The 288,358-nt window shown below is 32.5% G+C and overlaps 2 protein-coding genes across 5 annotated transcripts; both read left to right on the top strand.

The window, feature by feature from the left end:
- Window positions 1-50,397: 50,397 nt before the first annotated feature.
- On the top strand, window positions 50,398-245,727 carry LOC125073240 (mushroom body large-type Kenyon cell-specific protein 1). Of its 4 annotated transcripts, none has more exons than XM_047683998.1 (7): window positions 50,398-51,247; window positions 123,314-123,425; window positions 207,423-207,805; window positions 222,358-222,474; window positions 222,945-223,084; window positions 233,729-233,869; window positions 240,216-245,727. In XM_047683998.1, the coding sequence occupies exons 2-7, from the start codon at window positions 123,332-123,334 to the stop codon at window positions 241,561-241,563; spliced, it is 2,223 nt and encodes a 740-aa protein (XP_047539954.1). In that variant the 5' UTR covers window positions 50,398-51,247; window positions 123,314-123,331; the 3' UTR covers window positions 241,564-245,727. The 4 variants fall into 4 exon arrangements, with proteins under 4 accessions (XP_047539954.1, XP_047539956.1, XP_047539955.1 ...); XM_047684000.1 differs by having other exon boundaries at window positions 50,399-51,247; window positions 222,972-223,084; XM_047683999.1 differs by lacking the exon at window positions 50,398-51,247 and adding an exon at window positions 59,385-59,411.
- A 12,038-nt stretch (window positions 245,728-257,765) lies between these two features.
- Window positions 257,766-283,577, top strand: LOC125073160 (attractin). The gene is made up of 26 exons (XM_047683877.1): window positions 257,766-258,063; window positions 260,202-260,414; window positions 261,055-261,221; window positions 264,394-264,474; window positions 264,953-265,208; window positions 269,132-269,275; window positions 269,645-269,790; window positions 270,435-270,553; window positions 270,955-271,104; window positions 271,519-271,627; window positions 272,646-272,760; window positions 273,000-273,107; window positions 273,321-273,468; window positions 273,594-273,663; window positions 273,777-273,901; window positions 274,049-274,156; window positions 274,373-274,458; window positions 274,783-274,903; window positions 275,048-275,298; window positions 275,487-275,650; window positions 276,080-276,226; window positions 276,732-276,957; window positions 277,389-277,599; window positions 278,795-278,900; window positions 279,173-279,368; window positions 281,273-283,577. The coding sequence occupies exons 1-26, from the start codon at window positions 257,831-257,833 to the stop codon at window positions 281,298-281,300; spliced, it is 3,828 nt and encodes a 1,275-aa protein (XP_047539833.1). The 5' UTR covers window positions 257,766-257,830; the 3' UTR covers window positions 281,301-283,577.
- The last annotated feature ends 4,781 nt before the right edge of the window (window positions 283,578-288,358 follow it).

Here is a 288,358-nt window from a genome sequence, read left to right as displayed (position 1 = left end):
ATGCTTGTTACATAAATAGCCTTTTATTAAAAGCGAGTTACATGGTGAAGCGCAGATACTTATATACTAATAGGATATTTTAAACGCGTCTCCGAATCGCGTTTCATCTTCTGGTATAAGTTTCATTAATATTTGTATAGTAGATTTTTCATTTAGGCAGAACGAAAACACGTCTTCTCATGTATTAGTATACATTATTCATATTATTAAAAAAAAAAACTAAAACATATTTTAAACGATATGTTTGTGGAATTACATCTAATAGTTAAGTTTGTCTCCTAGAAGATAGTTTATAATTTAGTTTATATTATGATTTGAACGCGCTATCTTTCTGCCACTATTTATATGTTTATATAAAGAAACTACTCAATATAAATTAAATGAATTATGGTTTTGTTAATTTCTATCCCATCTTAAGCAAGACAAGAGCTGCAAGTGCAATGCTATGGCGATCTCGTCTTCCTCCCAAAATATTTCAATAGTCCATTCAATAGTCCAATTCCAATGGTCTAAGAATGGACAACATCGATGAGACGACGCGCGGCGCCCAGGCTGTGAGCACCCTGTGCTCTGAATTAAGACGGTCCTGTCAAAACTAAATGATGAATGAATGAAGAATAAAAAATGTCAAAGATATACCTCTGGTTCGGAAAGAAACATTTCAGACATTTCAGAGATGAAACGTCAAAAGAAATTTAGCTGGATTTTAATATTATTTTTTAATAAAATAATTGTTAATGATAAATATTACTTTATTCAATTTCAAGATAGTAGTGCTGCAATGTATAATGCGTTAAAACATATAAAGATAGCATAAGGAATTACTATGTTTTTTAAGTCCGCCTTTTACTAAAAGGTACCCATATGTCGTCTAGGTGAACTTTAAGCCAAGATGGCAATTCAATCTATTATATTTATAAATATTTCAAAAGATACGTATTGTTTGTGTAATTATTTAATTATCTTCGTACAGTGATTACTAAATTATGAGATGAATGTGTCCAGCAGTGTGTTTCTATAACAACTCACTTAGCATCTCACTCGTAAAATATTGACAACCGACTTACCGTGATACATTTGTCTTACAAACTTAATTATTGTTCTAGTCTATGTGCTGTGCGGTGAGTTTCTAGATTATTCTAAAAAGATAACTCTACTGGTCGAGTTCGAGAACAACGTTTCTGTAACTTCAAACTTTTCATATAAAAATACTTCTACCGCAAAAAGATTTAACTTCAGTTAATTTAACGCAATAAATCAATTTAGATTCAACTAAGAAGTTAAAATATCTCTAATGAAATTTGAGAAAGGCCATTTTAAAGTACCTACCGAACCTCTTTGCTAAATCATTTTATTATTAGTACAGATTAAAAAAGTCTTTTGAATGCTAAAAAGCATTCAATGTCCGCTCGATTCTTTGATTTCCGCCCCAATATTTGAAATTGAAACTGCGTTCTATGTTACGTTTTTCGTTTAAGCCTTTTGATGATATTTGAAGGAAACTATTCGAATATTTGGAACTGAAATATTTCGCACATTTATTTACGTAAGTATATTATATCATATTGACTACCTCCTTAGTGTACCTATTAGCTAATTTATAAGGTAGATTTCGAAGTCCACATAGCAGTGAAGTATGACTTTCAGGCTTAGCAAAATAATGTTTTGAAATAAACAAGTCATTTGTGACTCTTGCCCTCTTGAATTAGGTCTCAAGCGACCGAATACCTAAATAAATCGGGAGTTTGGAAGTATGCCGAATAAAAGTCGTTGGTCTTGCGAGAAGAAAGTGATGGAAGATGCACACGGTCTGCGTTTGCGCACGCACCAGCGTTGCAGAACTATCGATAATTGACTTCGAAAACTGTTCAGCATACCGATAGTACTATCGATACTATCGATATTATATCGATAGTATTGACACGTGACAATACTATCGATAGACTATCTTTAAAACCTTAAATATCGATAGTCTGTTAGTAGTCTATCGATATTAAACACTAGCACGCACTTAACGAAGTTTCAGTTTTTCGTACCGAAGTTTTCGGCCAGGAATTTATTTTATTTATAATATAATTTTGATGTAATAACAGTTATTATTAATTTACAGTGTGAATTATGTATTTAAAAACTTGATTTTTTAAAAATTGTTTTCAATATCTTTCTTAGAACGAACGTATTTGATTTGTATCAAGCCGCTAGCATATATTAAATTACAATGATAATTATACGTGGCAAAGAAGAAGGTCCACCCGATGGTAAGTGGGCAACGTCGCCCATGGACTTCTGTAACGTAAGGGGAGTTGCTGATGCGTTGACGGCCTAGGACCTGATGTCAGAAAACTCCCATATTATAGCGCGCAGGGAAATGTATATATATAATACTATGATAGTATGTTCGAATTAAATATTGCAATGGAATGGTAAGCCTACCACTTAAGATGAAACGCAAGCTCTCTTTTTACCGGTGACAATAGAATCTAGCGGTTACGGTGCTGATGTATTCGGTCAATACGGTCATTTGGTAGCATTCATATCACCACCACCACCGATCTCGTGGTAGATTAACTTTAAAAAATATATCAAAATAACGACTGAATAGTCCTTGTAAGAGCATGCTTGAATATAAGTGTGTTTTTTATTTCATGGGATTTTAGATCGTGTAGTTTAAATTTAGAGTCCATTTTCTCTTAAACAAGAGCTTGCTAAAATTATTATTTATTTTATCAATCGTACAATGAAGTTATCTGATTCGCCTAAGAATATATAAAGTAAATAAATATAAAATAAAAATAAAATATAATGTAGGAGGTATGTACACATACCTTTGTCGCATTATTTAAAAAAAAACACTTAAAACACATTTAAATATGGAATCCGTTCTAGCGTCAATATTTAAAAATCTGGAGGCGTTCACACATCCGCTTATTGTAATTTTTTCTATGTATCGGCCAAGTTGAATGACCGAGCGGAGGCAATTCATCAAACTGCAATAATGTGGGCAAACTGCTGGGATGGGCCTAGATGCGAACAGGGGAGCCACGCACCCTTCCAGCCTTCAGCGCTGCATAGATCATTGCAGCTATTTGCTTAAAAACATAACTTTGTGGCATAAATTTTTACTATATTCACATCGTGCAAATGAACTATTTTTTTTTGTAATAAACAAGATTCATAATAGATAGATTGATGTCAGCAATAATTGTATATTAAAAGGTTATATGTGCTTGTGCGTAAAAATTAAAAATAACCAATAAAATATATAAATTTGAATCATATTCGTTCTATTATTGCTTGCATACAAATAAAAATTCCTTTTTAATTTAATATATTTTAAAAGTTAGCTAATAATAAAACTTGAAAATCAGTCGAAACAGCCACAGAGGAGCTTTACGCCCTTTAAAGCAACAGTGATACAAAATAATCTATACTAAGTAATATTAATTTTATTTATTATTTGTTTGTATGTAGAGAGTAATCATCGGTACTAATGATATAATTCTAGATTTTTTTTACTAGTAAGTATTTTTTTTTATTTTTTTTAAAGCTTCATTATTTCTGAGTGCTATATACTATTGGATATCAAATAAATTTATTTTAAACAAACCTTTTTTAAACATCAATTATCTTCTTAACATATATAATAAATGTTTTAAAATATTCTAAGTTTAGGGAGCCACGTACCCTTCCATCTAATGCTGAATAAGAATTAGTTACAAGTATCTGGGGGGGGGGGAGTTGTTTAGTGTAATCTTCACGTACTCAATAAAACTAAGGAATGTATACTATATATAAATAGATTATAAGAATATATTGTAGCATTCTAGTTGCAACAATATACATGTGCCTGTAATTACTAGCATTAAAATTTATTTAAAATATTTACGTTTCGACAAGAACCTTTTTTATACTTACAATGTAATTTTGGAATTTGTTTAATTTTTTCCCTTTTATTTCGTTGTTTACATATTATATTCTAGTTTTTTTAAATTCTATCTGTGTTTACGTAGGTATTATATTACAGCCTTAACCACGACCAGGTTACTATTACCTACTTACAAGCTAACTTTGTAGTTGTTTTGGTTTTGGTTTTCGCTAAAGTCAGATGGGGTTTCGTTTATTTACAAAATTTTAGATATCATCATGACTTCATCATTATCATTTTACACAGAACGACAACTTTAAATACATATATATGTATATAAAATAACTATTATTAACGTTTTAGTGAATTATAAAGACATATATTATTGTTTCATTGATACATGTCCAATTACCTTATTTGTCTGTCTGTAAGTGAATGTTTAAAGCAAACGCCGTCCTCGCACACTTGACTGATGATAATGATGTTGTCCTCACCGATACGGCCACGCAGTCAATTTCAAAGGAGAGCAGGAACCATCGCAGGACATATCATAACGCACGGGTGCACTCTCTGTTTCAAAACTCATAATTTGACGGGACAGCAAATCCCACGCGGAAGAACTCGACTATCACATATATGTTTATATGTAACAGCTTTAATTCTATGGGTAATAAGGAATCTTCTTCGTCTCTTATCCAAATATCATTGGTCAATTTCAAACCTATACAACCTAAGGAAGGAGGATAAATAAAGTCTTATTATATTTGTTATATTGAGTTAATGTATTTATAATTTGGTTAACTCTTATTGGTTAAGACTGTTATCTGCCATTTCAGATATCTGTATAGATACTGTACAAGTCTTAACGTAAGGTACATTAACTCCTCGGGGAGAATTGCACCCTTTTATTTCAACTGCTCCTTTGTCGTATTAAGTTTATAAATTTATTATTCCAGTAAAATTAATAAGTTTATAAGATAATATCGTAGGTATCTTTGTTAATTAATATAGCCTTATCATATTTATTAGTAGCTATTTATTTTAAATTAACTGTGTCGCTTTGATCGAGGTTAATTTATGAATAAATATTTTTTATATGAATATTCAAAAATCCATCTAAGTATATAGTCTGAATTTTAACGAATCGTTCTATCGATTTGACACACATCAGATTTTGAGATATCATTTGATAAAAGAAAAAAAAAGAAATTGATAAATATCAAGCGCTTCACCTTATCTATGAAGCGCTACACGCTTGATTTACAAAACATCCCCTATCTATAACTACGGTGGCGATTGGCGGAACGCAGTGGCTCAGTGAAAACCTACCCTTTTGTGGTACAACAAAACATTTTTGCGTTAATCCATGGGATACTAGGGTTAATGGCCGGTGAATGGGTTAGACGTAGGTGGAAATAACCAGCTAGATGAGAGGAAAAGTAGACGTTCTTTTTTTTTAATTATGAAATGTGTTTTTGATGGTTGTTTAATGATTCGTATATCAGAGTAATGAATTCGCGTAATCCACTTTTTCGGGGGCTAATTAGCCCCGAGCCGGACTCAACTTTTATATTTACAAACAATTTTGTAATATATATTCGTATAATAATAATATATGATCTTACTCCCTCCCTGATAGAGGAAAATGGGGTCCAAATAAGCTTTAATACTCTTAATCATTTCATTACTATTCAATTTGAAGCCTTTCAAAATCTTTATTCAATAATGAAGCATTACGCTAACCTATTGATTGTCAAAAATGTATATCTATCTCGCTCTTTAAGAAATACCTCATAACCCATTAAAAAGTTTAATAACAGAAATTCTTTGCGTTCTATTATTAATATAAATTAAAAATAGAACGCAAAGAATTCCAAGTTTAAAAATAATAGTGAAAGCAATTCGGCACTCGTAACTCGTATCCACATTACCCGTATCTCCCCACCCGTAAATGTACAGTTAGGTTTAAAAATATAAAAATCTGGGGTGTTTGACCGTCAGTCGGGCTGGCAGCGACCACCTGCCGTACAAAAACCTAACCGACCAGCTTCTGAGCTGATTTAATGACAGTTTTCATTTTGTACTGCGATTTTGTTCCAAGACGGTGGCTCTTGTATTAGAATATAATGGAGTCTATATCTCATATTAAAAAAGGGATTTCGAATGTAAAGTAATTCAATTTTCGAAAATCCGGTTGGCTTAAAATCTCTTAGACACATAAATTAATTTCAGTTCTAATATAGTTTCAATATATTATACAAACACAACTGCACGACTCCACCTTAAATCTCTCGAATACCTACTTATATAAAAATATATAATTCCTAAATAAATTAAAAAAAAAACAATGTAAAGACCTAAAAAGCGGAACTAATCGATACATAAAGAACCCATCTAAAATCGATTGACCAATACAGGCGCATGAGCGGACGAAAAAAAAACAAAGCCAGTTTGAATTTAGAATCCCGAAACCCGAACACGTAATACGCACACACATAAAATATCCGACCTACCTCAACCGATCGAAAAAAACGTTACATTAACTCACGTTCTATTTTTAAATGGTATGAAAAATGCAATTCGGTTGCGTATGTATGAGTGTTTGTTACACAGATAAAATAATTCAAATGTCGTGTGTTTTATGGCAATTATCTACGAAATAAAATAAGTTTTATTTGTTACATAAGGGTGTCATTCCTGGAAACATTGTTGCAGTTTATTATTGTAATATTAAATACAAAAAGTACGCATAATGAGCATTATAAAAAACATTAGACTCGCCTTACGTGGAAAACTATGGAGTCACTTATAATTTAATTTATTATAATATAATGGGTAATGTCGCGGGTCACTACTAAGCATGTCATAAAAATTCTAAGTGCGATTTTTGTAACGAGCAACCGATTCGCATTCAACTCGAAAGGCGAAAGATAATTTTTGTTTCACACATACAAAAGTACGCACACGCCGAATTCCAAAATGAAGTGCATGAGATAATCGTCAAGCAAAAAAGTATAAGTTAGAAAGGGATAAGTATAGTTTTCGATGTTCCGTTCGGCCAAAATGCAACCGATAAAGAATGACGTTTCTAAGGACATTGACCTTGGGCGAGCGTAGTTTGGACTTTGTTTTTTTTGTTCAGTTAAATTCATACAGTTTTTTATTTATTTAAGAAAATTATACAAATTTTTACATAAATAGTCGATATCTTAATGTCAAAGTTATTTTAATTTAATGATTCGTAACAAACAATACCAAATTATTTTAGTGTATGTATATATTTTTAAATAAATACTGTCAAAGATTTAATCAACAAAATATTGCTTAAATTAAATTAAACACAATGCGACTGTGTATTTTTAATCTGTCATGCTCGCTCCTGACACATTCCCCCTCCAACTGGCGGCCATTCGTCTTATTTCGCGAATAAACGCAAGTCGTCGACCGACGTCAAGGCCGCGACGAATTCGCTCGACATGACCAACGCCGAAGAGCAAACATGAGTAACTACTACAAAACAAAAAAAAACAAATTAAAAATCAATTTCTAAAATATATCACACACGACAAATTTAATTTACTATGTAAGTATATAACAATATTTATTTTTTTATTATTAGATATTATTTTGGTAAAAAAGTACAAAAACAATTTATGAATAATTACCTAGAAAAAATTATGTCACGTTCAATATCAATTGTCAAAGGTCGATTAAAAACTTTTTAACTTACAAAACAAGTAATAATACTTACTTACATAATCATAAAAAAAAATAAACTTTTTTATAAACGGTTTTAAGGCTTAAGCTAATTAATTGATATAAAGTTTTATTTACTCAGTTCATTGTGTAAACTTACAAACTTACTTAACTTACTTATCGGTAATCCGTTATTCACTTGTATTAATTAGACTAGTATTTGATTAATTCTGACCAATTAACTTAAAGGTGACCACTTAACATTCTGTGGCCATTTTAAACTCAAGTTCGAACTCAAATTCCTTTATTCAACATAGAAGCATTACACTTTCTTATTGATTTGATAGTCCGCGTACCTATATCATAAAAAAACGTCCCAAATGTCGAGTCCGCAGTAACCCTGAAATAAATTACTGTCTTATCTAAGTTTTCAAACTATAGTCTTAAACACTTTTTACATAATATAACGAATACTCAAAATTTTCTACTGTTACAGCTGTCGATTTACATTCCTAGAATAATATCAATTAATTTAAGACCTTACATACGAATGTTGTTAAACAAGTGTTTCGTTAAAAACTTAGACTTATCTATCCCTCTCTTTCACTCATGATCGATTTGAAACTCCTAAAAAGAAGATAGCATCATATCTTCAATCACCCCACCAACTAGAAATGATAATTTTTAAGGAAAATATGCGACTACTTTAGTTATTTCAAAATTAATATTTATTGCATTCGTTTTTTGAATGAAACTATGGATGGTTTGCATTTGTTTATTTTAACTTTTACGTGGTTGTGACTCTTTGCCATTTGATCTGCATGCGCGGGCGCAGTGCAGAGAATTCGTTGCATGCATTTTGTGACGCGTTGATTATCTGAACCGCTCGGTCGCCTCTGATAATGAGAGTACTGCGCTTAAATGTTGCATAAAACATTTAAACTTTCTGCTCTTATTTATAAATAATTAAAATACTAAAGTAATAACCGCCTTTCATTAACCAATCGTAGAGCGATAGTCGAAATATGTCCTAATAAAGACAACAAAGGGCTGTTAGTGTTAATTTACAAGGCGCTGAATCAATTTTGATGCGATTATGTTACGCAATACAAAAATGACTGACGTGTATAGATAATACATAAGGAAGGAACGTACCCTGTGTACATGACTGATTATTCTAATGTCGCGAGTTCTATTCCCACTAGAAACTGAAGTACAAAATTTAGATAGAATATATGTAATATCTATATTCTTCACGATGGTGTTGGATGTGGTGATCACTTCTAATCCATTTGGGTCACGGCATTTATCAAATGAGAATAGCACAGAGGATATTATTGTGCACTAGTTTGTGTGTAAGCACAGGCTCTATCTTTTCCCTCTCTCATGAACCATAAGGACAAGGCGATTCGGAGATATTTCAGGCATCCAACAGATTTACGTGTTTTCTAAGGCATAGGGCACTCCTTTAACGCTTCTAACTAGGGTTTAAGGGCCTCCACTGGAGTGGGTCCGACACAATTGAGATTTAAAAAAAACAACATAATTAATCTACACATATATGACGTGTCAAATAGTATAAAGTAAAATATCAGAATTCTATGTAAATGTAACGTATCTACAAAGTTATTTTTATATATTTGGACAATATTTAGGAGGCCACTTCTTTGTCGCCCCAGTGCCTCTAAATGCGATCCCGGTGGCAACTTAAAAACATCGCGACGAATAAATGTATTCAGATTTATAGGTTTTTGATATATCACTGTAAAAATAAGTATATGTTTTTTTAAGAGTTCCATTGTAATTACAGGCACAAAGGATTAAGCATCCCATGACTGGCAGCGCTTTGGCGAAATAACAAGTGATTTATAGATCTTGTGCGTTCTGTGCCTTCTCAAGACAAAACTTAAACGTGAGAAAGGAATTTATCACAGAATATGCCTTTACGTTCGAGGTATTTTAAATTGTAATTATCGGTTTTAAAACGCTTTCATTCATAATAAACTAGTTGTCGCGGCCTTACTTGCGTTTTTGGGGTGAGTCGTCAAGTATTAGCTTCAAAAAAGTAGTCTATGTTATTTCTTGTTGTTCAAGATTACTTCATATCAAATTTCATCAAATTCAGTTCAGTTTGACCGTGAAAGAGCAACACACAGACCGACAGATCGACATTCGCATGTAATATTGGTATAAATTAATTATATGAATAAACATATTCATGCTGCTGACGATTTTTTTATGATATAGGTGGACTTATATATGGGGACATCTGATGGTATCGAGTGGTCGCCCTCACCTAGAGAAATTATATACCATTCCTTACATTGCCAACGCCGCCAACGTTGAGCTAAGATATTATGTATTTACACTGGTCCACTCACCCTTCAAACCGGAACACAATACTGCTCGACGGTAGAATATAAGAAGAAGGTGGTGTCTACCCAGACGGGCTTGCACAAAACCAAATATAAGTAACATCGTGGAGGTGACCTCCATCTCGAGCCACAATCCTGGGTGTGGAATCTGATCCATTGAAAATTGACATCGAAGTTGAACTTCACCTGAACATGTCAATTCAGCTCTGTGGTATGAGAGGAACTGATTCTTTTTCCGCAAGGTATGATACAAACTTACGAATACTTACTGCAAGTTAAATCAACTCAAAATACTCTTTATTGTACACCAATAAACACATACATTAGTCACGTTCAAGAAAGATACACAAGAGGCGGCCTTATCGCTTAAAAAACGATCTCTTCCAGGCAACCTTAAGGTAGAGGAAGGAAACAGATAGGTATAAAAAGAGATAAAGATAATATATAAATACATTACAGTGAAAAAATAATATATTTAAAATAATTCCCATGCATACACATATGTATGCATATAATTAGATATAATTTATATATAAAATTAAATTAAATTCTCGCGAAATATACAGTATTAAAGTGCAAGATAGTATTGTTTTAAGATGGTTAATTAAAAGCTTTAAAAATAACAATGTTAAATAATATTTTTAAGATGTTGATTCGATATGATATTGATGACATCTGATCGATTTGGGTCATCGCCCTTTTCAACAGAGAATAGCACAGGAGGTATATAGTGCACAAGTGTGCTTAAGTACAGACTCTGTCTTATAAATCGAAAGGATGTCTTAAAAATCAGAATGAAGTCGAAAATTGAAACTGCTAACTAAATTAGGCGAAGAGTAAAATCAACTGAAAAGTTATAGGTCCGAATTGTGATGTATGTCCGTCGATATGTTCCCGAGTAGAATGTAAACGATCGAGCACATTTGCATCGACTTAATGGTAATCGCTTGCCCAGAATCTGTACGCGGCTTGAAAACAAAATGTCCGCGGATACCGTCATTCTATTTTAAGTTTAAAAATAGGTTTGGTTTTTGAGTTTTATGGTGATGTTCTCCTGACCGCGATTGCCAATCTCAAAGAAAACTAAATAGCTGACCAGGGCATATAGTGCACAAGTAGTTTACTTGGTGGTAGAGCATTGTGCAAGCCCGTCTGGTTACACACTCATCAGATATTCTGCTGCCAAGCAGCAATACTTGGTATAGTTGTGCTCCGGTTTGAACGGCGAGTGAGTCAGTGTAACTACAAGCACAAGGGATGTAACATATTAATTCCCAAGGTTAGGTTTATGATGACGTATTGGCGAAGTGAGGGACGGTTAATATTTAAAGAACGAAAATTTCTGTAGGCGCTGGTGACCAGTTAACATCAGGTGGCCAATTTGCCGGTCCGCCTACTTATTACCTACATAAAAAAGTATGTACCCAAATATAAGTATTAAAATAAGTAAAAGTAAGGTAACACTCTTTATATGACCCATTCCTGTGCTCAGGCTCTCCCTGTTGAGAAAAAGTTTTGGTTATTATTATTTTGATTATTAGTTGTCTTTATTTAAAGTAAGCTTTATGCTTTTATGATATATTAACACATATTGTTCCTCATTAACCTGGATTATGGTCACACTGACAGTCGTGGAAATGATGATACGGAGCTGGTGGCTGATAAATACTTCGGGGTCATTCCAATACTAACACAGTTATTTAAATTACACAATGTGTTATCGGAAATAAGCGAGTGATTACTATTAAGGTTTACATCGAGTCTAATTTATAGAAAACATTATTACGAAACAAAATATTGACATACAATCATTATGAGGAATTATTTTAATCTATAAACAATTATATTGGTGCGTGAGTTCGATTAATAGATTTAATCAAAGTTGATCATATATTCCTGACGGATAAAGTTTTTATAGCGCCCACGTTGTTGAAACTCTCCGCTAGATGGCACTACAGACAGCTTCAATACTGTTCAACGGATCACCATGACAATTTCCGTGCATCAGAACCGACGATTAAGGTTCAAGTCTGACATAAAATACCCTGTTTTTATTATTTTTATTTGCAATTGTTTTTTATAGTTTTTAAGATGTAATCAATATTGTAATAATTAATTTAATTTTTATCGTTATGCCAAAGTTAATTTAAAAGGAAGGAATAGTTTTAGGAACACACCTGGTAAACGCATGCAGCTTTTTAACCTAGCCTTACGAATTAAAGTGTAGTGTATTAAAGTATACGTCACTAAAAAATTAAAATAATGACGTTAAAATCAGAGCAATTTCCATAAATTGGAAGAGTATTACTTTAATCTTTTATTAACGTTAAGTAAAGTAAGCGCCTGTTAATGTCCAATTTCGGAAATAAGAAATAAGAATGCCTCCTTAGTTTGAGAGAAATCCTAGGAGTTTATTCCATCACGCCGCTCCAATGCAGGTTAGTGGAATACACATGGGGCATAATTTCAGCCAACACAAACCTACAGCTGTTGAGAAAACGGTAAACCCAACCACATGGAAATGTGCTTGCCCAGGTTTGAACTCATAACTTTTGGCTGTAAGATGTTTGACGACTGGTCTATATGATCGAATATAATGGAAAATTTAGTATTCAAAATAAAAATGCAAAATATTGTAAGCAACAAAATGTTATTACAGGACCTTTTAAGAGAATCACTTCTTAAACGCAATACGTATGATATTTTATGTACGAGTGCATTTTAAATGGCGGTGAATAAGCGAATTTATTGAGGAAATGAGTCGGGCGGCCTTGATGGGACGTACAACCGAAACTGCAATTCGGCGCATGCGCACCGCCGCACACGATACGAATTATCTTAACATATATGTATACATTACATCGGTTTTACACTACTTGTTAACTGTGACTTTGTTTGAAATATTAACCATTCCTTACATCACCAATGCGCCACCAACCTTGGGTAAGAGGTAAGCTCCGAGACAAATAACATACAAACCGTTGGTGCACTAATTAAATCCCTGTTCTAACTAGTCGTTTAACATAAGAATTTAATACAAATGAATTCTATCAATGACAAAACTTGTTTACTTATTTACTTGATAAAAAACATTGATACACCGACTAGGTAACTTATTTCTTACAGTAAAGTAGTATACTTCGTCAACAATTCGCTACAATAGGTAGAATTGTTAGTTTATTAGCACCCTAAGGATGACAGAGCCGAGATGGCCCAGTGGTTAGAACGCGTGCATTTTAACCGATGATTTCGGGTTCAAACCCAGACAGGCACCACTGAATTTAATGTGCTTAATGTGTATTTATAATTCTTCTCGTGGAACACATCACCTGCATGTGTCTAATTTCAACGAAATTCTGCCACATTTGTACCATCAACCCGCGTTGGAGCAGCGTGGTGGAATGTGCTCCAAACTTTCTCCTCAAAGGAAGAGTAGGCCTTTAGCCCAGCATTGGGAAATTTACAGGCTAATAAAATACGTTATGCAATTTTTATGGGCTCAAATTTTAATTATAATACTTTTTAATTTTCTGAAGTCTTTTTTTTATAATATTTATTATTTGTGCTCTGTGCTGAAAACGTCTCGATTGCGCATGAATCGGACGATAGTCTGATACAAGCTTATCTCGCGCAGGGCTAGCCTGAATGGACTCTTATCTCTCTTCTTAAGAAGAGAATGTTTTCTTCAGCATTGAGACATTAACACTCTTAATCCTAGTGATCTTTTAAAGCTTTAAAAGTAAATAAAGTAAAAAATCGTTCATTTAATGTTCAATACGAGCCAAAATTTAACACCCGTTTCGGTAATGTATTGTTCTCTTGCGGTTTGACGGGTGAGTCAGTGTAATTACGGACAAAGGGGTTCCGTGTTAGATTCCTTGATTGGAGATTGACGATGATTGAGATCATTGACCTTTTGAGGAATAGATACCACTTAATATTGTGACAAAGTGTGACGGTGACGGTATCTTGCTATTAGGATACCGTTGGCTGGTTTGCCGATTGCCATATTTTTGTCAGCCTAATATTATAAATGAGATAAGGTATCTGACTTGTCCGAAAAACCGGCCAAGTGCAAGTAGGGCTCGCGCACGAAGGGTTCCGTACCATTATCTATAAAAACGGTAAAAAAATGTCTGTTGTATGGGAGCCCTCTTAAATATTTATTTCGTGTTTTAGTGTTCGTTGTTAAAGCGACAACAGAAACACATCATCTGCGAACATTTCAAGTGTCTAACTATCACGGTTCATGAGATACAGCCTGGTGACAGACGGACGGTCGGACGGACATCAGTCTTAGTAATAGTCAAAGAGACTAAACACTGAAATTATTTGAATCAAATTAAATACATAAATTTCTTACCTGGATAACGTAATAAATAAAAACTTACAAATAAAACAATTTCAGAGAACGTATTTTTTATTAATTTGTAGTAACAGCTAGTAGAAAATATATATAAGTGTTAAAAGAGCAAATAAAAGCATTAAAACAACATATAAAAACCCTTATTATCTTGACAATGTATACAGAGAACTAATCGGTAATTTTGTTTCAATTTAAAATATGTGATAACTGGACACCATTTTGGTTTATAACATCAATTATAAGTCGTAAATTTTTGGAGAATGTACAAAATTATCTTCAATAGCTCAATGGATACAGGATACTTAACGTGAAAACGGAAGGTTCGATTCAAAGCCCTTGAGCCCGAATTTTCACGTGTTGGTTGTAATGTCAGCCCACCTCAACACGTAACATGTTCGAAATAATGCAACAACATAAATTTACTTGTTTAAAAATAAATTCTAAAAATACAATTAAAAATTAACAGAAATTTGATATGAAATCATTTCCATCGATCCGTCATATTTGATCTACATCTTAAGATTCAATACCGTGTGTAATCGAATGCGCCCGCGCAATGATGTTCGCTCAAATCCCGTTTTACGTCGTTCATGTGTGCGTGTGTCGCGTTCGTTGACACCGTTTTTTTTACACAATGCACTTCTGAGATAGGTCATGGACGCAGTTTTTAATGCTTGACGCATTTACACACTTATCTCGAGTTTCAATACGTAAAACCTCTTCGGTTTTAAGAAAATTGTAGGTTTTCGATATTTTTAATCTATAACAGTTTAGTTAGTAAATTATTTATGGACTTATTTAATATTTTGATTTAATTTAAACAAAAATTTAGCCTAATTATTTCTTAATTGGTAAATTTTAGTGACATTTTGATACTAAATTAATTGATTATTAAATACAGATATAAATAAGGCAAGTTGGCAAAAAAAGATTTTAGCATTATTTGTAGAGAGCTTAACAGAATACGTACAAATATTATTTATTTAAAAAACTCCAAACAATAATATTAAAAAATAAAGTTATTTTTACACCCAAATTATACGTATGTATAATTATGAATGTAGGTAGGTAGGTACCTATATATACAGTTTATATTAAAATATTTGTTTTCGTTTAGTAAGCCAAACATATATTACACTATTTTTTATTTATGATACGAAGGATCTCTTTATGATTTTTTCGATATTTTCGAAACACTTCGTAGTTTCTCAAATCTGTGGCGATGATGCTTGTGCATCTCACAAACACAGTTGCGCCTCAACTGATACTTTCTCAAGGTTTCCTACAAAAAGATTTTTTGGCTCGCACTTTTGTTGTGTAAAATGGGTTTGCAGACTGGCAAATGCAAAGCATGTAATCCCATAGACTAGCGCTGTAAGAAATATTAACCGTTTTTTACATCACAAACGCGCCGCCAATCCTGGTAACTAAGATGTTATGGCCCTCGTGCCTGTAGCTCACCCTTTAAGACAACAATTATACTATCGTCGTTCTTTTGTTCTTTAATTCATGATTAAATTTTATTTTTTGTCTGACTGTTTTATAAGGTCCGAAGTTCTTTAAAAATATATATTACGATCGGAATATAATGAACTTGTATTATAAATACCGAAATAATTTGTAAGCAATGGTTATGTATAAATACGTTACAAAAAGTTTGACTTTCAAAATGTAATGTATCGCACTGTTTTTTAGCTGTCATTTAAATAATTTAATGATTGGTTTTCCCGACACGAATAATTGTCTAAGTATTATTCCTCAATTACACCGATTGTTTATTACAAGCTTTTATTTAATTTGCAATGTTTTTAATCTTGCAAGATCCATGCCATCGCAGTAGTTTTTGTAGGTGAGATTTCCACATAACCCGGTACCCCCCTAGAGTCCTTTCTTCAGGTGAAAACCTGAAAAAATATAAGACTAGTTTTGTTTTGTCTTGAGGACCTCGGGCAACAAGGGGAGGTTTCTCATTATTTTCAAAACCAATTCAGCATTTTTTTTTCATTCGGATTTCGAATAATTCGTTGCAAAATAAATTAAATTATTTCAATTCCTTAGAAATATATTGTTGGTACGAATCTATAGAAAATATACAAATACTTTGATTTTTTTATATCTACGTATTATTTACTAAGTAAAATATGCCAACTCGTCGAAATTGGGATGCTTTCGTTTTAGAAATATCTCTAGTGAAGACCCTGGGATTGAAGTCCAAAACTTTCCCTCCTAAATACAACCCTGAGAGGAAACATTAAGCCAGCAATTGTACCTTTAAAGTCTATTACTTAAATTATTTTTACTATTTAAAAATAATTATTGAAATTCGACGTTACGTTACATTGCGGTGTAAAACTTCTAATACGTGCAGGCCGTTAGGTTGGGTTATAAGTTATGGCACCTGTAGCAGGTGGCGCAGATGCGCTAGGCACCGGCTAGGCCAAACATGGAGCTAACACTAGCCCGCCAACATTACGATTGAAGCGGCACTTTTGTAAACATGTATTTTTTTTTATTTATTCATACGTTTATTATTATACTTTGTATTCATATATTTTGCTTGCAATTTTTTTATAACTAAATTAGTTGCTAAAGAGTTAATTGTTTTTTGTTTATTTATTAATTGGATAAGTCTCGGCTGCTGAGATTGACTCAGCGCAAACATAATACTTTTGTTATCATAAGACGATATAAGTCATGGCGATTACTTTAAAAAACTTAATATTTGAGTATCAATAATGTGTTTATTGTTACTGTTTATATTATTTTTATAAATAATATAATAAAATACCATAGAATAATTAATCATTGGCGTCGAGCTTTTTTCGAATTTTTCAATTGTTTTGGCGATATAGCGTAACAAACATACATACATGGTATTTGTACATTGTATGATTTATAAAATTTATACAAAGTTACTAAGTAAATAAGTTGATAGGAAGCCAATACTGGCAAGCAAGAGTTGCTTACAAACAATTTATAAACATAAAAAATCATTAAAGGTTTTCTTGGGTTTGAACCCTTATTCATCCGGTTCACATCTAACCAATGTACTAACGCGGCCATTAGTTATATAATCTGAATATAGATTTATAATAAGTGCCAATTACTCAGTAGGTAGCGACGTAAGCAGTGAGAACGCATAGGCAGTGTTCGACGGCACGGAAGGTTGATTGGGCAATTACACCGCACGGTGATCACAGGACGTGCGCCGGTGCGCGCGTGTTTTTTATCACTTCAAACAGATACTGAGCAGTCTGAAGCGTGCTTTATATAACAAACGTGGATTTATTAGGGCACACATTTATGTTAAATTAAAAAATATATATCATAGATATTATATACGTACTCTGTAAACCGTTTTTAGTTAAATTTCTGGCAATCGTTCGTTGATACAAGCACTAATGCCAGAATTTCAGCGGCTTGTTCGGACGAGGTATCCATATTTATGATTAGGGTACTTTTGTTGAGTTTGAAAGATTAATAATATAATCAATACTGTTGGTAACGATAATATAAATAATAATTAAATATAAATACATAAAGAAAAGAAAAATAATTAATTCCAAACTTTAATATAACACACGAATCTGAGACGATGCATACATTTTATTTTCCCGGCTAAAATTCTATCTATTACTGCAGTTCTATTTTTAAATTTTGTTTTTTTTTTATTATTTATGAACAGCCTCGACATTATCATTTAGTTTATTCTAAAAAGTTTACATATTTATCAAAAAAATAATTCGAAAGTAATCTAACTTCGATGCAGTTTATGAGTCCGTTAGTGAATTCAAAGAGATATTCGTTATGATTCGTTGTTACTTCGTGTTATTAAAATATGTATAAATAATTGATATCGATATTTTGTTATTTAATGTAAATATATAAGATTTTATTCGCTTTATATATCGATCGGTATATGTATTTAAATATTAAAGAAAGGAAGAAAGAAAGATGTCGGTATCATAGATTTTGTAGTAAGGTATTGTGCAAGTCCGTCTGGGTAGGTACCACCCACTCATAAGATATTCTACCACCAAACAACAGAACTCAGTATTATTGTGTTCCGGTTTGAAGGGTGAGTGAGTCAGTGTAACAGGTACAAGGGACGTAACATCTTAGCTCCCAAGATTGGTGTCACGAATGCGATGTAAGGAATGATTGATATTTCCAGCTCCAATATAAACAGGTGGTGACCACTTACCATCACGTGGCCCATTTGCCCGTCTGACAACCTCAGGACTTGTACTGTTATTCGGAGAATTTACCTAATTCTGTTAGACTCGTGTTGACTTCTGGAAGACGTAAAAAATGTAAAGAGAATCTGCAATCAACACAAAGGTTAACTAGGACATGAATAGAATAATACTAATCTATAAGGTATGTATGCTATAAGTGTGTATGTATGTCTGTCACAGTATAAAGAGCTTATTGAAGTATTCTTCCTAAGTCGCTAAAAGCATTTTAATTGCACCCAAGTTGTTTTAATTACCGCCATAAAAGAAAATCTCTACATTATTGTGATTTCAGGATCATTACTCTGAAATAACAGCAGTATTTACCTACTTAATATATATATATATATATATATATATATATATATATATTAATAATATATTTAATCATCATGTTATATCTACTATAACATGATATAACAAATAGGGCTACGGCCTTATAAGAAAAAAAATTATTTTTTTTTCTATGCAGCCATCGTACCATAATCACTGGGATAAAAATCTGTATTATTATGATAATTTTTTTAACTGATTTCAAAAAAGGAACGTTACCCATAACTGTAATGTATGTCTGTCTTTTAGATGTGCTTTGTTTTCTCTGATGGCCAAAACGATTGTAAAGACATAGGTTCAGTCCTGACCACGGAGGCGGAGTAGTATTATTAACGGTGGTCAGCTATTTAAATATTAAATTTGATAGTGGTCTGTCGACGGCGTGTTTTTATGTCCCTCTATAAAGATAGGAATCGTAGTTCTTTCAAAACATAACGAGTGTTCTTCAAACAATAAAACCAAATTATCTTATATCAACGCATATAATAGTACTATGTAGGTATAAACATAATCCATATAGGTACATTTTATGCTCGAAATCTGCATTTGTCGGATGAATTGCCTAGAACAGCTCTCCAACACGAGACTTTCGCCCCACGGTAAGGCATATACTTACTTTACATTACAAACATCATATATATTTGATTCGTTTCCATTTTCCATTTGGTCCAAATTCATCCATGACCGTACGACAGGTTTAGGCGTTGCCAGAAACCAGAACCCAAAAACAAACCGCTCTCACATTCAATAAATAAGAATGTAATTTACTTAGTCATATTAGAAATTTAACGACCTCCGTGGTCGAGTAGTGTGTACACCGGTTTTCATGGGTACGCCACTCCGAGGTCCCAGGTTCGATTCCCGGCCGAGTCGATGTAAAAGAAGTTCATTAGTTTTCTATGTTGTCTTGGGTCTGGGTGTTTGTGGTGCCGTCGTTACTTCTGATTTTCCATAACATGCTTCAGCTACTTACTTTGGGATCAGAGTAATGTATGTGATGTTGTCCAATATTTTTTATTATATATGTATCTTTAAAAGAAATCTACAAAGGTAAATGAAGCTAAGGAAATAAAGGTGATTGTAGTTGGAATAATCCAGGATCTAACTGATTCAGCAGCAGTTAATTAATTGTAAACTAATCTAGACTATAAAGATGGAGTAAGCCCTAAGTGCTTAGGCTATGTCTTGATCTAAGCCTAAATGTCTGATATCTAAATGTCTAAGTGCACTTCTGAGCATTAATTTTGGTTAAGTGAATTTAATTTGAATTGTGCACTAAATTGTTACGTAAATTAGCCGGTCGTTCCTGCTGGAAGGTTTTTGCCCACAATGCTGAGCAGAAATATTGGAAACTAGGTGTTGTTTATTCAGATCAAAGGCAAGTTAAATTTAATATGTGAATTAAACACGCTTACTGAAACTACGGCACATTACAGACTACCTCAAGACTGTTGTTTTCCGACTTCCCTCGGGGTTTGCGGGGAGGGATACGAACAATTGAGATGTGCCATATCCTTCCCCTTAATTTAACATTAAAGAGAAAAAAAAACTTGACTCTAATATTTTTTAGAATAGGATTTGTTGTTTTGATAATTCTTCTGGAGATTTTTGAGCACAGGTTAGTGACAAATACAGGAGCACCCTCTATAGTTGGTTATTCTCGGTAAAATCTACATTCCGAATCGGTGCTAGCTTTACTTTTAATATAATTCTGTAATTCAAAAGTGCTTGTAAGAGCCTATTTGTATAAAATATATTTTGATTTTGATATTAAATCATTATTTTGACTTGACGCAAAATTGTCATGCAATCTGCGAAAAATCGACCTTATTCTGTGCAGGCCTCAAATGTATGCTATACTTAGTCTCATAACAATTTTTTGTTCAAATTGAAAATAGACCTATAATGAATATTTAGCCTGTAAATTTCCCACTGCTGGGCTAAAGGCCTCCTCTCCCTTGAGGAGAAGGTTTGGAGCATATTCCACCACGCTGCTCCAATGCGGGTTGATGGAATACACATGTGGCAGAATTTCGTTGAAATTAGACACATGCAGGTTTCCTCACGATGTTTTCCTTCACCGCCGAGCACGAGATGAATTATAAACACAAATTAAGCACATGAAAATACAGTGGTGCCTGCCTGGGTTTGTACCCGAAATCATCGGTTAAGATGAACGCCTTCTAACCACTGGGTCATCTCGGCTAATGAATATATTGAAAATATATTAATAATGTTTATTTTGTTGTAGGGCTTTGTGCAGACCGCCTGTTTGTTTATATATAGGTAACACCTACAATTATTAAACACAATTATCAATATGTTACACCCGTACGAATAAAAATAAATAATGTAATATTGTACTTAGTTTTTACACGTAAATAAATGCCGAAGTTAGCGTCCTTGAAATTTACAAGTTAAATTACAAATATGGATTAAATTACGTATTACATTTAGACGTATTTAAAGTATCTATATGTTTTTATTAAAATTTTGCATCGTAAAATTTTATATCTGTCAACACACAAATGACTTTTTTTTTTTCAAAATTGTTTTGTTTTTAGGCAGATCAGGTGCTCCATTTGCCTTTTAGAGCTAATTACAAATATATACCATTTCAAATACTATCGTTTTGTTGCGTCTTTGTTCAGATATGATTGCTTTATATTTCCTTAACATTTACCTTAGTTTGAAAGACGATATGGCTGGGAAGAATGTTACTTGTGAGATGACGTCAGACAGAGAAGTACGGAAGAAGACATGCGCCTTCCTCAAACGAAATTGGGATAAGGGCAGGAGGATGATTGCATAATATATCATTTCAGGGCTTATAAGTGAGACGTTCATTAAAATTACAAAAATATTGTGTAATAATAATCACTTGCGGTTCCGGTCGCGTTATAGGGGTTGGTCGTCAGTGGTTCAAGCTTGGTTCATGCTAAATTTAATCAAATTCAGTTTAGTGATTTGGACGCGAAAGAGCAACAGACAGACAGACTGAGTTACTTTCGCATATATAAATAGTTACAAATATTTTATAAACACGAGCCGTAAAGAAAAACTTGCAACACCAGTACTCGGTGCTAGGGCTTTGTGCAAGCACGCTTGGATAGGTACCACGTACTCATCATATATTCTACCGCCAAAAAGCAGTACTTAGTATTATTGTGTACTGGTTTGAAGGGTGAGTGAGCCAGTGTAACTACAGGCACAAGGGACATACTTAGTTCCCTACAAACAAACAATAAACAGGTTTCGTCTTTTAAAAGACAAACCATCCTCCCTCAAGCAACGGCCTGGGGTGTTATGTATTCATCATCGCCCGTAGGCATTGACCCTGTAAGAAATATTAACACATCAATTAATCGCCAATACGTCACCAACTCTCAAAAACAGCGATCTCTTCCAGGCAACCTTAAGGTGGAGGAAAGAAACAGAGATAAAAAGAACTAGGGGTGTACATAGCAGAGATAAACATAGTATATAAATACATTGGCGAAACTGGTGTCCAATATTAAAATTTAATATTTAAGAAAGAAATGTGTTATATAAGATTGTTAAATAAAGGTCATTATTATTATTATAAGTATAATCATTCCATTGGGTAACTATCATCATTTATATATTCAAATTAATTCTAATCGTAAAGTATTAATCAGCATATCCGAAAGGTTACTTGTTTTACACGACTACACAGTTAAACGTTGTGTGTTGTTTTTAATACGTACGTACGTAGTTTCGAATACACATTGATACTTAGTACGTTTGTTATATTCAAAGTATTTATTTAACTTTAATTTAATTAAGCTACCCGCCCGGCTTCGCACGGGTGCAATGCTGATACTAAATATACTACAGAATGTCTTACAACGTTCACAGTTTTTCAATCGTTAGACAATACAAACCGCGATGTCCCTGCGTTTTAAATCTGTAATATCTTCGAAAATATTCATTTAATTTACATGCTGTAAAGAGCCATATTGATCTATATTAATGTTATGTTGCCATTATTTATCGTAAAAAGTAAAGGATAAAAAATTGTTATTGTGGGTTATCCCTAAGAGATAGACATGTTACATTCTTGCGGACGTTTTTGAATAACTTTATTTACGACATCGCTTCAGAAACCTTTAAAATCATCAGTGTTTCTCTACTATATTGCGCATGTACTATACATATAAACCTTCTTCTTGAATCAATCTATCTATTTAAAAAACCGCACCAAAATCCGTCGTGTAATTTTAAAGATCTAAGCATAAACAGGGACATAAGCGGTAAGTGACATTTTTTTTGTACTATATAATGATTAACTATAGATAGCGGATTAAACCGTACAAGTAATAATGTGTTGGTCGAGAGCCGAGATGGCCGAGTGGTTACAACGCACACATCTTCACCGATGATTTCGGGGTCAAACCCAGGCAAGCACCACTGAATTTTCATGTGCTTAATCTGTGTTTATAATTCATCTTGTGCTCCGTGGTGAAGGAAGACATCGTGAGGAAACCTGCATGAGTTTAGTTTTTCCACCAACCCGCATTGGAGCAGCGTGGTAGAATGTGCTCCAAACCTTCTCCTCAAAGGGAGAGGTGGCCTTAGCCCAGCTGTGGGAAGTTTACAGGCTGTAAATGTAAAAAAAAAAACTGTGTTTTATGTACTCGATGTGTGTTTGTAATTCATTCGAAACATCGTGACGAAACTTGCGTTGAAAAGAGCAGCTATACGAGTTTCTTGCCGTTTTTTTCTCGATAGACGATGCATTTCGAAACGGCGGTAGAGTTTAAATATTGACGATTCAAAAATGATTTATTGTAAAGTTTACTTGAATAAAATACACTTGATTTGTGATTCATGTGCGAGATTCTGCAACATGTGTATCCAGAAATGCATTTTGATATAATATGTCGGAGCATTACCTTCAAAATACCAAACTTTGATAGAACTAATTCAAGTTTAAAGTATTAGTAAGTTAGAGATGTTTTTATTTTTATTACATAAAATACATATATATAAATGGAACACGTGACTCTTATATATTCTTAAAACTGGTAAGTATTGTGTTTGTGTGAATATTTATACCTAATATGAAAATTTCTTGAATCGTAAGCATAAGAATACATACCTCTGGATTTGGTCATTGAAATCCAAATTAATGGACCGAAATCCATGGAATTACGACGTTACCAGGTCATGGTGAATTATGTTTCGTATGGCGTCTTAGGTGCGAATGAGCGTTGCTCGTTTATACTGCCATAAATACCAAGTGCACGTTACGGCTTTCAGAATTACAAGATCACTTATGATATCTCGATAGTATGACAGATACTTCTGACAGTCAAAATATTAACTGATTCAAAATATTAATAATGTTATTTTAACAGAATTGAAGCCTCTTTGGACATTTAGTGAGCTTATCGCTAATATAATCATCAAAAACAAATAATAATTATTATATATAATGAGCCGAGATGGCCCAGTGGTTAGAACGCGTCTATCTTAACCGATGACTTCGGGATCAAACCCAGGCAGGCCCCACAGAATTTTCATGTGCTTAATTTGTGTTTATAATTCATCTCGTGCTCGGCGGCGAAGGAAAACATTGTGAGGAAACCTGCATGTGTCTAATTTTAACGAAATTCTGCCACATGTGTATTCCACCAACCAGAATTGGAGCAGCGTGGTGGAATATGCTCCAAACCTTCTCCTCAAAGGGAGAGGAGGCCTTTAGTCCAGCAGTGGGAAAATTTACAAGCTGCTAATGCTAAAAAAAAAATATATAATTTACAAAAAAACGACATCAAGTTGATAAATCTCTGAGATAATTGTGAATAAAATTATAGCTCATGAAATAATCCTTAATAATCAATTAATTAACTCTTCTCGGCTGATAATTTTTGGTAAAATGAGTTGATTCAAATATTTAGGTAACACCGATTCCCGCCTAACTGATCTTGAGAATGATATTGGTGATAGGGTGGGACAACACAACCACACTAAGTATAATAAGTTACAAAAATATGTAATGGATGATTGATACCCACACAGACGAGCTTGATTTAGAGCTCAACTACCATAATTTTAATTTGAACAGTTTATAGTATAATACAAATACATTATTCGGTGATTTACGTCCTTTCGCTTCTATCTTGTCTGGAAACGATAACATAAACAATGAAAATATTTTTTATATGTAACAAACGCACATCGCCGTCAAAAGTAATACTCGTTTATTAGCTACCCCCCATCCCCCCTGTACGGAAACACACGAAGTTGTTCGACGACGTCCGAGTTCCGACATGCCGATAATGTCCAGTGAAATACTAGCGAAACTAAAGTTTTCAAACGATATGCCCACAAGGATATAAAACTTCTAGAAGTGACATTGATTAAAAGGCGGCTTAGTGGTTAGATCACGTGAATATTAACACTAGAGTTGGTTCGAGCCCGGGAAATAATGTAAATAAGTTTTCATGTATAAATCAGTTTTAAATACTTCATGCGTAAGATACAGTAGCAAGTACAGGATGCTTGAATGTTACGGGAAGGTTTTACCAAAGTAAATACTCAAAAAGCATACAACATGTTATTTTGCTTTTGGTAGTGTAATGTTTGCTTAAAATGTTAAGTTGATTATTAATTATCACTCTAAGATTTATTATGGAACTCAGGGGATTTTTGGGTCTAGGTCAGTGCGACAGTATTTAAAAAAACTATGGATTACATATAAATAAGTAGGTATATACAAAATGTTATTTATACAAATCTAAAAGAAATTTTGAATAAATAAGGACGACTTGAACAATGGCAAATAAGCCGTTTCTCCGTTGAAGATATTTATTCAATTTATTTTCATAAGTAGATAATACATCAATGAAACTCTTTGGATGTCAAAACAATACATAATTCAATTAACTTTACCGAGTGTTTCGGTTTTAAATTAACTGTTATAACTAGAGGTATCTAAATGTCAAAAAACATTTTAACTAAATTTAATAAGAATCGGACGAAAATAAAATCGTTAACCCAATAAGACATTAAGTGTTATAAATTTGTAATAATAATAAAATATGTACATATGGGGGGGGGGTATATAAGAATAACATAAAAAATTGAAAGTTATAAACTCTCCGCGTCTGTTTGATCAAAACCGTATAAGGAAGTTCAATTAATTTGGCGAACAGGTTGAATGACCTTCAGCGTACAATATCAACAACAAATTTTATTATTCATCGTCTTAAAGATACAAGCTCAACAAAAACTTACATTTTAAATATAGACCTGTTTCGTTGACAGTATATTTTGTATTCAAAAGTTAAAAACATCGATTTAATAAAGACGTAAGTCGTTAATAGTTTCTTGTACGCATTCACATTGAAGATAACAATATCTATTCTTATTTTATTACGTTTTTATTAAAATCAAGAGTTATTTTTGATATCATATGTTCACCATATCATTTGCAATACTAAAAAGCGATACTTCGTATATGAAGTATTGCCGTGTTCCATTTTAAAGTATGCACGGTTGTGACAACTTACCAACTTACCCATTGGCCTCTTTAGCGGTCTACCTTCTTTCCTTAAACTCCAGGCTGATACTAACAATTGCTCGACAGAACTCAATCAGTTTTTTCGTGACCCGGGCGTTCATTTCACGACCTCTGGATGTTAAACGCTAGATTCTTGGTGGTGGCTTTGTGCAAGCCCGTCTCGGTAGGTAGGTACCACCCACTCACATATTCACCGCCAAGCAACAGTACTCAGTATTGTTGTGTTCCGGTTGTAAGAGTGAGTGAGCTAGTGTAACTACAGGCACAAGGGACAAAACATCTTAGTTCCCAAGGTTGGTAACGCATTGGCGATGTAAGGAATGGTTAATATGGGAGATGGCGACCGCTTATCATCAGGTAGCCTATAGGGTCCGTCTACCTATAATTATCATAAAAAAATAGAAAACGAGCCAATCAAATATACACTGTGTAATTCAGTAATCCCATTGCTCATCCAGCGCTCTAATTCACTGGTTTCCCATCGCTCGGTGTGCTACATTTAAATGAGTATAAGCTTCACGCGCGTCCCATTTCCTCTCACTTATTTGCTTTTTAATATTGCAAATATATGCACGAAGGATATATATCTATATACTTTATTTACATATCCTCTAATACCTACTAAAATTTTACTAATAATCTTCTAATTGCTACCAAAAAATTGACTTACGAAATGCAATTTTAGTGTCGGTTTTAAGAAAGTTATTGGTCAAGGATTGCGTGACTTGTCTTCAGCATTGCTTGATCATTATAATTAACTTCAGCCAATCAAGTGCTCACGTTTATGGCTATTTGCGCACACAGTGTATGCACACACAGAAGCACACACTATTCCCACTCTCCTACAATAGGATGGGGTGACGATCGACTACGACTGTTTTCGGTGTTATTCCTACTCTGTGGACTGGATTGCACATCTGCATAGTCTGTGGCACAATATATCTAGGTGCGGTATAGGTATATTGTGCAATGTGTGAAAATTTGATAGGATTTATATAGTTTAGGATAGGTTGAGCGGGTGAATATTTACACACTGCCAATAAACAACTAATTTTGTGTAGGTACTTTTGTTTCAGTATAAAACAATTTTCTAAAAGTTTTACTTACGCTGGTACTGAATGAACTTTTTCATGTGCTTAATTTTTGGTGGTGAAGGAAAACATCCTGAGGAAACGTGCATGTGTCTAATTTCAACGGAATTCTGCCGCATGTGTATTCCACCAACCCGCATTAGAGCAGCGTTGTGGAATATGCTTAAACCTTCTCCTCAATGGGAGAGGAGGCATTTAACCCAGCAGTGGGAAATTTACAGGCTGCTAATGCATGTATGTATGTACTTATATATATTAGATATTTGTAGTATATGGTTCACAAAAAAATATTATAATTTTGTTATAAGTTAGACGAACATTGGAGTGGAGACTCCCTCAATCATTTCGAATGTTAGTAGTAACTACATTGTTTGTAGACAGAAGATTAATTGGTATCTAAGGTGAGAGGTCCTTGCAAGTGCTTCGTACGTACAGACAGCACGTAATTTATATTACTATTGGATAAGATGAAGCTACCTAAATGTTCGAAAGCTCGCGAAATAAATTAACTTAACGTGCCCGAAGCCGTAGGACGGACGCTAATGCAACGGCTTTCTATATATTTACGAGTCCAAGCGTTCAACTGTTTCGATGTTAATGTATTTCTATTCGCCTTTAGTTTAGTCTAAATAATTTTTTTAGCAATAGGTAGGTATATATAGTGTTAGCCGTTTAGGAGTTCCTTCGCCTGGAGACAATCCTGGATGTAGAATCAAGTCCAATTCAACTCCGTAGGATTAGGGGATATGGTCTTAATTCAACTTGCAAGATTGAATCTAAACAGAGTAACAAAGATTACAAGCTAATAAAAACATATATTTACTGTTCTTGTCCTCTGTCTAACTCGTCTTGTGGTTAGCTAAGACACTTCGTGGTAGTACTTTGTGCAAACCAGTCTAGGTTGGTTCCAGCTAGTCATCATATAGTCTACCACCAAGCAGAAATACTTAGTATGTGCTTAGTTGTGTTACTGTGTGCCAATTTGAAGAGTAAATGAGCCAATGTTACAGGCACTATTGTCATAATATCTTAGTTTCCAAGATTGATGATGCGTTTTAATTAATATGTATATCTCACAGAACCAATGTTAACAGTGGTAACTACTGATTACCATGTGGCGCATTAGCGCGCACGCTTATCTATTACATAAAAAACAGAGCCATGAATCTTGTACTACGCAATGCTTAAATTCCCCTGCCTCAGAATGAATGTAATTTTGTCCAGCGCCTGTACTCCTCGCTTCTGGTGGAATATGAGAAGTACGAATAAAGAGTGCACTTATATTTGCACATAATTGTGGATCTCAAACTAGTCTCTATCACCGAAGCCGGAATTAATACAGAAGCCCTTCTGTATTACCTTTTATTTATTGAATAACACAACCCTTAATTATGAAATAAGGAAACTACTTAAATCTAAATTCGAAAGTAGTTAAACTTTATTACTGAAAAAAGCACCAACTCCATATAAAGTCACTGGTAGCAACTTTTATTGCTGGAACTTTGAAGTGTCACAATTATGAAGGGTCGAATTAGACAATAAATGAATCTAGACAAGTCTAGGTAACCTAGACCTACGTAGGTGGTAGACGCATTCCAACGAAATTGCACTAAATTCGCTAATGGTATGATCGACTCAAATTAGGTGTCTGTCTTACTTAAGCCTAGATAGTACATCTCATTTTATATTATTAGGATAAATCATACATCCACTTGGAGATGACGTAAATACCTACAGGCTATTCCATCATCACGAGGACGAAAGGCAAATAAACAACATTGGTCGAGATTCATCGATGATGCTCATGATGTCGTTCTGAGAATTTTTTGACACAGCGGCCAATATTAAGGAGGACTAGCCAACTACGAGAGACCTATTATAGTGCACAATGCACAAAAACCGGTGCCCTCTCTAATCCCTTACTGTCGTAATCCGATGGGACGGTAAAGCCAAGCACTATCGGAAAGAGTTCAGGCACAGGACGAACTATTAAACAAACACCAGTATTATGGGAATAGGTATAATAATATAACTTTATTGCAGACATTCGTACGCCATATTACATTATGAAACCAGAACTTACGAATTCCGATTCGTGAAAAAATGGCGATTAAATGTTGTCGAAGTTGTTAACGAAAGTTTGAAATTTAATTTGAAATAGATAAATTATTAGATCTATTGTTTAAGAACTGTTTGTAGTGCAAAATATAGCAGATTTGTTAGCAAATCGCAAGGAATACGTAAATCGATGGTTTGTTTACCTTTATTCCTTCTTCGATTCGAATCAGTTACAAATACTAATACCATACTACGTATTATGGCATGCATTGTATTACCTCTCCTTTTATAGGATGATGTTACTATATTTTTAAAATTTAAAATAGATAGACAAACTGTCAAACGGGCTACCTGTAAGTCGTCACCACTACGCATAGACTTTGTCATTTTAAGAAATGTTAAGCATCCCTCATATTTTCAATGTGCCAGCACTCTTGATAATTATGACGACTTGTTCCTCGTGCCTTTAATTACACTGACTCACTCATCCTTCAAACTAAGAAAACAACACTAACTAACTATTGCTATTTAGCTGTGGGATATGTGATGAGTTGGTGGTATATAGATACCTAATATAGATATATATATCCTAGAATGATTGAATAATGCACTGCCATAGACAATTTATTTACTTTAATAAATAATAATAAATAAAAAATATTGGACAACATCACATACATTACTTTGATCCCAATGTAAGTAGCTAAAGCACTTGTGTTATGGAAAATCAGAAGTAACGACGGTACCACATACACCCAGACCCAAGACAACATAGAAACTAATGAACTTTTTCTACATTGACTCGGCCGGGAATCGAGCACGGGATCTCGGAGTGGCGTACCCATGAAAACCAGTGTACACACTACTCGACCACGGAGGTCGTCAAAATTGAATCTTAGGAATTTAATGCCTGAAACTCAATTGCAAATACCAACACCATTTGTAAATAGTAAAGTAACCCATTCGTGAGATTGTATCTGATGCTGCAATTGCTGAGCTAAGAAACCCTCTCCGATGAGAAGCTGATCCCACCACGCTGCTCTAATGCGATTCGGTGGATAAACGTGTGGCAGATTTTCGCTTCTTTACGACGTTTTGGTGATTGTCTGTTTTTTTTTGCGGTAGAATCTAGGTACCTAAGTACATTTCGAACCGGTGCTAACTCTACATCACATTTAATAGGTAAGTACTGTGACTTTGAGTCAAAAGGTCTCATAAGAGCCTACTTTAATAATATTCTTTTAGTTTAAAGTACAATTAATATTGAAACACGTGAAAATTTGTGGAATTACTCGAAACTGCTTAATAAGCTTAAAAGCATTTAGGTAACGCAAGTTGAAGGAGACTAGCGATGGAAAGGTTTTTTATAAAACTATCGACATAGAGCTATTATAGAACAGCGGTCGGAACGCTTACATTTTGTCCAAAAATGTTTAGTGTCGGACACTGAATTTGGTGTGCTTAATTTGTGTTTGAGATGATCTAGGAAACCATTTACATTGTGTCAGATGAAAACCATTTACATTTTTTACATTAACAGCCTATGAATTTCCCACTGCTGGGCTAAGGCCTCCCCCTCCCTTTGAGGAGAAGGTTTGAAGCATATTCAACCACGCTGCTCCAATGCGGGTTGGTTGAATAGACATGTGGCAAAATTTCGTTGAAATTAGAGACATGCAGGGTTCCTCACGATCACCGCCGAGCACGACATGAATTATAAACACAAATTAAGCAAAAATAAAAAATAATAAAATTCAGTAGTGCTTGCCTGGGTTTGAACCCGAAATCATCGGTTAAGATGCACGCGTTTTAACCATTGGGCCATCTCGGCTCTGATGATGAAAACCATATGTAAGTAAAAATAGCTACAAAAAAATAATAAAAAAATAAAGTTTTTTTTTTTAATATTTTGGTAAGGACGGGTGCCTTGACCATTGCGGGTACCGGCTGACTGCCTGATTGTATATGATCACCACCACTCATAAACATTGGCGCTGTAAGAAATATCAACTACTAACATCGCCACTGAGACACTAATCTTAGGAACGTAAGATGTTATTTGATTCCTTGAGCAGTGGCGTAGCTAGGTGGGCAACGGCCTTGGTGCATAGGAAAAGAATCGGGCACTCACCCCCTCTTTCTACCCCCACTTTAACCTATATTGCCCTTCAAAATTATAGATATAAAAATAAAAAAAATCTTGTGATTAGGGTCGAGGTTTTCTAGCCTTAGGAGCTGACGAGCTGACAGACCCGCTCTTCTCAGAGCTTAGGTTAGAGGGCCCCCTTAGCTCCGGGGCCGGGGGGGTGGTGCACTCCACCACCTGGCCCTACGATAGCTACGCCACTGACCTTGAGCCTCTACCTTCAAAACGGAACAAAACACTACCAAGTTTTTCTTTTTGGCTGAAAAAATATTTGATGTTTGGGTGGGACGTGTTGAAATAAATAGTAACGTAAAAAGTAAAATATCTTATGTACCATTACCTAGGTATTATTTTGCTTATGAATTGTACCATATTTTTATAAGCCAGACCGAAGTACAGGATAATAACGCGGGAAGCAAAGTCAAATGTAAGGATTATTACATTAAAGTTTAATTGGTAAGTAACCAATTTAAGAATGAAAAATTGAGATCAGGATAAGGTATATTAAAATTGCTTTTTGTGTATAGTATGAATACCTATATAGGTAATGATTCAGTAAAATTGGTGGTCGTATGTGCTGTTCCGCTGGTGAAACACTCAAAATGAAAATGCTGACCAATATTAGTCATCATTACGGATGTTGACAATTTTTATGGGCAGTTATTCTCATCAAGATAGGTCAAACGCACTGGTTTACGGAGTGCGCTGATCAAAAATAAAAGTTTTTAGTCCGACGTTCGCCAAAAGTTATCAAATACTGAGCCTTACTTGCTCTTATATATCTCACAGTTTTTTATCGATAACGTATGTTATCGATAAAAAACTGTGGATCCTCTCCATAAACTCAAGGTATTTTAACGTGTCATGATTATCTATATATCGTGTCATGACTATCCTCAGAGTAAATACTCTGAACTCGAATAAAATAAAAAATATGCTTATTTGGAGGAGATATGTGGTATAAAAAACTAGCAAAAGGAGCTAGTGTTGGTATAGCCATGGGAAAAGACATGGCCAGCGGTGGATACCACGGATCGACAAAACCTACGCTGCAGTAGAGTACTACAGCCAGGCCGATTGCTAGAATTAAGAAAAGAAGTCGCAATTGGATTTAGAAGGCGAAGAACGAGAGATTATCTTGGGGTCAACTTAAAAGAAGACTAAGTCTAGAAGTCGAACCGATCTTTGATTGGCTAAATGATGATACTTACCTACATAATTATATGTTAATAATATTGATCCACGAATTTCTAGCAACTTTGCAATCGGCTCTTACAAACCAAGCAATTAAAAAGAACTTTATCCCTTCAAAGTAAAAAGTATTCTTGTCAACAAGTTACAAACTTACCCCAATCACCAGTTAAGTGTAATTTTAAAAGTATTTTCAGTAGTAGTGTTGCTTAAAAAGTTAAAAGTACAGTCGACTAATGCGAGTTGTCGCTACAAGACACTGACGGACGGTGATAATTAGTATTAAAAATTGCTAGCCACTGTACACACCGCGGGCCAATAATACGTGTACACATTTATATTAAACAAACATTAAAGCGTACGCCTATTTTTAAATATATACTTACTTATTATGCATTCGACTTTGATTTTTTTCTGATATTTCCTAAAATATTTCAATTCAAACTTGTTATATAATATTCATGCCAAGCTTGGTGTTGAATTAAAATATCGTGAGGAAACCTACATGTGTCTATTTTAAATGAAACTCTGATACAGTTGCATCCACCAATTGGAGCAGTTTGTTTTAATAGGCTGTAATCCCAGCGGTGGAATATTAATAGTTATCATACTTTATATAATGTAATAGCTCATAAAAGTCCCATTACTAAAAATATAATATCTCTTCTATTAAGTAGGTGTCGAGCTCATTTCGGCACGCTTCTCCAGTTCGAATTTATGGATCGTCTGACATTTTTCTATGCCTGAGTAAGAGATGAATACAAAAAAAAAACACTTGAAAACTACTGAAAGATATTGCTTGCCTGGAATATTCACGTAGATACACGTGTAGGTAATGAAATCAAAATATACTTTATTCAAGTAGGCTTTTATAAGCAGTTTTGTATCTTATCACTTTTGTATATACTTTGTTGATATTTTAAATATTCCCCTTTTCCCTTAACATCAGGTTCTGGTTCCGGTTGCGGCTCCAGTGATAGTGGTGGCCAGTAAATGTTGAAGAACTCGTCGCCTGCCGCAAAAGGTAGCAGGAGAATGTGCCAGCGACGATCCCAATCTTCACGGTCCTTGTCTTCCATCTCTTTGACTTGTCTCCCAGCTATTCTTAACTATTATGACTTGTGTAATTTATATAATGGTTTTTCATTTTTTTTTTTATTCAAGTAGGTTCAAGGACTTTTGAATCATCATGTTAAAGTATGAAATAAATGTAAAGAAACAGTCGGTTCGGTACGTAGATTCTACCCAGAAGAACCGGCAAAAAAACTCAGTAACTACTCTTTTCCAACATTTGAAATGAAAAGTTATGTCAATTAAATACCGTTAAATTTATATGATACATCTTGCTTGAAGGTCAAAAACTACTCTATCCTAGGGGGGGCTGTCTTATAAAGGCAGTACAACAAATTGTCCAGCAGTGTATTTCTACGGTATTCTTTCTTACAAAACCTTTAATAAATATAAATTAAATGCCATAACATCCTAAATGTGATTAAGAATTCTATCCCTACACTTTACCTAATTACAAATCTTAAAAATTGCCTTAAAGCCATCCTTCCTAAAAGCTTTGTTCTGTACCAAGATTAACCAGGACACGGATTCTGGTACCATCAACTGCCTCTGCGACGGTTAGATAACGCCAATGTGCGGATGTGACCAAAAAAAATTATTAGGGTTTTGTCGACTATATCTCAATAGTTAGGAAATATATACATTCCAGTGTTCCAAAAACACGTAAAGCCAGGTCTTGCTCCTGAACACTACAGTTGCGTAGGTTTTGCTGTCCCATCGGATCATGAGAAATAAAAACTGAACTCCAGTATGTGAATCGTATCACAGTTATCGGTGAATATACCATAGTTATTATATAAAATTTTATTAATGTTTTATCGTAAATTATAGTTTTATAGGTATGTTGTTGGCCGCGGTGGCTTAAAGAGCTGGTCGTCAGGTGTAGGCATAAAAATGTCTTTGCTTGGAGCTCAAGCTTGCTCAAGCTTGCTCAAGCGTTTCAAATTTCACCAAATTTGGTTCAGTGGTTTGACCGTGAAAGCGTAACACATAAACAGACAGACAGAATTACTTTGTATTTATAATATTAGTATAGATTCGATAGGTAGAAATTGAAATTGGAAAAATTCCAGAACGATCTCTAAATAATATAAATTTGAACGAGAATCTAGTTAACGTCTTAAACTAAGTTAAGTCGTAAAATCAAGAGTATATTCAAGTACCTAACTTTTTATCTTAACTCTCTCTTGCTTTTCTTTTGTAAGTTGAGAAAATTGCTTTTACAGATAAAAAAAAATATTAATATTTAGATTAGGTAGGAAGAAGATAAATTAAAAAAAATATCAAACAATCGACAATTTGACGAATTCATTAGTTAAACCTATGACGTTACAAATTATTACGTTTGCGTAAAAAATATTTTTACATAAGAAATACATAAAGATTAATGATTTTGGCGCACTTAATTCGAATGTGATCGGTTTTACGAATTTTACCGATGCTACAACTAAGTCGTGTCGTACCTACTATACCTACCCAGGGCCCCTAAACTTACGACATGTCTGAACGTAGACTTGAACTAAATTAATTGAATGGGTTTGATTAATTGCAGGACTCGCAAGGCTGCAAACCATACGATCTGTTTAATTAAATAAAGTTATGGATTCTTTCGCATTATCGTCTATTTTTGACTTTGAATTGACATAGCTGGGGGCCCCTTGAACCCACGGGGCCCTGGGCTGAAACCCAAAAAGCCATATGGTATATGGTCACTGTACCTTTGTGGGTTGGAATGAAAATTTCATGTTTTTTTTTTTTTAAATAACTCATTAAAGAACTTTTGAAACGTCATGTTACAGTGTTGAATTCAATTTAAAGTGACCATCGGTTCGAAGTTCGAATTGGCATAACAGTTTTTTGGGCAATAGCTTCATACTGTGACGTTCCTCAAGGCTTCATGGTGCTTACACTATTCCTCACAATATTTATCTACTTAGAAACGAGATTAATTGTAAGCACCAATGAAGCTCGAAAGCACAATTCGCATGAAGATGGTTATCCCCCTACCCCCCACTGCAACACTAAATCAACGTGAATAGATATCTACTTTACTAATTTTATTGATAAAGTCTTTAATATAACATAAGAATACCGAATTATGAAAAAAAACGTCTTCTTATAAAAGTAAGTTTTAGTATATTTTTTTTTATTATACATCATGTATACAAAGATAGCTATATCTATCTATCTCTTTCTAACCACCGAACAAATCATTCCACGCACACTCAACACCTATTTAAATGCTAATAGTCATAAACTTAACACATGCAGATGCGTGTACTATACAAAAAATACATCTGTGTGCGTCTAACTCAATTTCGGCCACTCAGACGCAACCACGAAATTTAGAGCCGTTTCATTGGTGGATTTTTTGTTAGAAAAAATTAGGAGGTCGATTAGATGTCACGATTGAGCGAAACCTGTTTTTTTTTTTACTAAAATAATACTGTACGTTATATTTGAAGCTCATTATGTAATTAACTGTACATATTTATATAAATATATATATATAATGTATTTTTATCATATATTAAAATTTTACAAATAAGTTTTAGTCTAATATTGAAGTGTTTTTGTGTATGTCTAATTTCGACCACTCACGCGCACCGTAATATTTGGAAGTCAGCGATTGGCTAATTTTCGGTTAGAAAAAAAATAGAGGTATCATTATTAATGGCTGAACGAGTGTTCTGTTTTTATAACTTTATATTTATTGGTGGAGATTTTAATATTTTAAGCAATTTATTTGACTTAAATTTTGCATATGTCCATCGTAGTTGACATAAATATATTCAAAAATATATATATATGATTTCAGTATCTAGAAAATTAGGGGTTGGTGGGAATATTATGATGCGATCCAATTAAAAAGTAACTATACCTATATGTTATACTTTGTAAACCTTTATAATTAAAACATTTTTCAAAAAAAAATATTATATTGGTATATTTTTTTTGTACCTGCGTAGGTTATTTATTTACCTAGATAACGTATACCTATACATAATTTTGTATTTCAAACAAAATTAAACAACACACACAATCACAGTTTGCATATATTTAAAATTATTAAATATCTATTAGCATACAATGTCATCAATTAAATAAATAAAAAACATATACCTAACTAAATACCAACCTTGGGAATCTAAGTGGATACGAAATAACTTCATAATAAAATATATTTAAACGAAAGGGACGGAAATAAAAAAAAAATATTACAAGGATGTTAGTCTTACTCCCAAAAGAACCCCAAGCATTTTAAAATTCAAATTCCTTATTTAAAATATCTCAGTGTGCGTCTAACGCCCCCCGCTCACGCGCAACCGAAATTTGAACTGCGTTAGACGATTGGTTGATGCTACATAGGTTTTTTATAATAGCCGCATAACCGGTCGAGTGGGCCTTTTTACTGCATTTTATTCTTTGTTTTTATTTTATTATAGACGAGCATGGCGTCTTCACGTGACGAGCTCTGCGGCGATGGTTATTTAATTCCCATAGGTAGCAATTTTAAACTAAGTACTTATACTATGTTACTTAGTGTTTGGACTGTTTGTTTTTTAATTAACAAACGCTTCTAATGTTATAATAAAATAACAAGTTTCTTAATTGAACACAAAAATATTACCCGTCACGGAGCAAGAGCAGAAATATAGCAATTAAGCGTTTATAAACACCGAAGGGTCCCATTGTTCGTTGCATTAAAAAAACCCAAATTGCACTCACACAACAAACAAGCGAAGCTCATTGAACGCACACAAGCGTATACCCCAATTCGAATTCCGAACGCGCACAGCACAGTTTCCGTAATGGCGGCGCGGTCGTCGACCCCCGTTTTGGAGGGCGCGGTGACGTCACGGCGCTGACCTGCCGCAACGACCTTGAACGCGAATTCGGGAGGGGACCGGTGTACACACACACGCGCACGCATTGTTTATTGTGGTAGGTCGTGTACGTACGCCGAAAATTGTTGCTTCGGGTCACGTGACGCGCGATTGATTTCATTTGCGATTATTATAATTGAATTCGTGTTGTTACCTGATTGTATTTTAAAATACCATTATCATTGGCGACGTTTGCTAACAAAGGATGGATTATGAATTGTATTTTTGAAAATGGAATTATATTTTTAAGACTGTATGAACGTTTTTGAACTTTAAAAAGTATTTTTCCTATTGTAAGTAACCAAAGTCTTTAAGACGTTACTTCCGTGTAGGTGTCTATGAACAGAATTGGTAATTATTATGATTATACCTACTTAGTATTTATTCATGTTTTAATCGCGAATTTGAATAAAGTAAGATATCTGGAAAGCACATTTAGTCTAGTCCTGCGTCTGATACCTATTTGTTCGTGAGATAGGGCACTGTAGACGAATAGAATTGGGTACCTACTATCGTACCTAAAACTACCTATAGTATGTTAAAAATCAGCTGAAAACAACGATTCATTGACACATGTAAATATTATCTTTTAAGCAATGCATAGGTAGACTTAACACTAAACTTAACATATTACATTAACTTCTTAGAAAAATGTCATATTATCTTAATTAATTATAGAATAGTTTTCTACCTAATAGGTAGATACGAACAATATGCCAAAAGTCGCAGATTCATATAAGTATTCTTTATTTTTAATTAAGCATTGATACGTGAATTCGTGAGTAAATATAAAAAAGTAGGTATATAACATGTATGTATGTATTTACTTAATTATGTATACTATGTTTGTTTCATAAGGTAAATGATAATTTATGTGTTACATTTATTGATATAAATAAATATTTCTACGTCATCATTGTAAAGAGGTAAAATTTATTTGTTTTTATGTTTGGTGTAATCACCGCAACTAAAGATCTAATTCTAAAAAAATATTCATGAGTGCTACCTATTTATAAATTATATTGATAACATATTATATTTTTAGTAATAGTATATAGACCGAGCGAAGCTGGGCCGGCCGCTAGTGTTCTATATAAAATTTGAAGTCATATGTTTATTCACAATGAGAACCCAGTTCAGCTGCGAAAATTAAAATGATACTAACACTCTATACTTATGTCGTAGGACATTTTGAAACATATCCCCCTACCCTCAACAAGGGGGACTCACCGAATGTATTTTAGGGAACGTTTAGTAAAGAAGTAGATTGAATATGCCATTCGATAAAATTTTGTCGCCTTACATTTATTGTCATTACTTATCAATTATCAAGTTTTAATACATAGGTATATATACTTACTATATATAGAGTAGGCTTATGTAGTTTAATATCTATTGTATTCATTAAATAAATATTGGACAACATCACATACATTACTCTGATCCTAATGTAAGTCGCTAAAGCACTTGTGTTATGGAAATCAGAAGTAACGACGGTACCACAAACACCCGGACACCCAAGACAATATAGAAAACTAATGAATTTTTTCTACATCGACTCGGCCGGGAATCGAACCCGGGAGGTCGTCATTAAATCGAGTGTTTTTCCTATGAATACTACCAATTTCGAATTTCAAGTTTTGACATTCTCAATTTTAAGAATAGTCTACCAGCCTTTACATATGAACTTAATTATGCAATTTCGACAAGTCCTATGTAGTTGTTTTTTTATGCTAATATCGTCATAATTACAAACGCAGTAAAACTCTCTTTGCGTTATGAAGTGTGTAAACATAACTTCTTTAGCGTTGTATCGTTGTTGAATGAACACGTAGCTAACATCTTGATATTTAAATAATTATAGATAAAAAAACTTTTATTATTTTAAATTTAGAACGATGACATTTTTGAAACTAAAACAATATACAATATAATATGATATACGTATTTTATTTTTTATTTGTGATGACCTTAACGTGACGTTTTTATAATCTGTTGATATTTGTTTTACATTTTATATTTATTTGATTCGTTTAAATATATAATCTTAAAACTCTGAAAATAAATTGATTTTTAGTGACGTCATCGAGGTGCCTAACTATAAACATATTGTAGACATTCGTTTACTAACCTAGGACTATTTAAGGATGCAGCTTATTGTGACGTAAGGAAAAGAAATGTTACATATACCTACTTATGTTATAGTGAATAGTACCCAAAATTGCGTGACAGAGACAGCTCTAATCAAGATAAGATAAGACAGAAAGAGATAGAGTCACACAAACAAATGATGAACAGACATGATTCAGACGGGTGCAATGACCCCACATTTTGATGAGACATCGCGTATTACATATCCATGTAGGGAGGACATTTTATAATATTTTAAACTTTAAACTATTGTGATAAGGGCTAAAATTGATTGATGTATCATCAAAAGAATCTTTGATTTGCTATTTGAAAAAAGAATTTTAATTCTAGCTTGAAAAGGCTCTGTTATAATGACCTTTGGAATATTTCAATATGTAAATCCTTCGTGGAAATTAATTTTGTCAGTATCGAGTGTGACATACTAGCGGTTGACTGTGGCTTTGATTACAGATTCCAAAATCGAAATGTATTTAATTAAAGTACGCTGTTCAAGCACGAGATGAGTTATCACTTCCGAATGTATTTTCTACTAAGGATAATCAACAAGAAGATCAGTAGGTAGTTACCCCTATATATAAATAAAGGTATATACGTACCCACTGCATGAAAATTAAAGATTACTGACCCCACACATTTCTATCGATATAATCTTACAAGTTGAATAATATTACGATTTTTACTTTCGTCTGCTAAAATTTTCTTAAGCAAGAATAAAAAAAAAGGAAAACCTAATACATTGAATTAACAGGTTATATACTTACGTGCATTTTTTTTAATACTAAGCTTTTAATGTTTCTTATGTTTGTTTATACATAAAGGCAATTGATTTATGTCTCGTCTTCGTATGACCCATATAGGCAACCGCAGATTGAAAACATTAATGTTGACGTACCGCTGTAATGGTGGTACCATTTGTTACGAGGTATTTCGTTAGTTCCTGCCGAGTTAGTTTTTTTTTATATAGAAATAGGCAGACTAGCAAATGAGTCGTTTAAGGGTCACTAACGCCCAGACAGTAGCGCTGTAAGCGTAATAAATTTGTCACAAAGCCCTACCACCTTTAATAAACAATATAACTTATTACGTATTAATATATGTATATATAGCCTAAATGTGACCTAAGTATATAAAAATACACAGTTGCAATAAACTTTAACTATGCAAATTAAAAAATCTATAGTGACTTAGATATATTTAAAACATCTTATGGTATAAAAAAGGTTACCTAATATGAATAGAGTAACTGTCCCTCGCGGCTTTGTCCGCCTGTAGGAGGGAAGCAATTAGGTAGCATATCTCTTGAGGCAGGATATGAGCTATCTCTCTATTACAAATTTCATCCAAATCGCCATTTCAGGGCTGGATTTAGAGGAGGGCAACTGCCCTTCCTCCATAAGATAGAGACCCTTATTTAACAATTATAATATGATATATTTGTAGCAATATTTAGCGTCAAATTATAATTATATTACTTAATACTGTTTTAAGAGTTAGTTGTCCAAAGAATAAATAAATCATTGCTTACAGACAGAAATAAAAATGTTCAAATTAATTTGTTAAATTATAATTAGGTCCTCCACTTCTCTATTGTTCCTGGGCCCTCAAATCCGCTGTTTTTGCGTTATTGAGTAACAAATATCCATACATTTACAATACGCGTAGGATTCGAGATTTTAACGAGTACCCGTGGTACCACCGCCGCTATCAAACGGCACTGACCACTCCAATGGCACACGAAATGCGGCTCTCGTGTTATCTAATTAATTAGTAAATTCTATTAATAATAACGATTTGATAATATTCACGGATATAGGAAAAATATAATGAGTTCGTTGAGCGGAGGGGTCAATGACTGATACGGGGTTCAAGGTTGACGTTTGTTTATTGAAAAAAACTTTTGTGGGGCTTTTTTTAATTTGATGAATATTTTTAATCAATTACGGTCCTTGAAAGATGTGTTTTTGTCACGTGTGTATTTGTGACGAATATGAGTTTCACACACAGAGACATACATAAAACATTTGTTTTCTCCCCAATAAGAGGTACATTGTCACAGACGTGGTGTCCGTGTCTCTGGTGATCATAATCTTAATTTTAGGATTAAGTTATCATTGGACGACGACTACGCAACCGTTGAACCAGAGTATTGTGTTACCACTGGTCTGCCTGGAAATCTTTCTAGATCTGAATATTATTTAAAGAATAAAATAGACAAGCGTACAAGAATAAATTTGCACACAGCAGAAACAAATTAATACACAAAAATAAACAAATGTAACACGATGATAAAAAAACACGTCTTACAGGAAAAATGCACCAAAATTAAATTTTCATCGTCTACAGCGTCATCTCCGTTATGGATCGCCATTTTTAGGTTGTAATGTAATGTAAATGTACCAATATCTTTGGTCGCCATATATGTACTTAACATACATATGTACATATAATTTAATTGAATAATATAAAATAAAGTGTTACGGAAGAGGGTTGCTTCATCCCACAAGAACCTTATGGGTACCAATACAAAAATCAAAATCAACATAATCTCAATTCAAGTAGACTCATAAAAGCACATTTGAATCATGACACAGATAAGAACCGGAAAGAAACTTAGTAGTTACTCATTTCCACAATTTTAATTACATTTCTTTTATTTTGTAATATTTAGCAACTCAACGAATATATTTAATTCTTATTCATTTACTAATTTTGGCCAAACGGAAAATAACATGTTTGTGATATTCATAACAAAACTTGTTTTTTTTTTGATAAACAGGCCAATTATTCTTAAGTGGTAACTAAGGCCCTTAGACATTGGTGCTGTAAGAAATATTAACCATTTCTCACAACACCAATGAACCACTAACCTTGAGAACCTTGTTATGTCACGGGTCACTTGACATATATACTTAAGATATTCAGAAATAAGATAATCTAACCACTTAAGTCTAGACCCAGGAGGCAGTTGATTGTTTACTAAGCTGTGTGTTTATCGAGATCGCTTTTACTTTGATTACGATTGTGATTGTCTGTCTGTTTGACAATCAAGATGACAGATCCCAGAAGTTATCGATGCGGGCTTTAAGAGCCAGCAGAACTTAACATACAAGATCTGTAATTTCTTTATTATTATAAACTGAGTCATCGGCACACTGATTCATTTGTCTTTTATGATTTCACTAATCGTTTGATTATCAAATGACGAGTGAGGTCACTCAAAAATATCGTGGTACGATACTGAATGACGCGATGACGCGCATCATTTTTGTACCAACTTTAGTTCGTATAAAATTTGAAGTCAATTGACAGTTTGTAAATGTCGCACGCTTGGACTGAACCATACTCTCCTTTAAAAACACCTCGATGTCTGGATTATCTGGCTGATTGACATGAAAATGGATGCCTTGAAAACCGATCGATTCCATAGCTTGAGCTGTTTTTTCTGCCTTGGACAACCACTCTATGGAACCAACTTTCGCCTTTTTCCGAACCAATATATCTTGAAAATCTACAAGGAAAGAGCCGACTAATTCTTTAAAGACTTGCAATCAACCTTCCAGTGATCATGACGTTCATGGGTGGTGGTAGTCACTTTCCATCAGGTAACACACTTACCTATTTGCTATTACATAAAAAGGTGTAAAGCTTAGTCCACCTCCCTGTTGTTTACTTACGTATTACACTCGTAAATAACCTAGCATAATTCTAAGAGAAGAATTTTCTATTTTTGGGTTACGCAATATTCGGAAATAAAATTCAAAGAGCGCCCGTATAAGTTCAGGTTTCATATCAAGTGTGTGCGTCAGCGATCCCGTGTACCAAGGCCACAATTCGACTAACAAAATTGTCACTTTGTCGCAATCGCACCGAGACGTAAACTTTGCCCTTTGGCTGTTTTCCTATTCCAGTAATGCAACGAACCAATTGCAGTTCTGTCGAAGCTGAATCGGAATATAAACGAAATCGTAACGTAACTAATATAAATAAGTAGACTTACATAAATACGATTAAGCTAACGATAATTTTTGTGAGGGATTGGAAGAAAGAATCGCAAAATTATCATTAGATACCTTTGTCTATATACATAAAAGCGAAATTCAAGTCACTGATTAATCACGATATCTCGGAAACTATACCTAACGCCTACAAACTTAAAATTTGGATGTTAGGTTCCTTATAGGGTAAAGACGTCCGCTAAGAACGGATTTTGCGAAACTTGAGCCCTAAGGGTTACCCCTAGTAAGTTTATAAGTTAGTACAATTATCCTTCCGGTTTGAAATCATGATGCACAGGGTACTCGTGAGTATTTTGATCTGGTCTCTTTATGGTGGAGGGATAAACCGCTTAAAAATACCTATGTATTTTCTGAATATTAAAATACTAATAAATAAGAGTTTTTGCAATGTTTGAAGTTACTAAGTCAATATACGTAAAATTTATACCAGAAGATACAGCGCGTTTCGGAGAAGGTTTTAGTTTATGAGTAGTTGTGTTTTACACTTAAACCCTTTTTAAATTTACACCAATAAGGTGACAGGCGTGAATTAAATAATAGCGTAAGTATGTCAGTAGATTTAAACATATGCAATTCGACATTTGCAATAGTGCAATGCACGCGATCGGATAAAGTAAATTGTTTACCGATAATACTTATCAGTCTGGGCGAAAAATTTTGAAATAAACAGCCGTGGGTTCGTCGCCCCGTTCGGGTGTATATTTACAAAGCATTACGTTAAAATATTTTTATTATATCAATTATTATATTGTGTACGTTCGCTTTGAGTTTTTTTATATCTATTTGCTTGTATTTTTTTATATTATGATGTAGGTAGACGACAAATGATGTTAATAATGTGGTTCAGTATATGGACCATGAGATATTAGGTACATAAAATTTTAGTCCATTCTCTTTTAAATAGCACCTTCATTTTATCCCTTTTACATAGCTTTATTGGATAATACCTATATAAGGTTTATAAAGAGAGATTTTTAATGGTCTTCAAAAAAAGAACGATATTACTAATTTTATTTTTTATGATTACCTACACATAAATTTCAAAAAATTCAAAGTTTTGGCCTTTTTTTTTAGAAAACATACCATGTTTTGAAAATACGGGCGATTTTTGTAATGGACTAGAATGATATTTATAATTAATATTCACAGATTTTAAGTTACTCTTTTTTCTTAAATTTGCATAACCAATGAAACGGCTAAAAAAATATATCTAAACGGTCGCCATCGATTGAGACAAATTGTAATATTACAATAACCTTGATTTAGTTCAAAACCGATATTTGAATTGAACAACAGGAACTAATTAACTTATCGTACAAAACTCCCGATTCACAGTAACAATAATAACCGTCGGTTATGCTAGACGATGTAAAAAATTGATCCATTATCATATTTACAATTCAATTTGGTAAATTTTGTTTAGAGTATTAGTTATATTTGAAGTATATTTTCCTCCTTCAAAAAGTATTTTATTACACAGATCACAATTTATTTTGGAAGTGTAATGTTTGTGAAGTTTTAGTTAGTCGTATAAAAAAATTATAATACACACACACTAACACGCTTACACATACAGTTACAAATACCGTATAGTGCGTAAACCTACATATTATTAGGAGAATTAGTCAAAGTATCCGAACGTCATTACGTCAAGATTTCAGATTGAAATTTAGTCAGTTTTGGCGGGAGTAAACATGTCACTGTCATAATGTTTTGTAGTAATATTCGCAAAACAATCGATAAAAGCGTTTTATTATTAATTAATATATTCCTGTAATAAATTTATATTATCCTATCCATAAGTTTTGTAATTAATTAATACTTATTTAAACATTTATGATCGGTAAAGAATATTGTACCTACCAATTGAGGGTTGAGGGACTGGTGACCCTTTTCAAGCACCAATATCTGTATGATAATGTAACTGATTAGACTTACATTTGAATTGTATGGAGAAATCAATTCATTCATTCGTTCATTCATAACTTACATATAAGCAATTATGTACAAATAGGTATATTTTATACCTATCGGTTTTATTAAGTGTGCTTTACAGTGAAACATTCGAAGTCTTCTTTATTAAGATAAATATGTATACAGACTCCTGAAAGAGGCTGTACATTTTGATAAGCGTACAAAAATCCCCCTTCATTCACTCTACACCCCATTTTTTAAGCATTTGTCGAGTGGATCATGCATATTTAAAATATACAAATGGTATATTTTAGTACCACCTGATTGTAAGTGGTCGTCACCACCGCCCATATACATTGGCGCTGTAAGAAATATTAACCATTCCTTACATCGCCAATGCGCCATCAAACTAAGATGTCTTGTCTCTTGTGCCTGAAGTTACATTGAGTCACTCTCTCTTCAAAACAGAATACAATGAAAATGTTGGTGTTTTGTGGAAGATTATCTGATGACTGTGGTACCTACATAAGCCCTACCTACAAGAAGATATTGGTATAGTTACATTATATTTCAAATATAATATCGTAATACCTTTGAACGTGATATGTGTATGATGTTTAAAGATTGAACTTGAAAAATTAAATTCCGATAAAGTCGCTGCTCTGTGGATTGTCAAAACTTTGTTTTGTACCGTTTTATCGAGTTTGTGGTTACAATTTCGTCACCGCCTTGTACCCAATTATTTCTTTGACTATTGAGGAAATGTATACAAATAATAAAACTAGAACCGACTCGTTTTTCGGACACGATTCCGATAGTTCGGTCGGGCTGAGTTACACTCTCGCGCCTTGCGAGCCACGTCGATTGCATTCCCATCGGAATACGATAGTGACAATCGAGAGTGCACCTTTGCAAATACAAAAGAAGCTATTGGTTAGTCTCTGTGATATGACGCCTCCATTTCAGGTAAGATAGTGTTAGTCCTCCATTGTATAACGAGAAGCTTTATTGCATATATAGCAATGGTAAAGCCATTCATTCTAAGGAAATCCGTTTCTGATTTTGCATAGTAAATATTATTTAAAATTCGAATAAAAAAAATAAGATTTTTTTTTTATAAAAATTCATTCATTCATATGACATACCTTAAGATATATATTTTTTTTTTTTATTGAAGGCTGTTGACAGTTTGTCTTATACTACGAGACGTTTATATGTATAACAAAATAGTATCTTTTTATATGACTATCGCATTCAAGGGCAGGAAGAAAGCTAGATTTGTTGTTTAAAAAACCATTGACCATTTTGTCCTAATTACCTAATGCCCGAAGACAATAATTTAACAATTAATTGCCGTAAAATCTCACTTTTCACCTTGTTTTTTCAAATACCTTAGTCTGTCTGGATCGATATCCGAAGATTAATGACTTTCGATTACTAACGTAAAAATTCTATGAAACTAATTTACTTTCTAACTAAACTAAATGTAATGTTTCATATTTTTTATCTGTACTTTCTTTAACCGAACTAAAAAATTTTACTTAGACTAAGAACTAACATTGTTCAGAAAACAAAATAATACACGAGCAAAACGCAGACCATTCCTCTGCGAAAGCATTTAAGAAAATAAAACGATACTAGGTACTTTCACTCAACAATTTAATCCTTGAATCACCTTTTAAAAGAAAAAACATATTTATTCAATATAATTAAAAATATATATTTTTCACAATTATTAATAAATGATGTATTCAATTACAAAAAACGAATTGTAATAAATACACACACAGACAAAACATTGAGTTCACAGTGAATTCGTCTCAAATAATACTAACTTTCATAACACCTGCGTCAATAGGGCATTATAACGTGCACGAGCGAGAAAGGTGAGGTGATAAAGGAAAGTTAGAAAGAGACGATAGCATCGTACCATGACCTTAGCCAAAATGTGCAGAATCGGCAGGTCAGTGACACGATACAGCTGATAAGATAAAGAAATTCGGGTGAACGGGACTGTTGTAATATTGTTTTTATAAACAAGTCGTTTTAATCTTGTTATAAAAATTGTTCTTTCATTCGAAGTAAGAACAATTAATGTTTCATTAAAATAATATATAGTTCAGTACTTCTTTTATTATTATTTTTTTTTAAATGTAATTTACATTGCCCATTTAGAAATATCAACAAAAGAGAAAAGCTATTGTACGTAATAAAGTCTGAAATCCCATTTTAAAATAACTATCGAGAAGCGTTTAAAAAAAGAACATGAACCAGACAGGATTTAAAAAGTAAAATTCGAACGCGAATCCAAAATGACAGCGAAAGTAAAAGCCGACGCACACACACACAGACCTAACCTTACCCAACTTTAGTGTACGTTGGCCGAATACTCGAGGCCAATGACACATGCACTGCACCGAGGCCGAATGCAATGCATTTGGCAGGACTCGTTTAAAAAAAGAATACTTTCGCTGGAGCGTGGACGAAATTCGCTGGATTTTAAAATTTTATACTCGATTTGAATTTGGAACGATGTTGTATTCTTTATGAATGAACGATTGTGTTTTATACTTTTGTTTTTTGTTGTGCAATACGTCATATGAATAATACAAAACTGTCGTTAGACATCATTTGATTTATACTTTTTTTGCATTCGATTTTTAAACACTGCTCTATTATCTTTTTTCTTTTTAATTGTTATTCTCATCAAGGCAATGGCTCTTTGAATTTTTAGTATCAAATTGTAAGACATATTTTGCATATTTTTTTAAGCTATATTTAATTTAAAGTAAATGTACGTATTACATTGTTTACAATTAAAATAAACACGTGAATTGGTATGCTGTAACGAAATTTTACTTGCGTATATTTGTTTTGTAAAAAGTAAATTGAAAATAGTTTTTATATATTAATGATGAATAACTTTTTTTTTTAATATAAAAGTGAAAAAATTGGAAATTAGATGTGGTAATTAGTTTACAAGAGATTGCTATAGGTACTTAATACGTTATACGAGTGGGTATATAGCTTGGAAGCAATAAGCGAGTTATAAATATAGGTTTATACGTTTTTTGTTTGATGGAAATCACTCTAGAATATGAAATTAGTTGAATTTTTTAACTTATACTACAATTTTATAATTTACTTTTTATTTCTTATGAATCTGTATAAGCATTATATTTAGTTTTTGCTTAATTTTATATGTCATTGTTGAAATAAATTGGCGGTTCATTTAATAAAAATCTTTGCCAAATCCCAATTTGGTTTGATTATGTTTTTTTTTTTATAATAATGGTTATCGAAGCGTGATTTACTTAATATTTATATTTTAAAAGTTTCGTCATCAAAATTGTTTGACGTTATACCGTTCGCCATTTTGCTGTTTTATGGTGTCTATTGTCTGAAATTATCTACATCTCATTCAATCTGTGGTAATATTTAAATGATTACAAAAGTTATAAAGATTTACCTACTTTTTATTTTTTATTTATGCAATAAAATTACCTTACATAGGTGCAAGGGATATCGGTTGAAATACTTGGCTGTATGTTGGTGTACAGGTCCTTGAAATTTTGTTTTTTTTTTTCAATCTTATCTTCTTGTAGGTATTAAAAATATATAAAATATTATCTTTAGTTTATTACAAGTAATAACAAATATCCTAACGTCTGCATCTTGATATCTGAATATATTATATTATTTTTACTTTTATATTTTATAATATGTATAAATATTATAAATTAGGTATATTAAAGGTGTGTTCTTTATTTATTTTGGTTCTACATTTTTTTTTTAATTTAACTAAGTAATCGCTAACAAACACATGTGTCTCGGAAGTCATAAGTAAAACTAAACAAAATTTTTTTGAGATTTCACCGAACAAACCTACAAAGGAAAATGTTTAATAGCTGTTATTGTTGTGTATACGTTTAATTAAATAAATTCTATTGTCTTTGTATCTTTAATAACGATTTGTTATTTCAGCAAAATGTACCTAGGTAGGTATGACCTAGATTAAAATGTTATTAGTTGGGAATGCTATTTTTATTATAACACAATACTTACGTTAGTTTACTTGACTTTATTTTCTATTAAATTGTAGTAAAAATAATGTTATTCTATTTATAAAACTTTTTTTTTATTTAATATAATATTTAAATATAGGCCAGTCTATAGATTATCTGTATTTTGCATATTAGTTGTAAATTAAAAAAAAATTTTTGTTTGTTACGTTCGTTTTAATTTTTTCTCTTAACTTTTTATATCTTCCTAGTTTCGAAACTATATCAAGAGACAAAAGTACATACAGATAAGCGGTATGATATTACATAGTTCGCGTTACAAACGTACCATCGGACAGTTTATTGACGCCGCATCCGTCTGAACTTGGGTTTAAGCCTTTGTGAATGTCATCTAGCTTCAGTACTACTGCGGTTGTGTGCGGCGTACGTGTGTCATGCACCGCGCGCTACCAAAACACGCACGTCATAAACAACCCAATTTAAGAAAAAAAAAAAAACAATAAATGTCACTTTTCAAAATAAATTCCCGCGCGAACTAGCATGTTGAAAAGAGACGGCCGTATCTCCACGCGACCGCTATTTCGGTGACGTCGCCGGTGCATAGTGAAATAAAATAATGAAAAGTATTCAGTAATTTCGTTGTGTTTACGCGCGTTGCTAGTTTGTTTGGCTCGGTATCGCTTTTTTCTCGGCGCTGCACCCGTGGCGCCCTCTGCCGTCCCGTACACCTAGCACACATGGTTGTAATTCATGGAGCTGTCAAAACAATAACCTCGATCGGCCCGTGGGAGGGAAACGCGATGTGCCGAAGTTTTCGGCGCGATGAAACCGTCGTGGGACCGCGAGCTGGAAAATTGAAGTAGCGGTGTAATTTTTTTCGAAACTTAACCTACGACAAACTTCAGTTGCGCGCGAGCTGTCCCCGCACGCGCCTCGCGCTGCATCCGCAACGAAAAACTACGAAAAACCGCCGAATGGACCCCGAAGCGGATCCGAATCCCGCCGAAATCGCTTTCCGAACTTTGTGTCGACCTGAACTTTTAAATTTCGAACGCGAAAAAACCGCGTTCGAATCTCGCGAGTGAAACTTTTTTGCTCAACTCTGTGATGTAGACCAACACAACACACATAGTGCCTTACGTACAAACTAATAGATTAAATTGTGATGTCATAGTGCAAAATTAATTAGAAACTAGTTTAAAGTGTAAGTGAACTATATTTTTGGAGCAACATTGCTGATTATTTTAAAGTGCTTATGGACTACTGCATAGACTGTATAAGGTAAGTAATACGTTTCCACTACGAGTCGTTTTAATTACAGTTATAGGTAATTTATGTTGTAGGAACGCCAATCTTAATCTATGAACTTGATTGCATTGACGCGAAGTTGCTTACAAGTCAAGTGCATTCCTAGTTGCGCTCGCAAATTCACTCATGTGCTCCGCTAACTTCTGATTGTTAACGTGCAAACGATTTTCGACTTTATAGCGCGTTATAATATTATTTTTTTCGATGCGATTGTGTTATGAAATAACAGGTTTTTCATGGAAATAGTTTTGTATTTTCTCGTGTGTAATTAGGTCGGTTTTTCCTTGTATCGCACGGTCGTGAAGTCGGTCTTATGACCATGGCTACTTGCTATCGTATGAACGTACATGTCCTAAGGTTACTATTATGATTTAATTGAATTACATATTTATTTCCTTCAACTCTTCGACGAGTTACTTCAACTGATTCGTGATATGTTATTTAAAAAATAAAAATACGTATACCATACGTAAAGTATCAAGACGTGTCATGTTATAAGTTTTTTTTTGTGTATAATTAAATAAGAACTTTCTAGAAACGATTAAATGAAGATAAAATATCTGAGCATGTTTTTACAGTTTAGTAAGGTTGCGCTAGAATTAATAATAACTTTAATTATAGGTTAAATCTTTTATTAAGATGTTTATTTGAAAATGACTCGTTTAGGTATATATATTCGTATCCTGATTTATAAGTACATATATCAAATAGATTATCAAAAGTTATTTTTTATTATATTATGTATTGAATATATAAATGGTACAATCGTTGTCCAAGAGATATAACTATAGATATATATAATATACATGATATCAATTATTGCTTAAGAATTAGGTAAATTATTATGTTTTTGGAGAATAATATTACTGGATGTTACTTAGCTATTTTCCAATGACCAAATTTTTTTAAGATGAATCTAACATAGTAAATAGATCGCTATAAAACTGTTGATAGTATTTAAGATTAGCACGAGAATATATAAGACACCTACATCTTACATTCGTACCTAACTAGCTGAACCTTTGACTTAACCTGCACGAATTTAAGAATACTTTACATATGGCACACAAATCGTCACCCTCCATATTAACCAATAAAAGGATAAATTAAAAAGTAGCCTATGTCCTCGAGTTACAAACTTTCTCTATAACTAAAATAAATTTAATCTTAATCGGTTCAGCGTGGACGTAAAAAGGTAATAGAGTTACTTTCGCATTTATAGTACCAGTATATATATAAATTAATACAAATATATTTAACTAGTTATTTCATTCAGTTTCAGCGAGTCTTAGCTTGATTTATTTAGTATGTAACCTTTATCAATAAATATCTAAACTCATTGTTCAAATGAAGTCAGTAGCGTATTCAAACCAACAAACTTTTTAAGTTTATTTTAGCATATATAAATTGTTCACTTGGTGGTAGAGCTTTGTGCAAGCTCGTCTGGGTAGGTACCACCTATTCATCAGATATTCAACCGCCAAACAACAGTATTCAGTATTGTCGTGTTCCGGTTTAAAGGGTGAGTTAGCCAGTGTAACTACAGGCACAATAACATATTAGTTCCCAAGGTTGGTGGCGCATTGGCAATGTATGCATGATGATGCATTGGAGTGGTTAATATTTCTCTTCTTAAAAGCTGGCTCGTAAGAAGTATTGCAACAAGTGCTTCTTCATCGTTCTACGTTTGACAGTGAGTTGAACGAAAAGCTGCTGGTAAGACTCGAAACTCATCGCAGAATTTTGTATGCAATATTGACAGTAATAATTATACTTACAATTTAATTGATATACGTATCACCGAAAGTTGAAAACCGTTCAACATTTAACAAAAACATACGAATTGAGTTCTTACAAAATATTGGCGTAATGTTCTGTGCATTTGAAAGTCAGATGAGCGATAGTCGAAATGTTCACAAATATGTATTTAGCATTTAAGTCGATTTAATTGAACTAGCGGTCACCCAGTGGTCGAAAATCGACCATGATTTGAGTCTAGTATATGATATATTGTATGTGGTTCTATTTCCATTAAATTTTTAGTAACGTTCTAAATTCGGAAACAGTTTGGAAATTATCTTTAGTCAATTTAAAAGCTTTACGCTCACTAGTGATTGTCAAGATATATGATCCAGCACGTGACTGTAGATTTTCGTTCTTTAGTTATTTGAAAAATATTTAGTAGAGGTAACATGATTGTTTGAACCTGGACATAATAAGAATAAGAATATTAAAAGAGTTCACGTATTCAATAAAAGGCTCAATGAAAAAAAATAATGATTTTAAAGCCGTGTAAAATAAAAAAAAACAGTGAGAAAGAGAAGGAATGATCATCTTTAGGGGGCGCAACGCTTTTTCCTTCGTTATGATTTCTGACAGTAGGTACACTCTACTGTAAGCCGCGTTAAAGAACTTCGTTGCAAGAAAATCCAATGAAATGTCAAACAATGCGTTATTGTTCTTTATGTTTAGGGGCAGAACCGAAGTTCTTTTTGCTATCCGAGGCAGGGGAGTGTAAGCAATTGAGCTGTTACTGAGAATGTCTCAAAACAAGCACTCAATTGCTTTTAAAGTCTTCTTCACCCAGGGTTAGAACAAATGATTTCGGGGTCTGTTTTATAAGATATCCACTATATATATGTCGTATGTCCTAGGTTATTTCTGTAACGTGTAGTGAACAGTTTGATATCTTACGCTAATATATTTTTCAAATCGATCGTGTACTTTTTGAGATTAGCCCCTTCAAAGATATAAATTCTCAAGTCTTATTGCAAACATACTAACGTGTTATTAATTCTAAAAACAAATAATATTATGACTACATTATAAAAAACCTTTTTTTAGCTTTTTTTTCAAATTTAAATAGAGAAACAGTTCCAAAGTTTTCGAGCATTTTATTGTTTTTTTTTGTATATTTAATTAGATGGCTTTATGATGTATAACAGGCAGGCAAATTGAACCAAATAGGTACATTTGTATATTATAGCGTAATAGGTATTTTTAACTATACCTACTCTAGGTATTTTCCTTCTTATATACTAATGCGTAGAAGCTAATTAAATAATAGCTTAGTCTCCGACGCGAAGTTACATATTATTAAAAATACTAGTGGCATTTAAAAAAAATGTAATATGTCGTCAGACAACTGGGCCACCTGATGGTAAGTGGTCACCACAGTGTATTTTTACTTCTAGACATTGGCGCTGTAAGAAATATTAACAGTTCTTTCTAATGCGCCACTCTATACCTAATAGAATACAGCCCCATCTTCCGAACTCAGAGCTGGTACTCAGACAGAAGAACCCAAAACTTTTACTAGATCCGGGATTTTCACTCAGAAATCATTCTAATCTCGCCGCTCGAGCAACTGTCCCTTATTTTCCCCACGGCTGGGCAAAAAGAACATCAGCAATAATATTAGTAATTTCCGAAATACTTCCGAGAATTCCCAAGTTTCCTTAACGTTTTCCTTTATATGAACTAAGAATTGTAATCGCGAAATTAACTTTTAAAAAACTGCGTTGCATCCTGGCTTCGTTTCATCAGTGGCCTTGTTTCATTGCTCGGTGTGTCAGTGGCCTTAAGTAAGGTTAAACACTCGGTAGGCACCAGTTTACCTCAGCGCTTCGGGAGCTTCATATTTCTCTGAAGAAATTAAAAAAAAAACAGTTCTAATAGTAGTACAACAACTTAATAAGGTAGGTATATATTAAGACTTTTTGTGCGTATACAAGTAAAGTCTTAAAAGCTTCTCCTCATCTTGAAAGAAAGTTTGCAGTATACCTTTACGCTGCATTAATGCTGATGAATAAGAACAAATGGCAGATTTTCATCCGACACGTGCTCTCATGACGATGATTTGTGTCATTTCCAAGCATGAATTATAAACACAAATTAAGAACATCAAAATGTTTGTGCTTGGCCGGGATCAAACCGGTTTAATTCAATTCTTCTGGACTATATTTTTATTATGTTATAGGTAGTTGAGCGGCCTACAAGATGATAAGTGATGAGTATAGTATGGACATTGGCAGTGTAACAAATACTAACCATTTCTTAAATCGGCAATGCACCATCAACCTTGACAGCTACGATATTACGTGCCTTGTGCCTATAGTTACACTGGCTCACTCGCCCTGCAAACCGGAGCACAATATAACTTACTATTATATGCTGTTTATTTGGTAAAATGTCTGATGAGTATCTGTGTGAAATTAGAAACTATGAATATTATTTAATAATATATCTGAAGTAAGCATTCAAACCATAATACGATACGATAGTCCAGATATATTATGTTTTTATTTTACTATATGTATGAATGACCGAATAATCATGAAGGTTTTTCCTACAAACATTATAAATATATATTATTATATTTAGGAAGTTTAAAACCATATTTACGTGTTCTGGCTGGATGCTATTATACCAGTGTTCTTGCTCGGCTGCGTCGGTGAGAACCTTCGCTTTCCGGATTGAAAAAAATATAGGTACTCGTTCAAAGAATATTTTTTATTAATTTATCATAATTCCTAACTTAAAAGTTACTACGTTCGATTTTGTTACTGTATTGTAAAAAAAAAGTTATTAAGTAAGTAAGTTATATTATTATTAAGTAGATAGTATTCGTTTTTGTTTTTTTTTTTCGTAAAATAAATCTAAAGTACTGATTTTTATGCCGGTTCGTCTCTTTTTAATTAAAATTTTTAATCGTGGTAACTTTACGCCAACGAAACGCCAAATTAATAAATATTAATTAATTTTTAATATTGATATGTAGCTAAGATTCTTAATGAATTATACTTGTATTTAGGTTTTAGGATCAAAGCACGATGTTTGTTAAGAAATAATCAATTTTTTGAGGAAAGTTTCGTATTGAAATTAGTTTTTCATCGGCGATCGTAATTATACAATATTATGTCATAATACATTAAAGTCCATTAAGTGGTAAATTTTAATCGATTCTATGTTATTTTTAAATTGGATTATTAAAAATTTAAACATTGATAAATAAGGCATATTACTAGTCTTAATACAAGATTCATCTTAAAAAAGCGTGTATTTGTTCATTTTCAGTCAGTTTATAGTTACATTTAATTATATTTTACTAAGGTACTCTGTAATTAAAATTGTGGAAAGAGTAACTACTGAGATTCGTGCCGGTTCTTCTGGTGGAATTGCTTTAATGTTCAATATTTAATTGTATCTGTAATATATAAGTATGAATGGAACAAAAACTTATTTCGCTATAGGTAACTGTTATCTCGGCATGTGTGTAATAAAGCTCGGTGTAAATAACCGAGGCGTTTGATCGGCAATGGTCATTCATGGTTAACGACGTCACAGCCATCATTAAAGTTAGACTATTAAACTAAACAAAGGGTTCAACAGCGCTCGTATCGATTTCCGCGTTCGAATTACGCGCGATGAAATATTAAAAAACTAGTTTGGACATTTTTAAACAACGGTCGATATTTTAGCAGCGATTGTCGAACAAAGGAAGTGTACGAACATACATCCACTGAACTGATATATGTCGGGGGTCCTGTTGAGGACATAGGTAGGTATATGAGTTAGGTACCTATAGCTACAATTCCAATCGAAGAAGGAGTTAACATAAACAGAACTGAACTTTACGAATTCCATGCGATTTTCTAATAACTTTGCTGTACAAACAGCTCTTGGTTAATATATATTTATAATACAACAGTATTCCACTGAACTACTTATATCCACTTCCGAAGATTCGATAACACCTTCGTTGACGTACAGGGCGCGATTTTTTCGCAAATCCATAATGAATATCATAGATTATTCAAGCTCTCGACCAATGATATCGCGTGAATTCGATTCAAATTTTGTTTATTTTGCTTTTGTATTCTTGTGGTTGGAATGTGAACGTGATATTTGGGAAAAAATAATTTTGTCTTAAGTAGTCGCGAGGATCAGTTGGCATTTCATTAATGCAGTTTAGTAAAAATTCTTATAAAGGCTGAAATAAAAAAAAAATAGTAATAAAATTAAATAAAATAGTTATTTGTGTGTGTTTTTTGAAATTCCTAATAGGTGCGGTAGATTGTCAATGACGGAGTGGCAAATGAGTCACATTATGGTAAGTGGTCACCACCGCCCATATACATCGGTACTGTAAAATGTATTTACTACCCCTTATATCCCTAATGTACCACCAACTTTGACAACTAAGATGTTATTCCCCTGAAGCCAGTAGTTACACAGGCACTCTCCTTCGCTTGTTAAAGCCTTTTAAAAATTGGACCATTTTGCACTACGTCATAGTTACTACTACTCCACATATAGTTTTTCATACAAGTAAAAACAAAAATTTAAATAAGTAACTTTGTCGTGTAACAGTTCGAAAAAGCTACTGTCCATCAACATCATATCACTATGAATATGACGGCTAAAGTTATATGTCTATGTTATCAGACGCATAATTATAATTTATAACAGCTGTACTACCCGCTATTATTATATATTCGGCATTAAATAGACATTAAATTAAGAAAAAAAAAAGAGGGATGTAACAATGGAATTTAAATAATTAATATCCTATATCCATGACGTAACGACCCACGGACGATTCCGCGTTGATTTGTCATAGTGTCAAATCGACTAGTTTCTTTGTGATTGACGTACAATGAAAATATATATATATATATATATATATAATTAGGTATAGATATATATAGTATGAAAGGGATTAGGCGTCAACTCGTAAGACATGATGATCTTCGAATGAAAGTCTAGTTGTTCACGTTAGTAATATATTTTCGATATTTACCTCAACTATGACACTTTTCGGTTGTCACTTGTTCTTATACGTCATACTGATACAGCGGCTACCTCGCTCAAGCTTACAGCTTGACGTTGCCTGCGTCTTCTATAAAAATACATAAATCCTAATTATACTTTCTGATGCTTCGACATATATAAATTTATATTTATATAATCCTGCAGTCGTCGTGAATATAATTACATTTGTGTAACAAAAAACAAAACTAACAATTTTTATAACTAATTCAATAAATTCCGCTTGTTTGTACGGTCTACAAAATAATAGTTGTTTTTTTTTAAATATATTTTATAAATGTAATACAAAGTCCTTTGAAGTGAATTATACACTATTTTAAAGTAACTATGAGTGTAGATAAAATGCGCTTCGCTTTTAAGCCAATTACAGACGTTATTTGTGTTAAGTATGCATTGGAATAGTCGCAGTATCAACTGTCAAAGTGGTCAATGCCCCGTAAAGTACAGTCAGACTCGAAAACATTTATACATTTTAAATCGGCATTGTGTATGTTGATACCTTAACACGTTTGTAATTGTATATCTGTTCTCGGTGTCGACTGTACTTTTTTCGATTGTAACCTCTTTTTCCATAATATAGATTATGAAACTGTGTTATCTGTATCTTATATCTTTTGTTTAGATATTATTACATATAACCTCAGTGTTTTGTATGTTAAAATTGTGTAGTGAAGTTAGTTACAAAGTTATATAATGAGTAATGACGTTAGTTACCTAAATTATTTGTGATTTAAAGTCATTTCTTATCTATATTTATCAATATGTATTTACTCAGCTATGTCCATTAACTGTAAACGCTTTTTATTTTAGGGATCCGTAATTGTTATAATAAAGAACCCACTCTTATACAGTGATACCACTAGACACAATGGGACTGTAAAAAATATTAATTCAACAAAACATCAATGTGAAGTCATCCATAGTTTTTAAGACGTTTTCGATTTTTCTGACTCACTCACCTTGTAAGTCTCCTTTATTTTGTAATCCTGATGGTAAGTGACCCACTGCTCATAGACATTGGCGCCGTTAGATATAATTTCTAACACCGCTAATGACCCACCAACCCTGGGAACTAAGATTGTCCTTAGTGGTTCATGTGGTTCCTTCCCAGACAGGCTTACACAAAGTCCTATCACCACTTAGATAATAATAAGTTATCAAAAGAATGACAAAATAAATAAATACTACAATAAGACACTGGATAAAAAATATTTAAGTTATATTTATCGCATAACAAAGCTGTTCCGTTTCTTTACATGACAGGTATCAGTGCGTGTGTGCGTAACCACACACCTATACATAGAAAGTAAGTATATATATACCTATATCTAATAATATATATATCACATTTTGGTCAGTAGGTACAAGAAGTTATCAAAATAAAAAAAATGTTATTTTTTTTTAATTCCGTACTGAACCCATTGGATGTATTAAAATTCTCACCGACCGATTTTTCAGTATTTTAAGCTGAAATTTATTCACGGAAAAACAATTCGGGCATGCACGTCGGGTATTATCGTTAGCGATTCGGCTATATTCGTGTCAGTGCCTTTTTTTGTACTTTTTTTTAGTAGTTCTATTGGTCTTTGTCACGGAAACCTGGGTTACTTTGTAATGGTATAGTGTATTCAGGTTGATTACTCACTGTTAACACACATCACCGAATAAATACAAAACTAAAGGTGACGGTTCAGTAGCTAGAGTGAGAGGATTTTTTGGTAAAATCGTTGGTTCAAATCTGACATTTACAGTCGAGCTTAGAAAGATATCGTGAGGAAACCTGCATGTGTTTATCCATTTAATAACATTATGCTAAATTATTTGATTATTTTAATTTCCTCGTAATTATTTTGTTTAATTTCATGTTAATTGAGTTTTTGTCGTTAGAATCAATTTAGAAGTTTATTTCGTAATTATTTTTAAAGATAAACTATTTATTCTGACTTAATCTAAAAAAAAAAAATATTACTTCGATAAATACGTAACCCAATAATTCGGTTTGACCGATGACGTACTTAGCTTAAAATTCCTTTGATAAATAAAGTATATTTTTTAAAGGCTAACTATTATATAACAAAGTATTAAAAGTTTTACTTACCAAGTTACACTTGAATCTATTAAGTTAAGAACAATGATTACATATTATGGTAACTCACAGAATAACCAATATATATATTTTTTTATATAATTTATAAAATATAGATTATAAAACAATACGTCTTAAACACGATAATAACAAAATGGCGATAAAAAAACTTATATAAGTTCCGTAATTTGAGCGGGAGAAGTCATCACCCGATGTCCAAGATGGCGTCGCATTTTTTTGTCTATGCGCTAACGGCCAGCGAATGTTTTAGAACGAGTTTCTTTGCGTTTCATACACTTAACCTTGTCATTAGGCTCGACTAGTCATTTTTGAATTTCGAATCGAGCCGCCATAACTTTCTCACGTCTACAATGAAATATGTGCTTTATATCACGTGTGTATGATAGAAATTAGCTTGCAATGATGTGGATTTATTACATTTGCTGATAGGAATATGAGAATTTTCGTCACAGCACACATTCTCCTTCCATAGATAGCTAAGAGCGATGACATGACGCGAAAGTACAGACTATTATTTTACTCGTTTGTCGGTTAATTTTAAAATAATTGTTGTTATCATAATGTGAGAATGGATAGATGTGAATTGTTTGTTATATAACGATGAGGGTTATTCTTAATGGATTTTGATAATCGCTTTCGGTGTAATATCTTACCTTAAATTATTAAAATTGAAGCGAGCATTCAGTATTATGAGTCGGTGTTACGTTTTTTTTTTTTAAATTAAATAGAAGCTTAGGAAGATTTTTTTCGAAAAAAAAAAAAAAAATAAGCGAGCCATATAAATACAGTGCATGTAGTTTAATTATTTAATCATCAATATTGTCTTATAGACTTTTTCATCAGTAATTAATTGGACAGCTTATGAACTTAAATAGAATATTATTATTTTCTTCGACTTTAAATTAGTTCCTTTAAAATACTTAGTAATTATTAATTATACATATTATTGTATTGTCAGTACTCAACAATTTTAATACTGTCCGTCTGTTGCTCTTTCACGGCAAAATCACTGAAACGAATTTGATGTTTTTTTTTTATCTAATACCTGACGACCGACCCCTAAAACAGGAGCCAAGCCTCGAGTAACACCTAGTACTATATATTAAACTATACATATAATTTTATCGTGCCTATACCCGCATATTTCAAATGATCCTCTAGCTAAAGGTTGACTGGATATCGTTGCTTTAGCGACACATCCGCCTGTTGCATCTAATGCAACTTTTGTACATTGCGGACGAGCACCTGATGGTAAGTGGTCACCATTGCTCACAGACAATGGCGCTGTAATAAATATTAATCATTCCTCACATCGCCAATGCGTTACCAACCTTGGGAACTAAGATGTTATGTCTCTTGTGCCTGTAGTTTCACTTACTCACCTTTCAAACCGGAACACAACAGTACTGAGTACTGCTGTTTGGCTTTAGGATATCTGTTGAATGGCTGGTACCTACCCAGACGGTACGCCAAGAGCAAACATAAATTCAAAAAAAAAATATGTTGATGAGTTTCGCCAGTTCTTCTCGAATCCGGGTATCATCTTGTCAAAACTGGTTAACACGTACCTAATTGCCTGTTAATGTCCCAATTGTGGGCTTCTTCCATGCTCTTCCAATGGCTTAGATACACATGTAGAAGATTTTCATCCGACATCTTTAATTTCCGAAACGATGTCAGCTTTTAATTTGACTATCGATATATGAGTATTGAATAAAGTATCTTGAGTTTATGTTTATGACAAATCAGTAACGTTATGCCCAAGACGGCCTTGATATTTTACTCACAAAAGGACAAGAGTAGTGTCACTTCGAAAAGTTTTCATGGAATAAAACTGCATTTCCATTTACGAACTAAACAAGTTTACCTTCAACATAAAATGTCTAATTCAAATTGTTTCGAAGCTATTCATAAACATCTGTGTTATAATGTTTTTGTAATATATATATATAGGTATTATTTAACTTATATGGGTAAATAATAAATTCCAATGACTAATAAACTTTGTGCGATAAATAAAAACTATTTTAACTAACCTCTTTCGAACGCATGTGATACGTCAATTCAATAGGTAGTTCATCTCTTTTACTCTTTGTGAAATAATGAATAAATGTACCCAGGTATGTAACCAATATTTAATAAAATTCTTTATTAATTAGGTTTGTTATTATTAATATAATACAGACTGAACTGGCTATTTGTTATTTTTTTTTTGGTTGGCATTATATTGGTTACCATTAACAAACGAGACTTTTTTGAGAATATTACGTAGTACAGAATTTTATGTACAATGGTACATAAAAAGTCGCAGGTTCGATCCCGACGCCTTGGGCTATTGATGTCAGCTCAGATGTAAGCTTAATTCAAGATAATTCCTAAAAATAGGACATTTCTACTATTTGTTTTTAGAAAAAAACGTTTCAATAAAAACTCTATTTAACATAAAAGTCGACTCCCAAACGACTCGCCAAGCTAAGGGTTTAGCCGGAATTCGGACAATTTATACAATTACCAATTAACCTACATTCTAGGGGCTGTTTCCAAGTTGAACTAAATTACTTTTTAACGTATAAAATTAGACAAAGAAACTTACTACACTGGCGCCACAAAACATATAAAATGACACTGATCTATACAATAAATGTCCATTCCAATGTGACCCTTCAAATGCTGAAATTAACGTTTATTATGTCATAAATATTACAAACGATTCAATGAGAGAGAGGCCAATCTATATTTGTCGTAACGACGCAACACGAAAATAGCCGAGCGTAACCAACATGGCGTCTTACGCGTCACGGTTTTGAGGTTAAGGTTTGAAATTTCCAGCCGTTGTCACCGCTAATATAACGTAACACACTTATTCAATCGTATTGTAATGGAATAGGATTGATATTAGCTTGACACGGTCGTTTTATTAATGTTGTCGTCACGTAAATGGCGCGTAGACGTTTGTCATTTTCTTACGCGAGTAAAGGGTCTTGATCTTTACATTGAATTCGCGCTCCCGATGTTTTGCAATATTATTTAACTATGCGTGTTCCCACGGCTGCGTTCGGTTCTTATTACTGTTTTATATGATTGCGGTATTAAGGGAATGTCTTTGCTCTGTTTTTATAGCTTTTGTTTATACTAAGAAGACGCTGTGTAAATTTACATTATAAATATTTGGAAATTAAAATTACGAAATTAATTTATTGTTTAACACTTTTACTTAAATCGTCAAATGTTTATCCATAGACCAAATTTAAAACGATCACGTAGAGAGACCTCGCGAATGGAAACGTATTATAAAACAATGCACTCTTATCACTAGCGATTATGGCGGCAATACGAAACTGTGGCGCTAAAATGTTGCATAATTATTAATTTTTTTCTGCACTTATAAATAAAATAATATTAAAGGTTCGGGACGTTTTGATCGTAAACATCAAATTAGTTTTTCGCAGTGTTTTTTGCTTAAACAGCTAACAGGATGGTGATTGATTACCCTTGCCAATGAAGATTGACACCGTAAGAGATAATACGCCTGTTTTGCATAACCGATGCGATGACAACTATAAGATCTTTGCTGGTATATGACCTATGATGGGAACATAGAATGCATTGTAATCATAGTAAGCACCTATATAATATCTAGTGAACAGCTAAATACGTAACCAGGAGATTTCTTATAAAGCCGAGCTTGAAGAAAGGATAATTATTAATTCTCTTCTATGTTATTATAAATTGCCTATATAATCTTAGCTCAGTGCTTAATACAGCTAAAAATACTCTTACATTGCGATGATTTTTTCTTAACCACAGAGCGTAAGTTATTTGCATACTGCTAGGTTAACGTTAGTAGTTAGTCTATGCAAATAATTTAAATGTCTTATAACGCGCCCTGAGGACATGCAGGTTATATATTACGTTGATCTGTAGAATTATTACAATTAATTGCCTTTCACAAGTTACCACTACAAATAAATAAACGGCAAACAGACCGATTTTTTTTTTTTATATAAATAATGATCTATGTATTGTATGGATTATTTGTGTACACTATAATTACTACCGGCGAATAGCCTTCCCGTGTTTTTGTACAGAAAGTTTGAAGCTTAGTCCACAACACTGCTCTATAACAGGTTAGTGGATACACTTGTGAAGATTTTCATCCGACACATGCAGGTTTCGCCATGATGTTAATTTTGCCGAGCACGAGATTAATTATAAAACGCTATATACTATCGTGTATAAAGATTTACATGTTATTTTACTATATTTTTTACTCCACCTAACATTGATTTACGAATGCATAAAAATACATTAGTACGTGAGTCGTGCAATGTGTTGTCATGCAATGATTTCATTTTTGAGCAGCTATCAATCACATATGCTACATGACCTGCGATTATGTAGATTATTTATTATCGTTTCATAATCCTTGATAAACTAGCGACCCTTTACATACCTATTAATATTGATATACGTAATAAATCAGTTTAAATAAACTAATTTTATGCTAATTTGCGGAAATCCATGACATACAAATTGTAAGAATGTGTGCGATTACTAAATGGTAATTATAATTTAATCTACTGATGAAGGTATATTACTATGTCAAATCGATTATAAATATTCGCTGACATATTATAAATATATCACGTTCCTAATGTATGCTGCTATTCTATATTTAAATGTTGATTTGCAGCTCGACTTTGTGGAATAAGAAATGTATTTATTTATTTTTTTGGAAAAAAAAATTCAACCCCATGTTTAACGCTCATTGGATCCAATCTAAATCATCCAGAGACTCGTTTAAACACGCACAAATAAAATCATCAAAGTGGCTCCAGCCAATGAGAAGTTTAGTGACCAACTCACGTAGAGAAAGAAAAAAATATATGTACAGATGTATATTTAATTTTCTTAGTATGTATGTAATTGAAGCTATAATATGGAAATGGTAATATGAACAGATTGGCATCAAAGTGTTATGTTTTGAACTGATTGTGAGTGATCTTGAAACGAATAAATGACGAACATATAAGCGAATTCATAAGATACAGCTAGTCTCATAAACGTTCCAAACTTAAATTGCTTAGTCGATTCTGCGAACTAAACGCTTACACGTTGCGTTATACAACTATTTATTGCAGATTTAAACACACGTGGTCAAAACATAATATAATTATACTGATTGTAAGTATCAAATACTTTAATTAGCACTTTAATTATATTTTAATAAATGAGGAGACGTTGCTTTTATTTCCTAACTGATAAATTTACTTACCGTTTCTATATCAACTTGAACCAGAAGATAAAACGCCTTTCGGAGAAGATTTTCGATTTCGATTGCGAATCCCCTTTTTACCCACTTTAAATGTAGTAACAAACGTAAATATCATGATCTGGTGGTTCATATAAGGTTCTAATTTTATCAATCAACTTCTCTAAATAATACCTTATTGATTATTAAAATTTAAAAAGGTTATTTTTTTTATATAACCACGATATATAAACCTATTCATGTATATAAAACACTTTAAATGCCACACTAACATGTGTTTACTGAAAAAATAATTAAATATGTAAATCGCGTAGTGTAAGCAAACGAAGCCCCGCCGATCAGAACCCGCAGCCAAACATGTACGTCTTCAGATTATTACGTTACTAGAGTGTTGACATATTTGTTATGTTTCTATACCTACGTGCTAACAGGTTCCGTATCGATTGTGTTGCTGCTAGTCGCATTTTGTACCTATTTTCTAATTAGGGATACATTTATATCTCAATTAGGAAATTGTTAATGTCTTATTCATATATTTAAATGGTGGTAGGGATTTGTCCATGCAAGTATTCGGTAGGTACAAACCACTCACCACATATCCTGCTGCCAAACAGAAATACTTAGTATTGTTGAGTTTCGGTTAAAATGGTGAGTGAGCCAGTGTAACTACAGGCACAAGGGACATAATAAAATAGTTCCCAAGATTCGTAGTGTTTTGAAACGACACGTATCATTAAGTGACCCATTTAAAATATAATCTACTTGTTATGTACAAAAAAATATATAGTTTAAATATTATATACTACTAATTATATAATAGTTATATACCAATTATATTCCCAAACAAATGTCGTTAAAAATTATTTGGTCAAAATTAAACATCATTTTAGCGGCGCAACATTTGTGTTCTCAATTTAAAATCCGTTCGGGGAACACGAAAAGATAACAAAAATTTCCGCGCCAATTCCGGGGAAGGACACTCGAGCTATTGTTTGAATTGAGAATGCTTTCGGCGAAGTGACATTTCATTTTACTTATTGCGTTCCAAATTTAAACTATTTTTAAACCTATAAAACCAATTACGTTTATTATTTTCAACGAGCGTTCGGACTTGAATTTTTGACAGATTCGTTACAAAAGTTATTCAAATTTATTTATGTCAGAGAGCGGAAAATTTGTTCGTATTAAAATAAGTAAAATTTTAATATCTCGATAATTCGTTTTACGGCAGCCATAGTTTTATTGTTGTTGATTATTGCGTATTATAATGAAACTCAGATTTTAAATTATAAAAATATCAGATATTTAAAATTATTTAAATCATTTAACAAACGGTATTTAAGAAACTATGCACTCTTTGAATAGATTTGATACCGCCAAGCCATAATATCTACTTCGTATTTTTGTGTGAGTGAGCCAGTATAACTACAGGCATCAAATAACATCATAGTTCCCAAAGCCTAACCAACCCAAGCTAGTATGCCTGAGTACTTTAAAAAAACAACTTAAAAGAGTTGCATGGTGGAATAATTTCAGCTTCAGAAACAAGATAATATATATTTTATTTCTTATTTATGAACTGACTAAGTTTTTTTAAAAATTTTATGCAGACTTAAGCACAAAACACAAATCCTTCAAATTCACACTCATACAATAGACGGTGTAACAAGAAATCTATACTAATATCATAAAGGGGTAAAACTTGTTTGTATGTAGGGGGTAATCTCTGGAACTTACGATATTATTTACATTACATTATTACTGAGTACTATAGGGTATATATCATATTTTCTTTGCACACATGCAAAGCCGGGGCGGTAGTGTATGTATGTAGTGGTTATTGAATTTCTGTAGGTAATAATTACATAGTGCAAAGTGTATGAGTTTGGTTTTAATAGTTAGTAGATAGTTTTTGGTACATGTCGATAAGTGGAAAATTTCGTAACGTACTTAGAAAGAACGTGCGCGGTTGAAAAGTTAAGAGTTTAATATCATTTATTTGCAATAAATGGAAACTTCTGGAAAACTCAACGATAACGTCGCATTGTTTTGGAGAATTCTGTAACAAGTGATAAAGCTGACTTTACCTTAAACCATTAGGTGTTTGTATTTTTTTAAAGTGTCATTAAATGTATAAAATATCACGTGACTACAAAGCGCGCTTATGGTTCTGACGTCACAATGCTAACGAAACACAAAAACAAAATTTAACATTGTGACGTAACACGCATTCGGCACCCGTCGGCGGCGTGTCGTCCTACTGAATTTTTAATTATTGTAAGAAATATTGTTTTATTTAAAAAATTATACTAACTTAAGTTACTCTATCTCTACTTTAAGTTTACCTTTTGGTCTGCAGGGTGACTGACCAAGTAATTACAGGCACAAGGGACGTAACGTCTTAAATTCCATTGTTGGACACGCATTGATGGTGTGAGGAGAATTTAATATTTCTTACTAAACTCAGTAGTTACTCTTTATCAACATTTCACAAAAATACAAACTCATGTTTTTGAGTGAGCCAGTGTAATCACAGGCACAAGGGACATAACATCTTAGTTCCCAAGGTTGGTGGCGCATAGGTGATGTATGGAATGGTTAATATTTCTTACAGCACCTTTGCCTATGGGCGGTGGTGACCATTTACCATCAGGTGGCCCATATGCTCGTCCGCCAACAGATGCCATAAAAAAAAAATGTTAATTAAATACAATTATACATGTATGTAGTATATCCTGCCCAAAAAATCAACAAGTATTAGCTCCACGCTTTTTTATCATCTATATAATCTTGTATTCAATAATTTGCCTTCTTTACCATTTTTTTTTTTTACAAATGATTTGAATTTATAAAATGGCAAAGTTAAAAATGTCTGTATTAAATACTATACTAATATTATAATATGCGAATGTAAGTCTGTCTGTTACGCTAAACCTCTGAACTGTATTTGATGAAGTTTAGTGTAAAGCTTGGTTGGACAAAGGTTACATTTTTATGAATAAAATCTACGAACGAACAAGCCTTCCCCCTAACACGCAGGTGAAAACTACTATGCTATGCTACAGACTACTACCGGCAGAGATGACTTGTCATTAGACGGTTCAATTGTCATTTTAATTTAAAAAACAAAACTAAGCTGATCTTGACAAACAGATACCGCAAGGTCTCTGCTTGTTTCAATGTATATTTTATTATAATATCTAAAATTAAATATATATTTGTATCTTGTTAATAAGAAATCGTATTAATAATCTGTTTATATATATTTTTTTAAATCATAAAGCAAGGGATGAAACCGTAAATGTCAATATTCATACATTGTTCCGTCGTCAGCTTCGGACACAAGGAAATTAAGTCCGGTTAGGCTGTTGTTTGAAATACATTTTATTTTCTATTAAGATATATATTAAATATGTTTGATACGGATTGTATATATGATTTATAGACGTCTTCGATATGAAACATATATTTTTTATTATTTGGACCCCAACGTTGCCCGATGATATATTCTATGACATTTTAAATGAATGAATTTATAACAACCTAAAAATGTCCCACTGCTGGGTTAAGACCTCTTTTCGTTTTAAGAGGGCATGGAGCTAAACCCGCCATGGTACTTCAATTCTCTTTGGACATACATGTGGCAGAATCTCTCGCAATGTTTTCCTTTACTACTGAATGATAAACACAAATTAAGCACATGACAATTCAGGTTTGAACCCGCAATCGTTGGTTATGATGCATGCGTTTCAACCACAGAGCGATCTGGGTTTAGTTATTAATAAAATAAATTGTTGATTAAGTAAAATACTCACCAAGGCAAAAAAGCCTTTAAAGTATGTATTAAAAATAATATAATTGCGTATACTAGCGTATATATAATAAGTATTGTATTGCCACAGCACCAAAAGTGTGTGCAAAATTTCAGCTCAACCGGCTAGATAAAACTGGTTTAATCCAGTTTCCATATTGACTCGCATAATAACAGGCCGAATTTATTGAAAAGGACTGTTAACTTGACTTTAAAAAATGCCTCTGTAGAAGCCGACTTCAAAAATAACAGACATAGGTGGGTATTTTAGGTAAATATTTAAATTAAAAAAGGGTAATTTTGTAGCAGGAACTTCATCATGTAGTAGGTATTAAAGGCACCTACGCGCGCATAAAAAAATATACATTTTTTTTTTCATAACGCACCAAAAGATTTCTAACTTAAAGAAATATACATATTATTGGTTTTACAAAATTTACTTCAGTTACCAAAAAAGCCGTATTTAGTAAACCTCATTCAACCTCACATATGTAGATAAAAAAAATGTATTCGTTTTTTTATTTATATTGGAATGCAGTTTTATTGTAAGACTTCATTCCAGACGTGTTACTTTGTGTGTTGCTACATTAATTAAAGTTATTAAATATACCTATAAATGGATATCTATTACAAAAAATGTCCTATTACTAGTATGTGTGTGTATGTGTACCTAAGTGTAATGAACTGTTATATTTAAATTATATATATGTTATGTCTGAGATATCCATTTATTCATTTTGTTATGCTTATAGTTACTTCTTATAAATTCACTTTTAGAACTTTCAACGTTCCGGTTTTAAGGATCGGAATCCCTGAAGCAAAAACGAAAAAAAAAAAAATTGAAATAGAAATGTTTGAAAATGTCAACGGTGTTCAAATTTTGTGATAAGCGGTGGCTTTCTTATCTAGAGACCCTTTTCCCGTCCCCTAAATCGGTTATATGTTACGCTTTCGAAAGCAATATTAAAATCTAAAAATATATTTTCTCGATATTGTAACGCATCGAGGCTTCAAACCTACGACCCTCAACTAGTTTTATTTTTATGTTACTGTAAGAATTTCAGACGCTTGCGTATCAACGATTTGAAAAGTACGAATAGACGCGAGCTCGGAGCCTCAAAATACAATCGACAAAGATCGGAAACTATGTACGGTTAGAATAAAAATTTACACGAAAACGAATTATCTTAAAATTACTCCTTAATTTATAAGTTACAACATTACAATGGTATACATAACAATAACAGTTTTTGATTTGTAATTAATTTGTTATTAATAATTAAGTAACTTAAATTAATTGTTACTAATATTATATAGGTGATATTTTTTTTATGGTATAGGTTGGCGGACGAGCATATGGGCCACCTGATGGTAAGTGGTCGCCACATCCCATGGATAAAAGCATTGTCAGAAATTTTAACCATTCCTTACATCGCTAGTACGCCACCAACCTTGAGAACTAAGATGTTCGGAAGCGGAACACAACAATACTGTTGTTTGGCGGACTTGCACAAAGTATTACCACCAAAGTTTAAATGTGTCTGAATTTTAGTTTGATTAAAAAAAATGCCATTTAAGTCAAATTAGTCGTCAAATAAGACACAAATGGGATGTTTAATTAGGTATCTATACTAATATTGTAAATTCGAAAGTAACTCTGTCTGCTGCTCTTCTGTCAAGCCGCTGAATCGAGTTTGATGAAGTTTTGTATGAAGTAAGATTTAACACCAAGGATAAGACATAGGCTACTTTTTTATGCTAAGCATCTGACGTTGGTACCCACGTTGTTGGTAACAACGTGAGCAAAGTCGCGTACTGCAATTAGTAATTTATAATATAATCCGATTTAGCTTTCTGTCTGTCTTTCTTTTTGATACGGTTTTCACTAAATAGTTGGTATGATCTCTAGTTTAATTTAAGTCTAGCTTAAGAAAAAGAGCCGAGATGGCCCAGTGGTTAGAACGCGTGCATCTTAACCGATGATTTCGGGTTCAAGCCCAGGCAAGCACCACTGAATTTTCATTTGCTTAATTTGTGTTTATAATTGATCTCGTAAACCTGCATGTGTATAATTTAAACGAAATTCTGCCACATGTGTATTCCACCAAACCGCAGTGGAGCAGCGTGGTGGAATATGTCCCAAACCTTCTCCTTAACGGGAGAGGAGGCCTTAGCCCAGCAGTGGGACATTTACAGGCTGTTATTGTATGTAATGTATGTTAAGAATTACCGATAGTACTTTTATTTATCGAACGAAACCAAAATTGCACAGACGGCGTCTAAAAAAAGTTTTCAATTGCATTTTTTACCGTCAAGGTTGATCGTAACGTTGTATGGTTAGAAGGATTGACAGCGCATAGTGTCAATTTGATAATCTGCTTAACTGAAATAAATTAAAAAAAAAATACATGAGTAGGTACCTATGTTCTGCTGTCTGTACTAGTCGGATATGCAGCCGGCGTCAGCGAAATCTGACGAGATTACCCGGAATCGAACCGAAACTAAACGGTTAACGGCATTGGCGACGGCACGCTAAATGCAGTTTCACTTTATAGCTTTTCAGTTTATTATACTTTTTAGTACATGGCGAATGGCGATACGAATGAGAATTGTAACGCGGTCGTTAATTGGACAATTAATATTAGTGTTTTTTTTTAACATGTCGCTGATGTCTTGTTTTATTTTGTTGTTAAGAATGTAATGTTTACACAATATTTAATTTTTTTTTTTAATGTATAATTGAATTTCTTGTCCTTTTCTTTAATGCTTTCAAGCATCCGCTCCAACGCTAAGCGCATCAGGACATTAAAAATCATTGATATATTTATTAAATTTTTTAAATGTATAATCCATAGAACTAACAGTAGTTACGTAAGTACCTACCTGATTAAAAATAATTTAATCATAATTAAATTTATCAAAACTTACACAATTGTTGACAAACAGCAGTATAAATACTCCTTTGTGCCATCAAAACAATATTGGCTGAATAATTATTACCAAAGCTCACAACAAAACAAAAACTACACACAATATAGACTATTTAAATAAAACCACACTTAAATCAAGACATAAAATAAAAGCGAGCTATATTATGTAATTTCGGCGTCGTAAAAACTCGACTCTCACGAATTGTACGTTTCGTCGAAAAGTGAAACGATTCAGTTGAAAATTCGCAGGATAATTACGGATAGTGCAATTTTCCACGTGGACTGCAGATTTAAACGCGTAGTTTCCGAAAAAGACTAAATTGCAGGATAGCCGTGCAGCTGGATCCAGAGCCGTAATGTTCTAGCCAATGACATTAAGACTTACATGCTAATCTGTTACGTAACTGTATTAATAAAAAAGTATATTGTGACGTTTGTTTATATAATCTGTATTGAGTAAAGCAGTCTGTTCATACGTCTACGGATTATGAGCTCCTAGTTCGAATCCCATGTTGATTTGGTAAGAGATAATAAAAAACTTCTTCATTGAATACTAGCGACCCGCTCCGGCTTTGCCTGCAATTTATTAATAAAGGAAATTATATGATATTAATATATTTTATAGCTCATAGCACTCAGGAATATTGTAACTTTCTATCTGTGATAACACTTTGAAAATTGGATCATTAGTTCCCGAGATTACCCGCTACATACAAACAAACAAATTTATATCTTTATAATATTAGTATAAATACACTACACTCATTGTTTATATAAAATAAGGTCGCCCACCGGTTCAGAAACATCTCAGAAAAGAACCGTCGACAGCAACTCAACAAAGTAAACAGCAGTAGCAGACAGCCATAGTCAGAGCATAGGCAGAGATCGAACATTAATTTATTTATTTATAAGCCATTACATAATATAAAAATATAAAGACAATCATAAAAGGTGACATTTATATTCAGTGATTTCCAAACACGATACAGGACATACATACAAATATTATCTACATAGTATAAAACGAAGTCGCTTCTCGCCGTCAGACTTAGATCTTTAAAACTACGCAACGGATTTTGATGGAGCTATCATCAATAAACAGAGTGCTTCAAGAGGAAGGTTTCTGTGTACAATACATGCATATTATAATAGACAAGACCGTGAATTTCGACCCATAACAAACAAGAATTTTTCTTTTGATGTTTTTCCTTTTATATAAAATTTATTTACAGTCCCTTATGGTACCCATGTGAGTCGAGAGCCTAGTAAGTTATAATAGCATATAGTTAGACTATGTATTTTATTTAACAGAAATAGTTATTACTGGGTTCTGGTTCTTCGTGGTTGGATCTATAAACCGGTGGCATCTTAACACTCAATTTATTTCAATAACATGACGAATTGAATACATTGACCTGTTTTTTTTTCTTACTTTTACTATTTAATATATCTTTAATCACAATTCCATCATACTTGTTTTAGAAATACTTTCATGAACACAGAAAAGAGGTATTCGTATATCGACTATTTAATGCTACATTATCTGTTATATATCTATGTATGTCATAGAGCTTTTGATAAAATACTGTATAAGTTCTTTAGTATATAAAATACTCCATAAACATATATTTTAGTATATCTCCGTCTCATATAATAAAACGACTCACGATAATGCATAGGCCGCAAATTTTACATTTTATAATATTATTTTTTGAACTGTAGTCTCTTTAAAACGTTCGCCACAAAAGCTCTTTTGTTGACGAAACAGACAGACATTTCGCACGAGTAATATAGTGACGTCAGATAGGAAACAAAAGAGTATTTCGTGGAAAAATCGAACACGTCCCGTTGTCGTGTCGTCGCCGTCACGACACCGGACACTGTCTGTCGATCGCTCGTAATAACTAGTTAGCCGAAATGGATAGGAACAGTTACATGTATGGAGTCATCATTAAATATTTTATTTTTTTATTATTTTATTTAACTAAACAAATTTATAGTTTTAACACCTACTTTATAAAGAAATATAAGTATATATATCAAACGGTACAATGAAAACAACCGAACAAATTAGTAAGAGATTTGCCTTCAAAATTTAATTGATTTTGTTATATCAACCGTACCGATCAATCTCTTTCGTGTCTTCTCCATACGTGACATTAGCGAAATAATCTGTGCACTTTCGGCACAACTGAAAGCCATTAAACTAAGAATTTTATTGTATTAACAGTTTTTCCTTGGATATTATAAAATTTACAAATAATGACACAACCAATAATGTCGATAGAAGATAAATATAAGTGAAAATTACATACTTTTCAATATATATTTTTTCAATTAATTTGAGTTTTATTTTTTAATTATAAAATTGTAAGGCAAAATATAAAACTCGAATTATTTATAAGAGAGTAAAACAATATGAACGTCATAGAACAAAATTAAGATAAACGAAAGTCATCACAAATAGACTACTCTACAGCCGTCTATGTCCTCAACTCTTTTTACTAAATCGTATTGGGACTGAAAGTGAGTGAATTTCGTGGAAAACAAAACGAGACGCAGGTAATAGGTAAAACGTTTAAAAAAACATTCGGCTGCAGCGAAAATAGACGAGAAAATTAAAAATACCCGACGTACACGCGGAAGTTACACTTTTGGAGCACTTTCGAGCATTTATTAGAAAGATATAGAAACGGGTTCATTTATAAAATCTTTGCTTACGTACTGACTAATATTATAAATGTTTGCTTGTATGATAATTACACAACTGATCCACAATTAATTTTGCTCACGTGTTGTCAGGGGTACAAACTCAATTAAATTATTTATACTGCTATCAAATGGTCGAAATTTGACCATAACAGCATTTAAATTTGTATGTTTCGAATGATTTTTTTCATTCTTAATTTCAATGGTACCCCGACACATAGATAAGAAAAATGTACCGAATTGTTTTCTGTTTATCAAAGCTTATACGTGCAAGGAAAAGGAGAATTTGATAGACAAGGAGGACTGACGATGCTGTGGGATCGCTGTGAAGCCGCTGGTTGTGGGTAGTGCAAGGCCGTGGAGTATTGTCCAGTACAGGACGTTTTCCAGCTGACATTATTAACATTATACTATCAAAAACGTAGAAATAGTATTTATTATTAACACACTTTATACACATTTAGAGTCGAGGTGACCCAGTGGTAGGAGTTTGGTGGCAAGCACCACTGAATTTTCATGTGCTTAATTTGTGTTTTCATCTCGAGCTCGGTGGTGAAGGAAAACGTCGTGAGGAAACCGGCATTTGTCTAATTTCAACGAAATTGCCAAATACCGTAAGATTTCTTGTATTGACAATTAAATATCGCCTAATTAAATCAATAATTCATTAAATATTAATTACAAGCAAAAGTGATATAGTATCTTAGCTTCCAAGGTGGGTGGCGTATTGGCTATGTAATGGTAACATTTCTTACAACGCCACTTACCATCAGGCCTATTTGCCCATCGACCTACCTACACTATAAAACAAACTGGCTCAAAATTTTATAGCAGATTGTTATCGTATATAATACAGAAAATTTAATTAAAAATTAATTGTATTGACGCACTACGAGTAAAGTAAGTGGATTCACATCAATGTAATGCAACTTACCCGTCGATTTTATGATTAGAAATCATTATAAATGAAAAGTTTAAGTTCACCATCCCAAAGTTATAAGATCATTTACAGGAGGTGTTATTACCGACTGACGGTGATACGATATTTTGGTTTCCAAGGAAAATGAGTCCGTGTAATTACTTTTGCTTTGACAGCGTAAGGAATAGTTAATAGGTATTTCTTACACTTATACGTGTCTATGGAGGTGGTGACCACGTATCTATGGGTCACTCGTTGGTTCGTCGTTCGTCCTCACTCGTAAAGCTGAAATGTAGAACAAAGGTTTATTTTTTAACGTAAACATCTTCCAAGAAAGGATTTTTGGAAAGAACTTTAAAGGACGGAAAGGGGTGGAGGTAAATTTGTATGAATTCTACTCGTACAAAAGTCGAGACACTATTAAAAAAAACTACGTTTAGCATTTATTATTAAATATAATTGCATTTTTGTATGTTATACAAAAAGTTATATATGTGAACTTCAGGTGAGGTTGGGAGATAAGCCTTGTAGTTTTTCTTTAATTTAAGATGCAAAATGATCGCCACTTGCTTTGAGCTGGACATCACCATACAGATTGCGTCTCTCAGACAAAGTAATTTTCTTGGGACGCTGTATCCACGCATACATATATATATACAGGGTGTTCACAGTCAAATTGCCTCGTAGACTTTGCAAGATATCGAATTTCGGATAAAGCATCCTTTAATCTTTTTAATGAGAAATTTTAAGATTAAATTTGAGTCTTTTATGTTAAATCTGAAATTTAGTAATAGGTATTATTAACCTTTAAATATTATAGTGCTTAGCTAATTAGAGTTAATGTATAAATAGATATGATAGAATTGTGTATATGAAAATTCAGTTGTACGGTACGGTGCTCACTAATGTCTATATACATTGGCCTTTAAAAAAATATAAAGAATTATTTACATCACCGATGCACTGCTAACCTTGGAAACTAAGATATTATGTCCCTTGTGCCTGTAGTTACACTGGCTCACTAACCCTTCAAATCGCTACATAACAATATGTATTAAGTAATATTGTTCTACGATAGAATACGTGTTGAGTTGGTACCTACCCAGATGAGTTTCCACAAAATTCTCCCACTGAGTGAGGTTTTCGTGATAGCGTAACTGACAGACAAACTGGATTAAGATAGATCGATAGATATAGATATAAAATTTATCAAAATGAAAACATGACATGATCGTTTCAAAGAGACAAACCGGTCAAGTAATGTAGTCGTTTAACGCGATTTGAACCAAGAACGTAATTATAACCCAACCGGCCCAGAGTTTTGTTTAAATCACGGCTAAGATTTAACCTTGCAAAGCAACCGCTCACCGAAAACCTAGGTTAGACGTTGGCCGTAGTCTAGATAAACTTAGGGCTGCTAAGTCTATATAAAAGGATTAATTTGAAGACCACTTCTGTTATGATATATTTAGATAATGTGATGCATTTAAACGCACTGATAAGTTTTTGTTATACTTCGACATTCTGTACAAGAAGGATTCCCAAACTCTATGTGAGCGATTTTTAAAAAATTTTCTGCCTCGCACAACCACTATGTGGAACCAGCTTTCGCCGGCGGTTTTTCCGAACCGATACGACTTGGGAACCTTCAAGAATAGAGCGTACTCATTGCTTAAAGGCCGGCAACGCAACTGCAAGCTCGCCGGTGTTGTAGAGCCATCAGGTGAGCTTTCTGCTCGTTTGCAAGATAAATAAAAAAAAAATTAGAACAGCGTGGTGGAATATTCTCCTAATCTTCAGCAGTGGGATATTCACGGGCTGTTAATTTGTTTTTTAACTAAACCATTTTCTATTTCTAATTTGGCTCTAAAATCAAGAACGTGACCACAATAATGATTATTTCGAGTCGTTTAAATGGAATGCCTCCATTATATTTTGAGAAAATAATATCATATTGGATCCAGAATTATAGAAGAATATTTATCATCTTCGACGTATTATTTACTTTAAAATATATAGTTGAAGTATACCTATACCTACCATACCTATGTGCCTACCTCTTAAGTACACTTATAGGGATACAGATCCTGAAGGGTTCCACTACTGGCTGACATAAGAAAAAAATAAATATTTTAAAGTATAAATTAAAATTGTCTTAGTTTATAATAGCAGTTAGGTCTTTGGTTCACCCTCAATTATCTCAAAGGTGGTACTACTGTAATAAGGTGCTCACTTCTTTCCTCCTGAAGCCGTTGATCTTGCACCTGAAGTTTCCGATCGTGACGGAATGATCAAAACCGTCCTTTAAAACTTGGAGAGCAAGGGAACATACAGTGCAACTTTGTTACGCACTTGTGAACTGTAACATTTTATCTTATCAACATACTAGCGACTATATTCAACATAGCTGAGTAGTGTTTGATATTGGATATATACCAAAAATTCATGCCCATCTAGGCAATTAACCCTGGTGTCAGAACATTATCGTAACAAAATTTTAATGTTGTATTTTTTTTTTAATCACGTCGTTATATGTAAAACCCCATTAGGTAATTTCTAGGTAGGTTTAAAAAATGATTTCTGAATTTCTATAATACTAGTTTTTTTAACTCTGAAGAGCTGGATATAATCCACATTCTGAACCGATGGTAGTACATTCAATACTGGTACAAGAATGGGTTTCTTAAAATGATAACACAATAGTTTGTTAGCACCTACTTGGATAAAGTATTTTGATATTATATTAGTACCTAAATATTATAAGATATACAAATACTCAAATAGTATATTACTTGACTTTACGTTTTAATATGTATTATTATTGTATTAGGTAGTTGCGCTTTGCAGTTTCTCCCGCTTTAAATTTAGATTAGAAGTTGGACGTGTGTATACTCCCGTGCCTCGGTGCGCGCGTAATGCCGTTGCTTCTATGCCTGAACTCTTTCAGCCTCTGATTTCCGTCCATTGGATTATAAGAGTTAAATAGAGAACGCGTCTGTGATAGTGCACATACTTGTGCACTAGAATATGTCCTGCGGAGTGGACTGGTCACCCTTGTTAGGCCGCCATAATTACTCTTACCGCCTAATGCATAAATACCTTGTAGCGCTATAATTAAAAAAAAAAGCGCCCGCTCGCCTGTCACAGAGTTTTGTATTTTTGGCTCGAAATTTTGACACAAAAAGTCATCGAAAATCTGTCATTCATTTAAAGTAATTAGCGGTATTGTTTTTTGTTATTATAGTCATTCGTCTAATCATTATGATCTATAAGTATATATATTTATTTATATATGTGTATGAATATTTTCACGTGTTCCAGCCCTAGCGATAGGTACCAAAACATTGTATAACCCAGATCCCAGTAACCTTGTACCCAATCGCTTGTATCTGTAATTCTGTACCGCGGACCACATGTACATATACATTCACAGCAATGTAGCCGTTATTTCTATTGATATAAGGACTTAAATTGGAATTTTATATATGGATGTAAAGGCTCGGATTTATTGGATGATTTAGAAATAATCTTTAAATTGTTTTGCGGCTAATAGATACCTTTTCTAAAACTAAAAAATGTTAGCTTAAATGGTTTAGTTTAAATTACTTTTAAGAACAAAAATATAACCAATTTCATTTTTATGTAAACAAAGAACATTTTTGAATGTCGAATTTCAGTGCAACATTTTTATGTAACATTTAGGTGAAACGGTTCTGACGTATATTTTTTTGAAATGTTTAATCAAAACTGCACATTTTACAATTGTTTTTTTTATACTTTAATGTACCAACCGAACCTTCAAAGATATCAAGTAGTATGATGATGATGATGTCTCCTTGGTGGATTTCGGTCGTGGAAGCTCACCTTCACAGACTAGCAATCAAGTGCTCTATTCTAGCTCTATTTCCTCATTCCCAGAATAATGGGAAAATCCGGACTGGAAATAATTCAGGCGCAGGACCATTGGCTTTACGTCCTTTGCAAGGCACGAAGGCAAACGCAGCCACCTTCTAAGATTTGAATCCACTTGACAAACGAGGCAGTCAAACCTATCTACTATATAGTTTGAACACTTAGGTAGCTATTCGTAATATACCAACCACGCCCTTGTACTCTATCTGATATCAATGAATTCATTCCATGATGTTCCAAATCCGACCTCCGTTGTCGAGTAGTGTGTACACCGGTTTTCATGGGTACGCCAGTCCGAGGTCTCGGGTTCGATTCCCGGCCGAGTCGATGTAAAAAAAGTTAATTCGTTTTCTATGTTGTCTTGGGTCTGGGTGTTTGTGGTACCGTCTTTTTTACATAACACAAGTGCTTTAGCTACTTATATTGGGATCAGAGTAATGTATGTGATGTTGTCCAATATTTATTTATTTTATTTATTTATTAATGTTTTTAGTGACGTCACAGCAGGTGATATGAACTTACATGTCCGTTTTTTTGTTACTGTATTTCTAAAGAATTGTTGACATCGATTTTTTTTTGGAAATTTAGGAAGTAAATCACCTGTATTTAAGCGTCGTGGTAGAACACTCCTCCAAGCCCACTCCTCAAAAGACTCCTTAACAGGCTGTAACTATTATTTAACTTCTTAACTTATTTGTCAGTTAACCTATCCCCATTTAGTTTTATGTTTTTGTTGTTAAGAATAAGTTTAGTATTTAACGACGCGGTTTGGTAAAATTCAAACGACTTTATATCGAGATCTGTATAGGTACATAAAATGGTGATCTTTTATTTATTCCATTTAAATAAATAAATACGGTCTATAAAATAACATATATCCGTCAAATTTCGTTATCAATTTTATATAAAATAAAGAATAAATAAAACATTTCGATAAATTTTAGGTCGATATGTGCAGATAAAATAAAATTTTCAGACTCATAATATACTATTATAAACACATAAATCTTTATTTTGTAATTTAAAATCTATGTCTATAAAAAGTACTTTTAGTTTTTTTAACGTGCATCACGCAAAGACCTCTGTATATATTTAAATTAAATTTGTACCATTACATTCAACGTGTTTCAGAGAACGTTTTTAATCAAAACAGCCCATATAAAATAATAATATTTCAAAAGACGACTTTATGTTACTTAATAATAAAATATTTAAAATACTTACATCATAATTTACTTTTCAAGGAAATATTTAAAACAGGAACTATCAATCGTAATAAAAATATATCATAACAATTAATTTTAATAAATATTAAATATAAATTCTAATCAATTGAAGTTCTAATCTCCTTGTACAGTGAGTTTCGATATTATCCATAAATAAATAATAGCATTTTGACCATTAAGTATATGCTTTTATAAATTTTAAATGAAAATAAAATAATAATTGGAACGAAATTACCTTTATTATTTAAAATTAATATTTATTATTTATACATCTAAGGGTACAAAAGATAGTTTTGATTTTTGAGTGTCTTATGCATGTATATTATCTTTATATCAAAATCTAAATCTAAATCAAAATATACTTTATTCAAGTAGGCTTTTACAAGCACTTTTGAATCGTCATTTAACAGACTATTTTACGTAAAGCTACCACTGGCATGGAATGTAGATTCTACCGAGAAAAACCGGCAAGAAAATCAATAGTTACTCTTTTTCAACATCTAAAAATACAGTCATCACCTTGCTAATGTACATTAATATGTATTTATTAAAATAAAGGATGTATTGTACACTAAAACAGGGCAAGATAATAATGATAATAACAGTTGATATATCGTTCTTTTTTTTTAATTAATATAGATACTAATTAATAAATACTTTTTTTATAGATTAAATAAAATAAATGAAATATTTGATAGCAGGGTCAACAAACAAATAGTATGCCTATTTCAAACAGCTTACATATTTTAGCGGCCGAGTGTACAATCAACTTTGCTAGACAAACAAAAAATAACAGCAAGCGTCAAATAACGCTCGCTGGCAGAGCCGTGTGAAACCGCACTTAAATTTTTCGCATGATATTTGAGTGGGAATAGAACGCTCGCCGTTTAGTTTTTAAACGCAAAAATATTTTAAAATATAGTTTTAGATACTGTTTAACTGAGCTGTCTTTGTCTCGCACTAAAACTAATTTCACATTCGTATTGCTGCTTGAGAACTTTGTCACAGTAAGTCATTGTATTGTGATTTATCGATGTACTGATGAGTGTAAGAGTTTTGCGTCTCGTTCTTACAGCCTAGATTATAATTCTACAGGTCGCAAGGTCCAAATAATAATCAATAAAATAATTAATTGTCAACGTATTTGCAGTAATTCGAATTTTGGTAGTTGGTAATGCTTACACACTTACACATGCTACAATTCCTCAAGAATTACATGAATCCGTCTTGAAGTCTCTTGCTTTTGCCGTCCTATCGGTTCCTCAGAGTAGGGTTATAGAGTATATTTTGCTATGTTCACCATTGCTATTTCGGAATAAAGACAGACAGAACCGAACAGAAACGGCTAGAATACTATAAATAAATATATTGAAAATGTTTTTTAATATCACAGAAAAAATCGCGCAAGGCGAAAGCCAGTAATTATCGTTATGTCAATCTCGTCTGTCGACACGGACGCCCAAACTCGTTCACTTCATTGAAATTAAATTTTGGCGGGAAATTTAATTTTATATATATATTAATAATGTATTTAATATCAAACTTTTGCTTGTTAAAATAATACATTTTTATTTATTTATTTCATAAATTTGCGTCTTTGTTATTTGCTTTAGTTTGAATGTGAAAGAAATAATAAATATCTGTTGGGTTCATTTGAAGGGGGGTGAATAAGAGTTTAGTTTACGTCATATTTTCATCCGGCTTCTTCACGATGTCTACCTTCAATTTTAATCTCGAAATCAATATTATAAACTGAAATTAAGCACTTAGATTGAACTCGCAACCTTCCTACTAACATAAAATGTATTTTTTACAGGAAAAAACTGTGTTCAAAGATTTCGATTTCATTCTGATCTTAATTGAGTTCTGGAGTTAGTTGAATGATGACGAATGAACGACTTAACAACAACACAAATATAGATTAGAATCAATAATAATACTAGTTTTGACTACTAATATAACCTCTCACCAATTGACATTTACAATTTAAATTTGTCAAAACATTGTCAAATAAAATGAGGTGTTCGACACAAAAAAATAAAACAAAAATCAAAATGACGTGTTAAATTGGCGGTAAAAATTGATTCTCATTATATTACAAAGCGCCAAAACGAGTATAGCTTTTATAAAAATGATCGATGAACGATGGCAGAAATCTTTATGCCAGCACCAAGAACTATCGAACAAAAACAATGACTAATACTATTATTATATCAGCGTTTTTCGGAGGCTATGTCAGTAGGTTACATAGTATTATGCTGATTATAATTTTTTTAATAGATATGAATCGCTTATGCTACATTTATGTACACTTAAAATTGTATTACGATATATTTTTCTATAAATTTATGCAATTGCCCACAGACATAATGCCTACAAGAATTTTGTTGACTCGATAACTTTTAAAATAGAATATGCCTACTAAATAAAAAAAAGTGTTTTTCCATAATTATTAAGCGGCTAGTGAACGTGTTTTTCGTAAAAACAAGTATGGTCGATTATAAGCCGTAAATACTGATATCGATTAGATGAAAGCAATTAGAATCGAAGTGCACATGAATGCAAAATACTACAGATTATTGCTCATATTGATTTTTAACATAAAATTAGCATTTTTTGTTAGATTTAAACTTGTGCTACAAATGTGAATCTCACGTCACTACGCTATACGCTGTATAATGTAAACCTAGACATTATTTTGTATTCGTAAATTATAATATAAAAAATAGTTAATTCGTTTTTTAGCTGATAGCAAATGTGACATTTCAAATATATTTAATAATGTTTCAAATGTTGTTTTGATGGAAGTTCTGAGAATTTGCTCGCTTGTTTATTTAATTGCTCTAACACAGTAATTATTTAAGCAGATATTATTACAGTTTGAATATTTATTCGTTTCAAATTACAATATGTTGTTATGTCATTATAATAAAAAATAATTATTTAAATTTGGAACTTCACTCGTCACTTAAAAAATAAAATATTGAATTATATAACATTTAAACGTATTTTAAAATTTCAAATAAATAAATTGGGTATTTTATTTTAAAATTTTAACGTTCCGCGTCCATTGAAAAATTTTATTAGAGCGTTAAGCATTTAAAAAAGGAAATTAGTAATTTTATCATGTTTCAAATTTAGAATTACGGTATGCGATGAAAACTATTTGACAGATGGGACCATGTAACATCTTATGTCAAATAAAAAAAGTAAAAAAATAATATACATTGCTTAGCTGACTGCCACCTGCCAATACCGAAACAACGCGAATAGGACGTCACTGCGGATTAAATATGTTTTAAAAAGATTGATATTGATCTGAAGGTTCAGAAACACGCGGACGCTACAAGCCTACCAGACACAAGGCAGTATTACGGATGGGACTCACCAACGATATTTTTAACTATTGGCACCTATGCAAGTTTTACTTTCAATGAATATTTACAAACGAGTTTATAGCTTAAAATGTATTCTTACGTCATTCACAATATTATTAATAAATTTGTAGTAAAACATTGTTTCTTTTATTTTGTAATATAGAACAGTTATGTATCGAATACTATATCAATAAGTTATTGTATTTTTCTGTTACCAATGATAAATCTTAAAGAATGTAAAGGATTATTAAAAAAATAAAAACAAAAATTATTGAGGTTTTTTTAAATGATAATTAAATAGAAAGGTCGTAAATCTCCTAGATTCCAAGAGTAGACTTAATGAGTTCGGAAATTCGTCCATTACCCTAAATGATATTTTGAGAAAAATCCCTTCCCGAACAGTGAATAAAAGGGAGTGAAATGTTTTGTCTCAAATATTCATAAACAAAAGGTGAATTTTAAAGACAAAAATAATTTTCACTTCACGTGTTTTATTTTCTGAATAAATTTATATGAAATACTATTCGCCGTATTACTCATGCCTTAGGTCAAGTGTTATAAGAAACACATTTCAAAAATAAACTGTTTCTATACGCATTATAATTCTTCATTCCACGTATTTTATATAAACACATTTCACGAGGGTGACCAATGACATATTATATTAAATAATAAATTACCATAACTTTATAAAAATAACTTGTAGTTTAACCTATTGTAATAATAATTAATATTAAAGATAAACATGCGAAATTGTAATTTCGAAAATAATGTTTCATAAATTAAAATTTTATTAAAATTTAGTATTTCAAATTCTATATTAAAAAAAAAACAAGTGAATTATATTTTTCAAGCGTTCTCTGATATTCTTTTTTATTTTGTTATTTTTTCCTTCCTTTTTTAATTTATATGTAACTTTTATAGTACTTAGTTTAATTTAAATTTTATAATAAATGAAGCCGTTGTAATTCTAATTAAGGCAACATTTATGTTATTACTTTTTCGAATGTGTTGCTTTTTCTTTATTATATGACATTATACAAATAAATAAGTATTTATGGACATTGTTAATAAATTTTTTTGTTTGGCAAACTATCAATTGAGGTATCTGAATAAATAGTCTCAACTCCCCAAACCAGAATTGCTAAGAGTGAAGAGCCTTAGCTTTGCAATATGACAGAATTCGTATACGTGTAAAACATGTATGATGTTGCAAGATATAATAAAAAAATAGACATTGGTACTGCTTAAAAAATAACTATTCCGTCAAAGCCCTACTAGTAACTGGCTAAGATGTATGTCCTTCATATTTCCATTCAAATTTAACCACTGTTATACAAGGCATTGATGCTTAGCGATTTGATAACTGACGAGAAGGTAACCCGTCTAATAACTGGTACCATCGTTAGTTTAATCCTGAAATTATAACGCATGGCAACCCTACATGGTAAATGCAGTGACCTCGGTCAAATGCAGTTTTGTCTAGACGAATAATAAAATCGCATTATGGACGAACGTATTTATTCCAGCAAAAAACATATTTGCGTAAACTTATGTCCTAACCTAGCCTAATACATATATTATAACATGGCCTTCGAAATTTGATTTTGTTTGTAAATAACAATTTAAAGGCCCGACTGCTGAAAGTTTGGTCTAATATTCTTAGATTCCATTCTTTCATTTTCCTTCATTTTAGCTTAATCCACCAAGCAACTTGTATACTTATCTTAAATACTTGACATAGGTACTACAACTATTCAAATAATACTTAAATTACACACACACATAAACTTAACATAAATATTATTCAGGCAGATGATTTGCACTGGTCCCTGGTAGACGTCAATCCGCCGTTCATCTTCCCACGTGGTCAACTGTCCAGATCATCTCCACTTAAATCACATGATACGCTTTACGTCTTCATCGTATTACATGGCCTTCGTTTAATACGCAAACATCAGGGAAAACAAGGAAAGCATTATATAATGTCTCTGCTCTTAAGGAACCTTAAGAACCTTTCAAATAGCTCTTTTTTATATATTATTATTTCTCCAACGACTTGCTGTCCGTGCTGTTAACATAATTACAATTTTAAGTATAATTAGCTATTTAAGAATTCCAACTTGTATAAACAATAACTTGACTGAAAATATATCCGTATGAAACAAATTTAAATTGGGAGTATAAGTTAGACATTCTACTATTTTTCAAGTTAGCGGTCCATTAGGGGAGAAAACAAGCTGGAGGAGATTGTGAAAGCTTAAGCTATTAATGGGGGGTAAATAAACACAAAAGCGTTCAAATACAAAAACATCTTCTAACTATATATGCATGTTGAAGATTTCTTGAAACATTAAAAGTTATTAGGGGTACTTAGAATAATGATATATTTTCTCTAATTATATTTTATGACAGACGAACGAATGACTGTCAATCACCAACCACCTAAGATGTAAGACTCCTTTTGATGTGACTTGTGACTTTGTCTCTCACCTTCAAACGCAACAATTTAAAGTATAACTGAGTCGGTATCACCAACACTGATTGTAATATATATTTACTGATAGTAGCTACACCCAAAAATATAGCAATGGTTTACACGTACTCATACATACAAAGACGATTTACACAAGAAACATAACATACATCCTAAAGCTTGCAATGCTTTATCAAGATACGTAAAGTCATAAATATTCCACTCGATGGTAAGTGGTAACCACCGATCATAAACATTGGCGCTATAAAAATATTACCCCTTCCGTACGGCCTCAATGCGTCACCATTGGTAACTAAGACGTTATGAAATGTGTTTGTAATTGCACTCACAGAACACAACGATACTAAGTACCGCAATTTGGTTGGGCACCCAGACGGGCTCGCACAAAACCCTACCAAGTTGAAACAACCGTGACGTACGAACAATAAAAGTAAATATAAAAAACACATGACATCAGAGCGGATGTAGAACTTAAACCTGTTATCATAATACTAGACTTTTGACTGTACAATGCCTAGGCGATTCACACGAGGCTAGATTTTAAAACACGCTTTGTCATCTGACCTTCTGTATAATACTGAATAGGTCATGTTTTGAATACTGCATTCCTAGGCATTGTGGTGAAAAGTATACAATTGATACGAGATGTGATACTTGTTGAATATATAATTAAACTACTCACTTAATTCATATTGTTATTACGAAGTTTTTTTTTGCGTATTTACATCTTTTCAATAAGTTAATGTTAAATGTGTAATTATTTCAATGATCTATATATAAATGACTCCCTGCGTGAACGTCTGGGCGTATTGTTTTGTCGAGTTATTTGCAGGAGAAAGTTCTTACGAAAGAAATAATTGATATTGCGTGGAACATTAGAAATTTAAAGAAAACTTAATAACTTAACCAAGATCAAAACCAAAATCGGAACGACAACAAAAATATTATTAAACGCGCCAAAATAAAAAATAAAAACAATTAATGTTGTGTATCATGAAGCATTTGAAAAATAAATAATGTTTTTGGAATAATTATTTTATAAATCGTCTGTTGGTCAGCCAATAAATAATAATAATCAAGTATAAATAATATAAAAAAATTAAAGTGTTCTCAATTAAAAATTATCATCATAACATTGTAAAATCAAATAAAAAAAAAATCAATTTCCAATAAATAAAATATTATTGGGTGAAAATAATTTGTACTTAATTTAAAACTATTTTTTTGAACAATAACTTTTTTAAACATAATTATTATTGTGTTGGATTAGAATGACTTATACTGATAATCCTAGTCAAACCTATTTTTGAAATTGAATTTGTACCTATATTATTTAAATATTAAAAAATATTTTTTATTCAGAAGATAATATTAATGGCTCTCATATATATTTCGTTAATTAAATTAATTAAATAGACACGTCTAGTTTTTTTTTTTATTTGCAAGTTTTTATTGTATTTACCAAAATACTCAAAATTTTGAAATATACATGATAAAGTTATAAAAGCGAGGTGTTACAAATCCTCGCATCGAGTAAGGGCCAAAAGGAAGCCATTTTGTACAAACAAAATCCAATATAGAGCTCGCGTGAGCTTGTTTCTGAACGAGATGTTGAGGGCGGTAGTTATAGACTCGAAGTCGAATTTTATTATATTTTTTTATTATTAACTTTAAATTGGCAGGTTGACTAAACGGCCACCTCATGACTAGTGGTCACCACCATTCATAGACGCTAAACTAAGATGAAAAACTGCCCAAACGTGCTCGCTATACCATATATAGCTTCTTGGGTCTAATACTCTCAAGAATTATGAATATTTTATAAAAAATGAAAATCGAATTTCCCATGAAAGTCTGCTTCATGTTAACGTATCCAACGCATTAAAGCGTAGGCTTTTAGAAAAAGTGTCGATATAATTGTATATGTATATCGATAGTTTTGGCCGATATATTTTGATCGATACAAAATATCTAATATCGAAAATTGTGTACGAAAGCTTTTTGTATATTTTTTTATGTAAGTGATTATAAAGTCGTTAGAACCCAAACCTCTTTAATAAAACCGAATAATACCGGAAGTATTAAAAAAAAAACTTACTTAAAAAAAAAACCGAAACTGACCTCTTTTTAGCTTTAGAATAATGTTAAATATTTAAAATAACTTTATTGTTAGCATATATAATATAATAAATAGTTAATAGTCACTATTATGAGTAATTTAGAATATTATTCTAACATATTAGTTTTGTTTACAATGAACAATTAATATATAATTGTTTTAAAGCACAGATAAAAAAAGAAATATTATTAGTTCGTTATTATTGCATTAAAACAATTATTTTATTTAGACGATTTCATAATCTTTGTAGTCAAAAAGCCAAAGTACACAAAGAACAAGAAAAAAAGTAGGATTAAGCCAAGTGAAATATCAATGAGGCGTTTCTGTAATGCCTAAAATAAACTACAAAATCGAAATACATGAAACTTATTCTAGAAAAACTAGCGCGCTTCGGAGAAGGTTTATTATATAAGTAGAGCTTCGTAGTTTCACAAGCTTTAAATTGAGACTATTGAGGTACATACGTCGAATGTATTTACGTATTATAAATATTTGCGTTCAACTAATTATGTTAAAGCAATATTATATTATATTTTTATATTGTTTATTAAGATTTCGAATCTATGAATCATTATAAAGCTATATTGTGATGTTTTATAGCGACCATGATTATTATCATGAATTATTAATAATGAAAATTCAAATTCTTTATTCAAATTAATAGTTAAATACTATTATAAGCTTTCTTTATAAGTTATTTTTATTTTTTAATATTCGCCGTTCCAAATTTAAGATAATCTGTGCCAACATTTCTCAAGTGAAAAATATATATACATAATTTTAAAATAGTGTCCTCAATTCGAATAACAAATTTAAAAATCGAATGCAAATAAATCAATTGAATATTTTCCGTACTTTTTAAAAATTGTTAAGAATTAAACATGAATAATTGTTAATCAAAGATTAATAATTCTAATTTAATGAAAAATATAATTTGAAATATGATTTTTTTAATAAATTATTATAATAAAAACTAGATGCTACCATAGCTAGAGTCCAGATCTGTACTTGTTGATTCAGATCGGTAGCACATGTCATGTAACCTATATTCGGAGCGTACATACATCCACGCATATTTATACATACTAATGGCACAGTGGTTAAAGTGCTAATTTTATAAAACAATTGGCATTTTAATCCTTACGAGAGAAGTTACACATACGCATTAATTAGGGACCTACTTATTTAGCTTGTAGATCTAGGCGTTTTAGGTTCAAATCCCGGGTTAAGTAACGGTTATTTTCTGTCAAGAAAAAGAGTACCTTTTGACAAACTTCTCTTTTATTATTACTTAGTTACAGCTATCAGACATACCTATATCGTCCTTTCGGCTGCACGGTAGTATCATAGAAAGTATAATTTATATCCCACTGCTAGGCAAAAATATTAAGTTTTGCACTAAGTAAAGCAAGGAATTAAACCTATGTCCGATTATGATCAATAAATTGTATCGTAGTACAAAAATAATAATTGCATTACTAATTTTAAAGTTAAGCCTTATGATAGTAATGTATGACGTCATTAGATTAATCTCATTTAGGGTACCGCGGGGATAGCTAAAAGCGCCGTGATTAACGTTCTACGTGACCAGCTTAGAAAGACAGAAATTACCAAGTTTCTAGATTGTTCGACGAATATTGTATTTAAATGGACTTTGGAAATAGAATGAAAACATTCAGAGCGATGAACTAGTTTGAATGAAAGATTGTTTTCGAATTAAATCTTATATATAATTATAGTCAGCGCTTCGTATTCTCTTTCTCCGTTTATGATATTTAATTAATAAATTAATTTAATTAATATAAATTATTTTAAATATCAAACAGTTTTTGAAATAAACATTTGTATAATAATATTTTAATTTTAATTTTCTTATTCGATTGTAATGTTTTTAATAGATGTTTATTTTATTTTGTTAAATTTATTATTTCTAAAGTTAATGCTCTTTCCCCTAATTGAATCAGTCTTAAGATTGTAATATTTTATAATCGGAGATCCCACTAAAATAAACAAATTTATATCTACATTTATTAGAATCGCTCAACTTCGTACCTATCGTATAAATATATATGTTATCACGTTACGATGTTAATATAGATGTATAAGGAATATTTATATGTGTATTAATAATAATAAAAAGTATTTGCATGAGATATTTAAATACAGATTGTAATTGTGTCAATGGTGGGCGAAATCCTCCGGCGCTATTAAGGAGAAGTCGGACGATACGAATAAACTCAATCCCAATTACGAGACTAGTTTGGGTACGACGAATGATGCGATTTTCATGTTATGCGAATTAGTTAATTATTTAACTTTATCCAATAAATACGAAATTTTACGTTATATGTATTAAAACATCAGTGAACTCCATTTTGGAACATGTACAATTTTTCTTAAAATTATTGCGTTTTAATACGAGAATTTAAACAGAAATAAAAAAAGTAAAAACATATTTCCAGATTTGTATGTATTATATAATCTTTAATGAATATGCATCATTTATCGACTTAACGGCTTCTAAAATATGATACAGTTACAAAATTAAATTCTAAAGCATCAGTAACAAACAACAGTATTAATTTTGATACTCGCTGCTCTAATGTTCATTATTATTATATTATTTTAATTAATAAATAAACTTTGAATATATTAATAAATATTTATTAATTTAATAAATTCTATTTTTATTATTCCTATTTTTTAAATATTTTTATCATTCCACACCAAATTCGAATACGTTCTATTTTTAAATATTATTTAAATAATAAACACATAATTAAATAAAAACGCTAACGGTACGTCTAAATAATATATTGATATATATTTGTTTTTAAATATTTATACATTAATAAAATTAAAACAAAATCTTGTAAATATCTCACTGTTGGGCTTTCCTTTCTTTTCAGAAGGTTTGGAGCTTATTCCGACACGCTGCTCAAAGGCGTATTGGCGGCATACTATCATCTGAATCCGTTGAAAATATCGTTGAATTATATCCCTGTAAAATAAAAATAATCCCTGGGTTTGAACCCGCAATCATTAATTATATTCGCGTTTACCATTGGACCATAGAGGATTAAATAAAAATCATATCGATAATAATGTTTCCGTGACCATAAATACATAGTGGTCAATAATTCGCCATTGTAACGACCAGTATTTAAATGGTCAAAACAATGGACCACGAGCAGACGTTAATGGTAAATATTAATTATTTTCCATCGGTTTAAAAACGCAAACTGTGACAGCGGGGCGACGTCCACTTAAGCTGGGATCCATTCCACCCTTATTGATTTTGCTCACCCCTTACCCCCTTTTTAAAACGACCAGACAAAGGTTTGGCGAATTTTTCATGCTTTACTTGATGTTGTCTAGACTAAATTACTTATTGGCACATTTGGTACATTAATCGATCGAGAACGTTTCTTAATATTTACTAGTAAGACTAACATATATTGAATATTCGTATGTATACGCTTTTTAATATTTATATAACTTTTATGTAGTTTAACGAATAATACTTTAACGCATTAATAAAAATGTTTCAGTATCTATTTTTAAATGATTAGAAATATTTTTCTCATTTCGATAAATATTTTTTTTTTAAATAAATTTTAAAACTGTGATCACATTTTTTTTTATTCATAATACTTGTAACATTTAAATAGATTAATATAATTTTTTTAAAATATTATTTTATTTAAATGAATTTTTATAATTTATATTTAAATATTATGCATTGAATAAAATAAAATTAAATCAAACAGATGATATCATAATCGTCGTCTTAACGATTGTCCTGTGTTGTACGATACGTTATTTTATATCCGAATTGCTAGACTCCGTCTTTCAGCTCCGTGAGCACCAGTTCTTGGGTCACCAGGAGTGTAGACCAGAGTGTAGTATTTTACGACTTGTTTAATGTCTGATGGTCCAAGCCTCTCAAACTATATAATTACATGACAATACGTAACTAACAAACAGATTCACTTTCGCATCTATATTTACAATAGTTCCTAAAAAGTCCAGATGGCTCAGTTGTTAGAACTCCTGTAATTTAAGCGAAGGTTCTTGAAACCGAAGAACTACAATTTCGTGAATCTAAGCCCAAAGATTTGACTGTTTAAAATTTTCAGTCACGTACAAATTACACACTTACCAAATATTCGAGCGTCAGGTTCCGGTACTAAAGGGGAGTGAGCCAGTGTAATTACACTAGTGATGTAGCTGGGGTCTTATTTTTCATCTTCCAAACATTTTATCGATGCTTTTTCGCATAATTTTCAGCCATTTTAAACGAATGCTGATAGTTGTCTCAATAATTTATCGTATTATGTGATAATCGCGGGTTCATATCCATGCAAGGACTATTGATATTCCTTGTTCTTAAATTGTAACTATTTTTCATCTGCTGCTTGGTCTGCTATCTGTACATTCAACAACCTGCAGTGAAGCAGCATGGTGGAATAAGCCCTAATGCTTATCTCGAAGAGTAGACGAGACGTTGACCAACATTAAAATGGAATCTTAATATTATTTAGTTAAGTTATGCCCAGTAAATATCCCACAACTGGGACTTTTGTCTTAACTATTCAAAATATAGCATGACTTACATACATATGTTTTGATCGCTCAGGGTTTAATTAACAGGGTTGTAAGAACTACTTCAAAATTTAATTTAATTTAATAATATAATGATAGTCTATGTCAAATTTGATGAGATTATTTCCAGTGTTATTTTGATTTTTATTATTATTTATAGAATTCTATCAAATGGGTTACCTGTTGTTAAGTCGCCTTCCCCCGGATTATTCCACTCTAGCTCTGGGCTGAACAGGGTTGCGTTGTAACGTTTTTTGTGCGTTCCAAATTTAAATCTATATATTAAAACGTGAAGTGAAAACCTTTTACCTACCCCTTTCTTACGCGGTCAGAGAAGGAGTGCAGAAGCTATGATTTTTAAATAATATGCATTTGAAATACAGTGAAAAAAAACATTAACTTTCATTCACACAACAACGCATGATGCGTTTAACACACACACACACATATGAAACATTCATAGTTTACGTGCACACTGTCAATGAGATTAGACGTCATATCAAAGTTAAAAATAAATGACGATATTTTGACATTTGTGTTTTTTATTGTAGTAATACTGACAAGATCTCGTCCAGCTAAGTCGTTGTTCTGATCATTCTAATCAATTTATCAGTCGAATCTCGACCAATTAGCGACTTTTAGTATGTTTTCATTTAAATGCATTCGATGTGGCATAGCTAGTATGACCTTAAACTACTTCATTGGTCTAGCTTACGCTGCAAAGTGCGAAGTTCTAGGTTCAAACAAAAAAAAGTTAAAACAAAAAGCATTACTGGATTCCCATCTGTTTCAATTATATTTATAAATCATCTCTTACACTCCGGAGAAGAAAATAATAGTTATTGTTATATGATACGGATATATATCTGGTAAATGAACCTGGTAGAAAATTAATGGTAAAAGATATTAATCATTCCTCATATCACTTTGCGCCACCAACCTTGGGAACTAAGATGTTATGTTCCTCGTGTCTGCTACACTGGCCCACTCAGACTCAAATTAAAACACAACAATACTAAGTTTGGCGGTAGAATATATTATGAATGCGTGGTACGTACCCAAATGGGCTTGCACACTCTACCTCTACGTATGTTACCCACCCATATAAAAGTAGAGGGAGTACCCCAGCAGTGGTACATATACAGGATGTTATTTATTTAATATACACATTTTTATATACACTAACAATATATTAAATAAGTAAGCCTAACAATGTCCATTCTATAGGATATAATGGAATCGTGATCAAATATCGTAATTGCGTTCAGTCTTAACGTACGAAAGTAGGATGTTTGTCCAACGAAAACTTTCCGAGCGTCTCAGTCGGATCGAACAAAATCAATACGATAGAAGTGTTTCAGCGTCACGTCTGTCTGCCGCCGTAGCTACGGAACCGGGCGCAACAGTTACGTACACCCGCAGGGGACTCCGGTACAATCGCGGACATTTTATAAAGTACTTTTACATTGTTGTTTGTAACTACAGATTAAACATTCATTAAATCATAATAGTATTAAATTTAAGATTAGTATATAATAACTAATTAATATATAATCAAAATTTGAGATCGGCTAGATATGGTTACTAAACTTGCAACTGAAGTATATTTTTCGACCTGTTTCTAGTTTATTTGAAATGATAAATACAAATTAAAAGTTACGCAGTTAAGCTTAGCAGTTCATGAAAAATATTCTTACAAGAAAAACATATAACGGATATTAACTTTTAGCTTTTACTAGCAAACCTTTTTACCGTCTAATTTTCCATGAACATGTTTTCAGAATCATTTTCACAAGGACCAATTTTAGGTCCTTTTTTATATTTCATATACATAAATGACACTTTCCACGTTAGAAGTATTTAACACATTGCATCATTTGCTGTGTTATGAATATATTCATGTAACTGTATATATAATTCTGATTATAAGTAAAGATGTTAAAAAACATAAGATGGGCATACAGTTACCGTATCTGGACTGAATCTCCATAGGTCAGGCTTGTCCTCAACGCATGGACGCATTGAAATTTAATTAGACCTAGTTTCGCGGCATTTGCATCGAGCCAATGGCGCATGCTTCAAGGTTGGCGTGTTTGTTTCTGACGGGCCTTAATAACAAACTAGATCACTGTACAAAATACTTGTATTTCATATATTGTATTCTCATTATTAACTAATTGTAATTTTTCATTTTTAACCTTTCACCAAACCATGAATAATTATTTTTGATCAACTTAAAATATAACATTTCAAATTTCATATAATTGGTGATTTCAAATCACTACTAATAAATAAATATTTCAAAAACTCAAAATACTTATTTTTAATTCCTGAATATTTAAATTTACTTTTTTTGTAATAAATAAAATAGATTCGAATCAGTTTGAAATTCAATTGATTAAAATTCATATTTCATTGAATTATAAAAGATACAGACAGTTTCTCAAAGTGTTAATTATTGTTTCGCAAAAGGAAAAAGCAAGTTCATTACAATAATCTATCCTTACAACGTTTGAACGTTTGGAATAATGCAAAAATTGTCCTTATTATCGTCCTTTGAATTTAAATTGAGAAGTTTGAGAAGCGATTTTATTAGAGCAAGGACTTATGGGTGAAGGCCTTCATATCATTTATAGTAATGGTATATCGTTAAAAGATACGTTCTAGTCCATTTTTATAAATTATATGTGTTCTATTTTTAAAATTGTCACAATTTAGCACTGAATTCGAAAAAATATTCCATCAAAATAAGCTACTAGGTATTATCTAACATTCTTACAGTGCAAATTATTTTCTTAATTAATAATTAATGTGGATATAAATTTAGTTTTCTAGATTTATTTAATATATTTTTATATCATAATATTGTTAATATAACTCTTGTTTTTCTTCAACTCATGTTTTTGCTAAATGATATGACTGTAAATTCCAATATCCAAATAGTTCCAAATTGCAAGTCGCATTAATAAATGTTGACTTGGTGGTAGGGCTCTGTGTAAGCCCATCACTTCAGATATTCTACTGACAAAGTAATAATGTTATTGTAATGTAATGCAGTAATGTTATTCCAGTTCGTAGGGTAAGTGAGCCAATGTTACTACAGGCACAACAAACATCAAGTTCCCAAGGGTGATGACATGTTGATAATATGAGGAATGATTATCATTTCTGACAGAACCGATGTCTGTGGTACCATTTCTCTTTAACTTATTAAGCAGTTAAATATTAATAGTGTGACCGTGCTTCGTAATGAAAGAACTGTCGGATTACCATCCCATTATGAGTGAGAAGTTGAGTGAGAAAAGATTACACCTGTTGTGTGCCCTTCCGTAACTAATCCTTTAGATTGACCGAAAAGACCGAAATTTAGTCACGCACACTATTGTTTATCCTCCAAGCTGTCTGAACGAATTTGATGATGAATGAACAACATTTACGATTGAACCAGAACACATAGAAAATATATTAAACATAGATCAAGTTAATCAAGTGATAAATGTCATAGACGAATATATAAATGATAAGTGAAATGAGCTTTCACTGAATGCAACAGCGCGTGATCGTGAGACTTACAAAGAAAATGTGTGATTGGTTTTGTCTTAAAGATGTTCTTTGTAGGTTTAAGACCTACAAAGAACATCTTTGTGCATTTGATGAAATTGACTACATCGTTTGATTAACCAGCTATAAGGCTGCTGTTATCGGGGCATAAACCTTCGATAAAAATTAATTGAGTTTTTACTTCGACAACTTTTCAATAGCAGCCTAGACTCTAGAATTTGGCAGTGGTAGTTACTTATGAAAGAAATGTCATTGATCCTGCATCTGAATGCTTCATGTCGGGTGACAGTCACATTGGATTATGAGAGAGAGGGAATGATAATGCATCTGTGTTTGTTGCACACACTTGTTCTCTATCATGTCTTATGCTGTTGGCTCGTCTCCCTTCAGAACTGTCGTGTTGACTGAAGGATTAGTCACGAGGATATCTACAATAACGTTGTCTGTTATTATTGTAAAGTTATCATTAAATTCAACATCAATTATTCACCAGATCTACAATAAATGTTTTATAAAGAAAAGGTGTTGCGAAAGAGTACAAGGATTTCAATGTATTTAATTGTAAAGATTTGCAAATATTATAAGTGTGTTCGTTTGTTCGTCTTTTATGCAATAATGCAATGAATGGTTGAGCTAGCATCTTTGTGGGTACCACCCATTCTTGTGTTACTCTACCAGCATGCTGTAAGACTAACCGTCCGTGTTCGTTTAACATAATTGATAGATATTACATGTATTTCTGATTTGATTAGCTCTGATTCTATAAGTTGAAGTCTAATCACGGCAATAATTGGTATGCCTGCCTTCTGGTTTGAATAGTAAGCCAGTGTAAGTGCAGGCGCGAAGGACAATACACCTTAGATCCATTGATATTTGAAACCAATGATGATTCAAAATTTGCTAAAGTCGGCCGTTTTATAGTTAATCCTAACAAATTTATCATTAGTAACAACAGTAGACTTGACCGTCTGTTTTACGGAAATAAAAGTGACATTAGAAATGGACCAATCAGTAACCGAAAACTCCGTTTATAATAATATACATAATGATGTACAAAATGAAACCACTACTAGTAATTTCATTACTAGTGTTCGTTGAATTTAAAATTTGGCACAGAGATAGACTATAGTCTGGAATAGTGCTATGTAAGTACATGGTACTCTTTATCCCCCACACCTGCGAGTTAGAGACGGGTAAGGCCGCGGCCGGAAACTAATAAAATGCAATTAAATAAATACACCTGTAAAAAAATCAACGAATAACTCCAAGCTTTGATATTTGTTATATAATCTTACACAGAATAATGTACGTTATTATTAATATATATTTTACCTCGAGTCCTAAATCTATTTATTGGTAAAATTAAAATGATCATCTCTATTGTTTACCATTGTCACGACGATTTTATTCCTTATATAAAAATTTAGGTCACACATCGACGTTATAATAAAGTTCATTAAAAATAAACAAGTAAAGAATACCGATACATGTATAAGAATAATTGAATCATTAATAATTCACAAACAGCTGTCTTGCAATGAAACGACTCCGTCAATCGGTCAATTTTAACGATAAATTCAATTGTGAAGCCTCGCTATTTGCGTTACTTGTATTAAAAAATATCTAACAATAAAATAATTGTTTAATATTTAACGAGGAAATTGTATCGGATACCGGTTTCTCTCAATGTTATCGTGATAAGATTTAATAAAAGTTATATAAAATAAACGCAATATATACCTTTGTATTGTGATATTATAGAGAAATATTTATTGTGTATTATATTCGATGTTGAAGAAACTTTGAAATGCAGCAGTAATTTTTTTGCCCTTTTATAAATACTTATGGTTAATTATATCGTTTTTTCTGTTAATGTTATCATTATAAATAGTCGTCTAGTTGATATGGTCAGTGTGATTGATTTTGTTGTTGTTTCGAAAAAAATTGATACAATTGACTCATTTTGCTAAATTTACCTTAATCCCAATTAAATGTAAAGATTAAGAATACAAGAATACGAAAAAAAACGTCAGCTTAGAAAAAAGATGAGAGGTCAGTGCATCGGGTCACAATTATCGAACATTATGTGTATATTGAAGATCAGATGAACTTAAAAACAGAAGGCAGACATCGAAAACATTTTAAGTAACAATGATTGATGGAATTGAGAAGAGTTTAAGATAATATAAGAACCAATGAGATGGCATGAATGGAAAATGGTTTCTTGTACAAAAAAGGGACGATCATGTGCATCTGATTAAATTTTCTTAAGGGAGACCAGCCACATACCCAAGAAACACTCACTATTAAGTTCACTCTCTATTCTGAATCGGACGGAAAATCTAACAAGAAGTAGTTCAAGAACAGGACCGACAGCTATACGTGATTGCCGAGTTATAGGCGTGGAGGGAGATTCTGAGTTGCGAATGAGAATTTCTCGTCAGAAAAAAATTAGGGCTTTTTATTGATCTGATTTTGGATTTAAATCCAGGACATCTGGACCTTCTAAGCTAGCCTCTAGATAGCCTTTCAGCGGTATAACACCTAAACTGACATATGCACGTCCTGTTATAATAAAAAATACACTTAAATTTCTTGATTTTACTGATAATAATTTTAAAAGAGACGACACTGACAGTTTGTCTCGAGCTAATAATTAAATATTCAAATCTTATTCAAAGGGTTGTTTTCGTACGGAGCAGGTGCGACAGGTGTTTTGTCTTAGTCCGTTGTTTAGATACGAAGGAAATAGCTATGTTGACGTAAACTTGCCGTAGATGGTATTTTTTATGATGTTACCAAACAGGGTCATAATTAAAGACTTAACGCCTCAGCCTATTTTAAATTAACTTTTGCGCTATTCATAAAATTGTCATAAGTGTCATGATATTAAAAAATACTACCTTATTTTCTTAATGACTGTAATACACAGTTATAGATCCCATTTTCATTCCCATAAAGGTGAAATTTTTAAAATTATCTCTTCTAGGTGAACGTCTACATCGTAAACCCTGTTCCAAATTAGATTTCTCGAATCATCGGAGAAGTCGTTTTGTCTGTTCCTTGGAAGTCAGTCACTGTAAATGGTACAGGTCCTGCCAAGTTGATCTAGTTAGTTGGTAATTTATGAACCCGTCAACCTGCGTCAGCCTCCGTTGAGTATATGTAGTTACCGGTTGAAAGCCGTCCTCAGTATCATCATCGCCCCAACAGTTACATTCTTCATCTTCCTTCGACTTCTGACGTCTTATAAATTATTTAGATTAGGTGATACACTGCTTACGTTATGCTTTTTAGAATTTTGTTCTAAAATTAAATTAAATTAGTGTTTTTTTAATTGGCAACTGATTTAACACCGATTGGGAGCCATTGAGTCGAAATAGGAACATGAATTAACTGATATTTCACTTTTAATTACCAAATTACGTATTCCTTGTTAAGCTTTCATTTTTATCGTTCATTTTCGAATTAACTTTTTTTTTTAATTAATGAACTCTTTCTATTAAACCGTTTCATTACGTACCGTCAAAGGTAGCCGCGCGTTTTTTCTTTTGTCCATGGGAATAAACATGTGTTCGGTAAATTATTTCGAAGTATCGACCGTTTATCAATTATGGGGCAGTTTTGTTTGTAAATAACTGAATATTTTCGTTATAATTGAAAGGTTACAAGATACTCAATTAATTAAATTAATTACAGATTCCTTGTAACATTACGTTAGTTTTATTACAAAGGATAGCTTTATCTGTGAATTTTGTTTTGGACGTGATTATTTAAATAATGCTGTCTTCTTTTTTCGAATGTCAAATCAATCGTGACAGAAAGAGAGAAATGAGTTGATATTTTAGATATATTCACTTACGTAATCGCGCATCTCTTCGTTTAATTTCCGTGCAGTAGTATAAGTATGCTTACAGAGTGTCTTTGTGTGCGTGAGATGATGACGTATGTATAAAATACACAAAAAAACCGCTCTTAGTGTTTGAAGTGACTTTAAATTTGGGCTTGCTTTCGAAACGGTGATAGAGTAGTGATGCTTTACTTGAGCAAATTACATTTTTGATTTGATTTGATTTGAGCGTGGGTAGAATTTATTAATTTACTAGAATATTTTGCTGATTTTATAGATTACTCGACTAACGATAGCTTATATAAATTCACTGAGAAGATTACGAATAAAGATTGCTTATGGGATGCAGTAATAGATTTGAGCACAAAAAACGCGTTTTCATACAAATATTTTTCATCTTAATTTAAATAATCAGAATGTCAAATATGTCAAACATATTCCTCGTATTAGATATCATCAAGCTAAATATATTATTAATTAAAATTTAAAATCTCAATTCCAATGAGCCCTGCGCCTGTACACGAGGTGCACCACCTGTGGCTTCGTAAATTTAGCATATTGCTCTCCTCTTCTGTCGCAAAGCAAATTGCTATACCCGTTTCAGTCTCGCATGTTTTCACAAATAAGTTGCATCCGAAAACAACATAGAAAACCTTCCCGGTTTCACAGTGGAATATGTATTTTATTATACAATGTTTAAAGTCGAATATCCATTGGCTGCGTGTAAGTTGAAAACTCTTTGTTAGCCTTTACTGAAAGTTTCAGGGTAGGAAATACACAGCCACATTGCATTCTCTGATTGTAATATAATGCGATTTAAAATAAATAGTGATGTCAAAGAGACGAGACGAAATTGTCGATAAATAGAGTCAACAATACACCTAACTTATATCCCTAGTCTATATTGTGAAGTTCGAGAAACTTCTACGGATTATTAATTTATTTAAGGTCTGAATTTGTTTCTTCTTGTTACACTAAGACGTTAATTACCAAACTTGATGATTAAATCAACAAGATGACTCGCTCATTCTTTAAACTCTACTTCCACTATGTTAGAGCCTGTTAATACACTGGCTCACTCACTCTTTATTAACTAGATCTAGGTCTAGGTATATTATATTGTAAAAAAGTAGACAAGTATCAACACTCTTGATACAATATTAACAATTACTAACTTTGTAATGGCGCAATGTAATATACTTACGGGTATATTTATATGAAGACCATTTCCGATCGATTACACTTAGGAAGATGTAAGTATCTGCGTCATAATGTTCTCCTGACAGACTTTACGGGACGACTTAGAGTGTAACACAAATTTACAAAATTTAGAAACAGAACTCACATAAAAACATTTTCCAAGGATAAATGTCGCCTCACATGTTTAGTTTAAACTTTAGACACAGGCTTAGCATCAAGTTGATTTATTATAATGTTATGAAATACCTAAAATTTGATACAATACATATATATATATATATATTATCAATATTATTAGTTACCTGATATAAGTTATCAAATCGAAACCTTTTTGCAAGCAGCTAGTTTATACAGCTGCAGATACCGAACGTATGGGTTCAAACTCCAGTCAGACCGATGAATTAAGGTTTTCTGAAGAAATAATCAGTAACCGAAGTTTGAACGTTGACTGTTTGCGCACGTGCCTCGTAAAGCACAAAAAGTCATTATCAATTATCTTATTTATAAAAAATAATTTAGTTAAATAAAAAAAAACTCGAAGTTGAAATATTCATTAAATACAGCAAGTAATAAAAAACTTAAATTGTATTAAAAATACCAACATTTTCTTTTCTAAAGTCGATAATTTCTAAATTTATCTAAACCGTTGTAGTCGATAAAACTAATATCAGAAGTCGATAAACCGAGCATCACTAGCCGGTTAGCGGTGTAACACACCCGGTTACAAACTGGTTACGAATTTATGCTCCGTTGTCTCCATTGTTTCGCTTAATCGCCAAAATTCTTGCGAAATTCTCTTATTAAGCGCGAAAATTCACACTTAAGTTTAACACTGAGAGTTTAAAGTAATGCAAGCTACTTTTTACCTCGGTGGGGTTATTTACTTCGTTTCGTCTGTTTGTTTATCGTTGGGAAAATAATGCCCTACCATTTTGTATGAGTGAGGCATTTTTTGGCTTACGAGCAAGGTTTCGTGGTCTCACAAGTGGCGTCGGGAAAATGTTACCCTTCAGCAGATCTGAGCCTATTTGAACGTTTTGACAGTTGATTTGTGCATTGTTGTATGTTTTTGTTGTAGGAACTCCTTTCTCCCATATGTTATAATTGGCCCGTAAAGTCGCCTGGGAGAGGTGCTTCGGCGATAAGGCCGCCTGTTGCGTCTACTGCAACATTGTAACTTTGGTCGTTATACTTCTGATGGTAATTTATTTTAATTGACTTATTTAAAAAAGGCACGTAAAAAGACGGTCTAAATAAACATATAATCTATATTTATATTATACAACACTTACTGTCTGTTTGTCTGTCGGTCGGTTGCTCTTTCAGAGGCAAACCATTGAAAAATTTCTCCAAGGTAGAACGTAGGCTTTCTCACTTAACACAATTTTTTTAAATTGAAATAAAACTCAACTAAAAATGTAATTACCTTTATTTTAAAACCTATAAATGGTGTATGTTTTGTAAATTGTCATAAATAAAAAAAAACAACACCTGTGGGCGACAACTAATATCCATATATCGTTTTTTTTTTTAAACGATTATAACACAGTTCCTCGATTTATTGTTTATTAGTTATAGCTATAAACAAACATACATTACACTATTTCGATACCTTAGCCACTGCTCACAGATAGCACAATATCAAATATTGACTAAGCCTAACAGTCATGGCGTCTTCAACAATCAGAACCAGATATCATGCACCTCGAGCCTGTAATGACACCAATGACACCGACTAACCCTTCAAACCAAAAAAATTACCTCTTTATTGGTGGAAGATCAGTGAAAGGTACCAACGCAGACAATCACGATATGCCCTAACACCAGTTATGTCTGCACTGTTCCAGCACACCCAGAGTGGACTGTCAATGTGTTGAGAAGGAAGTTTGATGCTGCAAACATACTCTTCATATTACAACTATTATTTTAAGTCATAAAAAAAAACATAAACAAACAATTTCGTTATATAATATTTATTGAAGATTCAGCCGTCGGCACATTTTCTAAGATCAAAGGTTATACTTTCTCTTTGAAAGTTAGTTATTTGTTTTGTCAGACCTCCATAAGACCATCATGTACTAAATTACAGTGAAATTCATAAACAACGCGCTCCGAATGGCAATACGTCACTGCTACCACACTCTCGATAGGTCTCACCTACATCATATTCAAATTCGTCATGTTGGCACTACTGTAATAAAATAATGCATTGTCTACGCGACAAGTATTTTTATTACTAAATTTGCATGAGTCGGTAGTATATACCTAATTGTAAGTTAACGATTCAGTGCATCTCCAAATTAAAAAACAAATTTAGCAATTTCTTTCGTGTAGCTAATACTAAGTTACCTAATAGAATAATGAGGTCCCTATAGTCTCTACGCCATGTTTAGTAAAATCAATACAATAATGACTAATTAACAAATACTAATAGATATCCCAGAAATGAAGCTGTTCGTTGATAGTCGATCAGGACATCTTTGTTTTGAATCTAATATATTTCTACCAAATTGGTTGAAAATTACTAAAGTATTTTCTAAACACAACAGATCCGACTCCAGGTCTATGTTGATGGTAAGAAGCTAAGCTTGATTACGTATTATATTAAATAGATAGAACAAATGTTTCACTTGGAAACGTATACGCTTATCAATAAAAAACCCGTTTTAATAGAAATTAAATAAGTACAATTGTTAAACAATGGCCTTAGGTACGTAGGTATTAAAACTTTATAATTTAATTGTGTCTGTTGTAATTCTAAATCAAACTAAACACAATATTAACCTTAACTTTGCGATGCGACGCCTTATCAGAGGCCCGCACGCAAAGATAAATACGGGCGTATCAAAACAAAATGGCTGCCAAACTGCTATCTATCATAGTAACAAGTGACCTAGAACAATTTACTAGGAAGCGTCGTTTTGACATTGGGCGCGACCTTGCAGCTCGGCGCGTGATTGGACGAAAATTCAAAATGGCGGGTGCGCCTACGCAACCGGCGTCATTGTTTCTGCTAATTAGATGACCGGTTTGGTGTGTTTTTCAAACGTTTGTCAATAGATCGTTTTAAAAGATATTTGCATTTTAGTCTCGCTGTGATAAATGCATTGTTAATATATTCATTAATACTTACATCGCCATTATTGAAAACGTACCAAGTACCTACAACTTTGAATATAATTAATATACATGTTGCGTTGTGTCTTGTTAGTTGTTTTATGTACTTTAACTAGCTATAATAAATATATGTTATTCTAATCACCGTATATATAAGTTAAACGTTATAAAAAGTATTTCGAACATTTGTTTCAAAGAATAATTTAGATATTCTGTAAGAATATAACTCAAATCGTGAATTGTCAGAAAGTGGTATGTGACATTGACTTAGTATAATGATTACGGCATTTAAAGGATTCACGCAACAAAATAGCCACCGTAAGACTACGTTCAACATTCCACTATGAGATACGAAGTGACTTATTACAAAATATAATAATAATGAACGCAAAGAAACGAAAATGAAAACTTAATAACTTCAAGCACATAAACAATAAGACAAAACAATATATGTCTAACTTAAATGCTTTCTCAGATACCTATATTATATACGCTCTGTCATAAACACTTCAATTTTAAATAAGTAGTTTGTCCTAACAATGGCTCCTTATTATCGTCTTGTTAAAAATAATTTTAATTGTTCTTTTTAAAATATTTCACGAAGATAATTTGAGCATTCACACAATCCTTGATCTGTGACTTCGTACTTCGCCCTCGACTTCGAGTTTATCGTTGTTGAAAACATCATTACAATGTAGGTATATATATTGCTTAAAGTATAAGCTTTCTTCCATAAAATCAGTTTAAGAATTTTCCTGAAAATTCCAGAGTGAGTATAAAGCATCATAAGAAAAATAAAATTGGATTCTTCATAAAAAATACATTATTACGTTGTTACACTCCACTCATGTTACAGATTTGTATAAATACGAGCACACATATATACGTGACATTTGCATGTGTGTCGTGACCTTGATGACGTCACAACTGTCACAATTAATTACATAACACAATCAGTAGAAGTATTATCTAAGATGAGTAGTGACGTAGGAAGTCAGCTTAGTGTGTCAGTGGAACTTCGTTTACTATATCTGTAAAAGGTAGATTATATATTGATAGTTATGTGTGAGGTGCTAATTAAATTAATAAACAATCGCTGCACAAAAACATATAGAATTCGTTTATTTTGTACAGAAAAAAACAAATTCTGGTAAGACATTTAACATCTGTGCCTAAGTCTTAATCTACATATAGTTAATCCCTTTTTAACGAAGATTTGGAACTCACCTAATCTAGCACGCTCCATGGTAAAAAACTTGTCTAAAAATTCTTCTAGGGATATCCAAGTTTTACATTTTTAAAAGAGTTCATGGATTTTTTAAAACTAAAACTACTGGCTTTTTTAAGCTACATATTATAACCATTTTCGCCAACTAAGTGTAAAACTTTGGCTTAAAGTGAGCACGATCTAAGAGGGTCAGAATTGAACCTACAACTTTCATGTTGCAAGGTAGTAAGACTTTTGACTCTTGACTCGGGGTAAAGTTTTGCAAGCCTTCTGAGTCACCGTTCACACCACTAGTATTTATGATGTGATGGAATCAAAGTATATGATGTATTCCAAGGTATATGGTGCATTGTTAATAATGGCAAAATGAATTTCCAAAGTCTACGGGGGATCTTACTACCAGGTGACCCATTATGGAAGTCGAATCGCTTTATAAATATTTATCATATCCAAATTTTATGTGTTAAGAATTGTTATTTTTTGTAACCTTGTATTGCGCATACAACTAGAAAAAAATGGTATGAATATTATTACATACAAATCATTACTTATTCTACTGGGGAACAGTTTTGTGATGATCTACAGGTACTAAGAGTCATGACATCCTATGTCAGATGATAGATTTCCAAGGTGGTGGATGCATGTAACTAAGGATTAATATTTATTACACTACCAATATCATTAACCAGTGGTGACCACTTACAATCAAGTCCATATGCCAGTCAGCCTATCTATTTGAAATTAAAAAAAAATCTCGTATCCACTGGGCCATAAGGTTTCTATTATGTCGACTTACAAAGTAGTCTAGAACATTCTAATGTAAATTCTAAAGGGCATTCTTATTATGGCTGACTGCTATTATCAACTTTTTCACATTCCCTATTTGGAGTGTAACAACTTAATTAATGTTAATATTTATTTTTTCTTGCCTTGTTTCCGGGTTGAATTCTTATCGTGTGAATCTGTTACCCTTTTAATAAAATAATTCTAAACTGGACTAGTAATTGTTTATACTGAGGGTCCATATTTATTTAAGTATTTCGTTGCAAAACTAGATAATGGTACAGGATCAATCAAACGATTACTCAACGGTAGATCTCAAGAAAGCAAAACATAATCCCCTTTTAGTAAAGCTCACATTACGTTTGTGTTTCACTCACTCACGCACTTCAGTGTGCGTGAGTGAGTGAAACTCAAATCGCTATACAGCCTTTAACCATTATTTTAACATAAGAGTAAAATTTGGGTGGTAGGTAAATTACTTGGTGGTAGGGCTTTCTGCAAGCCCGTCTGGAAAGGTACCACCCACTCATCAGATATTCTACAACAACAGTATTCAGAATTGTTGTGTTCTGGCTTGCAGGGTGAGTGAGCCAGTGTAACTACAGGCACAAAGGACATAACATTTTTGTTCCCAAAACTCAAAGTTGGTGACGCATTGGTAATGTAAGGAATGGTTAATATTTCTTACAGCACCATTGTCTATGGGCGGTGGTGACCACATACCATCAGGTGACCCATATGCTCATCCTAACCTACGCCATAACAAAAAAATATATTGTGAGGCTAATTTAAAATAGTTTTCAGTTTCTTTTCTAATCAATTTTTAACTTTACTTAAATATTTCTGTTAATTATAATATCCGTGGAAGGTACTCCTCTATCTTTGCCGTCGTCAAATTTGATATATTAAATCAGCTTGTCTTAATCCTTGAGTCAAATTCATTATATGGTTACATAAAAAGAGAACGTTGATAATGTTAAATTCGACTATAATATGACTGAAATAAAAGAAAAGTAAGGGCATATGCAAATGTACCCACTGCTGGGCCAACGCACTCGATGAATTAGAATAAATAAAATAGACATTTCTGACAGCAAGCCTCAAGTAAAAGAACATTCACAAGAAAATTTTGTTAAAATATCTCTATCAGCTTTTTCTAGGCAGTAAACGATGACACGACTTTTTTATCAGTATATATCTTTAATTATTATTTGTTTGTTTTGATAGACCAACTTAGAACGCGTCGAAAAATAGAGGCCAACAGTTGGCCATTAAGTCCACGCACGCTAGTGAAGTAGTATGAAGTTTGACGAATGTCAAGCGTAGCGGTCACGCACACCAAGATAGTAAAGCTCGATCGTTTTAGTTATTTTGTGGTGCGATAATCTATCCAAATAAATGAATAATGTAATTTATATATAATAGAATAATAAAGAATCTTTATACAAAATCAAAAAGAGAGTACTACAAAAAATAAAATAATATCTAATATCTATAAAAACAATTCTCGCACATCTATTATTTTAAACAAAACACGAACAAAGTCGAAGACATTTAATAAATGAATAAAATAGTACCATTTAAATGCCATGGAGTGGAATATCTTATAATTCACCTCAGGAACTTTTTAATAGCGCTGCCAAAGGATCGGGCAAAAACGTAAAAAACTACAACCAAGGCTTCAGGTACGCCACTTTGCTCTGAAAGCTTACCTAAAGTTGAGATAATACTTGATAACCGTGGAAACCTTACGTCCACTTCAGACGAAAATATCAAATAATTTATCAATAGTACTCATTAATAAATGATACAAATAATATATAAAAGAAAACCTTTATAGGGATAGCGGTTTCCATACTTTTGCTTCTTATTGAATTCCTTTTAATCAGAACATCTTTGAATACATTCACGAATCTAAATCCGTTCATTCTGCAACTGACAACACAAAACGAGTTAATATTACAAGTTGATATCGCGGCTACAATTAAGATTCAAATAACAATTTGACAATAAGTATGTAATAATTATATTTCAATTAAGATTTAAATTAATTCAGGTCCACAAACGCTAATAATTTTTTCTCGGAATTTCTCTTGAAGACAGTTTATCTTCTATTTTTCTTTTTCTTAAATTCCACTGAAAGATGCTTGATGTCTTTTTAAACGTGGAGTACAATTTTTTTAATCAAAAAATGCATTTCATTTTTTTTTAAATGTATGTCGAGCAATTTTCGAATATTAGAACATCGGTCCCGAAAAGCTGAGAGCGAGGAGTAACGTATGCTTAGCGAGAAGCCAAACTTCCATCGATGTGCTCCCAAAACCCCTTGACCTAATTTCATAAGCCTCCACGGCTACTGACTAAATAAGAACTCGAGCGAACTTAAAATACTTAGAGAGCACACCAAAAAAATCCGCAACTACAACAATGCTTTGTTAAGTTTGTCGCTATATTTTTTGGGTGAGATTTGGTTAAAATTAAAAACGACTTTAATTGAATTCGGCTTTAGATGACGGAGAGTCATTATAAATCGTATTGTTTGATTTTCTTTTCTCTTCATCCCTCCATCAATTCAACAAATGGACCGAAATAAAGAAATTTTTGGCAATCATTCAAAGTCGAAACAAAAAGGCGACGACTTTCGAAAACAATCTAGCATGCTACACTAGGGAGATATCCAGATCCCAAAGTTGGAACCTAATTAATTATTTAGACGCATCGCATAAAAACTGAAGCACGAAATATTGATAAAGGGTGGCGTGATAAGGGGGTAACTGTACTATTGATCGGCGCCAACTCCCCAAGTGTATAGGTATAAAAAGCGTAACAAATTTTCGTCTTAAGAAAAGGAAAAGAAAAAATGTATACAGCCACCCTTTCGCTAGGGAGTGGGTCGTCCCCCCCAAATGGGGGTTAGGGGGGTGCATTTTTCTCGCGGTCCCGCTCTCTCTCGGACGTAAGATGTTACAAAGGATTCTTTGTTGGTGGACCAGTTAATTAGATTTTGGATATGCAGTTTTTCGGCGTCTCTTTTGTGAGCAGCGACGGACGTTATGGCGTTCTTTGTCTGGGCTTCGGTTAAGATAATTAGATGAAGATGAAGATTGGATCAATTTTATCTATAACGAGACATTAGGCGAAGTAGGACGCCCGACGTTTTGTCTGATCAAATTATACTAAAACGAATTTAAGAATATTATTATTTTTAAATTACTAAATGTCCAAGTTTCAAATGCATAAATACATCGCTCCTCAAAATACGTCTGTGTTTTTTAATTTCGTAAGAAAACGTATCTTTTTAATAAAATTTAAGAGACCATGTCGAAATTACAAACTTTATTTTCAAATATTAATCTAAAGTCCAAAACAACAACAAAAACAAATTTCGAAGGAGAGTAATAATACAAAGTAATCGTATATTTTAGTCTTGAGTTTTGTCGATAGTACAAAATACAGCGACTGAGCCACTGGGTCAACTTGGTCACGATCGTAATAATGCGGACGTAAGACGAACGAAACTCGACTCTGTATCATTAAAATAAAGTCCAAATTCCAATGGACCAATACTATTATAGAATATCAAGTAAAATTATGATAGCCATACGACAGGCGTGATACTTTTGAATAGAGGAGAGCAAGGGAAGTACAAAACGGTGTTATTGAAACACGAGTCCAGATATGGCTATCGAAATTGACATTTTGACGCTTTTGATTTTTTTTAAGAACGTCTCTAAATACTTCATGATTTGAAAATGGAATGTTATGACCTTCTAGGATATTTATATAAAATTTGGATTGTAAAGGAATTTTCTGTAACGAGATGTCCTCTGACGTATCCACCTACGTCCAACATTCATCGTATAAACCAGTATCATTCAGTTTTCGATCTATAATAATACTATAAACGTGAAAGTAATTCTGTCTGTCTGAATGATGAAATTGAATTTGATTACATTAGATATTAAGCAAGCCTGAAGTCAAAGAAAGGTCAAAGGTTACTTATTAAGCCTAACAGTTAACGACCAACCCCTAAAACCTGAGCAAAGTTTCGTCTTGTAAGGGATGTTTTTTTTTAAATAAGATATTGGCAATGTTTAAAATTGGTAGACATTTATGGTGACTGCTTGGGTACTTCAGTTAGAAGCTAGCACCAGAAATATAACAGACTCTATAAAGCACGCCCTTGTCTTATAGAGATATTATTAATTTATCAATCTTACTATTCTTTCGAGTCCTTGGCATAATTTATATTAAATTTATACACCAATTAACGTTTAGCAGTATTTCAGTTTGGCATACAAAACGTTTTCACTTATTTTAATAGGTATAGATATCAATATCAAAAATACTCAGTCATTTTACATGATTAAATTAAATATAAAGCTACCGATCCGGTAATGTAGATTCTACAAAGAACCGTTAAGAAACTCCTCTACAATCAGTGACATAGTTTATTAAAAATAATAAATCAATTATTACTTAAACCGCATGAAAATCGACGAATACTACAAATTTTATATTAAATATCGGCAAAGTTGAAAATTGATGTCATATGTATCTTGTTCTGAGCTTACGATATATAAGTAATTTAAAAAGATAGAATTTGTGACGTAACATTTAAAATCCTAAGCTCTTAAGTCATTTTGGACCTATTGTAATTATCAGTTGAGAATTACAATTTTATACAAATATACGCTTACATTTTTTTTATGATATCATCTGATGGTAAGTGGTCACCACCGCCCATAGACAATGGCGTTGTAAGAAATATTAACCATTCCTTATATCACCAATGCGCCACCAACCTTGGGAACCAAGATGTTACGTCCCTTGTGCCTGCAGTAACACTGGCTCAGTCACGCTTCAAACCGGAACACAACAATACTGAGTACTGCTGTTTAGCGGTAGAATATCTGATGAGTGGGGGATACCTACCCAGACGGGCATGCACAAAGCTCTACCACTATAATTAGGTAACGTATAAACTCAGTCTCTAAGTGGTTAAGAATCAAGAAATATATAGAAAATTTCAAACATACGAACATACATAATTAATATATAATCTATCTGAACTTAAGTGATACCTGCAATCCCCTCGATATCTGGTTATCTGCTTAGTGTTCTCAAGTCACTAATTAGGTTTTAATACAAGACATAGTAATTATTGCTTTTTTAATCTGTGAGACTCTCATTAGTGCGAATGGGTGGACTTTATTGTGAGTTTATTTTTATTGATAATTTTGAAATATTAAATCAAAATTACTCATTACATATAAAATATAATATATATCAGATTTATACAGCCTTTAGACTCATTCAGTAATTCCTTTGTTACGATATTGAAGAAAAAAAAATCGATTCGAAATTCGAATGTCACTTCTAAATAATTATATAATCTATGGAATACAAATCGCACACGTACAATATGTATATATTATATATTACCATCTTATTAATATATTATAATCATATATTCCACACATCGAAAACAAAAAAAGGACGTATATTTAATTACCGACGTAATTAATAAAACATCCCTCCCACAGCTCACAGCGATAGAACGCTATCTTTCGAACACACACAAACTAATAATTAATCATCCAACGTCTTTCCCCCCTCTCCCCACTCCCCACCCAAGTTTAATTCCTGCTTCACCCCTACTTTTTTCCGTAGCATGTTTTCATTTTGTACGTCTGGGAGTATAAGAAGTATTTTCTGAACGTGCAAATTGAATTTTGTGGTCACTCGGAATATTTTAGACGGTATAGAATATATCGGGTGGTTTTCCTTCGCTGTTTGTTTTAATTTCCCCGTTTTTTTTCATGTCTGATTTACGGTGCTTCCTTTATTACTTAGAATTTCTTTTTAGAGGTGAAACTATTTTCTATTGGCTGATTTTATAATAAAGCAAACGTGAATCGGAAAACTCCATTCGACAATCGAAATCGGTCAAATGACTCATTAGATTTATAAACGGGAGTAGAGATACCTAAACGTCCATATTGGGGATTCCCAAACAATAAAATTAATTAGAAATTATTTAGTTCTAGTTTCACATTGAGCTCTTTAATAATACTGAGTCATATATTTTAAGAATCAATTGAGTAATTCTATTTTTAAAACACTTATAAAGCCTCAATTACATTACCATTATAACGATATATGTATGTATATGATATATGCGTCGTCTGTCCCCGTAACTCGGTAACCGTATAACCCATCCCGACTCGGTATATCGGATTAGCTTCACAAGGTAACTTCGAGTTTACGTGTTTTTGAAAATTCATCGTGAAACAGATTTTACGAAAATCGAACGTTCAATTATTTTATTTTAAATATTAATATTTTTGTTTTATAATTTGAAAGTACGTTTTTCAAATTATTTATTTTAGAATTATCATTGTAAACTATTTTTAATAAAAAATAATTTTGAGTTGTTTTTATAGTGTTACAAGGTTTTGATGTGACTAATTTGAAATGTTTAATAAATAAATTTCGTTCGTTCGTTTTGTCAAATTGTGTCGTTGCAAAACTTATGTGATTTAATTACAGTGTTGGGTGACTGTCGCGCTGTCTGTAATAGCTTTACAGAATTCCTAACTGCTCAAAGTCTCCGATTACAATTACTTTGACGAGAGAAAACACTTTTGCAAATTTAACAAAAACGTCGCTGTCGGGACGCCCGACACACGTGGAACATCGAACTAGACGGTCATCTAAAAAAAATATAATTAGATATTTAAATAAAAACAATTTAAAAAAAAATATAGAGTAAAGTAATTTTGTAAATTACTATGATATGATTATTTAGACCTATATTTCTCATTCATAGTAATCTATAACTAGGAATTATTATCAGTACGAGCAGCGTTATAAAGGGATGACGGCTCAGTATAAGAGAGTAACATGACATTTGGAGACAAGAAATAGTCTATTGTTTGATTAAATTTATTAAATTATATTTGGGGATCGGCTTCTTATTAATAGAAGAGATATCATGTTTGTATTTCTTAGATACTGAAATGTTATTCTTGAATTATTTTATACAAAGATTTTTCAAACATTATTTATTATCATTTCACATTTCATATCAGACATTTTTTAATAAAAACAATCAGAACACAAATTCGGTTTTCTAATAAAATTCGTTTTTAAATATATTTTTCTCAAATATGATATAAAGCGAAATAATGTTAGTGTGAGATTCTAGTCGAAAATATAAGTGACATATTAAATAAGATATTTGATTATGATACGAATAGTAGTAAAATTGAACGCATTCCTAAAATATTAAAGTTCATGTTTAATTTATAGTTATAATTTTAATTTTACTTGCGCCAGACGAGTTACGATAAAGCTGTTTCACACTAGCCGATAGTGTTCGTATAATTGATTACCTGCCTGTTCATGTTTATAAATAATTAAACGAGTAAAATAAATTGTGTGAGAAAAGTGATGATGAATGCCATAGAAGTAGGAGAAATGAGCTTTCGTCATATTATGTGGCGAAAATATATCTTACTTAACTAACAAAAAATTAAATATCAAATAAAACAAAATAATAAATATCTAATTTGTACTAAGTGAAAAATATCACTATATAAGCATGTATCTTTTATAGAAAAAAAAATACTTATGATTAGTAACGAAAAAAATTGCGAGTAAAATCAGTTTTTGCTGACCATACTTAACATGTGCCAGTTGTCCAGTCGGTCACTTTCATCTCCACTCGTGTCTTGTTGGCAGACGTTCCTTTTTCAAACCTCAAAGTATCAAAAACATCGCAGCTCCTTCACAAGACCGCACTACACTTTCACGTGAAAAATTAAATAATAAAAGTAACAAACGACCCGTGTGCACATCCCCTAACTTACCCCGTTTTGTCTTTTTCACGGCTTCAATTTAAAATTTTATTTCCTCGCTTGACCCGAAGGGGGTTCGAGGGGGAGACACTCATTATGACCAATTTTCCCCCCACTATTTTTCCTAGCATTGTTTTAACTGTGATGGCTCATTTCTGTCTTTCATTCGGGTTTTTGTTAAGATTCAACGGCGACTTGTGTTTGTTTATTTTTGTTTCTTTTAATTTTTCCTCCTTGACAATTAAGTTGAAGGTTTAAATGGCTGATCTATTCAACCGTTTTTAGTTCGTATGTGGAACGGTACGTAGCGTGCATCCCAGCAACGAAATTCCCATTCGTTATTTTTATTTTTTTAAATATAGAACGTTAGAGTTAAATTTAGAATTATATAGTTGGTATGTGAAACTTAGCATTCTATCAACGGAATTCTTATTTTTAAATATCGAACACTTTATTAGAATTGAAATTTGTTTCAAATATATGTTGAAATATTATTTTTCGATTTCAATCCTATCCAATTGAACTTCGACTGACCCTAGAGTATTTTGATCGTTATAAGATTGGTTTGGCAGACATTGAAAAAATAAAAAATAAAAGCATTTTCTTTATAATGCAGAAGCATTATTTTGGATATCTTGTAGTAAATTATCATACGAATTAACTTTGATTTTTTTATTATCAAATTTAATACTTCATGAACCTAATAATAATCATCAAATTCCTCTTTAAGTTTTCATTCTCATCACGTGATGAGATTATTATAATATGAAACAATACAACTGAATGAAACTTGGCTAGATTTGAACCTACGATTTACGTGTTCGATTCATTGGACAATCTAAGCTCAATGTGTATGATAAACATAGAAAAAAAAACGTATATAGGTACCTAAATGTATGTGTAATGTCTCCGCCTTCTAAAAGTACTATCAAAGTACGTAACAAAATCTTTTAATTTTCCATAGCTAAAGGAAATAGGACCATCCAAAGATAATAATATATTCCCACACATCTTACGAACCCCACACCCCATATCACATAACTTAATCATATTATAATTATCCCTACCCCAAATAAGGGGGTCAAGTAACAGGGCAATTTAAAGTGCCCGCTGTATTGATTCCTGCATTCTTTCACACAGGCGCGGAGGAAGCCACCCCCCTTTCCCCCCACAAGTTGGGATAAACGGGGGATAAGATTTTTTTCGGCTCCCCGGCACTTCGGATTGGAAAATTATAAGTTATTGAACGTATAAGAAGTTATAATTGGTTTTAATTATACTTTATAATATTGCTTTACATTATCGTACCTTGGATTAGTAAAATTTTAAATTAGAACAAGTTTATAAAAGTAACAGAAAACCCATTGCATAAATAACTTCGGTTCACAACTATAATACATGTATTCAAGAATTGTATACTAAAAAAAAAAACATTCCAGCGTTTAAAATATCAACTCGTTGGAAAATATATTCGCACTAAAATCCAGCTATTTTCCAGCACAACTTAAAAGTCGAAAATACAACATGGTGCGTTTTTTATTCGTGGCACGGCTTTCATAATAAACTTGTTGGCGGCGTGAGCCAAAACTAGCAGACGAAAACAATGGCAGCAACAGGTATTCAACCTACTGGCACAGCCAGTAAATACGCCGCTACGAACTAATGGAAACTATTCTCAAACGCAATAACTGTTGGAGCTGCCGTATATATTTTGTGAAACTTTCTAAAAAATTAAACGTTACTTTTAAAATCATTAATTTAATTCGAATTAAAATTAATATTTAGAAATCAATTGTTATATTTTATTCGAGTTCGTTATTTGTTATTAAAAATGAAATACATTGTTTGAAACACAAATGCACTTTTTATCTATTTTAAATCTCGAACGCTGTTCGCGTAACGGCAAAAAAAGTAAATCCGTTACGTTGGAAGAATATTTGTGGGTCACATTCAAATGTTCAAACGATTCGGAAGAAATTCCAAATTTATATTCAAACTGGTGATGCAGCGTATTTTTTTTTTCTAAAATATGTTTGATTTAAATTTTAAAAATGCTCGCGCGTTCTATATTTGAATTTCATAACAGCCTTGCCGTTTCCCGTGTATTATGATTTATGGGATAATAAGAATTTATTATAAATATATCTGAAATAATGTAATGTAATTCTGACTTTCGTAAATACATTATCTATTTTTATTGTTATATAAAACAAGTACGAACCAGTGTAAGCCAGTATAAGTCAGTATGAAGAAAATACCGTTATAATTTTACAGTATAAAAGAACATAAGGTTTTATAAATTGTTTAAATTCCACTAAGATAATCTCAAAGTTTGCTACTGCAGTTGGATAGGAAAACGAACTCGGGGCTTTATTATTTACCTCTAGGGGATTAAAGAAACACTATCGCAAATTTAAAATGCATCGTGTGCCTCTAAACCTATATACACAATAAATATCTGAATTACTGAACCGATATTGATGCGAATAACGCGAGTATTTATATCACGTGTTTCGTTTAAGAGACATATTTTGTATTATATTTGCAATCGTATGGTGTCACTACTTGGTAGGGCTTTGTGTAAGCCCGCCTGGGTAAGTACCTCTCATCACATATTATAACAACAAATAGTAATACTTTGTATTGTTGTGTTCCGGTTTGAGGGTTGAGTCACCCAGTATAACTACAGGCACAAGGGACATAAAATCTTAGATCCCAAGGCTTTTTGTGCATTGGAGTAATTCTTACAGCGCGGTGACTATGAGACTACTTACAATTAGGTGTGCTATTCGCTCGTCCGACTACCTATATTATATACCTTAATTCATATGGTTGGTGGTGCATGACGCCTCATGTTTTAAGGAATTGTTCATATTTCTAATAATGCCAATGTCACGAGTAGATCCTCAGATAACGCCTTTGCCCTTGACTTTATTAATTAAAAAAAAAACACAAATAAAAGTAACAAGTACAAAATAATTATTCCAATTTCAAATAAAAATAAAAATCACGAAATGAATAAAATTAAGAACAGATTAAATTTAGAACTAACATAGCTGACGGAAAACCCAGTAACTACCAACACCGATGTACCAAAATCACTTGTTAGATCAAAGCGTGGCGTCGAGAAAGTTCCATCCATTGAAATTTGAACAATGGCAAGTTTTCAGGAAGCGGCCGGGTTACCGTTTCGTTTTACATTAAAAACTTTGACGAAAATTGTTTCACGCGATGTTTATTCAATTAAAGTTTAGTTGATATCGGTCGAGGTTTGAGGTTTGATGGCTTGGCTTGTAATTAGATCGATTAAAGTAATTATTTTATACATAAAAAAAAACAATAATGTTTCACTTTAACCAGGTGTACTGAATTACACACAGTCTACGTAAATTAAATATGACAAAGTACGCGTTGATTCAAATTTGATATTGTTATCTAATATACTTATTTTTTTATTATCTGTATTTGTATTTGATAGCGAATATTTAATTAAACTAAATCAGTCCCTAATGAAATGAAATTTATTAATTACAATAATGACATCGAGAACCTAACAAATGCATATTCTTAACCTCGGACAGACCGCAGAATCACAAATAACGAATGGGTAAATAAATTAATTTAATAAATAATAAAAACGCGACGGTGGCGACCGACGAAAAGCGTTGGAAACTAATTAAAAACATCAATTCCGAGCCACGGTACGGGGGTATATTTCAAACACACGCACACACGCACACACCACCCCCGTGCACACACGGACGTGACGCACACAACAGTTAAAAATAAGACCCGGGCCATACCCGCGTGAGAGAATGCTAAGGTTGTGTAACGTGGAGAAACTTATATGTGACAATATATTTACTTGACAAATATTAATCATAACACAATAAATATTTCTTATATATATTTTTTTTATTAATAAATTATTTATATACAAAAAACATTATCACGTTCTTCTGAAGCTTTGTAAAGGAACCACACAAACTTCCTTTCTAGTAAGGATATTAAAAATGTATGATTAATGACACATATCATCAATAGCTAATCAAATGATATTTCACCATATATTTTACCATAAGATTCTCCTATCGCGTGAAATGCCTATTAACGATTAACGGGACGCAATCTCTGATTCAATAAAACTATCTACTACTCGCTAGATTCATTAGTTTCTACACAGATTTACACAATCCAAAATGTAAGCCTCAGTATTCACAGATTCAAAGTCCCAGCGTTTAGTTTAGACCAAAGCATTGTATCCACTCAACATTTAAATGAACATAAAAAAATCAATCAAACACCGACACATCCCGCCATATCAATTTATACTACATACCCAGTTCTACCCCATCCCCGTTACGATTCTAGAAGTTATCCGGGGGGACGGGGATAGCCGGGTGTCTTAAGGAGGAGAGAGACGGCGAAACCGAGTTATCGTAAATTGATCTGGGGGGGAAGGGGGGAACCCAAATTTGACAGCGATTGAAATTGGCGGGAAGATTATTGGCTTTTTTATGCGAAATTAGCATGCATTTGTTCGTATCGGAATCTGCATGTTATGAATAAATTACATGCGTTTTACCCCCTCGGCGTGTAGACATTACCCCCCATTGTGTATTGTGTCATCGGTTTTTTAAGTTTTTTTTTATTCACTTATTTAATTAAGTCAATTATGTACTTAGGGTATGTCACTAATTATGAGTACAATTTCGTTATTTAACCCATAATTTTATAACGTTTTTTTTTTTACATACATTTTAGTGTTTTATTTTTTTATATTCGTTAAGTCCCAGACGCGAGGTAATTAAAACTTGCCAAATTCTCAAAAAAAACTCTTTTGTTTTAAATATATTTTAACAAATGTCAGTTGATATGTCATAAGAAATGAGTAATTCTTATGTATAACATAATTGAAGTAAAATAACTACTGGAACTCATTAATTTTTATTTTTAACGTGTCTCGTAGTAATATATTGACTTTACATCGAAACAGAAGTTACAATGGTACAGTGACACAATCTCTCTTTACTGACTAGGTTAGGACCTTGGAAGGGTAGGGTCCTGAGCTGTATTCAAATATGACACTTATCGAACAACGAATAAGACTTAACTTTCGGTGCACGTGAATTTCCTTAGTAGTACTTTATTAATTCTAAGAGCTTAAATGGAAAGGTATTTGAATAACTTATCTCAACAATATATGGATTTAAATATTTTATTTGTATTAATTGTTAGTTTGTTGAAATAAAGACCAGCGTATGTTGATCTCTTTGATGAAAATTTACAGCGCGTACAATTCAGAACACACGTTCGTCGTAAAATTGTCAAGCAAATTCGAATTTGGAATTTAATTATCGCGCCAATGATAATAATATATTATTATCTACACCGAGATCGACATAGTTCTTAATTTAAAAACGAGAAAGAATTATTTGACAAAATTCTTTTGTATATAAAACTCCTTATTCTCAAAGCGAAAATTTTTCTTCACACAGTGTTCTTAAAAAAGTAATTAACATTTTAAAAAAGTGAACATGGCAAAGACTGTCTTTGTGCCGTCTTGGGACATAAAGCCACACACACAATCTTAATAACAAAATCGGAACGCTGCGAGCAATTTTAATGCTTATCGTTCACGAAAACATCGCTTTGCATAGCTTAGCATCTTACATTTCATACATTAAAATAAAAAAAAATAAAGATAATTTAAACATTTTGCACGGATTATAAATTGCATTAAATAGTCATCTTGATAGCATTTAAAAAATGCCTTACCAATACCTATTACCAACACTTACCCATTACAACATAGAATTGGTGTGTTTTCAGTATTAACAGTAATATACAGATTATAAATGTTACAAATACCAGTTGTCAGCCAGTTTTTTTTTTTAATTGAAGAAGATTGAAGAATTTTGTCGTCATAGATCTACCTATATACAGCAATGCCAAAAAAACGCAAGTAATCTATAGAGCTGCATAGCATTATCATCTAATGGGCGGTTGACCTGAAATAAGAATATCATAACTGGCCAGGGGGTGGACTTGGTACCTCCACCTCCTTGGGTTTTTAAAAAAGATTTTCGGTGAAGCGTCATATTCTTTTCGGCCAGTTTCAAGTTTTATTTGTCGCTTGGCTGTTATTATAATGTCTGGATTGTCTTTGTTTCGTTATTTAAATTGTTTATTTTTCGGGGCTAACAATTTGAGATTTTTAAAAACGTAGTCTGTTAAATTAAACTTCTTTGTTCAAATTAAGCAACTAAGTATAATTTATTGTGAAAACAGACTTAAAAGATATATTTAAAAGAACCCCCGAAAGGATTTTATCGTGAAGGAGCTTATTAATCTGTCCGTTTATTCAAGTTCATAGCGAAATGTTGTAGAGAGTTAGAGTTAATGGCAGAACATGTATTATGTAACGCTTTCGTCGAACGAAACAATAACACAAGAATATTAGTATCGATCTCACCCTTGATATCCCGCTTACCCACTCGAGCGTAATGGCGTCTTGAATAAAATAAGAAAATTATCACTGCCCGCTGGCGTGGGTGGATTTCGGAAGAACTCACCCCCCTCGGGTTTTAAAAAGAAAATTTCGGTGGAGCGTGATATTTTTAAAATAAGAACCTCTTCGTGGCATATTCCGTGGAGAGATTTTAAAATAAGAATAGTTTCGCGATACCCCCTACCACCCCGTTCGTCTGGAGTTCGAAATAACGACGCGTTCAGTCTCACCAATAACTGGCAATGTTTAATCAATTAAAAATATTTTAATTTGAACTGAAAGTAAAAATTAAATACACTCCATCACACACTTTACTAAATAAAAGCTTAATAAAAACATAACACTATAGAAACGCAAATTCGAAATATAAAACTATATAGAGAACGTTCCATTTTTAAAACTATTCATTGAAGAATACAAATTCGTCTAAACCGGTTTTAACGAGAAAAATCCCGCCTAAAATTCAGACTTACGAGCAGACAGCGGGGTTATTTCCACGATTAATTTTACTCGTTCAAGTAAATTTGAAGTTTAAACGCGTCTATAAGAATTCGGGGGCTAAAATCGGGTGGTTAGGGTATATTCGGGTGCTAGGGAGCTCCTTGATGAGAAGGTTTTTCGAAGAATCCATCCAGGGGTCATTCACCGGCGCACTCGATACGATGTTATAGTAATTGGATCTGCTAACGGATTGTGAAGCTTAGTATTAGTAACGGGGTACTATTTCGAATTCGTATTTATTTAGTTTTTATTTTTTGTTATGTAAATTATTTATAGTTCTAAATTAAGAACACTAGAATGCGCTTTTCATTAAATTGTTTTTCGTGAATGTTTTTTTTTTTTTAAATATTATAATAGTCAATGAAATCTGTGTTTACGAACAAGCCACTTTTTAAAAATGGAATTTCAAATTACATTTTCGGATTTTGCATTTACAAATCATTACTTATATAAATTTTAATTTGTTAATAAATGTTTGTGGAAATAAATATTTTATTATTTCATTATTAATCATTTAAAAGTACCTATATTAATAATATATCAATAACGTAATATTAAACATTTAATAGTAAATATATAATCATACTTTTTATCTGATATGAACCTGTAACAATAACTAAAGTACAGACTATAACATTTGCAGTCAGTTCTTGCTGGCTTTTTCACAGTCCCTTTTCACAAATACAAAGATTAACCGTACATACCCGGTGGTAGGGTTTTGTATATCCGTCTGAGTACCTTACCAATAACTCTATTGCCAAAATGTTGCACTCTGTATGGAAGAGTTTCTGTTTGACGAGTTTTGCAGGCACAAGAGTAAAATCTTAGACATGGGGTCTAAGCTAGGTAGTGGATTTCTACAGTGGTCTATGGGTGGAAGGTGGAGGTGATCATCAATAGTTAAATAATAAACTAAGACAACCACAATTTATCCAAAAATATTTAATTAACAAGTTGAAAGTTTATAAAGGCTTATAATATAATATGTATAGGAAAGGTGGCGCGCAATTAGTACAGGATAATTGTTTACAAAAATATAATAATTAAATAGGCATTACATTAGCAACACGTGTAAGCATTAGCTAATTACTAATAAAAGTAATGTTTTCAGGGTTGTCGCACGTGTGCAATGGCGGAGTGCTCATTCGCGCGCTGTCAGCAGGAACGCAGAGCCATACGGAAGGAGTTGCAGCGTTGGACGAAAAATATGGTCTATATATTAGGTTAGTTTTTATTGGATAATAATGTTATTAGTAGCGATTAGCTGAACGTTCATTGGTTAATCATTGCGCTACTAGTGACGTCACATTACAGATTCGGTGTACAGATATATTTTGAATTTGGAATATGTTCGAATGTGGAATTCCGACATCATTTACATTTCGTTTTAATTATAAATGATATTTTTATAATATCAGAATGTGATAATTCAGATTCTGCTTTTATTATAGATTTATAGTAGGTACTCGCAATACATAAATCTAGATAGTTAAACGAAAACTATTTTATATTTTATTAATAAATTGCCTATCGATCATAACAAATACAGAAAGTTATTAATAATCATTCTTCTAACATTATTAAGATTATATTATCGCTCGACGGTTTTTTTTCAACTAACATTCTCATGCTTTCACAGTATAAACACACTCACTGTAAAAATAAAATTCATGCATTAATTCCTTGTGCCATGAAATTTAAACGCTGAATTTTTAAAAAACAAAAAATATTTTCGTCATATTTTTTGATTATATATTACAATTAAAAAACTTATTATTTATTCAATACACGAATAAGCAATACAAATTTAAAATAAAACCACGCGGAACAAGCATAAATTCGCTTTGAAATATTAGCTCTACAAAACGTAACGCGTGAATGAGTACAACAAAAATTCACGACTAACTTTTCCCTTATTTTAAAGCCGCTAAAAGCGCTTTGTGACCAAATACAGTTGAATTATATGAGAAGAAAATATTACTCGCGTGGAAGATGTCGTTTCGTAATACAATATTTGAGTGTAAATAATTGTTCTTAACTCGTTAAAACTCAATAACTCATCTGCTTTTCTGAGCTTAATTTATTTTTAATTATGATCATTGTCATTGCGAACCCAATGTACTTTATTCGAGTAGGCTTTAAAGGGTCTGACGTCACCAGCACGTGTTGATTCTTTCGGAAGAATTGCAAAATTTAATATTTGAGTTGCGTGGTTTTTGAATCTTAACTTTAAAAGTCACACTTAATGGTCTTTCTAGCGATAGAACTTATGTTACAAGGTTTAGATGGAGGAATTTATTTTTAAAGGGAGAGGCCTTAGCCATGCAGTGGGCCGTTTTTTTTTACTTTAATGTGATTGGACAAAATCGGTTAGGAGAAATATTCTATCAACAGAATTAAATATTTATTGTGCCTTACGAATCTTTTACTACGAATATGAACATACTATAGAAAAACATATTTAAAAATAAGCAAAACGCAAAACTTCGCTTTTACGCTGTTGACCGTTGAGGAGTTCTTTTGTCTGGAATTCGAAGTGCTAGGTTACACTTACCATAAAAAAATCATGGAACTGTACCAACGTGTAAAATTTCAACTTCCTGGGATAACATGAAGAGGTTTTAAATCAACTTCTCTGCTAACAATGGTAGTAAAGAGTAACTCCTGAGTTTCTTGCCGGTTTTTCCAGATATAATAACGATTCAATAGTGGTTTTATGAATAAAGAAGACTTTGTTTCTTTTTAATGATTAAGAAAGGCGAACGAGCAAAAGAGTCACTTGATAAGTGTTCACCACCGCCCAAAGACAATGGCGCTGTAAGAAATATTAACCATCTTACATCTCCAATGCGTCATCAACCTTTGGAACTAAGATGTTAAATTCCTTGTGATTGTAATCACACTGGCTCACTCGCCCTTCAAACCGGAACACAACAATTCTGAGTCTGCTGTTTGGCGGTAGAATATCTGACAATCCCGTCTGGGTCCCTACCTAGCGTACCCAAATCCCTACCGCCAATGATTCTTGATGAACTAAAATTGCAAGTACCCAATTAAAAAATAAAAGTAACGATTTAAAAATACAATAAACACACGAAATGAATGTTTATACCGTATTGTGTAACACGTAGTCGTTAAACTTTACAGTTTTAGTGCTCAAATAGAACAAAAATACGTAAGGAGTAAGTTTCGAATTTCCTAGACATTTAGCGGGACTCGAAATTTTCAAATTAAACCTGTCGGGCGGACGCTAGCTGGTTAATATCATACTCCATACTCTACTCGTTTCCTGTACTTGCGTGAAATTTTGTTTGCTGTGTGCAAGGGAGTTTTAGATTCCGTGGTCACGGTGCCGGCGGAAGCGGGAGCGGTTTGCACGTGTCAAACAATCTTTCACGATTGTAGCAATAGCGGTAAAGTGTGCATTGTGTTCCTGTATCTGCATATATATAATATATTAATGTGTATCGTGTACGTTTCTTACATATATTCCTTGGTCCGTAAAAGTTGGTAGTCATATATAATAAAAATATTTTATTGCAAATTAAATTATGTACTTTTAACATATTATATATAAATACATATTCGTATAGGTATAAGTATTCAAATACATAGATTATCATTTTTAGAAGAAGAAAGTAACTATCTGTCTGTTTGTTGCTCTTTCACGGCCAAACCAAAGAACTGTATTTGATTAAATTTGGTATGAAGCAAGAACTCTAAGACCCTGCTTACATAGGGTACCTTTTTTCACGAGGCTGCTGCCGATAACTAGTATGTAAAGAAATGTTTTTAGTAACGATATACAAAACGCTTGTGTTCTTAAACCGCTGCCGCTCGTCCTCGGTCGCGGCCATAGAAGTCATATTATGAAGGAAAGGGTTATTACGCAAAGTTGCTACTAAACATTTTGGAGAGTTCAAACTTCACGTGAGATTGATTTTGTTTTGTACACCGAGTCGCACACACACATACACACATACAACATCACCACTAACCGTCTAGCTTAAATAGAAGCCTATTTATTTTGTACTGATAGTTGGAAGGATAAGTAGGAAGGCCACTTGCCTGTACATTTGCCTTTCAATGAATTATTTTTTCTGATTGATAATATGCTAAGCGGGTTCGAATCCAATACTTACAGGTAGTTTAGTAACCCAGCTGAACCATTTAGAATTCGTGGATCAATACAATTATTTGTAGATTCCCCAACTTTAAGGAAACTACTCAGGTAACATTCATCTCATTACAGAAGACCATCAGCTGACTCTTAGAAACGTATCTATAAGTATTGTTGTGTTCCGGTTTGATGTCTGGCTGTAAACAGAGGCATAAGAGACAACAACTCAGTTCACATGGTTGGTGACGCATTGTAAGGAATGGTTCTTTTACGGAGCCAGTTTCTATGGGCAGTGGTGATCATACATCATGATACGTTAGAGCATATAATATAATATATGTTCTAACTTAATCAATATAATAGTTGAATTAATTGTTTGTCAAATAAATTTATTTATAGAACAAGAAGTATTCACTGTTGAACAAGTGATTTATAATATTTGCGAAAAATCTTTCGTATAGTGAGAATTTGTCAATTTTTTTGTCAAGAGTTTCTTGCCGGTTCGATAGAATCTACAATCCGAACCGGTGGTAGCTTTACTTTAAATAGTTTGTTGAATGACGATTCAAAAGTGCTTGTAAAAGCTTACTAGAATAAAGTCTATTTTGATTTGATAGTTTTTAATCAAGTGTCCTGATGTATCATGATGGCAATAATTACGAGTTTATGAAATCAATATTAAACATTTTTAAGTATCTTATGTATTGAATCATCAGATTGCAAAACGTTAAGCTGTTTTGGAATGGCTGTTGGAAAATTAAGGACTTTTTTTAAATGCTAAAAATTTCTCACGAGGTAGTACCCGCGTCAGACCGGGTTCGCTGACCACTGTTACGTTTCGGTATTCGATGCTGTCGAGATCATTTTATAATACGAGTACCTATTTATAATAATAGGTCTTTTGAAATAAACTTTGCACTTACAAAAAATCTTACTTATAAAAATTAATAAATTTTTTTTGGCATTGGTTGGCGGACGAGCATTTGGGCCACCTGATGGTAAGTGGTCACCACCGCCCATAGACAAAGGCGCTGTAAGAATTATTAACCATTCCTTACATCACCTATGCGCCACCAACCTTGGGAACTAAGATGTTATGTCCCTTATGCCTGTGATTACACTGGCTCACTCACCCTTCTAACCGGAACACAACAATACAGTGTACTGTTATTTGGCGGTAGAATATCTGGTGAGTGGGTGGTACCTACCCAGATGGGCTTGCACAAAGCCCTACCACCAATTGATATTTGAACTCATGAAAGGTTTCATCCCGTTTGTTTCACCCTTGTGGGTGGTATTTTTTTTTTCAAATTGAAACGGGACCAAACAGAAAGTATACTGCCGCAAACAAATCAATAATTTTCCAAATCGATTTATAAATGACGGAGTTCTGACGTAACACACATAAAAAATACAACCGTACATTTTTATTTCTAACAATTTTTAATCTGTGATAACATCATTGATCTTTAATATTAATTAGTCGATAAGACATTGCGTAACATTTAATGACTTCATTGTGCAATACTTATGTTTAAAAAATCAAAGCAATATCTAAATAAGACCTATATGGCCAGGAGCAAAACAATTTCAAGGGCATCAGCGGTAAGATTTCCATATAGGCTGTACTGTCCAGAATATTAACTGGAGTTTGCGGGTTCAACCTCGAGCTAACGTTAATTTGAGTTTAAAATTCAAATCGTTCTCGATAAAGGAAAACATCGCGAGGAAAACTATCTACATGTGATTTCTGACAGCCTATTAAGAAATTACAAGATTATCAAATTTTTTATTTGTGTTTTGTTTATTTTGCAAAAAAATAACGACCTCAGCCGAGTATACGGTAATTTCTCACGTCAGTAGTGCCTTCATTACAAAGTTCGCTGGCCAGCGCGCCAGACGGTCGCTGTAACGAGGAGATTATTTTACGCCCACGCCCTGAACAGCGAACAGAAAAATAAGATATTCGTCCAAATAATCGGTTTCATTACTCGAGATTAGTAAGCAGTAACAACTGAACATCCCTCTTGACAAAGATACCCTCTTCTTAAGAATGCTTTTAGAGTTCGATGGAAGAATTAAATCTCACATGCAAGGAAATTCAGTATTAACACAAAACAAGCCACCAAAAATTCAGTTGTTTTCCCGGATTTGAACCCACAGCTTCAATTTGAATTCGACTGATTCAACCGCTGGGCCATCGCGGTTCAATTACTTAAAATGATGTTAAAATTAGTAAATTACTAAACAGATTTTAATGTCGTTTATTCATTTTAATAAACAAAAAAAAAATCAGCTATTTAATTTTAATATTAATCACATTAAAACGTAATCTTGGATACTTTTTGATTGCTTCGTTAATAAAACTACAAGTATTGATATGTTCCTTAAAACCTTTTAAAGGATTTTGAAATCTTATGCATATAAGATGAAATTCTTAACATATAAAAAATACATTGATACAGAGACATATTACTCGATACAAGATTCTATAGATGATAAAAAAGCGTGGAGTTAATAGTTGTTGACTTCCAGGCAGGATATATAACATACATATGTAATTGTATTTAACTAACATGACTGTATTTTTAGATGTTGAAAAAGAGTAACTACTGAGTTTCTTGCCGGTTCTTCTCGTTAGAATCTCCATTCCGAACAGGTGGTAGCTTCACTTAATATAGTTTGTTAAATGACGATTCAAAAGTCCTTGTAAAAGTCTACTTGAATAAAGTATATTTTGATTTGATTTAGCTTAATATAATGTGTATATTAGCCGGCTATGTACATACATACGTACATATAAGTACATATACGGCAGGGTAGCCCACTGTAATCTAATACGGATGCGCGAAAGAGCGACGGTTAATTCGTTTAAGGCCATTTTGAAGTTCGGCAGTACTTCTACCTTTATATGGGCAATGAAATATCGTCAAATAACGCTATGGCTTAAATCTCTTTAAGTTTTATCAAAATTAAAGTGATTACATTATTATTAATTTAAATACCTATATAGTGCTGGGTTAATCATTTGGGGGGCATTTACGACCTCCGTGGTCGAGTAGTGTGTACACCGGTTTTCATGAGTACGCCACTCCGAGGTCCCGGGTTCAAATCCCGGCCGAGTCAATATAGAAAAAGTTCATTAGTTTTCTATGTTGTCTTGGGTCTAGGTGTTTGTGGTTCCGTCGTTATTTCTGATTTTCCATAACACAAGTGCTTTAGCTACTTACATTGGGATCAGAGTAATGTATGTGATGTTGTCCAATATTTATTATATTATTATTATTTGGGGCTAGTGTTGGGCTGAAAATTTAGGGGCGCCAAAAACAGGGGACAAAAAGATTTCTTTTTCGCGTCGATAAATAATATCCAATCTTAAATAACAGACACAAAGAAATTAAATTAACACAAAGAGTTTATATATATTTTATAAGAGACAAAGGGAAAGAGAAAGGAAGGGAGGTTACCTGGAGGGGACAAAAGGCTTTTTGCTTACGTGATGATATTCTTATAATAATTTTGTTCCAAAAATATATATTTAATACATTTATTACTATGAATGAGTGATTATATTCATTTAAATATTATATATGGGAACATTATACACTTTATGTTAAATCTTGATAACTGGACGACATTTTTTACTGTGTGTGTGTGTGTGTGCTAAGGTTGAATCCGGCATTGGGCGCTTAAAATATATTACATAAAATACAATTTATAAATGTGTTTGTTGACAAAACAGTTCAGTACCTTTATCTCTTCGGCTTGTCAGGCGATTTAAATTATAACGAATGAATAAATATCTATACTAATATTATACTTGTCTGTCTGTTGGTCTTTCACTGCCAAACTGCTGAATCTAATTTGATGAAATTTCGTACAAAGCAAGCTTGAACTCCAAGAAAGGTACATTTTATACTTAACTTTTGTATGTTCGGCAACTAGTGTTCTATAAATAGTTTAATCTCAAATAGCTTCCAGACTCCATCTGTCAGTATCTCCGCTAACTTCTTCTAAGCTGCTCCACAGATTTTGATACGGTTTTCACCAAATAGTTGAGTGTCTGCTTTAAATTAAATATGGATTTATCAATTGGATTGGAATGGATTTAGCAAAAATTTATCGAAATTTGTCTAAAATCGTTACATACAAGTACAGACGATTTATATAAAAATAATCTTTTAAGATATTCCCAGTAGCCTGAGGGTAAGTTACTACTTTCCAGTGTTTCGCAGAGCACATCAAACCTGCGACTGATATCTGCCGTACTATTACCCTTTCAAAACCTAAGGGACGTGCGCTTAGGACTCTGTAAGTACACTAGTATACAATGTACTTACAGACACGTTGGCAAGTGGCTAACATCGCGTTACCGAAATCGCTCAGATTCAGAAGGACATAATCATACCATTACATAATATAAAACAAAGTCGCTTACCGCTGTCTGTCCCTGTGTATGCTTAGATCTCTAAAATTACACAATTTCGATGCGTTTTTTTTAATAGATATATTAATTCAAGAGGAAGGTTTATATGTATAATACATGCACAATATAGTAGAGAAACAATGATAATTTTAGAGGTTTCTGAAGTGATGTCGTTAATAAACACATATTTTTGCGCTTACATTGCAAATGCTGGCTGAACCCTACGAGATAGATCGAAATAATGTACTACAGTATTGTACACCTTAAAAAGGTCTTCATAAAAGTCCGCGATAGTATATGTCTATCTCTTAGGGATAACCCTCAATAAGCATTTTTTATCATTTACCTTTTACAAGAAATAATGGCTAATTGTCGAAGTGCTTTTAAGCAATACAGCATTAATGCTTATCCAATTAAGTACCTTAAACACATTGTGCATTTAATATAGATCAATATGGCTCTTTACAGCATGTAATTTAAATGAATATTTTCGAAGATATTACAGATTTAAAACGCAGGGACATCGTGGTTTGTATTGTCTAGTGACTGAAAAACTGCGAACGTTGTTAGACATTCTGTAGTATATTTAGTATCAGCATTGCACCCGTGTGAAGCCGGGGCGGGTCGATAGTGTTATTATATATATCAGTGGTCCTGTCTGTTAGTTATTATGTCCATATTTCGTAAGGCCTTGGTACCAACCACTATTTGCTCGTGCGAAAAAAAATGAAAAAATACGTGTTGATTTAAACACATGGTGGATGACGTCATCTGACACATGCGTAACGAGATTGATTATAAAATATGAAATCATGTGACAATTTATTGGTTTGATCAGATTTAATCCCGCGATCCTTTGGTAATGGCTTTGAGTCCACTGGGTCATGTCGGATGTATTTACGTGAGTTTACTATTAAAATTTAAAACATAAATTATAAAAATAAATCCAGGGATTAACCTGCACTCCCACTGCGATAAGTCTTTTTTTTTAACCACTTAACTCAAAGGTATCAAAAACTTCGTAAGAAAACTTGCTTGCTTTGAATAAAAATTATAGAAGCGTGGCATAAGCTCCGAACCATCTACTCAAGCCTAAGCCCAGCAGTGGGAATTCTCTTGTTTTTTCTTCTAATATATAACTTTCTCGATAACTATTTTTTATTACATCCAATACAATATTATCGTAATTAAAATAAAAACTTATAAATATTTATTAAATTTATAATATTCAGAGTTCAAAACTAATAAGATTCGTCGAGGTACCGTCTGAGTGGTATACTTATGGTGTGGGACGCACCACCCCAGGGTGGTAAGACGGTATCTAAGCGTATGGGTATTCAGAGATAAAGGATTCCACCTAATTCTACATGCGGCTATAGAGTTAGGAGCGAATGCAGGGGACGTGCCGCAATGGCCGCGCTTTATATACGCGACGTTGATATTTATTTATTTTAAAAATGTTTTTTTACATATTTAAAATGCATTTAATTCTAATGTAACTCTATTAAAACCATTATGGATTAGTATTTTTGACAAAATTTAATGACGATATAAAATATTTCATTCTATTGCGTAAATATTTAAACAAAAAAAAAAGGTGATATAAGTATCAAAAACAGACAAATCTATACTTTTTTTTTAATGAAAGATTTACATACCACAATATCTAAACGATTTTTTTAAGGTTAATAACATTATCATGACATTTAAATATTTTTGAATAAGTATCACGAGCAGCATTGTTTTCGTCTAAAACGAGACGAAAATTCTGTAACGAGATCTATCGAGTACAAGAAAATATAAAGTTGGATGTTTAGCTGCCACTGTGGCGCGGTGCATCGGTCGTCCGCAGTGCGCATGCGTCCTGTAGTTCCTCCGTTAAACAACCTGTTGCAACCAGCCCGGCGTGCACTAATGCAACTTCTACGCTCCGCAATCACAATCTAAATTCTAAAATATTTCGACCACATTAATAATCAAATAAGCGCGTTACGATAAAAACAATCCCGCAATAACGATACGATCCCGGGATCCCGGTTGTAAATGTCCGATATCTATTAACGTAACATTTCTTGTAAGTGCGGTCTAAGTGTCTCTGCGAGTTTTAAGACGGTGGTGAAGTGCTGTGAGAGTTGATTGGTGAGATAGGTGTCGAGATCGATATTATATTTTGTAAATACTATTGTTTTGTTCGTATTAAAAAAAAAAAAGTTTTATTAAAAGTGAACTATTGTAATATTTATCGCAGTTCCTGTTAAAAGTTCCGTATAGGAAGTCGGCTTAATTAGGCTTCGCGTAGTGAAACGTGCTTCAAAATAGCGTTAAGTAGGTAAAAATAGTTAAGGAATAGTTTTTAATTGTATTATATCGTAACGAAATATATTCCGGGATTTAAATTTCGGTCCCGGGATCGCTAGTCGGTAGCGAGTGCGGATAATTGGAGCAAGTCGGGGTGAATATCCGAAGTTTAGCAGCGTCGTGGAAGCGAGAGTTGGTGCTAGCAACAAGTGGTCGCCTGATGCATTTCCCGGTAACTGTGCCACTGTTATACGACTTTGCATGCCCGCTTTACGGGATTACGTAGCTACGTGTCCCGTATCCCGGGATCGCGAATACCGAATTTTTATTTTCGCTTTATGCCGTTGTTGATTTTGCAAACACTGTTTTCTAGTTAACGTTAACTGGTTTCGTATTTATTTGAAATTCGAAAATTTTGTTTTTTTTTTTTAATAATATTTTTAGTTTTTGTGTATGTGTGTGGGTGGGGTCGATACTTCTTTTGTTTTAGACGTGACGCGCCATCTTAGGTCGGCGACAAAAAAAGTGTCATGGCGACTTCTCTATAAAAGAAATTTGCTCTAGTTTTTGCTTGCCCATTTAAGTTCTTAACGCTGCTTTGAGCCTTGATTATGTGAGCACAAGTTATGTGCACAATTTGACGATAAATCTTTAGAAATTTTAAATATAGAAAGCATTACTTATTTTTTTTAAATTCCAAATTTGAACTTAACGTTTTTTCTGCTTACGAGAAAAGATTCATATTTTTGGGAAACCTTTAATTGATACGACAGTCAGATTGCTATCTAGTTTTGTAAGTATTTATTATTAATTAAATAATTATAATAAAATAATAAGTAATTTTAACTAAGTAATATGTTTTTTCATAAATTGATTTATCACAGCTTCAATAACAATAAAGGCAAAAATAACACGGAAACATATCGATAAGTGTTGCACAATAGCACAGTGTATAGTTTTAAACTCACTTAAGCTGAAAAAGGCTGAAAAATATTCCCACGGCCGATACTCCGTGAATTACAGTAAACCGTTAAAAAACGCACGAGGTAGTAGCGATTTTAAAATAATACAACACCGGTCAATATAACTGAACATTTGATTATTTTATTTAAATTAAAATTTAAAAAAAAATGTGTTTGAATTTGGAACAGATGAGGTTATTAAAAATTCAAAAATATTTTTGAATTTGGAACAGATATGATATGATGAACAGATATGACGACATTAAAAATTCAAAAATTTATACGAATTCGGAACAGACGATCCAGTTACGACACGTGTATCTTGAACAAAGATCTTTAAGTAGAAAGTTTGTCTAAGAGAAATAATATGAATATTCTACTTTTATTTAAAAAAAAACAATAATTCGAACGGGTGGATTGCGTGGTTTTGAAAATGAGTTCTATGTAGACAAAACTCATAATATCCTTTGTCTTTAGTTTAAGCTGTGCGTTTACCGGACTATGCTCACTTTACAATTGGGGTTTGTGCAAGTCCATCTAGATAGGTACCACCCAGTCATCATATTTTCTATAGCCACTGCAATGCTTGGTATTATTGTGTTTCGATTTGAAGGACAAGTGAGTTAGTGTAGTAAGGGCATATCCTCTAAGTTACCAATGGTGGCCAATGTAAAGAATGATTAATATTCCTCACATCGCCAATATTTATGTGGTGTTCATCATTTAACATCAGTCTTAACTCCAATTAAAAAACAATAGGCGAAATGTTTATGGACTAAAACCGCAGAAGCTATGCCATAGAAAAGAAAGAAAAAAAAACACGTACGTCAGTTTTGAAGTTTCAACATTTCACGATCGGCTCGAGGATTGACTGTTAGTTTTTTTCCTTAGCTTTACTGTTCTTTATTATTGTATTTAGAATTGTATTAATAAAATGGGATTACATGCTGTATTTAGTTTAAGTATAAACTAGACTAACTATTCCTTTACCAATATTTAGTGTAGTCATAGTTGTTATATACTTAGTAGTATGTTTTATACTATTAAAAATAATATAGTCATAATTAAAAGCAAAATATAAATGATTCAATCGTATAAATATATTTTTCGGAAAGATAGCAGTATCACTGTAACATCCAAACAAAACAAACAAACAGTTCAATTTCAATGAATAATAAAATATTCTCTATTCAAGAATCAAATGTAAAGCTACCACCGGTTCATAAAGTAGTTTCTACCGAGAGGAACCGACAAGAAACTCAGTAGTTTATCTTTTCCACCATTTCAATTATAGTAGGTAAAAATGTTAGCCCTGATCGAAAATTTAATTTGAAAACCTGCATTTTTTTATTATTTTAAAATATAATTTATTGGAAATATACATTTTAAATGGTTCCAAGTTTGTTTTTTATATATATCGATACGAATAAAAGTGGCAACGTGCTGTAATGCCGAACTAAAATACTACTAAACCGATATACATAAAACTTTTACTAGAAGATGCAGCGCGCTACGGAGAAGGTTTTATTAAAAATAAACATAAGTAGCGGTACTGAATATTGGGTTATATATTTTGACCACTTCAAATTTGACTATGACACGACCCCCGAATGTGCTGCCGTGACGTCATGACACAGCGTTATTTTATTTGACATAGCTCTTGATCGGTTCTTGTTATCACGATAATTTATACAATAATTAATATTTACTCATATTATTAATTTAAAGTTAACTGTGTCTATCTGTCTGTTTCGATTTTACCACTGAACTGAATTGGATGAAATTTGGTTTGAAACTAACTTGAACCCCAAGAACTAAGACTATTTTTTTATTTATAACGCAGGCAAGAGCGCCTGCGAAGAATAGTATCATTTAATATACAATCTTCCATAAAATATAATATAATAAAATTTATCGCTAGGCCTTTTTTCTGCAAGTGAGTGTACTCCGTGTAAACAGCGTAAAGCCCACACGGTTTCAGTCTCAAAATTGCCGAATCGTTGTTTTTTTTTATTTGCTTCATTTTGATTGGATAATACACGTGCTTTATTGAACGCATTGATTGTGCTTTTATTAAACTAACTTAAATATACAGGGTGTGTTTGAGCTGACGGCTGTTTCTTCTCGTATGTTTGTTTTTTAAAGTCATTTCTATTACGATTCATCTCTTAAAGTATTTTCTTTGAAGTTATAATAAACCTTTATCTGATATTATTAGTAAAATAGCACTTTAGTTATTATCGGTTCAAATAATTTGATTTTATTCCAGCATTGTACCCAAGATGCTTACACAGAAGTACTGCTCGAAGCCAAGATTGTCTTTGATCTCTTCAACAGGTGTATGGAGTCTTCTCCCCAAAACCAAAATTGCTTCACACTAAATTTCATCAAAATCGATTTTGTCGTTTAAGAGCAACGGACAGACAGTTACTTTCAAATGTACAATATTAGTATAGAAATAATTCTAAGATTACAAACAGAATGAATAATTAATATTTATATAATAAAAGATAAGGTTTAAGAATGATTTTTGTAGGGAGTTCGTAAAGTTTAAAACTGGTCACCGACTCGAGGAAACCATTCAAGTCGGCCGGCTTCTTATGTACCGAATTGTAAGGAATAACTTACCCAACTTAAATAAGTCAATAAACTCTGATACCCTTTATAACTTAGCCTTGACTGATTTATAATAATACCGTCGATCGCGACTTAACTCGCATCTATTAGGATTCGGTTAGGATGTAACGAATAAACAAACTCTTTGTTTGTTTATATTAGTACAGATATTTTTGTGTGCCTGTCATTTCGAAACGGGAATCGAAGGCCCGTCAGCGCCAGACGTACCCGTTTAAACCGCTGGACCGTTCTATTCGTGATGGCACCCTAAATATGACGATTTTTTTTTATTAAAAGGTCCAATTTGACATTTAGTGACACGCTTGTCACTAAATGGGCCGTGTTGGGCAGAAATGTAACGTAAACTCAATGAAGTTATTCAATTGTAAAATCGTTCAGTATCGTTTGTTTTAAAGGATATTATAAAATGAATTAGATGATCAACGTCTTGGTTATGAAACGATCATTCACACATACACACACATATACCTAACATGTATCACACATAGAAATATGAAAAACTTAACTGTTAATACAATCCGCTGAGTTTTTTTCGCTGGATTTTCTCATGGTTGGTGTTTATTTCGCAACCAGTGGTAGATTTTTTTATTGACAATCAATAAGTAAGTGTTAATGGTAAGATTATATGGTGATTAAAGATTTTTTACATTAACTAACTCTCATAAATCAACCTGCGATGTTTAGGGTCACACTCCTGGGCGAAGGCCTCCTCTCCTGTTAAAGGAGCTCCAAAGCCTAACAATGCGATCTAGATTATTGGGTTATATATGTACTAAACATTCTTGCGACTCATGTAGGTTTTCTTATGATGCTTTCCTTCATCGAGCAAGAGATTATAAGATATTTTATAGTATAGGCAGATGGGCAAATGGGCCACCTAATGGCAAGTGGTTACCATCGCCCATAGATAATGGCGCTGTAAGAAAAATAAACATTCCTCACATCACCAATGCACCATCAACCTTGGGAACTAAGATGTTATGTCCCCTGTGACTGTAGTTACACTGGCTCACCCTTCAAACCGGAACACAACAATACTGAGTAGGTACTACTGTTTGGCGATAGAATATGTGATGATTGGGAGATACTTACCCAAACGGGCTTGCACGAAGCCCTACCACCAAGTTATTGTAGTGTATTTAATATAGTAATTCTTAACATAATAGATTATATATGGATCATATGGATATAAATCTCCCATGAATTAATATTTGGTGGTATATCTCTCAGCCGAAGGACGTCCACTGCTGGACATAGGCCTCCCCCAAAGATCGAGGAATATCTATAGCGAGGGTGAAAGTTCTCCTATACGGTTTGGTTTATGCAGGTTTCCTCAAGATTTGTACATTCACTGAATACTAGAAGAATTATAAAGACAAATTAGGCACATGACAAATTCAGTGGAGTTTAGCCGATTTTGACCCGCGTTCGGTTAAGCTTCACCACTGCGCTATCGCGGCTCTCTTCAACCCAGTATACTATCATTACTGATTTCTACTTGATTCATGAAAATTACATTACATTAGATAATATAATACATTAATTATATTATACGTGTTAAAACATATAACATATATATATATTGTTTCAACAAATAAATCCTGCTGAAATAATAGTCAGTAGTAAAGTTCATTCAACCCACTGCTCTACTTTGGTACAGTGGAGACAAGTATGTCAATATCTCGTACATACAGGATTCTTCATAATCTCCATGATCACGATGCAAAAATCATTAGTAAAATAATAAAAAAATCCAAATTTGAACCAACGATCCACAAATTCCACTGAGCCATCATGGCACAGTCGTTGCTCTTCTAGGAAGATTTAATACGAAACGACATCCTAAGCTATTGTATCTTTGACTATGGCAGACTCTACTCTCACTATTATATACAGCATGTTTTAAAAAGTTAATATTCAATTAATTAAAAAAAAAGTGTTTTAATGTAGCCACCCCCGTCAATATATGATATAAAAGTTTACTTGTGTTTGTAATGTGGAAAACTACTGAGCTTCTTATCGGATAGTTTCGGTAGAATCTACATTTCGAACCGGTGGTAGCTCTACATCTCTACATAGTATAAAACAAAGTCGCTTCCCGTATAGAAACGGGAAGCGACTTTGATTTCGCTTCGATCTTTTAAACTACGTAACGGATTTTGATGCGGTTTTCATCAATAATAAGAGAGGGATTCAAGAGGAAGGTTTATGTGCATAATACACCCATACATATTATAGTAGGGGAAAGACAGGATATTTTTTTATGATATAGATCAAGCTCTCTCTCAATCTCAGCAAATGGTAAGTCACCACCATACACAATGGCGCTGTAAGAAATACTAACCATTCCTTACATCGCCAATGACTAACCAACTGAGATGTTATGTCCTTGTGTCTTACACTGGCTCACTCTCCCGTCAGACCGGAATATACTAATACTAAGTATAACGGCTTGCACAAAACCCTACCAACAAGTATCATAATTATCAGGAAATTTACGTACTATAGAAAATTGCTAAACCGATTTTGATAAAACTATTTTTTAACAGGCATCGTAAAAGAAATGCCATACATTTTATAAAATACATAGTATAATATATCTACTTAACTATCTAAAAACACACATGATCAAAAAATAGTTTGAACTAGTTAATATACTATGTTAAATAAATATTGAGTCTAAGTGTGAAATATGTCACTTTCCTCCACTGTATGTGAAGATAATATGACTACTGTAAAAGTTTCACTAAAACCGTTATAGCTAATTTTATTTGTCTGAACCCTTTCGAATTGTTAAAGTAAAAAAAAACTGAGGCCTGTAGCTATCGGACTCATCCCACTGCAAGGCTCCGTTTAAGGAGAAGGTTTGTAGGTCACCACACCAATGGTTTTCTTCAAATATGATTCAGTGGTGCTTACCCGAGTTCAAACCCACAATCAACGGTTAAGATTGAGGTGTTATCTGGGATATCTTGATTCAAAATTCATTAACAGAAAACATACAAATCGTGTCTAAATAAACTGTTAAATATTCGGAAATATCAAAACAAGGTATTTCTTACAACGTCTAGTAAACTATTTCTATTGTCTCCTAATATATAATACTTTTTTTTAATATCTAGAAAATTCTATCCAAAAGATTTCTCATTGATTTGAATTATTCAAGAATAGATTACACTTCCGAAGTATTTAAAAGTTATTAATGAAAAGAACTTAAAAAATCTTTGTAATATTATAAGTACCAATAAAAGTCGCGTGACAAAATTACCTTATTTTTTGAAGAAATTGACCGATTTTTAATAGTTTGCAAATTTTAAGGCACTTCTCGAATGCTATAAATTTCATATCATATGTATAATAAAAACTAAAATATACAACAATGTTTGATTGTCAAGTTCGAATAAATGAATAAATATTTCAAATTCCTTAAGAATATTTCAAATATTCGAAAAAGTTTCATTAAATCGATGTATCTGATGAAATAAATAGAACAATAATAAATAAATTATTCGGATCACATCCTGCTGCAATCATTATTATTAAGTGCCATTAACAAACTAACGATTATCTTTAATAACCTTCAACGCGTCACGAAATAAAATGGCTTCCCACCGCGATTGGAAAATGAATATAGTCATGCTAGACTCGAAATTTTTTAAAAGTATCTACACACTATTCAAGTCTCTATGCTATTAGAAATAGAAGCGGTATCGCCGTGAACGTATCGATACATAATTTTTGATGGTGCTATTTGCATCATAGTTACAGCGCCATCTATACGGATTCCGACAAAATTTTTCACCGAACCATTTCTTACAAGAACTGAGCACACATACATAAATTCGTATGCACTAACCCACACACCCGCGACAATGACTACACAATCGAACGCACCCACACTCCGAGAAAAAAACGATAAAAAAGTGCACACAAACATCTATTCGAATTTACTTTGCACACTAGCGAGCAAAGGATGGCGTTCTATTTTGAAGTTTCGAATTTTTTCGAAATTTCGCTTCGCGGATTCGCTACGAGTTTAAATAAAATGTACACGGCCGAATTCAAAAGTCTTCGGTGTTTGTACGAAAGATAAGATAAGTAAGTATAACTCAAATGCCCAAGGTTCGAATACAAGCGCGGCACTCACACTCGTGCAGACTTCATGAACGACGGTGCATTCTGCGCATGTGTGCCGTGTAGAGCGACGGAGCAACTTTGAAATGGGTAACGTACTTTTATTTATGTATTTGATATCACATTAACATTAAGTATTTAAATGTTCATTAAAAACTTTTTGGAACAATTAAAAACTATTCTCAGAAAATTGAATATTTTTTTAAATTCATCTTAAGAAACTTTGTAAGTTGTTTAAGTCATGTTTTCGATGTCTAAAATTAGAATCAAAATTTTGACTTTTTATTTTACTGTTATGCGTTTTACCTTCATCCAAGCTCATTTTATTATTTTTGATTATTAATAAAATAATAAAAACGTATATTGAAGTAAAAAGCTCGAAGAAAAAATGTATATTTTTAATGCGATTGTGGGTGCAGCAAGTATCAAGAGCGCATCGCCGGGCATTCTCGGTCGCAGTAAATACAAGGTAATGGCTAAGTACGCACGCGGTCTAGTACAGTGTGCGCCGTCGGTGCAGTGCCGCCTATGCACAATCAGTAGAGAGTCGCATTTCCGTTCCCATTCAGGACCACGACACGCGACAACCGCTAAAAACCTCCAAAAAAACAGGAACCCAAATTAAGAGAAAAAACTAAAAAAAATAATATTTTAAACAGACTATATTTTATAAAATAATTAAAAAAAATATATTCATATCATTCGCGTAGTGCATTCTCGTGATACAAAATAAATATTTTTGGGATTTAGTGAATTTTTTCGTCGTAACGATAATCGAAAAAAAAAAATTACGCTGCGATGCACACATATCAAATGGAAACTTAGGACCCGAACTATATTTTTTATTAGGCTAAAGAATATTTTTGTGTAAGTGACGAGCGTGATGTGCTTGTATATTTTGAGTGACAGTGTCGCGAAGTACGGCTGAGCGAGTGTTGATGACCAGGTGACGCCGATACGTGCTTGGAACTTTTTCGTTGTTTTTCAATTTTTTTTTCAAAAATTACCACCGAAGTGTCAAACTGGACCGAGGAGGAACAGGCCACCTCTGGCGCATGTGAGTACAGTTGAATTTAAACCTCCGCGGACAAAGAAAACTTTGCATTTCAGCGTTTAGATAGCGCCCTTAATCTTTACTTCTCCTTGACTCGGTGTCACGGTGTGCGTAATGTAATCGAGCGCGTACGTGTGCGTGGGGTTCACGCACATTTTTTTGTGTTTTTCTTTCGACCCCCTCCATCGCGCCCCACCTATACTCGTTAACGTTTATCTGTCCCACTCTTTTTTCTATGACAACGCGTCACCCCCGTGTGCGTGTGTACGCGTGTGTGCGTTAATAAATTGCAACCTATATTTTGATCGAAGGCCAATGACGGCATAGAAAATGCCATTCTAGATTTCTATTCCATATTTAAATATTCAAATTTTTCTTATTATATTAACGGCGGCAACTTTGACACGATCGTAAGTCGGTGCTTACTGAAGAAACGTAACTTCGTAATAGCTTTAATTTTATAACATTAAACTTCTTAAAAACATTACAAATGTACACGAAATCAATTTCAATGATTTTTCTATGAATAATTAATCGTAAATGTGTAGTTAGAGTAAGTTTTAGAGTAACTTTCTTAATAACGCTACGAAGCTACGCGGGGTCGTAGGCTAAAACTCAGCCGTCGGAACTTTTTGGCGCCCCAAAAATTATAAAGCGTTTTCCTTCTTTTATTACAAACTTCTACAAAAACTTATTATATCAATATACACAAAATTATAAATCCACTTTACATACATATATTTAAATTAAAACGTCTAACAATATACATTTTTTCAAAATTTCCAATATACTTAATGTAATGCAAAACATATAATACATATATGTGTATATAGAATTTGATAAAATTATTCGACATGTCGTCCTTGAGTTGTATTTTTAAAATTCAAACCAGGTCACGAGCGTTGAGGATATTTGATAAATGCACTTGCAGTTTTGACCTCAAAATTATTGTTTTAACAAAACGTTCAACGCCATTTGCTTCGTATATATTTGATAACAGAAACGCTAACATAACCTTAATATTAACGCTCTATTGTATTCAATACCAGCAAAGTATTTAAAAATTTTAAAAAGATGACGTTTCTAACATCAAACTTTTAATTAAATTAATATAATTAAATGATTACAAGTTGAATAGGTACAAATATTTAAAATAAAATAAATCGTATGAATATATAGTAATAATTGAAGGCATTCGAAATTCAAAGTTCAAGTTCGCGCCCTCGAATGCGCGCGCGAGTCCTTGCGCACGCGCTCGGCCAAGGCGAACGCTGACACAACTGTCAATGTTACAACTAGTCACTCGATCGGGCGGCCATCTTGCGTTTAGAAATACGTACAGATAATGTATTTACTTATATGTCTCAATATCCTTCGCCTTTGCGTTAACTATTTATTTAAACAAAGACTTTAATATGATACCATGTTCTTATTGTTTTTCAATGAATACTTAAAATGTTTTATATTTAATTTAAAACAATAGCTAAACAAGATTTTTATTATATAAAACTTTTATAATTATAATTGCAAGTAAAAGTATATTGCGCCAGCGCATTTTCGAAAGCAACGCGTACTTTTATTTATGACGTATCCAATAAACTCTTAGAAAATGTAGTAAAATGAATATTTTATTACTATATCATTATGGTTATATAAAAATAATAAAAACTTTAAGTTAGTATTTTTTTCAAATTAGTGATATGTTTTTATTTGACTCCAACAATAAAACGCGAGTGAAAACAATTACTGAAATGATATAAAGATATTTATCTCATAAATATTTTTTTTGAAAATACAATTAAATTATTTCGGCAGCGTGATCTTATTTTAATATTCATATAAATAACATTTGACCCTGCGAATTGTTTCACCGTACCTACGTTTAAATTTTTATGCGATAAATAATCTTGATAATCGACAATAAACATCAAATGTCAAGACGAACTTGAATAAATGTCAAGAGTTTTTTTGTAAAAATATTTGACGAAATATTCAAAAAACACCTCAATGATTTTCGTTTCAAAATATACTTTAGATATATACAATAAAAATGCAATTATTAAAAAAAAAAAATCGATGTATTTTGAGCTACAATAAACACCAAGATTAAAAACAATCTCGAACGTTGACAAATGACAAAACACATTGGCGTTAAGGTCATTGTCCTTTTATTACATATTTTATTGTATTGACAACATTAATATTCTGAAATTATATTTTTTCCTGATATTTGAAAAAACAAATATGTATACAATGATAATTATTATTTTGTATTTGTAGTAATCTAGCTTCTCACAGATCGAATAAGCGAATCGTAACTATCGAGAAATAAAAAATAAAAATAAAAACTTTCACGCTTATTAAACAAATATTGATTTCCTAATAACCTCGAAATTAACTTAAAACTAAATCATAAATAGAACGTCTAACAAAAAATTTTTTAATACATAATTACTTTATAAATATATTATTAGTTTCGTTGACATTCGTTGAATGTCAACTGTCAAATTAAACTGCAAAGAATTAGAAACATCTAATTCAATTCAATACGTTGTATGATTACTATTGCTGTGCCAAGAGCAGAGGAATACACCAATTACAGACCGACGATGTAACGGGCACCAATATATTCTAAAATCAAAATTATTAAATTAAATTTAAGTAATAAGCATATTTATTTCCGTATTAAATATTATAAATGAAAATTGTGTTCTAAATTTAAAAGTTTAATTTTGAAATATAGATTTATAAGCAATCTCATAGACCACAGATTAAGTGAAGTTGTGAGAGGTCGAGTCAAACCGGAATTGGGAACGCAGGCGGTCAATGTTACTACGTTCCTATTTCGGTTTAAGACACACAGCCGCTCAAGATAATAATATATTGCTACAGATAAATAATACATTCTTTTTTCAAAATTATGTAACGGCAAAAGCGTTAAACATTAAGTACAGACTAATTTATGAAATTGATGGAATATTTTTGTTTTTTAATAATTAATCAAATTATAAAATGTAAATAAATAATTATAGATTTAAATGCTTTAATGGAATATGAAAATTAGGAGATACTTTATTGTTTGTTAAAAACGATTGAACCAAATAGACTTATGAAGGTAATAGATAAAAGGTTAAAGTCTTAGTTAAGTTTTACGGATTGAAAGTGCGTTCCTATCGTTATGTCCCACTGCTGGGCATGTGTAAATCGAGATGAAACAGATCAGTTGTATTATAGAAAGGTCAACAGAAACCTGAATCAGGAACGGTCAATGTTACGCCATTACAGTTCTATTCCGGTCTGAGTCTAGGTCTGGCGCAATCAAATGCTACGTGGGCGGTTTCTGTACACCTGTTTTGTCAGAGACATTTGTAACTATGTTTGCGCGTACCGTATCTTAGTATTTACTTATTGAATATTTGAATAGATCTTATTATTTGAAGCATTAAATTTTATATGTTAAACGATTTATCATATGCGGAAATTAACGACAAGGTTTTAAGTCAATTCTCTCAAATTTCAAGCGCTTAAAAAATGCAAAGTGTGGCTACTTATATACTAAAGTTATGTACAAAAAACTTTTCCGAAACGCGCTGCAACTTCTGGTATAATAGTTATGTATATTGGTTTTGTAGTTTTTAATATGAAACGTCTCCTCGTTCAGTATAGATAACGTACAGAATTGAATAAGTAATGTAGTAGAACTATGAGACAGTTCAAAATTAATTTCTTAGGTATCATAATGGCATTTATTAATGTTCAGGGAAGAAAGTTAACTCGGTCGAATTACATCATGATGACATATTTAAAAACCTACGTCCAAAATGTGTATGAATCATTTAATTCGATTTCGAAGTAAAATTATAATTCGACCAAGATAAACACATTTTAAACACCACATTTAAGTACTTTTATTAAAAAACTAATTCAATATTATTAAAACAAAATAACGATGATTTATGAAATTTGAATTTCGAATTTATATCAAAAGATTAAATTGAATTCATGTTCCGAATATTGTTGTTTTTTTTTTTTTTTTTTAATGGAATCGGTTACGATTTTATTGACTGAAATAAAATTAAATTTCATTATATATTTCAATAATGATAATGCTTAATTAATTATATTTATGAAATATGTACATATATTTTTTTATTAATTATCTGTATTATACAAGTATACAGAAATATCACCCCGAAAGGGCAATGATCAGTTTAAAAATAAATAAGTATTTTTGGAAATTCTCTTTAATTTACATTTTTATAACTTGTAACATAATTACAACTTAAAGCTTAGTCACTTATCCTTGTAAGCAATAATTACAATTCATTTTTTTTAAATGATTTATGAGTTTTGGAACGAAATCAAAATTAAATTCGCTTTCGTTGAAAAAGGACAGAGAATGAGTGAAGAGTTGAGTCATAACTCAATTTATGCGAAAACATCTGCTAACCAACATCCCGTTAGGCTGCTTACATAGGAACGTCCGTCGTCGTCGATTTTTTCGATTAATATCTTTTTCCTTGTTTTTTTTATTCTTACGTTAATTTATTGCTATGAAAAGACAACATCTTGTTAGGCCATTCACACACGGACGATTCTTATCTTAGTTGATTTGTTATTTTGCACGAAATAAAAGAAAACAATTTTGCAACGTTTAAAATCTTTAAGGACGCTGTTTTTTTCGTGCTGACTGTAATCTGTTGGCCAGAGTTGCCTCGATATCATCATCGGGAACATTATATACATTTTATGACAATGAGAAGTAATATAACTTGATTTAAAATGAAATTGCATATGATTTTACTTTATTTAAAAGTTTAAAGACGAAGATATGGTTTGTTATGTAGTAAATGTTACTATCTGTCCGATAGTGCTGTTATTATAATAGAAATGACCAAAACAACGCGCCATATCTTGGTATTAAATGTAAAGTATATTATAAACGGTTACACTAGAAAAAATACTTATAATGTGGTTTATAATTCACAAACAATTAAAATGACATCGAAAAATATAGGTATTGTTAAAAACAAATAACACAAAATTAAATTATGTAGGTACATATTATCATTCAACAAAAAATTTACATACGTTATAAATATAACGTCAAAAATATACAATTATATAATATTACATGCGCAAAAAATATGACAATAGGTATAACTTGTTTTTAAAAATCGTAAACAATAAAATATGTCGCACACGAAAAGTTCTCTGTATGCACAGCCTTGCCAGCAACAATAAGTACGCAATGACCGCGGCCTCCAGACGAAAGCAATGAGTAAAAAAGAAAAAAAATACACACTTTCGCTCGGCCCGAAATTGAATGACCTCATTTCGTTCGTTATTTTTTTTTGTGTTTCCAACGTGTTTTATTGTCTGTGGTAATATCGGTTATTATTCCATATTTCCTGAGTAATGTCAGGGGTAACGATTTATTGATCCTTGGGTTATTAAATATTTATAGTCTTAAATGTATATTTAATAACTTAATTTAAACAATGGAATTCGTTTAATGATTTCTTCAATAAATATATGTTTTTCATATTAATCTTGAATGAAAACTCAATCGTTATAGAAATAACACTAGTAGACACAAAAAAAGGTATTTGTTCTATATTAGCAGTTATAAAAATATCGTTTTTGAAGAAATATTTGCATACGTTTAATAAAAAAAAAATTATTAAATTACGTTTCATGATAATTTCCTTTTGACATATTAAATTTGAAATAAATTGGTTTCGTGTCAATATTGCATTAAAATAACATCGTAAAATAACTTTTATTTAAAACTTAAAAAATAATTATTATTGCCTAACAATTTCGTAAAGGAAAAATGATTATAATCGACTCTACCTCATGTCGTCTGACGTTAAAAATTTATCTGATAGTAAAATTATTAAACATTTTCTGTATGCAAAATGATTTATCAACTTGGTTGATATGATAATTTGAGAAATTCTTATGATTATTTCCTTATAAACTTCGTAAGTTTTTCGAAATTTTATTTATCAAATATATTTTTATTTAAAAAATAATCGTTATATTATCAATTCTCAATAATATTTCTGAATATTATAATCTTGGACAATATGAAAATATGCATAATTGGAAAATTTATGAATTGATTTTAATTAATTTTATCAATAAAGTAATATTTTATTTATGAAAAAAATAAATATTTAAAATTCGAATTATTTTTTCGAAACAACATTTATTATATTCGATTTTTTAAATTCGTTTCATAAAATTCAAATTGTGCTCTATTATGAATTTCAATAAATGTATGCTAAGAGTGTCCAATAGTTGCAATATTTATGAATATTTGACTTTATCATATCAAATGTTATAAATATTTCACAGAATGTATTTCGAAGATGAACATTAAAGCTTAACTTTATTACTTTAATAATTTAATAAACTAGTAACTTGTAGAATGGTTGCTATTTTAAATTTAAATAATATAACAATTATAATCACATTCTTGAAGATTGAATAAGAACCAATGATCGATTGATAGCAATTAACGTTTAAAAGAATTCAAAACACACGTTAAAGATTTGTTATCGTTCGTCATTTGTTTGCTAAAAAATTATTCGCTTCCGTGTTTGTTTGTTTATATAAATATAATTCAGAAACGCGAATTCCACGCTGATGAAATTTATAACAGATACCTACTTAATAATATTTTCAATTTGTTTATTTTTATTTGTTTTATTTTGTTAAAAACTTTTTTCGTAACTGTTATTTGTTAATGTAGCAACAGTTGTCTTGATAAATAGAAATGTATGTACGTATGTTATGTAAAAGACGATTCAAATATGCTTGTAAATGTCTCTCTGTATTTTTATTTAATACATATACCTACCTAGTACATATTATACTTGGAAAATATAGTAATTGATAATTAAAAAGTACTATTTGTCATTATTAGATATATGTAAGAAGCGTTACTATAGACACGGATGTGCAACGGGTTTAATTCTATCATATTCTACTTAAGCCTATCGAAATTAAATTAAACAAAATTTACTATTTTTCCATAATTTAAAACGGAATCTTTGATATACTTATTATTATTTTATTAATACGCGACATAACTAAAACTTTCCTAGCAACCAATAATTTCGAGTAGCACAGATTAAAATCAAAATGGCGGCCGTGGGCAAAAGATCAGGTTATCCATCGTTGGCAGGCTGCAAAATAAATTCCTGCTAGTAAAAACTGATGCAACTCATCCGCCGAGATGTTAAAACGAGAAATAAGACGTGACAAAAACCCGCCATGCTATTCCCGCTCGTTCTAAGATGCAATTTGTGAGCACCATCTTGTTTTGTCTATGGCGCGCTTTTTAGGATCGCCTAATGGAGACTTGATGAATATTCAAATATTTCTATTAATAATAATACCGTGAAACCGTTCTTTGTGAAATCTAAAATTATATTTAAAGATTATTTACTTAAATAACAATTCCGTTTAATATAATATCCGAAGCATGTAACGTGCCACGTTATATACCCAAACGGACCCGCCTCGTCCGGCAAAAATGCAAAAAAGATGACTAATCGTGAGAAAATCTACCGAGAACGAGTTCGGTTCGCCGAATTTAAAAAGAACATTCTAACTGGACGAGTTTTTTATATAGATTCTAACTCGCCCAAAGCTACCGAGAAGTATCCAGTTACGAACCAGTCCGTACGTCAGATACAAAAGTTATGCCTTATATAATTTAGCCTCGCTCACCACGACCGCAGCGGCGGGCAGCGCTGTCTGAAGCTATGTCATTCACGCCGTTAGATATTTAAAGCGCTGACGAGAGCTACAAAAGCGATACGAGAAAGCGTTCATAGCTCCGGACCTACGCACAATGGATATGTACCTTTATATTTATATGAACGCACTTATTACGTGTATATACGTGTGCATTTAGTTTGTATGCGGGTAAAAAACGAAATAAGTCGTCGGTGAATGACCGCGGCCGCGGTTGAGGCAGGGCAGGTTTCAGGACGTCAGCGCGGGCAGTTTGACAGCTTTGGCGTTCTCTTTTTGAATTGTCATTTTTTTATTGTTAGATCTTGTATCATGGCATCGGATGATGTTATACGGCCATGTTCTAAGGCAACGTGTTAAGCTGTCTTTAAATTTATTTTAAAAAATCCAGATTTTAAAAATTTATATAGTTTATAAAAGTTTATCTGAATTAATTAAAAGTTGTAAAATTCACGATCTTAAGAGACATAAGCGAGAAAATCGCAGACACGGTAGTTAAATTATTTATTACCGAGCTAAAAATGTAACATTTAAAACAGAGATAACATTATCGAAAATGTCAATGTATAAAAATAAAGCAATCGCTTTAGTTCCACGATTCAGATGTGTTTTTTTTATCCATTATAGAGTTTAATATATTTTTAATTTACCAATAAATCAATAAATATTCATATCTATAATGTTGTTTATAATTATCATTGTATTGCTCATTCGGGGATAATATTGTTGTTTTTATCAGTTCAGCACACTTTTTATGAGTCAATACAAGAGAATTGAACTTTTGATAGTCAATATTACATTGAATGGAATTTTCGCCCCTATATTAATTACATCAAGGAATATATTTCTGTAAATATTTTATATGAAATAAAATCTTCCGACTAGTAGATCATTGACACTTAACACAGAATTATTGCGAACGTTGAACTAGGAGACTTTGTAATTAATATTACAATAAAAATGATACGTAAACGTCTTAGTATACACAATTAAAAATTAAGGTAATCATTTAATATCATTACTTATTAATATCATTAATTATTATCAAAATTATTAATTACGCAAATATAAATTAGTTTGATTATTCGTTTTGTGTCATGTTCCGTTAACTCTTCATTGAAATTAAAAATATAGAAAATTATACATTTAAAAAAAGAATGCAATAATTGCAACATATAATACATACATCAATACAGCAGCAAACAGATTTATTAAAAAAAAAACACGTTTTATTAACCCGTTGAGTTGAGAAATTATTACTTGTTTTATACAAAATAATTATGAAAATTTAATAATGTATTCGTTAAATATACTTAATATTATTAATAAGACGAAGGCAGGCAAATAGGCCATCTGATTGTCACCTTTGCCCACAGACATTAGCATTGTAAGAAACAATTTCCATTCCTTATATTGTCAATGCGCTGCCGACCATGGGAACTAAGATGTTATGTTCCGTTGAATTATAATTATACACTACTAACAATACTATTTTACATTTATTTCTTGAAAAGTTGTTGAAAAAAATTATTAAGACCTCCTTATTAATAATTTTAATGTAAAATTATTTTATATTTTGAATTAATTGATTGACATTTATTTTATAAAAGTATTTTAAATTGAAACACAAATTATATTTGAATAAAGAACAATTGTATCGAACTCGGTTTGAAATTTTCGTTTATACATCATTCGAAATTTGAAAAAAGAACTTATTAAAATTCAATGAAGTCAGTTAAAAATATTGAATACTTATGTAAAAGTTCATAGCTAAGGAAAGTTTTATTAATGAGTATCGAACGGGAAGCCAATATAATTGGAAACTCAAGTTTTCTCAGTTTTCGACGCAGGTTTCGAATCTTTGCAAACGTAACGTCTGGCGGCTGAGCGCGGATATAAGCATTAATAATGCGATTATTATTAATTTAAATTTCGAACACGGGATATTTTTAATTCTAATAAATTATTGAATTGTTTTTTGAAAACAACAAAGTTTCAGTGAATCTCGTATTAAGAATGAATTTTAAAATTTAAAAAGAATACTTATTCAATAATATGTTTTGAAATGTTTTAATGTTTGTCATTTGCGTTTTTTTTTAAATTATTTACATTCTAATAATAATTTATTTTAACATAATTACAAATTAAATCGATATTATTTTAATGATTGATGATATATCCGTATGTGAACGTACAGACATAGACGTTTAATTGTCTAGTCTTGGTTTAAAGTTCATTATTGACTTGGAAATATAATCCCTCACCGTAGTCTGAACTAGGCGTTGACCGCTCATACAAGACACGCTTTCTAAGCCTAGCGTTAATTTTATTATTTGACAAATTAATATTTTATTATTAAATCAACGTTGTTATGTAGTGAATCTAAATTACTCAGTTTGAATGTATATTTGCCATAATTTATGTCGAAAAGTTATATCGTAAAATGATAGGTCTGAACGGAAGTTATAACTGTAACGATATCAAAAAGAGGTTTGATTATATATCGTGGTAGATTGCGTCTCTAAGAAATAGAGCAATCAGAATCGAATCCACTACCATTCGCAATACAAACATACGTACTTAGATTACGCTAATATACTTATATAAAGTCGAAAGTTAAGTGTAATATCGCGTGCTTCAGTTAGCTTATGATAAAACGGTCGGTTTTTAAGAGACAAAGCCGGGTTCGGCGTGAGGCGATCGATAGGGTGGAGTGGACGAATCGACGACCCACAGAACTGAAGACGGAACTCAGATGCACGAAACTATTGATGTGTTTATCTTCGGAATTATATTTTATATATTGATAAGTTTTAAACGACCAAATGACTTTGTTGAGTAAATATCCATTGCATGCATGCATTTACAATGCATTTACAAATGACAACCGTAATTAACCGAAATCTTTGAGGATTTTCTTTGCTTTATGTAAACTAAGTTACCGCGTATTATCTGTTCTTTCGTATTTTATTTTACTCTAAATTCGATTAATTTGATTATATATTATATATCTATAATAAATATATGTTATATGTGAAATATTTATGATATTGAGTTTGATTGTGGTTGATGAAAAATACTTGGTAACTACCGAGTTTCTTGTCGGTTCTTCGTGCTTGATTATAGATTACGAACAGTTTTACATACAGCAGCATATTATAGAACAGTTTTAGCTTTTATTTAACTTAACAATTGAAATACTTTTACAAATTACTCATTCCTTAAAATTTATTTAGTTACTAAGAATTTGTCCTTAAAGTATTACAAGTTATTTTGTATTAACACATAACGGATCTAATGTCTGATCTAAAATAATATGCTCTACGTGAAGTTAAAAACCAGTTCGTAATAAATGCAAGAAAGTCTTACTTTACTAGATAAAGTATTCCTTTTATATTAGGAATAAAAAACAAGCATTTAAAATAATACTTAATGTTACTAAAATATAATGTACTTTATTTTATTATAAACTTCTTATAATATAATACCGCGTCCACATATAATAAATTTTGTTAGAACATCACCGAGCCGAGACGGTCAAAGGTCCCGGGGGAGTCTAGGGATAAGGCGCTGATGTTAACTTTAAAACTATTAAATGGAGCCAGTTTTGACAGTATTCCACTTTCAAACTTTTTATAATTATAATATAAATATAGTACAATAATAAAAACATTATAAGTAATATTATTAATAATTATTTGTTAACATTTATCGAACATAAATATTAAAAAAAGAATTGTTATTTTGTACAATATAAATAATTCTAATTTTGAAAACTTAGTATAATTAAACAAAAAGAAAGTGCATTTGTTATGAAAAAAATATAAGTCAAATTTTAAATTCGTTCTTTCTTGATACGAAATCAGTAATCAGGTAATCATTTATTTTATAAAAATAATTCAACTGATCTGAATAATATTTTTTGAACATGCTTTATTTTGCTCCACCTGTCAGTACGTGTGGGTCAAATATTGCAACTGTATTTTAAACCAGTTCCACACAACTGGTTGAGCTGAATTTTTGTACACACCTTTGTTGTTGGTGACAATACAAAATAAATATTTTATTTGTTTGATATAATGATTTATGACATTTACAATAATACTCATTTTTATAATATAAGTACCTATATAGTAGGTACATAGATGCGTAATTGAAGTTTGAAGATTATTTTAGTTATTTTAAAATTTACATTTATTGAAATCACAAACATTTAGGTTTTTAAGTCGTATCTACATATTTCAAATATTTTAATAATTATTTTTTTCATAATGAATCCTAAATAAAGTTCAATGTCATCTAAAATAATGTTATTTTCAATTATTTTTGTTAAAAAAATAAATATTTAAGGTAACGTTTTAAATAATTTTATTCGAAATATGAAAAAAAGCAATCTCTTTTTATTTAACAATGATAATTTCGTGTTCCTATTTTAGAATAATAATTTTAATTCTTATGACCTTGAAATAAAGTACAAAATTGAATGCTACATCGAGATGCAAAATTATTCCAACTTTAATACATCTTAAGAATTCACTCTCAATGCCACAGTTGGCGTGTTGCCAGCTACATTTGTAACTATTAACACGTCTGTCCGTTTGTTTTGAATCTATTGTTACATTATATTGACGATTGATTTCAAGGAAAGTTCTACGTTGAAATTTAAATGATAAGTATATTTCAAATATAGAACGCGTTCCTTTTTTTTGTTTGAATAATTATGTTGAGAACGAAAAACGATTTTAATGTTTATGAAATTATCATTAATTGTGGATATAATAAATAACTAACTAAGCAAACCTACATGGACATTTTGATTGCCGGCTTTGTGTTCTTTGCTCTTGTTATAAGTATCTCTGCTCTGCTCATTGAATAGTAATAAGTATTAGATAGCTCAACTTAAGCTAAACGTATAAGGGATCTAGGAATAATAAAAATAGATAAACGTGATTAGTATTTATATGTCAAGTCAAAGCAACTTATTGTTCATCTATAGTCAACTATTGAATTGAATTTATTTTTTAGGGTAAAGGTGCGAATATCGGACCCGGATATTTGAATTCATTTTAAAAATCATTCGTTAAATCGTAATAACTTTTACGACCAACTTTAAAGTTCTGTTTATCAGTGTTTTTTACAAGGAATTTTGTTGTAGGTACCTGTAAGTACAATTCTATGTGGGAAGTTTAATAAGTAAATTTTAGTAGAAACAAGTGTAGGTATTGATGACGTTAATTTTATCAAACAATGTGTTGTGATAATGTTTTTTTTTATAAGACAACAATGGAACTATCAATGGTCTATGTGAGATCCTTTTGATTGGATCGGTACAGTTAGAGCGATTCGTTATTTACAAGAGCGTTGACTTGAGCTAATATTAGGAAACATAACTATAAAATATAAAAACAAACAATGTATTTAATGTAGGAAACGTTAAAAGCTAAATAACAACATTATAGGTATACATAGGTATGACATATATAACTACATGAAATGCCTAAATAAATAATGATCTTATGGAAAGGTATAAGAATAAAATTTATAAAAACTATAATCATTGAGTATGAGCGTAAGTACCATGAATTTATTAGCAGATAATATTGGTAATAGCGGTCAAAAAACAGTGTCTAAAAGTATTAATAAACTTAATAAATTCGTAAGTTTAGAGGTAAATTCTTAAAAAATGAATCTGTTACAATAGCTATAATTTAAGTGAAACACTTTTTTATAAAATCTTTACCTAATTAATGATTAAAGAATTAAGTCGAATATAGCCAACATTACCCTAATTTTTGTGTAAAACAAACATCGTATTGCACACACATGCTTGCATGTTTATGCATGTGGTGTATTTCCTTGATAAATAAATTAATATGTAAATGTCATTTTTAAATTACGTTCCATGTCAGCTGTATTCTGAAACTTTAATTCGAAATAAATTACATTATTTATTTTATAAGTTACAATTGTGAATTTACAGTTTTTGAAATTATTTTTTCATAATATTAATTTAATAAATGAGACTTTTCTGATTATGTAATGGTTAATATGTTTTATTTATTTTGTATTAATTTATTATAATTAATGGTCCAATTATTGTAAATTAAAATAATACCTACCATAAAAAACGTAACGTAACGTTAGATAATAGTTAATTTTGTATTGAGCAATTTATTTATTGTATTTTGTAGAGAGTCGCTTTAGTCTAGTAGATCTAGATTTTCCAATATTCATTAAAATAGATGAATCGCTTACATTACAAAAATACCCGAATTATAAAAAGCATTGTTCGATAACAAAAGAGAAAATCCAATACGAATAATAGTCCCTAATTGTTTTCTGCATTTCAATGATGAGAAAAAAAAATAATATTTTTTTCCTTATATTATGATAATAGCTCAGTATTTTTAATCCTTTTGTTTTCGGCGTACATTACGAAAAACACGGAAAGCCCAACGACAAATACGGGAAGAACAACAAAAACAGAAACTCGTCACAAAGCGAACAAACGAAAAGCGTAAACATCGAGCTTGCCCGAAAAACCTCTAACGTGTCCAAATCATCGAATGAAAAAAAAATAAAAGGTCATTGTCTACATGAAGTCAGTCGAATTGACAGGCCCCGCCCGCGCACGCCATTGGAGGGCCGCTTCGAAATTTGTACAAAAAACCCCAACCTAGTTCCGCCTTCTAAAATGTTTTTAACGAACCAAAATGGCCGACCGCTCTATTTGTTTATAGAACGCTAGACCCGCGCGCTCATTGTTTCGATGTTCGCATTTAAATTAAATGGCACGTTCGAAATTCGAATTTTAATTTATCGACTCCATTGTTGACTTTTTTTTTAATATTGGAACGTTACCGCTAGATAGTGCATGTATGTGTGTGAATATTAGATAACACACAAATAGCTTCAGGGTTGAACCAATCATGTTCAGTTATTTGTGCCCACGTCGAGTTGTAACGTGGAAGTGAAAATTTATCAGTAGATAAAACTGGCAATATGACGCCATGTTTAACATCTATCCACCTAAATTATAAGTGGCCAGTTCCTCGTATGAAAATAAAATCGTATATTTCTAATTGTTTTTTTTCTTATCACTTACATTACAGACGCATGAATCATTTTCCTGTCAAACATTTAAAATTATATTATTTTTTATATACCCATTATTTTATATCGAGAATATAATTCATTGCATACAAAAATGTCGATAACACAAATGGAAATAATAAATAGGCAATTAAAATTACAAATTGGAAATATTTTAAAACGATTACAAAGTTTTAATGTTTTAAAAATGGAACTACTTTTTTAAAACTAACAACATTATGTTCGCGCCAATTTCTTGGCGTAAGGTGCAACGCACACTGCGCTCAGCTTTTAGTTTGATTGGATTGTGTCGCAGGCGCGGTCGGATGTCGGAATGTTGCTAATTTTATCTTTAAACTATTTTATTATGAGTTTCAATTCCATTAGATAAGAATCTATTAATTAGATTTAATACAGGTTTGCAATATTAATTAAATTTTATGATAAGACCTGCTATTGTTTACATCAAATTATCTTTTGTCTTGAACATGTGATGATTTCATTTGTTCCATTTTTGTAGAATTTAATACCAATTAGGCTTTTTTATATCTACCTACTCAGGTTTTAAAGATAAACCTAATTGTAATGATAAAACAATAACACATAGTTGTTTCAAAACACATTAAAATAGTTGACAAGTAAGTAGGTTGGTGCCTGATTCCTAAACTAAATTCCGGTTGCACGTTTTTTTAATTAATAAGTAAATAAATATTTATATTTTCAATTGTGAAAACAATGGTATTTTATTAATGATTAAATTATACGAACATCAAAGTTGCAAGGTTTTCCTGTTTTCAATTTAACTTGTAGAAGTTTGATGTAAATTTAAATTATATAGTTTCGTTATATATAAATATCACAAGAACGTAAACATCATACAAATACCATTATCACTGACGTAGACGCAGCATTTGTGGTAGGTACAGCATAAAGTGTTTTCGTGTTATTCGGTGTTGAACTTCGCGAGTTTAAAAAAATAACTCTACTCTACAAAAATATAGGTATATATCTATAGGAAGCAACAATTTAATGTGAAAATCGTTCTAATCGTTTCGTTAACCGACGTTAATATTCGCACAAACACTTACATGAAAAGACTTATTGCATTTAAAAGAAAAGAAATGATTATAACGCAAAAGCATCAACTTTCGTCAAATTTCTTTACGAACAGTTTTTTACAAATTTGTTTGCAATGCCAATAGTGAATAATTTAATTAAGAACCTTTTCTATTACATCATTAAAAGCATCATATTAATAATACACTCATATAAAAGTTATAAAATCATTCGTTAAGATCTCAAAATATCAAATGCAGCAAATCAATCATTCATTTTTTCATACATTCATTCCTTACTTCTATAAAATCTAATAGGTTTAAAATGTTCCCTGTCATATCGTTATCGGTAGCAATAAACGCAATATCAGATGCGCAATAGACCGCGCCCATGTGTTTGAACCACCTTTATTTGCGAGCGATGTTTGCGCTGTGTGCGCTCGCCTTTATCGTAATTGATGCGTTCCAAAATAAAACGTTTTGGAATTTTAAAATTTAATATTAATTTTAAAAGTTTCCATTTTTAAACGAAATTCTTTCAAATTTATATCGTAGTTCAGTTGTCGGGATTCTGTTTATGATGAAGTTTGATTATTATTTAATAATACCTATACCTAATTTTAATTCAAGTAAATAAGTAGTAAATAACTTAAATTTCGAATAGAATATTTCCAAACTCACCTATTATAGTAATTAAAGTATAAACTACCGAAAATTTCGGTTTAAAATTTAAAGTAAGTATAATAAATTCGTTGTCACAGTTTATTTGCCGACGGAAAAATTTTAGAACTTGGATTTAAACTTTTATTCAGTAATAAATTTTATAAATCCACGGAAATAATATATAATTATAGAAAGTTACTATTCCTGTTATAAAATGCAATATTGGACGATAAAAAAATAAAGTATAATCTATCAAGGAGACACGGGCGACGGCGAAATTACGAAGCATGTCTAAGGGGCATCATTAAATCGAATTACTGAACAATTTTATAAATAGAACAGCAAAAACTGCAATCACGATGCGAACAAAATTACAGGAATTTTGTCCACAAAGTAATCACAAAATTAAGAGCAAAATGCGTAACCCGCGCACGCACACATCGATACGAAACGCATGCTTTTTTGCGTGCAAGTTAACGCACTCGAAGGCATCCGTTACTCACACAACCTCGCCCGTACGAAAAATGCGAACTGTATCTGTGTGCAAGTACGCACTTACACATAAGCGTAAGCTCGAAGGACACGCGGCGAGGTCGTTAACCCCGAGTTTTTTGCGAGCGAACGCAGCCGCACCGCGTACTGCTCTCGCCGTACATTGGCCGTTGCGTTTATTTTTTATTTTTTTCGCCATCTCCGAAAGATCGTTCACTCGATCGCATCAGTTGATATTCGAGCTACGCTCTGTGGGAATAGGGATATGATGTCAGTGTTATTTTTTTGCAAACCGGTTCCACTTGCCTTTATACCGTTTATTTAGATTACAGATAATTTCTGTTAGCAGCTTTGCTCGTTGAATTTAATTTTTTTTACAGCGCTGCAGCTTCTATATAAAGCTTAATACTGTAGAAACCTTAAGCCCATATTAAATGACTCACTATTCAATTATCATAACAGACGACAATTTCAAGCGGGTTATTTCGTATAACATTAATCTCGAACCAATGCCATCTAACGCTTTAGGTTCAACCTTGTTCCGTTTAAACCAGTTAAAACTGGTAACGGCTACTTTTTATATAGTACCGCTACTTGTATAAATGTAAAGAGAGCAACATCTGAATACGAACCAAGAATGGAATCGTCCGACAAAGCGTAGTTTGAGTAATAATACTTGTAAACATCTCAGTCGCTGCAAATTTTACGATCGGAAGCGCTTAATAGTTATGCTCGTAACCAGAAGTTTCTTTTTAATTGCAATGTTTTCTACTGAGATACTTTTCGATATCGAAAGTCGTACGATTAGTTAGTTTAACAGTTTTATCGTTATAAGTTTAACATGAAAACAAATTGCTTCAATGTGAATAGGATTTCTCTAATATAGTTGACTTGGCCTATTTAAGTTGTACGACCAAGTAAACTTTGTGATTGCTAAATTGAGATCGTAACAGTTGGAAGTCTGTGGTCTCGACTACATTGCAATTAGAAATAGGCAAGAGTTCGTATGTGCATATCGAAGTTTAGAAAGTTTAATAACATTGGCTTTTCATACAAGACCAAATAAAAGTCTCAGTCAAATCTCACTCTTTGTAAAATGTTATTGACATTACGAAGCCATAATGAGTCACTGCGGCACGAATGTCAAGATTAGCATTGTGTTGTGCTCGACTTTATATAATAGCTCGTTTTAGTACATTCACAAAAAAAATATTCGTATAAAAGCATTTATACAAAAGTTTAATTAATACGCGTACGCGAAAACTCGATATTATTCATTACAAAAAAAAAAATAACAAAAGAAAAGTATAAACACGAGCCAATTCTCTGCTCCCCCAGTATATTGTTCCGGACCTAGCCCAACATTCGGCGAGCCACCCCAATTCCGTCCTGAACCTACCCCAAGCTGACGCACGTTGCGTCTGTGTAAACCTTGAGGTTTATGTGTGCGTACGGATTGAGACGTTCGATTCGTTGGTTCTTTTACTCGCTTACTTTTTTAATTCTAATTTTAAATTTAAAGGCGGGACTACATCTTTTTGTTTGATTGTTCTAATTTCAAATCCAAAGACCCTAAAAGAGGCGGGACTGGGCATTGTTTAGTTGTTCTAATTTTGAATTTTTAAAGACCCTACATAAAGGCGGCACCGTACATTTTGAAGCGTTCTAATTTCAAATATTTAAGGAGTCTTTGAAAGGCGGAGTTTACTTATGGGAAGAATAATTTATTGTTATATGGATTAAATCTTTTGAGAAATAAGATAAGGGTTACGTTAGTTACCTACTAATTGTATTTTTTTGTTAGTGATCTTGTTTGTTATTTGGATTGGATGTATGGACTCGAACTTGGGCGACTTAATTAGTGAGAATTAATTAAGTGGGATTACTTACTTAAGATTTTGTACTACCTGTTATATTATTTTTAGCAAATAAAGTCCGCCATTTACAAAGTCTGCGAGTATTCAAAAAATTATAAAGTATATTTATCCTGATTTTTTTAGTGTAGAAAAAAAAAACAAAACTGATATTATATAGATTTGAACAGATTTATTTAAAAAAAAATCGCATAGTAAATAAATATATATTAAAATGTACAGTATCTAAGTATATTAAAAGACCTCATAAACCATGCTTTGTGTTTGTGACTCGACCCATATAAAGGGGCATGTGTGCGTGCCCCACATAAATACAAATACAAATTAGTGTTCAATCCGTGTGCGTACGTGGCGAGTGTGTGCGTGGCTTCTTCGCGCGGAATTCCAAGTTTGAAATTGGAATGAATGACGGCTGGGTCACTGACCTAAGTCAATCCTTTAGAATAAACATTTTTTAGTCTGTACATTCGGTTTGACAAGGTATTCATATTTCGTACCTTTATTCGATATTTAGAATGTCTTCAGTTTTTTATTTTATTTCATATACGGTATAATTTGTATTAAGAACTTTTGAAATTTAAAGATTTATTTTTTAAGAATTAATCAACATACATACAACAATTTTTTTTAATAGGTATTTACGTTATATCTCTGCTAACTAGCAGAGATTAGTATTCTTTATATTGCCAATACACTGCCAACTGTGAGGCAAATTCATGTTTAAATAATAGTTACATTACATTAAAGTAAGTTGCTGTGAGCACTTTTAAAGCACATAATTACAAGTAATGACAGTGAATACTACTTACTTGCTACTAACGTAACTTGCATTCCTAAAAAAAGTATCACACGAGCAGATAATCAATCAACTGTGAGTAAAGCTTTAAATATTGCTTATTTTTTTTGTTTAAAGTGAGTAAAAACGTCTGAAGTTTAACCAATAAATTCCATAAAATAAAGATTAACAATAAAACTATGAATAATATTAAATTATAAATTTAATCATATGTTCATTTTGATTCGGCTGAACTTATTCGGGTCTAAGTCTACCACTATTGTGTAGCAGCAAATTGTCTTTGAACGGTTTGATCAATATAACTGACTCTATCTTAAAATCTATTGGCAAAGTGACGTCAGACTATCAAACGCATTTACTGTTTCCTTGGTGCCCGTGACATAAGAAATATGTAGTTTCTACTTTTATATTTATTACTGTAATTGTAAGTAGCCAGTATTTATCTAAGAAGAATGGGCAATATATTTATTTAATTAACATTAAAATTGTATACTCTTTATCGTCAAATAAATATAATGAAAAACTTTATAATAAATCTATCATACAAATTTATTTAATATTTTAATAGATGTGACTACTAAAATATTGCGCTTAAATATTAATTATAAATTTTTTTAATTCAATTCTATTTAAAAGACAAATTACTTTTTCAGTAATTTGTCTTTTAAATGACTAATATATCAATTATAAAAGTATATTTTAAATAAATTTATTTTGTTAAAAGACGATTTACTGATAATCAAAGGATACATTTCACAGTCGTTTCGTTTTCTAAGAAATTTGATTTGACATTTTCGAAATTTTATTTTATTTTTTGTTCGGTTCTTGTAGTTATTTTTTCATTCACTTAGCTCCGAGAATTTACTAAACGCTTTAATGGAAATGAAGACATTGAAAAAGATTTTGTCGTATAAATAAGCGATACTTTAATATTAAATCGGAGCACGTAAATTTTAACAGTAGATTATGGATTCAAATTCGGGTAAAGGTTTAAGGAATTTTCATGTGTTTGTGTATTTAATGCTCCGCTGTAAATAACATCGTGAGTAAACCGAAAAATCCTCTTCTGTTAGAAGAGGATTTTTAGGGGAGTGAAATATGACAATCTTTCTTCTCAAGAAGAGCAACATGATTTTGCGTAGTTTTTAGTAAATCTGCTTAGACAATGTCTGTTAAGGTCATGTTTTAATCAATTATGATTTATGAATACATCTCAGGATTGAATGAAAATGCAAGGAAACTAAAAAATATTCGGTGGTTTAATTGTTTTTTCTTAATTTTTAAAGACATTTATTTGTTGTTACTTGTTATCAAATATTTATAAAATTAAATACACCAAATACTATTAACATCTAAGTACATTACCAGTTTTGCTGCCTCAGGCATTGTCACTTAAATGTCAAATTTAATAATAATAAATTAATTGTTCATGGGAACAATTAAATTATAATTTTTATCAAACAAAAATTCTTTATTCGGAAATTGTTTAGAATTTTTTTAATATTAGGTAGGTATGTTTACATTTTATATATTTTAAATATAAATCTTTCATATAGGTACCTAACATTTAAAATTAAGAATTTTTGAAGAGGGTCCATAATTTCTTTTTTTTTAAATGATCTGATATTCTTATAGTTTATTTAAATTGATTGTAAGAATAATTATCTATTTGAAGCGCTGATCTAAACAAATGCCTTTACGATATCTTATCGTTCAACTTAACTTCGAATAAGTTAGAAAAGTTTGAATAAGTTAGAACTTACTTACTGGTAGTAAATGCTTAAAAAATAGAACAAAAATTCATCTCATATCTCGCCCCTTTTCATTATAAATACCACATTATACCAATTTAAATCGAAATGTCTCCGAAAACCCAACTTCCGGTTATTTCAGAAAAAAAAATCAAAAGCCTTACTTTCCGTAGGCGTTTCCCCATCCGTGTGCGACTGAGACGGAAGATGTGCGTAACTTAGTGCGGGAGGGGGACGGAATGAGGGCGATGACCTCTAAAACAAATCGTTGGTAGAGAGGGTTCGGTTTTAATATGGACAGCAAAAAAATGTTTTTTTTTTTCTTTTTTTTTTTTAAATTTTTTTTATATATTTTTTTTGGGTAATTGACCATAAAATTGACCTCTATTTTGTATAATTTTTCTATTCTATTTATGTAATATAAAATGATTTAAGTATCACGTATCAGAATTAATTGTTTTTAAACAATGAGACATGAACCAAGTTTTATTGGAGTATTATTAATGAACTTGTGACACTTGGACATACGCATGTTCGAATTTGTTTTTTCAACTTAGGTAAGTTTAAAAAAACAGAATCGAAGCTCCCGTACTCCCCGCCCCGTAATTACTACATCTTAAAAAGAAGCTTTTTCGTAAAAAAACAAATAATGTATGTATAATGTTCCATACAACATATATTATTTAAACATAAAAAATGGAGTACATAAGTATAATCCGTAAAATTTTCTCGGTCTCGGTACTAAGTTCTTATTACATTTTTAAAATTATATCCGAATAATTTTTTTTGTATCAAAAATGTTCAACTTAGAAATTATAATTAATAATTTCACGACGAAAACCAAACATAAAAAATAAAATGTAACATTTTTCTGTCACCATTACCTTATCTAGGCACCCTATTCCCTAGACTCGTTACAAACCTAGACAGGGACCTAGGCGAAAAATTGCAAGGGTGTCCTATCATTGATAACGTATTTAACACAATGGTGTGCGTGAACCCACACATTGTTGATGTTTGTGTTGCGTTCATTATTAGTCTTTTTATATTTTTAATCTGTGAAATTGTAGAGAGGTTTTATATGATATTGGTCTTTTATTTAACTGTGATACTAGTTATTCGCTTCGACTTTCGCTGGAAAATATTTTTTTTTATTAAATATCTTTTTCGTTTGGATATATATTCCTTAATTCATACCTGTATTATATTAGGAAGAATATAAACATACATTTCAATTTTAAATTTATTTATTAACTATAAAAGTCAAAATATATTTTGTGCCCTTAATAGAACGGAAAATTCTGTATCTGTGTGTATATGTCTTATTGAGTACGTAAATATAATAGACATAACATATATCTAGACTTGGAATCGCGGGAAATCAAAGCCTTCGTCGAATCCCATGAGCCTACACGTCCAAAGTACAAACAAAGTCGGTCGTAGTTCGTAATTAAAAATAAATTCGTCTATGACAATTCCGATCGCCCCACCCTCGTCCATTGTCTATGAAACGGTATCAGCCTATTAGTGTCCCTCCGGAACATTCCCACTAATGAGGAAGAGGGTTGAACAAAGGTATATCTTTGATAATAAAATAATATCACTCAGAAATACTTGCCATGTTTTTTTAAAACAATTTCTGTTTAGAATAAACGTATTCTAGTAAGAATTACGGAGGATACCGTGACAAAGAGAGTAAGATACAATTCTGTACAGGCTAAAGGTATGTTGAAGGTTTGTGTGTACAGGCTAAAGAGGTTTTACTGTTTCGTCCCGTTGACGCACAGGAACTGTGTAAAGGGCTACTATTGGTATTAGAAGTTAGCATCTAGAAAATTCATTGTAGTAGATAATGTATAGTTTCTATATCATTAACGTAAAACCTTAAATACTTAAACGGGTATTCTAGACATTGCTTCTATGTATTTATATATAACAAAATAGTGACCCAGCACATATCACGGAAGTGAAATCGTTTTTCACTTAATAACTTTGCATTAAAAATCATCCGGGTTCAAAAACCGGGTGACTGTTTTGTAAATGCTTGATGTGTTTTTAAATCATCGTTCTTGGTTGTGGAGGGAAACGTCACGAGGATATTTGTCAGATAAAATCTGCCATATGTTCACTGATCTGCAAGGAGTGTGTGGTAGAGCTAGGTCAAGTCGGTTTCGGTACAAACTGCAATACAAAGTATTGTTGTAATCTGGTTCGAAGGGTGAGTCAGTCAGTGTAACAACAGACACACGTTGGTAGTGCATTGGCGATTTGAGAAATGTGTCCATATCGGAGAACGATGGTGACCTTCAAGTAACCTATTTGAAAAAAAATATAGTTCCAAGCTTTCCAAACAGACAGACATCAGCCCATCACTGAGACACATATAAGTTAATTTACAAAAATATTTCAGTTTCCATTAATGAATATATTTCCAATACACCACACTCGGTCCATTTGTCCCCGATATCTGTTAAACCTTGAGATCGGGCGATGTTTACGAAACGCGCGTGATCTATCTCGCTCCGCTCGGATTATTTCGTGTAACAGATTTTTCGTTGTCCGAACATTCGAAATGGGTCATATATATAATTAATTTATTTATTTACAACAAAAACAATTAATTAATTATTATTTCGCAACATAATTCTTAAATACCACATAATTACCTCACGCAGTGTGATAAGTGTAATTTAGTTTTAGTTTTATTAATTAGTTTTAATTAATCTTATCGAATTTATTATGTACTTATGTTTTGTTGTATCGAATTTCAACTGTACCCACTAAGCTCGTATTTTGTATTAAAAATAAATTTAAGTTATACAGACTAAGTTAACATCAGAAGTCTAATTACTAGTATATTAATTTGAACCTTTAGAGTACTTTGATGTACTTTTGTTAAGTAACAATACTGACTTGATGTTCAGGCATAGAGCTTGTTTTTGTTTTTCATCAAACATTGTTTTACGAATTCGGTTCTTATCTTTTGGTATCATTGGAACATTTACCTAAAAATTGTATTTCTATTATTCTTCAAAAATATATCAAAATTTTGCTTCTACTTAAATCAAAACTATCATAAAGGTATATACTTTTAAAGGAAATAAGTAAACATAGTTACATGACTAAGTTATAAATTAATTCAATACATTTCGTTCGTAGAATAGTTAATTGTATGTTTTACCTATATGGTTGTCTTCGAATGGTATTTTTGAACTTATATTTATTGATTCATAATATTAATTATCAATTATTATCAACTTGATCTAAACTAGAATTAAATAAAATTGCATTTATTTAATAATGATAAATAATTAATAGTTCAAAGAAAAATAATAAGGTAAAATTATAGTTATTATTTTATTAAAAGTTAATAAAATAATATATATCTAAGAACAAATTGATTTTATTTTATTTTGTAAATAATAAGATATTTCAAAAACCGTTATTGAAATTTGAAATTCGAATTACTAAATATTTAATATATAATAAAATTATTGGAGTCATTGGATAGGCAGAATAATATTCGACTACGTTAATTTTATATGCGTAAAGTAAGAACGTATTCTATTTTCAAATCTTTCATACATTAACACTTTAAAAATCGAAGCTTTTGGTAACATTTTTAAAAATGATATTACAACTGAAACTCACATTCAAGGTTAGTTTGATTATAGAAACAATGGGTGACCAATATTATTAACTTGTATTGTCATTATGAAGGTTAAAAGCGTCTGCTACGAATTTTGCATTTAAATGGTTTGATTATTCCTTGATTACGGCAACACTAAATTGGATTTGCATTTATTCCTTCTATAAAGGTTGTTGTACACGGACAGTGATTTATCTTTTGTTATTCTCATTTAAAGAGACTTTGAAACAAAAGAATATTACGCAATTAGTTTATGATACAACTCGGTAATCACCAATAAATAAAATAAAATATTAAAATTCATAAAAAATAAATTTTAATTAAGTCATATTATGAAAAATGGTTTAAATTTTTTAAAATAGTGTAAATAAATCAAATGTAGTCGACGGACTGTATGTGGAATTTACTCTTGGCCCAACATTGTGTGACCGATAACAGCGCGAAATATGCATTGAGAAATCCGCTGTTTCAAATGTTGAAAACTAAAAATTCGATCATTATTTAGTTCTAAATTTAAAACATCCGTACTAGTTACACGTGTATTTGATATTATAGTCTTGTTTGTGTGCGTTTGTATGTGTGATAATTTAAATAGAGTTCGAATATGAATTCTAAATTTCAAATTTAGAAACTTTGTTGAAAATACGTTTCCAAAATTCCAACAAAATTATTGTCAATTATGACCTCATGTTTAAAAGATAGATACCGAACGCTCATTGGTCGTCTATTGCATCATTAGATCCTATTGACCAATTACAACTGAGATTATAGAAATTTTAAATAAATTAAGAAATTAAGTATTCTGAGAAAATGCTCGTGTTATATTTTTTTAATTTAAAATAGTGCATTAAGCTTTATGTTTAATTAGTAATAGTTTAAGCCAAATATAAGAATTAAAAAAAAAAATAGTCACAGTTGAGAACATAAAAGTTAATTGTTGAATAATGAAGATTTTCAAATCAAAGAAGCTCCAATCGATTGTGCTGAAACGAGAAAGAAGTCACTCTGCAAAACAAAAGGCTAAAGTCCAAAGAAAAAGTCCCAATTACGTTCCCAAGTCACCCTCCCCGGATCGCTGCTTATCTCCCTCCAGGTCCAGTGTCACTTGCAGCGGAGATTACAAAACTGAGAACGTTCTACAAAAATATATCTACATAAAAAATTTAATTGTTCTCGTCCATTGTTAATAACTTTTACTGTCCACTTAGATTGTTTATTTCTTTCCTGCGAGTTAATTGATGAATAAAGTTTTTTTACGACTTTAATTTTCGAATGTTAATTTAAAAAAAGAATCAAGTCTATCGACACGTAACGCGCGACCGAACGTAAGATTATATTAGATGAAGAATTCAATGTCATTCGTCACAGATCTATGAAGGAAATGTATTAATTATATCACAAAAATACGTCATCGTACCCTAAGTACGCTATGTACGTTTGCCTCGGGTTATGTATCCTAAAGAACAACCCTTGAATAAAACGTAATACATTAAAAACAGACATTTTATTTTTTCATTTTTAATAAGATAGAAGAGTATATTTATAATAAAAAAATCTATAATAAAGATACTTTGCTTATATAATTATAATTAATAAATACTTAATAAATAATGATCAATGAACAAACGATCCATAAAAATATATTTGCGAAAATAATTCGCTAACACACGCACCGCACCTCACCCCCAAAGAGTTTTATTACTCCGGCCGAAGGAAGTAATTTCGTAGGTCCGACTTTTAGTTTTTAAGAAACTTCATTTACCCCCCACAGACATTTTTCTAGACTTTTTCCCAATCTAGGTGTTACTTCGCTAACTTCGCGTTTTAACTGAGTTTCAGAATTGGATTCGAAAATTGTATAAAACAAATTTAGTTCAAACAACTTATTTTCTCAAGTTTAAATGAATGCAATTTAAACTTTATGAATTTGGACAATATTTGTTTTTAATAACAAAAATATTAAATAAATAATAAATAATTTGAATATTATCTCTAACAATGTTAATATTACCAATATTATTCGAATTAAATTTGAATTTGAAAATGCGTTATTTTTATAAATTAATAAATAATTAAAAAAACCAACGCAATGCGTTCATATTTCACATTTCATTTTCTAATAAAACCATCATTATTTTTGAACAATAATAATATAACAATACGTATTGACTGACTGAACGAAATCCTAATAATACATATGTCTCGTTTAATAAGAGCAATAAGTATTAAAAATTCAATTCGATCGACTAATATAAAAACTAATTTCCTTTTCTGATATTATATATAATTAATATATACTTATTATATTATGTTATAAAGCTAATTATACAGTCTGTCTTATGACGTTCATTATGGTACGTGTCTTGTTCTTTGGACCCAAATATTAATATCTTGTACCTACTCTAAAAGTCTTCTTTATTGACGAGGGAATTGGTCTGATTTTATTTATTACGTATTTAATTGTGATTAACTTGCAATTAATATAATTTTATCCTTACTATACTAGATACATTTATTGTAATTTAGGTGTTATATAACTACATATGTACCTATATATATATACAAAAATCATAGATCGATTTTAATACAACTTTAAACATTATATTTGAAATGGCTTTTATACAAACAAAACTAGTTAACGTATTGTAAAGAGTATTTGTACATTAAAAAAAAACGTATAAAGCCGTTTTCAAATCGTAAATTATAATGCACAAGTTCCGGTCGGCAGTTTTAAATATAAACATGTGACATTTAAATATTGTATTTAAAATGACATATAATATATTCGTATCAATAAACTTGTCATATTATAGGAATTGAACTTTTCTCGCTCGCCCTTGACGGGTTCACGGGCCGGTCACGTGGTCACGCTACACTGATTGCTATACCAACATATTTATAATATCATTTAGTTAATTAAAATTTATAATCAGTTTATTCAGGACAGAGATATATTTAACATATGTACCTACATATTAAAATTTATTAACATAATTCATTAATTATTATGTTGATAATTTTTATATTATAGGTATCTAAGTTTCAAAAATGACTAGAAAATTCGATTCACTAAAATAAATGTAAGTTAATTGTCTATGTAAATGTCTAACTTCGGCTATAAAACCTAACAAAATTCAAAAAGTTAGAATTCTGAAATTATAAATTAGATATTTAATAAACAGGTTCAGGTTTTGAGGGAAAGTTCCCTTAGCAAATCCTAAACAAGACTTTAAAAATGTGCTTAGTACCTACATAATTTCATCAAGATTAAAACACTACACTCAAGTGCCATATAGACTTTTTACACATAAACATAAATAGGTATATAAAATAAATAAACATAATATAATAATTAAATTTTTAAAAAGCTTGTAAAACTAAATTTTTTTAAAGCTGGGGGGGGGCATAGTCCGCCACTGAAACCTATACAAGTTTTTAAATATATGAATTATATAGGTATATTGAAATAGTTCAAGATATTTAAACAGTCATTTTGAAACAATTTAAAGCTAATAAGTCAATATACATTTGTATAGATGAAGCCCCACGAGAAACCCTTTGTGGAGCAAAGACCTACTAAGGGAAACGAGCCGTGTAATCCAGCCGCAATACTTTAAATTCTAATATTTATCTGGAAATATTTGTTTTATAATTTTTTTAGTTCATTGCTCAGTTGAGTTTGCTCTGCGCTGCTCTGCTCAATGTTATCGCTATGAGTTATGATCTAAACAAATAAAGTACTATCAAAATCAATTATTAACACTGTTTTATATAGTTTCAAACAGTATTATTAATAAAATATTTTTTTATAATATATATATCAACTTTTAGTTAATGTGAAATTTTAATTAAAAAATAAATATAGCAGAAATCAAAGAATCAAAATTATTAATATCAGAAAAATTAATAATAGAAACTTATAAAATTCATTGTTAATAAATAAATTGAAACATTTTTGACGAAATATAAATTTAGTGGCATTTCAATCTTAACGAATACTGAAATTAATTAATTTTTAAATAAGTATTATTAAAATAAAAATAATAATTATATTATTTAATACAATTGGAAGCGTTTAATATTTCAAGCTTCGCTTTGAATGCGTCATTGCTTTATCGTCTCAACTTGAACGCGTTTCATTCTCATTTCGTATGTATTGAAACCAATCCTCCTTTTTTGTCTGTCCGTCCATACGTTTGTTTTGTGAATGAGATGAAATTATGCAATCCCCTGGATTTTGTCTTTGAATCATTCATACGACATTTTTGTAAACGGTACGTGTATATATTTAAATATTATTATGTAATTTCAAATTATTAATATATACATTTGAATTGTTTATTTTTTTTATGTACATTATGGGAAACTGCTACATTGACATAGTGATACAAATCTTATTTATAAATGAGCAAAGTCAAAACACTTTAATACCTTTTGCTTCTGTTCGTCAAGCGATTCTCTTTTTTCTATGTTCGGTAGCTCTTATTAAATATAGATAAAAAAGAACATAATAGTTCTATATGTGACAATTATAGTGTACTCTATAGGTAATCGCGTTCATCACGACCGAGGAATGTTCGGGAACAACTTTACCAATCTCAGAGGCCTGGGAGTTTAACCCTGGACCAAGACACTTGATAACCAGTCTATGATAGAGGGTCTTCTAGGCAACTGTCTATATACAAACGGCCGTCTTCAACATAACTTTACATAGATTTGAATTTTTTAAAGTTGAAGTTAAGAAGAAGTCAATTCACAATTATTCAATTTTGCTATTAGATTAGGGCACAGTTTAAATAATATTCATAGAACGTGTTCCATTTTCAAATTACAAATATAATAAATGTAAATCACACAAATATTAACATAATTGAAATTTTATAAAACATTTCGTTAAAAAAATTAGACATTCCATTTTCAAAAATAGCTGAAATTCATTTTTGATGAAATAAGAACAAAGGCGATTATATAATTTAAACTAAGTATATATTTGATGCGTAATTAATATAATAATATGAAGAATACTTACTCCTAATAATTTTAATTTTAGAAACAACTGACGTATTTACCGACACAATCGGTTTTAAATACACAAACACGCCATAAAACTGTATCTTTTAAGTAATATTGCAATTTTATCACATCAGTTTAGAGCACAGATTAGTATTAGGTATGGAGATAGTACTAACGAGTTGTTATCAGTTTGATAAGCGAGTCAAGTGCAGTTTGTGTGCAGTTTTGTCTAAGCCGAAATTACAACACGCTCACAATGAGTAGGGCGACCATGAAACGGGTAGCCTTGAAAGATACACCCAGGTCCTAGGTATACCCTATATCAATAATAGGACTAAACATATTGCTAATAGCTCAGCTATATTCTCCACTAATAACAGTTCTTGTTTCATATATATTTATTTATAAAACAAATTTCAACTTAAATACTTATATCCACTTGAGTTTAACTTCCAAAGTTCTTATAAAACCAACGCTAAAATCTGGCGAATCCATAACGAATATAATAGATTCATTATTCACGATGATCGACCAATGATATCGCGTCAATTAAATTTAAAAGATTTTTCTTTGTCCTTACTCTTCCTGTGGTGGAAATGAATTATATCAATACACCCACTCGTTTGGGATTTTTTTCGTTTTCATTCCTACAAAGAGACGAGAGCCCACTTGTTATAACACGTGAATTAGACAAGCTCCATTGAATTTTCTTGTGTTTAATTTGTGTTTATAATTCATCTCGTTATCGATGAAGGAAATCATGGTGAGGTATCCTGCACGTCTCGATAAACTTAAGGTTTTTAATCTGGGACAAATGTTTTTTTTTTATAATAATTATCCGCTATTATTTACAAATAATAAATTCCCATTAATATGTAACACAAGATAATATATATGATAAAAAAGCGAGGAACTAATATTTATTGACTTTATATAAATTTAATTACATTTGATTAAGATATATTTGTATTAAAACTGTTTGAAAAGAGTAACAATTGGGTTTCCTACCGGTTCTGATGATGATGATTCTAATAAAATAAAGCATTTAATAATAGCTAATTTCTCTCGTTTAAATTTGAAATGACCGAAATTACTTTCTCAATGAGCGTTAACGTCGCAAAAGGAGTAACCGTGTTAATTACACGTCAATCAGTGTCAGTCAGTGGAATTTCTCTCATATAGAATACAACAAATGTATTGTTATATTGACTTTTTTAAATACCCTGAGATCCAATTTTGGTAGATCACACAATTATCAGAGGAAGTTCTATAATAACGACTTTCGAAACTTTGAACCCAGAACCTCCGAACACGCAGTCTGTTAATCGAACCACAGTACGTAAATACTATATTATATTTTATATACAACGTGTCCTTCCGCTTCTAGCGAGAGTCACAGTCACCCTACAGATAAGATAACAGCAATGCACTCTTAACTGATAACACAGCGGGTCGGAGCGCAAGGTTCCACAATTTGATCGTCCTTATCACACTATATGTTAATTATATCCGCTATATCATAAACATATTATATATAACATATCTATGCACGTCATACGATGCGATGTATTTTTACTTGGTTTTCTTGCTTAGGCTGTCAAACGCGACGAAAAAAAAAATAGTAACCAATCGTTGGTTAATGTTACACGCACACTAGTAAAGCAGTGACGTTGTACGAGTGTCGAGCGTAGCCGTCACGCACACCAAGATAATAAAGTTGGCTCGTTTGTTTTAGTTGTTTTGCAGTGCGATACTGTATCTAGATATATATTATTTTAACTAAAGTAACAGCCTGTAAAACTATCCGTTTAGTATGGTAACACTGTTACAGCGTCATGTAACAGTGTTACCATATATAAACTGTCACAAAACAAACTAATATTAACTAATATCGTCATTCATAAGTGCTTTTATGAGCTCAAATGAATAAAGATTTTTTTTATTTTTTTTTGTAGTGAGCATATGCCTCCCTTCCCTTTGAGAAGTATATCAACCACGCTGCTCCAAGATAAACATATCAAAGAATACAAATGTCTAATTTGCAGGTTTCCTCACACAGAGGACAAGAACTTTTGAACTCACATCCTTTTTTAATTAAGAACTGATCTCGACTCACCAATTTCGTCTTATATAAATTTGGCATCAAAATCGAACCGTAATTTCAACACCCGAATGATTTTAATTACAAAAATAATAATTATTATTAAATTTAATAGTTAATGGATTGACAAAGTATATACACGCCTTGTAATTTATAACTATATTAAAATTGACCACATTAATTGTGGTTTAGTTTATACGGAACCTACTTAGATCCGACAGCGGGTGTGTTATTACAAACACGTTAATTAACTATTGAGAATGTATCGTGTGTGTGTGTGTGTATATATTGTGAATTGATAGAAAATTAGACCTTCTGGATTGTAATTTCATCTCGAACAATGTCAAGGTCTGTTTGCAGCTACAGCCTAGATCTTGCATCTAGACGGTCTAGACCTGAGTGTGCTTAGACACGAACCTACTATGTGTCGTTTTAAATATGTTATTAAATATTAGACTGGCAACATTGCTTTGAAAATATTGAGATATTTTTTTTTAATTTAAATCTATTATCGCTTCGAAATTTAGATTATGCCAGCCGTACCCACACAAATCACCAGTTCTCAATTAAATTAATATTATTGCAGAAATCTTAATTGAATTCGAACGGAAAATTTAATTACCGCCCGAAATATGACCGCGTGGAATTGTGGCGAGTATGCTAAGCCTTCCTTCGAAGCCTTGAATTCAATTGATCTGATTTATATATATATATCTACTACAAACTACCACTACGATTGGAGTTTATGTATTATGTGTCAGATAGCCCATTTATTGAGAAAGTATTATAAGTTGCCGGATATAGAAGTTGCATTGAGAAAAAATCGTCCCCTACCCGAAATTTACAAACATACTCATTTGTTCTGTTTCTTGTCCTATTAATAACTTATTGAATAGTAATTAAAAACTTCAAAAATATCGCATACTAAATTAATATGTCTAGTCATCATTTAAGCCCTTGAGGCCCCTCATCTAAAGGGGCCCCGGGGCACTATAGAAAAATCGACTTGTCTATATACCTATATAAACGTACTGAATATTTTATTTGCCAATCGGATCATCGATTTATAGAGAATTGATGCTTATATCTTGCTTCTGATTGGTCGAAATCAATTGATGTTTGACGTGATGTCATCGAACGCTGAAAATGAACGTTTTTAATTCTTTATTTAAATTTCGCGCTTAAAATCTCGAAAGCCTTTATGGCTAACATGCCGAGCCAAGTAATCTACCGTTAATTAATTAATAATTTTCTTATTGACTTAGTAAGAAGTGGTTATCGTTATAGTAGCAAAGGGGGCTGACGTCAAAAGAGAATTAACGCGGCTGCCATAATTAAATAATTCGAAAAAACAATTAATAAGCACATAAATATGATTGTTTTATACTATAAAATCTTTTTTAAAAATTACTGACAACGAGTCTAGATAACATATTTGTAATAAAGGATTATTTTACAGCTTGAATATCCGCCAGTAAAAAATCGGACTATTTTTAATTATTTTTTTTTACTCAATCTAAGCTTTGTTGTTATTATTTAGGACACTAAGCAAGTGTCTAACCGCTAAGTCCAAGACCTTTACACAAGCGCACCCGTTCTCGGGCCTTCAAGCACTAGTAATGACCTAGGACCTCGACACTGGCCGGCACTGTCGCAATCGACTACATCACTAGTATTACTTTACTTCGATGAAACTAAATAACTCAATAATAATATTATTGAACTTGTTATATTGACGTCTATTAATAATTCTCAATTTGTGATTATTAATTAAGTTCGACTGAAATGTGAAAGTCTGTTATTGTAATACTGCTGGAGTAAGGGTCTCACATTTTGAGGTTTTCGGAGCATGTACCACAACGTCTAATACTGATCAATGTTAGACAATAAAAGTATATATTTCGATATTTATTTTTACATAAAAATTTTATTAATAAATAAATATTTTATTAATAATCTATTAATTCGAATGAAATACAAACTGCCTAAACAAATTATAATGTACGCGTAATGCTGCTTATTTACACTTAAGATTCAAGTGAAATAAAAAATCAAAACGAATAGAAAAATTACCAAAACAATAAAATAGGTAAACATTAAATAATAAAATAAATGAAAATTATTTTATCGTAAATATAATTCTGACTAACATACTTAATTAAAATAACAAAATGGCTGACAAGAGATAATTTTGAATGATAAAACAATATTAATCCGATACGAAGTCGCAGTGTCGCTATCACTCACTTCTAATTGGGTGTTTAGCTTCAAGGCCACTGATAAATATGCCATCTTGTCATTATATTGTAAATTATCAACTTTGGTACCTATATTTGTTATTCATTGCAAATTTTCTAATCCAAGGCGTTAATTAAAAAAAAAAACAAGCAACGACAAATAAGAAATATGATAAAAGGTTTTTGTTATATGTAAAAAAGTTAAAATAGACACAATATATTTTAATAATAAATTTAATTATATCAAAATATTCAGTTTAAAAATTAAATAGCAGACAGTAAACAGTAAAAAAATAACTCTAACATGTCAAAATAAATTAATTTTCGTAATCTTTGCTATTATAATTTTAGTTTCAATGGTCTGTGGCATCGGACTCTGTCAAGCGTGATCGAGTACCTCGTCCGGTAATGTTATTCATAACTCGTTGATTCTAAGAATATCAATTTACTCAATATAAACATAATATACTAACACACGTACTATGGAGATCTTATAAAATTATAACTGAATTTAAACAAAAAAGAGTTTTGAGAAAAAATAAACTTATTGAATCATTAGACGTGACAATATTTGGATTTATTTATCTATAAGAGTTGAATATAAAAATGCTCAGCTTTGATAGTCAGTGTGTTGTAATTTTTAAGTAAATAACTTTTTAGTTCTCACAATACCCCCGTAACATTGTAATATCCCTGTAATTGATTAATTAACGTAGAAGACCCTTTTAACCGAACCAATAAACTAAAAAGCAATCATTTAGCACGTCTATAAACTTAAACACGCTTGCCTGGCCCGGGATTTGAACCAATGAGCCGTTACAAGTGCTTAATACGGCATACTAATTACTCTGCTTAGGGCCTGTTGAATCTATTCAACGGTAGATGGCGTTGAATAGTGCTTGTTCCGCTTTTAATCTCTAGATGGCGCTGTAATTTGATGGTTAATGTTTTGGAATTTCGATGATTGGTTTTGTATTTATTTTTTAAACATGACTGAATTTATATCTAGGTTAGATTAGCTATAAGCTTTTTTAACGGAAGTTTTACCTTTTTGAAATTTTAATTAAATTAATTAAAAATTGACCGCTTCAATTTTCAACTTGCATGAAGTCGCTACTACTGACGCTGCAAAAGCAACGAGTATTTTTTTTTATAAATCCAAGCATTTATTACTAGGAACGTAAAAAAGCCACATTCTCACAATTCGAAAACGTACCATTAGTGTTTAATTGACTTTCAAAGGTCAAACGATTAAGTACAATCCAAAGACAGCGAGTTAGAAGCAATTAATATAATAAAACATTCATTTAGGCCAAACCGACTGTTTGACGACGAAGCACGAAAATATACTTGTTTCGCGTGACACGTGCAAAGTTTAATGTCTGTCTCTCTCGCACGATCGAAATACCGTAAGCGAGAGGTACGGTGGGCGGGCGCGGTGGTTATTTTTTCACGGTTAGATAACGGCCCAAACGGTTCGCATCTAACTTCCCGCATAACGACGATGTTGACTTTTGGCGACACTATAAAGAACCTCGTGTTTTTTTATGCAAAATATGGCGCGAATTTTTATTCGATCCGCATTGTGTTTGAACACGAATATCGATAAACGCTTATACTGATAACTTTTGCGATAAGATAAAATACGTGGACTAAATATATTAGAAGCCCTTCCATATATAGGTATATAGTTATGTATTAATTTATATATAAATACTCACTACATAAGAATTTTGTACAGTTTTTTTTTGTGGTAAATGTACTCACTGGCTAACCACAAAACTACTTATTTATAATTTCGTCGGTTAGTTTAGATAATGCAATTGTAGCTATACCTAATTTAAACGACACTTAGTCATTTCACAATAAATTAATTAAATTATACACTTAACTATAATTTCTGTCATAAAATCCAAATTACCTATAGATACTGATTCCTAGTATTTATGTAGATACGTAGTACTTTCTTATACAATTATAAATCTGTTATGATAAAAAGCTTCACATGGGTAAAATGAGGTACATATAATACCTACATACAACTTTAAGATTAACGAACAAACGTTAAAAAAAATGAATCTTTTTTTTTTTGCTAGAAAAGTTGAATTTCTCGGCATTTCTTAAAATGCATGTATTAAACATTTAAATCTTCATCTTGAATCACTTTTACTGATGAAAACTGCATTAAAATCCGTTGCATAGTTTAAAAGATCAACATACGCGTACAGAGGGCGCGAAGCGACTTTATTTTTTACTATGTAGAGAGTCGTAATATGTAGATGTAAGTATCCTCGTATTGACACGAAGTTCAGTTCAGAAATAAAATTTGAATTTAAAATTCGAACACATATTTTTAAAAATAGAAGTACAAAATAATTTCTGTCACTAAAGTTACAGTCATAGATTAAATAATTTGACAATATCGTTCATTATTTAAAAATATAAATGAGCGCGGTTATAACTCAAGCATTGAATTTTGAACGTATTCGATTACTAACATATTAAACTCCCTTACTAAGTTAAGAGAATGCCCATACTACTTTGTGAGCATATTAAAAGACCTAAGTACTGTCTTTTTTTTAAATCTGACGATGAAGGCGAAGACCCTATTTCAACTGAATAGTTGAAAAATAATAAAAAAAAGTAACGAATTAAGCCGTCGCCCGCTTATCACCACATCAGATGCTATCTACAACACCTTGGCCACTTAATTAGTCTACCGTATTGTTGCCCTTTATTAACTTGGCTTATTATAAGAACGTTTAAAATAGGTAAGTACCTACTTATTATTATTATTTTATTTTTAATATTTCCTATTTATAAGAGAGGTGTCATATAATGAATGTATTTTTTATTTCAAATAAGACTTCTTTATTGTGAAGTTTTTTTTTATGGCTGTTTGTGCTAATACCGTATTCTCTGTATATGTCAAAGTCGCCACCATATTGCTTTTTATGTCAACATGTTTAGATACATATCCGTCACAAATTAATTATAATTCTAAGCAGGTTTAAGCGTTATTTACACGATAAATTTTATAGTTTAAGGAAATTCTAACAAATCTAGTATTCAACGCGGACCCAAGGCTAGTTCTAGGCGAGGTCTGGTCGTTTCCGCATTATTAAGGAAGAATAAATTTGTTCTTATTTCAAAAATAAACAGTAAGATCGTTAATTGGTTTTGAAGTTTTTCTAGAAAAGTCTCGATCAAAACAAGAAACATTTAAAGATTTAATGCTGATAAACTATTAATAATTATTTAAATAATTAGGTACTACTTAATACAAATATTTCGATGCCATTTCTATTTTCTCTGCTCTATAACCACTATATAAGATTAGGTGGATATAGTTTTATAACATACAATAATCTTGTGAATGTATGTAAACTTCATTTATTTACAAAGTGATATAAAACGCTAAATAACATATATGTATATACAAATGTATATCGCAGTCTGCACGAGGCGAAATCAATGTATCTGTCTAAGAAATTTGAACTTAGAATTATAACTTCAAATATAAAAGATAAAACAATTAAATAAAAAAAGTCGAAAAAACCCCGTTTATACAATTTCATTTTAACCTACCAGCGATTTAAATAATCTGAATAGACAATTTAATTAAAGTAATAAAAAATAATCCAATAAATATTTACAATACTTAAAAAAATCATTATCAATAAATATATCTGTCATAATACAAATAAAACAGTGTAAACGCGCGCAATATTTAAATTTCGAATCTTGGAAAATTTGTAACTGATACTTGTTTGATAAATAATAAACACATACATACTTATTGATTATTTAAAAATTAAATCGTTTTTTTTTTAAATATTTTATCTTGGTAATGGAATCACTTCCATTCAGCCAAAATAGTACAGTTTATTAATGCATGTGTCTACAGCCTTATACTGTAATTATCTTTAATAATAAATAATTATTGAAATGATCTTATCAAGGCCCGGGGGGAACTAATAGAAGAATCGTGGAATTTGAACCGTATTTAGACTTTGTATCTTTAACATAACACACGTAAACCATAATTTAAACCCTGTAATATTGTAAAGAAATTTGTTTATAATAAATCTAGACTGATTTTAAGCTGTTGTATTGTGATCGGAGTTAACAATGAATATAAAATTTCGATAGTTTATCTTTTGAGATTTTTTATTTTTATTTTAATAGTAGGCTATGGGCAAATGGACCTCCTGATGGTAAGTCGTCACCACCGTCCATAGAGATTGGCGCTGTATGAAATAATAAATATCCCTTACATCACACCAATACGCCACCAATCTTGGGAACTAAATTGCAATGTCCCCTGTGCCTTAAACCATCCAACACCCGACCAAAATATCTGATAATCGTTCAAACGAAGTTACTCGTAGTTTATAAATTATAGTGTTAATATTAAATACAGAATTTGTTATTAATAATTTTTAGACATTTTAATGTTTGTATGTACCTATGTTTCTTAATCTTTCATGCAAAATTTTTATTTTTTATTATGGCATTAGTTGGCGGACGAGTATATGGGCCACCTGATAAGTGGTCACCGCTGCCCATAGACAAACGCGCTGTAAGTAATATTAACCATTCCTTAGATCACCTATGCGCCACCAACCTTGGGAACTAAGATGTTATGTCCCTTGTGCCTGTGATTACACTGGCTCACTCACCCTTCTAAACGGAACACAACAATACAGAGTACTGTTATTTGGCGGTAGAATATCTGTTGTACCAACAATTTAACTGAATCTGTTTTATCGATGGTCGTTAACTAGTTTATTTTAAACTAACGGGCATTGTTAGTATCTGGTAATATACCTACCTACATATATAGGTACATCTTCAGTAGCGCAAAAACAAATATCTTTCGTATATAACCGACCTTTGTTTCATCCCGTCTTTAGGGTTCAACGAAATATGTTGATATCATAAATAAATTATTTTTAAATTCAGGGAAATATTACGCGATCATAATTGCATTTTCGTAATTGTTTTTTAAATAATTACTCCTTAGACGTAACAATATAAATAGCACGTTGTTAATTCGTCTGTTCGTTTCGTGTTGATAACAGTCATTTATTACGGAATAATGCGGAATAATTGTTCACGAGTATTATTTAATTGTCATAATGTATATGTATGTTATTCATACAAAATTATGTTTTAATATTTGATTTATTAATCCGCCTATTATTAATCTTGTTTATCGGACGTTAACATTGTTCGTTGTCTCTTTCCGTCACCGTTGATTTCTAATTTGAAAGAAGAAGACAAAACTAAACACTTTTGTGTTATAGGAGTTCAAGATTACTTTATACCGAATTTCATCAAATTCGGTTCAGACAAACAGAGTTACTTGCATTTAATATTAATATAGATAATACCGGCAGGTAGAATTCTGAACAAATCGACTAGGTAAGAACCTCGCATACAGTAATAACTAGTAGAATTAAGTTACGGTTTGGGCGAGTTAGCCAGTGCAACGAACACAGGGGATGTATGATCTTAGTCCTCAAGGTAAAGGATCGTTATATTTCTTACAGTGCTATGTGTGTGTGCAATAACTACTATCAGGTGGCCCATTTGTCAGGCAGCCTACCCCTATTTTAATTAAAATAAAATGAAAAAATAAAAATAGTGTTAGTATTGTTACTAAATAGTTTAATTTCGTAATTAAATTTCAACCTTATCGTTTAACTCGTGTAATTATCTTTGTAGTATTAGAAAAACTCATTACGAAGGCGTAGTTCATGGGATTATTCATACGTACATACATACAGATTGTAATTATAAGCACCTGTTTCCGCCGCCGGCGATCGGGTACGACGCGACGTATATTTTATTATTTTTATACGTTTTATTTTGGTTAATATTATGTTTTATAGGATTTTATAATGTCTATTATTATTATTTTTTATTAATTAAACTCAAAGGTCGTTAAACTACACAATTGAAATATTAAAATATCATTTATTTAAGTATCGGGAATGATATATTAATGGTTATAGTGTGAGGTAATATCTTAGTAAACTTGCACACATTAGTTCGGAATATACCTACGTCAAGAAAAGCCGACCAAAATCAAAAGTCACTCTTTTATATTATATTTAAATGATTGTACCTAACTTGTACAAAAGTTAACGTTTTTAATTAACTTATTGGTTAATAGTTGGACGTCCTGATTTTATTCGGGTAAAATTCATTCAAAGTAATCATCCTTTAAAGTTGAACTTACCCAAAATCCTGTTGGCTGACGTTGTAAAATAAAACTATGCATTAAATTTCAGTTATTAGACTTAGTAGTTCTGATAGTCAGTCAATTTTATATCTATAGAAGATTCTGAGGTGAGTAAATTTCAGCTTAACCAGTTTGATTGGCTTAAATTCAGTAGTAACACACACATCAACAGGTGAAGTGGAATAAAAGCTTTTTATGAGATCTTTATAATATAATTAATTTATAATAAAAGAAAATATTATGTTTTTATAGTATGTTATCAAAATTAAAAAAAAAATTACATGTTCCTGTAGGTATATACAAAGCGTGTATGTAAGTAATGTTATATCAGGAAGCTGGAAAACAAATTCTGTATGTTACATTTCATTCTATTGATCTAAGACCGGCAGAGATAATGCCTCCGGATGGTCTACTTTATTGCCTCAGCTCTTTAATAATCATCTACTTTTAACAATATAATAACTATATCAATTGCAAAGTACTTAATAATTCGTATACTATGTTTAACTAACATTGCCACTGCCCGCTAAAAGGCCCGTCTCAAACCATGTCTAATAAAATCGATAATTGATAAGTTTGAAACCAATGGTAACCCAAAAAGTCTCTTAAAAAACTTTTTCGGTGTGATGGGAGATCGTCCGAACACTCCTGGCGCGCGATGGTTGTGCTTAAGCTGATCACTAGTCTAACATATAAAAGCAACTAATAAAACATAGTTGTCTTCAAAGTTTTTGGTCATACTTTTATATTTTTAACATTCATCAAATTTTAACGTCAAAATGAACACCAAAGAGTATTTATTGTGTTATTTTTTTAAAATCTAATTACGCTTGATTTATTTTAACATTGTAAATGTAATACGAACCGACGAAGAACCTTGTCTCAATATTAGTAACACCGAATGACAATAATATCACCCTAAGTATGTAATTACAGATTAATTACATAAATCCTTCATTATTTATTAGATTAAAACAAATATTATACTTCTGCTTTACTTAAATGAAATTTAAAAAAAAAAATCTTTCGTAAATGTCTTTAAGCATATTTAATTTAACCACACAATCTACCACTAAGGAATACTTTTATGATTTTATATGAACGGTCAGTGAGTCAGTGTTATTACACGTAACTCACAACTTTGATCTATATCTAAGAATAAAATGGATGTGGTCGGTTTTGATCATCACCGGTGTTAAATGTGCAAATAAATATCAAAATCTAGCTATCTACCCTATTCTCATATGTAATAAAACATATATACGTTTATATAACTTAACGTCTTTGTATAGGAATTATTTTTATCAATAAAGAAATAAATAAAAAGCGCGGCAAAATTTGACGTTCGTGCCTTGAACACAAAATAAAAAAAAAAAAGAAAAACTTCACAATTGGCAAAAGTAATCAAGATCCCAAACATCATCGATCATAATCCTAAACACAACAAACACAAGTTTGAAGGACACAAGTGTCGGACGTTGAATGATTTAGATCTAACGAGCTGATCGTGTGATCAATCACGATAATTGGAGAAAAATGCCATTGATTTATCGTCGAACTCCTGACGGAAATAATCGCACCTCGTTATTTCGTTTTGACTTTTTAATTACAGGTTTTAGTCGCTTTTATATCAATTGCTAAATTCAAAAAATAAGACGTGTGAAGGATTGAAGACAATTATTTAAAATTACACACCGCAACGATCCTTTCGTTGGTTCCTCTGATCTTAGGAGTTTGTTTCCAAATCGTTAGTGATTTTTAACAACCAATAAGTAAGTAAAGATTTTGATTTTAACTTTAAATAACAAATATATCTAGATGAGCTTACTAAGAGTTTTGTGCTGTAGTTTGAATCGTCAGTGAGCCAGTGTAATAACATACAGATACACATCTTGGATGATAAGGTTGACGGCACGTGATTCAAGATGGATATTCTAGTGATTCTTGCGTTGTCTGCTTTCGTAAAATAAATTAAACTTTTTTCAGTTCTGTAGTAGGTGCCTACAGGTCACGTCAGAACGCACGTGGGCATAAAATTTAAGTATAAAGTATCTTGTCTTGTACTCGATTTAATTTACGATATAAAAAGGCTTATTATTGATTTAAGTCTATTAAAAAACTTATTTTCTATTTCAATTTAACTTCAAACCTTATGAGACGATAAATTAAATAATTAGGATTGAACCCGGTATAAAACTAATTAGCACGACTTATGTACCGTTGATCTGTGGAGGTTGTACGTATTGTTCAGTGCGGTATAATAGAGGTCCTGTGCCTGGTGTCTCCGGTCGTGTCGGCCGTCCCATCGGACTATGAGAGTAAGGAAATAGAGAGTGCACCTTGCGCTTGCGCACACACGCTTGCCCTGCAATACTCCTACGCAATTGGCTAGCCTGTGAGATTGTTTGTACGGAGAATATTATAATTACATTTACTTCGACATCCTATAAAGCCTTTTTATGACTACAAATTATTATATTTGCGTTCATTTTTAATTTCACTTTTATAGAATATATCGTGTGACTTTTGACTTTAGTCCTAAAAATATTTTTGACAACTCTATTAATTCTCTTTTTAAGCTAATTAATTGTTAATATTTAATTAAAATTTACCTAACACGATAACCGACATTAATCTATGGGTACAACATTTCATCGGGAGACTAGTGAAATTTTACAGGCTAGACAGGCAGACGAATTATTAATATACATACATGGAGACTACTGCAAAATTAATACCTAATACGTAAGTTTTATGAATCAATGTCGCATGTATTTTAATACATGTATGTTTGTACGAACGTGTAACGTGTGTCGAGTAAACGTTTTAAAGGTGTTGTTTTTTTAAATTTAACGATGTGTCCACACGTTGGCACCAACTGTTTGTCATACGTGTTTGTTCTGTTAATAGTTGAGTAAAACGTGTGACTTTGTCGCTAATGTACTAATTTATTCACTTTCAAACGTTTAAGGTTTCATTAAAAAAAAAACATTAAGGCGTTATTTTTTTTTAAGAAATCCAGTCAAAGGTGTTAATTATTATTATAAATAAACATAGAAATAACTTTCGAAGTATTTAATAGATACAAGGTAAGTGAGAAGTAAGGCTACTACCTAGCTAGTTTAAAATTAAAAATGTAATAACCTAACCAAAGCACTCTTAAGGTACTAAGTTCAGAAGTACTATGGAACTAAGCGAATGAGTCTAAGTCTAAACTTTCCTAACTACTACTGTTGAAGTGTCATTAATAAAAGTCGATTCAAAAAGTAAACCATAGACTTTGTGGTATATTATGTGCTGAACTTTCATATAGACCATATTCTATACACATAATATACTTATGCCTTTACAAAATGCTTTAAGAACTTCATCATTATCATTGTCAATATATTATTTATTCAAGTAGATTCATAAAAACACTTTTGAATCGTCATATTGCAGTTTTTAATGTAAATCTACCACCGGTTCGGAGAGTAGATTCTACCGAGAAGAACGTGTAAGAAACGCAGTACTCTTTTCTACCATTTTTATTAAAGAAATATTACAATGTGTGAAAAAACAATAATTAAAATATTAAAAACTACTTGTCCGCGTCTTCGGTCTCGTTTTGAGGTTTTGTAGTCATGTATCAGTCATAAAAAGTACTTCCTTGGAGTTCAAGATTGCTTAATTCCAAAATTTTATCATGATACGAAATTCTATCAAATTCGGTTCAGAGCAACAGACAAACAGACAGACTTACTTTGCATTTATAATATTAGTATAGACGTGGAATGAACAACATATTTGTCATAGTATCAAAACTCACATAAGTATTAAATTGTTTAAGTATCATTAGTATTTATATGAATATGCACACAATCATTATAATATGTACAAGTTAAAACATCAGTTTTATGTAATGACCGAGAATCAAACCTGCAATCGTTATAAAAAACATCATTAATAACAGTCAATTTAAACGCCATTTATAACCTTACTAAAACGCTAATTATATAAAAACTTTTTTGTTAAAATAATTTGATCATTAATAGCAGTACACAAAGCCTATAACTCACATAGTATTGCCAGTTAATCGCAACAGTCGACTAGTAAGCCAGTGTTACCAGTTACAAAGCAACTTGAAAGCGAATAACAGGTTCGTATCAAATAAATAGTGAATCGGCGCGCCGATCTGCGCGCAAGGTCGTCGGTCGGTGCTCCATGATGTTTGAACACAACGGACGAATCTTAAATGGCGGTATAATGAAATACAACGACTAATTAATATATCGCTGTGTATCGTTCGTGGAATTAAAATAAACAAGATTTTTAAAATGTTCAACACATTGTAATCGCGACATATTTTTACATAACATACATATTCAAAGCTAAACATTCTGGAGTGAACGCATACATTTGACGATATTTTTGTATTTATAATGAATTCCTAATTAGTTAGTAATGTAACACTTTTAGGAAGTTGTTAAAACATAAATAAATACACATTATTATTTAAATAATAATAATAATAAAACAGAATCCATGGTAAGCCTATATGCGCCCGCGCATATTCTAACCTAGAAACAGGCTGGATTTCGTGACATTCGAGGCTTATGCGTGTGTGCCTATCCATTCACGACTGTGTTTGTTGTACCAACACACATTAACACAACTATGACGTATTCCATCGAAAACGCTGTTGCACTTTCAACCTTAACAATTAGTGTTAGAGATGAATTTTAAAGAGACGCTATTAAATCGTAATTTGTATCTAACTTGACATGGCATTGGTCGGTTTTCGTATGATAAAATGGGCGTAACTATAATAGTTTGAACGTTTCAAATGATTTGTTATTTTAGAGTATCGAGTACGAAGCAATTTATAAAATGTACTTAAAAACAAGGCTTTTGAATTAGTGATTTAGATCAAGGTTAGCAACTACGAGACCTAAACAAGTCCTTTTAGGATTAGAGCGCGGAACAAGGTCACGTCAATTTATACACGTAACATTCGAAATTCAAAACATAGACATTCGTTGTAGTAAAAAAATAAAAATATATGTACCTACTGGCCAATATAATTAATTATGATTGTCTAAATATAAACAATGGGTATATATTTGTAAATGTTTTGGGTAGGTATTAATCTAACTTGAAAGAGGCATTATTTTAAAACAACGCCGGGTCGATTTCGGACCAATAGCGTAATTAGGTGAGGATGATTTATCATTGGGCGTGTACGTAAAACCGCAAATATGATTCGAAAGATGCGTCATACAATTTATTCGCAATTATTTTGCTAAGTATATATAAAAATATGCATTTAAATACTTCCAAGCAATTTACAATCTTGTAACAGACGATGTACATGTTTAAATATAATTAAATAAAGGCATATATGATAAGACGTAGTTCTAAGCCTTTTAGGAGAATAAACATAAATTCAACACTTCTCAGAATTTAGTCACCTAACAGGTTTCAGCGTAAGCCGACAACTAGGTAAATAGGCGAGGCTACTCAGCTAAATTCCCGTCGAGGTCGTGATAAACTGACGCACAAAATCGTTATTGTTGATATATGTTCGCTAATAAGTAACTTGTTTTCATCTATACAAATACCAGCTGAAAACGATTTATGCAACTTAATAGGGTACATCAGTTTTATCTCAGGATAAGGCTGGGAAAACTGTATTTCAAAATGAAGTAACTAAACATTAACGGCTTTTCTTATATTTGAATTATTTTCTATATTAACTTAATGACGCAGTCATTTTAAATATTCAAAGGAATTTAAATCATTATAAATTATGTATTTAAATGATGAAATAGTTGGATGACAAATGAATAAACTAATTTCCGTCTTCGTTTACAACGTATGATTTGTCATTCGTAAAATTTTCCTTAGCTTACCTACCTAAAAACTGTTCGAGAATTATATGGAAGTATGATAAATTGATGATTATTTAAAATAATAGACAAATTAATAAATAATATTTCGCTATTGTATACGAATGTACAGTGATAATTCGTTCAATGTCGCAGCGAGGCATGCAATTTAATAAAACACCTAAATATAGATGTAAAAACTAGATAGCTACATGTTTTCGTGCAATTGTGTGCCAGGGTCGCGCCACACATGTGTGCGAAATGCGATACCTACAGTATGTATAGTTATGTAACCTTGGGCAGCTGATGTTTGATAATAATAACATTAGAAGCCACTTTACATATGTAATACACTAATATTTTATTCAATAACTCGTGGACATTTTCCCTGTTTGTCGAGATTGACGACATTTTAAAATACAATATACGAATGAAAAGTTTCTTAATCTATAAAACTTTAAACTTAAAGCTTTAATCTAAAAACGTTTTGGTTTTTTCTTTTTTAATTTATAAACTTAGACAAGGAAGAAAATAATATTTGAATTTTCATAAAACGCGTAAAGATTAAGATAAGAAATTGTATAGACTGAGTATTAGCATTCGCTGACGCCTTCCTTATTCACAATAACTGTGCTCAGTAATTTCTCTATTTAGGTAGAAAGTTGACCTCGGCGACCTGTAATCGCTGACTATCTACCACATTATCGTATACGAATAATTTAGCTGTAAACTTTGTCTTTTAAGAAAACATGACAAAATTGACAGATTAAGAGAACATAATCGAAAGAGCCACTCGACTTGTGAGTCGTTTTTGTATAAATTAGAAAGCGTCATATATTGAGACTATTAACTAGTAACTTTTTGTTTCGTATCGAGTTCATTTCTTAATTTATATAATCTATAAATTTGGAAAAAATAATTGCATCAAATAGATACTTGATTTAAATCTTGATATACTTAGGTATACTTACAGAGTATGAATGGAAGGTTTTTGAACGTCCGTTTAAAGGGAATAAATATTTTATAAGATATTAGGCCTTTCACTAATTTATTATACAAGTAAGTAAGTATAATTGAGTTAGACCTTCAAGCATACACAAATTTATGATAAACATTGACTATTAAAAGTCATATATAAATCAAATTCTTCAAATAAAACTGAACAGTGATATAGTTCACACGGACTTTATCTTTATTTCATTATAATAATGCCATGCTATTAAATTTCTATAAAATAATTTCATTACTTACTTAACAAGATAATGAAAAAAAAAAAAAAAATCTCGCGGATACAAGATGTAAATTATTCTATTGTTAACATATTTAAAAAATTCAATAGATACAAGGTGATGTAATCACTGAGTCATCATCATTTGGCGTGATGTGCTATCATAGGTCACGATGTTTACACTTGGCATAAAACATCTAGGAATTTTAAGTGCTATAATGTGTTTTTAGTTTAGGCACACGTGTCGAGATTTTAGCTTAAAAGCTTTTACTGAAACACGGCATAAATCTAGTGTGACCAACAGAAACATTATTTTTATGTAAGCATTTTGAAATATATTTTTATTAAAATGTTTTAAATAAGTATTCTTAAACTCTCTCTTAATAATAAAATATATGGACACCCTACTATATTATACCGACTCTATTATAGTTGTACCTACAATTCGTATTCAAAATAACGATTGTTCGAAAACAATTAAAGTACATCCATGTTATTGCTTCGTTCTTATTAAAAAATATATATAATACGCTAATGAGCTGATAAAATTTTCCTGAGTTTACAAAGCGACTAACAAAAGTTTATTTGTGTGTTTCGTAACAATGCCACTTTATAATAGCTCGTCATACTGTCGTAGGAAAATGAATACACGCACACACAAACAAAACGAAACACACATGTTATTTTTGCTAGACAAAGACGAATATTGACAAATGTCATTTACGAAAAAAGGACAGACGAAAGTCATCGTACAATTTTATACTCGCATTATTACAAAATTGTATGAAATGAAGATTCGTAACGCGTTATTTTGCCGCCATTTTTGCACTAGGAATTCGCGCGCTCGCAGCTGTCATTAGGCAGTGTTGCTATTTTAAAATTACGAGTTATCTATGGTCGAACTATTAAATTACTGGTTCTTGTTATTACGGGCTTGTTTCGTATGATTGTATCGTTTAAAAAGTAATTTGGGTTGTGTGAATCGTACGAAATGAGACTTTACTGCAATTGATTATATTTGATATTGGTTTTATTAATAATGTGTAACGGAAAAAGTTAACCGACGTCATCAATGTAAAATTACTTTGCTTTTATGATATCGTTTTAAAAAAATATGAGCGTAAAAATAATTTAACTTTTAATAATGATACCAGAATATTAAGAAATACTAAAATCCCATATTATACTTAAACAACATACAAAATTATAATAAAAAGAACATAAAAAAGATACGTAATTACGATAATCTTAAATTACTTGTATCGTAATAATATTTTTTAAGAGACTGAAACAAATTATAATTACATTTTTAAATTCAGACTTCAAATGTGGTCATATTCGAATTTAACGAATACATTATCTGTGCACAATGGGGTATTCAAATCAGTTATAAAATTTATTCAAAGGAATTCGAACTAACCGTCGCCGAGCGGATCTGATTTTTAAGTATTTCCCGATAAATAGAAGAAAGTAAATAACAATTTCAATCAAGATAGTTTTGAAGTTGACAGCGTCCAGGTGGTCGCCATATTGAAATAGTTCGGCCGATACTCGAACGATTAGACTCTATAAAATGAATGAGTTCCGATCAAGGGGCAGATGTTATACATTATATGAAACTTTTTATAACGCTAACAATTTTAATTACAATACTTGGTATATTAGTCGATGTTTTAATAGCTTCAGTAATTCTGGAGCGATTAATGGTAACATTGGAAACGAATTAGCTTGATCTGCGGTCATGATACCGTTTACATAACATATAAAAATATAAACGTGATACGTGTACAGATGGAAAAATAATGCATTATTGAAATGTAGTTCTTTTTTCGAATGTGTTAATTCTTGTAATATCGTAATAAAATTGATGTTATGTTAAATCAAGTGTAATTAATGTTTAAGGTGAGTGTACCCATTAATACAGATTGCGTAACGAACACCTGGCTACTAGTCATCCATTCATGATATTGTTTATAATTTTTCTAGTGTTTTAGGTTATTCAAATAGGCTGTTATGAAATTCCGGTCTAGACTTTAAACAAAAATTTGTTTTGGAATCCGTCGAGTAAAACAATATAGAATATTACAATAATGGCTTTATATAATGGATGATAGTTTTATTAAAATTATAAATATTTATACTAATAGTGTTATTATAACTTAAGCGATGTTTTTAATGTTTTATTTATGATAAGAACATAATATATAAATAAATAATTTAAAAAATGAATTATATAAATTTTTAAATATACTTAACACAGTTAACTGAGCAGAACCGTGGAAATGGCGTTATAGTGAATACTGAGCCAAATATGGCGGTCACGGCTCAATGGAGAATCGCCGTGGAAACGCCACAAGAAATACTTAGAATGATACGTACATACAGACGATTCTATCATATCGATTTAATTATTTTTTTTGCAAATTATATCCTTAACATAGTTACAAACTTATAATTTATCACTCTTGATAATTTTCTTTGTTTGAATAAAGTCTTCATTTGGAAAGCCGTTATGATGTTATGTTCTTTATATTTATTAGGAATCATTTATATGGAACTTTGCCACTAGAATAATTGTATTAAAAAAAAAAGTAAATCCAGCTTTCTATATCTATATTTAATTATATTAACTAATCATATCACGTGACTAGTGAATACTAGTTGCTTCCCGCTGTTTTATCTGCATAAAGAGTTCCTGCTTCTTTAACTTTTCTCAATAAATATATCCAGAGTCGACTTGGGCCGCAAGGGCTCGGTTGGATCTGTAATAATTATGAACGGGGATATTTTGAAGCGCTTTGAGGACATTGAGGGTAATTTCAATGATGCCCATTTTCCGTTCCATTTCTGTTTATGAATCATTTTCCATGTAAACCAGAGGGTATGGTCGTATGGTAGGTTTCTTCTATGCTGGCCTGGATAAGTACCACCCACTTATCATACATTACGGTTTTAAGGGTGAGTGAGCCAGTATAACTAGAGGAACATAATAATGTTGGTACTGAGGTTACGAGTCGATTGGCGCATCTTTGATGTGAGGAATGATTAATATTGCCAACAGTACAAACGACTATGGGCAATGGACTTGAAATCAGGTTGCTCTTTTACCAGTCCGCCTATGTACCTATATGACCTAACAATATATTTTTAATGTTTTTTTTTTTAGCATTATCAGTCTGTAAATTTTCCCACTGCTGGGTTAAAGGCCTCCTCTCCCTTTGAGGAGAAGGTTTGGAGCATATTCCACCACGCTGCTCCAATACGGGTTGGCGGAATACACATGTAGCAGAATTTCATTGAAATTAGACACATGCAGGTTTCCTGAACTCGGTTAACTTATAGAATATATGTATATAGTATGTGTGGGTACGTTTCTTGCAACTCAAATTTTAACAGTTCCTTCAGTGATCAAACTTTGCACAGATATTTGTTGCTGTTAACAATAAAGTAGGTAAGTATTCTATACAAATACCTACTAAATATAACCATTAGTGTATAAATTAAATACATTTGTTTTTCAAAAATGGAATTTTAATTTCAAACATTTTTAAAAGTTTTGCTGTGTTCCTATTTTGAAAGCGCATACCTATATTGTTCTAAAAAAAATACTCCTTATTAACTTCAAAATGACAACTGTCAGCTGCTTATAATATCTTGATCTAAGTACATCGAACTTTATATTATTTAATGTATTTGTAATTTAACTTAAGCGTAACCTTAAAGTGCATTTTATAATTTTAATTAATGAAACATTACCTGACCAGCTTAAAATCCATAAAAAGAACAAGAGTATCCGTCATAAATAATATCCAATTAATTAATCGCACTAAATAAAAACTTATTAAATATTTATTTAATTCAGCCGTAACAACAAATGATCCATTACGGACCATAAATGACGCTTCAAAATCGATGTTTATAGCTTTCAACTGTCAATTTAAATCGATTAATTCGATTCATCGCGGCCATAAAACGATCTCACCCGAATACGATAAAAACATAACACGATCGATAAATGCAACAAAGTTACGCAGACTATCCTCGTCCAATGACCGATTGCCAATAAAAAACGAATAATCATAATTTAAAAATCGAACCTGGCCCAGCTGACCTTAAAAGGAAGCCATTCGATGGGAGATGTATTAAAAATTGAAATAACAAGTTGCGTGCATCGACCGTTTAGATAGAGAAAAATTATAGAAGACCGAACCGGCCGGTCGCAAACGAGATCGTAACGCGATAAATTTAAAGAACTATTTCGAATAAACATTAGCACAGCAGATGTTGTTCGAAACGAAGATTAGGGGAACTAAGGCATAAAAAGCGGTCAGCCAATCGCGTCCCACCCCGATCACCCGTCCCTTTCTCGTAACCACCGCACCGCTCTTTCTAATGCTCATATTTTTTGCCATCTTATTCTAATTCCTCATTCAAATGGCTCGCATCGGATTCCAGAGGCGCGTAACCTTTCTACTATAGAACTCTTAATTACATTTTTACTTACCACGTTTAAGGTAAGGTATTCCATAATGGTGCTCTTTGAAAACGGTAACGTTGGTAATGATTTCGGCTAAAGCGATTATATTATTCGTTCGAAACGATTGATGTTGGTAATTTTTTCCGCGGTCACGGCTACGCGTGGTTGCATGCATTACGCCGCGATGGGAATATAGATACCGGTAATATTTATGTCTATAAGTAAATTGTTTTTATATTTTTGCTGTTGTCGCTTTTTTTGCAGTCAACCGTACTAGTTTATGCAAAACATGTTACTTAAATTAACTTGATATTTTTGTACCTTTGAAGGCATACGATTTCCATAAAATTATAATTTTGCAAAATGACTTTACTTCCTTTAGATCGCAACAGAACATACTGTCCTGACTATATAATACTTAATGGATTCGTTAATAATATAATTAATTGCTACGTGTTTAAAATTAAAAACCTAACTAAATAAGAATTATTAATAATGTCCATATAAGAATTATGTCCATTAAATCACTGTCGTTTTCATAAAATGCTTATATATAAAATTAATCATACAAAAGTGAAACCGGTTGTCAATCTCTGTATTATGTCGTATTTATATTTGGAATTAAAGACGCTATCAGCTGAGCCGGGCCTCGGGCGGAGGTCGTAGGATGTACGCATCCGCTCAGATTTGTGTTGCGTCACTTGTCTCCGCGATTGTACCGGTGTGAAAATCGTAGATGTACAATCGTGACCATCATTATTTTTTTGGAATTCCTGTTCTTTTCCGTTGCTTAATATTTTTTTTTTCTTTTATTTTGTTAGGTGCTTTGAAGTGTCAAAATATTTTATTTATATTTCATATAGCGAAGCGAATTTATTTATATAAAATAAAAAGCCTATAATTAATTATGTCAATATTTACACGTGTAACTAAGTGACAAAATTATTTCAAACGAATAATACGAATCAATGATCCTGACAAAGTTGTAAGTAAAAACTTATGTGCACAACATTACCCGCACGTCTCAACGCTCACCTCTCAAGACAGATTTGTCTCACCTCTCGCGAGTGTACTTCCAAGTTCCACACATTTGTTTACACGACTGTCTCTGAAAACATTCTTGTCAAAGTGGCGTCCAATTAGAATACGTAAGACTCGATTGTTTAAATTACAGTTTGAATTTAAAAAATATTTTAAATTATTATATTGTGAAATTTTGTTTCAAATATTATTGTAAATAATTTATTAATGTCAAAATTGCGAATTATTTTATTAACGATTGATTTGCTTCGAATTTTAAATGTAGAATGTAGAATTTAAACGAAATTTTGGAATTAGTTCTTGTTACGTTTGAATTAATATTTTACAAGTCAGTTGATATTGTCGTCTTGACCAATTTCGGTCACGGCTAATCTCAGTCCGACTATGCACGGAGAATATTTTGTTCCCATACTCTTAATGTCCGATGGAGACAAATCAGTTTAACGAGTAAGAAATCAGGTGCAGGCCAGCATTTTTAAGAGAAAAACCCAACTTCTTTTGATCCGACCCTTGAGTTCAATCAAACGCTTTATAATTCGTAGCGTTACGAAATAGACAAACGAGATAACATTAATAAAAAAATAATAATATTTGCTTTGTAATTAAAAAATACAAGTCTTATTCCAAATTCGTTAAATTCTAACAATCCCTGTTTCCTTGCACAACGCTTCTGTCATGTGAATTCGACTGCATTCCTCTAAATGTGTAAGAATAACCGCCACTTAAAACCGCTTCGATATTCAAGTTCAAGCAATATGGCCGTCGTTATATTCATCCCATTTAAATGACATTGGATTTACGGTCATAGTAATAAACAAACAGTGAATTACGTAATTTCGTCTCACGCAACTCCCCGGACAATTTCCCAGGCACGCGAGGAATGATGTCTGACTATAAGTTTAGAAAAACAATTCAGAGAAGGGTATTATTTAATAATGATAATTATGAGCGAATATGTGGGCAATTCTATGCGCATATTCGAGATGCACCAAACAAGGGCATAGTGCGTTTCCGCGTTGAATCACTCGGTCGCGGGACGAGATGCGAGCGGCGAGCGGGTCGCAGAACAATGCCTTTATTGCAACATATTTAAAAATCGAAGCTATTCGATTCTACGTCAACGTCACATATCACCTTTTGGCATTCCATGATCGAGTTCTTCTAGAAGTTTCTAGATTGTTCTATTAGCTCGTAACTGTCCAATCAAACCTTTTCAATGTTACTAAATTTAACGAAGAAAATAAAAATATTTTGTCATTTAAATACACTGAAGTACACATTTTTCTCATTCTCTTAATAATATTAAGTCTAAATATGTTGATTATATTTTGTAGATTTTGTAGATTTGTCGTGATTATTTAATTCATCGCAAAAAAAGAAAACACAAAGAAGTTTGAATTTAAATATAAAAAGCTTTACTTGCAAAAATTTGCTAACTACCGCTTTTAAATTTTTGACGTTACGGAATTTTATTTTGGAAAGGACCTGGACGAAGTACTGACGATATTGCTTATGTCGAGTCAGCTTACTTTAAGGAGTATTCATTACTTTTTTCTTTATTGTAGAGCATAATCGTTTGTGCCTAAGTCGCCCATTTTATTACACAATAAAGAGTTATTTTCTTAAATGTATTTGTTAGTCAATTTGTACAATAATTTCTCATCATTGCCAAATAATTACGAATTTAAGAGAAGTTAAAATAATATCTAAATGTTTGTTAATATCCTGTACTCAATATAGTTTGTTAAATGGCGATTCAAAAGTGCTTGTAATACTTGAATAAAGTATATATTTTCATTTTGATGCATACGTGACTCGTTTCGAAAACATTACAAAATATAATAAACATTTTCAATCAAATCGCATTTAGTGCAATTAGATGTTTTATTTGATGATGGTAAGTGGTCACCACCGCCCTAAAACATTGACGCTGTAAGAAATTTTAACCAGTCTAAGTTGGAACTAAGATTTTATGTCCCTTGTGCCTGTAGTTACACTGACTAACTCGTCCTTCAAACCGGAACACAACTATTAAGTATGGCTGTTTGGCGGGAGAATATCTGAAGTGGTACTTACCCAGACGGGCTTGCGTAAAACTTTTCCACCAGTTAAATAATTAATCATTACAAAAAGTCCAAATTTATTTAATGAAAGGAAAATTACACACAGATTTACAATTGAATTTAATAATTGTTAGTATATCATTTTGTAATCTCATAGCTTCGAACATAACGCGAGTTTTCATTCTTTCTCCAATAAAGCGATAGAAAGCTGTACGTTTATTGTTTAAATATATTTATTAGTGACATCTAGTAAATATATGTAGAAAGGTTTAATTAGGCAAAGCGTCCATTGTTAAGTATTAATATCGAAACGAACTAACAAAAAATATGTTGAATTAATTTTAGTCTAGTATCGTTGAAGTTTGAGAGTTTTGTTTTTTTCCGGACGTAAATTGAAACAGCGACATCGTATCCAAAGGACTATGTATTTTCGAAATGGAATTAAAAAAAAAAAACTAATAGTACTCGGTTTACAGTTTTATCAATTAGTTTAATTATATTATTCGAATAATAAATAATATTCATCAAGTTAAAATGAATAGGATAGAATATATTTAACGGAGAAATTAATTAAAATGTATCAATTACCAAATACGGTTCGTGAGTTTGTTCGATTTGGGCGAGTGAGCCAGTGTAACTACAGACATGAATGATCTTAGTTTACCCTAAAATAATTAATATATAATAGAACTTCGTTAAGACCCTTTAAATTAATTTCCACTTGTATATCTATAATAGATTTAAACAATCACACGTGTAATAATAATAATCTTAATCTCGCTGCAGCTTGAGACATACTCCACACATACATACACACACAAACGCACTGAGTCAGCGTGACCTTGGAATAGACGAGTCTATTTCGCAGTTTTAGCCAATCAGCAGTCAGCGCACGCGCAAGCTTTGTTTGTTATACAGCTGTTATTTCGTTAACATTGACTTAGGAAAACTTATTTATTTGCTTCAATATACGCTTAAATTATTCCTTAAACGAGGCATTCATGACCTGGTAGAAGAGATTGGTGTTAATATTCGTTAAAGTTCATGAGGATACATAAATATATGTTTAAGTACATGTAAATTGATTTTGATTGAAAAAGTAGCTAATGAATTCTTACTGGTTCTTTTCCGTAGAATCAACATCCCGAACCGGATTTCAAAAGTAATAGCCTGCTTAAATGAAATATATTTTGTTTTTTTTTTTTACTTTTATTTTTAATAATAATAAGGTTTGGTAGGATTTAGGAATTGATCTATTGTGAAGGGCAGTAAGCCTTTGCAACAATTTTAGCCTCAGAATAACTTGCAATTTTTGTCAGTAGCAGTCAATCTTTAAAACGGCTGGAAAATCATGTTTAGAAAAATATATATTTTTTTTTTATGACGTTGATCATTCATGGTTTCATTAGGTTGTCCATTGTCATGGAAGGCTTGATAACATATTTTATAACTTGGTAACTTTGTTTATCGGCTTATATCGGATATTGTATTTTGAAACTATTTTCAAAGCAATTTTGTCCAAATTGTAACTCTATCAAGGTTTCATGTGTGTAAACAGCCTTATAGGTTGTACAAATAGTAATTACGTTATAATATCTCCTAAACTTCTAATATGATATCTATATTAATATCTAAACAGAGGTTTTTTTTTTGTTTATGCCCAACTGAGAAACCTTTCAGCCATTACATTTTAGGAGCAGCGTGGTATAAACTCCAAAACATTATCCTCTGGAGGTTTTAGCCGACAGTAAACCATGATACCTACTTAAAAAAACGGTTTACAAAAATATATACTTATAACATAAAAGCGTATCCCGCGTAATAAACAACCGCTCTAAATCAAATATAGCTACCACATTGTGGTCGTTAAATACTAATTGGTGGTACATTAAAATTTACCACTTAAAGCGTGGTAGAACTTGATCGTTGCGCCGTATCATAAACTATTACATTGTACTGCGAGCAGTCGCTTTTTGTTGCAATTTAATTAGTTGTAAACTTGTATTACAATTGACAAATGGCTGTGAATTTTAGTTTAGCAATATGTCCGTGACATTACTTCGAAGCTTATATTCAAATACTAGCGACCCGCCCCGGCTTCGCACGGGTGCAATGCTGATAATAAATATACTACGGAATATAACAGTACAAACCGCTATGTCCCCGAATTTTAAATCTGTAATATCTTCGAAAATATTAATGTAAATTACACGACATCCCTTTAGAAACCTCTAAAATTATCAGTGGTTCTCTACTATATTGTGCATGTATTATACATATAAACCTTCCTCTTGAAAAAATCTATCTATTAAAAAAATCTCATCAAAATCCGTTGAGTAATTTTAAAGATCTAAGCTCACATAGAGACGGACAGCGGTAAGCGACTTTGTTTTATACTAAGTATTTAATGACTTTACCATGAAATTCACGCTTAAACGTCAAAAATATAAAAGTGGGAGAAAATGCGATGTGCAGTTATTTGTATAATAATATCCATCTACAAAAACCTTCTCCGAAGCGCGCTGCGTCTGCTGGTACAAGTTATATGAATATTGGTTAATTTTTTTTTTCATTTAGGGAAATAGAACGTCTCATTTATGATTATTATTTCAAAATAGATTTACGAATTCATTAATGTGATCTCTCTTTCTGAAGTCAGTGACTTGACATTCGAAAGAAGATAGTATTAAATTAGTAAATAATAAGTAAGGAACTTAATTAAAAAAAAAATATATTGACAAATTATTGAATTTGGTACGATACGGTCGTAATAACAAAGACATCCGGTCTGAATTACTACCGGTCAACCTTAAGGCTGATTTTAAATAATAATATTAAATTAAAAATATATAAGGAGACTGTATAGTTTCTCGTCGGATCTTGTCGGGACTTGTGTATATTAGTAAATATAAATATATATATAAATATATATCTTGTCAATATAAATTACATTGATATAGCAAAGCAGCGAATGTTCCTTGGTTTTCTAAGTAGTTATACCAAATATAACATTAAAAGTTATATAAATTAGGGTGAAAAGTTTCAAGCCATCTATATATGTTTATATATTCTATTGCAACTATAAGAGGAGAAAATATGAACAACATTAGACGCCAATTAGACGCGATATCATTGGTCGAGAGCTTGGCTAATCTATGATATTCACTATGGATTTGCGAATAGAATTTGAAGGTCGACGAAACTGTTATCGGAATTTTGGAAGTAAAATTAAAGTGTAGTTTAGGATATGTTTTGTATTTTAAATAAAGATATATTAATCATGAGTTCTTAGTAGTGCACAATATAGCTGAGTTATTAGCAAATCGCATGAAATACGTAAATTTAAGGTTTGTTTATCTTTATTCCTACTTCGATGGGAACGGTTATACAATACCGTTTTCATTGTCTATCAATCGATTGTCTTTCTTTTTGAAATCTATCAACGAACTTGAGTGTTATAATTCAAAACTGGAAATAAACGTAAATTAATTACGAGACATGCAGATTAAAATATATGTTTTATTGAAATATTCAATAGTGATCATGGAAATTCGACCACTGGGCGAAGACTAGTTTTAAATCAATGATCATTAAATCTAGTCACTTTAAATCAATGTAATATCAAAATCAGCTTACTCTAGGCTATACGTTCATGTTGTATGGATAATTATTTTTTTATTACGCCAAGCTTGGCAGGCCGTTGACTCTTAATTGTTGGAGGTCCCGCTTCAGTTGGCCAAGCTCGATGATTACTGTCTTGGCACAAAATTCTATGAAAATGGAAATTATAGGGAATATGCTTTCTAGTCATGTACCTGTGACCGTTATTTGATTTTTGCTCTTAGTTAGGAAGTAATAGGATTAGTTTTTGTTTGATAAGGTTTTTAAGAGATTTTTTTTTAAATTACGTGTAGTTAGAACCGTGGGGGACACACTGTCATAATGTTAAATGTTTATTATGTATCATTTAGTTTTTTTTTCTTTATAGATAAATTGTCTTGTTTTATTGATTAGCTTTGAATGCTGCAGATGTTTCTCCGGTCTTGGGTTGCCGGTTAGTCCAAATACGCTTTATTCGAATAGGCTCTTACAAGTAGGTACTTTAGATTAATTACATATTGTTATTTTCTCTTGTTCGTCTGTCCTAAGCCGTATGCCGTGACTGAATTCATTCAGAACGGCTTCATCATCATAAGTTGTTTGAGGAATAACGTATATCCCTTGATTCTACACAGTACCCTTAACAATATAAAATTATTTACTAACATATTTTTAACATTTATTGAAATTAATTGTTAAACTTTAAAAATGCCTTGAATATAAATATTTTTAAATTATGACTAAAATATTATACACTTAATATCGTTTAAAACTACCCAGCGATCGTTTTATTAAACATAGTAAAATCCCTTGCGAATAATTATATTTCAACACGTAATAAACGCAAAAGACATATACTTACGTATATATATAATAGCGACGTAACTGCCATTAAACAATTTAATAATAAAAATACGTTACATTATATAATAATATATGAAATGAATGCTTTAATAAAAAAATAACATTTAACATATAACGATAAAGATTGATATCTTTAAAATAATTAATTGTGAGACTAATTCGTCAGTGTCGCGTTGTAACGCCCCGTTGATTCTATCGACCGTTTTAGTACACACGATCACGAGACGACGTCGACACGATTCTGGCATCTATATATAATATAAGCCAGAAAATTTTAAGAATTACGTTTTTTCTTATGTTCCCATAACAATGATATTATCTTTTATTTTAAACACCATATGGATTGACTAAGATAATTATGTATATAGACAAAATTAAGTCAAGTTTTGGGTTAGTCTGGGTATTAAAATGTACCAACCCATCATCAGATATTCTACAAATAAACGGTATTACCTACTCGGTATTGTTGTGTTCCGGCGTACAGCCAGGGTGAGCAGTGTAACTACAGGAACAAAGGACATAAAATGTTAGTTTTCAAATTTGGTGGCACATTAATATAACTTACAGCACCAATGACCTCTCACCACCAAGTACCTTTTACCTATATCATAAATAAAAAATATATATGTCAATTTAATTTAAAAAAAGTACCTACTTAGAACCATAGATAAAATTTTAGTTTCATTTCTAGAAGACCAAGGCCTCAAAGGGTCCTTCAGGAATACATAGCATGTGGAGGTGTATGCTATAAAATGATTTATCGTATAATTTAGTACAGAGTTGGTAATAAAAACGCCACCCAACAAATGATACGTTACTTTAATCGTAGTAACGGTACGAATTGATAATTTTAAACTAATTATAATACAATTATGTACGATTTATGTTATTCGTGATATTTTAATGTCAAACTTAACAAGTATATTAAAGCTAATATTAAAGTCGTTTATAGCGATCGTTAGAGAGAAGTTTAAATATAACTAAATAGAGCTTATAGCAGGACGCGACTCTATGTAGGCAGACTGGCAAATACCACCTGATATCGCCAATGCACCACCAACTTTGTGATTGATCTTATAATCCTCGTGCCTGTAGTTACATCCGCTTTTTCACTTGTCAAACCGAAACACAATAATACTAAGTATTGCAATTTGGCGGTAAACCAAAGAAACCAGTAACGTGTGCAATCATCCCAAATCACAATTATTAGATTCTTTACATATTTTTAATTTAACCAATAAATAACATATTGTTATATACGCGGTTCTAGCAATCTCTGCTCAAAAATGTAGGTAATATATAGTTTAAAAACGATTTGCTTAGAATCTATATACAATCGAAAGAATGATATAAAATTATAAGACTACTAGTCACTTAGTTTTAAAAAGTTACCCAAACTATTAAATAAAAATTCGGCTGTATACACGTTAGCGTTTACGTGGATAATGTCGAATTAAAATAAAAAAAATATTTTGATATTTAATGTTCCAATTTTAAATTAATATTTTATACATTCCAAAAATAGTTTAGTGAATAAAACCATTGTTATCTCAATAATAAAATAAAATGGCGAAAATCTCATATTTACTTACAATTAAAACAAAGAAATAATAAACAGCCCAAATAATTTCCAAGCAATAATCCAAATAAATAAAGTCAATAATTTTACAAAAAATAAATAAATTATCAATTAAGTAAGTAAGTAATTATTAAATACAAATCTTCAATTGAACTATTAGTATTAAATTTTATTACATTGTAGATATGTGTATATGAGTTTGTTTATACGAATAAATCTTGAAAACATATGCGCATCAAATCGAATGTCCGCGGTCTTAAATTCTAAGTTTGAAACGAGATAATTTCCTTTTGTCTTCGATGAATAAAAACTCTTATAACCAGCCATAAATATAGTTTGTTTAAAACGATTACACAATCGCGATCAATCACTATTACGATAAGAAATCTAAGATCACGCCGATGTGTGTAAAAGTCATTATATTATATATTATCATTAAATACCAAGCTCAGCTAGTCTTATTGTAAAATAATAAAGGTCAAATACTCGTTTAAATTACGATAATCATTTATAATTTAATATAAATCAATTACATTTATCTTATTAAGCAATTAAATCTACGTTTGAAAAAAAATATTTCATCGAAATTCGTTCAGTAATATTCTCATCGGGTCTGAGGTATTTCTTTACGAATCGGTAGATTTTTTCTGTCATTCAATAAGTAAGTGTAATGCTCCTATGGTGATATAAGATTTAGGAGGTTTAAAGCCTAACCCACTAATCGAATCTAAATTATTGGATACATGTAGCAACTTTTTATCGTCGTTACGATGTTTTCCTTCACGAGAGAATTATATTATAAACACTTTTTTTTATTATTAATTATGCAGATCGGCAAATGGGCCACCTAAGCAATCTACTACACGTAAGTGCGACACTTACACTTTGACACTGTAAGAAATATTAACAGTTCCTTACATCGCCAATGCGCCACCGACCATGGGTGCTAAGATCTTATATTCCTTGATCCTGTAGTTATATTTTGAACATATTTTTCAAACCGGAACACGATAAAACTTTGTAGTGTTTGTGAATTGTGACTGTTCGGGTTTGAAGTCGCAGGCTCCTGTTAAGATACACGTGTTCTAGTTAGTTCGATCTCGTATAATAAATGCTTAAAAGAAAATTTAAAAAGACATCGCAACGATCGCCCTCGTTGGTAATTAACAAATTTGTATTGACTTTTTATTGTTATATTGTAAACTCTAAGAGTAATTTAAGTTTCTTAGTTAGTTTTGGTGGTTCTGACAGATTATTAGTTTAGGATTATTAATTAATATATTTAGATATAGTTAAGGTTACTTTTGAACTGATATACGGATTTCACGCACTCCACTTAGCCGATAGATATACTATAGATTTAAACGATAGTCGTAAATTGGCTAAAAAAAACAAAATAATATTCTTTTATTAATTCGATTGATTATTTTCGGAATTTATAAAATACTATTACTGTATTTTGTTATACGTTAAATTATAAATTAGTTTTAATTATGTAAGCATCAATTATTTTATTGTTTGATATTATTATTAAATAATAAATATAGATAGTCAATTATTATTTTTAAGTTATTTAAACTATTTAAGAACCGTGTACTTATACGAGCGTATTTCCTCTACATTTATAAATTGTATAATAATTATACTATAATCCTGGCTCAAGACCAGAATAACAGCAATAAAATCAAGTATTGATACTTAAGTCAAACGAAAAATCAATAAAAAAAAAACTTTTGCAATACGCCTACGTTTTTTTGTGGGTACTTCCACTCGAAAAATATTTTTAATGCATGAACAACTACGAAATTGCTTTTAAAAAAAATGATCCAAATTTCTTTGACGTTTGCACGTCAAAGGATATATATATTTTTTCAAATAGAGATAAAAAGTGCGTTCAAATTTACAGTTTTAAATGTATTCATTTGAATAGGTAGTTGATTATTTTACGTTTGCCGTTTTTGCGCGATATTTTATGTTAATACCAATGATTTAATGCCGATACGAACATCAGCGGTCATTGGTTTTCCATGTGTTTTCTAAATGGTATTGACTTAGGCTGATAATTCAGTGGCTATATAGCGCTTTAAAGCAAAAATCTAAACCTACTTTATTCAAGTGGACTTTTTCAAGCACCTTCGTAATTTTACAGGATTATATTAAACTTAAAAGTAGATCTTGCAGAGAAGTAAACCGTTAAGAAAGATCGTAGTTACGTACTATTATCCGCTTAAATATCATAGGTAGGTCTGAACAATCATCTATCTTACAAATTCGACGAATTTTCATGGTCTATATATAATTTATATAATCTTATGTTGAATAATATATCATTATTTATTTATAATTAATTAATTACAGATTAAAATCTATTAAAATAAAATACGCAGAAATAGATTAGATAAAGTTTGTTTGGTTGTCTGATGAAATAAAGAGCGTGATGACGTTTACCGTCACGGCATACGTGTCGATATTAAAATCGCTTTACTAGCGCTTTGCTTTGCGTAGCGATGGACTGTCAGCTTTACAATTCGAACATGGAGATATATTCTGTGGTCGTTTTTTACTCTTGAATCATTGAATGTTTGTATTTATTTGTGTTCGTCTTAATCACCGGTCTTCACGCTCAGTACCCCGGTGCTACTGTTGCAAAACATATGCCGTTTTTGCCATATAATGTTTTGATTTTTTTGTCATATATAATATACATTTTAGTATGTTAATTAGACGTTGATTTTAATAGATTACGTTTTTATTATATTGAATTATTAATTTATATCAACTAATACATTTTAACATTAATAATCTAATTATAAAGAAAAATCATGTTTAATTTATATATATGATTAAGTATATAATTTAGTAAGTAACGGTTTCCTGCAACTATGCTCGCGTAATAAATACTTTGTACTGGAACTAGTTCAACTTCGCCTGCGTGTGAGTGGGGGGCAGGTGTACCCTATGTGCTTCTGTACCCCTGGTAATGTGTATGCAAAATAATACAGTTATTATGATCGGTTGACTAGTTAAGAGGTGAAAAATAACAAACAAACATACTTACTTTTGAATTTACAATACATATTAGTACCTATATCCTACAATTTAAAAAACATGAGGAGATTGCTTCATCTTTATAAATACCAATGAAGTATATACCTAAAAAACATCCATAGTTATGATATAAATATTAACTTTAATTTTGTTATAATCGAATAAACACTGTAATATAAATAGTATCGAGTAAACGAAACACCAACGATGAACTCTGACGCCATTCATCATTCGCTTGACAATCGATATCGGCAGAAAAGTAAATTTTAGCGGTAATTCCAGCCTTGGCCGTCGCAACACTATCGTTCACACACACGTATACCACGCTGACTTATTCTGTTTAACACACAGATATTAATATATTAAATTCAAAACTATTAAATATTATAAATTATACGTTATTTTATCTAAGCTTAAATACATTACTTTTTTTATTATTTTAATCATTTTCAAATAATACCAGAACTCCTTTGTGTTATTAGATCACTAATTTTACATTAAAAAACAAAAAACAAAAGACAGAACGTGTATTTTTTTTTTATTTAATATTTAAATTTTTTTTCATTCAAATGTAGAATAAGTTTGAACACTCACATGCTCAAACAACATTCAACGTATTTACATTTATCGTGAACATTAAATATCGACAATTAATATTCGATAATTATATTATATGACGGACGAAAACAATAATTTATGACGATTGAGGTCGACGACATTTTCGTCGGAGACAGTTTTCGCTGTCATTTGAGTTAATAATAAATATTTCAATTTATCGCTTTGTTATTTAAATTTAGAAGACAGTTTTTCATGATTGGAATATTAATTCTATTTTTAAATATTTCAACATGAACCTCCTTGAAATCAATTTAATAATGAAAATGCATTTATTTTTAAATAATTAATTTAATTTATATAAATTAATGACACTTAGGTACTAAATTAATTCTAAATATATATTGGTTGTTATATGAATCTTTTTGTTTCGAAAATGATATGTTTCAAATCCAAATCGAAAACCAAATGATGGTGTTAAAAGCTGTATGTAGGCAATAAAAATGACAAATTCCTCGTTCCAGGTCTAGAACGGGTGGCAGAGGAGTTGATGGGTCGCAGAAAATGGAAACTATATCAAGACGGATTAATACCAAAGCGCATAGAGGGCGAACAGTCGAGCGACGAAGACTCCATCGCTGCCTCCGACCCCCCTCCCGCGCTGAAGATCAAGACGATCGAGCAGATCAACGCCCCGGAGAGACCGGAGAAGTTGGACAAACAGGAGGGAGAGGAGAAACCCCGGCGGCCGGAGACGATACTGGAGAGTTTGATAAAGAGGCCCGCCACGCAACCAAAAGTGGAGGTCCAAGAGGAACCAGCAGACTGGAAGCCGGCGGAGAGGTGCTACTTCTGCGTGGACGGGGAGAGGGGTGAGGCGGAAGGGAGGGCAGCGGGCGGCGCGACGGTAAGTAACGCCCTTATATTTGGCAATATGCCATAGATATTATCAGTTTATTTAGGTCGGCGTTGAGGGCTCCGTGACAGATTGATGATTCGACCTGCTTTTATTGAAGTTACAGTTTTCCGACTAGCATTTGAATATCTAGGAAGTGTGTAACACGTATTACTTGTTGAGCTTGAGGACACTAGGATGATGACGGCGGCAATCCTTTTTGGCTTTATTTAAACGTGCCAATGCCTTTAATGTTCATTATAAAAAAAAAAAAAAATCGGACAACGAATTTAAGAACATAGAATAGCGTTTAAAATTAAAAATTCTAACCAAAATACATTACAAATTGCATCTAAAAAAGGGTTATATTTGAACGGCTGGGTATTTCAAAGTACTTTAAAAATATTTGTGATACCACAAGGGTTGTCTTTCTCTGTAGGTTTTTTTCGTTATTTTCTTTAATTACAAAAAATACGCAACGCTAAAGACCAACTAATTGTAGCAAAACATTAACATATACAAATAAAATAGACTTTTTTCTATAATTAATACATTCATCCGAGTCAGCTGCTGACTGTACTCTTCGAGAACCGGATTTCAAGTGATTACTTGCCAGATGTTTTGCTCAACACACACCACTCGTAAATTGTATATATATATTTATATATAACGCGTAAAACAACAATTTCGTTTATTTCTATAAAACTATATCACATGTAAGTCTAATATAAAGGTTTCGTTAATATATTAACATAATAAAAAAAATATTAAATTAAGGTTGAATTTATTTCTAAATTAATAAATATGTATATTGTGATTTAATATACAGGTGGTTTATTTATATTATTTATATATATTGTGGTATATATATATATATAATAATAATAAACAAAGACTATTAGTGACTCTTTATTTGAGCTTCGTTTATTTCCAAACATTTCTATTCGGATACTCTATATATTATTTTATTAAATCAATTTACATAATAAATAAATAATATTAAAAAATACAATAATTGTTATTAGATTTAATTATTCTAAATCAATCAAAAACAAATAATACTTGACTTCCGTATGAGAATGTAGATTCCTAATCTACCGAGAAGATCCGGCAAGAAACTCATTAGTTATTCTTTATCACTCATCTAATTACAAACACCAACTACATATAAATAAAAATATTTACTTGCAAGTATTTATATTTCAAGAAGTAATAATTTAAGCTTCTAGATTATATTTGTAATATATCTTGTATAGATAAATTTTTTGTATCTATTTTTGATATTACAATATAGCCCCTACTTATAAAAGTAGCACAGCATAGCTTAAATAATAATCTATCTCTCTCTGACATCAAAGTTTTGACATTAGAGAGAAAAAGAGAAATCACACAACATTCGTAAGGAAAGAAATTTATTGTTTGGTAAATTTAATTTTTATATTAAAATATAATCGTTTTTTTTATTTAAATTAAATTATATACGAACCTTAATTTGAGGCCTCTGGAGATCTATGATTTAAAAGTAATTGTTAGTTAGTAAAAAAACATTAAGACAGATAATTTGGACATTATTACGAATGAGCCTTATTAATCAGTCGTGGTACCATTCACTACTTATGTGAGAGTGTTTATTTCGTTTAATAAGAAATGGCAACATTGAACTTAAAAATATTAAATATTAATTAGTATTTTTAATTCCGCAATGCATACTTGGACTGGATAAATGGATTTCAAAATATTATCAAAAAATATATAAACAAAGCCTCTTAATCTGTATCAGAGTCTATAGCGATACTATATATGCAAAAGTAAATCTGTCTGTTGGTCTATCACGGCCAACCACTGAACCGAATAAGAAAAAAATTGGTATTAAGTAAGAACTCCAATAAGGACATAGGCTACGTTTTTATACCCAATACCTGAAAATCAATCTCTAAAACGAGTGTTACAACCAGTGTTTAATATGGATTTAACCATTACTAGATCTCGAGAAGTTTTTGTATAATTTTGGTTTTAAAAAGGAGTAACGTCTTTGTTGCCAGATCTTCTCGGCAGAATACAATCCGATCATTGTTAACGCTTAATATCAAAAGTATCTGTAAAAGCTCACGTCATATCTCATTCGTGAAATGATGTAAGTCGACTTAAGTGATACGCTGTTTGGATTCTTATATGACAAATTAAATGTACTAATTATTGTCAATATTGCGTATCACTTTCTGAAAATACACCGTCCTGCCGTGAGTGATGAGTTTTGTCTAAAAATATAAACATAAAAGGCATTATTGAATCTAATATTGTTTTAAACATACGATCTTATTGTTTGAGTTTTTAATTACACAAGGCTTTTTTTAGAACATAGTATAACAAACGTAGTCGTAGTAACAAACGTAGTATTTATATAGACGTTCAAGTTCAAAATATTTAAAAAAAGATCTATATACGTAAGATTTAACGGTTTCATTCAAAGTTTGTGAGATATAACACACATTAATCTAACAAACATACTAATTAAATATAATTCTAACTTAACTGAATCACTTTATACAGATAATATATAATTATTATATACATAGGATTGAATTAACGATATATTTGTTAAGAAATAATATATAAGTAATTGCTAAGTTGATTATAAAACATGTATCTTAACGAGCAAGCAACGCAGTGCGTATGTTATTTGATTTTACTATTCATTTCGTTCGGTAAGGGAGAAGAGAACTTCGCGAAGCATTAACATGATGTATATGTACTTATGAAGAGGTAATATTTGTTTGTTTGTATGTCGGAATCTCCGAAACATTTTTTTTTTTGCTAGAATGCTCAATTTTTTTTTTGTGTAAAATATAAAATCATTTTATTTATTTATTAATTAATTACACCCGTGCGAAGCTTGGTTGCTAGTTGGGTATCAAGGTTCTATCCCCAATTCACAATCGAGTACTTAATATAACCGGCTTCTCTTTATCAGTGGGAAAGTTTCATACAGTACTGATAACAATGCCTAAAGCTAGCGGTGCGCTAAAAAAAATATCGTAAAAATAAATAAATGATCAAGTAAAATAAAAGAATGACGTCATTTATTCAAATATCAAAATTGTCATATTTCAAAAAAATGTTTAATGAATTGACTTTTTAGTATAAGTGGACTTGTCGAACTATTTCAGCTTATATCACTTTTTATACCTCCATGAAGTTTATCTGAAAGAAGCTGCTGATGTCTATATATATATTCTGATTCCGAAATAAATCTGAATATACAATAATTAAGAAACAGCTGAAACATTTAGGAGACGAATTACTTTAATAAAAAAACATCTAAATCCAATCAAATTGAATTCCAACTATTTATAGGGTCATAAAACGATTCAAGTATTCTAGATATAAAGGTAATTATTTGTTAATAATTGTCTATTAGATCAACATTAAATATTTCCCAGTACGCAGGTGCGGATCACGTCATCTCAAATGATGAGTCAAAAATATCCTTGCTCTTTGAAATAATTGTGACTTATTCTATATGCTAGTATCAAAGATCAACTATGTTTCAGTTTATTTAATAAATAAAGCAAACAACATACAAGCAAGCCAGTTATACTTAGTATTGTTCTGTCCCGGTTCGGAGGATCAGTGAGCCAGTGTAACTAAAGGCATAAGGAACTATCCCAATTCTCAAGGTTGGTGGTGCATTGGCGATGTAAGGAATGGTTAATATATCTTACAGCGCCATTGTCTATGGGCGGTGGTGACCACTTAACATCAGGTGGGCCATTTGCCTTCCGCCTACCGGTTACATAATATAAAAAGCTTCCAAATATTTTTATTGGTAGAAAGCTACATCCTGCTTTATGGTATAAATTATATTTATAATATAACATTTTTTTTTAAATAAATTGCTTCCGTTCGAAATTAATTAAGTATATTTTTGATTAAAACAATACGTGTAGTGCATTCAAGTAGGCTTTTATAAATAGTTAAGTTACGTTAAGTTAAATGTAACATAACTACTAATGTAATTTGTCCGAAATTTGGATTATTGGTTTAATACGAATTTTACATATTTTCATATTAAGAAAATTAGTCTGAATACTTTATATTAAGTAACGATGCTCGTGCGGACTTAGTCTTATGTCAAGTCTTAGCTATTCAGGGCCTCCTTGACTCTACCTGTGTTATATTTATAAAATTTTATAGCACACAAACCTTCACCCCGATTCTACCCGTGGGTTGAAATAAACTCACCTATGTCCTTCGCCGTAACTCAAACTATTAACATATCAAATTTCATCTAAATAAGCGGTTTAAGCAAAGAGGTAACAGACAGAGTTACTATCTCACTTATATTATTAGTAGGGATGTATTAGAATCAAAAAAAGGACAATGCTTAACATTGAAATAAAACTAGTTTTTAACGGATTTAATCGCGTATATTAATTATTTTATTTTAACATCCCGACGTTTCGAGCACTTTGCAGTGTTCGTGGTCACGGGTCTGCCCGTTAAAAACTAGTTTTATTTCAATGTGTAATAATCGCGAAAATCTAAGACAACATAATGCTTAACATATACATATAGTTAAATATAGTTCGACCTAAGATCTCCTATTTATATGTATCCTATTAAAAGTAATTTCATGATCTTAACTATTTTATAATATTTATAAATCTCTCATGTGTAAATAATTTATCGAGGTATTGTCGATATGTATCGGCAAGACTATGTTTCTTATCGTCATGGAGTTGACTCGTTGAAATCACATCGTAGATTAACAAGATATCTTTGTCATTTTTTCCTTTTTTTTTTATATTGAATTTTGGGGGTTTTTTCGAAAGATATAGTATAGATGACTTTTAGAATTCTAGGTCTTCTAAAGTTTTATATGGAACTAGTCGTCGTTCGCGGCTTTGCTCGCGTTTTAAGGATAAGTCTTTCTTTAGAGTTCAAGCTTGCCTCATACTAAATTTCGACAAATTCGGTCCATTGGTTTGGCTGTTAAAGAGCGACTTACTTTGGCATTTATAATATCAGTATATATTAGTATAGATAATTTAAATTTTTTATTACGTAGAAACATAATAAAATAAAACGGCAACAGACTTATTAAATTCGAAACAAATAATAAATAACTTTTTGATTTATTAATTATATCTTAAACGAAACTGTATACAACGATCTTGTGATAATACTGTGATTTATTTATACATACTATTTTGTATGTATAAATAAATATTTTAATATATTTTCTCTTCGTCTAAGTATATGTAATAATAATAGTGGAAATGAGGTATTATTTGGAAAATGTATCTTATGCTTATACATGTAGGTAAGCAATAATTTTCAATGTTCGAAACATAAAAACCAAAAAAAATATGTCATATGATTTTTTACAATCATTATTTTGAAGCAAGTGAAACCCGTATAAAACAACACTGTGACATCACGGGCGACAATCTATTCCCAGTGGCTAAGTTACTAATAGTCAGTATTTTAATAAATTAAGACAAACATTTTAAAACTATTAAGTAGGTACTTAATAATGTTAAAATCATATTTATTTAATCTTAGAAAATTACGGTTAATAAAACCCTGTTAAAACATATTCGAAGTGTCTTTTACGAAGACGTAAGTTAAGGGTCAGACTTGTTAAATGAGATGATTTATATATTTTTACTTTTAGACATTAAAAAAAGTTTGATTGATATTAATATGTACGAGAACTTAAATAATAAAACTCTGAACGGCCATTATGTAAATTATATATTTTATTATTATATATATAGTTATTATTTGTTATGAATCGTAAGAAAGTAAAGAAAACGTAATGCTTAAAGATCACTACACATGGACGTTACAATTAAAAGAGGTTTAACTTATACAGCTAAAACGCCGCTCACCGGTACTTAGGATATGTCCCTTGTATCTGTAATTACACTGGCTCACCCTTCAAACCGAAACACGACATTAAAGGCGGCAAAACGACTGTACATTTGATGGTATATCCTCCATGTACCTTCACGATTATGTGCGTAAATAAAAAAAAAACGTTTTGAGTTTTTTATTATTTAATCTGGCAACATTTACATAGACTTCTGAAGAAAAACCCTTTTCGTGCATTTGGTATTTAATTGACGATACAGAAATGACGCTATAATTTATAAATTAGTTTAAAAATGTGAATGAAAAACCGAATCAGCAGTTCTCATTGTCAATGTTTCTCACGATGCATTCACATACGAATTATTTTCTTTAAAAATGGCGGTTATAATTCATTGTACCGCTACATAGAATTGTTTACAAGACGAGAATTTTTACTTAATGGCAACACTTAAGTTTTTACTTAAGTGAATTGAGATTTAAGTTATATAAAGTTGTAAATATAAATTATTTATAACTTTACATATGAATTAATTTGTAAGTTTATCAATTAATAAGTTTAATTAATTATATCGTGCAATGTTTGGGAATAATTTATCTAACGATGTTAAATTCTCTGATTTTGCACAGGTTTGTTATCACTAATATAATTCTCAGAATATTATTATTAATGTAGATTTTGGATACATTCGTCATTGATTGAATTGAAAATAGTTTAAATATAAAGGCAATCCCAGACATGAGTTAAGTTTTTAACGAACTTTTAACTTTTTACTCATCAATGCGATGATGTGAACGCTTACGCCAACACTACTGAACAAATTCAAATTAAATTTTGTACATTGAGAGAATATAGGTAGATGTTTCTGGACTTAGGACGCCATTATATTTATGTAATTTTATAAAAAAAAAAAACAATAAAAGAATTTGTATTTAATATTTAAAAAATGTTTCAATTCAAATATTAAAATTATTTAACATGTAAATAAAATGCAAGTAATAAATACAGTTATATCTTGACTCATCGAAATGAGCCTTACATGCTAATATTTATTGTGTAAAAATTTTGATCACGCAAACTTTTTTTCGCACAAAAATCATTTAAATATGCGCGTTACTTACATAGAAATCATATTTTTTTTATGAAATTTAAATACGTTAAAGTAACGTATTTTTTGTATTAATTTAATAATTACAATAATATGGCTATTAATATAAAAATTGTTATTCATAGTCAATGAGGTTTTTCTGTGCGTTTTATTTTTCAGCCTTTATTTATTGCATGGTCTGTTTCAATACTTGTTATTTTATTAACTCAATTAAGACCACAATGTTTTCTATAATTCCTAAATGAAACTGCTTTAAATGTATATCAAATATATATTAATTAATAATAATATAGTTTTCAGTATCATATTCAATACTTACTCATTGTTCAATATTTTATTAATTTATTAATAAAATAGTCATAAAATATTTGAATTATTTAATATAAAATATTTTCGGTTAAATTAAAATCGTTCGTCTTAAATACAAACAGCGGTAATTAAATCAATTATTTTTAATGCTTTCGGAATTTTTTAATCGACCTAATGGGTTCTTGTAATGCATTTAACCCATTATCGGGCAAGCGGTTAAGTCTCATCGCAACAATTGGGTACTGCAACAAAGGGCATTCATGATAAAATATAACCGTTCTCCACTAATTAATAAGACCGTTGCATCCGTATCAACGTTTCTAATCATTGTCTGCCCATAATTGCAGTATATTGTAAACCCTTTAGCTTACAATAGCAATTATGTACCTTGTCTAAACCAAGCTTTAGAGCGACCATCCGTCTTGACCCCCGGGACACCATACGAACCGTCTAAACGTACGGCTCTCTCCTCACCCCGGGGACTAGGAAGGGTCTTAGTTGGCTGGCGGTACGGCTAACCATAGTTTCAATTTACGAAACAATGCCTTATCCATTTGCTACGATTCCACGTCAAAGTAGAAAACTAGTATTTTGATTAATACGCGAGAAAGAGATGGGGTGCGTGCGTTTTTATGTAACGTTCGAATATCGACTTTGTTGTTCTCGTTTTAGAGTTCATTTTCGCTCGTCGAAAGGTTTTGTTACTGAAATAGTGAGCGTGTAGGCGTAGAGCATGAAAAGTAGGCAGTGTTTGAACAGAGAGTGGCGCGGAGTGGCGATTGTATAATTGTGCTTTTTAAAGTCAAGTGTTGTTTTGTATAATAGTTAATTTGAGAGAATGAGTTACAAGAAGCACTAGAGGGAAATGAGTTATGATGCTATTTAGTAATTATAAACAATAAAATTGTGTGAATAATTTTTACTAACGGTCTAAGCTAATTCCACTGTGACACACGAGATATCTTTTGTAACAGAAGGTCCAAAGTAAAAGCTTACTGATTTAACCTGCTTACCAAGTACTACTCCCCGTTACACATTATAAAATAACTTAATATGAATCAGAACTAAGCAGCGTTCGATTTAAACTTACAGTACGCTAAGGTAGGGGTATAATTACGAGTTGAAACTTCTCCAAGCGTAAAATGAATTCATGCTATTTGTACGTTGTAGTGTTTTAAATTTTTCATATTATTACACAAAATGCAATGTTACCTTAATGATTGACTGCGCCCAACTGTAATTATATGTTATTTCTTTCAACTAAAAATTGATATACATTGCCATCTATGGAATTTAAAAGTGTCTAAAAAACTCTTGAAAATTCCGTATAGTGCATAAAGCTAATTGGCCCCAGAATTTATTGCCATGGATACTGCGAAATTGTTGCAATTAAGTGTAGTTATTGTTTGAATATTTCACTTTTTCTAGCGAAATAAACCATCGTAGAATTAATTTTTAAGTCGTTATTAAATACTTCGCATTAATGCGTCTTATGGAACAGCATAACTTATTTTAAAACGCATTATTTATCCACTTAACTATTACATTTAGTTTTGTTATCTGAAAAAAAAGAAGGAAAAAATTTTAAGCGACTCCATTCCCCGCCGAAGCCGATCGGTTAAACAGCATAGGCCGGACAGAAAAGCCTATAGGGGCGGTCCGCAGAGGGTGGAAACCTCGGAAAATTCACGTGCTAGACCCACCCCTTAGCGAAACACGTGCGGCCAAATAGCCTCAGTGTACGAACGCCTTTACTAATCATTGCCGCTCGTAAAAAAAAAAAGAAAAATGAGCGAGCGCTTTTGACATTTCGATTCCATTTTCGAAAATAGCGCGCATTGGTTTCGGTTGGCGGGAATTTTTTATTTTTTAATCGCGTTTAAAAAGTGGCGGAAATGTTGTAAATGAGAACCGGCTTTTACGGTTTGAGTGTTCTTTGTTTTTTTTTTTAAAGTGTGAAATGGAAGGGAACAGAACATGAGGCGATTTCATGGTTAGTTGAATTTATTGTGCTCGGAATTCGATCATTGGATTTACTTGTTTTTTAAATTTATGACATGACTTATATTCACATTTATCTGCCACAGATAACACAACATTTTTTTTAATAAACTATTAATACACTTTGATAAATAGTGAGTCAGATGAATTAAAAAGGAAGTTCAACTCAAAGGCCTCTTATTTCGAGTGTCCTTTGCTGCTTAATGGACTAGAAATGTGTGTTTCACGTCTTATTTCATTACAAGTACGAATTCATTTAATTTTACATACGATCATTTTTTAATTTATATTTTACATGACTTGTTTATTTACTTTTAATATTTATTGATTATTTATTTATATAAATACATCACCATGACTCCAATTAACAAATATAAAAATATTTATACCTATAAATATAAAATAAATAATAAATATTTTATTCCGTTTATTTATGTAATATATGTTTAATTTTGATATTTAGGTAGACTTAAAGACCACAGATAATAAAAATAACAAAGTTACAAAAAGTTTTTAATGTCTATTGAAAGCTGTCAAAATATTATTTCTGACTATATAAACACAAATAAATAAATGAATTAATGTTAGAAATATAACAAAATAATTTAAAGCAATAACTCAATAAACAATTTGGAAAAAATATTTATTCATATTTATTATCATTTGAAATTATAGCTTATTTACAAAAAAATATGAGATTTATTAAAAAAGTACTTCAATGATAATATCATAAACAAATGATGATAACATACCTACTTCATAAACACTAAATAAAAATATTATAAACAAAAAAGAAACAATAGGTAAAAATAGTATAAAAGTTATATAAATTTACAGATTAAAAAAAAAACAAAATATTATTAAAACTAAACAAACACAACTTGCTTTAGCAAACTTATGTCTAAATGCTTTATTGTACAATACAAAAAAAATGAACAAAAGACTTAACGTTACAGCCTCTACATTCCACGAGGACATTTTTACTGTAATTATTTGGTACTTGTATAATTTCAACCGATGTAAAGTTATTTACAAAAATCTATTTAGGATGAAATAAATTACACCTTGTGCTATAATTTCGTTTTTTAGTTTTTTTTTTCTATCATATAATATTTTTAATGATGAATGATTTGACAAAGAATTTTTCAGTGATATGAAAATAATTAAAATCAAGACTTATATGAATATCTTAATCGAATTAGTATTTATTTTTCAAAATTGAATTGCTACCATTAAACCGTCATCTACTCATTTGTTTTTTTAAAATATATGTCATTGGCAGTTTCCCAATCGAGCTTCATATCTGAGATAACCTTCTTATTTTAAAATAAAAAGGATCCAATAAATATTATGAAGTAACCAAATACAATATGTTATAAAAAACAATAATTTTGATGACTCTTGCCTTCCAAAAATAAAGAAAAATAACGCTTAAAAATATAACAATTTTACTGGTCCTTTTTTTAAAAATAAAACGAATACTTTTTACAATACTATGTATCAAAATGAATCAATATCTTGACGTCATCAATGCGAATGTTTATTTGTCTTGGATTCGCTTTAATTGTTTGGAATAGAGAAATTTTACTTGAACGCTTGAAATACGGATTTTAAATTTTGAGATATAAAATACCTACCGTTTTATGTTAGCCGAAAGCAACAACAAAAAAAAACATTACTGAGATAAAAAATATTCTATGATATCGGTCTATATCTAATCTATGTTGAAACTCGAAAAAAAAAACAAATCCAAACACAATATCGAAATAATTTAATTAAATATAATTTCTCAAACATAATAAAGATACTAAAATATATTCAATGTACAGTATGTTTATATATGATATATGATAAACATCACATAACAAATATGGCGTCCAAACGGACCAGTTCGGTTCACCTTGACTATTCGCTAATCACGTCCACCTTGAATGTTAACTAGATTGTTTAGCCACGTGAGACCTAGGTATTAGGTATTAGGCTAGCCTAGCCACCGAACTTGAATACTTCCTTGAGGAAAATTGTCGATGTGTGTTCACTATGAATTCATTTTCGTTAGATGAATCTAGTTGGGAAAGATATTAACAAAACGGATTCAAATCCGGATTAGTTCATGTAAAATATATTAAAATAACAAAGTAGAGGGATATACATTTTGGACAGATTTAAAAGTCATTTTGTAATATTTAAGGAGCTGCACATTTTCACCTAGAAGTAAGCCTTACTAGTTATAGATACTAATATCTTATTTACATATTTTTTAAAGTTATATATGTATGTTGAAGGTCTCTTTACTAATATTATAAATGTGACAGTAACTCTACCTGTCTGTCTGTTGCTCTTTCATGGCCAAACCACTGCGCCGAATTTGATGAAACATCGTATGCGGCAAGCTTGAACTCCAAGAAAAGACATAGGTTACATTTTTAATGCCTAACATCGACCAATCCCTATACAAGCAAAGCTGCAGACGACGTCAAGTACAATTTAAATCGATTATTTAATTAGAATAGTACTACACTATAATATAAATTTATAAACAGTATATCAATATATAATCTAAAAAAAGATCACATGTACCTCTTATATACACATAGTAATATATATTTATTTGTATATAACGAAACAACAATATAAGAAAACATTACATGCCCAAGGGACGTAACGTAGTTCCTGTAGCTGACATTGACGTTGCAAGGAATAGGTAATTAATTGATAATTCTTATAGTTTCCATGTTTATATCGAATTAGACTGATTCCTGAAAAACCATTGAGGTATAACAGTGGAATAAATGATCGGGGTATCATAAGAGATGATGGATCTTTAGCTAGCAGCAAACAGCAGACACATTGACGCCTTGATAACAATGATATCGATAATATTTACGTTATTTATAATGCTACACTATATAAATTATTTTATTATATAAATACTTATATATTTAAAATCAAAATATATTTCTAATGAGTCTTTCAAAGTACGAAACTAAGTATAATTGTTTCAAAAGATTTTATACTTTTTAAATGATCAACGTATACACACATATATATATACAATACAATTAATAACATATCATCATCATATCATGTTATTTAAATCTAATTAATGAGTTTCTTGGCTGAGTTTTCTTTAAAATCTACATTCCAAACAAATGCCATTTAATATACTCTAAAATTAATAAAAACTACTTGAATAAGTATGTTTATATTACAATGTATATAAAACTATGTACCTTTTTGTACATGGTCAATATTTCTAAATATTTATATAATATCCTGAAGTGATGTCAAAATGTAAATGACTATTTTTATTAGTACATAAAAACGTCAATATAAATATATATTATCGCTGTTTATCGTTATATACGTATGCTATATTTAAAGTCAACAGCAATCTATATTCATGAAACATTTAATTTTGACATTTTTCTTGACATTAAGTCAATTTAATAATCGCATCGATAAACAGTTCACTGGCTGGTTAATGCACGCCAAACGACCGACTACAACGCACAGACCGCTTCAACGACCTGCACTTTGATAAATAAATAATAACTAACGGCCATCTAATTGGACGTTGTATGTAACAATCAATGCTTCCATATATTTTTTTTTTCTAACTCCATTGTTGCCGATGACAGACGTGAGCCAGGCCGGCAGAACACAGCTGCTCCCTTGCTCCCATTATTTGAACTTGAAAAAAAAACTACACATAATTTACCGCTCGCCAAATGGTGGGGTCTACACATTCTAATTCTAAACTTGCGGCCTCGACCAATGGCGGCCGAGGACGAGCAAACATGGCGGTCGTGGGAACCGGTTAATGGGCCGTTTGAATTTAGAATAGCATTTTTTATTAACGAGTTCGTTACGTTACGAGAACAATGGTTTTTTTACCTAATTTATTACATGAAGAATTAGATGGGTTATTGCATGTGCCATATAATATATATTATTACTACTTCATGTTCCTGAATAACAAAGACCTCTTTTGTACAGTCCTTTTTTTAATTTGTCTGAACTCTACATAAGAATAAAAGCAAAGCTCATAGGTATTCTACTTAGTTAAATTTATTCCCTGTATTTCCTATTACAATGGTAAATAATATTAAACTATATAGATAAAACATGTAAATCAATATTAGAAAATGATTGTTTTTTTTTTATGTACCTACCTATTATGATAATATTGGAATTGTTTGGTTAGTATAAGATATAGAATTGATTTCGTGGTACTTAATTTTCTGAGATAAACAACAACCATAATTCAATTTAAAGTCAACAAAATTCAAATTTCGAATTTAGAACTTCAGAACGTTTTTAAAATATATTTTTTTCTTAAATTTAGACTGTGCACTTAAACGTAAAGGACTCAAAATAAAACTCTTAAATATTGTATTTACATATAAAAATAAACGCGACTATGATTTTAAATTAAGAACGTCATGATAAAGTTCTATAACTCTATAGACCAAGTGAGTTTTTATTTATACTTATTTGCAAAGTTTAAGTAACCCGGTAATATCTTCTATGCTACAAGGAAATCATAACTAAAATGTTATATATTAAAGTAAATTATGTGCAAAAAAACAAGGTTACACGTTAAATGTACATTTATCCTTATTTATTAAACGATTAAGGCTAAAATAGCGGAAAGTTGACGCCTTAATTGCTCACAGGAAAATCGGATTGGATCAAAGTCGTTCTTTTGACAGCCATTAATATAATATATTTACCTACTGAGCTATGTATTACCTATTCACTTGATATATAATACCGTGTTATATCTGACATAAGTTGCAATGTTTTTTTTTTTATTAATCGGCAAAAATCTCCCAAATACAGCCAGCAACATTTGAACAAGGATTTAACATAATGTTAAAAGCAAAGAACGTACTTAAATAATACCTAAACGTACTTGAAAATAAGCATGATTGTAATAAATATATAAAATATAGTCATAATTAACAAAATATTTGCAGAACAGATTATTTGTATCAATGTCTGTTAACCTTATACATACATATACATGTATTTCTTCAAAGTATTTATTTAAAATAAACTTAATTAAACCAGTAGCAATGTTAATATATATCGTAATAAAATCTATTTTCCCATTCGATTGACTATATATTTCCTAAGTTATAAAATATATTCGATTTTAAGAATAACAAAATTAAAACACGAAACAAAAAATGTTGGTAACATCATTTTGTAAATATATCTAATTAGAATTACCAATTTTCTTAAATCATTTTCTTATTGTTCCAGAGTCCCGCGTCAGAATCAGACAGCAGTTCTGTGTCGGGGGCGAAGAGTCCAGCTGGACCACCGCTGCTCCATCACCTTCTGCAACTACAGAACCAGAATCCCCAAGCGATCGCACAGGTTTGCAGATTACTTATGTACAATATGAATTGCTTACACGGAGTTATTTATTAATATTTATTTCTTTCAAAATATAAAACTGGGAATCAAAATAATGGATCGTCGTCATTTCAATTTTAAAATAAAAGCTAATATAAATGATCCAACAATATGACAATGTTATGGAAAAACTGGTTCTAAATTAAATAATTTTCTTGCAAATAATAAGGAAATGATCATAAACGTTAAATAAACGAATTAAACTTCATCAAAATCGATGTATCTTTCCCATGGTTGATCATCAACGTCTACATAGTTACCATTATCCTTTATCTCTTTCTATCCTAAGCTATTCCCTTCTCCCTATCCCTTACAGTCCAACCATTTTCCGTTATCCCCAATTGTGCCTACCATTCTAAATCTTAAACATAAAAATATCGGTCGAGTACAATTGCTAATCAACTAGCTATATAAGTTGGTTGGTAAAACAGCAGGCGTACACGGAGATGTGTGTGCAGTTCCAGCAGATGATAGCGGCTCTGACGGCGCTGGGGACGGGGCTGATACCGCCGGCGCTGTCGCAGGCCTGGATGATGCAGCGGTTGGCGACGGCGAGACCGCAGACTGAGAGGTGAGTCAGACCACAGCAAAACGAATACCTATTCCAAATTTAAACATTTCAGAGAAATAGTAAATAACGTATGCTTAAACGGATTAACTGATATACTTAATTCAAATCTAGAAATAAAAGTGATTATTGGAAATATATTAGAAATTTAGAGGCCTTTTGTAAATACTCTGATAATCATTATACATATTGTAATATAACTCACAGATAATCTCATGTTAGTTTAGTAAACGATCTAGTAAACTACGGCGAACAGGTAAATACCAAAAGTGTGACGGTACAAACTTATAAGGCAGGCGGATATAAAAATTTATCGCTCGTGTGAAAAAAAAAGTACAATAATTCGAAATAAATGCATTTAAATTTGCCACAGAATAACAATTATAAATATCTATATTGAGACTCATTTTAAAGTTTTTGCGTTTCCAAACGTAAAATTCACAATAGTCATTATTTCAGAGAATATTCGAATGTTCTAAATGAAGCAACGGCATCTGAACACAGAACGAAAGGTGCGGAGGTACAGTTGCCCTGTAATAAACAAGTCGAAATTGTAAAATCAATTCAAATAAATTAAACGATAGCTCAGTTAATTTGCAATGCAACAAAATTCACAAGGTTCAGATGTAATTTATTGATGAATGAAACGAATTAGATCGAAAACAACTATTCAAAAGACCATTCTAATGGCATTGAATGCTCAAATATCATACGACGAGTACGATCAAAGTCTACATCGATCTACAGCCGATGACTTATATAAGAGACATTTTAAACTGATATTGTTTACGTCTCTGATAAGGTTAAGGTTTTATTCGAAGAACATTATTTCAGTAATAAATAAAAATGTCTGTGAAACATTTATATATCTAAAGTGTAATGGATTCTTAGATTCATTAATGAGATTAAATAAGTCTTTGAGTGTTTAATTTGCATCGTCAATCGTTTTCAATAAAAAAACAAATTCTCCATCGACAAACGACACTAAACTCTTTGCGAATAAATATTAGTTTTCTGTCTATATATTTTATTACAAGAAGACATGTTCAATAACCATTTCAACTATACCTTGTAATTTCTTTTTTTTGTTCTTCACAAAAACAAATTTAAAGTTGGGTCTCTAGTAAGCATAATACGTCTTTGTGTCTAATAACACACTATGTGTTATATAAAATCAATAAAAGAGTAAAGAAATTTTGATTAATATAAATAAAGATAGATATATTATAAAGTGTTATGTAAGGAAATAAATGAGAACATCTAACTGGATCATGACTTAAAACGACTGCCATAAGTCGACCTGTTGCTGCGAAGGAATTAGTAAATCATATGAAAATCGTCACAGTAAATTTAATGCCTTTGATATCAGTGTCATTACGATTAATGTTACTGCATTTTTAAACGATAAAAAACTCTATCGTCAAGCCACGAAGGTTTATTATCGACCTCACCGGCATGTAGGTAAGCGTGTGTCCCTATAAATAAAGATGAATCCTTGAGACGTGCAATGAATCGTTACTCAATACGGAACTAGCTCAGATACGCGGTTTTACTCGGTAAACCGGTTTCAACTGGTTCCAGATCAAATCACTGTCTCATTTTAAATGAGTAATTATTATTGTTCATTGAATCGTATTCTTATATTGATCAAGTGATGAGATTTCAAATTGTAAATAAAAAACTCTTAGAATCGATCAAATTGAAACAAATATCTTTATTCGATATAAAAGCATTACACTTACTTATTCAATGTCAAATTAAAAACGACCACCGGTTCCGAAAAGAAATTACCCTGACTTGAGAAAAACCGGTGAAAGAAACTCAACGGTTTTTTGTCAGTTTGTGGTTATTTAAAAAGATTCAATATCAAAAAAGAAACAACCAGGAGGCGATCGTTTCATCCCCAAGGCGTATCAACCGTGAACCCTAATATATATTATTTGAGTTATTATATATGACAGGAGTGAGATAAACTGAATACGTTAGTAAATATAAGGATGTAAAATTTAAAATCGGTCGTATTATAAGTTACACAAATAGACAAACGTAGATTTTCACGAGCACTCATAACCTTCGCTCAGTGCGAGTATCGGAGATGCTTGTTAGTAATACTCGTAACGTATCGAACTGTATAACTCACACAAACATAACTATGAGTTGCATTTTTGGATCGAATAAAATGTGTGAGAAGGGGTTATAGAATAGCGGTTTGGTATTATATTGTGACGGGTATTTTTGAGGCTTGATACTATATGATGCTATAAAGATATATAAGTAATATAGTATGTAACTCAATGACAGGACATAAACAATTTCAAGTGTCTATTATTGAATTATTAGAGTTTAGTTGTTTTCACACCGAAATTATTACCTAACGTAAACGGAAAAATTGTAACGAATTATTTTCGTGAGGAAATTTGCGTTACAATTTTTTTTTAAATGCTTTTTTATTAATAAATAATATTTAATGCGTCTTATATATATTTATTATTTACTATTTATATAACGAAGTCTTAAAATTTACTTTTAAAGTTGAATATAGACTTGAAAACGAAAACAGAAAAAAATTACGATAACATTGTTGTCGATATACTTACCTACATAATTGATTATGTCTTATTAATATACAATGTAATTTTATCAGTTAATATTATTTATATTTCTGTTAAACATAAATTAAAGTTTTATATAATGTGTCAAAAACGCTGTCACGTAACACGTAACACGTTCACGCACGCACACAATACAAATATATTAATATTTTTAAAGTATAGGTACTTATTTATTTAAATTTCGAACGAAAAAACATGGCGGCGTAGTGTGAACAATTTACTACATTGCAAATTGTGGAATTCGATATATCTTTAATGAATTCTAATTAATTTTGAAATGAGAACACTAAAAAACAAGCCACCAGTAAGTAACAAAACACTATCAAAAGATTTTAATAAAGCATTCGATACAAAAGAACACCATGTTGATTTTTATATTCGCGTCGTATTGACGTGATTTAATTTAGTATTTATTAAAGGATAATAAGAGATTTAACGACCACAGATCCATAGCGCATCGAAAAATTTAAAGCGGGGTGCTACAAGGTTGAATATTTAGTTCAATTTGAATTTTAAATGCGTTCAGTTTAGTATCGGCTATTGTTTGGATTGCAACTAGGCCAGTAATTAGAATGACAGTGAATTTACCTCAGGTCCAAGTTTTTAGGTCATGTTATTATACTTTTGGTATCTATTATCGTTTAAGTGCTGATTTATAATGTTATGTAGGAATAAATTCGAATTTAGAATATATTACGCTTAATTCTTTTAAATTTAATCTCGACAAAGGCAGTAAGCGTTCGGCTTCGTTTTTTTTAAATATTGTAATAAATGGACATTAATAATGAACTTGAAAATATTCAAATCAAAATAATAGCGGTTTTAGTAATAGTTTTAAGTCTATATTTTAAACGATAAATCTAATGTACTTGACTCAGTAACAACCAGTTCGATTGGAATAATTATTTTTCTGTTAGATAGTCCGTTCATTGAGAAAGGTTATATACCATTTAACTTTAAATTAGCTACATTTCAGCAGCAGAACGTAAGCATAAATGTCAACCATATGGCTAACCGTACGACACAAGCATTAAAATCTCAATTCAGAGATTGTAACAAAATCGATATATCGTATCAGGTCGCGTGTAAATAATTCGTAGATACTATATTTAGAATCTGAGGAAATATTATATGAAGTTAATATTTAAATGTATATTTAAAATGTATTTATATTTATCGCTACGTAACTTTAGAATGACTGTATATGATAAATATTACGTATCCATTTTCAGAAATTCAAACAATGAACAAAGGTCGTAAGTAAATATAGCAGTATAAAAAAAATCTTAAAACTATAATCGTTAAGCATATTTTCCTATGATACGAATTCGAAAATATTACGAAAATCTTTATAAAAAAAACTTGAAAATGAACATTTATACTCAAAGGCGAGACGAAATACCGAAACGTTCGACAGATTGTTAAACTTCAGCATCGAAACCCGTATACATGTGCATCCAATCGTCTTTATCTCAACGGATGCTGCGCCGACAATCTTTCGTTCCTTTCACGCGGAGATGACTTTGGAGTTTAACGGATTTTAATCACGATTCTTCCAGAACTTTCCTGAGTATTTTGTTTTATTTAAAGAAATAAAATAATCATATATAACTAGATTATAGATGATATATACATATTATTATAAATATATATAGATATATATGTTTGCTATATATATTTTTCTACAGATAAAAAAGTAATTTTGAAACTGACAGCACACAACCTAAGTTTGTCTGACCAACTTAAGGATGATATTTTAGAAAGGATTTCCTTATATAACGTAGTCGAGCACTATTTTTATTTAATTATCACGTGAGGTTATACAGGGGAAACGCTAGTAGGTACATTATAACTGAGCACGTCAATCACTCGGTACATTTCCTAACATGAAAATGTAGAACGTTCGAATGAACACAATACCTGAAGTTGTATCAAATAATTTCAATACTCAAGACGACAATACCGTCAGAGGCCTTTTGTGGTACCACGTCAGAGCCTCCGCGGAACCGCTTGTGGCACATCCGTTCAGGGACGATACTGAAACTGTATTCTGGTTAAACGGCTTTCAATATATTTGCAAGATTTTGAAATCTTTCATATTATATATACTTACTTATATATACACGGATTGAAGAGAATGTCACATTGTTTTTTTTTTATTGAAAGCATTAGCATTAGCAGCCTGTTAATTTTCCCACTGCTGGGCTAAAGGCCTCCTCTCCCTTTGAGGACAAGGTTTGGAGCATATTCCACAACGCTGCTCCAATGCGGTTGGCGGAATACACATGTGGCAGAATTTCGTTGAAATTAGACACATGCAGGTTTCCTCACGATGTTTTCCTTCACCGCCGAGCACGAGATGAATTATAAACACAAATTAAGCACATGAAAATTCAGTGGTGCCTGCCTGGGTTTGAACCCGAAATCATCGGTTAAGATGTACGCGTTCTAACCACTGAGCCATTTCGACTTTTTATTGAAATAAGTTGATGCATTTTATTTACGATTGTATGCGGGCGCGTAATAGCTGATAATACAAACACTTATATTTCGTTCGTTCGGTGTTTTGAATTTGGAATTATAGTTTTTTTTTATAATATCTAGTTCGGTCTTCGTGCTTACGTCTAATGGAAGATCATATTAACTTTCAGTAATTCAACATCCCTATGTAACTATTATTCTCTGGCGTATACGCCCCTGCATAACTTAACGTTTATTTTTTGCGAGTGGCAACTATCAACCAATAATAGTACTATGGAATAATTATGAAATGTCAAAAACGTCAATTAAAAGGTTTTCAGCAATAAATTTATATATTTACCAACATTACAACACCTCTATTTTAAGTTCAATGGTTTAATATGACGATAAAAAACTTTTTGAGAGTAGTTCAATTATGATTTTAAGTGATCGGAAACATTATTTAATTTAGTGACTCTAATGACAGTTTATTTTCTGAATATTCTCAGTGTTTCAATAAATACTTTAATGTGCTGGTTAGTTTAAGTCGTAATTTTAAGTAATTACTAAGATTATTATATATATACGCAAGATGAAATAACCTTGTCCGTTGAATTTCAAACTCAATTTCCTGATCTATAACGGCTTCGTGTTACGAATCCGATTTCCTTATTGATAGAACAATGAATCTTCCTTTTTTACGTTACAGTGAATCGAATCAAAAAAACTGTTATTATATTTAAATTGTCCACATTGTTGTAACATTCAATTATGCATTTTTTTACCTTTGAAACGTATAAATGAATATATATACTAATTATTATTCCACGTGATATGTTTGTAGGATTAAATGGCTAAGTGGATTAACGGATTAAAAGTGTGTGCTCAAGTTTAGGATTGAATCGAAGGTAATTTTTGATTACTTTTTCAGTTCTTTATGTTTGAGATATATTATTTAACGCTTGTTTAGTGAATAATTAAGAACTATTATATACAAATAATTTAGTTTCGTTTAAAATTATTAGGATCTTGTTAAGGAAAATTGTATCGTATGTCGTAGATATATAGAGAGTAGAAGTATCATAGTAGAGACTTCGGTTTCGTGATATATAAAATATTATACTTGTTCACGCAATATTTTTTTTTATATATATGATTTATTTAACGACTTGTTTATGAAACATCAACACTTATTTAATACTAGCTGAACCTGCGGCTGTACACGCGCGAAATATATAAAACACAAACTCTCAATCGGTTTACCCCTTAGGGGTGGAGTTTCGTAAATTCGTAGTGGATGTCTATAAGGAGCCTGCCAAATTTCAAGTTTGTAAGTGTTATAGTTTCTGAGATTTCGTGATTAAGCAGTGAGTGGTATTTTGCTTTTATATATTATATAGATTATTATATAATAAACGAATGTGACGTATATGAAAGCTTCCAATTTATTCTGGAAAGAAACAATCATGGTGAAATTAAGTATGTTGTCCAAACGAAATAATCTTTAAAATATTTAAAAAAAAAGAGCAAAGCTTTGGCTTCAAGTTGGACGTCTCCATAATATGAGGTTCTTATTTTTATCAACTGTTTTAAATACTATTTAAAAGGTTTATGCGTATGCCTTCGGGCTTAGGGCCAGCCCTAAATTTTGATCAGTCACATACATTTTACATAAGTATATATATATAGCTTTGACGCGCTTTTCTATCTTATTAATAATAAATAATAATCATATTTTATAATATAATCTATATATATATATATATATAATCTATGTTAATTTAAATGAAAATAATTGTCGTATCCTTGATTCGTGTTTTTTTTTAAATGCACTAATTGTTTGACCGATTTTTAATTTAATATGATAATACTTTGAAAACTTCGAAATATTTACATAAATTGAAATTATTATTTATATTCAATATAACACAAAAGCAATAGCGATTCTTGCTTGGAATCCATAATGACGCGCTATATAAATTCATAAACACCAATTAAAATAATTAGAAGTTTGCTAGAAATCGTTACAAATAAATTAAGCTACATTCGTTTAAAGTTCTATATAAATAATTTAAAGAATATATTTCATAACATTACATGTTATATTTTTTGCGTTACATCATTTGAGAATAACATAAAATATACAGCCCTCAATTCTTCAACTGCAAGGCTATAGTCTCCTGGCTTTCTCTACCACGTTGATGCGCGCACTACACATAAGATTACTTCAAGAATTTTTCGTTCAATCATCGTTCAGTCATGAAAAGCTAGTCTCTATTTATGTTAGTAAAAAAAAAAACTATATTTATGGTAGATCAATGAGATTTGATGTCAGTTAATATAAGTCTACAGTCCGCCGTTAGTTGACGTTTATAGTTATTGCAACGCTCCTAAGGGTCGTAACGTGAAGTTACGTCTACCTACCTACCTACCTACCTAACTAGAACCAACAGGCCATCAAAAGTTGTTACATCGCAGTTGCGTGATTTGAAATCTGTTATCTAAATAATTATTATAAACTTATTTATTTAACTTTTATTCAGTAGTGGAGCTTAATGTGCAAGCATGGGTAGGTAATTCATGTTCTACCTTTAAACTGCAACAATTGACATTGTGGTTGGTTATCTTAAGAGCTGAGAGAGCCAGTGTAACTAAAGGTACAAGGGAAATAAAGCCTTCGTTCCTACGTTGCTACATGAAGGATTAATATTTCTAACAGTTTTAATGTCTATACGCGGCGGTGACCACTTACCATCAGGTGGCCCATTTGCAAGTCAGCCTAAACAATTTAAATAAAAAATACATGTTTACCTACATTTATTTACTAGCCGATCCGCGTGTTAAACGTTACCGCCCCGCCCCCGATATTTATAGCGTAATGTCATATAGCTTATAAATTTAGTCAATAAATGGGCTATATAAAACATTTTTCTAAACTTTAAAGCGGAATATTGCTGTCATTATCGCTTTCAAACTAACTTATAGTATTAGTATAAAGGATAAAATAGTGTTGACTTTAAAAAATACTTGATAGGTGAGATCGTTCATAAACTATGAGGCTATAAAAAAAAATAACGATTAATTTGAAGTCTCGAACCATTGGAAAACCCATTAGCAATGGTTTATAGACAAAACAATCCCAAAAATGGTCTTGCCGTCGGTTGCATCACGTCGTTACTCATGTTCGCGGCTTCTTGTAATTGTTGTTTTTTTCCATTTATAATTTAACTTGTTATTTTTTTATTTCCTTATAAATATTTCAATAACGAACGAACAAGTCGTATCGTGATATATTTCAATTGTGACTATTTGAGAACGCTGTAAATCTATCAAACAAATTATCTTGGGATATTTATTGTATTATAAATAGTACAATTACTGATGTTATTGTGATAAAACTTTCGCATTTCATAGTTTATTTACAAGATCAGCGTTGTAGCGTTTGTATGTCTTGGATGCCGTTTTTTTCTCGCTTGATAATACGCGTTACGCGTTTCCCCCACTTGTATTGGGGGTTATATGGGTCTCGTCGGAGCACGGGATGAGGGTGCCCTAGAACACCCACTAAAAGCAGTAGGGGTACCTACTGTTCCGTCTTTTTGGCAGGCGTCAAGGGATCGCCTTCACATGCTATCGTGACGAAGTGTCTTGTGCCTACATCAATATCATCACAAACTTTAGGGCTGGCAGAAATATCCGATAGGTTTTTCTTAGTATCAGAATGTTATTATATACTAGTTTCCGTCCGCGGCATTCCCGCGTGTCAGATTTTGGGTACATATTTCCTGGCTAAAAAATAGCCGATGTGTTATTCCAGGCTATATCTTATCTCTGTTTCAAATTTCGTTCAGATCCGTTCAGCCGTTCTGGCGTGATTGAGCAACATCCATACAATTTTCGAATTAATAAATACTACTCAACTACTAGATAAGAAATGTTGTAACCCATCAATCAAAATATACTTTATTCAAGTAGTCTTGATCGTTATTTTATAAGAATGAATATATTATATGATTTAGATTATATCGAGAACCGACAAGAACATCATTAGTTACTGTTCTGATAATTAAGTTAAATTTAAGTGTAAGATAACTACTGGATTAACTTTCAAGGTATGTCTACAAATTTGTTGATTAAAAACGATTATTAAACTTCATAAATATAATTTTGGAACCTAATATTAAGGGTATTGTATTCGGAATATATCCATGGTCAGCAAAACAATAACAAAAGTAAATAATTTTTTTTAATATTTTATATCTTGAAAATTCATTGAAAATTTCTTGAATATGTACTTTCATATAATTTAAAACCTATCACAGTTATATTTTTTTATTATCGATTAACATAATCTTATTTATATATGAACTAATTATTTATCTAGACTAAATATATCATACCAAGTAAGGTGGAAAAACGAACATAAAATTTAAAAATCCCTCCCATACGAACATACGGGTGAAAACTCATCCAATATTAACGAACAATTTTTGTGTCCGTCAGTATAGCAACTATAATTATACAGAGAGCATGATACAAACGAATCCTAATGAAACAACTAGTGCATTATGAAAAAAGACAGCGTATTTTCCAATTTTCATTTAACCTCATGGGCTTGCGGTTCATTGGTTCTAAGTCAGAAAGCATTAAAATTTTCCAAGGCACTTAGGTTTTTACGAGGGTGGGGTAACAAAGGGCGGCAAAGGCGATTCCCTATATACATTATGTTCCGTCGTGTAATCACTGCGTTCCTCAGATCGTATCATTATCATTACAAATACAAACACCGCCCTTTGTGTATACGTGTTGCATTGTTTGTGTGTGTTATTGAAGAACTTTAAATTTTCAAGTCGAAAATGGTGGTGACTTTGAACGTCTAATTCACATTTCGCGCGTCGCAATTTTCTTGGTTGTTTTTGTGTTCAGATTCGTTCATTCGGCGTTTTTATTGAGGGATCAGAACACAGTTTTTCTGTAAGAGTGCTCAATGAGCTACTTAGAGTGTTATACGCGTAATTAAAAAAAAAACATTTCAAATAACAATGTTGTAAACTATCTGAATATAAATACCAAGATATTATATTCAAGTAGGCTCTTAGAAGCATCATTGAATCTTCATTTTAGAGGAATGGTTTGAATTTAATGTTACCGTCGGTTATATAGATTCCACCGAGAATCATCTGGGAAATTAGTAAATACTCTTTTCTAAAAATTAAATTCTAATAAAATAAACATACATAATATATCCTGCATATTTACATGCCGAACGACGAATGCTATCTTCACGATTTTTATCCATACTTCTCTACTAATATAATAAATTGGAAAGTAAGTATGTGTGTCTGCTGCTCTTCCACGGATAACCCACCGAATGAAACCACTTGACACAAACAGAGCAACACAGACAGACAGACAGAGTAACTTTCACATTTTTAATATTAGTATAGATAATACTATTTAATGTATATTCCTTATATATTGATAACAATGGCTTCTTAAATAAATCTTGCGAATAAAAGCTTAAATTATGAATATTAAAAATATATCCAGTTTTAATGAAACTGTATAATTGCAGCAGGCTATCAGAAAGCGACAAGGTAGCAGCCCCCAGCTCGTCCCCCACCGTCGCGGAACAGCCCCTGGATCTGAGCGCCAAGTCTACGTCCAGCACCAGCGGCACGCCGCCTCCCGACGCCAAGAATCTGGATAACGCCAGGTAAGCTAGCACATTTTATACTTAAACATAAAGCTAAAAAGAAAAGAACCGGCAAGAAACTCGGTTTTTTTTTCATCATCTTATAGAGCTTATGTCAATCGAGGACAACGAAATATATATCCTGCTTGGAAATCAGCGAATATTATATGTATATCATCTAATCCATGGATGTTTTTTGATATGAGACTTAAATTTATTTATAGGCCAAGTATTCTGATAATTAATATCAAATCACATTTCAATGAACAACAATGATTGACGCAAGAAAAATCCTTAAATAAATACAATTTCCACTTGATATATCAACCTACTACTAGAGCTATGCTTGCCTCTTTTATCAAAGGTATTCCAAAGCAGCCCCTTCGAAACGTTTAAAGATATTTCCTTTGTTTTAAAATAAATACTATTCATTGTAAAAAAAAAATACTAATGTTCTTGAAAATAGCCCGTAAAAGAGCTTGAAAAAGCCTAATTAAAATAATGGATCGCACACTCCCCAGGGGGTAGTATTTTCACCTGACGAAATAGACTATTTACAAAGTGTAGTCGATGGCCGATTCAGATACGAGTTAGCATGAAATTAAGGTCAGACACTTTTTGTAATCCATTTACCGTGTTTTAAATGTTCTGCAACGCTTATCCTTGAGTAATGTTTGAATGACATCGACGTACGCTTTCGTATGTTAAAATATCGTTAAGTAAATGATAAATTATTATTTTTTATCTGTACTAATATTATAAATGCAAGTAACTCTGTCTGTTACGCTTTTACGATTAAACCGTATAGCGCGAGCGAATCCTCGGGCGACAACTAGTTTGTAATAAATCTACAAAGCTATTTATTTTACGTATAACTAACTAATTTATTTCTGGACAGTTTGACTAAATTTAATACTCTCATAGGATATCGCTTTAAATATCTTTTGTATAATTATTTTTGCACGACTTCCGTACTAATACTTATGACACGTAAGGTGTTCTGTGCGACCAGATAATCGGATAAATGATATAAAAACTCCTACAAGCAAGAAATTTTTATACAATATATATTATTTATAATATACAAGAATGAGTTTGAACTCATGCTTATCACCTTTATGTATAATAAAGTTATATCAGTTTTTTGAATAAATAACGTAACGTGATACTACTTAATTATTGATCTTATTAACTTACCCTGTATGTAAAAGTATGAGACAGAGTAAATAAATGTAGAAAGCCGATTGGATCGATATATATATCAACATAAAACATACATAATATGTAAGTACTTTAAACATTTCAATTGATCTTACATCAAAAGTCAAATATTTGAAACTACTCAGGCCGTTGAATTTGACTTTGGTTCGTTTCAGTTAAGTCGTATTACAAACACAAAAGTATGTTTATTTTTTTATTTTTTTAATATCAAACGGTGAGCTATAGTCTGTATCTTAAAGTATACACCCATAACACGCCATCATAATTATCATTCCATAAATAATTTCATTTTGATAATCTCTTATCATTCAAAGTATTTAATATTAAATTTCAACGGCCTTAAAATTTTCTTTAAAGTGTCATTATTCAAACAATGTTGTGTTTTCTTCTATCGAATATCAAATCAATGATGTTGGAGAGAGACAAATGATTCCTAAACTTATTATAAGGATATTCTTACTGATATTATAAATGTGAGTGGGTTTCGTTACCTGGGACCTTCTGACATAAGATATAAACACGCAGACGAAGCCGCGGGAATCTAGCTTCTTCATGTGATTCAGATCTCAATTCACTACTTTCATATCAGAAATGTAAATCGGAGGCAATTTGAATCGACATTTAACGACATTTATGATTAAAGTGGAAAACTTTAAGGAAAAGTCGATTCGTTATGGGGTATACTGCCCATAACATTCACAGCGTTCACTTCCTATTGAAATATGACTCTGGATTACACAAACAATGGCATATGTGAACGCACCCATTAACTTTTGTAACAAAACAACCGGTCAATGAACTTCGCGCTGTGGTTATTTGATTTTATAAGTAATATATTGTACTGTATTTAATAGACGTTTGCCTCAATAACTAAAAATATAATAATTAAAATTATTCGTAGAAAGGTTAAAAAAAAAAATGTTTTTTTATACAAATATGAAGGTTATTCGCTTTGCGTTGTTTTATCGTTCTTTAAGACAAATTCGATATAATTTGTAGTTCAAATTAAATAAGCTACAAGAGAGTAAACTTAATACTTCGATTAAACAAATCCTGAAAAATGAAAGCTTCCACCGATGCCACTTTGCCTCAATATTGGGGTACAGTAAATGTCTTATTCCTGGTCAAAGGCAAACTAGACACTACTCAAGAGAAGAGAGCAGTGTAGTGGAGCTCAAAACATTGCTCAACCTGAAGCATTGTTGGAGTGAAACCTCAATTCTTTATATCGCTGTGTGTTCGGTTTAAAGACTACCCAATTAAAGATAAAATGTGGTGCTATAAAGCCCAATGAATGATTCCTTTGTCTAGTTAAAATTAAAAAAAAATCCTTATTAATATTGGTAAAATCAATTTGGTAAATCTAATTATAGCAAATATCTCCATATGTTTGTAACCCACAAGGATGTCTTAAAATTTAAAGGGCAGCGTTCTTAATATATTTCTAACGCTTAACAAAACAACTAATCTCGTTCTTAAATACACCACAGAAATATATCATTGCATTTACAATAACTAATATTACAAATTAAAAAAAAAAACAATTAAAAAAATATCTACATTTGTATGAATGTGTTGGTGTCAAAGAACTGGTATCACATGTCAACGACCTCCCTCGTCGTGATATTAAGATTACGAAAGAAAGTTGTTTACTTACGAACAAACAATTTTATTATTAGTGAGTCATCCGCATATGAAATTCAAGTATACTCGTTTGATATAAATAACGCAACGCGAACGCTCGACTTTAAAGTATATATTAATACTAAATTCTTGTACACGACCTATTTTTACTTTACGTTGAACGTATAGAAATCCTCCATTTTGATAATCGAATATTTTTTTATGTTTTCAAAAAAAGAATATTAATGATACTTGTTAAATTGTTAGTGGCCATGTCTATCGTACAGTAAATTCTTCTCTAGCCATAGATAGAGTCAAATATTAATGATAATTTGTTAGTGACCATGTCTATCGTACAGTAAATTCTCCTCTAGCCATAGATAGAGTCACTGTAAGTATAAGCTCATCTCTAAGCCATATATAAAACCGCTAATAAAAAAAAAACAATATATGTTATTCAAGCCGTCTCTTAAAGGCAAACAAGCTTTTTACCAAGAATCGATATCAAAATTAGAAAAATCTAGGACCGAACATACTAAGTCCATTTATATTTGCCCACACACCTCTCTAACCAGAACAAAGCGATAGAAAAACGCAGTGGTTGATATCCACATATCCAGAAGACTCGCACAGCCTTATCACCAGTTAAACATGATCTAGGTCTAAATTGAAAACTTGAATCAATCTAATATAGAATCAAGTAGACAATTTATAAGCGCGATTTAAAAGACAGATAGCGCCATCTATTAGACAACACGATAAATTACACGATTGAGAAGCCACGCGTCCAATTCATTTGACCTATATTCAAGCGTAATTTCTACAATGGCGACTGCCCTTTACATCACTATATAAACCCTTCAAATAGGGAGATGAGATTTAATCGAGAGTACGTTTTATTTATTTGAATACGCTGATTTTACCCCCACGACGAGGGTCCAGAGAGATATCAAGATATATCCAATACTTCTACCGTTAATTATATGAGGTTATGAACTGATCTGGAGTGTATGTTATATTTGCGTGTTATTTTATATTGGAAACATACTGGAGTTAATCTTACTTAGCATTAACAAGACGTTTGTAAACGTTTCATTTAAATGTTATGTTTAGCGAGAACTATGTAACATAATATGTCTATCATCAGTTGAAAGAGTACAAAAGTAACTTTAAAAAGACATATATAACATAACTAACTTTAAAAAAAATTTATAGGCGAAAATATATATTAATAAAATTAGTAAATATCATTCAAATATTTAAAACACAAATTTAATGTTACTGAAATTAAAATTTATACATTTTTTATTTATTTATTTTTATTCTTTTTTGGGTCAATGTGGATACTGCCACAGATTCTACCACTAAAACAAACTCTATTTATAATTTATATTTATTGCTCATTGTAAAGTGAACTGTAAGGTTCTTTAAGAGTAATAAAGTTCTTTAACCTGAAGAGCTATCACTGATTTAAATTAAGTACATCACAGATATTGCGAAGTAGTTAAAACAGGTAAACCTTAATCGAAGGTTACTGGTTCCTGTGGAAGCAGAACTAAGTTGTGTTCAATCAACCCGCATTGAAATAGTCTGGAATGAGCTGCAAATAATCCCTTCAAATGGGTTTGAGGTTTTTGATTTGAGCCGTCTAAACGATGCATTTCAGTTATTATATACTACTTTCCTTACATATATAACTCGCAATAGCGTAAGCGACATTAAGAAAATAATTAATGTAATTTTAAAGCTAGCAACTTTTATTGAATCGATTCGAAGTCTGTTCAAATCGCTATCAATTTAGCATTTAATCGAGATTTTAAATAAATATGACGACCTCCGTGGTCGAGTAGTCTGTACACCGGTTCTCATGAGTACGCCACTCTGAGGTCCCCGGCTTCGATTCCTGGCCGAGTCGATGTAGAAAAATGTTCATTAGTTTTCAATGTTGTCTTGGGTCTGGATGTTTGTGGTATAACACAAGTACTTTAGCTACTTACATTGGGATCAGAGTAATGTATGTGATGTTGTCCAATATTAATTTATTCATGTATAAAGTATTTTAAGGATATATTTTTGATTTATTAGTAATAAATTTACAAGAAAAACCTTCGGCCGAATTTGTCTGTCACGCGCTGTATTTTCTGGTATAAACGTTATTTCAATTGGTTTAGTAATATTTCAATTATACCTCTCCCCATTTATAAATATAGATATTCAAATGTTTTAAAAGACATATAATTCATTACGCGGTCTAGTATGTGTTAGAGCACTTGCCGGTTTAATTAGAATTCAGATTTTGTTGATATTGCGTGTCTTAGATCTTGATTTGAAGATCATGTCTTGAAGTTCGAACAAACACACGTAGATAAATGGATGTTATTTATTGATTATCTAACACGCTTATAATTTTGACATGCATAAAATGTATTTAAAGATGTGTCTTCGTCATGTAAACTTAAATACAAAGGTAAATAATACAATGTATACGAAGACTGGATACATAATTGTAACTATATATGTGTGTATAATATATAAAAATTCCATCTCGAAAGTTAATGAATCGTATGTCGATCGTCATTTTCCCAACGGTCATTTTACGTTACGAATAAAATAGCAAAATAAAATCCATATTGTTATGTCTCCCGCTTCATTGAACCAGCAAACGGACCCTCGTTACTCGAAATGTTCGCATGAACTAAGCTCAAAGCGCGTACAAGAAAGGAATAAGACACAGTCTCGATTTCAGCACCGATATTATGCACGATATCCAATCGATAACAGAATAAATTCATTCTGGGACCGCGATGTGGGTCGCACGACTCGCCAAAACAAATAAAAATGCAGCGATAGTCGACAGTGCATCGACCTTGCATCCTCGCTCCGATCGCGAAAAACACCAAGCGATATGCCCCCCTCCCACGGAATAATAAGGTCCGATATTCCCTGTCAACGATATCGAAAAATAAGAAAGTAAAACCCAAGATGAAACTAAAGACGACCGTTTCGATTCATTGCAAATCGAGCCGTAAAACCAAGACGTAAAGTACGATATCGCGATACGGACGCCAGGAAATAAAAGACGAAGGGAAAAAGATAAAGACGCATTCATAGTAGTCCGTTATCGGTGAGTCCACGAGTAAATATTTCGCATTTCGCGTTATCTGGAATTAATACAGCGGCCGTTTTGAAATGTTGAATTTAGAAGAGTTTTCGACCGATTGCCGGTTGTTGACCAGCTGTTGACCCATATTGTTTTGTGATTCACGCAAGTCCAACTTGTGGGGATTAATACGAGCCTCTGTTTATCTTAATATGCAAATAATTGTAGAGAATTATTTGTTTTGTGAGTTTGCTCTCTTATTTTCGTTCCTACGCGTCTGCTAAGCTTTATTTTAGGACAATTCGCCCACATTAACAATTCGATCAGTTTCAGATTTATCATATAATTAAGTCTGAAATAGTTATCATATCATCATAAATCATGAAATCATGAAATTCAACCGATTTCTTTATGTTGTTGCAGATTAAAACGCGCAGTCCTCGAAGGAACCAGTAATAGCACTACGAGACGAGCCTACACGGAAGATGAGTTGCAATCAGCTCTGCGGGATATCCAATCCGGCCGGCTGGGCACCCGCCGAGCCGCTGTCGTCTACGGTATCCCGCGCTCCACGCTCCGCAACAAGGTCAACAAGTTCGGGCTCATGTCCGATACTGGCCAGGAGTCCGACCCGGATAGCGAGCCCGATAAACCGGAGTCGCCCCCGTCCGTTATCCTCAAGATACCGACATTCCCGCCCCCTGACGAGAAGAGCCCCTCACCAGCGACGCCCGTCACAACGCCGGTCACGCCTATCACGCCGATCCTACCGCCGCAGCCGCCGCTCAATGCAACCTCGCTCTTACTTCCACCATCGGTCTACGCAGACGCACCCTCCAGTCAGCATCTGTTTACGTCGCTGAGTGACGTAATAGCGAAAAGTATCAGCCAAAAGTTCCAGCAACCTCTCGATAGACCGCCGCAGGCCTCGGACCTGCAATTCATGCGAGCTCCCGACAGGCACGTGTCTGTGATAAAAACTCCACCCGACAACCAGAGGAACTACGCGATGCCAAGTAATTCCAAGGCGACGCCAAACAACAATGGGCAGCCCGCGACCGGCGGAAAGGGCACGAGGCCCAAGCGAGGAAAGTACCGAAACTACGACAGAGACAGTTTGGTGGAGGCCGTGAAAGCGGTGCAGCGAGGCGAGATGTCGGTACACCGCGCCGGCTCCTACTACGGCGTACCTCACTCCACACTGGAGTACAAGGTGAAGGAGCGGCATCTCATGCGACCCAGAAAGAGGGAGCCGAAGCCGCAGCAGGACGTAAAACCGCAGCCACCGAAGCCTCCCCCGAAGCCCCCGACGAAGCCCTTCACGAACGGCCTCAACGGCCCCGAGAGCGGCGGCTACCCGGCCGGGTACCCGTTCTGGCCGGGTGCCGGGTTCGCGCCGCCACCGACGCCCGACCTGTACGCGTCGCACATGATGCGGCGCCTGCGCGAGGAAGCCCCGCCGCCGGCCAACGGCTCGTTCCTCGAGGGCATCATCCGCTCGAGCCTCGAGCGGCCCGGCGCGGCGCTGCTGCAGCGACTGAGCGGCGCGCCCGCGTCCCCGCCGGGCGCGGGCGCGCTTCGGCGGCGCGGCGAGCCCGGCGACGAGCCGGCCGCGCGCCGCCCGCGCCTCGACTCGGACCACCAGCTGGCGGCCGACATGCGCGAGGCGGTGCAGCGGCTGCGCGCCGACAAGCTGCGGCCGCGCAACGGCACGCCCACGCCGCCGCCCGCGGCGTCGCCGGCGGGGGCGGGCGCGGGGGAGCGCGCCTAGCCTCCGCCGCCCGCTTGTGATACTGTGCAGTACATTCCGCGGCGCCGCTCCCCGCGCGCCCGCCGCCCCTCCCCGGGCTCGTGCATTCACGCGCTCCCGCGAGTAGTCCTCGGTTCCGCTTCCCCGAACGTTCACCGTGACACGATGTATCACCAAATATCACAATAGTTACCTAAAGTCACAACCAATTCAATATAACACAGCTTTACTAATGCAATATCACAATTAAATAGTGTTTAGACGCCCGTGATAAGTAGACCGTTCGCATTCTGTACTCCTTGGGGATTCAGGGTTATTCTGGATTTGTTTCGCCTCCTCGAATCGTAGTTATATTATTTTGCGCGACTACTCGACTACCCCACGATGAACACGTAGGTGAACGACGTCTCGTTCAACGAATGTTTTTTGATTTCCTCGGGTTGGAATAACGTCCGGACTCTTATAATTTCATGGTAACGCTGAATCCACTCCACCACCAGGTTGTCCAAAATTAATTTCCTGAATCCGGAAGCCTCACGTTTTGACCTTGTTTTAAGTAAAAGACAACCAAAAGTTAATGTTATGAAATCAACTATTTAAATATTTTTAAGTAAATAAAAAACAATGTAACAAATTAATTATAAAGCTAGCTATGAGTGTAAATGTTATCGATTTTTAAGTGAATAAACGCAGATTTTGTGCGGTGTTTTTATAATTAGATAGGTAATATATTGAATGAAATTATTAGCTATGGCGGGATCGGTCACACCATCTCTTTCTGTCGCGTGGGCTAGATATGTGAGAGATAGGGACAGGCGTATTTCCGTGGCTTCACGAAGCCTAAATCGGACTTGTGCAATTATTATTTTGTAAAAAATAGTAATTTAATGTGTGTGTGTGCTGACACGTGGATTTCCATATTACTAAATGTGATATTTAGGTATTACGAGTGCGGTTTGCGTGGCGTGGTGTTTACACCGACGTACATACATCTAGTGAACTTATATATTTTATGTACTATTATTGTATCTTAAGAAAATATATTCTTATTTTTCATGGTCCAAGTTTTAAATGTTTTATCGACTATACAAAAATATGGATAATCAATATTATATTCTCGTCAACTTTAAAAATTATTAGCCCAAAAAAAAATTCCTCAAAAAATATTGATATCTTCACATTTGTGACATTTTTTGGTGTTCAATCGAAGTATATTACGGAGGTACGAAGGTAAATAATGTATACGCTCTCACAGAATAAATTTAGGTAAAATATTTGGATATAAAAATTATCATACGATTACTTAGTAAGTTACGTGTAAATGTGCGCCTCATGGAAATTTAAGAAGTCTTTGTATTGTGTATGTAATTAAAATATACATATATTATATACAAGTTAAAGAAATAAATATTGTCGTACATTTTTCTTCGGAGACCACGAATGATGTGAAAATAGAAACACTATAGAGTCTGACTTCGACATTTCGACGTTAATATCATAATTTCAAGAGGACCCGAAAAATTGTAATTTATTATAAAAAAAAAATAATAAAAATGTTTATATAATCTGTAAGTATCGAAATTCTCATACATATCCAGAGCCGAGATGTCGAACACTTACTCTACGAAAATTTAAAAGAAAAAAAAAAAAACAAAAATTTTTATATTCGAAATTTAAACTAGTCGATAGCATGTTTTCACCTTCATTTCGTTTTCTCTGTGTATAATTTTTGATGTCTTTTTAGCGTTTAATCCTCAAAAATCTATAATAACTGTTATATGCATTTATATTGGTAAAAGACTTGTAAGGAGTATATAAATAAAAGACATAGATAGTCGCGTCGGCGAGGGCCCAGCAGACCGCATTTCATGTTTCCAAATTCAAATTTTTCAAATAATCGAACAACTTTTTTTAATACGTACACAAATCTGTGTGTTATGCCTGACGTTTGTTGATAGCTTAAAAAAAGTTATTTTGTGTAAGTTTGTACAGAAATAATAGGATGGGACAATTTGCAAAGATAATTTAGATGTTAATAAAACATTCCGTTTAGAATGTTACTAGATTTTTTTTTTTTTAAATATTAATATAAATATTTTTCACATCGGGAACAAATCATTATGTTGTTTAATCTTATTTTGTAACGTTAGTTAATTTTTAAGTGGCTTTATTTTTAAAATAACCCTATATATGATTATAATATTATATTGAGATGTTAAACATGTCATTGTTTTGTGCGAAGTGTTTGGGGTTCGATTCCCGGTTTAAAAGAGAGTTGCGACTGATATGTAGTAGAAAAATGCCGAGTGGACGCGCTCGGTCGGTCTGTACAAATTGTATACGCCACTTTAACATTTTAATGTTATGAACAGTGATCTCCGCAAATAATCAGCTTTTCTACACGAGACAATTAACGAATACACGCCATTTTTAACTTGCAGAGGAATTTTTGTATAATTTAAATTAAAAAAATAAAAAACAGATCATGCCTTTGCCTTCAGACTTTTTTTCCACTGGCAACTCAACTGGTCTTGAGTGTTGCCGTACTAATAAATTAATCGCTTTTCGATGAGATCACTGGTTTATTAGTGAATCGTTTTTATTGTATATTGTTCAATCATTTTTTCCACATAGTTTTAAGAATTTTAGTTAATAACGTAGTGTAATTTTGAATTAATAGGTAGACGGTAGTAATTCTTTAATATTTTGTTAATTTTTTTTCGTATTTGTAATGAATTTCTTAAGGGTTAGGTTAAACTTGAACGGTCCTCAACTGCTCTAGGAACAAAAAGACAATGAAGGGAAATTGCATTTTTTTTTAAATAAAAAAAAAAACATTCTTTAGGATTCCGCGAGACGACGTGGTCTAGAGTGCAATCTAATCTTAACACGCGTTTCTGAACGCAATCGTCGCTCAATATCGCTTATGTTCGCTAATCAAATGCGAATATCTTTATCATACCAATATAATAGAGACTGCACAATCCGTAATAATAAATAAATAGAAAAAAAAACAAATACATAATAACTAATAAAATGCCTGTTGCTATCAGAAACTAAGAATCGCCTTATTTTTTTCACATTTAACGGATTTTGTAGTCGATATATTCATATGGTCGTTATATACCTTAAAAGACATTGCCAGCTCCTATTTCTAAGCATTCGTAAACACATGTTGTTCGTTTGTGTGACTGTATCTTTGTATATAACCGTTTTCCAACTGCAGGCAAAGTGACACGGCACGTGTAACACGCCGTGTAAACTGTGACCCGGCGTAACACCGTGTCCCTTGTGCCTCCGGTCGTAGAGCGGATAGGATGATCTTAATGTAAGCTTCACCTAATTGTTTTCCTTCTATATCTATATGTATGTCTAGAAGATTAATTTTAAACGAAAAAAAAAATAATTATTGTACTTTTTTAACAATAATTCCTTATTACATTAGAATTATGAACGGACGGGAGATTTTGTTTTAAACAAAGCTAGAAGCAGTTCTCGGACGTGGATTGCCACGTTAAAAAATATGTACAACACAAAGCATTTAATTTTAGACATATTAAATATAATGTTATCTTTATTGAAAATGATAGTGTTATTCGAAATATTTTCATGGTGTATTTATTTGTGAAAGATTAACGCTTACGAAATTCACATCACATACTGGGGAACATTGCTTTTATGAATGTTGTCAGCGTAAAAATGAAATATTTTTTATTTGTGATCGGATAAGAAAATTATAATGATTTAGGTAATGGACCAATGTATAAGATAGACACTGTTATTTCCTAAATAATCAATTGAACAGCTCGTGTTTTTTTTTTTTGATATTATATTAACTGAAAGGAGCTAACGAGATCAAATTATAATATTGTTATTTAATTATTGAGTACAAGTTTAATGGAATATTTTTTTTTCAATATACATTACTCGCCTCTTTAATTTTTTTTTTTTTTTGTTATTTTGTTCCTTTAGTTTTTATTGATATTGTTTAGTTTACAGATTGATGGATTCGTTAATTTAAGCGACTCAATAATTATTTTTTTTATTATAGACGTATATTATTCACTTCCTCAGTAGTAAAGTGATGTTTTTACACTATTTCTACATTGACTCACACCTGTTGCGGAAAATTGAAAAAAAAAAGTAAAGTTTGGCGGTAAAAGTGATTGGCACAACACTATTGTATTGAATCTAGTCAAATTTTTAGATGAGAAAAAAATAATTGGAAAGCTAAGCTTACGGCGATTCGACTGACATTTTTGTAAAAAAGATTTAACGTCCAAAAAACGTCGCTTGGCGACATAAAAAGTTGATTTGAAATTGTGGAATTGTACACGTGTATGTTTGTAACTGTTTCTTACGTATAACTAATATAATGTTACGTAGCATCATTTGAAGTGGAAAGTTTTTTTTTTCATATTATGTAATGACCTTTTATCTATAAGATCTTTATATCTTACGTTATCTTAATGAAGTGGCTGATTAGGCAGGTGTAAGAATATGCAAGGGTATTTAAAACCTGTATACAATAAATTTCTTTCATTTGTTGAAATTTATTTCGTTTTATTTATCACATAATTTTTAGGTTAAGTTTTTAATATTCTATAAAAAAAAAATATTATGTGTAATGCCCAATAAATTCTAAAAAAAAAAACAATGAATTTATCTTATTACTCTTTTTTTTTACAAGAAGGTCATATATTATTTTTCTTCACCTAAATGCAATATATATTATAATAAGTACTAGTCTTCTCAATACAATACTTAACAAGACTAATTTGTCAACCCAACAATCAACGCAGTTAATACAATTTATTATACTGATAACCACATACTATAAAATTGAAAATTAAGTATATAGCAATAAAAAAACCACAACATATTTACCAGGACACCAACAATTTATGTCATATCCTCGAAACCCAATTTAAAAAAAAATAAAGAAAGAACTTCGACCCATTTAAAATCGGCCATATGTTAATCTCGTTCAGGAACTTTACAAAAAAAATGTCTTACGAAAATTTATTTTTAACATGACCGAAAAATATTATTTGCAACCGCAAATAACACAGGTATAATAATTTTTGGTTTAGCAGTTCCGTTTGTGAGAATTGTAAACATTTTTTTCGTGCAGCCCGCAGGCCAATGCCACTTGGTCACAAGGCCGTTTAAAAAATAAACAATAAACAACATGGCCGCAAGTAAATTCGTTACACGCCGTCGAAATGAGAAAAAATAACCAGTTTTCGAAGCAGTACAATTTTGTACATATTTTCGTCGAGAGTGAAATTTCTTAAATCTTGTTTCCATATAAAGTTTTCTGGTACGTTGACTCCTTTCTTATGTAGTCGTAGTTCTTAATAAAGCAATCAGCGTTTATACATATATACACTAAACTAATTTACCTATCCTATTCCAATCTAAGTAGAAAAAAACATAAACAAACCTTAGATTTACGTATCTCATACGATTTGCTAATAACTCAGCTATGTTGTGCATGCACTCTTGAGAGTTTATGATCATTATATCTTAATTTATAATAGAACACTATTGCACTTACTAGTTATTTCCACTTTAATTTTACCTCCAAAATTCCGAAATCCATAGGGAATATCACTTAATCAAGCTCTCGACCAATGATATCGCGTCAATTTGCTGTCAAATGTAGTTTATTTGGCTTTTTTCCTGTTATGGTTGGAATAGAGTATAAGTTACTACACTATTTTTTTAACTAATACAAAATATATATATTACGCACATTTTTAGTCTTGATAAATTAAATAAACATAAGAAACATAAATAATTATTTTAAATTAATCTAATTAATAAATATTTAAATTTTCGTTTGTAACTTATATCAGTTATGTATGGAAAATTGAATGCCGATTTGAATATGAAATTAAGAATTATTTATACATAACTCAACACTGGTTCATTTTAAACTTAGACCCGCCTTGTATACATTAAAAATATAATGTACTTTCGCAAATAAAAAAAAAAGTGTGGCACGCCTCAAAAAGTAAAAAGACGCAGGCGGCGATCGAGTCCGAAATACCGAGGGCCGAATCGTCGTCAGCGACCATGACCTTACTTAAACCTTACTTGATAGTGTGCATGAAGTGTATCGGTGTAATTCGGGTACTTTGACTCTCGAAGTCTTGATTTTATCTGTGTTGCCACAGTAAAAAATATTGTTTATATTCGCTATGTTGTAAAAAGTTTAAGTTTATACGACAATTGTCTTTGTTAAGTTGAATTGGTTTGCTAGCTAGTTAAAACTTTAGGTTCAATAAATTAATGTGCAGCTTTGTCAATCAATGTAGAATTAATTATAAATGAGTAACATTCCATAAATAATTTACCTATAAGTACTTAGATTGATTAATAGTCTCTTCTGCTATAGTGCTCTATGAATCCTGCTCACTGCTCTGACACGCGCTTCTACGTGCTTCTGTTAATATTAATATGAGTAATTATAGGTTTAGATGTATTTTGAATTTTCTTTATTAGACCTTTACTGACTACTTCATATACTAGTTCAACTAGTAGCTTAAAAGCTGGAGAAATCAAGGCGATGGCTTCAAATTCCAGGAAGAAGTAAGTATGATATGCCAGCTTAGAATGAGGATGTTGGCAGAGTTCCTCTTAAAGTACGTAAAGCCGTTGGTCGTGGCAGTCTCGTGGTCATATTGGATTGTGAGAGCGAGGAAGGTGAAGTATATTAATTTGTGAACTATAACAAACTACGGAAGATCCTCTGCGGGTAGTGTTTGGGATTAGTCAGTATCGCTGTGATTAATCTTATCCTTGATTAAGTTATCGAGGTTCATCGTTTAGTTAGTTCATAATAGTTTCATAATAAAGCTATTACACACACTCCAGGATAAGAAAAGTAGAGTAACAGTGTGTATATGTCATATTGCTGCGATGAGACTTTCGTTACTCTTCGCCTCAAATTCGATTTGTGATCACATTTGACTGATGAATCCTGAATGAATAACATGAAATGAATCCTAAATTAAGCAAATGAATATTCAGTTGTGCCTACGTTTTATAACCACTGGGTCACCTTAGGTTGGACAATAAGAATTTACAAATAATGTCATTTAATTAGGTGGAAAAAATTCCTAAGAACTCGCTTAGTATGTCTATCTGTACCCACAAAAGATAAGTCATATTTTTTAATGCCCAACTGAAAATAACTACTAAGCCAATGAACATTAAACTTATTCCAGAAGATGCAGATCGTTTCGGAGATGGTTTGAGATTAAAATATTACACTAAAAGTATCTTCACGTCATTAAAGTCACCCGCATTAAAGTTAGACTATTGACGACGACGAGCGTGACTTTCCTGTTCTTGCAAATAATATAATCAAACACGACATTAAAATTTTTAAATATCTTATAACCAATGCTTATAAGTAAATAAACAGGAACAGTACGTATACAAGTCTTCGTAATAAAATCTTTTAATCTTTAATTCGGTTACTTGTAAGTTTATGTACATATATTTAAGGATGTTTGTGTGAGTCAGTGGACGTTGCACTCAACGATACTGACCTTGGTCACGCAGCTGTGCCAACGTTGGGCGTTGGCCGGAATCCGTCCAAAAATGCACTAAAATGCATATAATTTAGAGTGTCCTTAACATTTTGAAACATGAAGTGTAAAGTTATTAAAATCATAACATTTTATTATCACTTATTTACTTTTATAGGATATTTAATGAATACTGAAATTATTTCCATTGTGTTTATCATAGCGAGTCGTTATTATTATTATTTATTTAGTTTATGTTAGGAATACAGTCGGGTATATGGATCAGATAGCCGATGATAAATGACAACGTACTATTCTATTCCTTAGACTGGACCCATCAAGTGTCAAAATCAAAAACAAATCCTTTTTTTAGGTAGGTTAATAAAAACATTTTTAAATCGGCACGTTGTCGTATTGAATTAAATATAAGGCTACAGCCGTTTCGGAATGTAGGTCCTACCGAAAATACTGCAATTAAATTGTAATTTATCCTGTATCAAAATCAACGAGTAGGTACTAACAGCTCCACTCCAGTTTATACATATATATTAAAGCCTTTTATCAAACAATAAGCCTATTAAAACTTTAATAAATAATATCAATATTTTTTTAACATAAGATTTTAATGAACTAAGTAAAAATACCCAAAATGAGCCACTTCTCACATCATCAAGGCTTTGCTAATAATGTGATGATATGTTCCTTAGGGACCAGAGCTGGAACACGTGTATCAAAACCAGGGATTGCCGGTTCAAGCCTGGCAAGAATTTTCAAGTGCTTATTTTTGTTTATAATTCATCTCGTGCTCGACGAAGGAAATTATCATGGCGAAAACTGAAGACGTACAGTCTTCACCAACCAGTCAGGATGTCAACCCGCATTCTTGTAGCGTGGTGGAATAAATTTGGTATTGAAACCTTTTCTCCAATCCTTATTCATTAATGTGTTTTTCGAATGAGATTGAAATTATTATCGATAAAACTTTGTCATGAGATATCTCATCCTTGGTTGAAGGAGTTGCATTTTTCAGAAATGCTATCATTCTGATTTAAAGATTAAAAGTGACCGCAGATTGGGCAACACTGCTTGCTACAAATTGAACTCCCATCGCATATAATTGAGGTCTGAACTACCGGGGGAAGGAACTAGTGAATCTATAATTTGGTTTCCGTTTAATATCTATAAGGTAGCCGCAAAATGGAGTTATAGATGGCAATGCGGTTACAATTATTATGCCCAAGGTTTTTTGAATTCCTACTCTGGCATAAGGCACTTCCTTCATCTTTGAGTGGATTTAACAGGCGTTTATAGTACCATGTAATCAGATTAGCGGTTTGAAATATTGTCATCAATATAATTAAGGAGTTTTACGCGCCTTTGGAGGGTTAATAGGATATTGAGCCGAGATGGCCCAGTGGTTAGAACGCGTGCATCTTAACCGATAATTGCGGGCTCAAACCCATGTAAGCACCACTGAATTTTCATGTGCTTAATTTGTGTTTATTATTTATCTCGTGCTCGGTGGCGAAGGAAAACACCGTGAGGAAACCTACATGTGTCTAATTTCAACGAAATTTTGCCACATGTGTATCCTCCAACCCGCATTGGAACAGCGTGGTGGAATGTGCTCCAAACCTTCTCCTCAAAGGGAGAGATAGCCATAGCCCAGTAGTGGGATATATACAGGCTGTAAATGTAATGTAATGTAAATAGGAAATTTAAGTACTTTACACGAGTACGATAGATCAATCGACATTCGATACTATATGACAGGTGCGGTACAAATGGTTTGAATAATTAAAAAGTAACTAATCTGAAATTACTTTAAAAATACTTAAGCTGCGAGCGTCTCTGGTTACCCAACAGAGGGACCATGTTTGGCTCTTACTATAATCCTAGATTTTTCAAAACGGTAAGGGTATATAAGAGTATGGTAACTGTTCGTCAAATTATTGTTAATTCTTTGAGTTGTTTTATTTTTATAATATAACATAATAATTACATTATTGAGGTTATCGTGGATCCAGGTATGTTCTGATTGCGTCACGGTTGCATGCGAAAGCGATCCTTATTAAATACGGGGAGGTCAAAGAAGTCATCTAATCTTATTAGCCAGTATGAGATATGTGGTTATCTCTGGATTTTCGGCAACCTTATTTTTTTAAAAGATAGAAGAACTATGATTACCAATTTACGAAAAACTAATTATTTCTTATTATATATTTTGTGTTTATATTATAAACACAAAATAATGCAAAAATCTCTTACGCAGTTTTGAACAAACAATTAAGTTCTATTTGGGTCACTGGCTGACCACCACCTTGGATCAACAAAACTGGGTTAATATGGACTTAATTCAATCAGAAGTAGAAATCGAGTTTATTTTAAAATATAATGTGATTAATTTTTTAAATACAATTCTAACGTACTATACGTATTTACGTACCTATAGGTATAAAAATAGCTTAAAACAATTACTGTTAAATGTCACGGAAGTCACGCGATGCCTCGCTCTTTTGTCAGTTCGTGTATTTTTTTGTAAACTTTAAATAGATTTGAAGTAATAAGTAATGCTTTAATTAAAATCAAAATGAAAATGTACTTCAAATGTGTATTACTCATTAATTTTACAAGATTACATTTAACGTACAAGTATCAACGTCTCGGATGTTTTTAATAAGAAATTCAACAGTCATATCTCCCTTCTAATATATAAATGTTTATACATATATGTTTTAAAAATAAAAATGAATAATAAAAATTATAAAAACGGCATGTTACTTACTTGATATGGAAACCAAGCATGTCACCTTTTATACCGACAATAATGTCACCCCAGCCAAACTTGAACGACATAAAATGGTTTTGAAATTAATAACAGTGATTTGAGCAACGGAATTACGTACCAGTAAAAAAAAAAGAAAAAAAATCAGTCAGTGTAAGCCACGTGTTTCAAGAAGGACGACGAACTCCAACTCCAGCGAATATCTGCAGATTTAATGTCTAACTAAAGCCAAAAAGTGAAAAAAGCATGGACAACCGTGGACATAGTGTAATTAAAAAAAACCTCATTTGAGACGATTTACTACCCTAAAAGATTATAGTTTTACTGTTTACAAGGGAACAATTACACGGACACAAACCAAAGTCTTCAATTTCGCACGAACTTCGGGCGCGCTTAGTTAGACGGTTTTTGGCATCTAGATGATAACGCAAGAAACGCTAGAACGGTAATTTTGAGAAATGAGGCTTACTATCTTAACTTTAAGGCTCTTTTTCCAAAAGTAACATTATGGCACTTTCGTCACTTTTTCCCTTCACTGAGGATTTATATATCATGCATCGAATTCAGTAAATTCGCATGAGGAAGTGTGTACACTCCCGTGCCTCGGAAAGCACATTACGCAGTTGGTCCTGTGCCTGAATTATTGTAGCGTGTTCGATTTGCCGTTCCATCATATTATGGTAGTCAGAGAAGAAAGAGTTTACCTGTGTTAGTGCACAAACTTGTGCATTATAATAGGTATGTCCTGTGTGACTGGTCTCCCTTGAGATTGACTGTCGGGACCAAAACCTTAATGATATTAGTCTTAAGAACCGAGATGTCTCATTGGTTAGAACCGGTGAATATTAACCGAATCATGCACATCCAAAGCCAAGTAAGCATTATTGCATTTCATGTATTATAAACACATTTCCATCTCGTACTTGTTGCTAGGACATCGCATCTAGAAAGCATATGTTTAATTAACGTCTACCAAGTCATGTTTAAACCAGCAGCAGCAATAAACTTCAAGCTTTGAAAATTCGCCACGTCGCTTCCAAATCCGCACAAAACGAGATGAGGTTTGAAGTAATCAGTGGGAAATTATCAGATTGTTTTCTTATGATATTGGTGGCAAACGAGCAGGAGGCTATGATGGAAAGTGAACACCACGGTACATGGAAGAACCGGAAGAACAGCCTTTAAGAAATAAGTATCTTATTGAAGGTGCCCAAGTTGAATCGGCTTGGAGAAAACATGGTTGGCACTTTACTTTACTAGTTATCGCGTTTGTTTTGTGTAGGTATAAAATTCTTGCATTTTCTCTAATATTAATGATTTTTATTTAATTATCATAATGTTAGACCTCATGTTACAATATCAAATTGAAACTAAAATTATAAAAATATATTCCATAAAGTTTTTTTTATTATTTGAAATATGGAATGAACTTTACACCCGACTAGGTTCCGCCTGCGGCTTCAAACGCGTGTCAGTTGAGAAGTTGAGTCGTGAAAGCGTAACAAACACCAAATAAACTAAGTCACTAATAATATTAACCGTGATATCTATTGCCGCTATAACAACAGATACCTACTAAAAACAGAATAAAATTAATATTTAGGGACTCCCATACAAAATACATGATTTTTCGACGTTTATGATAATGATACGGAACCCTTAGTTCGAGTCCTACGCGCATTTCGCCGGTTTATATATATTTGTAACTAATTTTCCCCGCGGCTTTGCCCAAATGATAGCGGTAGTCGTAAGTTTAAGGTATAAAAAAGTGGTCTAAGTCCTTCCTTGAGGTTCAAGCTTGCTCCAGAACAAACTTCATCAAATTCGGTTCAGTGGTTTAGCCGTGAAAGCGTAACATACAGAGGCATGCGAGAAATTGTATGAAAATTTCTTTCATTTCCTGTTTTCGTTGTACAAGAAATAACCAATCGAGATATGCCTATGTCGAAGTATCAAAAAGTTTAATTAGGATTTTTTTTATCGTACATGCTGGCAACGTCAATGTGACGTTGAAGAACACGTAACATCCGAAAAGTGTCATAGTTGAGATGAATATCGAAATAAAAAAATACAAAATCAAAATCATTAAACTAAGAATTGAATTTAGCAAAATCAAAATATATTTATTCAAGTAAGCTTTTACAAGCACTTTGGAATCATCATTTAACAAACTATTTAAAGTAAAGTTACCACCGGTTCGAAATGTAGGTTCTACCGAGAAGAACCGGCAAGAAACTCAGTAGTTACTCGTTTACAACATCTAAAAATACAGACATGTAAGTTAAATACAATTATATATGTATGTTATGTATCCTGCCTGGAAGTCAACAAGCATTAACTCCACGCTTACAGTGTGACTTACATTTCGAAGATCATCATCTCTGATAAAGAGTTGATGCCTAACCTTTCGTTACCTATATGTAAATAGATATTTTTAACATATTAGAAATACTTACAGATGCAACACAATATGTTTTCAATGATATGGTTACAAGAGGTATCCATATGAGCTTCTGACCATTAAAAAACATATCGTTATAATTCTAGAAATAATCTGGTTCAATTATATTCTTATAGAAAAATAACTAACAAGTAGGACTCCGATGTCCTAGAAAATATTTAGACACTAAAACATGTTTTTTTTTTAGGTTAAGTATAATACGGGAAATTAAACTTACTTATATTATTTAAAAAATACCACGTTATGGATGTGGTGAATGGTGAATGTCCTAAACAAAATGGCTGTGACTATAGACAAGAGTTTCTTTAATATTTTAATATTATTATATAAAATTATGTCGCAATTAATATATTTTAGATTTTGTTTCATTGGAATTATTCAAATAAATGTATTTAATTAGAATATTGGTGATATAGCGGACGGATTTCTGAACGAATCAGTAAGTCGCCCGCGCTGCGTGCGGCAACTGCCGGTCCGTTACCGTGAACGAGACAATTGAGAGTCGAGACGGTACGCGCGCGAATACAATAATGGCGTCCGCTCTTGCGTTTATCTGTTTTAATTGATAGTTGTTAGTTATGTAATTGTTTATTAATTGTAAAATCATTGTTCACATATAGTAAAGTGCATTTTCTTAAGACCGCTATAATTATTTACACGCCCGCTATAATTGGCGCCCAACGTGGTACTACTTACGATACTAAATTTCTCTTAAAATTTAATCTATATAAATACCAGCGTGCACTTAGCGAGTATGAAAGAAATATAATTAAAACCACTTTACACTCAAGAATAATGTAACTTTCTATCTAAATGTTTGTTTTTTTTTAAATTGATTTATTTCTTCCAAATATTATCTACATACAAACAAACAAATTTTTATAATAATAGTAAATATTATCTATTTTATTTAGTTTTTTAAGTAGAGATTCTAATTTTCATTTGCTTCAATGTTATTTTTATTTAAAGAATAAAATCAAAGAAAAAGGTTATCGTTCGAAATTTAAATTTTCTTTTTATTAAAATATTTTATTAAATTTCAGCATCAGTCCGTCTGTAACAGCCTTAATTCAAAACAAGGGTCGAGGGGAGTTGGTTACGGCAAAAAATATTATCCCTAACAAAAGAAAATTGCAGTACCTAATTTACGTGATGTTTCGTTTTCTTAAAACAATGTTTTGTTTTAGTATAACAAAAAACAACGGGGTTGTTCTCGATTACGCCTTTTTATCATCAACTTTTGTTAGTTTTTAGTTTGCATTTTAGGTACACTATTGTTCCTTTAACTTAGGAGTAGGAATTCTTAATTTTTAAAAAAAGCGCTTCCAGGCGTTTTCTTAACTAATGAACACACAAATACACGCTAGGTCTTTCGACTTCGCACACGAGTAATCTACTTTTTAACTAGTTTTCGAGTTCATTTCATTTTATTTGGTATATGTAGATATACATTCCTATCGTCAGTGGAAGTAAAGCTAAAGCGCCAAAAGGGTATTTTCAGAAAATGAAATTTAAAGTGAAAACTTGCCAAGCCAATTTTTTGTTTAAAATACTGCGATTGTCAAATGGTTGATTATTCGTCACAATAATCGATAGCCATTGGAATTAACCAACCCCGACAAACCCAAAGCGCCTCCAACCTTGGGAACTAAGATTACCCCTGGTGCCTGTAGTTACACTCACTCACTCACTCACTTTTCAACAATGCAAAGTATTGTTTGGCGGTAGACTGTGTAAGTGGTACCCTAAGTGGCGTAGCTATGGTAGGGCCAGTTAGTGCAGTGCACCAGAGCCCCGGAACTCACGGAGCCCTCTAAACTAAGCGTTACAAAGCGGGTCAGCCAACACGCCAGCTCCTGAAGCTAGTTAACGTCGACCGTGCTCACAAGATTACTTTTCTTATCTATAATTTTGAAGGACAATATAAGTAAAAGAGGGGGTGAGGGTCCAATTATTTTCCTATGCAACGGGGTCCTTGCCCACCTCGCTACGCTACTGGGTAACCAGATGAGGTAAAAATATATCACGATCCATCTGTTTATCTCCCTTTACAGGTTGACTACTGAACGTCGACCTCCCTTTATTGCAGCCACTGCGAACAAAAGAGTAACTACTGAGTTTCTTGTCGGTTCTTCTCAGTAGAATTTACTTTCCGTACCGGTTATTGATTTTGGTTTCTTAGTCACTAGTAATCCGACAGTCGGATGATTAATTTATTTTTTGTTCAACCGATTATCGCATGACAAGCATCTACATCCTATTGAAGTGTCCAGTCGTCCGATAATGGAATGAATAAAAAAGTAACCGTCGAATTAGTCGTCCACTAGTCATTTAATGATGGATAATGATGAAGTAATTGCCATTGATGCCAACGAGTGGTCCAAACAAAATTACGGTAGTTCGTTGAAAAGACAATCGAAATAAATGTTTGCCTCGGAGAGCACTACAACTATGGATCCAGTGCCGTTTCCTCTGCTGTGGCAGAGCACACCTTTGTTTGCGCCTTCTTATACATTTTGTACCGTTGTCTTAATATTACCTTATATTTTCGTCTCTTCCCAAGAATTTGACATGGCTTCCAATTTCAATTTGAAATCTAACAGCTTGGCCGAGCTGAGACGTTAAGTCCGGGACTGTGTAAATCCGCACTTCGTGGCTATATGAGTTTATCAACTCATATACCAGCGGAATAGCGATAGCGAATCGTCGGGTTTAAACCTCATCTCGATAATGTCAAAGGTAGCGGCCTCTCTTGTCCGTAACAAATGTAAATCATTCAAATTGAGTGTACCTACATCTTTTTTGTCAGTAGCTAGATGGTGCGCCATCTAGTACAACAATAACAAAAGCTTCTATATAAAGGTTAATCAACGATACAATAGATGTCGCTGTTGTACTGACAATTTTACTGAATATTAAAAAACGAGAGAGAAAAAACGGAAATGAACTTTTCTGTATTATATTTTCATCTGAAACTACTTCATTTTAATAATATTTATAAACCGACCACAGAAAAAAAACCACACACAATAATGATATTACTAATGGCAATAGCTTAATGTCAAATCAGTGCTACAACTATTAGCCCTTTACCACTTTTATAGGTTTGCAATAAATTTAAAAAGAAAATATTTTTTTTACAGTTTTAACTAAAATAGTGAATAAAAAAAGTATTTTAAAACTTTTAAAATTATAATATAAGCTAATTAAACATTAAACTTTACTAAAACTAACTTTATAAAGTACGTGGAACTTTTTAATTTTATTTTACAGTTTACAGCTAATAGATTTAGATGTATTTATGTGCTTTATATATTATTTTTTTTAGTACTTTTGAATATTTTTTGTTGTTAACGTCATAATAGTAACAGGGTAATTATTTTTCAGAGTATAACAACACCGCATTTAGTACCGTACGAATTGTCGGATTCTACACGACGCACGACCGCTTTTAACGTCCGCGATAAGTTAACAAAACTCGTTGAAAATGCATACATCAAAATGGTAGAATCTCTGCAAATGTTTTTATTTCTTTTCAAATCCAAATACAGACGAAAATGGTCCTGGTTCTCTCCGTTCCTATGTTCAGTGCTCATAGTGTTATTGTTTTGTCACGGAGTTCTAGCTAAGTGTAGTGATCATAACTGCTTAAATGGTGTGTGTAAAAATGATACTTGCGTGTGCTACGAGGGCTGGCAAGGTCCCCAGTGCCAGCATTGCGGCGGGAAAATAAAGTGAGTGCATCTTTTGTGATTTTTACTTACGAATTCTCATTGCTAGTTCAGTGACCTAATTGTCAGACGGCATGTCATCGAGGTAGATTTCGCGAAAACATCGAAGCAGGATTATCCAATTATCTTCTTTGGCTTCTTTATTTCATCCTGACATTCTGCTTGAAGGTCGCATCTATCTATAAAACTATTACGATCATTTGTCAACGAAATATACGTATACTTTTATATGTTCTCTAAGTAACATTGGAAGACCACAATTCATTACACAGTCAACCTAGAGTGTATATAACACACTGATTATACGATACATTTTTATGAGTAAATAAAAAGATAAAGAAAATGTTATCTAGTAGAGATGATAAATTTTTATTTAAGTTTTATAGTCATTGTTTATATATCCACTGTGTTTTGTAAATTTACAGATTATAAATGTGTTTCGTACATTTGTGACTGTAATACTAGCTCTTATAATACCTCTTTGTTCTAATTTATCTATTAACTAATACTTAAACTATATATATTTTAATTTAAAACTCAATTAATAAATATCATAACAGGTGTACTATTCAGAGGGTGTTTTATAGTTAAATTCCTCACAACATTGATATATGCTGCCTTTCAAAGTTTATGAATTTAATTCAAGTATTAAGGATTTTAAACTATAAAGAGGGAAGTCATATAGCCTCTTTCTTAACTTTATATGATATTCAAACACATATATAGAATTATAATATTAACATAATAAATAAAAATAATAAGTTAATTAAATATATTTATGTATCGTAGAATCAAAAATGATATATATAATATTGTTAGATCATTTGTTAGTAAACTATTTAAAGTATAAATAAAAGTGTAACCAAATTTAAAAGCTTTACAGTTACTCTACTAACATAATACAGAATATTAATATCTTTATTGCATACTGTACAGCCCATCTTACAATTAACATTACACAAGTTTCATTTATGTCAACTATTAATGAACTATATAAAAATCATCATCAGGAGAATGACGATTCTCCTGCCCTTATCCCAATTTTATTTGGGATCAGTGCAGCATGTCTTCTTCTTCCATTCTTTCAGGCCATATTGTGTTCACACAATTCATCCATCGTTTCTTTGGTCGTCCCCTACCTCTATATCCATTCACGTCCATGCTCAAGACCTTCTTCACAACATGGTCCTCATTCCTCCGTCAACGTAAAACAAAATATGAATATGATACCAAAAATCAAATCCAGCACAGTTGGTCAGTTGCAGTGGACATCGTCACAATAGATGTGCCAAACCTTAATATGCACCAAAAATGGAGCACTGTTGGTTGACATTCAAGGTCAACAGTTGTCAATAAGTATAACCCTGTTTACATTCTTGTAATTAACACATATATATATATACATATATGTTGATTATGGTGCATCACCAAATGCAATTGAAATTATGATATATTGAAATACAATATATGTCTGATAAAATGTATCTATTTCCGAACAGGGCTGTTGTCGTTGCATATTAATGGTTCATGATTTCAGGATAACATCTTTTTTTAAACACAATGATCGTTGACAATGTAATAAAATGATTCATTGTCAAACTGATATTGTATAGATACAGTTGTTGTATTTATGTCTGAATTAACATATTGTATTGTAACTTTATTGTATATTCAATTTAATGTTTAATATAATGATTTAGTATATAATGGGATTAATATATGACTCTTTGTAGTAGGCACTTTTTATTCTTTTCACTGGATCGGACAATGTTCTTAAACATACTCGTTAGTTAGAAGGCTAATAAAAGAATAACTTTAATGATACGCGAATGCCGTTCCTCAATACATATTATTCAATACAAGATTATAAAGCTAATATAGCATTAAAATTTTTGGATTTTCCAGAAGAATATATAGATTTAATCGTGTTTCCTTAATATGACTGATATTTATACTGATGTTCGGGTCAGTTCTTTTTGATTTTGACCTTCCATAACTGACATTAACCTAATATGGGAGGAAGAGATCACTACAATGACTGTGGTTACACCGGCTCGTTCATGTCATCACTGATTGGTGGAAATAAATAAATAGTGTTTCAATCACCAATAGTTTTTGATGATTATGTTTTTATTTATCAGATTAACCGAACCAACGGGAATAATAACCGACGGTCCGGGAAACTACAGCGTCAGTACACAATGTTCGTGGCTGATTGTACCGCCGCGGCTCGGACCCAACCCTCCCGCGCTGCGTGTACGACTCGAAAGCTTCGCCACGGAATGTGGTTGGGACCATTTGTACGTGTACGACGGTGACAGCGTACGAGCGGAGCGTTTGTTGGCTGTTTTTAGGTACGTTTATGCTGCGATCACATTTTTTTGCGACTACATTTAAAATGTACGCTTTAATTTTTATGCATTTGTTTAAATACATATGACTATATACAAATGTGAGTTAGTAAATTGACTGCGTTTTATATCTATTGTTTTGTGATTCATCATTTTATAACGCTTTGACTTTCTAAATGTTCGACTTAATATACTTTACAAATGAATATTAGAATAGATACCTAAAAATTGCTCGCATATGAAAAAAAAATTACAAACAGAACCGTCGACAAAAGCTGTTTACTATTATACCTACGTATATTGGTTTAATAGTTTTTTTTTCAGTTTAGGAACACAAAAAAGTTGTCTGTGTAAGGTGTGTGTGTTTGTCTGTGTATGTGTCTTGATTTAGTAATATAGCTTTATAGGTATAAATATTACATATTCTATAGTACACCAGAAGGTCTGCAGTCAATAAAATATTACAATATTAAAATTTATTTAGATTACCTTTACCCTAAATATTAGTTCGTGATTTTGCATGGCAATACAAAAATGCTGCCATATCAAAAATAACTTAAATAAAAAACAATATAAAAGTAACGACAAAGATAATTTAAATATATTTAATTAATAATGGTTTTTTTCTTTTTATTTATTTCAGTGGTGTGCTAGATAATAAGGATTCCGGCTGGACTCGTCAAGTGATAGCTCGTTCTGGGAGCGTACTTTTACATTTCTTTTCGGACGACGCGTACGCGATGGAGGGCTTCAATGTAACGTACGCGGCGTACTCTTGCCCTTCGAACGATCATCGTACGAATTGTTCTAGTAAGTATTTCTTGATTTGTATGTGTGTATTACGATTTATTTTAATATTAACCGTCCTGGTTACGTACGGGTACGAATACAACTTTTAAATACAAACATACATAAAAAGAAAAAAAATATATTAATAAATTTTACTTGCTTTTCTCTATTATAATTTGCATATGCTACAAATAAAAACCTTCCTCTTGAATGTTTGTCTGTTTGTTGATGAAATCCATTGCGTAGTTTAAAAGATCTAAGCGTATCAGCGGGAAGGTATTTTGTTTGTACTATGTAGAGGAATAATTTAATAGTTAGTGTCAATGATGGGTCTTATAACCCGCTTTAATAGTCACCCGTAGTAGAGTACCATCTAATCAGTTATCACCAAACGTCAATACCCATAAAGGAGTAAAGGTAAAGAAACCTTTGATTTAGAGTTGAGTTTTGCTAATAGCTCAGCGATATAAACAGTTCTTTAACAAAATATATTAATTTACAATACAACAATATTCCGCTCAAATACTAAATGTACTTTAGTCTTACTTACAAAGTTCAGATAAAAACTTCGCTGACATTCAAAAACGGCATTTTTTCGCGAATTTCGTAATTAATATCTTATTAATTATTCAATAAGTATATACCAATGAAATTGCCTCACTTAAATGTTAAAGCTGTCTATCTATACTAATATAGCGAATGTAACTGTCTATCTGTTTGTTGGTATTTAACGGCCAAACCACTGAACTAAATAAAGAATTAAGATAAAGGTGTGAATTAAGCGTGAACTCCGAGGAAGGACATAGGACATACCGGACGCTATTGGCGGACTTACTGAGGGGCGGCTCGCCCCGGGCCTCCAGTCTTGGGGGGCACCCTTATGCATCCGCGTTTCCCTGTTGTAATCCTAAATAAGACTTTAAAAATGTGCCTAACCACTAAAGTGCTCAAATTTATTAAAGTAAAATGTAAAAAAGGCACGGCCAACTGTGACCTTGTGGATGTTTTAAACTTAAATAAAAAAAGCACCCTAAAGCGCGAGCGAAGTCGTAAGCGACAACTAGTTTTCTCTAATTGCTATTGTGGACTTGGAAGGCTAAGGCTAAATCGCTTGATAGGATATATTGTAAGAAATAATGCTTATGTCTATGTGGAGGCAGCCTTGCCTTACTGTAATCAAGTGGACCATTTACCTGTCTTCCTTGATAAAAATAGATTTTTTTTCATGTAAAATGGCAAAAGAATTACTTTATAGAGCCTACAAAAGTGAAGATATTTTTTTCTACACGTGTAAACTATATTTACGATCTTGCAAGAATGTCGAATACCTACTGTATTTCCTAAAAGTGTAATTTGTATAATATTTAACATATAGTTGTATAATGATTTACATTTCTAGGTAGATGAGGTCTATATTTGGATATGGCAACACATCTTGTTCTTAATTTAAAATATATCGTTGAGCGATTAAATGACAAGAAATTACAATGAAAAACAATGACATTTATTAACTTCGCTACTTTGGAATTTTTTTTACAGAATACACGAATAATAGACAATCGAAAAAATCAAAAGAAATACATTTATATTTAAGTCACTTACTTGATAGAAGTGGCCTTTTATCTATTTAATAGATCATCTACGTGAACGATTATGTACCTCTTGTAATACAAATTCTATTTATATAAAAGCGAAACTCCACCCCTAAAGAGTTATAGGGGGGTTTGGAAGTTTATGTTTTAAAAAATTCTTGCGGATAATGCCGCAGATTTAGTTTGTCTATAAATAGGCTGAAAGTTTTAGGGATGAAAAGTAGCCTGTGGCCTTGGAGTTCGAGTTTGTTTAATAGAAATTTCATGAAATTCGGTTCAGTCGTTTAGTTTAAGAGTAATCGCAACAGACAGACAGAGTTACTTTCGCATTTATAATATATAGATTAGAAAAAGTAAGATCAGATAACTTATCTTGTATCGTATGTCATTGACTGTTTTGTTCGCCAAATATAAATTAAAGAAAAGCCAGTTATAGTTTGTGATGAATTCGTAAACAGCGGATTATACGCTTTCGACAGACACTGTGCACTCGTGAGGCTTCGACTACTCGCCGTCAACCCTTTCGATAAAAAATCGAAGGGTCTTCAAGGGTTTACATTACACTGTCTGAAACATTTATACATATTTCGTTCAATATTATTCAAAACATATTCATCCTGTCAAAATATATATATATTAAATTATATATGTAACATTTCCGTATTTATTCGTCCCATTTGTCATAAGGTTCTTTTACTTATATATATATATTACTAGTTGCGATCCGTGTCTTCGTACACGTTTTAGGTGTTGTTCGTCTATATAAAGTCATTACTCATAAAACGCCTTTGTCCTTCCTCGGAGTTCAAGCTTGCATTTATAGTGTTAATATTAAATTGGTACATGATTATAGTATTAGATATCGTCCCAAATTTGTCAGGATGATAAAATTTTACAGAAAAAACCCTAAAAGAACAAATCGAAATTAATATCTTAATATCAAATCTATCAGTCCGATTCCAAATGTTCGTTCTTGTGTTAAGTATATAGTCCAGCCTTTGCTCAGAATATAAGACCACGTCATAACGTGGTCTTAAGCCGAGGGGCAGGGAATAGGGGGTGGGGGCGAGTGTTGTAGTTGTTACCTTTACATTATGGATACATTTTGTATGGTTGGAAGCAAACGTTCAATTTTAAGAAATATTTTAACAATAGGTAATGTGACTTAAGGCCAGAGTTTATGGGCAGTGGTGACTCACCTTAACGATCATCAACGTAATTCTATTCGACAAATTCGCTAAGAATAAGTCTCATCGAATTGGTCGGATAAACAAACAGTCGTACTACGCGGAACACAGGTCGTTGTTATATTGAAAATAAAAATAATTTAATTTTTAATTACAAGCCAATGTTTATAACATTATTATAATTTATTATAATAATGTTATAAACATTATAATTTATTACATATTTAAAATAATATATACTTTATTCAAGTAGGTTTTTACAAGCACTTTTGAATTGTCATTTTATAGAACTACGTAATGTAAAGATATTACAGAAAATATAGTCTACGAAGCTCAATTTATAGTTTCACATAAAATGTAGCTCATGGATATTATTGGTTATTGAGTTTAATTGGATTGTCGTATTTATTACAGATCACGGCGAGTGTGACGAGGGCTCGTGCAGATGTGAACCGGACTGGGTCGGTGTTGCGTGTGATCAGCCTTTATGTCCAAGTAAGTCCACTGAAATCGTCTGAAGTTGAAAGAATAATCTTTATTGTGTATAGGACATACATTTTATTTATTTATTGGTGTTTAAATTTGAAAAGAAATATAGCAGATTTGAAAAGACCCGAGATTTGTCTTCTAATAAAAAAAATGACTGTTTTGTAGCAGATAAAAATTACAATAGAGAAGACCATTCCTATTGTTACATGCTTTTAGTTCACATTCACGATGAGTTTTTTTGTGTTTGAGATTTGTGTGGTTGTGTGTGGAGGACCACATACAATAATTAAAACATTCAGTATATTTTTATACAAAATTAATGTTAAATGTAGCTGTATTATGGTACATTGTACTATAAACAATCGACCAGAAGACTCACGTGACAGGATTACTTTAGGCGTAAAATAATGCTAAAACTTTCACGTGGACTTGAGGCAAAATACACTGCACATACCCAAATTGAAAAGTAAATTTACCATTGCAGACGACTGCAACGCAGAAAATGGCGGCGGAGTGTGCACGGCGAGCGGCTGCGTGTGCGCGGCGGGGCGCGGCGGCAGCGCGTGCGGCGCGCAGGGCGGCGCGGCGGCGTGGCGCTGGGCGTGGCGCGAGGAGGGCGAGGGGGGCGCGCGGCCGCGGGGCGCGCCGCCGCCCGCCGCCGGACACGCGCTCGTCGCGCACGAGCAGGACCTGCTGCGCGTCGGCGGGGAGACCTTCGCCGACGCGCCCTTCCTCCACAGGTGGGCTCTAATAGCGAATGAGGATAAACAGACCTTAACCTTATACCTGTCGCATCCTCCGCACGTTCGGGCTCAGATCGATCTTCCTCCATTACTCGGTGCTCAAATAAATCCGTTAACGGACTTCTCAATATCTTATTTTACACATCAGCCCGCATTCGTCCACTGCTGGACATAGGCCTCTCCAAATGCACGCCACTGTGGTCTTTCTTCGGCAACTCGCATCCAGCTCCTGCCAGCCGTCTTGCGCAAATCGTCACTCCACCGAGCCTGAGGACGTCCTACACTACGTTTGCCGAGACGCGGTCTCCACTCTAGAACACGTTTTCCCCAACGGTTATCGGTTCTACGACAAATATGGCCAGCCCACTGCCACTTCAGCTTACTAATCCGGTGGGCTATGTCGATGACCTTGGTTCTCTGACGGATCACCTCATTTCTGATGCGATCCCTCAGAGATACTCCGAGCATAGCCCTTTCCATAGCACGCTGAGCGACTTTAACCCGGTGGACCAGCTTTGTCGTGAGTGTCCACGTTTCGGCTCCGTATGTCATGACGGGTAGGACGCACTGGTTGAAGACTTTCGTCTTAAGGCACTGTGGGATCGACGATGTGAAGATTCGTCGTAACTTCCCAAATGCTGCCCAACCTAGCTGAATTCTTCTATTCAACTCGTCCTCAAAGTTGTTTCTACCTAATCGCAATGTCTGCCCGAGGTAGACATATTTTTGAACAACTTCGAGGACGGTACCGTGTATCGCAATCGGTTCCGGTAGAACATGTTCATTGAACATGACCTTGGTTTTATCCAAGTTCATCCGTAGGCCGATGCGCATAGAAGAATCAGCCAGCTCATTCAGCATCTGTTGTAGGTCCTGCAGCGTTTCTGCCATGATGACGATGTCATCTGCGAATCTCAAGTGAGAGATGTACTCGCCATTGATGTTGATGCCACGCCCTTTCCAGTTCAGCGTCTTGAACATGTCCTCCATTGCATTAGTGAACAATTTGGGGGAAATAACGTCCCCTTGTCTCACTCCTCGATGCAATGGTATGGGATTCGTTTGCCGACTCTGTACTTGGACGGACATGGTGGCGGCCTTGTAGAGACATCTCATCACTTGGATGTATCGCCAATCAACTTGGCAACGCTGCAGGGACTCCAGAACAGCCCAGATTTCAACCGAGTCAAAGGCCTTCTCATAGTCCACGAATGCGAGACACAGGGGCCGATTATACTCATGGGACTTCTGTATAATCTGCCGCACTGTGTGGATGTGGTCTATGGTGCCGTATCCGCTCCGAAATCCGGCCTGTTCCGGGGGTTGGAATTCGTCGAATCTTCGCGCAAGACGGTTCGTGATCACTCTTGAAAACAGCTTATAGATGTGGCTCATTAGGGATATGGGTCGATAGTTCTTCAGCAGGGTCTTGTCTCCCTTTTTGAAAAACAGGACGACCACACTCCTACTCCACGCCTCCGGAGTTCTCCCTTCGAAGAGGACAGAGTTATAAAGCTTCTGGAGCTCCCTCAGTACGGGTTTACCTCCTGCTTTCAATAGCTCTGTTGTAACGCCGTCCTCTCCTGGGGCTTTTCCATTTTTAAGCTGTTTAAGAGCAATCTCGATTTCGCCAATACTGACTTCTGGCAGGTCTTCGGTGAAATGGCGTGTTAATGTAGCTCTAGCATCCTCATTTTCGGGATCAGGTCGAGATGCATGCGATGCGTATAACCGGCCGTAGAAGTCCTCTACTTCCGAAAGAACTGCCGGCTTGGAAGAAACGACTTCTCCACTTGCTGTGGTCAACTTCGTCAGGTGGCTTCTTCCAAGAGATTGTACGAACACCTTAGACCCCCGATTCTGCTCGATGGCTCTTTCAATCGTAAGAGTATTGGAGCACCGGAGGTCGTGTCGTACGCGCTTGCTGATCTCTTGGTTTAGTTGCCGTTTCTCGGACGAAGTGACAGGTGGGTTTTCACGACGTTTCTTCATTAGCCCTAAAGTCTCTTCCGAAAGTTTGGACTTTCTGCCCTTACGCTGCATGCTACAAAATCTCGTGCCTTCTTCCCTGAGAATTCTCACTACATTTTTGAGGTTCTGGTTTACGTCTGTTGTGGTTTTCACGGCAGCGAATCGGTTCTCCAGGTTTGACTGGAACGTTTCAGATCCCGCAATGGTTTAGAGCAGGGATGGTCGGAGTGTAGACTTCATCAGACGGACGCGCTCGGCCTTAAAATTGATATTCAGAGAGCCTCGGACAAGTCGGTGATCACTACCGGTATTGAACCTGTTGATCACTGAGACGTCTCTGAATATGTGCCTTTTGTCCGTCATGATGAAATCGATCTCATTTTTGGTCATAGTGTCGGGGCTTTGCCACGTCCACTTCCTTTGGGGCTGCTTCTTGAAGAAGGAGTTCATCAAGAAGAGCCCCTCCCGTTCGAGAAAGTTGACAAGCATTTGCCCCCTATGATTTCTGCTTCCAAATCCATGGGGTCCTACTACCGATTCGCTACAATTCTGTACTCCCACTTTAGCGTTGAAGTCCCCCATGACAACGTTGTAGTGGGTTTTCGTGGTGGAGTGGAGGGCCCTCGATATATCATCGAACATTTCCTCCACTTCATCGTCCGAGTGTGTCGAGGTCGGTGCGTACGCTTGCACCACCTTGAGGCTGTACCTCTCGGTGAGCTTTACAATGAGGTACGCTACCCTGTTCGACACACTGGAGATTTCCACAACGTTGTCAACTAGGGACTTATTAACCAGAAACCCAACGCCTCCTTGGGATTGTTGGTCTCCCTCTCGGAAGTACATTAGGTGGCCCGATTCGAGGGTTACGGTGTCCTCTCCCTTTCTACGGACTTCACATAACCCTAATATGTGCCACCTAATTTTCCCAAGTTCCACCTCGAGTTGCGCTAGATGCGAGTCAAGCCGTAGCGTGCGTCCGTTGTACGTCGCCAGGGTCAGTCGGTTGTGGTGGCCTCCCGTAGCCCGGTGATTCTTAGCACCCCCCATCCCGCCGTTACCACCGTCGCCACCATGACGAGGAATAGCGGGACCGCCGGGAACTGGGGGCCGTGGCTTACCTGTTTTTACCATTTGGAGGTATTGCCCATAATCGCCACGCTGGGCAGGCGGGTTGGCGATCGCAGGACGCAACTTCTCGCACCGGTGACGCTGCTGCCCGTTACCGGCCTGTGGTATTTAGCTACGCCTATTTTTGATGGTTATACCGCCATCAGTCGGTCGCCAGAGCCTCGTTTGCTGATCGGCAGGATGCACCACGGGCAGGTGAGGTTGGCTTGGAGCGCCAAGGTGTAGTTTGCGCTCCCTTACATCCCTGCGCTCCCTTACATCCCAATATCTTATTTTACGGAATAAAATCGGTAATAACAAATGAGCGAATGACAGCTCCATCAAAAATGCATTGTTGCCGTTTCGCAAAATCGATTCCATCCAATTGTCCACTTGACATTTCGATATCGAGAATTTATTAACTAGCAACACCGAGGCATAACTCTTGATCTTATTAGCAAATGGCGTTGCTCCTTCCTCGACATTCCTTTATTTATTAAACACTGCAACACTATTTCCATCTGACTACTATTATCCACATTAAATTTACTTTTATAATTCCGATAGGAGTTCGTCGACATACGAAACGACACTTTTTTGCGAAACCGTAATGAATACCATAGACTATTTAAGCGCTCGACCAATGAAATCGCGTCAATGTCGTGTAAAATGTTTTTTTGGGTTTTATCTTCTTGTATTTGGAATAGACTGGTGGAAACACTCAGTGACTCTAGAATAAAAACTGATCAAAAAACTTGTTACATGCTTAAAAATGTAATTTTCATATATTATAAATACCTCATAGTTCATAACAGATGTTTTTTTTTTTTCATTTTCAGATACAAAACAGTAGAAAATGAATGGATAGCCATGGAAGCGAGAGGGGAAGTCCCATTGCCACGTTTCGCACACTCGACCGTGATCTACGGCAACGAGTTGATAGTTTATGGAGGCGTTGTAGCCTCGGACGAGCCAGAGAGGGGGTGAGTCAATAGTTAGTGAGTAGAAAGACGGCTTGCCAAATGGTAGTCTCCATTACGTAAATGTGTTGAGCGTTTAAGAAATGAAGCCATAGATATGACGCATGACACATGTAACAAACCGGAATACAAAATCAATAGAGAGGAATTTTATTTTATTTTCTTTTAATTAGTTAATAGTTTATGTGTATTGCCGATAACATAAAAAATAATGCTATATGTAAACACTTAATAAAATAAATTAAATTGTATATAATTCACTGTGTATTTGAGGAAAGTTCGTTTCGGTCGGTCTCGATAAAATTTACATTCGATGAAATCTTGTAAAATGTAATTCAAAAGTGATTAAGAGCCCCGATCTCGCTGCGCCAGGGGCGGGCTGGCGGGGCTGGAGGGGCGCGCGGGCGAGGTGACGAACGAGGTGTGGCGCGCGCGCCTGGACGCCGCGCACGCGGACTGGCGGAACGCCACGCCCACCGCCTGCTCGCCGCACCGCCCCGCGCCGCTGAAGCACTGCGGTGAGAGCGGCTCCCTTTCGCGGACCTTTCATGCGTTACTGGATGTCGAAATTCGTTTCAGTGATTTGGCCGTCAAAAAGCAAGAGACGGCCGGAGTTACTTTGGCATTAATATTATTAGTACAGATTATTGAGTATTGTTTTGTTAACACTTTGTTATCATTTAACTTCGGAGTAGATATGGTTTACCGAAAGTCAAGATTCAAATCTTAACTTATGATTTTCATCTCCTTCGAGGGTGAAGGATAACATCGTGATTAGCAGACGTCAAGTTAATTTATGACTCAAGTATATCTATCAATAAATTAACAGTGGTGTGTGCTCCAAACTTTCTCTTTAAGCTGAGAAAAAGACACCCCACTGTAAGATATTACGGGCTGTTAGGACGTTTTAAAACTAAACACTGTAAATAATTCTTGGATCGCTGATTTTACTTCAGTCTAAACCACTGGAACTGAGTTTATCGGAATTCTTAAAACTTTCATAACCTTACATAATGTAACTCATCTTAAGAAAGACTAATCTTAAATGGATTTTGAAAAATGTTGCCAGTAAAAAGTAGTTTTTAGACGGACTTTTTTTTTTCTAATATAATAATTTAATTATAGATATTGTTAAATAATGATAATAACGAATTTTACGCAGGCGGCCTCCATTTATCTGGTCACACAGCTGTAATGGTGCAAATGGGTCCAACGAAGAAACCGGTCATGTTAGTGTTTTTTGGACATTCTCCGTATTACGGATACCTGCATCTCGTCCAGGTCTGTTTATTATTATTTTTACATAGATTTTGGGTTGCCTGTATCATTTCTTGTTAACTCTATTAGATACTTATGTTTTTTATTTATATATTTTTTTTTAATTTATGTATGTCTTATATTTTTTCATTAAATAATAAATATCGCAAAGCGTCAATAGCGCAACGGTTTAAGGGCCGCCTATCGATTTAAAAAGTCGCAGGTTCTATCCTAATCCCTCGCGCTACTGTCGTCCCCACTTTAAGCTTAACTGGAGGGGTAAATAGTAATATTAGTAATTCCGTAATAAGGGGCATTGGTACTATTCTAATCGCTATATTCTGTGCCGCTAAGTGCACTAGTGTGACTAGTGCGACTAGTGCGACTAGTGCTGCCCGTTAATGTGCGTGTGTGCGCGTGCGCAGGAGTACTACGTGGAGGAGGGGTGGTGGGGCGCGGCGGGCACGCGCGGCGCGGCGGCGCGCGGCGGGTTCGCGCACTCGGCCGCCTACGACGCGCTGTCGGCGCGCGTGTACGTGCACGCCGGCCTCGTGTCCGAGTCGGAGGCCACGCAGGTACGTGCGCCTTCGTTACGTCACTATCGTTAAATTGTAGCGGCCGGATATGGACAAATCCGCGACCGGGTGACGCATTCACGAAACTTCCTGATGGAATAATAAAATAATCCTTGACTATGAGGACGTTAATGGATTGTATTTTGAGAAAATCGTCATACTCTCGTGTGATTTTGTGATGATGAGATATCATAGTTTTTTCAGTGTCATGACTGTGAATCGATTATTTCAGTGTTGCTAATTTTATTAACATGTATACGCTAAATAAATACTCTATCCATTAAATAATCTACTCGTTGGTCTGTTTTATAGCTTTTAATGGGATTATCTGTTTTAGACACGCAACTGTGTACGTAGTGTGCGGGTATGCAACCTTTGTACGTTTATATCATCAAAATTGTGTGTGCATTGCAGGCGCCATCCGCTGCGCTGTACGAATACGAGATAGAGACGAGGATCTGGCGTCCCTTACCGTCCGCGCCGACGCCGAGATATCTACACACAGCCCTCTTTGTATCGCCTGGTGAGTCCTTTGAATGTTGAATTATAGTAGCTATAACACGACTAATTAAAATAAAATATAGTTATTCTTTCAAAATAATTTGTTTTACTAACCTTATTGTATTGTAAATTATATTCGTAGATTGTTTATTATGCAGTATTGCAAATAAACTGTAGCTACAAGTAAAATCGTCAAATTCACGGCGTCCAATTTCATGGGAGACGCACGACATATTATATTACACAAGTGTGTACGCAAACACAGTACACGGGTACTCTATTCCGTCTCTGATAATCCGATGGAACATCAAATCCGACACAATCGGAAAGAGTTCAGGCGCAGGATCAACAGCTTTAAATGCTTTCCGGGACGGGAATGTACATACCTGCAACTTTCAGACTTCCTGCTGTTCCAACAATTTTTCGCCTGAAAAACTATTTTATTGACCCGACCTGGAGATATGAACTCAGAACCTCGGGATTGTGGCTTTTTATCAACGAGGTTAACGATTATAATGATAATAACAAAGTCGGTCTGGAGTGTCCGGTGACCGTTGAATTGTACTCCGTCCCCTTGAAATGGATCGTCTAGGATTATATTTTCTATTAAAGTTTCTCACGTAATTTCGGTCCCTTTCCATGTTTCGTAACTTCATACTTAATTTAGCTATTTCAGCCATAATTAACGATTGAGTGGTCATTGTACTTAGTCTCGCGTAGTCGGGGTCACCATTTATTGCTGGGCTGATGTTGAGGATAATGAAAGTCACTAACTGGTTCACGATTTATTAACGAGACGGTACAATTATACGGACTGTGACGCACTCTTTTACATATGCAATGTTTCGACTCTTATACATGATATCAAAGAGTAAGAGATACACAGATGTGAAACATATTAGTCATAGAATATGTGAGCTTATTCAATTGTTTACATTAATACCTATGTGCATATTCGGCACACAGTCAATAATAATATACTGCTTGATTTAATTTACTTATTAATTAGTAAAAATTATAAATGAACTGTTATATTCCAGGCATGATGCTCGTGTTCGGCGGCAACGCGCACAACGACAGCGCGAGTGCGGGCGCGGGCGCGGGCGCGGCGGCGGCGCGCTGCTACGCCGCCGCCGCGCACCTCTACCACGCGCGGTCAGTGCCCCCCCCCACACACACACGTATATTGCATGTCTCGCTCTTGCCACAACTGAATATACCAACGAACAAATAAAAGAAACTTGGGTGCCACCTACCGGCATGCTTCTATAAATATATCGTTGTCATTAGTAGCAATACGACTACCCGAGTGAGGTGAAAGTCTGCTATGTTTTATATGATTATTTATTTATACGCGACACCTATGTAATACTATTTGTTATGCGCGTGCGCAGGTGCAGGACGTGGTACACGATCCCGGGCTTGGACAGCTCTGCGCGCGCAGCACATGCGGCCGCCCTGCTGCCGCACGCGCCGCGACCCACCGCCATCGTGCACGCGGGGTGAGTGATACGGCACTAGTGACGTGCGAACGACTGGAACAGTTAGAGCCATTGGATGGTAAAAGTTTACATTGCTTTTGACTTTGACTTGACCTTGACTATCTTATGTTAAGGTTGCTAAAAAAAGCGCCATAAAAACTACTAAGCTCCTTTGGCATGTTAAAAAGTGAATTGAAGTATTTTTGAACTAATAGTATTATTGGTGTATTTCAGCTTCGACGGTCGGCTACGTTCAGACGCGCTACTGTTCGAGACGGGAGATAAGTGCTCAACCAGACGTGACGAAGCGTCCTGCCTCGGCAGCGCGCAGCGAGCCGGCACTGCGTGCGTGTGGCGCGCGAATGACCAGACCTGCGTCGCTGTACGTATTGTGTGAGAGAGACGGAGATACGGGCGTTGTGTTTGTATATTTATTTGTTCACGTATCTTATAACTACTTTACACATAACACAACTAGTAGTGTAATTGAAAATAATTTCGTTGCAGATAGAGGAAATCGGGTGGAAGCAATCATTCGATGAAAGCGTCAAGGCGTGCGTGAACGAACCAGTGTTTGGTGAGATTATTTACTCATTTATTCTACGATTACTGCGGTGATTCCATTGTGGCTTAACTTTCCGACTAACCGTCCGCGAAGCGACCGTAGTACAGAGTGCGTGGTGTCCGCAGACGAGCGTCGCTGCGCGCGCGCGGAGTACTGCTCGGCGTGCGTGGCGAGCGGCTGCGCGTGGTGCGGCAGCTGCCTGCCCACGGCGCAGCACTGCCTGCGGCACGCGCACCAGCAGCACGCGCTGGTACGCACGCTGCGCGCTCGCATGAAGCGGCAGGCGACCACTCGCATGCGTTATGTCCTTTATTTTCAACAAGCAGACACTCCTGCATGAGTACTCACTTCAGACAAATGAAACACTTTTAATGTATCGATGGGTTTGCGTGTGCAGATGTCGCTGTCGGTGGACGAGTGCGTGTCTGCTGGTGGCGGGGGGGAGGTGTGTGGGCGGTACCACTCGTGCGCGGCGTGTCACGCGCACCTACACCGACACCCTCACGTGAGTGTCACTTCTAGCTCTGTCAGATTTCGAATTTATATACCTTATAGAAAATACATTAGTGTACAAAGTGTATCAAAAATTATATAAAAATCAAGCCATTGTTATTTAAAGTAATTACTCGTTGACAATAAGTATCAAGCGAACCAAAAGATCGTAGCAAAACGACAAATTCGTCTTGTTTTTCATTTAAGGGTGGAGTGTAATATTTTACAGGGTTCAGAAGAATTGAGTCAGCGAGCTTGTTACTGGGACTACGACACAGTTAAATGTAGACCAGCAAATTCTTCTACCGACATCAGGTAAGTATCTTATATTTTTAAACAATACTAAATTAAAGAGATAATTATACAGGTTGATTTTTTGTCAACGTGGATAAAACTACCTAGGTATAGCGAAAATGGCTAAATACTCTCCGAACCTATTTTGGTAAAATAATATCACGGTTAAAGTTATATTCTCTAGGGAATGGAAATCGATAATTTGAAAATAAAAACAAATCTTTTTTAGTTCTATGTACATATGTTTTTAAGAATAAAATTTTAGGAAGAGGTATGCCCATATTAATTATTTCGTTGCCGATATCTCGATAACAAATCGAATATATTTCATTATTGCTTACACAGAAGTGTGGCTGCGACAGCAACAGGAGTGTGTAGTGCGGCGTGCGCCACGTTCCGCACATGTGCGAACTGTACCGCGGAGGAGTGTATTTGGTGCGCTTCAGCCGGCCGATGTGTCGATAAGGTATGTATTTTGTACATTCATATGAACTAGTAATATTTTGTATCGATCTGTTCACTCACGAGAGAGTGCTTTAAACTATTGGCGCGCATCAGTACGCGTGACGCTGTCTAAGTGTGCGTGAGACGTAAACATTGGCCGCCGCAGAACGCGTACGGCGCGTCGTTCCCCATGGGCGGCTGCCGCGCGTGGTCCACCAACGGCTGCGCGGGCGCGGCGGGCGCGGCGGGCGGCGCGGGGGGCGCGGGCGGCGGCTGCGCGGCGCACGCGTCGTGCGCGGCGTGCCTGGCGGAGCCGGCGTGCGGCTGGTGCGACGACGGCGCGGGCGGCGGGCGCGGCGCGTGCCTGCCGGGCGGGGAGCGGCGCCCGCACCACCCGCACGTGTGTCCGCATCGCAGGTGGGCCCGGGTCGCACTACTGTAAACCCTACAGGGAAACCGGCCAGTGACTAACCGGTTACCTTTTTAAATTTTGAAAAGCTTTATTATATTTAAATAAATTATTTGGTAATATATTTAAACCTTCTTTCCTTATGATATACGATTGTATACTTCAATAGAAAATATATCGTGAGTTGCACCCGCAGATGGCACTTCACGCGCTGCCCGGCGTGCCAGTGCAACGGGCACGCGGTGTGCGACGGCGCGGCGCGCTGCGTGCAGCCGTGCGGCGCGCGCGCGGTGGGCCCGCACTGCGACACGTGCGCGCCTGCGCACTGGGGGTCGCCGCTCAACGGCGGCCTGTGCCAACGTAAGGGTTCATCGCTTGTAGCGCCCCGACCGCCTCGGCCGTCTAATACATAAGACTGCAGATTTCAGGCCCGAGGGTCAAACCCCTAATCGGGCCTATTCGGTTTTTATATCGAATAATTTTCAGTACCAGCCCGGGTTCTGAAAGTCGAAACTGTGTACACTTCCAAGCCTAGGAAAGCACGTAAAACCATTCTCTTTTTGCCTGAACTGTTGCCGGTTGTGTCGGATTTGCCGTTCCATCGGATTATGAGGGTGAGGGTAGAGACTGCACCTGTGTTTGCGCACATATTTATGCTCTATGACGTGCCCTGCATGGCTGGCTGGTCTTGAGATTAGCCGCCTTAGCCGATATCGGTCAGGACTAACTTCGGCCCAATACAGAGTATACATTCGAGTTAAAAGAGCCATTATCAATGTGCGACGGCAGCGTGCGAGTGCAACGCGCAGGCGGTGTCGTGCGCCGTGGACACGGGGCGCTGCTACTGCAGCACGAAGGGGCTGGCGGGCGACCGCTGCGACAAGTGCGACAACACCAACCACTACCACGCCGACCTCTTCAACAAGGGCTGCTATTGTGAGTTACCCAAAAACAAAAACTTTACGGATTTTTAGTATATATACTATACTAGAATAATTAAATAACTAAAGTGTAACCATAGTAACGAAATATGCATTCGCATTTTAAAAATCCTACTTTGAAAAAAAAATTACGTTTGTGAAGATATTTATGGAAAATCAATAAAATAAATTCATTGATTTATTGGTTTGCATAAATTGTGCATTATATTTCATTCGGATCGATACGAATTGCCTTTGAAATCCATATTATGCGTTGATATAAATCTAGACACGCGGTAGCATGTCAGCCAAGTATAATTTTTACAGTCTAACTTGATTGGTTATTGTAGTACGAGGTACAGATTATTATTTTTTGGCATCATGGCTTCCATCATCTACGGTTACGTCATATCATCATCTATCACATATTGTCTATCTATATATACATATATATTATTACTAATTAAAAATGTACGAACCAGACTATTTATGTCTCTCAATAGTAATCTCGTACGTAACAGACGATCTAGCAGTCGACTACCAGTTCACGTTCAACCTGTCGAAGAAGGAGGACCGGCACCTGTCCGCCATCAACTTCCGCAACGCGCCCGTGAAGCCGGACGTGGACGCCGACTTCAGCATCACGTGCTCCGCGCACGCGCGCATGAACCTCACGGTGCGCACGCGCAGCGACCCCGCCGAGCGCACGCTGTTCAGCGACGTCAACTGCACCAACTTCCGCTACAAGTGAGTGCGGGCTATTTGCCCCCTCGCGTTTCACGAATCCCGTCCTGTGATTGCTTTATTTGCTTTATAAAAGCACATCAATATTTTTTTCAATCACATGCAAAATGGTATTATAAAATATCCTGTCAGTTAAGAAAATTTTATCATTATCCTGTATTAATTATTTACACACATCATAATAACCAAGACTTCAATTTTAATGTATTCGCCATCATACATTTTTTATAACTTCGTTAAATAAAATCGAGAGTTGCACCTATTCTGATCACGAATTGCACTTAAAACGAATATATTATAAAAAGTATCCTATACGAACTATAATAAATATATTATATATGTAACTAACTATATTTACTGATAAATCTAGCGTTTCTATTCCTGTACGTCGAACAAAACTCTGATATAATGACGTAAAGGCCGTTCCTATACAGGTTCGCGAAGTCGGAACACGCCTTCGGCGTCGAGGACAACGTGACTCTGACGACGTTCTTCGTGTACGTGTACGACTTCCGGCCGCCGTTGTGGATACAGATATCGTTCTCTCAGTACCCGAAGTTAAATTTACAACAGTTTTTCATTACGTTCTCGTCGTGCTTCTTACTCTTGTTGCTGGTCGCTGCCGCCCTGTGGAAAATAAAACAGGTATTTATGATACAGATTCATTTTTTATTGATTGTATTGATTTAAGGTCAAATAGACTTCGTAAGCAGAAGATCGATTCGTAAGAAGAAGAGAAGCCCGATCGTTTAAATCAAAATATACTACATTTGAGTAGATTCATAAGAGCACTTTTGATTCGCCGTGTTACAGGGTTCAATTGAAAGTAAATTGATTAGTTTAATAAATCCCTTCCAATACCAAAGCGTATAATTATTGCTTATCACTGCCCATTAGCAGCCCGTAAATGTCCCACTGCTAGGATAAAGGCCTCCTCTCCCTTTGAGGAGAAGGTTTGGAGCATATTCCACCACGCTGCTCCAATGCGGGTTGGCGGAATACACATGTGGCAGAATTTCGTTGAAATTATTTCCTTCACCGCCGAGCACGAGATGAATTATAAACACAAATTAAGCACATGAAATTTCAGTGGTGCCTGCCTGGGTTTGAACCCGAAATCATCGGTTAAGATGCACGCGTTCTAACCACTGGGCCATCGCTGCCCTCCAATTACTAATTCTTCTAATTTTTATAACAATGTTCACAATTTTCATGAGCATGTTCAAAATGTGCAACTTTTTACTTGGTGGCAGAGCTTTGTGCAAACCCGTCTGTGTAGGTACCACCCACTCATCAGATATTCTACCGCCAAACAGCAATACTTAGTATTGGTGTGTTCCGATTTGAAGGGTGAGTAAGCGAGGGTAACCACAGGCACAAGGGACATAACATCTTAGTTCCCGATGTTGGTGGCGCATAGGTGATGTAAGGAATGGTTAATATTTCTTACAGCGCCTATCCTGTCTATGGGCGGTGGCTACCACTTACCATCAGGTGACTCGATTGCCCGTCTGGCTACTTATTACATAAACAAAAAAAGCAAATGAAGTATTATATAAACACAAATTAAGCACATGATAGTTCACTTATGATTTACGTGTTCTACTTTGTGGGCCAGTTGGCACGTAAATAATTTATTTATGTGTTAGAATTTGACGTGTTGTACAGAATTTTTCTAACTCACAGAGACACAAATAAAAGTCATTAAGATTTGAAAAATAATAATATCAATTTTTCAGTTACAGTATAAACATATGTTTAGTTGTTAAATGAAAATTAAGGTTACATATAATACAATAAATATTTCATGATTATTTTAATATTAAATTAATGTTTTCAGAAATATGATTTGTACCGAAGAAGGCAGCGATTGTTTGTGGAAATGGAACAAATGGCATCTAGACCTTTTAGTCAAGTCAGTATCGAACTGGAGAAGGGAGGCGGGGGTGAGTCATACATAAGACTTTAAATTATTTTATATTCAGTGATTATTTGAGTTTGAAGAAATAATTGGATCTAGTGATATAATTTTACCTTACTTCTGTTCTGATTTTTAAAACCCCGTTGATCTCTCTTACATATAATAATGGATATGATATATATTTTTTTATCTGTTGTGATAAATAAACTTGGATAGACGGCTACTTCTTCGATTAGTATTTTCATATTCGCTGTAGAGCGAATCGAGAATAGACATTTACTGAATATTCTGAACCAGGCAGCGGAGTCCCCGCGCCGGTGGCGCTGGAGCCGTGCCGCTCGGGCCGCGCCGCCGTGCTGTCGCTGCTGGTGCGCCTGCCCACCGGGGGCACCGGCCGGGCGCCGCCGCTCGGGGGGCTGGCGCTCGCCTCCGCGCTCGTCACGCTCGGCCACCAGCACCACGCGCACCACGCGCCGCACGCCAACACCGACAGGTGAGCCCGCACTGCCCCCCCCGCACGCCGACACCGGCCGCCGCCCGGGTGCACTGCCCACCAGGCGAGCACGCCCGTGCACCGCTCCGCCGCACCGAATGTTCGCCGACAGGTAAGCACGCACCACGCGCACCACGCACGTGATCCTGATCGATGAACTCGCATCGTCATTGACGAGTCGCTAGTCGAATATGTGCACACCGTTAAACTAGTAGTAGGACTCCGCAGATATTAAACTTAGATGCGATCTGCAATTATCAATTCACAAGATATGATAGTCAGTCATTAACTGAGAGAAGATACCGTTAGTGACTAGGAGAGCTATGGGATTGCTTTATTAATAAACAGGGACACTTCTGGCACTAACTCTGCTCTGACACTAACTGCTTCCAGGTACGCTGCTCATATTAGCATATCACTGAACTAATCGGTCCGTGAATCGTCATCAATTATAATATACGGGCTTGCGAATACTTCACTCGCTTTTTAGACACACCCTAACCATCTTTCTACATCAGGAACATAATAATTAATCACATTGTACTATTGAAGGCAATAAAAGCTTATTAACTTTTTAAAAAATTTAAATATTTTTTTGCAATATTGCGCGCACTAGTAGAAATAGTACTACCATTGAAGTATCTTGCACATTAACAATCATTAGCACTATGCGCACTAAACTCACGATTACCCACCAAGCAGTGTCATTAGTGCGCATGGTAATAAACTAATTTTGGTTGGTCCTAAGGCGTTTTAAAATACGCAACACCGCTCGGAGTCTCAGGTCCCCGCGCTCCAACCTCAGCCCTTCGCGCACTAGCCGACCTCTGATACTCACAGGTAAGCTGACGGCTGACCGCATAACAAACTAACCGTCGCACCGAGCGCACATGCTACACTAACGGTAGTATTTAACTGGTGGAAAAGGGTATTGATTTACTTGAGGGGTCATCTCTGTAGAATCATGTATTACGATAATTTAAAAGCCTACTAGAGTAAAAAATATAATACTTTGCTATGTTTATTTTATGAAATATGCCATTCGCCAATAGTCGCTTAATACATATAGTATACATATATATACATATATGTATACTAATATTATAAATGTGAAAGTGTCTCTTCACGCTTAAACTACTGAACCGATTTAGATGAATTTTAGTGTGGAAATAGTTTGGTTCCCGGGGAATGACAGAGGCTTTTTTATAATTCACCCATAGAGGGGATAAAATGAGGGGTATCGGTTTGTCTACTTAAGGTAAAGTTCTATAAATTTCGCGCGGGTAAAACAGGTTCATCTAGTCAGTAATATATCACCAAATTACGTGCAACGTTAGTTTCGGTCGCTAGATGGACTATGTACATTGAATCGCTCTTCTAGTTCTTTTAAATGTATAATAATGCAAAATTAGTATTTCGAGAAAATTATGCTCTCGTCAACTATGTTATCTAAGTGAACTTGTTTTATAAGTGTATGGTGGAAACCTTGATTTCAACTGTTAGGACTATGTCTATGTCTAAGCCCGTCTGTATATTCTATCGACAAACGGAAATACTTAGTGTTGATGAGTTCCAGTTTGAAAGATAAGTGAGTTGATCTAATTAAAGGCGCAAGGGACTTAACATCTCAGTCCACAAGGTTGGTAGCGCTTTGGCGATGATGAATTGTTAATAATAATAATAATGTCTAAGTGTGGTGGTGACCTCTTAGGTTGCCCATTTGGCCTACTTATTTAATATAAAAAGTTTGATCAGAGAGTATTTTTCCAATTTATTTAATTTTCGTTTTTTAAATTAATATTCGATTTTTTTTCATCTACACAGAGCGAAATTATTGTGCAGTTGTATTTAAATGTTTTATCAGATAATTAATGTTGAAATAAATAAAAAATGTATTGTTTCAGATGGCGAAGAGATAACCAATGTAAATAGGATTGTATGAAGTAAGTGTACATAGGACTGTCTAGTGCATTGCTCAATGGAGTTAGGACCATAATACTCAGACCGCTTCGTGCGTAATTACGGATAAGTTTTAAAATGGACGTTTACGAAAATAAACGATATTTTATAACAAACGGTAACATAACCATAGAACACAGAATGTAATGGAAGTGACATATGAAGTCGCTAATTTAATTGCTATCACGTACGATATTGAAAAATTTTAATAGTTCTTTTTTTTTTATAAAACATTAAAAAACATAAAATTTGTTCGTTTTGTGGTTTGTCAATTTAGAGTTTTTTAGGGTTAAGTATCGTTTCTAGTATATTCTCTGTTCTATGGTGGTGGTGAACGCTTAAAGTTTTGTAAAATCGTTAAATTATATACAAGAGATTTTTCCAATGCGCTTATATAATGCTTGAATCGGGATTTTAATAATGAGCTATTATTAAAGCGGTATTTGTAAGATTTAAGCTCGAATATATTTAGTATTTTTTTTTACAAACGGAATCTAAATTGTGATTTTTTTTTTTTATTTAATTTAACATGCGAAATAATAATAGATTATAGTTTATTATGAAACTTCCGTTCGAGAGATTGCCAAATGCATTTATGCCAATAAAATGACATGTTTTTTTTTAATTTAAAATTTTTTTCGATTTTAAAATATTGAGGTCAGTACGATTTTTGACTGAAATTGTTTTCTCCAATAAAATTATAGATAAATCCATTGCAAAATATTATGTATATTTTAAATTAGGATCTATTATATAAGGTGCTTCTTAAAATAACGTTCATTTTCAGCGCCTTCTTAATAGATAATAAAATATATAAATGAAATAGTTCCCTCTTAGTCGGAAGATCACATTTATTAATTTCCACCAAGCAGCGTTTACTATAAAAAATAAAAAAAAAAAACATAAAATTTGAATTTAGAATGTTTTCTACGAGCAAATTAAATTAATATAATAAAAATAATGCACACATTTTCATACAATTCATTCGTTTTCAAATTTAGAACAGTTCGTTACAGCGAATCTATAGATTAAGTTCGATAAATAAAGATTATTGCATACACACACAAAAAAAAATTGTATTTAAATTTAGAATATTATTCCGACTAATTGTAACTGTTTCGTCTGTAACTACAACGATGTGATACAGAACATCACAAGTTAACTTTATATACGTACGGTTCTATCGATATTGTATACAAGATGAACGTGCGGGACTATCGTATTGTACAGATAGTCAATATCACAGTACGTCACTAGGACTTATATTATATTGTATATACGCGGTTCAGACAAAACTATTATATTTTTCATACGACTGAAGTGTAAAAAAATCGTGTATAAAGTCTTTATCGTGAAAGGCATTTAATTTATCGATGTTGTGTCGAATCAAATCACATCCCTACTCATAATATTTAGAAATCCATTTGTACATAAATATGAACCTTTTTTTATAAAAGACATTTCTAAATCATCTCAACTCGGTATTGCTATCGATTCTATTGTGAAGTTTAAACTAAAATAATTTTCTTTCTTATATCTTTAGCTATATCTTCAGTTTCTCCCTCCTTCCAGAGTTCCTCTCTTACACCCCCCATCTTAAATTAAATTGTCCGCATTTGAAGAAGACTTCTAATTTTTCTTCTGTAGTTTTTTTTTTCTTGTTATATCTTATATATACAGACTGAAAATACGTAATATCGTGTCCACAATGTTTGTGTAGTTGGTATTCTGTGCGTCAATTTTGTTTCCCATTTTAAACAAAGGAAAATATGAAAATTATCAATTTATAATCATATATTAGGTAAAACTATTTTTTCTCAATTAAAAAAAAAATGTTTGTCATCGGAAGTAACGCGCTGCGGACTGACTCCCATTGTAAGACCTTATTGTGTATACACTTATATCACAGCGTGTGACGATTGAATTTACCAGACTTGGTCAGCATCACACATTTTCTTTGTAACATTATGTCCGTACTGAGAGGTCAGTGACTTCAAGCATAGCAGTGATCTCAGTACTTGCGAATTATTTTAGCTTAGATATTATCTGCACGAAATCAGTAACAATATTTTAATAAAATTTTTTTAATACTATCGTTCACTTCAATAAATTTGACTTGTTTCTTAATTTAAATCTTAGTAAATAATTTAATATTGCATTATTATCACAAGTGTTCCTATCCTATTTTCATGACATACTAGTTTGACAAAAGTTTCACCGATTCGAACACAGCATCGTTAGTTTAGGTATTATATTATATTGTATAGTCATAGTAATAAAAGTATTTTAACGGAGAAGATAAATATCAATTATTAGAAGACGTTAGCTTTACGTTTTTTTTTTTTTTTTTTCATTTTAAATATCGAATGGTATAATTTTAAACCTACTGCCAATAACCTGTATATCTAGCTAAAATATAATTTTATGAGTATTTTATTGTATAAGGGATTCGACAAACATGCACGACCGAGTTAAGCGAGTTCGAAGCCTTAGGGTCGACTGTAGAGCTATGGCCACAAGTGTGCCAATGAGCCATTTTTTTTTGTTACATGATCGCACAGGTCTCGCCTTAGCTTTATAGACGAACCACTGAGACTTACTCGACTGAATGCGGTCGTGTGTGTGTGTGTATGATCATTATTAGTAGATGAGCAAATTTTGACGATGTTCGAGCGTGTACTGGTGATGATGCTAGCGTGTTTATTTTTTAATACGATTAAAAAAAAATCCGATGTGTCAAAATTTGCTTCCATTCGGAAGTAAGTTAAATAAATTTATGTACAGACTTTTTTGTAAATTGCACGATTTTATACTTTATCTACGACATCACAGTTTTCCTCCTTTATGATCTCCCCTTTTTTATATTATAATATTTCTTTTATTATTATTTTTTTTTCAATGGAATATGCTTTGAACGTGTTTATTTGCTTTTGAATTGTTTAATTCAAATATATAAGTGCCTATATAGAAATATTTGCGTGATTACGATTGTCATTACAATTAATTTAATGAAAACTGCCATTGAAAGCAATTGGTAAATACGGCAATATGTCCTTGTTAATTTTAAGTCATGTAATTAATAAATTCTCATTAAACGCACATTGTTTCGTAATCGGTAAATATTTTAATTGACAAAAAAATTTCATTTTCACATTGATACGTTTCTTGATTTTCTAGGTTGGGACATTTTGTCTGAATACACTTTGACTTAGAAATATATACGGTAGGGTTTGGATATTAATAACTCGCTGTGACAAGAGGGATATAATATCTTAGGGCCCATGGCTGGTTGAGTAATGACGGTATAGAGTGGCTTAAATATCTTGAAGTGCCAAGTGTGGGTGGTGACCACATACATTCGAATCTAATTTGGTATATCTTAGTCTTCCTGGTTGATTTCGACCAAGGAAACTAGGTACGCGACACGTATAGTACGCAAGTTTGTACGTAAACGTAAGTGCCCTCTATAACGTCAATCTCATAACCCAATGGAACGGATATTCTGATATGACTGGAAAGTGTTCAGGCGCAGGACTAACGGCTTAACGTGCTTCCCTAATATTTCTTTTTCTGATTTTCAATACAGCTAGTGATGTTCTTAAAACGATTAAAATATGTATCGATTGAAAATTTACAATGTGCGATATCTCAGAAATAATGAATAATCTTATTGATAATATTAAATAATGTATTGTTTAATTAATAATCATGGTTATTATTATATGTTTATTGAATCTGACGATGTAATTGTATTAAAACACTGATGTCATACTTTTGCTGACAATCGTTCGTCTCATTCCCGCGTGTTGACGTGACTCGTGACAGAAAAGGATAGCAATAGAACGTCAAATTATTAGTATGATATTGTAGTCATGTATTGTCATCTTTTTCTTTAACAAGTTGTGTCGGTAAGCGAGAAAGAGACAGCGATATCTAAGTTAAGAAACTCATGTTAATCTAATATTATTCTAACAGTGTTACTGTTTTTCTTTCGACTGTTATCCAAAATATATATTTCTTAATTTGTTTTTTTAAGAAAACATAAAACTTTTATATTTGAAGTGTAATTTTTTTTCTTTTTAGGAGAAGTACGTAAATCGATTAATAATTATATCGAAACTTAAATATCGTTTTTAATGTAAGCATTGATTTCAGTTTTTTTTTTAATCGAAATCATTTTTTTAACCGAAATCTCTATGTTGTAATAGCATTCTTTATGGATAAAAAATAAATGAAATCACAGTAATGTAATACAATGTTCCAATAGCAGGAGTAAAGATAAACAAACATCTTAATCTCACTTAAGATGCCCACAGTATCCTACTACACCGAAATACCCACTAATAAACCAGTAGTACAATCTCCGTCTTTCCGAAATCACTAAAAAGAAACCAGCTTAGATTAACATATTAATATCTCTACTATAACAATACAAATAGTTTCTGAGTTACATCTTACAACACTCCACTTAACAACAAATCTCATTGTTTTAATTAAACAATAATTAATTATTAGACACATTCATAATTTCAGGTCTCGACCAATGATCCTGTCTCAAGATTCGATGTCGTTTGTTTAATTTTACTCCTTTCGTTGGGACCGTTTATAGATTCTATATTACAGAAGTATTGTTTTCATACGTAATATATTTTTTTTTATTATTATGTAGTTCAATAGTCTACCTCAAACTTCGTGCTCAGTTTAAAGCAATATTAATCGGGATCGTTGCTCGTATCTGTTTCCGTATGAACTCGAATCTCGTGACTAATGCATTTTCATACAAAAGACGTATGTAATTAAAAAAAAAAGTTCAAAATATGTAAAATAATTATCGAAGTGAAACTTCTCTGAGTTTCGAGCTGGAGTGCAACGTTACGGACGCGAAAAGGTTTCACTTGTTGGATTTGCACGCGTTACGATGTTTCATTCAATAAGACTAAAACCTGTTCAGGATATTGTAACGGAAAAACTATTGTTTGTATAAATTTGAATGATATCAAGACTATTATTATATACATTTAGGGGGTAAGTTAGGGTCGCAATTTAATATTTTTAATGTAATTTCATACATTTTTTTTTATAAGTCGATTGTTTAAATTTTGGTTTTAATAATTACATTATATAAATGTAAATACAGAATAAATAATGACAGTTATTAGTTCTTGATTAAAAATTTAATTGTTGACCCTGGCAACACAGTGTGGACAAAGTTTTAATAGTTTCAAAGTATATCATTGACAGTGTAACAAATATTGAATTTAATTCAATTTTAAAAATTAAATTTCAAATACAATTGTAATATTTGAATTATATAATTGACATTTTGTGCATATATATGACCTTTATTTAAAAATGATATTATTTAATAATGTAATCGTTTTACTAATCTAACTGATATTCAAAATGTGGAAGTAATTCTGTATGTCTGTCTGCAGAATTACGAATAAACCTCTCACTCTGGTACCTAAGTAAGGACTCGATTGGAGTCGTGACTATAATTACTCCTGTATAGTCCTTACACTTTTTTTTTATTTAATTAAATGTACAGACATGGCATATAAAGGCAGCTAAAAATATACATGTTTTTTTTTTTCTTTTCGGCTTTGAAATCGAATAATTTTACGGGTTGAATTATTCGAGCCATATGTGGGCATATATATGCCATATTTAAATGACAAGAAGAGTTAAGATAAACAAACCTTAGATTTATATATTCAACGCGATTTACTAATAACTCAGCTTTAGTATGCACTACAAATAGTTGATTAATATATATTTATTTATAATACGATACTATTTTTATACTCATATCCACTTCATTTTAACTTTTTATAATTTGACATTTTAAATATCGACCAATGGCGTCACGTCAATTCAAGGTCAAAATTGTTTATTCATCTTTATTCCTCCTGATTGGTCACCGGAAGCAGCTATAGATATTAATTGTATTATGTGTAAACAAATTGACAGCTATAATTAGTTATAATGTCCGAAAAGTATTTCTATTGTTTATTTATTTTACGCGGCTTACAGTAGAGTTACTGGTAGAAATCATCACGTAAGGAATAGGCTCTTTGTCTCCACCAATCATCATCTCTTTCTGCTTTTCTGTGTCTCTTTCTGCTTTATAACGTTTAATATAATTTTCATTGTTTTATTTCATATAAATTTATTTCATTTTCTCTCATTAAATACATAATGAGAGAAAGAAATTTCGTTTCAACCGGGTGTGTCACGACAACTAATTTTAAATTTTGTACGCATTTGATTGTACTGGTGTCAATAACAATGAAATTATAAGACCCTGTCCACACCGCAGTGTACTATATATATATATACATTAATGTAAAGTCGGAATAGGTAACTAAGTATAGTGTAAGGCGTAACGAACGATGTAAATATCCTGACATATAAATTATTGTATTTCATAATAAAAATTTAACTATAAAACTGTGATTTATTTTATACTTATAATCCTTTTAGTTGTGTTGAAATAATAGTAATAAATATTACATGACGGTTATTAGTTATAGAGGAGTGTTATGTCGTCACGGCATACGACTTTATCTAAAAGGCGCGCCAGTGTTGCTACATATCGAAATTAAAAAACATTTGCCGTTGAATGAGACAGCGACCTATTGCGTCAATCCTTCTATCTTTTTTTTTTTTTTAAATAAGCGCTAAGTCAATTTGAATTGATAAAAAAACCATCTTCTCAGATTCGGCCGTTGAAATAAACGACTCCTTATATACTTATGTGTTACTTATCAAGAAATCTGAAATCGTTTTTGTCGTCCCCTCTGCCTTGTATTTAATATGTTATTATATTTAGATGAGTCAATTATTATATAAATAATTATAAAAATATAGCGAAAAAATATTTTAAACTTGCCTATTAATAAATTTCAATATGTTAAATACTAAGATTTATTACATAAGACAGCATCTTCCATATACCAATATAAATACTTAGGTGGTAAAAAGGCAGTTTGTAATCGTCGAAATCCATAGACAAGAAATAGATTCTACAT

This window comes from Vanessa atalanta, chromosome 23, assembly GCF_905147765.1.
Source record: "Vanessa atalanta chromosome 23, ilVanAtal1.2, whole genome shotgun sequence".
NCBI lineage: Eukaryota > Metazoa > Arthropoda > Insecta > Lepidoptera > Nymphalidae > Vanessa > Vanessa atalanta.
This window is presented reverse-complemented; position numbering and strand designations above follow the sequence as displayed.

Bases quoted from the DNA above. Each gene is read 5' to 3' on its own strand.
- LOC125073160 (XM_047683877.1), top strand. From the start codon at position 257,831: ATGGTAGAATCTCTGCAAATGTTTTTATTTCTTTTCAAATCCAAATAC. The intron at 274,157-274,372 runs GTGAGTGTCACT...AATATTTTACAG, and splicing joins ACCTACACCGACACCCTCAC to GGTTCAGAAGAATTGAGTCA. The intron at 277,600-278,794 runs GTATTTATGATA...TAATGTTTTCAG, and splicing joins CCCTGTGGAAAATAAAACAG to AAATATGATTTGTACCGAAG.
- LOC125073240 (XM_047683998.1), top strand. From the start codon at position 123,332: ATGGCGGAGTGCTCATTCGCGCGCTGTCAGCAGGAACGCAGAGCCATA. The intron at 223,085-233,728 runs GTGAGTCAGACC...GTATAATTGCAG, and splicing joins GCGAGACCGCAGACTGAGAG to CAGGCTATCAGAAAGCGACA. The intron at 233,870-240,215 runs GTAAGCTAGCAC...ATGTTGTTGCAG, and splicing joins AAGAATCTGGATAACGCCAG to ATTAAAACGCGCAGTCCTCG.